The sequence below is a fragment of the Brienomyrus brachyistius genome, unplaced genomic scaffold (genome assembly GCF_023856365.1).
Source record: "Brienomyrus brachyistius isolate T26 unplaced genomic scaffold, BBRACH_0.4 scaffold40, whole genome shotgun sequence".
NCBI classification, from domain to species: Eukaryota; Metazoa; Chordata; class Actinopteri; order Osteoglossiformes; family Mormyridae; genus Brienomyrus; species Brienomyrus brachyistius.
The window spans coordinates 714,364-954,279 of record NW_026042315.1 but is presented as its reverse complement, the minus strand read 5'-3'; the positions used below and the strand labels follow the sequence as shown (position 1 = coordinate 954,279).

General features: G+C 41.9%; 6 protein-coding genes, 2 non-coding genes and 1 pseudogene across 10 annotated transcripts; 5 read left to right on the top strand and 4 right to left on the bottom strand.

Annotated features, from left to right (window-relative positions):
• Window positions 1-18,711: 18,711 nt before the first annotated feature.
• Window positions 18,712-18,794, top strand: trnal-uaa (transfer RNA leucine (anticodon UAA)). Its single transcript has one exon. It is a non-coding gene; the product is annotated as a tRNA-Leu (tRNA).
• Window positions 18,795-42,545: 23,751 nt separating this feature from the next.
• On the bottom strand, window positions 42,546-221,035 carry LOC125722564 (cytohesin-2-like). Of its 2 annotated transcripts, none has more exons than XM_048998735.1 (2): window positions 221,002-221,035; window positions 42,546-43,702 (listed from the first exon to the last, which is right to left on the bottom strand). In XM_048998735.1, exon 2 carries the CDS (start codon window positions 43,695-43,697, stop codon window positions 42,546-42,548), a length of 1,152 nt encoding a protein of 383 aa, XP_048854692.1. In that variant the 5' UTR covers window positions 43,698-43,702; window positions 221,002-221,035. The 2 variants fall into 2 exon arrangements, with proteins under 2 accessions (XP_048854692.1, XP_048854691.1); XM_048998734.1 differs by lacking the exon at window positions 221,002-221,035 and adding an exon at window positions 49,623-49,786.
• On the top strand, window positions 45,032-48,154 carry LOC125722634 (uncharacterized; the record flags this gene model as incomplete). The annotated part of the gene is made up of 1 exon (XM_048998812.1): window positions 45,032-48,154. A coding segment is annotated over one exon (3,081 nt), but the record flags the coding sequence as incomplete, so codon positions are not given.
• LOC125722559 (cytohesin-2-like) lies at window positions 72,700-75,219 on the bottom strand (annotated as a pseudogene).
• On the top strand, window positions 167,869-168,546 carry LOC125722617 (cytohesin-2-like). Its single transcript, XM_048998807.1, has one exon. It carries the CDS (start codon window positions 167,869-167,871, stop codon window positions 168,544-168,546), a length of 678 nt encoding a protein of 225 aa, XP_048854764.1.
• LOC125722611 (cytohesin-2-like) lies at window positions 168,554-169,878 on the top strand. The gene has a single exon (XM_048998800.1). It carries the CDS (start codon window positions 168,577-168,579, stop codon window positions 169,099-169,101), a length of 525 nt encoding a protein of 174 aa, XP_048854757.1. The 5' UTR covers window positions 168,554-168,576; the 3' UTR covers window positions 169,102-169,878.
• Window positions 194,109-194,191, bottom strand: trnal-uaa (transfer RNA leucine (anticodon UAA)). The gene has a single exon. It is a non-coding gene; the product is annotated as a tRNA-Leu (tRNA).
• LOC125722633 (cytohesin-2-like) lies at window positions 218,099-218,718 on the bottom strand. Its single transcript, XM_048998811.1, has one exon. It carries the CDS (start codon window positions 218,621-218,623, stop codon window positions 218,099-218,101), a length of 525 nt encoding a protein of 174 aa, XP_048854768.1. The 5' UTR covers window positions 218,624-218,718.
• Window positions 221,036-232,135: 11,100 nt separating the features above from the next.
• On the top strand, window positions 232,136-238,833 carry LOC125722593 (uncharacterized). Of its 2 annotated transcripts, XM_048998781.1 has the most exons (3): window positions 232,136-232,264; window positions 233,531-233,714; window positions 238,413-238,833. In XM_048998781.1, exons 1-3 carry the CDS (start codon window positions 232,153-232,155, stop codon window positions 238,546-238,548), a joined length of 432 nt encoding a protein of 143 aa, XP_048854738.1. In that variant the 5' UTR covers window positions 232,136-232,152; the 3' UTR covers window positions 238,549-238,833. The 2 variants fall into 2 exon arrangements, with proteins under 2 accessions (XP_048854738.1, XP_048854736.1); XM_048998779.1 differs by lacking the exon at window positions 238,413-238,833 and having other exon boundaries at window positions 233,531-234,662.
• The last annotated feature ends 1,083 nt before the right edge of the window (window positions 238,834-239,916 follow it).

Sequence of the window (239,916 nt, the reverse complement as noted above, 5' to 3'; positions counted from 1 at the left end):
TATTTTATGGCAGACAGACAGCAGTGTATTATTATATTATAATTATATTATATTTATTATAATTATATAATTATATTATATTATAATTATTATATATATCATTATATTAGGGTGCCCCTCGCAGAAGGTAAATTTAATCTTATTTAATTACATTTTCTATATAGCGTCAGATGACAGCAGACGTCATTTACTGTAAGGTTACCTTTACTATAGAAGATATAACAGCTCCCAAAGTTCTTCATCTGGTACAGAAAACATACGCCTGACAGATGTTGAAGTTTATTCCGTCTTTATTCTTTTAGACACCGTGAAAAACATTCTAAAAGATCCATGATATTACCGCTAAACAGCGGCTCATACATCACCGCAATTCCACTTTTTAATACAAGACAACAAGTAAATACAATAAATATAAATTACCGTTTGCGCCTTCTGACCAAATGCTTAGGAGTTATTACAGATCCTGCCGTGACAAGCCGACAAACCACAAGTTGACTCCATGAATCTCCCAGCATGCATTTACTCCTACCCTATTCCGTCACATGACCATGTATTCAAGGGTTAACACGGATCAATTAAATAGTCAGCAGAGGGCACTGGCATACATTTCACAGTATACATTCTATATTAAATCAAACCAGCAAAAGGTGATTATGAAATCTTATAAAAAACTTAAAAAAACTGTCTTAGTGACAGTTACAGAGTGGCGTAGTCACCCTTTCGCTCTATAGCGGCCCCTACCCCTACTACGTTTATAATTATAATAATTGCCTCATGTGCAGTTACGCTGGTTAAATTACCTGGAAATGTTATTAACTGCACATTCTCCTAGAAACTAACAATGGTGCTCACTCAGGTATATTTATAATGGTCAGAAAGCTGATGTAAAGTCTGATATAGTGCTGAATGTGTTATTTTGTAGACAGTAATAGGTTTAATAAATTTTATATTCCATTACTGTAGAAAGCTATACTTGCTTACTTAAGGTATTTTGCGTTATTAATGTGTGATTTAAATGCAGGTAGTTTTATTACAGTCAGCTTTTATTCACAGTGAGTAGCTTGTCATCATGAAGAGGAAGTGTGACAATCGTGAGGTTTTGGGCAACCACAGAAAAGCAGGAAAGTAAGTAGAGACAGTGAGATAATTAGTGCCAGTCAGATGATAGACGTATACAGTATGTGAGTCAAAGGTTCTTCATATATTAATCATCCCATTCAGGTAACAAATCCTTAGAAATCCATTCCTGAGCATCATGCCAAGAAACACCACTTGTTTACTGATAACTGCTTTAATGTAAACTCTGCTGTGCTGAGAGTAAAGATGAAGAGGGAGAGACAGCAAGAGGCTGCTGACGGCAGACAATGCAGGCGACATGGAGGGGAGTGAGAAAAGGAGCAAATATTGATGGTTAAGAGTGAATAATGACGTCACAGCAGCCTGATCCTGATGTTAGTTTAATATGCTTCTTAGTTTGGCCTGTGGTGTGTATTTCAGATACAGCATTTAATCAGGGAGACTGAGTGTGAGTCAATGGCAGAGAGAGAGAGAGAGAGAGAGAGAGAGAGCAGACAGGCAGATGAAGATGAAGGTGTATTAGGGAAGAGGGGGGAGGAGCTTGGACCTTCACCAAATCAGCCAAATGTAAATGTCACGTCTATCAAACAGGAGACCCTGCTTTCAGGAGAAATGGTTTAAAGATCACACTTGGCTCCCTTACAGCCCCCCTCGTCTTAAGGGGGGTTCTTTGTTTCTACTGTGCAAAATAATTTGTAACACAAATGTCTAAACTGGCATGAAAGACACATTCAGCTCTTGTGAAGACTGGCATGTGAAACTGGAAAAGGCACTGGGGAAATTCAGTGCACATAAAGACAGGCAGTGCCACAGATTAGCACTGATGATATGGATTCAGAAGATCAATCCTGTTAATATTCAACCTTCAGATGAGCTGGAAAGAGCAGCAGCAAGTGAGGAAAAATCTTCTGGAGCTAAGTACTTGGCACGGCAAGGCCTGGCTTTTCGAGGTGTTGGTAAGGAGAGTGGGAATTTCAAGCAGCTTCTAATGCAAACAGCAGAGGGCGATGCAGAGCTGACCATGTGGCTGAAAGGTCACTTTGATTTCACCAGTGCTGTTTAACTGTAACACCTGTTCCTGGGTTGCCCTCAGTCCTTGTTATTGGTTATGATTCTCACTGTCCTGCACTGTGTCTTGTTAGCTGTGTATTTAAGTGCCTGTTCTGCTTCTGTTCTTTGATGCTTCATTATAGCTGTATGTTGTATGTATGTATGTATGTATATAGTTCTCTAGTTGTGTTTATTCCATCATTTAGTTCATTCCTGGTCATTTGCTGTTTATTTTGGATCCATCCTGATCCTTTTGGTTTTGATGTGTGTGTTGTAAAAAACCCTATTTTTCCAGCCGTGTCATGCACTGCCACAACCAGAAGAGGGCAGAAGATATGGCACAAAAAACAGGAAGAAGCCTAACTTTAAAAAGAACAAAAAACATCAAGACTCATCCAGCATTGGGTGGTGGGTTAACGAATAACACAAACAATCAAAGAATAAGCAAACAAATGAGAGAAAAGATGCAGAGATGACTGAGAAGCAGGGGATGACTGGAGAAGAGATGACAGGAGCAGAAGACAGGAGGGATACAGGAAGAGCGGAGAAGACAGTATAACTGAAGAATGGGAGAAGAGGAGAGACCACAGAGGAAGGAGAACATAGATGACTGGAGGGGAGGGAATATAGGAGCAACAGAGAGAAGGAGGAAGTGCTGCGGAGGAGAAGACAGGATAAGAGGGGAAAATGTGAGCAGAGAAGGACAAACACCCCCACTGCCCAGCAAAGTGCACTTGTAAGTAAACCACAATTTTAGCCTTGGGCTCAATATCTGGACTTGTCTCTGTGTAGCAATGCATAGAATCCTTGACACTGGTTATGACTGTACTGTATTAGTCCTAAACTTGCCATTATAGTGTAAGGAGAAAAGATTTTTTTTTAAATAAATCATTTAAAAAAAAAGGTAGAGCGATGTAGCCGCCGGAGAAGTCCCCCCCCCCCCCCCCCCAAAGCCCTTTTTGTTCCCTTCTAGCTACCAGATGAAACTCACAATGCACCCCAACGCCACCTAACTTCTCTTCCACATGATGCACCTTATTTACCCTCTGAATCCTGTCTATTATTGAGCGTTTTTCTATCCATTTGATTATAAACTTATTACACTGTATGTACATTAGTCAGCCACATATGCTGTACGGCTTTGTTTTCCGGACAGTCTGGGCTACTCAGATGTGTCATAATTCGATTTGTAAATGCTGACAGTCTTGATATTATCCTTCTTATCAGGAAAAACTACTTCTGCATATAGATATTTCTCAATTTTTAGTCTCATCTAATATAAAAATTGGCAGGTAGTACAAATATAATCTTATAAATGCTGAGATTAGAGTATCTGCGATGCAGGAATGCAGGGGTTTCATTGGGGCCCTTTCTATGGCTTAGTACTGTGAAGGAGTACATGGTTAGTGCCAGGCGCAAATGAATATCTTTGATTTTGCATCCATGTGGTAACTTGTTGAAGTTGTCTGATAGTCAGTAATACATGGTTTAATTATTATGATTGTTTATTTATTACTTTATAACATCTAAAAGAAACTGAAATAGGAAAGCTTATTTTAATTTATGTTCCACTGGATAAACACAGACATTACAGACGGTTTTAGAGTCTAATGCTGAATGTTTTTTGCGATCATTTTTCTGCTTGCGTATGCTGTGATTGGTGCAGTGAAATTTGAGAATGTGTTTGTGGTCAGTATCATAGCCTCAGACAACAAACCAACGCTGTAGCGTGTCACTGTGTTTACATGTGAGAGGGGTTCCAGTTACATAATGAACTCGTTCTAATTGTTTTGACGGAGATCGACAAACCTAAAAAATAAATGCTGGTGTTATCAAAAACTATGTCATATAGCTATATTCCAGATTTATTACAGCCAATCACATCTCAGAGCTCCTAGGAACCTCCTTCTCCCTACATTTCCCTCCTTCACACTCTTCCCTCAAATACTGTTACATTTGTCTTTTTTCCACACTCACACCCTGTCTTGATCATACTCTGACTGCATGGCATCCATATGCAGGGCAAACTATTTTACAGTCTTATCTAGTATAATAGGACATAAACATTGAATTTGATAGTTATCTTTTATTTACACATTAGAACACAACACATGAACATGAAGGGATCGTTTGCATTTGCAACCAACACCTCCGCAAACCCCCCTGCGGAATACTGGCCGCGGACAGGGGTGGGAATCCCCAAGCTGGAAGACTGTACTGCGTCATGTTAACATTAGCTAGCTAGTTAGCATGGATACAGAGTGCACCGGACTAAAACTATAAAGGACGTAAGGTGTGTGATATAGTAAAACACTTACTAACTGGTAATGCACGTTAGCATTACGTTAAATGACAACTTTACCTATTACTTACCAGAATAGCCTCCTACACGTGCGACGAATGACAGTAGGCAGAAGGCTGTGCGTTTTTCAGAAACACACCGGAGTTAAACTTACGCCGCATTATTTACCGGCACTTCTAACACCAACATTTACAGCCATTAACTCATATGTGGTAGTAACACTGAAATTACTTTCTCTGCGTCAAAATAAGGCAACACTGTGATTTTGATACTTTATCATTTATACTTAACTGTACCTTCCTCCCATTCCTCCGTCTCTGCTTATTGACATTTAGGAGAGTCTCAGATATAAATTAACAATTCAAAATTATCAAAGACAGACACAACACTGAAGAGATGACAAAGACAAAGTTTGAAAAGTAAATATGTTTTATTGCAAATCTCTTATCTTAACATAGCCTACCTTATCATATGTTAACTTACCACATCTTATATTTTAACTTAGCCTATCATCATATTTTAACTTAGCCTATCTTATGATATTTTAACTTAGCCTATCTTATCATATGTTAACTTAGCCTATCATATTTTATCTTAACCTATCTTGTCATATCTTAACTTAACCTATCTTATTATATTTTAACTTAGCCTATCTTATCATACAACTTAACCTATCTTATCTTATTATATTTCAACTTAGCTTATATTAATATATTTCGTCTTAGCCTATCTTATATTTTAATTTAGCATATCTTATCCTGTCGTATCTTATAGCTACATTAACACTTAAACAGTATCTCTTTCCGTTGGGTCCCGCGGGATCCCAGTCCAAATGCAGGGCTCTAACACGGGTATTCTAAGAAAAAGAAAATAAACACTTTACTTAACTTTACTTAAAGCAGTCATATAACTGCATTATACATACCCAATTAATGCCTTATAAATCATTTATAAAAGTATTAAAAACACGGCTGTAAATACTTATACAAAGGCATAGCACATTATAGCTATCTTGATAATGCATTATGAATGCTCTGATCTATATATGCACAATAAATATCTTCATAATACATTATATCGGCCATTAATCCATAATAAACATGGCTATAATGTGTTATGCTTTTTTTTCTTCAATATTTATACCCATGTCTATAATATATTTATGGATGCATTACAGTGCATTGTGAAGGTGTCAATAATGTAGTTATATTACTGCTTTAAGTCATTTCTAAACCTGAATTCACAGCCTTATAATTACTGCCTCTTGCTACTTCTTCTGAAGGGCAGGGGACAGCAGAAGAAGCACCACTTCATCTTCTTCTTCTTCTTCTTGTGGCTCTTCTCAGTATCATCTTCAGAATGATCTTCGGCATTCACATGGAATGATACTTCTTCTTCACTGTAGATCTTCTCGGCAGCATCAGCATCTTCTTTTGTTTTATCTGTCTTCATCACTTCAGTCTCGTCCTCTTCCTCAGGTCCTTCTTCTGGTATAGTCAGTAGCTGTGATCTGTCTTCAGATGCCACCATACACTGAAACCTGACCAGTGTGGTAGCATCAGCATCTTCTGCCTGCTGGAATACCACATCAGCTTCTTCATTTTCCTCAGGTCCATCTTCCTGTAAAGTCTGCAGCCATATTCTGGCTACATATGCCGCCATGCACTGCCAACTGTCCACTGTGGCAGCATCAGTGTCTTCTGCTTCCTGAAGCTCCTCATCTGTTTCTTCATCTTCCTCAAGTTCTTCCTCCTGGATGGGTTCTAGCCAAGTTCTGCCTCTTTGTGACACTACATACTCCACAGCATTCCCTGTACTTCTCCCTCCTCCTCCCTTAACCTCCTCCACATTCACTCCCACCTCACATCCATTCTCCTCACCTCCATTTAGCATATCCATCATACTAATACCAGCCTCTGTCCCCTCCATCACAACCCTGGAGGCCTTCCCCTCAAATGTTCCCCACTCTGGTACCTCCACATATTCCTCACTACTCTGCCCCCTTACCTCACTTTCCCCCCGGCTTGTCCGGTCCTTCCTGACTTTCTTTTTTTTGTTAAGGTAGCAAGTTTTATAAATTTCCCAGTCTTCAGATGAAAGGCCGTAATTACTCTGAAGACTTTGAGATGAAATACTAGTGCTGGCTAGCAGTCCATCGTTTTCCACACTCTCCCCTCCCTTACTAACCCCTCCCTTACCCAAATCGGTAGACCCCCCCAATCCCCCCTTAACCCCCCCAGCCTGGACAGTGGGGAGTGTCACTGGTGAGAACTCCTCCACACCTTCTCCCCAGTTGATCACTTCATCCCACAGGTTCCAGGCTTCCCAGTGTTGGGTGTTGGTCCATCGATCAGCTCTCTCAATTCGCTCTCTGGGGAATAAATGAGAGATTAACCAGCACTTAAGAGAGATAATAAAATAAATAAAGAGCTGGAAATTCTTCAACCATACAGAAAATACAATTGTTACAATTATTATAATAAATAATTACAGGGTTCACATATATAAAAAAGAAAGAATAAAAGAAACAGCGAGCAAGATTGCAAAAAAAATCTACTGTAAAATGCACGATACTGTAAGTGCAATATCATATTAAACAGTAATGTCACCAAATTATAACTAGAATCAAATACAAAACAACTGTGCTCCACATCAAATGAATACCCAGATGAATACTACCAAGAACTGAGTTAACACTAACCAAGCTAAGAATATTTGAAAGTGTTAATCCTGTGTAACAATGTAAAGAGATGTAATGATAAACTTAGAAGCATCTAGCCTACTCCGAAAGTAATGCCCCAATTTTTTTTAACAATTTACCTACCACCCTGTACAGTAGGGGGTCCCAACTTCCGGTCGGGGTTCCGGTACCGTCCGCGCGGAGTATTGCACCGGGCGGCAGACAACCGGGGGTAGAGGAGCCAGCCGACCCGTTTATTAGGGGATCGCGCCGTTTTGGAAAGAAAGCTGCCCGTATTGATGTACGGAAATACGCCATTAGCCCCGCATGTCCGCATACACCTTCAATCTCCCGCCGCTCGGCGTGAGAACCCCCAAATTATACCGCCGTCTTACCGATTCGTGACACTTTTCTACGACGGAAACCGATCCGCGGACATCGAAAGGTTGGGAAGCCCTACTAAACTAGCATGTTTGAGATGAATTTACTAACCAAATAGTCTGTCATTATTTAAATATTAGCAACCACAGTAGCAATAAAAACCACTGCACTTTAAATGACGTTAAAAAATATGTAATATTAAAAAAATATGTAATGTTTTTTATTGTATTATAGACATTTACTATGTCATTATAGTATAAAAGGCTAAATAATCGAAGTAGCACAACATCAGTTGAAGAATTCAAAGACATTTTGGAGAGCTAACAAGCTACTCACCTCTGCGCCATTTTCACTCAGAGTTTGTTGTGCTTCAAACGGTAAAGTTTGTTTACGTTGTTTCTATGGAAACTGCTCTGACTCTCCGCTTGACCGTAATATAAAGGCATGTATGCAGTAATTTTCTGATTGCAGATTTGATCTGGCAAAAACTGGCACTATGATGGAAGTTATGCAGAAGTGCAGAGTAGATGGAATAATTTTTGTACCTCAATAAGATTGTATGCCTTTTGCCTGTGTCTCCAGCCAGTGCCGGGGGTGAAACGCGCCTGCAATTATCAGCGGGATAACATTATCGTTTTTTTTATTCTGTGGAAAATGAAAGACCGATTTGCTGGCCAGATTTATTTATGAATCATAAACATGTTGTGGGCTATATAAGTAAAGTCAGGGCTCTCAAGTCTTATGCATTGACTGTGAGACACTTGCATTTCAACCAGTTCACATGTTCACACACCGCACCTTATGTTTGTCAAGCTGAGAAGTAAGGGTTAGGGTTATAATTATCAATAAATAATGTACTTCCCTGTGAAACAATGATGCTGGATGTTTATTTGCATATCATGATATGGTGCAGCCTTTTAATAGGTTTCTGTTTTTCTGTTAATCCTTCATGGTGTTGAATAAGTCAGCAAGCATAAGTCTAAGGCTAGTGAGTGACTGGTGTTTTCGGGGGAGACTCCCTAGAGCTGGAGAGAAATACCTTAAGGCACGGGATGAAAAATCCCAAATCTTCCAGGAAAAATGTCAGCATTATATGTATTTGCCACACAGAACAGAACAAAAAATTCCTTAGGGAATCACACCGCCTACCATAGTCACTATACTACTCAGAACGCCTGGCAGCCACCAAATCAAACATAGGAAAAGGTCCGGATTTATAGCGTTAGAATGTGGTAGAGACTAATATCCATAACGTACCATCCTAGAACACACTGTGCTCTAAAATTTAAGCCCAATTAAAATCTGAATATTAAATGAGGAAAATAATTTGATTTGTTCTTCTATCCCAAGTTGTGGTCTAAAAGCAATAAGACCACCATCCATTATACCTGCTTTGGGGAAAATGCACTCCTGTAGCCACTAGGGGAGCTCTCACCTCTTCTGGGCCCAGCTAAATAATTATGTTACGCATTCTAACAAGCTTTATTATCTGTGTCAATAAGCCCTGCTTTTACACTAACACTCCTGCTGAGAGGCTAATTTGATTACCAGTCTTGCCCTTGTCATTAGGAACACATGAGAATTTGCGCAGTGCTGTTTCACAGTGGATTCTCACTGGTTTTCCCCAAGACTGGTACGATACATTTTATTCAGTTTCATACCACAGGTTATTGCAAGAGGGATCAATTGGTTTATACTAGTGCAAGGAAACTATTATTATGATGGTGGGTTATCAAACACAGTAGCTGGCTACCTCAGACATAAGACGCCCATTACGTACCTGTGTATCACCTATATGGGCTTGGAATCTGTATATAAATTGAAATAATTATTCATAGCCCAGATAGCATCATATTATTGTTTCAGCGTTGAAGTATAGTTAAATGCATTGAATTATGGTCAGTGTTAAATTATCAGCATTGAAACTGAATTGATTTTTGGTAATTTTTTCAATATTGAAAAATTTATGGTGGCGAAACCTTGATATAAAGTGACTTTTTCAACATTGAAAATAAGATGCTGAGTTAACATCAATATTATTGAAAATAAAAATGGAAAAATGAATTTATGGGGGGTGGCATGGTGGTGCAGTGGTTAGCACTGTTGCCTCACACCTCTGGGACCCAGGTTCGAGTCTCCGCCTGGGTCACATGTGTGTGGAGTTTGCATGTTCTTCCCATGTCGTCGTGGGGTTTCCTCCGGGTACTCCGGTTTCCCCCCACAGTCCAAAAACATGCTGAGGCTAATTGGAGTTGCTAAATTGCCCATAGGTGTGCTTGTGTGAGTGAATGGTGTATGAGTGTGCCCTGCGATGGGCTGGCCCCCCATCCTGGGTTGTTCCCTGCCTCGTGCCCATTGCTTCCGGGATGGGCTCCGGACCCCCTGCGACCCAGTAGGATAAGCGGTTTGGAAAATGGATGGATGGATGTTACAGGTAAGGCGTGTGTCATGCCCGGCTCGTCCGCTCCTCGTGTGTGCCACGCCCCCTGATTACCCACGTGTATTTCCCTGATCGTCTCCAGCTTTGTCTAGTTACTTTGATTAGTCCTGTGTATTTAAGTCCTGGTCTCCCCGGTTTCCCTTGTCCGTCATTGATGTTTGTAGGTGTGCTACGTTTTCCAGTCCTCGTTTGCCCATTAAATCCCTGGTTTTGCCCCGACTTCACCTGTCTGCCTGCTATTTCCACGCCTGCCCGCACGATCGCCGCTTCGCCCGACCGCGATCGTGACAGCGTGACTTTTATAGAAGACAGTGCTGCTGCAGGAAGAAGAATACATAAGTAAAGGGGGGATGTTGCGTTCAGTTAGTAATTGTTCTGTTTTCCATATTACTGTATGTCACAAGAGGGTGCTGTAAGGCTGTTTGATTCGACTTCAATTCCTATTCCAAGAGTCAAGAATGGATAGTTGATCCCAGGCAGCAGTTTTCCAGATTATCAACTTCAAAAACTAAAAAATATGATAGGAAAAAAGTCTTTGTAAAATTAAGAAGTATATAATACTATGAATGACAAGGGGTCTTAATACTTTTCATTTAATTTTATTAACTCAATCTTTTGCTGGCAAGTATACCTTTTAAATTATATACATAACAGTACAACTGCATTATTTGTGTTTTGTATGCACACTTCATACAAAGCAAAAGGTTATGGCGGCTACTTCATTAATAGTATTTCTTATTGATACTTTACAATTCCGTTCTATTGCCCAACTCCCAAAGGATCATAGATTTTTATTAAAGCATAGTAGTCTATGGAAATGTCAATACTAATCATACATTTCAGTGACATAACTAAATAGACATATGTTGACACACAGACACAGATAAAAACAATTAAACTCCCTCTATGTGAAAATGACATGTGACACACGTCCTCAATGTTAAAATCCATGAGTGTAAAAAATGACCATCGTTGCTAATGTTATATCTCAGGTCTCAGATTACTTCTTTAAGTGTCAATTAAACTGAAAAAAAATCACAGAAAAAGGCAAGCTTATTCGCCGACATTTAGTAACCGACAAGCTGATTAAGGAGGACTAAACCTGTACCTGGCTTTCCTGTCAGCTCCTTGGGGATGGCTAATCTTCAAATTTTATTACAAATACTACAACTTTATTTTGTGCCTTGCTTAAAGTAAAATATCTCCAGACTACTAAATACCGCGTTAATGGTGACATTTTTAAACTGATTCGCTTCTTTCGCCTCACTCTCCTCTATGTGACGGGTGGGCGTGGTTGATCTAGCCGGCTCCCGATTGGCGGGTATTCGGTAGCTCCTGTGTCATGTGACTGGTAGTAGCGTAGGCAGCACCGCCATAGCTTTGAAACCCTGTGTGCCTCCTTGGGCGATACGCGATGTTGGCATGGTAATTGTGAAATAGAGGATTCATAGATATGACTTAGTGAACCGACTATTTTCGAAACTGCAACAACATGAGGAATGTTAAAACTAGAAAACAGGGAACCACATTTTACAGGTAAAAAAATCTGCGGTACGGTCAAATAAGATACATAACATGTTTACTTGCCTGTGACACTGACGGGATACTAGCATTAGTTTTTGTTGAGAATACTATGAGCAATACTACATAAATTTGGGGGGGGGGCAGTAGTGGTGGGCTTGTTTATTTATTCTACATAATTGTAAGATATAAATGCGTTAATTAGTAAAGAAGTTATGGCTAAAAGATCTTTCCATCTACACCCTGACATGTTGCTTGTTTATGTCTAATTATCGCTCCAAGATGGTGGCGCTGCTGACTCGTTGTGGAAAAGCGAGATGAGGCATCTAGGCTTTCAAATTCATGAGCACCACCATGTACTTCGTTTAAATGGGAGGTTCACCCCAAAACTATAAAAAGATATTTTAGAGGGGCCTTAATGCTATCTATTCATCAAAGTTCTGCTGGGAGTTGTTCAGGTTTGGAAATATCAGCCGTAGAAATGTCGGGCTTCTATCGAAGTACACTACTCGTATCACTGCGCATTAGACACAAGCGCGAGCTCCCTGGCAATATCTGCTGCGCAGTGATATTATTGGTGTGTGGAGTTGGGTAGAAGGAAATAGTTCGTATATTAAACTGCTCGCGACGAAGTCTGTGGATTTTCTTAACCTGTTCCTGATTTCTGGTAAGAGATATTGCTGTTGAATTTTTCAAATACGATGTTCTGGCGCTTTAAGTAGTGAAAGCAAAATTGAATCTTATTATATTGCTTATTCATTAATAAGTACCTATAACATGTATACTGCCCAATGTTTTGATTTAATAAATATTTAAAATTAATAAATATTTCAAAAATACTTCAATATTTAAAATGGTTCATGATTTTCAGGAGCGGTACAGTGGTTAGCACTGTTGCCTTACACCTTTGGGTCCCAGGTTCGAGTCTCCGCATGGGTCACATGTGTGCGGAGTTTGCATGTTCTCCCCATGTCGTCGTGAGGTTTCCTCTGGGTACTTTGGTTTCCCCCCACATTCCAAAGACATGCTGAGGCTAATTGGACTTGCTAAATTGCCCGTAGGAGAGCATGTGTGAGTGAATGGTGTGTGAGTGTGCCCTGCGATGGGCTGGCCCCCCATCCTGGGTTGATTGATGGATGATTTTCAGGTCACACTGCCCCCTCAGAGCCCACCAATCAGTGACTGTCTCATAGTGTGATGTAATACACAATGTCCGCACCACCCACTTTTCAGTGAGCAGTAAAAACACACCAGCTTGTCTCAGCGGACAGCGGCTCTTATCAGATAAGGGGAAAAGGACGAGATATCAAAAGTAAAAATAAATATATCACATTTGGTTAACATCAAATGAAAACAGCCCTGCAATAATATATTGGATTCTAGGATATCACCTATTAAAAGGGTGAATCTATTCTAGCAGACCATAAAAATCCAAGTATGAACAGTGAAAATGGGCATAATAGGTCCCTATAAACGACAGGTTTCTGTCCATGGTGCTGAAAACCAGAATTGGCAGAATTCACATTACAGCGATTCCCCACTATATCGCGGATTTTCCTCCGACGCCTCACAATTCTCTGCGTATCCCGTACATTGTTTGTGGTCCGATTGTTTTCGTTTTGTTCTAAGCCCTACGATGGAAGACGTTGACCATTCAGGAGAAGGTATAACTTCTGGATGTGTTTCGGGAAGGAAAGCGTTATGCGGACGGCGTTCGCCATTATGGTTTGAATGAATCAACAGTATGCTACATGAAGAAGGATGAAAAGAATGTGTAAGAGCCATATATGTTTTAATTTTTATATATTCCATTACATATATAGAGAGAAAGTTGTGTGTGTGTATACATATTAAAAATTATTATTTTATTATTATTATTATTATTATTATGTTACTCATATCCTTAGCCCGACATTTAACATAGCCCGATATATGTGTTTTAATGAGTTTACATATGTTTAAAGCATGTGGGAGGGGTATTTTAAGGCTTAAACTTAAAAAAAAAATTATATGATCCTTCTGTATCGTGGATTTTCACCTATCGCTGATGGGTCTGGAACGCATCTACTGCAATAGGCGGAGGATCAAATTTACCTTCATGTGGAGTCTTGGCTTTTCACAATGTTTCGTTCCTGCTTATAGCTAAGGTTTTTTTTAGCCGTCGTCACTCTAAGGTTGCCCATTAATGGTTTGGAATTGGGAATGTAAAGCTGTTTTGTTAGCATGTCTGCCTTACAATTCCTTTACTGTAAGTCAAGGCCTGCTGGAACTCAATACACCCTTCATGGCGCTTGTATTTACTCTTTATTTTTTATTACATTATGTTTGAGACTAACCCCTTTATCTACCTCTCCATTCCTCCTGTTGAGCTCCATACAGAACTAGTGGAGAAAAGGGGTGCTTGGAGGGGAGACGATATCTCTGGATGCCCACTTAAGAAATATCTGCGTTACCTTCCAATACACCTTCCAAACTTAAGTGGATTGAACATGGGTGCTGTTGAATTAATAAAAAAAATACACTGTATTAAAATTATTTTGTTTATATAACATAAAATTGAACTATAAACATGAAATTTAAATCTGTTTATATATTGACAAAATAATAATTCAGAATTTTGAACCCTCATTGAACAAAATTAAACCTAATATGGACAAATGGAAAGCATTGAAATTATCCTTATGGGGGGAAGGTTAATGTTACTAAAATGGTTGTGGTGCCTCAAGTTAATTATCTCTCTATGATGCTTCCATTTAATATTCCGGAAAGGATATTTGAACAGTACGAGAGTATAGTAAAAGATTTTTGTTGGGAAAGAATAAACCTAGGATTAAAATTACTTCGCCCAGAGACAAGGGAGGTCTAGGATTGCCAGATGTTAGATTATATAGCATGTCATTTGAAATAGCCAAACTCTACTATCACTGGAAGAATGTGAATTCTGATGTGGACTGGATAGCTATCGAGAGCAATTTGGCTTCACTATTTCAACCTCTGCACATTCTGTCACAATGGGGGGACAATATAAGAAACACAAACCCGATAATATCTTTTTCGAGAAATATATGGATCAAAATACATAAGAAGCTTAAAGTATCACATGACATGCAGCCATATTCCTCAATTTGGCACAATCCTCAAATACAAATAGTAAAAAGTATGGAAACAATGGCAACCCAAAGGGGTGAAAACTCTCTGGGATTTATTCGTAAATGGGATGTTTATGTCATAATCAGACTTAAAGAGTAAGTATGATGTAGGAGGAGGAGGGAGTTTTTGGAAGTTTTTGCAACTGAGGCATTGAGTCACGAGTGTTAAAATGCAGAAGATGAATGGTCAAGAATACTTTCTAGAGTGGGGAAATATTTTAGGGAAGTAAAAGGTAAATTTATTCAGTATAAAATTATACACAGATAGTACTGGACACTAGTTAGACTAAATAGAACTGGACTAATTAATACTGATCAGTGTTGGAATTTTAGAAGGCAGATGGGGGTTTATTTACACATGCTGTGGCAGTGCTCTCAGGTATATCCATTTTGGGGTAGAGTTCTTGGTCTCCTGGACAAATGGCTAGGCTTTACTTTACCCCGCAAACCCGACTCTCTCTGCTAGGAGATAGAGTGGAATTGCCAAAGGTGAATAATAAACAGTTTAAGGCTGTGATGGTGGGACTCAACTGCCATGAGGGTAATATTAAGGCATTTGAAATCCTCAACAATCCCCAATATAAAGGAATGGACCAATGAGATGATTAAGGCAGCTTCATATGAAAAAATGTTGGACAGACTAAATGGGAAACGAGGTATAATGAAAATGTGGGAATGTTTCTAGGGCCATGTTTTTGAAGGATAAATGGCTGGGAGGTTGAACTAGTGATTGGTCATATTGTTTTATAAATGTGAATGGCTGAAGTGTATTATATGAGAGTGCTGTAACTTTTTGGTTTGAAAAATAAGAAAAATTTGAATTACAAAATAAAATGTTCTTAGAAAGTAATTTCATGTAAGAGAGAGATGCAATACCGCTTTCGTCAAAATGACAGGTCGGGTCAAAGGTCACGTTCAAAAGTTCAGTGGGCGGAGCTTATGTTGTAGTGGGTTGAGCTTGGTTGTGTAACTGACGCAATAGCATGTGGATTTAATTATTTATTTAAATATTTTTTTTTGTCTTCTTCCCCGGGGGTTGGTTGTGTAACTGCTGCAATGGTATTTGTATTTAATTATTTATTTATTATTTTAAATGATTGTGGCTTAGGGGGCATGGGTTGGTTGTGTTAGTGATGCAATGGTATTTGGATTTAATTATTTATTATTTTAAATGCTTATTTTAAATGTTTATTATTTTAAAATGATATTGAGGAGAGTGCTTATGAGTGTGTATTATTTTAAAAATGATATTGATGAGAGTGCTTATGAGCGTGTGTTATTTGAATAAGTTATTATTATTATTATTTTGTGGGGCGCGGGCGGGAGTGAGCGTGGCTGGGTTACCTGATGGAGCGCGAGCGTACGGTGTGCGGTAGCGTGGTAAGGTCCCCGGGCTTCGGAGAATCAGCAAAGGACTTATTCACATACTGGTGCGGTAGCGCGGAAAGGTCCGCACGGCTTTGGATAATCCTCGGAGAGAGCGATGCGGGAGAGCTGAGAGGCGTGCTGCTGCGCGAGTCTGAGAGAAACTGTGAGAGACTGTGGGATAAAATGGTAAAGTTGGAGCAAAGAATGAGAGGAGGAGGTGCAGGGTCTATCGTCCAATAAAAACGCTCGGCGCTAGTTTTGACCGTGTGTTTTTTCCTCACGCGAGCGTTTGTATCACATCGGCGTATGGCGCCAATTTGTAAAGGTCATAAGTCGAGACATACATCGAGTCTGTCAATTTGTCCGCCAGTAAATTCTGCAGGGCCGTGCCACCTGGCCATCGAGGCGCCCCCCTACCCGGCCACGCGGGCCATACATCGAGTCTGACACTTTTGCCCTCCAGTAAATTCTGTTTAAAGTTTTGTTTTCACATACGTCCCAAATTACAGATAATTTTCTTACACAGGCACGAGTAGCATCATCAAGGCCGTACCACCTGGTCATACATCAAGTCTGACAATTTGCCCGCCAGTAAATTCTGTTTATAGTTTTGTTTGTCATACATGACCGTGCAGATATGGGGTGACAGAGACAATTAAATTGTATTACGTCGAGCGGGGGGCCTTTTCCTCCTCCTAGAGGCATCATCTTCATCCGTACCACGCCCCCACGAGCAGGCCGTGTAGAATATAGGGAGCTTCGCGCTGCAGGGCCAACTCTATCTTTTCAAAAAATACAGACATGTCTGGGACTTCCGAAATGAAAGATTCAACCTCACCTTCTAAGACTCAACAGGAGCAGGAGGCCATTATGCAGCCTCCGGGGGCTCCCAGGAAGATTCATACGGCACGTAGACGGGTACCTATGATGCGACCGTCGGAAGACCCGAGGGCTATCTGGGAGCTGCCCAACGGGAATAAACTGGTCTGCCTCTTTGACAACGTTGCGGAGGAACTGCGCGTCTTTCAGGTCACCGGAGACGGCCCAGACCCCCCGAAAGACGACCCGTATCTGGTGACTTTTTCCGAAACGGAATGGGGAAACTTGAAGACTGTCGTTACCCCGATGATGGAGGAGAGCACCGACCCCGACCTTGAGGTCGAGACTGGAAGAATGGAGATGCACTATAGAGATGCTCGTAAACAGCGTACCACCATTATGAAGTGGGACGTGACCGGGGAGCTGGACAAGAGAATGGTGAATATATGGCAGTGGCCTAAATGCGACTGTTTTGGCCTGAGAATACCGTTTCTGATTTGGATGCAGATGATTCAAGAAAAGTCTGGTTACTACCAAGCGATGTTTAAGGAGAGTCGGGGGCGTAAGCAGATGCAAGAGATGACAAAACCTACGCCGTAAGGACCCCCCTCACCCCCTCACCCACCGTCGCTATATAAAGTGGACTCTGTTGCAACCCCTTTTCACAAACATCATGGCAGCAGCAGCAGCAGCAGCAAATTATAGCGACGGTGAAAGCGGGGACAATGAGGCTCCAGCAGCAACCCTGACCTCTGATCCCGGGGAGCTCCTTCCAACCCCCCCATCATCACCGGCCTCTGATCCTGGAGAGGACCCTCCGACGCCTGAGATCTGCACGCTTCTCTCCAGACCGGCTCTCTGCCGTGGGATGTTGGCTTGTATTAAGGCTATGATAGTGGGCCTTTTAACCTCAGTCATCAGGAAGCATCAAGAGAGAAACTGCTACGGTTGTGAAGTGGATCACCCCAGTCAGAGACAACACCCTTGTCTGTTTCCTCCAGGCAGAAATTACTTTTACATACACTTTGACTCTGTGTTGCGTGACCTCTGGACCGATCGGCTGACACCCGCCTTGACCCACGTTCTATCGACCCTGGGCATCCGAGCGGCCGCCGGCAGGTTGGAGGGGGCCGTGGAAGCTATCCTGTACGATCTGCGTGAGGCCCGCAACGGCATGGTGGAAATCACTCGACTGGAACAAGATCTGTTTGAACAGAACCCAGCGTTTAAGCAGATCCTGGAAGAAGAATTTCTGACTCGTTGGGAGGCCCGAGACTAAAACAAAAAGCATCTTGCGATGGGGAACGGTATCAGCAGACCCTTACGGCGGTTTATGTTAAATGTTTTTTTAGAAAAAGTTAGTCCACTATTGTTGCGTGCTATTGATAAAAGTGATTGTCGGGATGATTATGCTTGTTGCTGCTTTCATAGAGTGTTATTTGAGATTTCTCAAGTCGGAGAAAATTATCAGCGGGGGATGGATTTACTTACTCAACTGATGTCAGAGGGTGAAAGACATTCCCCCGAAAGTCTCATACGCGCTTGTCTATCTTGTATTCCTGACAATGAATTTGACTGTAATCACATTTTTGTATTTTACGCTTTAATAGTAGATGTAGTCACCTCTAAATTTCATGATAAGCAGCCTATCGATGTTAATCAGATGCTTTCTACTCTACATACATGTATCGTTGAAAAAGCCACTATATCCACTTTACTGCATGTGACATCGCTAATCTACCTCAACAACTGTCACGGCTGTAACTAAATGTATACCTGCATTTTGAAAATGTAACCTTCACAAATTGTATACCAGCTTTTTTAAAATATATATATATATCTTTCACTAATTGCAAAAATAAAAAAAAATTAAAACTTGAATACCGTTGTAATAGTCTTTGTAAAATAACGGGTAAAAATGCTGAGCAGGTTGGCCGAGTGGTTAAGGCGTTGGACTTAAGATCCAATGGACGTATGTCCGCGTGGGTTCGATCCCCACCCCAGCTAAACTCTTTTGTAAAATAATAATAATTAAAAAACAAACTACACAATATGGGTTAAATGTAGAAAAAACACACAAAATTTCACTGATGTTCACTCAGTCTCTTAACAACCCCCATCCACAGTCAGCTATAAAACGCCGCACCCCGCTCTCCCCCCACTCAGTGTGTGAAAAGCATGTCTGTTGCCAAGACTACAGCTCGCGTCTTGAGCAGTTCGTACTATGACCCCAGCCAACCGGGGTCATACGGAGGTGTCTCCAGACTGCAGAGAGCCGTGCAGCAAGATACGGGGAAAAAAGTGGCTGCTGATGACATCAGAGACTGGCTGTCTATGCAAGACAGTTATACTTTACATAAACCGGTTAAAAAGAATTTCCCCAGGAACAGAGTGTTTGTTCCGAGAGCCATGTATCAGTGGCAGGCCGATTTATGCGACATGCAAGGGCTGGCCAAATACAACGAGGGATTAAAATACCTCCTTACGGTGATTGATGTTTTTTCTAAAAAAGCCTACGCGCGTGCTATAAGAAACAAGACTGGGGAAGCTGTAAAGGAGGCCTTTGATTCTATTTTAACCGAGGGGGGCGTCCCCCTCAAGCTACAGACGGATGCCGGTAAGGAGTTTTTAAATGGGACTTTTCAGAAACTTTTAAAAACTCATAAAATCACCCATTTCACTACGGCTAGTGAACTTAAAGCTTCCGTCGTAGAGAGATTTAATCGAACGTTAAAAGAGAGGATGTACAGGTACTCTACGGCTAAAAACACCCGGCGATATGTGGACGTGTTGGACGATCTAATAAAGGGGTACAACCAGTCATTTCACAGCGCTATTAAAATGAAACCTGCCGAGGTCAGGCCCGATAATGCTCATCTAGTATTTGATAATCTATACGGTCCCCTGAAGAAAAAAAGCACACGGCCACGTTTTAAGTTTAACATAGGGGACACTGTGAGAGTCTCCAAGCACAGTCAGATATTTGACAAAAAGTACGAGCAGACATTTACGGACGAGTACTTTGTCATATGCGAACGTGTACCCAGATCCCCACCGGTATATAAATTGAGGGACGTGAGCGGTGAAATACTCGAGGGAACATTCTATGAAGCGGAGCTGCAGAAAGTCAAAATATCTCCGAGACGCGCGTTCAAGGTCGAGAAGGTTATAGGCTCAAAGACCGACAGAAAGGGGAAAAAGTGGATTTTAGTACATTGGCAGGGTTGGCCCTCGAGGTTCGATTCGTGGATACCGCGGTCGGACTTGATACAGGTTTAATTTTTTAAAAAAGAGAAAAAAAAGAAAAAAAAAGAAAATGGACGCCCGCCCCTCTTTTTACCTCACGCTACCGTCAAACTCTTGTCTCTCCATCTTCCCCGATAACCAGAGTTCGGATTACACCGTGATGCTCTCGCGACCTATAGAGCTACGGGGGCCTTACGAAGTAGCTCTGGCTGAAATCATGTATTGTTACACGTGGCGAAATGTTACACACCCGGATAATACTTTTGAATTGCGGGATACGGAGGCGGAGGCAAAGAGAGAGGCCGATCCTTTAGTGGACCTACCTTACCTTTTTCCTCGGAAAATTAAAGTGGGCTATTATGAATCTCTGAAACAGATTGTGACAGAAATCAACGCTACGTTAAAAAAATTAGGTACCGAAGTTTCCTTCTCATACAGCGAGATTACACGAAGGGTTAATATGACGGGAAACCATAAATACAAGATCCAATTTAAACCTACTCTGGCCTACATGCTGGGCTTTGAGCCGGGTCAGTGGTATAACCTAGGAGGAGGTAGCGGGTCGACCTCACCCTACCCGGGCGACATTCACGCGGGATTCTACAATATGTACGTCTACTGTAACATCGTGGAACCGCAGCACGTGGGGGAATTTGTAGTCCCGCTCCTCAGAACCGTTAAAATAGACGGTGCGTTCGGCGACGTAGTCACTTTGCCGTTCCACAAGCTGCAGTACGTACCGGTGAACAAGCAGAGCCTACAGAATTTGCATATCGAGATAAAGAACGATCAGAATACTCTGATTAATTTCTCCTACGGAAAAACGATCGTCAAGCTACACTTTCGCCCCGTTTAAAAAAAAAAGAAAACAATGGCTTACCACAATCCACAGAGATTTATTACGTATTACACCAGTCAGGCGGGACATGGGCTCCCCGGTTTTGCGGGGAGCCCCGTGATGTACGGGCGTGGGTTGGGGTCCATGCTCAGTAGGGCTTTTAGATTTGTTTTACCCTTTCTTAAGCGTGGGGTCGACATAGCGAAACCTCATTTGAAATCGGCGGTCAAAGGAATAGGTTCGGATCTCGCCAGCTCTGTAGTCAGCGGCCGTTTTACAAACACAGCTGACCCCAAGCAGGAAGGGTCGGGTCTGCTATTCCTGTCTCGGAGGAGGAGGGGGAGTAGAACGAGAGCCCTTCAGGAAAGTCGTAAAAAAAAAAAAACCTGGCAGAGTCGTCAGGATTCCCAAGTCTCGACCAGCTAAGAGAAACAAGAAACCCCCCGGGGACATATTTTAAGAGAGAGAAAACGCAGCGTAAACAAGAATGGCTCTAGCTCACCGGCTCTCGGCTGAATGTACCAAATCTGAATTGGACCTGTTTGCGGCCCCTATGACGCAATTATCCATAGATCAGACCAATTATGTAGAAATCAACCCATTAAATTCCATTACCGATCAGGATGTTTTGGATTTCCTAATACCGGGGTCGGGCAATTTCTATGTGGACCTCAACTCTACACTGCTATATCTAAGGCTCAGGATCGTTAGGGCCGATGGAGCCCCCCTGCTTGACGCCGACCCCTGCGGTATTATACAGTACCCGCTAAACGGCATATTCTCCCAGCTGGATGTGAGTCTGAACGACGTCCTGATCAGTTCTTCGTCGGCCACGCACCCCTATAGGTCAGTCATAGAGACCCTGCTCAATTTTTCTACGGATACGCTAGAGAGTCAGTTTTCGGCAGGGCTCTGGTACAAAGACGTCGGGGGCGACTTGGATAGCGTGGACGTCTCAGCGCAGGGCCCCAACGTGGGGTTACAGAAGCGAGCCGCCTTCTGTAGAAACTCTCAGGAGTTTTCTCTGATGGGTCCTATACACGCCGATATTTTTTTCAGCGAACGAATGCTGTTAAACAACGTGGATATACGCTTAAAGTTTGTAAAGGCTAAAAGCGACTTTAGTCTCATGTGTAGAAATGACACCGATTACGAGCTGAAAATACTGAGGGCCAGCCTGTTTGTGAAAAAAGTGGAGGTCTCCCCGGCGGTGTCACTGGGTCACTCGGCCGCTCTCATGAAAGCAAACGCCCTGTACCCTATAAGCAGGGTAGTCGTTAAAAATTGTACGCTGCCCGCACAATCGCGCGTTTGCCCGCAGGACAACCTCTTCCTGGGCAACTTACCGCGCTACATCGTTTTGGGGATCGTGGACCACGCCGCGTTCGTGGGCACGCGAAACAGAAACCCGTTCAGGTTTCAGCATTGTGACCTGGAATTTCTGAGCCTCTCAGTCAACGGGCGACACATACCCAGCAAACCGTTCCAGCCCGATTTTAGAGCGAGGCAGTCGGTCAGAGAGTTTTACAACCTTTTCCTGGCTACAAACAGGCATTTAAAGGATTCGCCCTTATGCATCAACCGCGAGGATTTTGAAAACGGATACTCGCTATTTGCTCTCAATCTCTCCCGAGACGACGAGCTGGACGGCGGTGCCCTGTCACCCGCCATCAGCGGCACGTGCCGTCTGGATTTAAGGTTCAGAGCCCCACTACCTCGAACCATGAGTCTCATCGTCTACGCCTGCTTCGACAGCGTGATTGAAATAAACGCCAAGAGACAGGTTTTGGTGGACTTTTAATCATCATCATCATCATGAACACTCACCAGCTGGAATGCGTTTTACGGCCCCTGCTGGGGGATGCTTTTGGAGGCGTGTGGCCTAGCGATTTATTACCCACCCGCATAGAGACCAGGCCCGCTTTTCTGGTCGCAAACACGCATGACCAGAATAGAGAGGGTGAACACTGGATCGGGATAATTTTGGAGCCCCAAGAGGGTAAAGCCTCCTTCTTTGATTCTTACGGTTATCCCCCCGATTCCCCTTACTACCCAAAGAGTTTTATGAGCTTCTTGGGGAGGCACGCTACCGAAATAAGGTATAATACGCGTCAAGTTCAACATGACTTTTCTTCCACGTGCGGGGCCCACGTCGCCTTTTTCCTCTACCGGCGCTTCAAGGGACTTTCATTTCAAGAGACTATGATGTTGTACTCTGACGACTTGAGGAAAAACGACGCTCTAGTATCCGAGTTTATCAAGAAATATCACAAGTGTATTAGCCGTGTTAATGCCGATAAACTTTCAAAGCCGCAAAATGTATGTTCGTTAAAACTATTTAAAGATTGTTATGCTTGTTAGATTCATGTTGGGGAAAAAATAAAAACGTGACACCCTTTATTCAATAAATTTTACATTTTATTAACCGACGCGTTACAGGCATTTTAATTCTTTTTCACACACGTATATAAAACACTTAATCGTTGTAATCTATCCACGGAGCATAAGGAGTACCCTTTAAAGGCCATAAACGATATTCTGGGGAGGAATCGCGCGCTGTGTGAGGGGTTCCCTCAAGCGGTGGTGGTGAGTCGTCAACAATACGTTTTCTACGTCTCCCGAGGTTCTGTTTCACAGGAGGGGAGGAAGGAGGCGGGGGATCCCTTCCGCCGTAATCTTTAAGATGACTTAGGGCTTTCCTGGCTTGGATGTTACCCACGCTCGTGAGGGGGATGTTTAATTCTGATATCACGTTTAAAAAGGGTTCCCAGCCTTTAGGATATCCGCCGGCGTGGGATTTAGGCTGCGATAAAGTTTTCATCAAATCTAAAATATGGGAACCTTTAATGGGTCTATCTCTGATGATGAGTTCACCCGACTGGGTCCAACGTACCGCCCCGTCGGAATCGAGCAGTTTATGCAAGATGTACCCCACGTTCTTTCTAGCCCTAGGCGCCACTTGCTGGATAACTTCCTGTACAGATTTGTCCCCAGTCGCGCCGCCGCCGTCAGGCTGTCTCCCCTTTTCCTCCTCCTCCGTTTTTTCTTTCCGCTCTGTAAGGACAATTTCTCGCCCCTGATTTTCCTCTTTTCGGGCTAGATTCAGATACCTCTGTAGCAATTGGTTGTATCTCTTCACTTTTTCATCCAGATGCATAGCCGGCTGATTTATTAAACCCTGCATCTGGTGTTCGAGTTCACCCAGGGCCGATTCCCCGATGGTATGCGGGGTCGCCCTCTGGGTCAGCGTACGCAGTTGCTGGGGGCTGAGCATAAACATTTTCTTGACTTGGCTCATGTTGCTGGAAAAGGCTAGTTAGCCGTCTTACCGGCAAACAGGCTTGTAACGAATGGCAGAGCCACTGATAAGAGCGGTAATAAGAATCCTCCTTTTTGAAGAATTGCCACGCGTTTCCTAGCGACGCTGTTTTTCTTACATGCGAAAAGTTTAATCAATCTTTTCTGTTTCTTGAGTTTGGTAAATTGAGCTACGGTTAAAGGTATGCGACCTCTTATGAGATTGAGACAGATTTCGGAGAGAGCCAAAATTATGTCGTTAGATGGGTCAGCCGTAAGAATCTTTTTACGTTTCACCCCCCTCGTCCTCTGTAAAACTTTAAGGGTCGGCAGGTGTTTCCTGAGATGTTCGGACATAGCTTAGTAGTGATAAATCAATGGCTCGCCGGTAGAAAGACGATGGGTAACGACCCCGGTAATAATCCGGTCCTGAGTCGGAACTCTTCTGGGCACGTGGCTCTCAAATCGACCAATAAATAGCCGTGCGCGGGCCCTGTGGCCTCATGGTAGGCATCTAGAAAAAACTTTTTCTGCCAAGGAAACATTTGCTGAGCTAAAACTTTGATTTGCATTCTGTCTCGCACATTCTTAAACAGACAATAATAAGTCGTATTTAGGGCTATAGTCCTGCTGTACTTGCCCTGGTGAAATACGTTCTGCACCAGGTAGATGACCGAGATTTGACGGTGATGTCTGAACCTCGTGAAAGCTTCTGCCACGAGTTTGTTTTCGGACGCGCTGTCCATCAAATCATCGATGATTATCAAGGAGCCTGAGGGGAAGCGCTCCTCATCCTCCCAGCTTTTGGGAAGCCCTTGTATAAATTCAATTTCGCTGATCCGATCGCGTAGTTCATCATAAAGCGGCTGATGGGAAGCGAAACACCACACAATTTTTTTAACGGGGCCCCCTATGAAACAGTGACTCTGATTTAAAAGCATTTCTTTAGTGAAATAGGTTTTCCCCGAAGAACTTGCCCCTGCGATTATAGCCGTAAACGGGAGTTCTAAACGGTGATCAAAGTCGATCTCTCTCACGCCGCTACCCATCATTTTGCAAAAAAAAAAAAAACACACTGACGAAACGGTAAATACTGCCCTAATCTTTTAAATCTTTCCGAGGACACACACACACACACACACACACACACACACACACACACGTGCAAACCACTGCTGGAGGGGTGTCAGCTTTCACAGACACAGAGTGCATGGGTAAGTTTTTAATAAAAACTCTTGTGATAAATGTACAAAACATTTCAGTACACAAGTTTGAAAATAAAAAACATCTTACTAGGAACATTTTAAAAACATCTTAAAACATCTTTCATTTTTAAAAACATCTTTGGAAAAAACTTTTCATTTTTAAAAACATCTTACTATGAACATTTTAAAAACATCATACTATGATCATTTTAAAAACATCTTTGTAAAAAACTTTTCATTTTTAAAAACATCTTACTAGGAACATTTCTCAGTTTAAAACATTTGTACATCTTACTTTGATTTTAAAAAACATCTTTGAAAAAAACTTTTCATTTTAAAACAAATGAACATCTTTGATTTTTAGAAAAAACTTTAAAAGCCCTTTTGCGATGCTGCTAGTTTTACATTTCAGTAACCAAAAGGCAGAGTTTCCCCGCTAGCCAGCAATCTGCGTTTGTCGTAGACGACCCTGACCTTTTTATCTAGAGGCCTATTAAACAGGCGAAAGCTTTTCATGTCGCGTTCGATTTTGTTGTACTGCGTCATTATAGCGGGGTTATTCCTACAACCTCCGATGTAGTTTTCAATCAATCCGATCATACTGTCAAAGTTTACCTTTTGACAGGTTTCGTAATTTAGAGTTATACCCTTACATTTCATTTGTGTTTTCCCGTTGTTGAGTCGGTAACAGTAACTTTTTGGTCCCAGCGCACCCCACGAAGCAATGTATTCGTCGGGGGCTAATTCGGACGTCAGCTCGCCCAGGTAATTGCCTAAGGTCGGGTCATATTCACCAGGCCTGCTTATGTACACGATGCTGTCGGTGTCGTGATACAGCACCCTCCGCCCCAATCTTTCCAGTTCTTTGTAAAGCGTCAACCGACCCCACGCGGTAGTTTGACACGCTATGAATATGTTAGTCTTTCCCGGCGGCACTTTGTAGGAAGACTTGAAACGCCAGCGGATGAGGGCGACCTCGTCGTTGACAAACGCGAAGCTGGAAATCTCGTACAGGTCCGAGCAGAAAAAATTAAAAAATTCCCCCGGGTCAGACACTATACATGTCTGGAGCATGTTGCTCCTCTGCGCCAGTTTACCCCACAGAGAGTTAAGCAGAAGTTTGGACACTTGCCGCTTCCCTTCATTAGACACTATCTGATCGGGCTCCAATTCGATCCCCTCACGCTCGAGATAGTTTTTTATGTACTCCCTGCGACCCACGTCATCGGTCGCGTCGTCGGGGTAGCCCGAAGCCTGCTGCTTCACTTTGAGAAAGGTTTTAATGTAATCTCTAAACAGGTCGCCGCTGGTCTGGGGAAAATGCCACACTTCGTGAATTTTAACGAGCGAGTACCCCCTGTCTAAAGCCAGATTTAGCTCCGCAGTTACCCACACGCCTATCAATGCCCGCTCTGCGTCGGAATGCCCGCACGCCCCCTCCTGTCTGTTCTCGATCGCGCACGTCCTGCACAGTGTAAACACCAGTTTCCCATTTGGCAGTCTGCTGGGTAGGACGGGGAAAAACAGCTCGCGCGGGGTGTTGACCGTGGCTTTGATCAGGCCAAAGTATTCATTCAGAGGCTTAAAATTCGAATGAATGATTTCCGGGTGCCCCACGGGGAATTCACATTTAGCCAGAGTGTACGGGTACAGCGACGTGAAATCCACGTAGCGGACGCGCTCTTGCCCCGTGACGTCGTAACGCAGGCGAATGGCCGACGTCCGACCCCCAAAAAGCGCTTCTCGCGGCCTTAGGGGCTCAGGGGGCTCAAAGTCTGACAGGAAACGCTGTACCTGTGGGTCGTGAGTTTTAGCGTGAGCCCATTCGTGTTCCCAGATGGATTCCACGTTCATATTAAACTCTTGGCGCAACGACTCGAGTTTTTCCCTTGTTTTAACGTACAGGGCACCGAAGCTCTCGCGGGTCAGGGGGCAGATATCGTGTTCGTTGTTGCAGGTAGGACAGCCGTGAAACTGACAGCCTAGAAACTCGAAAGCCCATTTCTCCCCCTCAATCTCGGCGTATCCGTCTAAGTGAAAGCGCCCCACACTCACTTCACCCCCGCGCAGCGCGTGTCGAATTTCGATGCCGCGCGCGCGCCCGATGAATTCCAGCCACTGGATGGACACGCTCGAATAACTTTTGTATTGCCTCCTGTAATCCCATACATCCGGGATCGCGATCGTATCTCTGGGCAGGAAATTTGTCCTGTAAACTAGCAACGCGGCCGAAGCGATGGTGGCCGCGGAGAAGGGATCGCAACCCGTGAGCGTTTTAAACTCCCGCAGGAAGCGCAAGCAGCCCTCTCTCAGAATCTCCACGTCGTTCTTACAGTAAGCGATCATCTCTTTGTGAAAATTAAAGGTCTGGTGCTTTACAGCGTCGTACCATTGATAAAACTTGTCGCGTTCTTTGGTGGACATTTGATCGGGCCCAAATTGATCGGGAGGGGGGTAGGGTCCCACGTAACTAAAGTTTTCCACGTCTGTGAAATGATGCGGAAAATAGCCTTTTCGCATCTGAGTCGAGCATCCCATCGCATCGGGGATTTTTCTCAACGGCATGCTTAGAAAGGAGTGACTGTCGATGTACCTCTGCTCAAACAGGCTGTCCAGGATGAGAATGATTTTATTCCCCTGCGATACCACACGCGGTTCCACGCCTTCCTTCACCATCGCGTTCAGTATGATGTAATTATCGAATGCCTTACCGTAGTGACTAATGAAACAGACGCCTCTATAACAGGGCGCCCTGAAATGTCTGAGAAACTGTAGCGCGCAGTTGGGCCCCTCGGCGGTCATTGTCTCGTTCTGATCGGAGATGGCGCAGACGTACACCGGGATATGGGTACCCGACCTCTGAGATGTTTCAAAGTCAAAAAACACATATTCGGTGGCCTTTTTACGCCCCTCACCCCTTTCGGCCCGTTCCCCTATGTTAGGCTTCTCGGGTGGATTTAGATAGCAGAGATGTGGGGTGGATATGTCTGACACGGCCGTGTGGAGTTTAGCGTCGCAGATATTACATTTTTCTGCTTTACACGAGTGCGGTTTTGGGTTCTCGGGAGTGAGTTAGTATCTGAGCCCGCAGGCTTTGCATTTTCTGAACTTGTCACAGGGGGTAGCGAGCTCCCCCCTAACTGGGCAGACCCTAGGCGTACGGTGGCGCTCAAAGCAGGTGTCATTTAAACATCTGAAATTACAACGCTCACATAGTATCGCCGGTGTGCTTTCACCTTCTCTGCAATTAGTCTGACAGACGCTACAAAATTTTTCGCATTGATGAGAGTGAGGGGAATCGTACCCTTTGAAACAGCTCGGGCAAACGTACCCCACGCCTAAGAAGCCCTTTACGCTTTTAATGCCGTAAAAATGCTGATTGTGTAAAAAGAAATACACCGCCCGTCTACCGTCGCTAGGCGTGGGTGTCTGGTAAATTTGGAGATTGTTTGAATAAGGTTGTTGATAATACACCACTGCTTTGCAATCAATGATTTTCTCGAAATTGATAATGTCATTCAAAGCGACTGCGTGATCGGGGGTGAATCCCGCTTTCTCCTGTAACTCCAGGCCGAGCTTTTCAGCCTCGGCGTCAGTGAAGTTTTCGTGCAGCAGATGCGCCAAGTTTATGGCGAAACACGCGTTGGTGTTGTTATTAATGATAAACATGTGTCTGGCTTTTTTAGAAATTATTTCTGAAGCTAACATGGTCTGTAGTTTACGTTTGTTCGCACCGCCGCGTGGGATATTTATTACGTCTACGATTACTTCTAGGTTGGAATCGTTTAAAATCTCTTGATTAGACTGTACCAGGCGATCCAGCAGCTGCTGCAAGTCTGTCAGCTCCCCCACCCCATACCGTACAATTTGCGACAGCTCGTCGTTTAAAAAGTCAGCGCGCAGGGTGACCTGTATATAGGCTCCCCATACGGCGTAAGGAATCGCCTCATTCACAATATTTTGAAACCCCTCGATTACATTTTCATAGTACTCGCGGAAATTGCCTTCGTTTCTAGGTCGCGGGATATTTAGAATCCGCCTAATCTGTACGTTATTGAATCTGCGGCGATGAAGGACCCCGTCAGGCTGGGGATCCACGTCACCGACGGCACCGCCACCTTCCTGTTGAACATTTTCAAATTGTCCCAGCCCAAATTCATTTTCAATCTCCTCAGCATCGAGAAGAAATTCCACGTCTGACAAGGCCTCCCACAATGCAGAATCCGCGGGGGACCATGCGACCTCGTCGGTGGGGGGTAGCCCCGCTTCTGCTTCAGAACCCCTTTCATTTAACATGCTTGTTAATGTCTCTAAGGATGGGAGAAAACAGGGGTCCTGGGCCAGTGTTTCAGCAGACGCCGCTGGTGGCGAGTCGTGTTGAGCAGAGTAATCCGCATCATTTTCATTATTAGCATTGTTGATAATGGCTATTTCATTTAATAAGGCTTCGGGTATAGCCGCTGGGGGTGTTGCTCCGTCCATACCTGTTGATTCTCTCGCAGATTTTCTCTTGACCGGTCGGCGTAGTCTCTCTCTCTCTCTCGTACATAGAAAAAAAAAAAAAAGAGAATACCTATTATTAGAATGTTATTTTTTAATTGAATAGCATTTTTATAACAGGAATAAAAGAAATAATATACTTACCGGGTAAGGTCTCGATGAAACTTGTGGTTCTTTGGCTGGTACAAACTTTGGTAAGGAGGAAAAGGCCCCCCGCTCGACGTAATACAATTTAATTGTCTCTGTCACCCCATATCTGCACGGTCATGTATGACAAACAAAACTATAAACAGAATTTACTGGCGGGCAAATTGTCAGACTTGATGTATGACCAGGTGGTACGGCCTTGATGATGCTACTCGTGCCTGTGTAAGAAAATTATCTGTAATTTGGGACGTATGTGAAAACAAAACTTTAAACAGAATTTACTGGAGGGCAAAAGTGTCAGACTCGATGTATGGCCCGCGTGGCCGGGTAGGGGGGCGCCTCGATGGCCAGGTGGCACGGCCCTGCAGAATTTACTGGCGGACAAATTGACAGACTCGATGTATGTCTCGACTTATGACCTTTACAAATTGGCGCCATACGCCGATGTGATACAAACGCTCGCGTGAGGAAAAAACACACGGTCAAAACTAGCGCCGAGCGTTTTTATTGGACGATAGACCCTGCACCTCCTCCTCTCATTCTTTGCTCCAACTTTACCATTTTATCCCACAGTCTCTCACAGTTTCTCTCAGACTCGCGCAGCAGCACGCCTCTCAGCTCTCCCGCATCGCTCTCTCCGAGGATTATCCAAAGCCGTGCGGACCTTTCCGCGCTACCGCACCAGTATGTGAATAAGTCCTTTGCTGATTCTCCGAAGCCCGGGGACCTTACCACGCTACCGCACACCGTACGCTCGCGCTCCATCAGGTAACCCAGCCACGCTCACTCCCGCCCGCGCCCCACAAAATAATAATAATAATAACTTATTCAAATAACACACGCTCATAAGCACTCTCATCAATATCATTTTTAAAATAATACACACTCATAAGCACTCTCCTCAATATCATTTTAAAATAATAAACATTTAAAATAAGCATTTAAAATAATAAATAATTAAATCCAAATACCATTGCATCACTAACACAACCAACCCATGCCCCCTAAGCCACAATCATTTAAAATAATAAATAAATAATTAAATACAAATACCATTGCAGCAGTTACACAACCAACCCCCGGGGAAGAAGACAAAAAAAAATATTTAAATAAATAATTAAATCCACATGCTATTGCGTCAGTTACACAACCAAGCTCAACCCACTACAACATAAGCTCCGCCCACTGAACTTTTGAACGTGACCTTTGACCCGACCTGTCATTTTGACGAAAGCGGTATTGCATCTCTCTCTCATGTAACCACTAGTCTTAAAATTAATTACATCCAACAGTACATTTTTTAGTGTAGGTAAGTAGATGGATCGATAAAATTAAATAATTATTACAAATCACAAATAACTATTACAGTCATGGCCAAAAATATTGGCACTTGTGTCAAAAAACACACCCCTTCTCCTAGAAAATTGTTGCAATTACAGATGCTTTGCTATTGTCATATTAATTTCTCTTGTTGGCACTTGAAGAAAACAAAAAGAGGAAGAAGGAATAACAGGAATCGGAGACATTCCACGCAAAAGGGCACCTGTCCTTCTCATATTGTCTCAAAAACCCAAAGCCAGTCAGAGTGGTCTGGTGGTGGTTGTACACGCAAATAGGCCATTTGATCCATGCTGATCTTAGTCTTTCTCATGATGGTGGGTAAATCTGGGGTGGCTCTTGTGGTCCTCATATGAGGTCTTTGGTGCACATTAAGTGAAGCAGATACAGGCCACCCATTGTGTACCTCTGTGCCATTTAAATGGGCTTGCAATCTGAAGAGGTCTGAGGGCACAGTGATTTAACACTGGTCCACTTTTTCTTATGGCCTTGAGCCAGGTCATGACAATATCTTGTGTAGCACTAATGACGTAATGGCATCTGCTCATGTTATCTCATAACTTGAAGCTGTTTGTGCAGCACAACCCACACGGCACCAACAAGACATTGAGAACAATCCCAGCAGCCCTCGGCTCTCTTACCCAATGCTGTTATAAGGGGACCAAACTTCTTTAAATTTCGCTTCCACAGTGGCTTTTGAAAAAAATAAGCAAATCACGCAATGCTATTGAAATTATTAAAACATAGAGATTAACAGTCAGATATGTTTTGTGATTTTAAATGATGAAGTAATATATTGGATATAACATGAATGTATTTCTTATTTCTTTTTTTTTGGGTTTTCTGTGGTGAGAAATGAAAGCTACAGGCATGTAAATATTGCTTCCTGTAGTAACTTGTAAAATGTTCCTCATTGTTAACAATCACATTACATGTGAAGGTGTCAGTCAGTGGAAACGCATAGTGAGGCACGCTGGCCAACCATTGTATTCATTCAGGACCAGCCCATCAAGTAAAGGTTTCAGCACCACGGACAGTGACCTGTGTTAAACTGACCTCAGGTTCCTACATTGGCTCTATGGAATTTTCTGTAAATAATGAAATGCCACTGGCCCCCTACATGCGGAAATGTTTCCCCCTCCCCCAGACTTCTTCAGAGAGCTTTGGAGGACATTGTCTGCACGCTACCAGAGGCAACTAAGAATGTGCTTGAGTTGGGAGGAGGCAGTAGTCCCCATTTTTCCCTCCTGCTGTAGAGGGTCATCGGGAGGAGGTGGGTTTGCTCTCTTTCGTGTCTCCTCAGCAGGTGGCTCTTAGAGATTTGTCTGAGAAAGGTCTGTTCCAGGTTTGTGTTAAAGTGCTGCATTTTCGGGCACTGAGTGGACTGGCAGATTCTAGGTGGTCAGGTTTGTTGAGGCCTGGATCTTCCCCGCAGGGATGTTGGAGGTCCCTGTACAAGCCCCCCATTGAGAAGCACACGGTGGATCTTCAGTGGCAGATTGTACACGGGGCAGTGGCCACAAACAGACAGGTGATGCACATTGATTCCACAGGGTGGCAATTGGTTTTCTTAGCTAATCTGTTTCTTTAAAACAAAGAAATGGATTGTTTACTTGTGTCTTTTATTCTACATCATAGATAATGCGAACCTTCATATAAGTAAGAGGTAATATTTTGCTCAGTATCAGTTCAAGTTCAAATACTTCAGGTTTTTTATTTGACAAAACACATAAAATTGTCATGCAAAGTCATTGATTTATTTTTAAAACTATTGCACTGTGATACATTTAACATCATATTTTCAGTTCTGCCAAATCTCTTATTGACAGCTTAGTGGTTTTCCAATGGCTTGTGGCGTCACATGGTGGTCGAAAATGATATTACAGGCTTTTGTTGAAATTACCTTAAAATTCATCTGGAATGTATTGATTTATGCTGTAATTAATGATGCAAATTAACACAGATGGGACCATTTTGACCCAAAACAGCTAGTTGGAGGGTAGCAATCCTCCAGATTGCAAAGGTCAAGATACTAAAACCTGGAAAAGTACAAAGGACTGGAGCAAAAGAATAACAGTGAAAGCTGTCAGAAACAGGCAGGAAACTCTGCATGGATGTTTTGGAAGAGGTAGATGGTCCAGTTGGCTGTATTAGTCAGTCTGCTGAGAAACATAGCGCCAGTAAGCCAACAAAATGCAACAAACATTTAGGACTGACTGCAGTATTAATTCAAAGCATGATTGTGTTTTTCTTATTTTTTATTGATTTATTTTTGTATTATTAATTTTTTTAAGTAACTTGATTCCGTTAAAAGGGGTTTGTCCATTTGCTTTTAGCAGAAGTTTGTGTAAGTATGATGTTCACCTTCCCTTTTCATAGTCTAGTCTTTGCCAAGTTTTATGCTTATTTCCCCTGGTTAAGTTAATCTGACTTGTGTGTTTAGGAGGGTCATACATGCTTTTTGTTTGTAATGGAAGCACAGGGTCTGTACTTGCAGCTTATTTGCCATGTTAAAGGAAGCATTTTACCTTCCTCTCTAATCTCTCTTTTTCTTGGCTCTCACTGCAGTCTCCTCTATGCCAGGGTTTCTCAACCCAGTCCTTGGACCCCACTGCAAAGATCCACAGTTTTGCTCTGTCCAAGCTCTCAACACAGCAGTAAAAGGTGACTGTTTGGTTCATGCATGCAGGGATCTGGGACAGAGCAAAAACGTCTGTTGGGCTGAGGAATGAGTTTAGAAATGATGCTGTATGAAGTATTAAACCATTTGGCCGGTTGGATAAATGTTAAAATGTTTTTTCAAAATATAAAAAGAGATAATCTTCTGTTTTGCGTCTCATTACAAGCAAACTTGTTTTTTGTTTTTATCTCATTCTAGTATTTGATATCTAATTTTCAGTCTTCTGGCAATATAATCTGGTGAATGGGGAAAGACTTCCAGCAGGGGCTCCGGTTTCCTCCCACAGTCCAAAAGTGTGCAGGGTAGGTTAATTGGCAAATCTGAGTTGTGAGTGTTTGCGCCCTGCAGAGTGTTGACTCCTGCCCAGGGTTGGTTCCTGCCTACGCCTGTTGTTCCAAGGACCGGCTCCGGTCCCCCCCGCGACCTCACTTTGGCTTGCTGTCTCCCCGCTTGGTTTTCTTTGGTTTTCATCTTCACTAGCCCCCTTGTTGCTTTGACTTGTGTGTAAGTTATGTATGTGTGATTGTATTGCTGTGTAGGCAGTGACTGCTATTTTGTTTTGCAAGTGTGTGTTGGACTCTGTTTATTTGGTTAGGGAGTGAGGTGGAGTGTTTGTCTTTTGGTTTCCTTTTCTTTTGCACTTAGGTGAGATTAGCTGTGGGTCGCACTTGATAGTTGGGGATTTTGTTTGTTATTTTGGCTGTGGTCAGTCCCAAAGTCTTTTGCACTGGGTTATTTGTTCAGTGTCAGTATTATACATGAAAAAATTAAAATACAAAAAATATCCCTTTGTCCACTGGTGTTCCCTTCTTGCCCTCACCCTGTTTGTCCCTTTATCCCATTCCCCTTTCCCGTGAATACTGTTACACTCCAACCCTAGACAGGATATCATAACAGCATCTTACCTATAGTTTTAAAAGAGATGAGGGATATTATTCATTGACCTTTATCTTTGCTATTTCAGAAATCCGTATCTGCCAGTGTGGTACCTTCTGACTGGAAGTATACACTGTAAAAAAGGCAAAATTTGTCACAGTTTTAAACCATTTTATATCAGCCAATTTGACTACAGTATAGTTATTTTTTTCCTCTTATGTTAAATGACAGAAAAGGTTTATCAAAACTACATTGCATAAACATAATTTTACGCACAGTTTGTAAAATAACAGGGAAACCCCTTCAGTGAAACTGGTCAATTTCTTTTCTGTATTTTTACAGAAATTAAACTTATGGTCATATGCTTTATCTGTAAAATTTTAATGGTTTTATTGTACCAACATGTGTTTTAGTAAAACGAAGGCACAACAGCTGTTTTCTATAATTTTGCTTTCATTAACTTTAATTTTACATTCAGTATACATAAAATCTACATTGTTTTACTGTAATAAACCAGATATCCACCATAATTGTACTGTGTTGTTGGATATATACGAAATGGTTTGCATAGATCTAAGGTTATAAACATAAAAAAATGACTTAAAATTAGAAAATATAGACCCTATATTATAGGGAATATGCGAGTCATCGAACTGATATTGTAACGAACCCAAACTACAGTAGCGTCAGAGGCTGTAAACGGAGAACAGATCACCACCAGACTGCAGCTACAATTACAAAGATACTTTTATTCAGTACAATTCATGCAGCGACCCATCGGGTCGGATCTGGATTCACAAAGAGCTCGGTCCCGCTTTCTCCCCGTAGCACACCACCCCTTTTTAAGCGTGTGTTAATCCACACTACCACACAGTAAATCCCGCACCACACAACATGCCCATTAGGGCACGGCACACCAATAGCACTGCAATACACAGTAATCCCCACACTTCGGGCACAGGCAAGCGTTACAGGACCAGAACCGCCTACTGTATATAGTCCTGTCCCGACCCTAAGCGGTTACACTGCGCATTTAAACCACACGTAACACACATACAATAAAGACATAGTTAAAACAGAACACCCCCCCCCCCCCCCCCCCCCAGGGATCAGGACCCTCCCTCGGGGAAGGAATAATCACACCGGTCCGTCACCTAGAACGTCCCACGGAAAGGGAATCCCACCCCCCCACCGCCAATCCATCCCTATGAAGGTGCCGCTACTCCCGTCTATCAACCACCCCGTCTAAGCAGTGGTCATAGCCTCCTACCCCCACTGTCCTGACTCTCCTCGCCCTACCGCACCGGGAACTGTCCCTACAGCCCACTCTCTGGCTTCACAGCCGGCAGCCCTAAACGGCATGCGAGCGGCACCTCCCCCAGGACCCAACGCGTACGGTGCCTACCAGACCAAATCTCCCTAACGCGCCTCCCACTCCCTCTATTAACCCCAGATCCCTCACAACCCAGGTGTAGCCACTTAATTAACTATTACCTTCCACTCCATCCCTCACCCTCCACACGCACACATATCATCATTACACAGTATTTGAGGGATAGAGGGATGAGAAGAGTGGGATGGAGGGAAATATAAGGAGAAGGAGGTTCCTCGGAGCTCCGAGATGTGTTTGGCTGTAATAAATCTGGAATATAGCTATATGACATAGTTTTTGATAACACCAGCATTTATTTTTTAGGTTTGTCGAGCTCCGTCAAAACAGTTGAATTAGAATGAGCCCATTATGTAACTGGAACCCCTCCCACATGTAAACACAGTGACGCGCTACAGCGTTGGTTTGTTGTCTGAGGCTATGATACTGACCATAAACACATTCTCAAATTTCACTGCACCAATCACAGCATATGCAGGCAGAAAAATTATAGCAAACAACATTCAGCATTAGACTGTAAAACCGTCTGTAATGTCTGTGTTTATCCAGTGGACCATAAACTAAAATAAGCTTTTCTATTTCAAATTCTTTCAGATATTTTAAAATAATAAATAAAAAAATCATAATAATTAAACCATGTATTACTGACTATCAGACAACTTCAACAAGTTACCAAATGTATGCAAAATCAAAGATATTCATTTGCGCCTGGCACTAACCATGTATTCCTTCACAGTACTAAGCCATAGAAAGGGCCCCAATGAAACCCCTGCATTCCTGCATCGCAGATACTCTAATCTCAGCATTTATAAGATTATATTTGTACTACCTGCCAATTTTTATATTAGATGAAACTAAAAATTGAGAAATATCTATATACACAAGTAGTTTTTCCTGATAAGAAGGATGACATCAAGACTGTCAGCATTTACAAATCGAATTATGACACATCTGAGTAGCCCAGACTGTCCGGAAAACAAAGATATACAGCATATGTGGCTGACTAATGTACATACAGTGTAATAAGCTTATAATCAAATGGATAGAAAAACGCTCAATAATAGACAGGATTCAAAGGGTAAATAAGGTGCATCATGTGGAAGAGAAGTTAGGTGGCGTTGGGGTGCATTGTGAGTTTCATCTGGTAGCTAGAAGGGAACAAACAGGGCTTTAGGGGGGGGGGGGGGGGGGGACTTCTCCGGCGGCTACATCGCTCTACCTTTTTTTTTAAATGATTTATTTAAAAAAAAATCTTTTCTCCTTACACTATAATGGCAGGTTTAGGACTAATACAGTACAGGCATAACCAGTGTCAAGGATTCTATGCATTGCTACACAGAGACAAGTCCAGATATTGAGCCCAAGGCTAAAATTGTGGTTTACTTACAAGTGCACTTTGCTGGGCAGTGGGGGTGTTTGTCCTTCTCTGCTCACATTTTCCCCTCTTATCCTGTCTTCTCCTCCGCAGCACTTCCTCCTTCTCTCTGTTGCTCCTATATTCCCTCCCCTCCAGTCATCTATGTTCTCCTTCCTCTGCAGTCTCTCCTCTTCTCCCATTCTTCAGTTATACTGTCTTCTCTGCTCTCCCTGTATCCCTCTTGTCTTCTGGTCCTGTCATCTCTTCTCCAGTCATCCCCTGCTTCTCAGTCATCTCTGCATCTTTTCTCTCATTTGTTTGCTTATTCTTTGATTGTTTGTGTTATTCCTTAACTCACCACCCCATGCTGGATGAGTCTTGATGTTTTTTGTTCTTTTTAAAGTTAGGCTTCTTCCTTTGTTTTTGTGCCATATCTTCTGCCCTCTTCTGGTTGCGGCAGTGCATGACACGGGTGGAAAAATAGGGTTTATTACAACACACATCAAAACCAATAGGATCAGGATGGATCCAAAATAAACAGCAAATGTCCAGGAATGAACTAAATGATGGAATAAACACAACTAGAGAACTATATACATACATACAACATACAGCTATAATGAACCATCAAAGAACAGAAGCAGAACAGGCACTTAAATACACAGCTAACAAGACACAGTGCAGGACAGTGAGAATCATAACCAATAACAAGGACTGAGGGCAACCCAGGAACAGGCGTTACAGTTAAACAGCACTGGTGAAATCAAAGTGACCTTTCAGCCACATGGTCAGCTCTGCATCGCCCTCTGCTGTTTGCATTAGAAGCTGCTTGAAATTCCCACTCTCCTTACCAACACCTCGAAAAGCCAGGCCTTGCCGTGCCAAGTACTTAACTTCAGAAGATTTTTCCTCACTTGCTGCTGCTCTTTCCAGCTCATCTGAAGGTTGAATATTAACAGGATTGATCTTCTGAATCCATGTCATCAGTGCTAATCTGTGGCACTGCCTGTCTTTATGTGCACTGAATTTCCCCAGTGCATTTTCCAGTTTCACATGCCAGTCTTCACAAGAGCTGAATGTGTCTTTCATGCCAGTTTAGACATTTGTGTTACAAATTATTTTGCACAGTAGAAACAAAGAACCCCCCTTAAGACGAGGGGGGGGGGGGGGGGGCTGTAAGGGAGCCCAGTGTGATCTTTAAACCATTTCTCCTGAAAGCAGGGTCTCCTGTTTGATAGACGTGACATTTACATTTGGCTGATTTGGTGAAGGTCCAAGCTCCTCCCCCCTCCTCCCTAATACACCTTCATCTTCACCTGCCTGTCTGCTCTCTCTCTCTCTCTCTCTCTCTCTGTCATTGACTCACACTCAGTCTCCCTGCTTAAATGCCATATCTGAAATACACACCACAAGCCAAACTAAGAAGCATATTAAACTAACATCAGGATCAGGCTACTGTAACGTCATTATTCACTCTTAACCATCAATATTTACTCCTTTTCTCACTCCCCTCCATGTCACCTGCATTCTCTGCTGTCAGCAGCCTCTTGCTGTCTCTCCCTCTTCATCTTTACTCTCAGCACAGCAGAGTCTACATGAAAGCAGTTATCAGTAAACAAGTGGTGTTTCTTGGCATGATGCTCAGGAATGGATCTCTCAGGATTTGTTATCTGAATGGGATGATTAATATATGAAGAACCCTTGACTCACATACTGTATACGTCTATCATCTGACTGGCACTAATTATCTCACTGTCTCTACTTACTTTCCTGCTTTTCTGTGGTTGCCCAAAAACTCACGATTGTCACACTTCCTCTTCATGATGACACTGTGAATAAAAGCTGACTGTAATAAAACTACCTTCATTTAAATCACACATTAATAATGCAAAATGCCTTAAGTAAGCAAGTATAGCTTTCTATAGTAATGGAATATAAAATTTATTAAACCTATTACTGTCTACAAAATAACACATTCAGCACTATATCAGACTTTACATCAGCTTTCTGACCATTATAAATATACCTGAGTGAGCACTGTTGTTAGTTTCTAGGAGAATGTGCAGTTAATAACATTTCCAGGTAATTTAACCAGCGTAACTGCACATGAGGCAATTATTATAATTATAAACGTAGTAGGGGTAGGGGGCGCTATAGAGCGAAAGGGTGACTACGCCACTCTGTAACTGTCACTAAGACGGTTATTTTATAATCACCTTTTGCTGGTTTGATTTAATATAGAATGTACACTGTGAAATGTATGCCAGTGCCCTCTGCTGACTATTTAATTGATCCGTGTTAACCCTTGAATACATGGTCATGTGACGGAATAGGGTAGGAGTAAATGCATGCTGGGAGATTCATGGAGTCAACTTGTGGTTTGTCGGCTTGTCACGGCAGGATCTGTAATAACTCCTAAGCATTTTGTCAGAAGGCGCAAACGGTAATTTATATTTATTGTATTTACTTGTTGTCTTGTATTGAAAAGTGGAATTGCGGTGATGTATGAGCCGCTGTTTAGCGGTAATATCATGGATCTTTTAGAATGTCTTGTAAGATTAAATGTAATGCAGGAATTTAATAATATGTTTATTTTATAGTTTTTCATGGTGTCTAGAAGAATAAAGACGGAATAAACTTCACCATCTGTCAGGCGTATGTTTTCTGTACCAAATGAAGAACTTTTGGAGCTGTTATATCTTGTATAGTAAAGGTAACCTTACAGTAAATGACTTCTGCTGTGATCTGAAGCTATATAAAAAATTTTATTAAATAAGATTAAATTTACCTTCTGCGAGGGGCACCCTAATATAATGATATATATAATAATTATAATATAATATAATTATATAATTATAATAAATGTAGTATAATTATAATTGTGCCCTATTCAAACAATAAAGAGAAACTACATGCAGCACTGAAAAACTATTCCACGGCCAAAAAAAATGTAAACATTCTTTCTATATCAGAAGATAGTCTCTGACTGAAATTTCTGTAACAGGCGCCGAATGGGAAATCTTTATATAAACTGATAGCAATTAACCTAAGAGTGCATGCTTGGATTGTAGTATCTGCATGTACTGTGGAACTAAACAGAATCATAATCAACATATATAATTACGTAAATGAAAAACAAATACGTTGCATTTTGCTTAATAGTTTTGCACGTTGCCATAATTTATATTTAATTTAAAGTATGAAGCACCCAAGCAAAGTTTTTGTTGAAATAATACTCAAGATTCTTAAGTCTTAGCTCTGGCACAGTGGTGGATCTAGAAAATTTTACATGGGGTGGCGAGAGATTTTAACAGAGTGGCATGGAGGTTCAGTGAGAAACCGACTATCATTCAGAATCGTGGAGCTCAGGAGCATACTTACACTGAAAAGGTGACAATTTATCTAAGCATTTGGACTCTCATGGTTAAAACAATGCTGATTGTACTTTTCATTATCACTGACCAGTTGTTTTTCTTTGTTGTGCTGTGCAGCAGAACGTTTCACAAACATATCCAAATTAAGAGCCTTTGCACGCTGATTCTCAATGCTCAGCAGAGTTTCCAGGTCCGCGGTGTTCATGCCCAATTGTGCTATTTTGAAAACATAGTTTCGGGTAAATATTAGGTCATGGGTTGCGGATTTTTGGGCTGATTTCATAATGTTATACAGCAGCAGACTGCAAGGGGAAAAAGAAACTAATTATTATCAGTGCAAGTGGCTCCTAATCCTGAGTAATGCTGAATCTCTAGCCACCTAAAGTAAGAGACAGATGCACACGGAAAGCAGGGCTGCCGACTACCTTGCATCTAGCATGACTTTCACGCTCTCAGACACTCACGCAAGGAATCTTCCACTATATTATTCCACTATAAGCCTAAATGTAGCTACATCAGAAGCGTTGGTGTAGTTTGCAAACCCTACATACCATTTAGAACAGGGGTCACCAACATGGTGCCCACTGGCACCAGGATGCCCCCAAGAACCACATGAGTTGTCCACGGACCTGTTCTAAAAATACCACAACTCACCAGTGGGCAGTGACTAAAATTTCATTTTATCTTGTTGCTATTCTTTTTTAATCACATTTGTATTTATATAGATTTGAAAATGACAATATCCAAAAAAGCATTTAAAACGTGTTTATTCTACATGAAGTTTAGATAAGTTTAGGTAAAGTCTGTTCTGGTAGCCTTTGTATGGCTCAGTACCCGTGAAGTAGCTCTCAGTTTCAAAAAGGTTGCTGACCCTTGATATATAGTATACCCCAATCATGGGTGATATATCCTAATCAGTAAAATAACAGTCGGCTAAATTCCGCATAGTGATCTCATTAACTGCGTGTTGTTGCTGAAATACATCACACAGACGTCGGGGGAATGTCAAATCATCAGAATATGTAAGATTTATACATTTGGTTAAGTTGAACGCATTTGCTGTTGAATGCAATTCCTATCACATTAACAATTACTGGTTGAAAAATGAATTGCTGTTAGTGTCTTAAATCATACTGCTGTAAAAGTAAAATTTACAAGAGAAATCAATATGCTTAGAATATGGGTTAAGATGGAAAATAATTTTTCCATCCCAATCCCAATCATGTTGATGCAAATTTACAGCAGTGTGGATTCTCAGAAAAAAAGGTTCTCTGACATAAAGATCAGCAATACAGTGCAAATAACATTTAATTTCACATTTATACAAAAAAAGGACAGGGCATTTCGATGATAAAATCTGTAGTGAACAATAAGTCGCATCAAAACAAAACCTGGTATTCGGTCATGCTACCTTAAGGTTAAACATTACTTTGTGCAAAGTTCCTTGTTCTGAAATAAATACTTTCTGCAATAGCACATCCAACCATATTCACACAGTCTTTATCGTTACTTATTTATTCAGCCGTTTTTTTCTTACTGACAGCATCTCATAAAAAGGGTCAGTGCTCACAGCAGCAGTGATGCTCTGTATCCACTTGTCCTTCTCCTCAGGGGTTGGCGCCGAGATGCGGTACACCACATGATTTCCCTCTCCCAGGCGGCCGTCCGCCTCCGTTTTGCAGGCTTTCATCAGCTGTCTGCTGTTGTTAGGGATGTACAGTTCAAAGCAGTTAGGCTTCCTGAGATCCTTCACCTCACGGATGCTCAGATTCTCCAGCGGAATGATCACCCTGGGTTTCTTATCCGTAGTATGTTTAAAGTAGTAAAGGCAGTTATCCATCAGGATGAACCACCTCCTTTTCCATGTATTCACCCGTCCTCCTCCCATTTTGAAGAGCCAACCCTCTCTGTCAGGGTTGAAGAAGGCATTGTTCCCATTGTCTTCAGGAATCTTGAATGGCTCATTCTTTATGCTCTTATAAAGATTTCGGAGGAGATCATCTGGCAGGTTGCCTCCATCATTGATTCCTCGATTCATGGAGATGAACCTGTCCACACTGGGCTTGTCTCTCACATTTGGATTATAAAGGCTAGTGTTTAGCATGATTATGGAAAATGAAAGTACATAGCAGGTGTCAATGTTCTGGAAGACTCCAGGATTACATTGACAGTACCTCTGCGCAAAGGCCTCCATCATCCTGTCAATCTTTTGTGCTTCTCCTGGCAGACGGAAACTCCAGAGGAACTGCCTGAGAGCCTGTACCAGGTTGAACCCTGCGAATTCATGAAGCCCAAGAAATGTTTGGAGGACTTGGATATTGAAGTCGTCTCTCTCACCCAGGTAATCCCCAATGGCTGTTTTGTTCAGCCCCTCTCCCTTGTATAGGAGCTGGGCGATGTCCTCAGACGTGTGCCGGAAAAGATTGTTTTGTACCATGAACAGGATACCCTTCTTAGGGTCCATGTTGAATTTCTTTCTTCCCATGGCGACATGCCTATTCTTTTCTAAGATTTGGCTGCGTTTGGTGCTGGATTCAAGGACCTCCACTTCCATGAGGGCCTCTCTCAGCGCCTCCCGCAGCCTCTGGATCTCCAGCAGAAGGGCTCCTTTCCTCAGCCGGATGTCCTCAAGTTCAGAGTGCTTCTCTGGACTCAGGTCCATGGAGACTGCAGCAGACAGGAAAAGGAGATCGTCAGCGGGTGTGGAGCTCAGCAGGTTGGCCATCTCTGCCAGTTTGGTTGTTGGTTCAACTCCCATGGCAGAGTAATCGTAACATTGTTAAGCCCTTGAGCAAGTCCCTTAGACCCAAGTGCTCTGACCCCAAACTCTCCTCACTTCGGACAAAAGCATATGCTGAATATATGTAATCCCAAAGGGCAGTTACAGAAGACCCCAGGACCGGAGTAACGTGGGAAGCAATTACTGATGCCTGGAAGCTTTGGGGCATGCAAATAAACTGCATCCAAAGGCAAATGGCTAATAAAGAATGCTCTGAATGCCAGGCATTCGTCTAGCAGTGAGATCGTAGAGATAATGAATAAAGATAGAAAGTGTGAATAAAGATAAAACATTTTGATTGTATTTGCGAAGCGATGCTGGATGCGCTGAGCTCGCCGGGAAGGTCATGTGGTCCGCATTCCCTCCCCATGCACACGTGATCAGCTCAATCACACCGAAATTGTCGGTTTGCTGCCCTTCAGGGAAACAATCTAAAGGGTGTTACGGGAAAAGTAATCGATGCAAGAGCCAATGATGTTCTCCTGGTGCCTACCCGTGTTTATGTTATCGTTACTGACACAAACAATGATGAACGATAATAAGCATTTATAAGCCATGATGACCGCACCATTAACGTGGAGTTGCACTAACATCTGTTTTTATAGCTAACCAACAAGTCAAGCTCTCACCCTGGTAATGCAACAGCGCCGGTTAAACAATACGTTTACACCGAGTGCTTGTGATCAGTGGCCTGTACTACGAATCAGGGTTACTGGCTTATCGGGGTAACTTGACGGATTTAAGGTACCACAGTTTAAATGAATTTCATATTTGTTCATCGGGATGTCTGAATCGGTGCTAATCAGTACTACGATGCCAGTTATGCAATGTAGTTTTGATAAAAACTTTTCTGTCATTTAACATAAGAGGAAAAAAATAATTATACTGTAGTCAAATTGGCTGATATAAAATGGTTTAAAACTGTGACAAATTTTGCCTTTTTTTTACAGTGTATACTTCCAGTCACAAGGTAGCAGATACGGATTTCTGAAATAGCAAAGATAAAGGTCAATGATTAATATCCCTCATCTCTTTTAAAACGATAGGTAAGATGCTGTTTTGATATCCTGTCTAGGGTTGGAGTGTAACAGTATTCACGGGAAAGGGGAATGGGATAAAGGGACAAACAGGGTGAGGGCAAGAAGGGAACACCAGTGGACAAAGGGATATTTTTGTATTTTCATTTTTTTTCCATGTATAATACTGACACTGAACAAATAACCCACAGTGCCCAGAACCTCCAAGTGCCCAGCACTCCAACTCCCAGCAGAGTAGTCCAGAATCATCGTATTAAGTGGCCTCAAGCGAAGCAGCATGGGCTGTGGCAGCAGTTTGATGATGATACATCTAGAATTGTCAACTCAACAGCAAAGGGAGGCGTAGAAAGCCGACTGAAGTACCTGACCACCATTATAACAAGTTTTGGGGCCGAAAGGTTTGGCGTCGAGCAGGCCAAGTCCAGTAAGCCCACTTACATCAACAACCGGAGGGCAGACAAAGTCCACCATTTACGAAAAGAACTGCGTACACTGGCAAAGCAGTTCAAGGTAGCAGATGAAGAGGAAAAGCCACCTCTCGCGGAGCTTCGACACACTATCCGGAAGCAGCTTAAGACCCTGCGCAGAGCTGAATGGCATAGGAGACGGAGGGTGGAGAGAGCCAGGAAGCGAAGTTCCTTCATAGCCAACCCCTTTCGTTTTGCTAAGCAGTTGTTGGGACAGAAACGAAGCGGACGTCTCGAGTGTTCCCAGGAAGAGGTGGACAACTTTCTGCACAATACCCTCAGCGACCCAGTCAGAGAGCAAGAACTTGGACCACAGACAGCCCTTAGGGTCATGCCAACCCCTACAGTGGAGTTTAACACCTCAGAACCCACTTGGAAGGAAGTCCAGGAGGTGGTAACAGCAGCCAGAGCCAGCTCCACTCCAGGCCCCAGTCAAGTACCCTATAAGGTGTACAAGCGCTGTCCAAACCTCCTCAGAATTCTATGGAAGTTGCTGCGAGTGATTTGGCGGAGGGGAACCATTGCAGACCAATGGAGACAGGCGGAGGGTGTCTGGATAGCAAAGGAGGAGAACTCAACCAGGCTGGAGCAGTTCCGATCCATTTCACTTCTCAGTGTGGAGGGGAAGGTCTTCTTCAGTATCCTTTCCAGAAGAATGACAGACTTCCTCTTGAAGAACAAGTACATCGACACCTCAGTACAGAAAGGTGGCATTCCTGGAGTTCCTGGCTGCCTAGAACACACCGGAGTAATTACCCAGCTGATCAGGGAGGCACGAGAAGGGAAGGGGGACCTGGCAGTGCTGTGGCTGGACCTAGCTAACGCATATGGGTCAATTCCCCACAAGCTGGTGGAAACCACTCTGGACCGTCATTACATACCCGATAAGATCAAGGACCTCATCCTGAACTACTATGGGAACTTCAGGTTGAGAGTGACATCAGGGAGCATAACATCCAATTGGTATCGGCTCGAGAAAGGGATTATAACTGGTTGTACAATCTCAGTTATCCTGTTTGCCCTTGCCATGAATATGTTGGTGAAGGCAGCTGAGATGGAGTGTAGAGGCCCCCTGTCCAAGTCTGGAATTCGTCAGCCCCCCATTCGAGCCTTCATGGATGACCTGACAGTTACCACTACGTCAGTGCCTGGATGCCGGTGGATCCTTCAAGGCCTGGAAAAGCTCATTTGTTGGGCTAGGATGAGCTTTAAACCAATCAAATCTAGGTCCATGGTCCTGAAGAGAGGGAAAGTGGTGGACAAGTTTCGCTTCTGTGTGGACGGTGTAACGATACCAACGATCACTGAGAAACCAGTCGTAAGCCTAGGCAAGGTTTTCGACTGCAGCCTCAGAGACACAGCATCGGTCCGAATTACCATTAAGAAGCTTGAAGCCTGGTTGTCCACAGTAGATAAATCTGGCCTTCCTGGCAGGTTCAAGGCATGGTTATACCAACATGGCATTCTGCCCCGCATCCTCTGGCCGCTGTTAGTGTACGAGGTGACTATGTCCACTGTTGAGACCCTGGAGAGAAAGATCAGCTCTTTCCTCCGAAGATGGCTGGGCCTGCCACGCAGTCTAACTAGTGCAGCATTATACAGCAGAAGCAACAAACTCCAGCTTCCTTTCAGCAGCCTGGAGGAGGAATTTAGAGTTTCTCGTACAAGAGAGGCACTTGTTTATCGAGAATCCAGCGACTCCAGAGTTGCTTCAGCAGGCATTGTGGTGAAGACTGGCAGGAAGTTCAGAGCTCAAGAGGGACTAGAACTGGCAGAATCTCGTCTAAGGCACAGGGCTTTGGTGGGCACGGTGGCCGTTGGACGAGCAGGGCTGGGGTCATTCCCACAGCCACGGTTCCACCGGGCCCAGGGAAAGGACAGACGCCACCTTGTCCTGGAGGAGGTACGGGCAGGTGTTGAGGAGGTGAGGACCAGCAGGATGGTGAGCATGCAGCAGCAAGGAGCATCAGCAAGATGGGAAGGAGCGCTGGGGAGGAAGCTGACCTGGAATGACATCTGGAAGGCAGAGCCACAGCGTATCAAGTTCATGGTCCAAGCTGTGTACGATGTGCTACCAAGCCCTGCTAACTTATATGTCTGGGGGAAGTGCAACCTTTCAACGTGTCCCCAATGCCCAGGAAGGGGCACATTGGAGCACATCCTTAGCAGCTGCCCAGCAGCCCTTGGAGGGGGACGCTACCGCTGGCGCCATGACCAGGTGCTGAAGACAGTAGCTGAGACCATAGCTACTGCAGTGGCTAACAATATACACACCCGAAGCCGGAGGGTAGTACCCTTTGTGAAAGCTGGAGAGAAGTCACGACCACAGTCAATTCCAACATCCAGCCTACTTTCATCGGCATCAGACTGGGAACTGCGAGTTGACTTGGGCAAGCAGCTCAAGTTTCCAGAGTATGTTACATCAACCTCATTGAGACCAGATGTAGTGCTGACTTCTGTCTCTTCTAAGCAAGTCCTCTTATTAGAATTAACAGTCCCTTGGGAGGACCGCATGGAAGAAGCCAACGAACGGAAGCGGCTTAAATACCAAGAGCTCATAGAGGAATGTCGGAGAAGAGGCTGGAAAGCCCGCTGCGAGCCAATAGAGGTGGGATGTCGAGGCTTTGCGGCTCGCTCCCTATGTAAAGTCTACACCTTACTTGGCATCACTGGAGCTGCAAAAAGAAAAGCCATCAAGTCCACCACAGAGGCTGCAGAGAGAGCCTCCAGGTGGATTTGGATGAAGAGGTCTGAAACGTGGGCCAATGCTGCTGGGACACAAGTTGGGGCCTGATCAGCCCTGGCTGGGTCGCCTGAAGGAGGGTGTCTGATGTTGCGAGACCCGAAACACCCAAAGATCTCAGGAAACATCACTGATGATGTGTCCCAGGGCATCTACGGATGTATCTATTCACACTGAACAAATAACCCAGTGCAAAAGACTTTGGGACTGACCACAGCCAAAATAACAAACAAAATCCCCAACTATCAAGTGCGACCCACAGCTAATCTCACCTAAGTGCAAAAGAAAAGGAAACCAAAAGACAAACACTCCACCTCACTCCCTGACCAAATAAACAGAGTCCAACACACACTTGCAAAACAAAATAGCAGTCACTCCCTATGCAGCAATACAATCACACATACATAACTTACACACAAGTCAAAGCAACGAGGGGGTTAGTGAAGACGTAAACCAAAGAAAACCAAGCGGGGAGACAGCAAGCCAAACTGAGGTCGCGGGGGGGACCGGAGCCTGTCCTTGGAACAACAGGCGTAGGCAGGAACCAACCCTGGGCAGGAGTCAACACTCTGCAGGGCGCAAACACTCACAACTCAGATTTGCCAATTAACCTACCCTGCGCACTTTTGGACTGTGGGAGGAAACCGGAGCCCCCGCTGGAAGTCTTTCACCATTCACCACATTATATTGCCAGAAGACTGAAAATTAGATATCAAATACTAGAGTGACATAAAAACAAAAAACAAGTTTGCTTGTAATGAGACGCAAAACAGAAGATTATCTCTTTTTATATTTTGAGAAAACATTTTAACATTTATCCAACCGGTCAAATGGTTTAATACTTCATACAGCAGCATTTCTAAACTCATTCCTCAGCCCACCAGACAGCTACACGTTTTTGCTCTGTCCCAGATCCCTGCATGCATGAACCAAACAGTCACCTTTTACTGCTGTGCTGAGAGCTTGGACAGAGCAAAACTGTGGATCTTTGCAGTGGGGTCCAAGGACTGGGTTGAGAAACCCTGGCATAGAGGAGACTGCAGTGAGAGCCAAGAAAAAAAGAGATTAGAGAGGAAGGTAAAATGCTTCCTTTAACATGGCAAATAAGCTTCAAGTACAGACCCTGTGCTTCCATTACAAACAAAAAGCCTGTATGACCCTCCTAAACACACGTCAGATTAACTTAATCAGGGGAAATAAGCATAAAACTTGGCAAAGACTAGACTATGAAAAAGGAAGGTGAACATCATACTTACACGAACTTCTGCTAAAGCAAATGGACAAACCCCTTTTAACGGAATCAAGTTACTTAAAAAAATTAATAATACAAAAATAAATCAATAAAAATTAAGAAAAACACAATCATGCTTTGAACTAATACTGCAGTCAGTCCTAAATGTTCCCATGACATTCTTTTCGTCACGATGCACACTCGGTACATACTGGTTAAAAACCATTTATAATCCTTCATGTACCAGTCTATGATGGAGCACCCCAACCTGGGCCACCCATCCAACATGGCAGATTTCTGCCCCCTGGCCCCGGAGACTAGCAGACTAACCTCAGGAAACAGGGAACCAGGGGGACATGGGCCGCTGACTGGATGGGCGGCTCCAGAATGAGGTGAAGCAGAAGGTAGACTCCACAGCAGAGGACCGAGGAATGTAGACCAAAACCAGGGAACCTGAAGTGGCAAGAACACAAACCAGGACAGACATATAAAACCCAAGCAAAGGCATCAGTGGCACAGCCCACCAGCTTGTGAAAGATGGCTACCTGGCATCATGAATCCCTTAATCAAAAACCTTTGTGGTGGCAACTTTGCCACCCCGGACTGATCCCTCCTAAAGACCTCAAGTTTCAATGCAAGGTTTCTGAAATGTTTTGAAACATCAGTCCATGTGACTGCTGTGGTATTGTTCCAGGCAGGGAAAACAACTTAGGAGAACATTTCCGTGCATGTTGGGTGTTTGTGGTACTGTTGGGCTGAGGGGGTAATTGAGTGACAATTAACCTTTGAGATCCAATTATATTATTTAAACAGGTTAGTAGTTAGACAGTGTGATTTAGATGAGGATAAGGATGTTTTATTGTCATTACAAAACGTGTTCTACATGAAGGGAACAAAATGAGGCACTCAGATCCGGTGTATTAGCAAAAATAAAATAGAAATAAAATCGAAAGAACAATACAATGAATTATATGGTAAAAATTAAAGTAAAATAGAATAAAGACATTAAGATAAATTCCATTAAACCCTCTGGGCCAGGCGCTCTGCCACTCTGCATTGTATTCTTTGCATGTACAACTTTGTACTCCATAATTTTAATATTTTATCACGAAGCCTGAAGAGCAATATGAACTATATCATGCTTTAAGTAAATTGTCTCATTCTTTATTTGACTAAAGTATATTTAACTTCTACAGAACTTTGCAGGCTCATCTAGGATGGAGAATTTCTGCTGCTGAGCGCATTAGAAGAGATTCTCAGAGGGAGATACGAGTCCTAGGTGCCTGCTGGGTACATATTCAAGACAGAGTTAGGACCGACTCCAATAATTCTGCACTGTCTCCCAGATTAGAGGAAAAAAATGTATTTTACTGAAAATTTCATTTATGAAATTTTACCTTAGACTTGGTCAGCAGCCATGTGGATAAATTTCAGAACTACAGACGGTCTGTGGGTTGGGGGGGACAAGCAGGTTGGCCGGTGGGGGCACGCGGAATGCTCCTGGGGGTGTGGTGGGTGTGCTTATATGATTTACAGGAGCCGAGGCTAACAAAGGCACTAAACTGCACAAACAGCCTCCTGTATGAAGTTTTACATGAAAAGGGGCCATGGGCTTGTTGGCACTATGTTTCTTAGCAGACTGACTAATACAGCCAACTGGACCGTCTACCTCTTCAAAAACATCAAAATGGGGTCAAAATGGCCCCATCTGTGTTAATTTGCATCATTAATTATGGCATAAATCAATACATTCCAGATGAATTTTAAGGTATTTTCAACAAAAGCCTGTAATATCATTTTCGACCACCATGTGACACCACAAGCCATTAGAAAACCACTAAGCTGTCAATAAAAGATTTGGCAGAACTGAAAATATGATGTTAAATGTATCACAGTGCAATAGTTTTAAAAATAAATCAATGACTTTGCATGACAATTTTATGTGTTTTGTCAAATAAAAAACCTGAAGTATTTGAACAATTTTATGTGTTTTGTCAAATAAAAAACCTGAAGTATTTGAACTTGAACTGATACTGAGCAAAATATTACCTCTTACTTATATGAAGGTTCGCATTATCTATGATGTAGAATAAAAGACACAAGTAAACAATCCATTTCTTTGTTTTAAAGAAACAGATTAGCTAAGAAAACCAATTGCCACCCTGTGGAATCAATGTGCATCACCTGTCTGTTTGTGGCCACTGCCCCGTGCACAATCTGCCACTGAAGATCCACCGTGTGCTTCTCAATGGGGGGCTTGTACAGGGACCTCCAACATCCCCGCGGGGAAGATCCAGGCCTCAACAAACCTGACCACCTAGAATCTGCCAGTCCACTCAGTGCCCGAAAATGCAGCACTTTAACACAAGCCTGGAACAGACCTTTCTCAGACAAATCTCTAAGAGCCACCTGCTGAGGAGACACGAAAGAGAGCAGCAAACCCACCTCCTCCCGATGACCCTCTACAGCAGGAGGGAAAAATGGGGACTACTGCCTCCTCCCAACTCAAGCACATTCTTAGTTGCCTCTGGTAGCGTGCAGACAATGTCCTCCAAAGCTCTCTGAAGAAGTCTGGGGGAGGGGGAAACATTTCCGCATGTAGGGGGCCAGTGGCATTTCATTATTTACAGAAAATTCCATAGAGCCAATGTAGGAACCTGAGGTCAGTTTAACACAGGTCACTGTCCGTGGTGCTGAAACCTTTACTTGATGGGCTGGTCCTGAATGAATACAATGGTTGGCCAGCGTGCCTCACTATGCGTTTCCACTGACTGACACCTTCACATGTAATGTGATTGTTAACAATGAGGAACATTTTACAAGTTACTACAGGAAGCAATATTTACATGCCTGTAGCTTTCATTTCTCACCACAGAAAACCCAAAAAAAAAGAAATAAGAAATACATTCATGTTATATCCAATATATTACTTCATCATTTAAAATCACAAAACATATCTGACTGTTAATCTCTATGTTTTAATAATTTCAATAGCATTGCGTGATTTGCTTATTTTTTTCAAAAGCCACTGTGGAAGCGAAATTTAAAGAAGTTTGGTCCCCTTATAACAGCATTGGGTAAGAGAGCCGAGGGCTGCTGGGATTGTTCTCAATGTCTTGTTGGTGCCGTGTGGGTTGTGCTGCACAAACAGCTTCAAGTTATGAGATAACATGAGCAGATGCCATTACGTCATTAGTGCTGCACAAGATATTGTCATGACCTGGCTCAAGGCCATAAGAAAAAGTGGGTCAGTGTTAAATCACTGTGACCTCACACCTCTTCAGATTGCAAGCCCATTTAAATGGCACAGAGGTACACAATGGGTGGCCTGTATCTGCCTCACTTAATGTGCACCAAAGACCTCATATGAGAACCACAAGAGCCACCCCAGATTTACCCACCATCATGAGAAAGACTAAGACCAACATGGATCAAATGGCCTATTTGGGTGTACAATCACCCCCAGACCACTCTGACTGGCTTTGGGTTTTTGAGACAATATGAGAAGGGCAGGTGCCCTTTGGCGTGGAATGTCTCCGATTCCTGTTTTTCCTTCTTCCTCTTTTTGTTTTCTTCAAGTGCCAACAAGAGAAATTAATGACAATGCCAAAGCATCTGTAATTGCAACAATTTTCTAGGAGAAGGGGTGTGTTTTTTGACACAAGTGCCAATATTTTTGGCCATGACTGTAATAGTTATTTGTGATTTGTAATAATTATTTAATTTTATCGATCCATCTACTTACCTACACTAAAAAATGTACTGTTGGATGTAATTAATTTTAAGACTAGTGGTTACATGAAATTACTTTCTAAGAACATCCATCCATCCATCCATTATCCAAACCGCTTATCCTATTGGGTCGCGGGGGGTCCGGAGCCTATCCCGGAATCAATGGGCACGAGGCAGGGAACAACCCAGGATGGGGGGCCAGCCCATCGCAGGGCACACTCACACACCAGTCACTCACACATGCACACCTATGGGCAATTTAGCGACTCCAATTAGCCTCAGTATGTTTTTTGGACTGTGGGGGGAAACCGGAGTACCCGGAGGAAACCCCACGACGACATGGGGAGAACATGCAAACTCCACACACATGTTACCCAGGCGGAGACTCGAACCCGGGTCCCAGAGGTGTGAGGCAACAGTGCTAACCACTGCACCACCATGCCGTTCTAAGAACATTTTATTTTGTAATTCAAATTTTTCTTATTTTTCAAACCAAAAAGTTACAGCACTCTCATATAATACACTTCAGCCATTCACATTTATAAAACAATATGACCAATCACTAGTTCAACCTCCCAGCCATTTATCCTTCAAAAACATGGCCCTAGAAACATTCCCACATTTTCATTATACCTCGTTTCCCATTTAGTCTGTCCAACATTTTTTCATATGAAGCTGCCTTAATCATCTCATTGGTCCATTCCTTTATATTGGGGATTGTTGAGGATTTCAAATGCCTTAATATTACCCTCATGGCAGTTGAGTCCCACCATCACAGCCTTAAACTGTTTATTATTCACCTTTGGCAATTCCACTCTATCTCCTAGCAGAGAGAGTCGGGTTTGCGGGGTAAAGTAAAGCCTAGCCATTTGTCCAGGAGACCAAGAACTCTACCCCAAAATGAATATACCTGAGAGCACTGCCACAGCATGTGTAAATAAACCCCCACCTGCCTTCTAAAATTCCAACACTGATCAGTATTAATTAGTCCAGTTCTATTTAGTCTAACTAGTGTCCAGTACTATCTGTGTATAATTTTATACTGAATAAATTTACCTTTTACTTCCCTAAAATATTTCCCCACTCTAGAAAGTATTCTTGACCATTCATCTTCTGCATTTTAACACTCGTGACTCAATGCATCAGTTGCAAAAACTTCCAAAAACTCCCTGCTCCTCCTACATCATACTTACTCTTTAAGTCTGATTATGACATAAACATCCCATTTACGAATAAATCCCAGAGAGTTTTCACCCCTTTGGGTTGCCATTGTTTCCATACTTTTTACTATTTGTATTTGAGGATTGTGCCAAATTGAGGAATATGGCTGCATGTCATGTGATACTTTAAGCTTCTTATGTATTTTGATCCATATATTTCTCGAAAAAGATATTATCGGGTTTGTGTTTCTTATATTGTCCCCCCATTGTGACAGAATGTGCAGAGGTTGAAATAGTGAAGCCAAATTGCTCTCGATAGCTATCCAGTCCACATCAGAATTCACATTCTTCCAGTGATAGTAGAGTTTGGCTATTTCAAATGACATGCTATATAATCTAACATCTGGCAATCCTAGACCTCCCTTGTCTCTGGGCGAAGTAATTTTAATCCTAGGTTTATTCTTTCCCAACAAAAATCTTATACTATACTCTCGTACTGTTCAAATATCCTTTCCGGAATATTAAATGGAAGCATCATAGAGAGATAATTAACTTGAGGCACCACAACCATTTTAGTGACATTAACCTTCCCCCCATAAGGATAATTTCAATGCTTTCCATTTGTCCATATTAGGTTTAATTTTGTTCAATGAGGGTTCAAAATTCTGAATTATTATTTTGTCAATATATAAACTCAACAGATTTAAATTTCATGTTTATAGTTCAATTTTATGTTATATAAACAAAATAATTTTAATACAGTGCATTTTTTTTATTAATTCAACAGCACCCATGTTCAATCCACTTAAGTTTGGAAGGTGTATTGGAAGGTAACGCAGATATTTCTTAAGTGGGCATCCAGAGATATCGTCTCCCCTCCAAGCACCCCTTTTCTCCACTAGTTCTGTATGGAGCTCAACAGGAGGAATGGAGAGGTAGATAAAGGGGTTAGTCTCAAACATAATGTAATAAAAAATAAAGAGTAAATACAAGCGCCATGAAGCAGTATTGAGTTCCAGCAGGCCTTGACTTACAGTAAAGGAATTGTAAGGCAGACATGCTAACAAAACAGCTTTACATTCCCAATTCCAAACCATTAATGGGCAACCTTAGAGTGACGACGGCTAAAAAAAACCTTAGCTATAAGCAGGAATGAAATATTGTGAAAAGCCAAGACTCCACATGAAGGTAAATTTGATCCTCCGCCTATCGCAGTAGATGCGTTCCAGACCCATCAGCGATAGGTGAAAATCCACGATACAGAAGGATCATATAATTTTTTTTTTAAGTTTAAGCCTTAAAATACCCCTCCCACATGCTTTAAACATATGTAAACTCATTAAAACACATATATCGGGCTATGTTAAATGTCGGGCTAAGGATATGAGTAACATAATAATAATAATAATAATAATAAAATAATAATTTTTAATATGTATACACACACACAACTTTCTCTCTATATATGTAATGGAATATATAAAAATAAAAACATATATGGCTCTTACACATTCTTTTCATCCTTCTTCATGTAGCGTACTGTTGATTCATTCAAACCATAATGGCGAACGCCATCCGCATAACGCTTTCCTTCCCGAAGCACATCCAGAAGTTTTACCTTCTCCTGAATGGTCAACGTCTTCCATCGTAGGGCTTAGAACAAAACGAAAACAATCGGACCACAAACAATGTACGGGATACGCAGAGAATTGTGAGGCGTCGGAGGAAAATCCGCGATATAGTGGGGAATCGCTGTAATGTGAATTCTGCCAATCCTGGTTTTCAGCACCATGGACAGAAACCTGTCGTTTATAGGGACCTATTATGCCCATTTTCACTGTTCATAATTGGATTTTTATGGTCTGCTAGAATAGATTCACCCTTTTAATAGGTGATATCCTAGAATCCAATATATTATTGCAGGGCTGTTTTCATTTGATGTTAACCAAATGTGATATATTTATTTTTACTTTTGATATCTCGTCCTTTTCCCCTTATCTGATAAGAGCCGCTGTCCGCTGAGACAAGCTGGTGTGTTTTTACTGCTCACTGAAAAGTGGGTGGTGCGGACATTGTGTATTACATCACACTATGAGACAGTCACTGATTGGTGGGCTCTGAGGGGGCAGTGTGACCTGAAAATCATCCATCAATCAACCCAGGATGGGGGGCCAGCCCATCGCAGGGCACACTCACACACCATTCACTCACACATGCTCTCCTACGGGCAATTTAGCAAGTCCAATTAGCCTCAGCATGTCTTTGGAATGTGGGGGGAAACCAAAGTACCCAGAGGAAACCTCATGACGACATGGGGAGAACATGCAAACTCCGCACACATGTGACCCATGCGGAGACTCGAACCTGGGACCCAAAGGTGTAAGGCAACAGTGCTAACCACTGTACCGCTCCTGAAAATCATGAACCATTTTAAATATTGAAGTATTTTTGAAATATTTATTAATTTTAAATATTTATTAAATCAAAACATTGGGCAGTATACATGTTATAGGTACTTATTAATGAATTCTCGTTTGGCTCTCAACGGAGGCGGTCGCACTTCTTACCCTCTCCCTCCCCTTATCTTCCCTGCTTCGCTCCTCTCGTCTCGTCTAGTCTACTGTCTTATACTGTGTCTGTGAAGAGACTCTCTCAGCCCTGCTCTCCAAACTACGAAAAATTATGGATTTGATCAGCTGGTCTCTCAACGCAATTGACACCATCTTCTCGACGAGAAGCCTAGGGTCGGGGGAACCTGACTGTCCTGCAGGAACGTACGCAGCTGGCTACACGATGGACGGATGGGAGCGGTGGAGGGTCGTGTGCCTGGCAGCTCTTTCCGTGGAGGACATTGAAGACATCTACTTATTCGGAACCATGATTACAGGTATTATGCTGATTGGATTAGGCATTGCCCTGGTTTATCAAAGATTGAAGAAGACAGTGACAGCCTCTCAAAGCCCCACTAGGCTGGCCGGAATGATTGATGGAGTGGGCAGAGCTGTTAGCACTCAGACTGTGCAGACTGTGCAAATGGATCGCAAACTGGATAACATCGTGGAGAAGCTAACAGCTTTGCAAAAATTATTGGATGGCGGAGATCAGCGTGGACATTAGAGGAGCTGGAAATTTCAGCTCCTCGCATGGAAACCCAAACAACCTTATTCTATCAAGTATTTGGCTCCCCCATATCAGCACTGGCCTTGGCCAAGGCTGCTGCTGGAACTAACAACTCCCCCAGAAGAACAAGGCAGTGAGACTCTCTTGCATTCCTCTCCCCCAATCCCAAGGACTTACCCTCCCCCCATCCCACGCCTCCGCCGCTTCATACCCCCAGCGTGAACAGGCGGGTCTGACCAGCGCCGTTTCTATGGCAGCAGGACCGGATGGCTGTCTGTCTCTGCTGGGTCACCTCCACACCCCCTTTCCCCTACCCGTTGCAAGTCGTGTCATTTTTATGTAAGGTGTAGTGCCCATGTGCTTATGTTGCTGAGGTGTTTTTTTCGGTTCCCACAATGTACTCCCTACTGGAGTGCAATCTGGGGGGTGTTTTTTTATTCTCCTCCTCTCCCACCATGTTATCTTGTTTCTATTCTTCTCACTTCCCCTGTCTCCCGGCCGGTCTTCCCCCTACTGTGATGTCTGTGTATATGTAAGGTCGGTTGATGGCCTGCTCTTCACCGGTACTTGTGACTGGTGCCATGGTATATTGCATCAGCAATAAAGGGCTTTTCCAATCCAATCCAATCCAATCCAATAAGCAATATAATAAGATTCAATTTTGCTTTCACTACTTAAAGCGCCAGAACATCGTATTTGAAAAATTCAACAGCAATATCTCTTACCAGAAATCAGGAACAGGTTAAGAAAATCCACAGACTTCGTCGCGAGCAGTTTAATATACGAACTATTTCCTTCTACCCAACTCCACACACCAATAATATCACTGCGCAGCAGATATTGCCAGGGAGCTCGCGCTTGTGTCTAATGCGCAGTGATACGAGTAGTGTACTTCGATAGAAGCCCGACATTTCTACGGCTGATATTTCCAAACCTGAACAACTCCCAGCAGAACTTTGATGAATAGATAGCATTAAGGCCCCTCTAAAATATCTTTTTTATAGTTTTGGGGTGAACCTCCCATTTAAACGAAGTACATGGTGGTGCTCATGAATTTGAAAGCCTAGATGCCTCACCTCGCTTTTCCACAACGAGTCAGCAGCGCCACCATCTTGGAGCGATAATTAGACATAAACAAGCAACATGTCAGGGTGTAGATGGAAAGATCTTTTAGCCATAACTTCTTTACTAATTAACGCATTTATATCTTACAATTATGTAGAATAAATAAACAAGCCCACCACTACTGCCCCCCCCCCCAAATTTATGTAGTATTGCTCATAGTATTCTCAACAAAAACTAATGCTAGTATCCCGTCAGTGTCACAGGCAAGTAAACATGTTATGTATCTTATTTGACCGTACCGCAGATTTTTTTACCTGTGAAATGTGGTTCCCTGTTTTCTAGTTTTAACATTCCTCATGTTGTTGCAGTTTCGAAAATAGTCGGTTCACTAAGTCATATCTATGAATCCTCTATTTCACAATTACCATGCCAACATCGCGTATCGCCCAAGGAGGCACACAGGGTTTCAAAGCTATGGCGGTGCTGCCTACGCTACTACCAGTCACATGACACAGGAGCTACCGAATACCCGCCAATCGGGAGCCGGCTAGATCAACCACGCCCACCCGTCACATAGAGGAGAGTGAGGCGAAAGAAGCGAATCAGTTTAAAAATGTCACCATTAACGCGGTATTTAGTAGTCTGGAGATATTTTACTTTAAGCAAGGCACAAAATAAAGTTGTAGTATTTGTAATAAAATTTGAAGATTAGCCATCCCCAAGGAGCTGACAGGAAAGCCAGGTACAGGTTTAGTCCTCCTTAATCAGCTTGTCGGTTACTAAATGTCGGCAAATAAGCTTGCCTTTTTCTGTGATTTTTTTTCAGTTTAATTGACACTTAAAGAAGTAATCTGAGACCTGAGATATAACATTAGCAACGATGGTCATTTTTTACACTCATGGATTTTAACATTGAGGACGTGTGTCACATGTCATTTTCACATAGAGGGAGTTTAATTGTTTTTATCTGTGTCTGTGTGTCAACATATGTCTATTTAGTTATGTCACTGAAATGTATGATTAGTATTGACATTTCCATAGACTACTATGTTTTAATAAAAATCTATGATCCTTTGGGAGTTGGGCAATAGAACGGAATTGTAAAGTATCAATAAGAAATACTATTAATGAAGTAGCCGCCATAACCTTTTGCTTTGTATGAAGTGTGCATACAAAACACAAATAATGCAGTTGTACTGTTATGTATATAAATTTAAAAGGTATACTTGCCAGCAAAAGATTGAGTTAATAAAATTAAATGAAAAGTATTAAGACCCCTTGTCATTCATAGTATTATATACTTCTTAATTTTACAAAGACTTTTTTCCTATCATATTTTTTAGTTTTTGAAGTTGATAATCTGGAAAACTGCTGCCTGGGATCAACTATCCATTCTTGACTCTTGGAATAGGAATTGAAGTCGAATCAAACAGCCTTACAGCACCCTCTTGTGACATACAGTAATATGGAAAACAGAACAATTACTAACTGAACGCAACATCCCCCCTTTACTTATGTATTCTTCTTCCTGCAGCAGCACTGTCTTCTATAAAAGTCACGCTGTCACGATCGCGGTCGGGCGAAGCGGCGATCGTGCGGGCAGGCGTGGAAATAGCAGGCAGACAGGTGAAGTCGGGGCAAAACCAGGGATTTAATGGGCAAACGAGGACTGGAAAACGTAGCACACCTACAAACATCAATGACGGACAAGGGAAACCGGGGAGACCAGGACTTAAATACACAGGACTAATCAAAGTAACTAGACAAAGCTGGAGACGATCAGGGAAATACATGTGGGTAATCAGGGGGCGTGGCACACACGAGGAGCGGACGAGCCGGGCATGACACACGCCTTACCTGTAACATCCATCCATCCATTTTCCAAACCGCTTATCCTACTGGGTCGCAGGGGGTCCGGAGCCCATCCCGGAAGCAATGGGCACGAGGCAGGGAACAACCCAGGATGGGGGGCCAGCCCATCGCAGGGCACACTCATACACCATTCACTCACACAAGCACACCTATGGGCAATTTAGCAACTCCAATTAGCCTCAGCATGTTTTTGGACTGTGGGGGGAAACCGGAGTACCCGGAGGAAACCCCACGACGACATGGGGAGAACATGCAAACTCCACACACATGTGACCCAGGCGGAGACTCGAACCTGGGTCCCAGAGGTGTGAGGCAACAGTGCTAACCACTGCACCACCATGCCGCCCCCCATAAATTCATTTTTCCATTTTTATTTTCAATAATATTGATGTTAACTCAGCATCTTATTTTCAATGTTGAAAAAGTCACTTTATATCAAGGTTTCGCCACCATTAATTTTTCAATATTGAAAAAATGACCAAAAATCAATTCAGTTTCAATGCTGATAATTTAACACTGACCATAATTCAATGCATTTAACTATACTTCAACGCTGAAACAATAATATGATGCTATCTGGGCTATGAATAATTATTTCAATTTATATACAGATTCCAAGCCCATATAGGTGATACACAGGTACGTAATGGGCGTCTTATGTCTGAGGTAGCCAGCTACTGTGTTTGATAACCCACCATCATAATAATAGTTTCCTTGCACTAGTATAAACCAATTGATCCCTCTTGCAATAACCTGTGGTATGAAACTGAATAAAATGTATCGTACCAGTCTTGGGGAAAACCAGTGAGAATCCACTGTGAAACAGCACTGCGCAAATTCTCATGTGTTCCTAATGACAAGGGCAAGACTGGTAATCAAATTAGCCTCTCAGCAGGAGTGTTAGTGTAAAAGCAGGGCTTATTGACACAGATAATAAAGCTTGTTAGAATGCGTAACATAATTATTTAGCTGGGCCCAGAAGAGGTGAGAGCTCCCCTAGTGGCTACAGGAGTGCATTTTCCCCAAAGCAGGTATAATGGATGGTGGTCTTATTGCTTTTAGACCACAACTTGGGATAGAAGAACAAATCAAATTATTTTCCTCATTTAATATTCAGATTTTAATTGGGCTTAAATTTTAGAGCACAGTGTGTTCTAGGATGGTACGTTATGGATATTAGTCTCTACCACATTCTAACGCTATAAATCCGGACCTTTTCCTATGTTTGATTTGGTGGCTGCCAGGCGTTCTGAGTAGTATAGTGACTATGGTAGGCGTGTGATTCCCTAAGGAATTTTTTGTTCTGTTCTGTGTGGCAAATACATATAATGCTGACATTTTTCCTGGAAGATTTGGGATTTTTCATCCCGTGCCTTAAGGTATTTCTCTCCAGCTCTAGGGAGTCTCCCCCGAAAACACCAGTCACTCACTAGCCTTAGACTTATGCTTGCTGACTTATTCAACACCATGAAGGATTAACAGAAAAACAGAAACCTATTAAAAGGCTGCACCATATCATGATATGCAAATAAACATCCAGCATCATTGTTTCACAGGGAAGTACATTATTTATTGATAATTATAACCCTAACCCTTACTTCTCAGCTTGACAAACATAAGGTGCGGTGTGTGAACATGTGAACTGGTTGAAATGCAAGTGTCTCACAGTCAATGCATAAGACTTGAGAGCCCTGACTTTACTTATATAGCCCACAACATGTTTATGATTCATAAATAAATCTGGCCAGCAAATCGGTCTTTCATTTTCCACAGAATAAAAAAAACGATAATGTTATCCCGCTGATAATTGCAGGCGCGTTTCACCCCCGGCACTGGCTGGAGACACAGGCAAAAGGCATACAATCTTATTGAGGTACAAAAATTATTCCATCTACTCTGCACTTCTGCATAACTTCCATCATAGTGCCAGTTTTTGCCAGATCAAATCTGCAATCAGAAAATTACTGCATACATGCCTTTATATTACGGTCAAGCGGAGAGTCAGAGCAGTTTCCATAGAAACAACGTAAACAAACTTTACCGTTTGAAGCACAACAAACTCTGAGTGAAAATGGCGCAGAGGTGAGTAGCTTGTTAGCTCTCCAAAATGTCTTTGAATTCTTCAACTGATGTTGTGCTACTTCGATTATTTAGCCTTTTATAATATAATGACATAGTAAATGTCTATAATACAATAAAAAACATTACATATTTTTTTAATATTACATATTTTTTAACGTCATTTAAAGTGCAGTGGTTTTTATTGCTACTGTGGTTGCTAATATTTAAATAATGACAGACTATTTGGTTAGTAAATTCATCTCAAACATGCTAGTTTAGTAGGGCTTCCCAACCTTTCGATGTCCGCGGATCGGTTTCCGTCGTAGAAAAGTGTCACGGATGGGTAAGACGGCGGTATAATTTGGGGGTTCCCACGCCGAGCGGCGGGAGATTGACGGTGTATACGGACATGCGGGGCTAATGGCGTATTTCCGTACATCAATACGGGCAGCTTTCTTTCCAAAACGGCGCGATCCCCTAATAAACGGGACGGCTGGCTCCTCTACCCTCGGTTGTCTGCCGCCCGGTGCAATACTCCGCGCGGACGGTACCGGAACCCCGACCGGAAGTTGGGACCCCCTACTGTACAGGGTGGTAGGTAAATTGTTAAAAAAAATTGGGGCATTACTTTCGGAGTAGGCTAGATGCTTCTAAGTTTATCATTACATCTCTTTACATTGTTACACAGGATTAACACTTTCAAATATTCTTAGCTTGGTTAGTGTTAACTCAGTTCTTGGTAGTATTCATCTGGGTATTCATTTGATGTGGAGCACAGTTGTTTCGTATTTGATTCTAGTTATAATTTGGTGACATTACTGTTTAATATGCTATTGCACTTACAGTATCGTGCATTTTACAGTCGATTTTTTTTGCAATCTTGCTCGCTGTTTCTTTTATTCTTTCTTTTTTATATATGTGACCCCTGTAATTATTTATTATAATAATTATAACAATTGTATTTTCTGTATGGTTGAAGAATTTCCAGCTCTTTATTTATTTTATTATCTCTCTTAAGTACTGGTTAATCTCTCGTTTATTCCCCAGAGAGCGAATTGAGAGAGCTGATCGATGGACCAACACCCAACACTGGGAAGCCTGGAACCTGTGGGATGAAGTGATCAACTGGGGAGAAGGTGTGGAGGAGTTCTCACCAGTGACACTCCCCACTGTCCAGGCTGGGGGGGTTAAGGGGGGATTGGGGGGGTCTACTGATTTGGGTAAGGGAGGGGAGAGTGTGGGAAAGGATGGACTGCTAGCCAGCACTAGTATTTCATCTCAAAGTCTTCAGAGTAATTACGGCCTTTCATCTGAAGACTGGGAAATTTATAAAACTTGCTACCTTAACAAAAAAAAGAAAGTCAGGAAGGACCGGACAAGCCGGGGGGAGGGTGAGGTAAGGGGGCAGAGTAGTGAGGAATATGTGGAGGTACCAGAGTGGGGAACATTTGAGGGGAAGGCCTCCAGGGTTGTGATGGAGGGGACAGAGGCTGGTATTAGTATGATGGATATGCTAAATGGAGGTGAGGAGAATGGATGTGAGGTGGGAGTGAATGTGGAGGAGGTTAAGGGAGGAGGAGGGAGAAGTACAGGGAATGCTGTGGAATATGTGGTGTCACAAGTAGGCAGAACTTGGCTAGAACCCATCCAGGAGGAAGACCTTGAGGAAGATGAAGAAACAGATGAGGAGCTTCAGGAAGCAGAAGACACTGATGCTGCCACAGTGGACAGTTGGCAGTGCATGGCGGCATATGTAGCCAGAATATGGCTGCAGACTTTACAGGAAGATGGACCTGAGGAAAATGAAGAAGCTGATGTGGTATTCCAGCAGGCAGAAGATGCTGATGCTACCACACTGGTCAGGTTTCAGTGTATGGTGGCATCTGAAGACAGATCACAGCTACTGACTATACCAGAAGAAGGACCTGAGGAAGAGGACGAGACTGAAGTGATGAAGACAGATAAAACAAAAGAAGATGCCGATGCTGCTGAGAAGATCTACAGTGAAGAAGAAGTATCATTCCATGTGAATGCCGAAGATCTTTCTGAAGATGATACTGAGAAGAGCCACAAGAAGAAGAAGATGAAGTGGTGCTTCTTCTGCTGTCCCCTGCCCTTCAGAAGAAGTAGCAAGAGGCAGTAATTATAAGGTTGTGAATTCAGGTTTACAAATGACTTAAAGCAGTAATATAACTGCATTATTGACACCTTCACAATGCACTGTAATGCATCCATAAATATATTATAGACATGGGTATAAATATTGAAGAAAAAAAAGCATAACACATTATAGCCATGTTTATTATGGATTAATGGCCGATATAATGTATTATGAAGATATTTATTGTGTATATATAGATCAGAGCATTCATAATGCATTATCAAGATAGCTATAATGTGTTATGCCTTTGTATAAGTATTTACAGCCGTGTTTTTAATACTTTTATAAATGATTCATAAGGCATTAATTGGGTATTTATTTATTTATTAGTTATATGACTGCTTTAAGTAAAGTTAAGTAAAGTGTTTATTTTCTTTTTCTTAGAATACCCGTGTTAGAGCCCTGCATTGGGACTGGGATCCCGCGGGACCCAACGGAAAGTGATACTGTTTAAGTGTTAATGTAGCTATAAGATACGATAGGATAAGATATGCTGAGTTAAAATATAAGATAGGCTAAGACGAAATATATTAATATAAGCTAAGTTGAAATATAATAAGATAAGATAGGCTAAGTTAAAATATAATAAGATAGGTTAAGTTAAGATATGACAAGATAGGCTAAGATAAAATATGATAGGCTAAGTTAACATATGATAAGATAGGCTAAGTTAAAATATGATGATAGGCTAAGTTAAAATATAAGATGGGTTAAGTTAACATATGATAAGGTAGGCTATGTTAAGATAAGAGATTTGCAATAAAACATATTTACTTTTCAAACTGTGTCTTTGTCATCTTTTCAGTGTTGTGTCTGTCTTTGTTTGATAATTTCGAATCGTTAATTTATATCTGAGACTCTCCTAAATGTCAATAAGCAGAGACGGAGGAATGGGAGGAAGGTACGGTTAAGTATAAATGATAAAGTATTAAAATCACAGTGCTACCTTATTTTGACGCAGAGAAAGTAATTTCAGTGTTACTACCACATATGAGTTAATGGCTGCAAATGTTGGTGTTACAAGTGCTGGTAAATAACGCGGCGTAAGTTTAACTCCGGTGTGTTTCTGAAAAACGCACCGCCTTCTGCCTGCTGTCATTCGGCGAACGTGTAGGAGGCTATTCTGGTAACAGGTAAAGTTGTCATTCACGCGCATTACCTGTTAGTAAGTGTTTTACTATATCACACACTTTACGTCCTTTATAGTTGTAGTCCGGAGCACTCTGTATCCATGCTAACTAGCTAGCTAATGTTAACATGACGCAGTACAGTCTTCCAGCTTGGGGATTCCCACCCCTGTCCGCGGCCAGTATTCCGAAGGGGGGTTTGCGGAGGTGTTGGTTGCAAATGCAAACGATCCCTTCATGTTCATGTGTTGTGTTCTAATGTGTAAATAAAAGATAACTATCAAATTCAATGTTTATGTCCTATTATACTAGATAAGACTAAAATAGTTTGCCCTGCATATGGATGCCATGCAGTCAGAGTATGATCAAGACAGGGTGTGAGTGTGGAAAAAAGACAAATGTAACAGTATTTGAGGGAGGAGTGTGAAGGAGGGAAATGTAGGGAGAAGGAGGTTCCTAGGAGCTCTGAGATGTGATTGGCTGTAATAAATCTGGAATATAGCTATATGACATAGTTTTTGATAAAAACAGCATTTATTTTTTAGGTTTGTCGAGCTCCGTCAAAACAATTAGAACGAGTCCATTATGTAACTGGAACCCCTCTCACATGTAAACACAGTGACACGCTACAGCGTTGGTTTGTTGTCTGAGGCTATGATACTGACCACAAACACATTCTCAAATTTCACTGCACCAATCATAGCATATGCAGGCAGAAAAACGATAGCAAAAAACATTCAGCATAAGACTCTAAAACCGTCTGTAATGTCTGTGTTTATCCAGTGGACCATAAATTAAAATAAGCTTTCCTATTTCAGTTTCTTTCAGATGTTATAAAGTAGTAAATAAAGAATCATATTAATTAACCATGTATTACTGACTATCAGACAACTTCAACAAGTTACCAAATGGATGCAAAATCAAAGATATTCATTTGCGCCTGGCACTAACCATGTATTCCTTCACAGTACTAAGCCATAGAAAGGGCCCCAATGAAACCCCTGCATTCCTGCATCGCAGATACTCTAATCTCAGCATTTATAAGATTATATTTGTACTACCTGCCAATTTTTATATTAGACGAGACTAAAAATTGAGAAATATCTATATGCAGAAGTAGTTTTTCCTGATAAGAAGGATAATATCAAGACTGTCAGCATTTACAAATCGAATTATGACATATCTGAGTAGCCCAGACTGTCCGGAAAACAAAGCCGTACAGCATATGTGGATGACTAATGTACATACAGTGTAATAAGTTTATAATCAAATGGATAGAAAAACGCTCAATAATAGACAGGATTCAGAGGGTAAATAAGGTGCATCATGTGGAAGAGAAGTTAGGTGGCGTTGGGGTGCATTGTGAGTTTCATCTGGTAGCTAGAAGGGAACAAAAAGGGCTTTGGGGGGGGGGGGGGGGGGGGGACTTCTCCGGCGGCTACATCGCTCTACCTTTTTCTAAAATTATTTATTTAAAAAAAAAATCTTTTCTCCTTACACTATAATGGCAGGTTTAGGACTAATACAGTACAGTCATAACCAGTGTCAAGGATTCTATGCATTGCTACACAGAGACAAGTCCAGATATTGAGCCCAAGGCTAAAATTGTGGTTTACTTACAAGTGCACTTTGCTGGGCAGTGGGGGTGTTTGTCCTTCTCTGCTCACATTTTCCCCTCTTATCCTGTCTTCTCCTCCGCAGCCCTTCCTCCTTCTCTCTGTTGCTCTTATATTCCCTCCCCTCCAGTCATCTATGTTCTCCTTCCTCTGCAGTCTCTCCTCTTCTCCCATTCTTCAGTTATACTGTCTTCTCCGCTCTTCCTGTATCCCTCCTGTCTTCTGCTCCTGTCATCTCTTCTCCAGTCATCCCCTGCTTCTCAGTCATCTCTGCATCTTTTCTCTCATTTGTTTGCTTATTCTTTGATTGTTTGTGTTATTCGTTAACCCACCACCCAATGCTGGATGAGTCTTGATGTTTTTTGTTCTTTTTAAAGTTAGGCTTCTTCCTGTTTTTTGTGCCATATCTTCTGCCCTCTTCTGGTTGTGGCAGTGCATGACACGGCTGGAAAAATAGGGTTTTTTACAACACACACATCAAAACCAAAAGGATCAGGATGGATCCAAAATAAACAGCAAATGACCAGGAATGAACTAAATGATGGAATAAACACAACTAGAGAACTATATACATACATACAACATACAGCTATAATGAACCATCAAAGAACAGAAGCAGAACAGGCACTTAAATACACAGCTAACAAGACACAATGCAGGACAGTGAGAATCATAACCAATAACAAGGACTGAGGGCAACCCAGGAACAGGTGTTACAGTTAAACAGCACTGGTGAAATCAAAGTGACCTTTCAGCCACATGGTCAGCTCTGCATCGCCCTCTGCTGTTTGCATTAGAAGCTGCTTGAAATTCCCACTCTCCTTACCAACACCTCGAAAAGCCAGGCCTTGCTGTGCCAAGTACTTAACTTCAGAAGATTTTTCCTCACTTGCTGCTGCTCTTTCCAGCTCATCTGAAGGTTGAATATTAACAGGATTGACCTTCTGAATCCATGTCATCAGTGCTAATCTGTGGCACTGCCTGTCTTTATGTGCACTGAATTTCCCCAGTGCATTTTCCAGTTTCACATGCCAGTCTTCCCAAGAGCTGAATGTGTCTTTCATGCCAGTTTAGACATTTGTGTTACAAATTATTTTGCACAGTAGAAACAAAGAACCCCCCTTAAGACGAGGGGGGCTGTAAGGGAGCCCAGTGTGATCTTTAAACCATTTCTCCTGAAAGCAGGGTCTCCTGTTTGATAGACGTGACATTTACATTTGGCTGATTTGGTGAAGGTCCAAGCTCCTCCCCCCTCCTCCCTAATACACCTTCATCTTCACCTGCCTGTCTGCTCTCTCTCTCTCTCTCTGTCATTGACTCACACTCAGTCTCCCTGATTAAATGCTGTATCTGAAATACACACCACAGGCCAAACTAAGAAGCATATTAAACTAACATCAGGATCAGGCTGCTGTGACGTCATTATTCACTCTTAACCATCAATATTTGCTCCTTTTCTCACTCCCCTCCATGTCGCCTGCATTCTCTGCCGTCAGCAGCCTCTTGCTGTCTCTCCCTCTTCATCTTTACTCTCAGCACAGCAGAGTTTACATGAAAGCAGTTATCAGTAAACAAGTGGTGCTTCTTGGCATGATGCTCAGGAATGGATTTCTAAGGATTTGTTACCTGAATGAGAATGATTAATATATGAAGAACCTTTGACTCACATACTGTATACGTCTATCATCTGACTGGCACTAATTATCTCACTGTCTGTACTTACTTTCCTGCTTTTCTGTGGTTGCCCAAAACCTCACGATTGTCACACTTCCTCTTCATGATGACAAGCTACTCACTGTGAATAAAAGTTGACTGTAATAAAACTACCTGCATTTACATCACACATTAATAACGCAAAATGCCTTAAGTAAGCAAGTATAGCTTTCTACAGTAATGGAATATAAAATTAATTAAACCTATTACTGTCTACAAAATAACACATTCAGCACTATATCAGACTTTACATCAGCTTTCTGACCATTATAAATATACCTGAGTGAGCACCGTTGTTAGTTTCTAGGAGAATGTGCAGTTAATAACATTTCCAGGTAATTTAACCAGCGTAACTGCACATGAGGCAATTATTATAATTATAAACGTAGTAGGGGTAGGGGGCGCTATAGAGCGAAAGGGTGACTACGCCACTCTGTAACTGTCGCTAAGACGGTTATTTTATAATCACCTTTTGCTGGTTTGATTTAATATAGAATGTATACTGTGAAATGTATGTCAGTGCCCTCTGCTGACTATTTAATTGATCCGTGTTAACCCTTGAATACATGGTTAGGTGACGGAATAGGGTAGGAGTAAATGCATGCTGGGAGATTCATGGAGTCAACTTGTGGTTTGTCGGCTTGTCACGGCAGGATCTGTAATAACACCTAAGCATTTGGTCAGAAGGCGCACACGGTAATTTATATTTATTGTATTTACTTGTTGTCTTGTATTGAAAAGTGGAATTGCGGTGATGTATGAGCCGCTGTTTAGCGGTAATATCATGGATCTTTTAGAATGTCTTGTAAGATTAAATGTAATGCAGGAATTTAATAATATGTTTATTTTATAGTTTTTCACGGTGTCTAGAAGAATAAAGACGGAATAAACTTCAACATCTGTCAGGCGTATGTTTTCTGTACCAGATGAAGAACTTTGGGAGCTGTTATATCTTATATAGTAAAGGTAACCTTACAGTAAATGACGTCTGCTGTCATCTGACGCTATATAGAAAATGTAATTAAATAAGATTAAATTTACCTTCTGCGAGGGGCACCCTAATATAATGATATATAAAATAATTATAATATAATATAATTATATAATTATAATAAATATAATATAATTATAATATAATAATACACTGCTGTCTGTCTGCCATACAATAAATAAAAGGGGGAATTGGAATTGCATTTGACTATGGAGAGAATGGTTGTCTATGGTGAAAGAGGTGTGGAAATTTTTACTAATTCACATAAGGGACAGCATAAAGGGTTGTTTAATTCAGTATCAGAGGAATTCATATATTTGTGTGATTATGATAATCACACTATTATAACTTGATAGTACATCTCTTGAATTGAACTAATTACAGTGTCATGTATAACACTGCACTTTTTAATACATTGTTTGGCAGAACAGACTGCAAAACTGTAGTCTCAATGGAAAGCTGGATGAAATTCCTAGGGTGGCGTAGTCAGCTGTCCACTGAGTCTACAGTTTTGTAGTTCGGTCTGTCACAGTCTGGCGCAGTTGACAGGATCATCGTCCTGAGAGCAGAGACGCGTGTTCAGTGTGAATGACTCTTCAGTTGTTTTTCTATTTTTAATTACCTTTTTATTCCTATCCATGTCTTTTTTTCTTTTTGTATGCTCATTATTCAGCCAGTACAGCTGTTTTTATTGTAGTCGAAAACAACAGTGAGTGCTAGTCACTGGCAAATCCCTTGGTTCCCGGTTCCACTCCATCTGTCCTCTGGTGGTCCCCTTGAGCTGTGGACCCCTTTCCAGTGTTCTGCAGCCAGATCCTCCTGAGCCGCACGGAAGCGGAAGTTGGCAAAGTGAGATGCGGCAGTAGGCCTATGCATGCAATTGACTGGAGTATGGAGAGTAAAGCCTTTCGTTTTGTTTAATAAAAGTTGTCCTTGTATTTTCTCATATGCGAGAACATCACAACTGCCACTGCACTTGTTGATGTGTAAGTGTGCCCTATTCAAACAATAAAGAGAAACTACATGCAGCACTGAAAAACTATTCCATGCCCAAAAAAAATGTAAACATTCTTTTTATATCAGAAGCTAGTCTCTGACTGAAATTTCTATAAATCTTTATATGAACTGATAGCAATTAACCTAAGAGTGCATGCTTGGATTTTAGTATCTGCATGTACTGTGGAACTAAAAAGAATCATAATCAACATATATAATTACGTAAATGAAAAACAAATACGTTGCATTTTCCTTAATAGTTTTGCACGTTGCCATAATTTATATTTAATTTAAAGTATGAAGCACCCAAGCAAAGTTTATGTTGAAATAATACTCAAGATTCTTAAGTCTTAGCTCTGGCACAGTGGTGGATCTAGAAAATTTTACATGGGGTGGCAAGAGATTTTAACAGAGTGGCATGGAGGTTCAGTGAGAAACCGACTATCATTCAGAATCGTGGAGCTCAGGAGCATACTTACACTGAAAAAGTGACAATTTATCTAAGCATTTGGACTCTCATGGTTAAAACAATGCTGATTGTACTTTTCATTATCACTGACCAGTTGTTTTTCTTTGTTGTGCTGTGCAGCAGAATGTTTCACAAACATATCCAAATTAAGAGCCTTTGCACGCTGATTCTCAATGCTCAGCAGAGTTTCCAGGTCTGCGGTGTTCATGCCCTATTGTGCTATTTTGAAAACATAGTTTTGGGTAAATATTAGGAGGTCATGGGTTGCGGATTTTTGGGCTGATTTCATAATGTTATACAGCAGCAGACTGCAAGGGGAAAAAGAAACTAATTATTATCAGTGCAAGTGGCTCCTAATCCTGAGTAATGCTGGATCTCTAGCCACCTAAAGTAAGAGACAGATGCACACGGAAAGCAGGGCTGCCGACTACCATGCATCTGGCATGACTTTCACGCTCTCAGACACTCACGCAAGGAATCTTCCACTATATTATTCCACTATAAGCCTAAATGTAGCTACATCAGAAGCGTTGGTGTAGTTTGCATACCCTACATACCATTTAGAACAGGGGTCACCAACATGGTGCCCACTGGCACCAGGATGCCCCCAAGAACCACATGAGTCACCCACGGACCTGTTCTAAAAATACCACAACTCACCAGTGGGCAGCGACTAAAATTTAATTTTATCTTGTTGCTATTCTTCTTTAATCACATTTGTATTTATATAGATTTGAAAATGACAATATCCAAAAAAGCATTTAAAACGTGTTTATTCTACATGAAGTTTAGATAAGTTTAGGTAAAGTCTGTTCTGGTAGCCTTTGTATGGCTCAGTACCCGTGAAGTAGCTCTCAGTTTCAAAAAGGTTGCTGACCCTTGATATATAGTATACCCCAATCTTGGGTGATATATCCTAATCAGTAAAATAACAGTCGGCTAAATTCCGCATAGTGATCTCATTAACTGCGTGTTGTTGCTGAAATACATCACACAGACGTCGGGGGAATGTCAAATCATCAGAATATGTAAGATTTATACATTTGGTTAAGTTGAACGCATTTGCTGTTGAATGCAATTCCTATCACATTAACAATTACTGGTTGAAAAATTGCTGTTAGTGTCTTAAATCATACTGCTGTAAAAGTAAAATTTACAAGAGAAATCAATATGCTTAGAATATGGGTTAAGATGGAAAATAATTTTTCCATCCCAATCCCAATCATGTTGATGCAAATTTACAGCAGTGTGGATTCTCAGAAAAAAAGGTTCTCTGACATAAAGATCAGCAATACAGTGCAAATAACATTTAATTTCACATTTATACAAAAAAGGACAGGGCATTTCGATGATAAAATCTGTAGTGAACAATAAGTCGCATCAAAACAAAACCTGGAATTCGGTCATGCTACCTTAAGGTTAAACATTACTTTGTGAGACCACATTATAAAGGCAAAGAATGTCTGCAACAACAATTTTGGGCCCAAATGTTTGAGTGGGCGATCATAGTCAAATAGTCAGTTGTTTTGTGCAAAGTTCCTTGTTCTGAAATAAATACTTTCTGCAATAGCTCATCCAAACATATTCACACAGTCTTTATCGTTCAATGTGTAGAAGAACTGATCATTCTTCTCGTAGGCGCAGGTAGAGGTCAATTGCCTTATAAGCATCCAGAGGAACATCAAGACCATTCTCTGCCATGACAGAGGTGCACAACGTGAAGACATCATCATCACAAGCAATGTCACGTCTGTGAATGCAGTCATTTTCACAGTGGTTGACTTCTTCCTCTGGAATCTGGCACAAATAGTCCTGTGTGTTCTATAATTCTGGCACCAAATACATGACATCGGGACGTCTGTGGGGGACATGGTGGTTTCCTGAGGGCCGAATAAGGTGACAACTATGATGCTGATGTGGCGCGGGGTGAAAATGAGTCTGACACCCCTGTTTTAAGAGATCCGTGTTTTTCTTGCTGCCAGCATCTCATAAAAAGGGTCAGCGCTCACAGCAGCAGTGATGCTCTGTATCCACTTGTCCTTCTCCTCAGGGGTTGGCGCCGAGATGCGGTACACCACATGATTGCCCTCTACCAGGCGGCCGTCCGCCTCCGTTTTGCAGGCTTTCATCAGCTGTCTGCTGTTGTTAGGGATGTACAGTTCAAAGCAGTTAGGCTTCCTGAGATCCTTCACCTCACGGATGCTCAGATTCTCCAGCAGAATGATCACCCTGGGTTTCTTATCCGCAGTATGTTTAAAGTAGTAAAGGCAGTTATCCATCAGGATGAACCACCTCCTTTTCCATGTTTTCACCCGTCCTCCTCCCATTTTGAAGAGCCAACCCTCTCTGTCAGGGTTGAAGAAGGCATTGTTCCCATTGTCTTCAGGAATCTTGAATGGCTCATTCTTTATGCTCTTATAAAGATTTCGGAGGAGATCATCTGGCAGGTTGCCTCCATCATTGATTCCTCGATTCATGGAGATGAACCTGTCCACACTGGGCTTGTCTCACACATTTGGATTATGAAGGCTAGTGTTTAGCATGATTATGGAAAATGAAAGTACATAGCAAGTGTCAATGTTCTGGAAGACTCCAGGATTACATTGACAGTACCTCTGCGCAAAGGCCTCCATCATACTGTCAATCTTTTGTGCTTCTCCTGGCAGACGGAACTGCCTGAGAGCCTGTACCAGGTTGAACCCTACGAATTCATGAAGCCCAAGAAATGTTTGGAGGACTTGGATATTGAAGTCGTCTCTCTCACCCAGGTAATCCCCAATGGCTGTTTTGTTCAGCCCCTCTCCCTTGTATAGGAGCTGGGCGATGTCCTCAGACGTGTGCCGGAGAAGATTGTTTTGTACCATGAACAGGATACCCTTCTTAGGGTCCATGTTGAATTTCTTTCTTCCCATGGCGACATGCCTATTCTTTTCTAAGATTTGGCTGCGTTTGGTGCTGGATTCAAGGACCTCCACTTCCATGAGGGCCTCTCTCAGCGCCTCCCGCAGCCTCTGGATCTCCAGCAGAAGGGCTCCTTTCCTCAGCCGGATGTCCTCAAGTTCAGAGTGCTTCTCTGGACTCAGGTCCATGGAGACTGCAGCAGACAGGAAAAGGAGATCGTCAGCGGGTGTGGAGCTCAGCAGGTTGGCCATCTCTGCCAGTTTGGTTGTTGGTTCAACTCCCATGGCAGAGTAATCGTAACATTGTTAAGCCCTTGAGCAAGTCCCTTAGACCCAAGTGCTCTGACCCCAAACTCTCATCACTTCGGACAAAAGCATATGCTGAATATATGTAATCCCAAAGGGCAGTTACAGAAGACCCCAGGACCGGAGTAACGTGGGAAGCAATTACTGACGCCTGGAAGCTTTGGGGCATGCAAATAAACTGCATCCAAAGGCAAATGGCTAATAAAGAATGCTCTGAATGCCAGGCATTCGTCCAGCAGTGAGATCGTAGAGATAATGAATAAAGATAAAAAGTGTGAATAAAGATAAAACATTTTGATTGTATTTGCGAAGCGATGCTGGATGTACTGAGCTCGCCGGGAAGGTCATGTGGTCCGCATTCCCTCCCCATGCACACGTGATCAGCTCAATCACACCGAAATTGTCGGTTTGCTGCCCTTCAGGGAAACAATCTAAAGGGTGTTACGGAAAAAGTAATCGATGCAAGAGCCAATGATGTTCTCCTGGTGCCTACCCTTGTTTATGTTATCGTTACTGACACAAACAATGATGAACGATAATAAGCATTTATAAGCCATGATGACCGCACCATTAATGTGGAGTTGCACTAACGTCTGTTTTTATAGCTAACCAGCAAGTCAACCTCTCACCCTGGTAATGCAACAGCGCCGGTTAAACAATACGTTTACACAGAGTGCTTGTGATCAGTGGCCTATACTACGAATCAGGGTTACTGGCTTATCGAGGTAACTTGACGGATTTAAGGTACCACAGTTTAAATGAACTTCATATTTGTTCATCGGGATGTCTGAATCGGTGCTAATCAGTACTACGATGCCAGTTATGCAATGTAGTTTTGATAAAACTTTTCTGTCATTTAACATAAGAGGAAAAAAATAATTATACTGTAGTCAAATTGGCTGATATAAAATCGTTTAAAACTGTGACAAATTTTGCCTTTTTTTACAGTGTATACTTCCAGTCACAAGGTAGCAGATACGGATTTCTGAAATAGCAAAGATAAAGGTCAATGAATAATATCCCTCATCTCTTTTAAAACTATAGATACGATGCTGTTTTGATATGCTGTCTAGGGTTGGAGTGTAACAGTATTCACGGGAAAGGGGAATGGGATAAAGGGACAAACAGGGTGAGGGCAAGAAGGGAACACCAGTGGACAAAGGGATATTTTTTGTATTTTCATTTTTTTTCATGTATAATACTGACACTGAACAAATAACCCGGTGCAAAAGACTTTGGGAGTGACCACAGCCAAAATAACAAACAAAATCCCCAACTATCAAGTGCGACCCACAGCTAATCTCACCTAAGTGCAAAAGAAAAGGAAACCAAAAGACAAACACTCCACCTCACTCCCTGACCAAATAAACAGAGTCCAACACACACTTGCAAAACAAAATAGCAGTCACTCCCTATGCAGCAATACAATCACACATACATAACTTACACACAAGTCAAAGCAACAAGGGGGCTAGTGAAGACGTAAACCAAAGGAAACCAAGGGGGGAGACAGCAAGCCAAACTGAGGTCGCGGGGGGGACCGGAGCCTGTCCTTGGAACAACAGGCGTAGGCAGGAACCAACCCTGGGCAGGAGTCAACACTCTGCAGGGCGCAAACACTCACAACTCAGATTTGCCAATTAACCTACCCTGCACACTTTTGGACTGTGGGAGGAAACCGGAGCCCCTGCTGGAAGTCTTTCCCCATTCACCAGATTATATTGCCAGAAGACTGAAAATTAGATATCAAATACTAGAGTGACATAAAAACAAAAAACAAGTTTGCTTGTAATGAGACGCAAAACAGAAGATTATCTCTTTTTATATTTTGAGAAAACATTTTAACATTTATCCAACCGGTCAAATGGTTTAATACTTCATACAGCAGCATTTCTAAACTCATTCCTCAGCCCACCAGACAGCTCCACGTTTTTGCTCTGTCCCAGATCCCTGCATGCATGAACCAAACAGTCACCTTTTACTGCTGTGCTGAGAGCTTGGACAGAGCAAAACTGTGGATCTTTGCAGTGGGGTCCAAGGACTGGGTTGAGAAACCCTGGCATAGAGGAGACTGCAGTGAGAGCCAAGAAAAAAAGAGATTAGAGAGGAAGGTAAAATGCTTCTATTAGCATGGCAAATAAGCTGCAAGTACAGACCCTGTGCTTCCATTACAAACAAAAAGCCTGTATGACCCTCCTAAACACACAAGTCAGATTAACTTAACCAGGGGAAATAAGCATAAAACTTGGCAAAGACTAGACTATGAAAAGGGAAGGTGAACATCATACTTACACAAACTTCTGCTAAAGAAAATGGACAAACCCCTTTTAACTGAATCAAGTTACTTAAGAAAATTAATAATTAAAAAATGAATAATACAAAAATAAATCAATAAAAATTAAGAAAAACACAATCATGCTTTGAACTAATACTGCAGTCAGTCCTAAATATTCCCATGACAGAGGGGGACATGGGCCGCTGACTGGATGGGCGGCTCCAGAATGAGGTGAAGCAGAAGGTAGACTCCACAGCAGAGGACCGAGGAATGTAGACCAAAACCAGGGAACCTGAAGTGGCAAGAACACAAACCAGGACAGACATATAAAACCCAAGCAAAGGCATCAGTGGCACAGCCCACCAGCTTGTGAAAGATGGCTACCTGGCATCATGAATCCCTTAATCAAAAACCTTTGTGATGGCAACTTTGCCACCCAGGACTGATCCCTTCTAAAGACCTCAAGTTTCAATGCAAGGTTTCCGAAATGTTTTGAAACATTAGTCCATGTGACTGCTGTGGTATTGTTCCAGGCAGGGAAAACAACTTAGGAGAACATTTCCGTGCATGTTGGGTGTTTGTGGTACTGTTGGGCTGAGGGGGTAATTGAGTGACTATTAACCTTTGAAATCCAATTATATTATTTAAACAGATTAGTAGTTAGACAGTGTGATTTAGATGAGGATAAGGATGTTTTATTGTCATTACAAAACGTGTTCTATATGAAGGGAACAAAATGAGGCACTCAGATCCGGTGTATTAGCAATAATAAAATAGAAATAAAATTGAAAGAACAATACAATGAATAATATGGTATAATAAATAAAATAAAATAGAATAAAGACATTAAGATAGATTCCATTAGGAGAATTTAACCATGGATGTAAAGTAAGCAGGTGTGAGTGTAGCAGAGATTACTGAGGTCTGTGTGTAATAAAGTATATGTGACACTGGCTGAGGAAGCAGCAACGTGTGTGTGTGCAAAGTCACAGTAATAACCTGCAGCACTGAGGGATCTATTGCAGCGAAGCCCTGACATGTAACACTGGTGATGAATAGCAGTGTTAGATATAGGTATAGTGAGGTACTTATAATTATAGTAGGTGTAGGATCAAGGTCTGGATTAGATTTACATACTGGGCAAATCTAGGTTACACATACACACACAGGTTACATATAAATTTAAATTTAGGGGCAGTGTGTAGCTCGGTGGGCTTTAAGGAAACACAGACTACACATGGAACAGCAATGACTGAGCTGGGGAACGCAGTGAGGGCAGGCATATTTATACACAGCACACTAATCAGCAACAAAACAGGGGTACAGGGTTAGGATGGAGAACTATAATGGGATACAGGAGAATTAGGAGGGTTACAAAGTGCCAGCAGCGACCTCTGCTGGCATGAGTTGGAGGAGACATGAAAAAATAAGAGATTACAGATCATGACAGGAGCAGCAAGCACAGCAACAGTGGGGTCATGCTCAATTATCACACCACATATATAAGAACATAACATAAGAACATAAGAACTATACAAACGAGAGGAGGCCATTCGGCCCATCAAGCTCGCTTGGGGAGAACTAAACTAATAGCTCAGAGTCGTTAAAATCTTATCTAGCTCTGATTTAAAGGAACCCAAGGATTCAGCTTGCAGTACATTATCAGGAAGGGTATTCCATACTCTGACTACACGCTGTGTAAAGAAGTGCTTCCTTAAATCCAGCTTGAAGTGTTCTCCCGCTAATTTCCACCTATGGCCACGAGTTCGTGTATTTAAACTAATGCTGAAGTAACTATTTGCTTGAACAGCATCCAAACCTGTTAGAATCTTATATACCTGGATCATGTCCCCCCTCAGTCTCCTTTGCTTGAGACTGAACAGATTTAGCTCAAGTAACCGTTCCTCGTATGACATTCCTCTAAGACCAGGAATCATTTTTGTGGCCCTACGCTGCACCTTTTCTAAGGCCACAATGTCCTTTTTAAGATATGGTGACCAAACCTGCACACAATATTCTAGGTGAGGTCTCACCAAGGAATTGTATAATCTTAGCATTACCTCCCTTGACTTAAACTCCACACACCTGGAGATATACCCCAACATCCTATTGGCCTTTTTTATTGCTTCCCCACACTGGCGAGAATGGGACATGGAAGCATCAACATACACACCAAGGTCTTTCTCATGATCAGCTACCTTTATTTCAGTGACACCCATGAAATACCTGTACTTTATATTTCTGCTCCCTAGATGGAGTACCTTACATTTATCGATGTTAAATTTCATCTGCCAGGTATCGGCCCAGTCACTAATTAAATCAAGATCCCGCTGTAGCTGCTGAGCCACTAATTCAGTATCTGCTACACCACCCACCTTGGTGTCATCTGCAAATTTCACCAGTTTACTGTATATATTGGTATCCATATCATTTATGTAAATTAGGAACAATAGTGGTCCTAAAATCGAACCCTGCGGTACCCCACTATGAACGCAAGCCCACTTTGACATTGTGCCTCTTATAACTACTCGCTGTTTCCTATCTGTTAACCAGTTATCAATCCAGGTCGCTACGGTACCTAAAATACCTGTCGCTTTGAGTTTAAGTAGGAGCCTCTTGTGGGGGACAACATCAAAAGCCTTTTGGAAATCTAAGTAGATGACATCATAGGCCTTCTTATCATCAACTTCCTGAGTAGCTTCCTCAAAAAACTCCAACAGATTTGTTAAACAGGATCTACCTCTCCTAAATCCATGCTGGCTATCCCGCAAAATGTTATTAGAGTCCAGGTAATCTACCATTTTCTCTTTGATTATAGCCTCCATAACTTTACCAGTTATACAAGTTAGACTGATTGGCCTATAGTTAGACAAATTACTTCTATCCCCTTTTTTAAAAATAGGCGTTATGAAGGCGTGCTTCCAATCAGAAGGTACCACACCTTCAGATAAGGATTTTTGAAACAGTAAAGTTAAGGGTCGGCAAATAATATCCCTCATCTCTTTTAACACTATAGGTAAGATGCCATCAGGACCCTGTGATTTATTTATTTTGAGCTTAGCTAGGCTTTGCAAAACATCTGCTTCAGTTATATATATATTAGCTATAGACAATGCTGGATAGGTAATAACTGGTAAATTACTAAGGTCCTCAACAGTGAATACCCGTGCAAAACTATCATTGAACTCATTTACTATATCAATGTCGTTTACTATTATAAGACCCTTACTATCCTGCAGATTAGTAATTTCAGGTTTTAGAGCTCTTTTAGAGTTAAAATACTGGAAGAAACTTTTAACATCATCCTTAGCTTCCAATGCAACCATCCTTTCGACATTTCTTTTAGCTCGTCTAATATCATTTTTTAACTCAGTCTGTAGACTTAGATATTCCTGCTTAATTCTGTCAACGTCAGTTATTTTCCATTGCTGGAACAAAGCCCTTTTCCTCCTTACTTTATGCTTTATTTCCCTAGTAAACCACCTAGGTTGCAATTTCCTAGATTTATTCTTGCTGGAAACAGGTATGAAGTCCTCTTGCACTTGCAATAATGTGCTTTTAAAAAATTCCCAGGCCTCTTCAACAGTTTTGTTATTTAACTCCATCCAGTTCACAGTTTCTAGTTTTAGTCTCATACACTTAAAGTCAGCCTTCCTAACATTATATATTTTTGATTTGGACTTAGCTCTTCGAACACTAAACTTAACCTCAAATTTGACCATGTTATGATCGCTACTGTCAAGTGGTTCTAAAACGTCTAATTTACCAATCCTGTCCTGGTTATTAGAGAGAACAAGATCAAGAATGGCATCTCCCCTGGTAGGGGTGTTAACAAACTGAGTAAAAAAACAATCCTGTACTAATTCCACCATCTCCAGTTCATTTTCTGAAGAGCCAGTGACAATGTCCCACTGCATTCCTGGTAGATTAAAATCACCCATAACTACCACATCATTTTTATTGCTCATAGTCCTAATATCACTGTATAACAATCTGCTTTCCTCAGCAGCTATATTAGGTGTTCTGTAACAAACACCGACAATTAGGCTATTTGAGTTTTTAGCATCTAATTTTACCCATATTGCTTCCGTAGTTTTATTTATATCAGTAAGTTCCCTTGCCTGCAAGTTTTCCTTTACATATACTGCAACACCACCTCCCTTTTTTCCTATACGATCCTTACGGAACAACGTGTAACCATCCATATTATATTCTTGTCCATCCTTTTCACTCAACCACGTTTCAGTTACTCCTATAATATCATAAGAGTCCGATGAGATAAAAGCCTCTAAATCATGAATTTTATTCCTAATACTTCTGGCGTTTAAATACAGACAACAAAGGGTAGGCCTATTACGGTGCCCACTTACAATATGATTATTTGGGGCTTTCCGTTTCCCCCCACTGACATAGTTAACTAACCTCCCTGCCCCCCCAGTCCCTAGTTTAAACATTCCTCAACTACTCTACACATACGCCTCCCCAATACACTGGTTCCCCTCTGGTTCAGGTGCAACCCATCCGGCTTGAACAGGTCCCACCTGTTCCAGAAGGTCCTCCAATGCCCCATAAACCTAAACCCCTCTTTCCTACACCATCCTTTTAGCCACGCATTTAATTTCCTTATCTCAGCTAACTTAGCCTGACTTGCACGTGGCACGGGGAGTATTTCGGAGAATACCACCGTGGACGTTCTGCTTCTAAGCTTATTGGCAACTTCTATAAATTTATCCTGCAGAACAGCCCTTCTACCCTTGCCTATGTCGTTGGTGCCAACATGCACCACGACAACTGGATCCACCCCAGCTGGGGCCAAAAACTTATCCACACGATCTGGAAGGTCTCCTACCTGGGCACCAGGCAGGCAAGACACCGTACGGGACCCTCTATCACGCGTGCACACATAACTGTCTACTCCCCTAATAATGGAATCCCCCACTACCACAACCTCCCTCTTCCTGGGGGGAGGGGGCTCCTCAGTGCCCAAGGGCCCACCTGCCTCCCCAGTCCGTTCCGGCTCTAAAGCTGGAAGAACCTGAAACCTGTTCGACACAGTCACCTCAGGTGATGCCGCCTCTGCAACGTGTGTACGCCCCTTCCTGCGTCTACGACCTACGGTCACCCAGCTCTCTCGACCTCTCTGCTCTTCATTCTCCCCCCTCCCGGCTAGTGGCGTACACACCTTCTCCCTAAAAGGCGTATTAACTTGCTCCTCTAACTCACTGTTGCATTGGATGAGAGCCAGTTGCTCCTCAAGGCCGCGAACCTTGACCATGAGCGAGTCCACTAGCTTACATCGCTCGCAGATGAAGTCCGACTGGACACTAACGTCCAGAAGGGCAAACATGTTGCAAACGCAACACTGAGCCGGCCCCATAATTAACTAACTCACTATGACCCCGTACTCCCAGCCCAGTAAATTTATATAGCGTATTTAACTTTAAAGATTAATTCGCGTACCGTTAAATGCAATAAAGTGCCGAGTACGCTAAAATAAGTTACTTGGGTTGAAACGGAACTTAATTCTTATTTTTATTTAAAATTTTAAATCCGATAAATTTACTACTACTTACCAAAAGAACTTCTGCCTGAACCAAGTATGAACTAAAAACAAAACGAAATCGAAGTTGCTCTTGGGAGGTCGAAAAACCACAAAAACCCCCTCACAGCAGGCTACTGCCGGAGCGGGGAAAAAAGTGGAAAATGTCCTCCCGGCCCCGACTGGCGACCGGGCAAAGCTCAGGAGCAACTGTCCTTTTCTGGCGCTGAGTAACGTTACCGACGTTAGATATTATTAGCTATTTCGCCCCGCCGGTGTTTTTTACGGAGTTAAACGCGAACAGAAAACGCAGCTCACTGCCCGTAACAATCGCGCTGTTAATAAACAGACAGGACAGACAAGCACTCACGCCGACCAAAATAAGAACAATAAATAGAAATAACACAGCCACCCACTAAACAATTAAAGCACACAAACACTCAGAAAATACGTTCCAAACACCCCAAAAACAATCACAAACAATCCCAAAACAATCGCTGCAGCTCAACACCACTCTCTCACAGTATCCCAGCAATCTCTCGCAGCAATCCCAGGATGCCCAGGGTCAGCCTCCTATGAGAAAACATTATGAAAATCTGTTCCCAAAAATTGTTCAAACATCAGCTTGACTGAAACATATGACTGGTTGTATCTAGGCTACACTGGCACTGACAGCAGAGTGTAACAAATTACCAGCTACGACATATATCTGATGATTCAGAAGAAAGACAAATTGAAGAAACAAAGTGGTTAATTGTATAATAATCAAATCATTTCATAATCATGTAATACATAATATGTCACGATGGGAAGAGGGACAATCAAAGAGCAGCCTTGTGGGTTTTATTGCTGAACCAAAAGACATGAATAGAACCCAAGAGGAGGAGGAGAGCACAAATAGGAGGGAGGGAGGAAGGAATAAGCAGGAGGAGTTGGGGAGAATCTACTAACACGGGGAGCAGAGAGGGGTCCTCCTCCTTTTTGGGTGAAACTAATTGCTTGTGACATGGTAAGAGGCAACTTCTTTCTTGAGAGAATTTCTTTAAAGGGCAAGACAACCAAAGCTGTAAATCTAACAGGAAAAAATACCCTTTGTAGAATTCTATGTGAAGACCCTCTGGGCCAGGTGCCCTGCCGCTCTGCATTGTTTTCTTTGTATGTACAACTTTGTACTCCATAATTTTAATATTTTATCACGAAGCCTGAAGAGCAATATGAACTATATCATGCTTTAAGTAAATTGTCTCATCCTTTATTAGATTTAAACACAAACACAATCCACAGCAAACTGTACTTACAGCCTTCATCCTGCTCTTCAGTCTCTGACGTGCTGCATCTAAATGGGGACTCGTCAAAAAGCCAAGTGGAGCTGTCATGAATGAAGGCCTTATTGAAGCTTCCCCTGACTGACAGCAGGTTAGTCTCTCATTTGACTAAAGTATATTTAACTTCTACAGAACTTTGCAGGCTCATCTAGGATGGAGAATTTCTGCTGCTGAGCGCATTTTGACCTTGAGGAGCAACTGGCTCTCATCCAATGCAACAGTGAGTTAGAGGAGCAAGTTAATACGCCTTTTAGGGAGAAGGTGTGTACGCCACTAGCCGGGAGGGGGGAGAATGAAGAGCAGAGAGGTCGAGAGAGCTGGGTGACCGTAGGTTGTAGATGCAGGAAAGGGCGTACACACGTTGCAGAGGCGGCATCACCTGAGGTGACTGTGTCGAACAGGTTTCAGGTTCTTCCAGCTTTAGAACCGGAACGGACTGGGGAGGCAGGTGGGCCCTTGGGCACTGAGGAGCCCCCTCCCCCCAGGAAGAGGGAGGTTGTGGTAGTGGGGGATTCCATTATTAGGGGAGTAGACAGTTATGTGTGCACGCGTGATAGAGGGTCCCGTACGGTGTCTTGCCTGCCTGGTGCCCAGGTAGGAGACCTTCCAGATCGTGTGGATAAGCTTTTGGCGCCAGTTGGGGTGGATCCAGTTGTCGTGGTGCATGTTGGCACCAACGACATAGGCAAGGGTAGAAGGGCTGTTCTGCAGGATAAATTTATAGAAGTCGCCAATAAGCTTAGAAGCAGAACGTCCACGGTGGTATTCTCCGAAATACTCCCCGTGCCACGTGCAAGTCAGGCTAAGTTAGCTGAGATAAGGAAATTAAATGCGTGGCTAAAAGGATGGTGTAGGAAAGAGGGGTTTAGGTTTATGGGGCATTGGAGGACCTTCTGGAACAGGTGGGACCTGTTCAAGCCGGATGGGTTGCACCTGAACCAGAGGGGAACCAGTGTATTGGGGAGGCGTATGTGTAGAGTAGTTGAGGAATGTTTAAACTAGGGACTGGGGGGGCAGGGAGGTTAGTTAACTATGTCAGTGGGGGGAAACGGAAAGCCACAAATAATCATATTGTAAGTGGGCACCGTAATAGGCCTACCCTTTGTTGTCTGTATTTAAACGCCAGAAGTATTAGGAATAAAATTCATGATTTAGAGGCTTTTATCTCATCGGACTCTTATGATATTATAGGAATAACTGAAACGTGGTTGAGTGAAAAGGATGGACAAGAATATAATATGGATGGTTACACGTTGTTCCGTAAGGATCGTATAGGAAAAAAGGGAGGTGGTGTTGCAGTATATGTAAAGGAAAACTTGCAGGCAAGGGAACTTACTGATATAAATAAAACTACGGAAGCAATATGGGTAAAATTAGATGCTAAAAACTCAAATAGCCTAATTGTCGGTGTTTGTTACAGAACACCTAATATAGCTGCTGAGGAAAGCAGATTGTTATACAGTGATATTAGGACTATGAGCAATAAAAATGATGTGGTAGTTATGGGTGATTTTAATCTACCAGGAATGCAGTGGGACATTGTCACTGGCTCTTCAGAAAATGAACTGGAGATGGTGGAATTAGTACAGGATTGTTTTTTTACTCAGTTTGTTAACACCCCTACCAGGGGAGATGCCATTCTTGATCTTGTTCTCTCTAATAACCAGGACAGGATTGGTAAATTAGACGTTTTAGAACCACTTGACAGTAGCGATCATAACATGGTCAAATTTGAGGTTAAGTTTAGTGTTCGAAGAGCTAAGTCCAAATCAAAAATATATAATGTTAGGAAGGCTGACTAAGTGTATGAAACTAAAACTAGAAACTGTGAACTGGATGGAGTTAAATAACAAAACTGTTGAAGAGGCCTGGGATTTTTTTAAAAGCACATTATTGCAAGTGCAAGAGGACTTCATACCTGTTTCCAGCAAGAATAAATCTAGGAAATTGAAACCTAGGTGGTTTACTAGGGAAATAAAGTATAAAGTAAGGAGGAAAAGGGCTTTGTTCCAGCAATGGAAAATAACTGATGATGACAGAATTAAGCAGGAATATCTAAGTCTACAGGCTGAGTTAAAAAATGATATTAGACGAGCTAAAAGAAATGTCGAAAGGATGGTTGCATTGGAAGCTAAGGATGACGTTAAAAGTTTCTTCCAGTATTTTAACTCTAAAAGAGCTCTAAAACCTGAAATTACTAATCTGCAGGATAGTAAGGGTCTTATAATAGTAAACGACATCATATATATTATGTGGTACCTTGGGCGGAGCTTAATTCTCCGCTTCTGACGTCATAAGAGGAAGTAGCGTATCCTTGATTCTGATTGGTCGAGAGTTTATGCCCATATATGGTATCAATACATGCTTATGCCACGTTTTGCCGATAGGGGGCGACATGGTTTTGGGAGATTGCCGTTATGTCCATATATGGTATCAATACATGCTTATGCCACGTGTTGCCGATAGGGGGGTTTGGGGGATTAAACTTTAATAGAATAAAAATACATTACATGTATTTTATTAATGTGCTTTTTTGATTACGTTTTTAAGGTATAATAAAACATAGAGCAGGATAATGGCAAGCTAGCGCATACACGTTCAGCGGGGGCGTCCGTCCGGCCCCGTGTTGTTAGTAAGCACCGCGGCGTATTTTAAAAGAAAGCACCCAAATGTTTTAAAAGAAGAAAGCACCAAAAGAAGGAAAACCCTTAGTGTTATTTTAAAAGAAAAAGCAGGGTGAATTTAAACAAACATGCCCGAAAGAAGCAGCAGAAGAGCAAATGTAAACAAGCGAAAACAATAAACGTACACCCCGTCGTTTTAAAAGAAGCGATCACTCATTACATTTAACCAACACGAAAGACTTTAGTTATATTTACCAGGTTGGAGAAAGCATGCAAGCGGCAAACTTTTAGAAGAAATAGGACGAAACGATCCCGGAGCACTGCCACATGCGCCTACTCTGTTTGAACAACGCGGGTCGGAATGGACGATCGCTAGTCCGGCGTTTGGCGCATGCGCACCATCGCCGACTCCCCTTTCAAAATGGCGACGCCGGCGGAGCGCCTGTTTTAGCAAATAAAACCCCTATAACCGTAATGTTTTTAAGTAATGAAGCACTTTTCTGTCAATGTGAATAATAAAGTAAAGCGCTCTGAGCATTTTCGATAGCAATAATCAGGAAATAACGCGGTTAATTCTTGTTTAAACGAATGCATGCTCTCACTCTTGTGTGGCGCACGCGCGTAGATCCACACAGCATTTCCTTTATTGAGCCAGCTCGTTGCGTGAAGCAGCTGTCAAATGGCTACCAGCGGAAATTGTTGTCGTGATGCGAACCGTTGGCCTGGATTGTGAGAAGCATGCCGCCATTCTGGCAGAATGCACACTAATTCTATATTTCATATGCTTATTTGTAAATAGTGTAAAATAATCTATTTCTAATTTAAATAAAAGTCGATCTCTAACCCCCCGGATTGCTTAGCTACAATTAGCTAAATTTATCTACGTATGGTTAATCAAAAGGTATAAACAGAACTTGAAAAGATGTATGACAACACATGCTGATCTTTTATTTCAAATAAGCCTCTTTAACCTCATCGTTTTTAAGCAATGAAACTCTTTTCGGCTAATGTGTTATTTAAAATAAAACATCTTAAGCATTTCGACAACAAGAATCAAGGAATAACGCTGGCGATCCTTGTTAAAATAACTCTCCATGTCGCGCTTGTGCTGGCAGCCACGACACCCACACACCACTGTCTTTTATTGAAAACAGCTGAGGCAAGTCGTTTTCGGAACTGTAAAGTGTGTATACAATAAGTAAACGTATGTAAAAGAAGTATAAAATGTGTTATAAAGCACATAGCCAACATTAATTAATAAAGAATTTAAGCATAATACCCCAGACGTACCACGGCCTATAGCCGGTAGAAAGAGAGCTATCCTACGGCCTACAAGATAAAAGCATATGGCACCAAATTGGAATCAGTAGTCTTTAAAAGAATAAAATACATTATATGAATTTATCAATGCGACATTTTAAATACGTTTTAAGGCATAATAATTTTAAGGGGTCACCGGATGCGTCGAGCTTTTCTAGCTAGAGAGGAAAGAGAGTCGGGCAGTTTTGAATGGTAAAAGCAGTAGTTGTGTATTGTTAACGGTTTATTTTTAACAAAATGTCCTATTTTATAACGATAAAAACACAGCAATCCTGTTTTATGGGTATTTATGCGTATTGCATGTCTAGACATGTCGATCAGCTAATGGCCGCGGCAGTGAGCGATAAGCCTACGAGAAGGAAGCGTCAATTGACAAATTGACAAATTGTTGCAGAGTGCGTGTAACATCTCGTTTAACCGCTGGTCCTGAGTGTGACAAGCAGACAGACAGCATTCACGCACCGGCAGAAAGCACATTACGTCTATTTGTTAATCTGTTTTATTCGTAAATAGTATAAAATAATATATGTCTAATTGAAATAAAAGTCGATGTCTAACACCACAGCTCTGGGACTCTAGCATAGCCCCGGGCGCCCCGCTGCGGGCCTGTGGGGCTGGATGAAGTATCTAACTTCAATTGCTTAATCAGCGGGGTAAAGTGCCGTAACTTAAACGGGGGTATGACACATTAGTATAAAGTTTTAAGCCAATAAGATTTAATTAATAAAATAATTTAGTTGTATTTTGTTAGTTTTATTTTCAATAAAACACACCCAGCACATTATTAATGTAATAGATGCAGGAACTAGTGAGCGGTACTTCAAAAACATTTAAAAAACTTTGTTAGACTAATACCTTAGTTATTTTAATAATTTAAGGGATAAAAACATTTGTAGTGTTTGTCAATGTGTTATTTTAAGTAAATGCGTTATTTTCCAACGCCAAAACCCCTGTCATGTTTTAAGTGAGAAATGATATGGACTAGCAACTGTCTCTGGGGGGAGCAACCCCGGTTAGGTACTATTAAGCAGCATTTAGTGACATGCATCAAAACACATTTTTAAAAACTTTGAAAGAATAAAGTCTTAGTTATTTTAATAAATACGTTTTTCAGTAAATGTTTATTCACGCGCATGCACACAAACACACACACACACACCCCGGAGGTCGGGGGGCTTTAGAGTTTAACTTTAGGTTGCTGATCGCAATGTGTGACCAAACCCCAAAGCACCCTAACTTAGTCGTTTACTAACTTATCGCGAAAAACAGACAGAAATAGACTTGTAAATTCTAAAGAAAAGACATTAACTGTTTTTTGTTAATGTTTAAAGGTATACAAACTACAGTTGTATCGGACACGCACACAAAAACACTAAAAGAGTTTTGCTCAGTCAAAAAAAAAAACACCAAACATATATTGTTCACGCTTTTTATTAAAATGTATAAGGATTGTTTTGTTATAGCGAAATTTTTAATTAATATGAGTGTGATATAAGTCATTTAGGCAACAAGATTTGAGGAAGAACCTAAATAGCAGCTAGAAATGACCGACCAGGCAGGCAGAAGTGTGCTTTCCTTATCTCACAAGTCATGGAAGGCGGGGATGGGGGGCACATAAGTGGGGGGGGGGGGGGTAGGAACTGTGGAATCAGGCAAGGGTGTAAGAATTTAGGATATAGTCTTGTTATTTTAAAGAAGGTGTACATGATTATTTTAATTGCATTTAATAGGAACCAGTAAGCTGCATTTAGCACCATGCTGCAAATACACATTAAAAACCTTAAAGAATAAGGTCTTAGTTATTTTAATAAAGACACCCTACAAGGTGCCCACGACCCCAGCTTATATAATCTACAAGCTTGATCTGAGATGCTTGCTGGAGTACAATGCTAAGTTGACAACGGTAACGGGGCTGCAGCCTGTTTGATAGTTAATGAAACAGTTCAAATTCAACAGTGTCAGTAGTCATCCACTATGCAGGGAGACTACAGATTGACTATAACGACCCGTTTATCTGCTGTCATTATTTATTTATTTATTTTTGACAGAATAAAGCCTTAGTTATTTTAATAAATATGTTTTTTCAGTAAATGTGTATTCATGCTCATGTGCACAAACAGACACACACACACATCGGTGGTCAGGGGCTTTAGAGTTTAACTTTAGGTCTGTGAAAGTATAGGACCGCGATGTGTATACAGGCCCCAAAACACATTAACTTAGTCGTTCATGAGTCTTATTGTGAAAAACCACGCAAAATGGACATGTAAATTTTAAAGAAAAGACATTAACTGCTTTTGTTAATGTTTAAATGTATAAAAACTTTAGATGTAGTTGTTAAACAGTCAAACAAAAATGTGTTATTTTAAAGTAGTATAAAATATAACCTTAACTTTGGACGCAAAATGAACAACCTACAAACACAGACAGACACACACACACACAGCAAAGCCCCAAGAATGCGCACAAGCACACAACCATAGGTGGGCTTTTAGAGTTTGCTCAATCAAAAAACATCAGACCCATATAGTTTACGTTTTTTATTAAAATGTGTAAGGATCGCTCTGTTAGAGCGCAATTTTAAATTAGTATGATTGTGATATAAGTCATTTAGGCAACAAGATTTGAGGAAGAACCTAAGTAACGGCTACAAATGATCGACCAGGCAGACAGAAGTCTGCTTTTCTTATCTCGCAAGTCATGGAAGTGTAGGCGGGTGTAGGAACTGTGGAATCAGGCATAGTTATTTTAATAAAGACATCCTACAAGGTACACCACGGCCCAAGCTTATAGCGTCTACTATCATGATTTGAGAGGCTAGATGGAGTACCATGTTAAGTTGACAATGGTAACTGAGATGCAGCCTGCATGCAGGGAGACTAGAGAGTGACTATAGTACCCCATTTAACCTTTGGTCCTTATTTTTTAAGAATTTTGACAGAATAAAGCCTTAGTTATTTTAATAAATACGTTTTTTTCCAGTACATGGTTGTTCATACTCATGTGCACAAACACACACACACACCGGTGGCCAGGGGCTTTAGAGTTTAACTTTAGGTCAGTGAAAGTATAGGATCGTTATGTGTATTCAGACCCCAAAACATATTAACTTAGTCGTTCATGAGTCTTATTGTGAAAAACCGACAAAATAGACTTGTAAATTTTAAAGAAAAGACATTAACAGCTTTTGTTAATGTTGAAATGTATAAAAACTTTAGCTGCTTTTCTTAAATGGCCAGAAAAATTGGCTCAACACTATTAGTTTATATGAGGAGGGGGTGTTTGCAACAGTCACAATCCTAGCAGGCAAGCATAACATGCCAAAGAAACATCTCTTTCATTTATTTCAAAGCAGACACTTTGTGCAAAAGTTGTTTCCTCATTGCCCAAACGGCCACCAGAATTGGATGGTCCTTAAAGACCTTTCATAAGACTTGGAGGCCCTGTCCTGAGGTTTATCAAAGACCAGGTTCTTACACTATAGGAGACTGATGCTGTTTAAGTACTCGATGGGATGACCCCTGCAATGAAATTTGTAACATTTCAAGGTGTATATTTTAAAAGAATGAAGTGCCTGGCCAGTAAGAGAGGCATGGTATCGGATGGTGGAATGTCGAACAGGTTTGTTAGAGGGTTAGAGGAGGCAGAACTATGTTGATGTCCTGCTCAATGGCTTTGAATATGTCTGTCCAGAACTCAGATAATCGAGAGAGCAGAGCCAAAACATAGTTCTATCTCCTCTAACCCTCTAACAAACCTGCTCGACATTCCGCCATCTGATACCATGCCTCTCTTACTGGCCAGGCACTTCATTCTTTTAAAATATACACCTTGAAATGTTACAAATTTCATTGCAGGGGTCATCCCATCGAGTACTTAAACAGCATCAGTCTCCTATAGTGTAAGAACCTGGTCTTTGATAAACCTCAGGACAGGGCCTCCAAGTCTTATGAAAGGTCTTTAAGGACCATCCAATTCTGGTGGCCGTTTGGGCAATGAGGAAACAACTTTTGCACAAAGTGTCTGCTTTGAAATAAATGAAAGAGATGTTTCTTTGGCATGTTATGCTTGCCTGCTAGGATTGTGACTGTTGCAAACACCCCCTCCTCATATAAACTAATAGTGTTGAGCCAAATTTTCTGGCCATTTAAGAAAAGCAGCTAAAGTTTTTATACATTTCAACATTAACAAAAGCTGTTAATGTCTTTTCTTTAAAATTTACAAGTCTATTTTGTCGGTTTTTCACAATAAGACTCATGAACGACTAAGTTAATATGTTTTGGGGTCTGAATACACATAACGATCCTATACTTTCACTGACCTAAAGTTAAACTCTAAAGCCCCTGGCCACCGGTGTGTGTGTGTGTTTGTGCACATGAGTATGAACAACCATGTACTGGAAAAAAACGTATTTATTAAAATAACTAAGGCTTTATTCTGTCAAAATTCTTAAAAAATAAGGACCAAAGGTTAAATGGGGTACTATAGTCACTCTCTAGTCTCCCTGCATGCAGGCTGCATCTCAGTTACCATTGTCAACTTAACATGGTACTCCATCTAGCCTCTCAAATCATGATAGTAGACGCTATAAGCTTGGGCCGTGGTGTACCTTGTAGGATGTCTTTATTAAAATAACTATGCCTGATTCCACAGTTCCTACACCCGCCTACACTTCCATGACTTGCGAGATAAGAAAAGCAGACTTCTGTCTGCCTGGTCGATCATTTGTAGCCGTTACTTAGGTTCTTCCTCAAATCTTGTTGCCTAAATGACTTATATCACAATCATACTAATTTAAAATTGCGCTCTAACAGAGCGATCCTTACACATTTTAATAAAAAACGTAAACTATATGGGTCTGATGTTTTTTGATTGAGCAAACTCTAAAAGCCCACCTATGGTTGTGTGCTTGTGCGCATTCTTGGGGCTTTGCTGTGTGTGTGTGTGTCTGTCTGTGTTTGTAGGTTGTTCATTTTGCGTCCAAAGTTAAGGTTATATTTTATACTACTTTAAAATAACACATTTTTGTTTGACTGTTTAACAACTACATCTAAAGTTTTTATACATTTAAACATTAACAAAAGCAGTTAATGTCTTTTCTTTAAAATTTACATGTCCATTTTGCGTGGTTTTTCACAATAAGACTCATGAACGACTAAGTTAATGTGTTTTGGGGCCTGTATACACATCGCGGTCCTATACTTTCACAGACCTAAAGTTAAACTCTAAAGCCCCTGACCACCGATGTGTGTGTGTGTCTGTTTGTGCACATGAGCATGAATACACATTTACTGAAAAAACATATTTATTAAAATAACTAAGGCTTTATTCTGTCAAAAATAAATAAATAAATAATGACAGCAGATAAACGGGTCGTTATAGTCAATCTGTAGTCTCCCTGCATAGTGGATGACTACTGACACTGTTGAATTTGAAATGTGTTTCATTAACTATCAAACAGGCTGCAGCCCCGTTACCGTTGTCAACTTAGCATTGTACTCCAGCAAGCATCTCAGATCAAGCTTGTAGATTATATAAGCTGGGGTCGTGGGCACCTTGTAGGGTGTCTTTATTAAAATAACTAAGACCTTATTCTTTAAGGTTTTTAATGTGTATTTGCAGCATGGTGCTAAATGCAGCTTACTGGTTCCTATTAAATGCAATTAAAATAATCATGTACACCTTCTTTAAAATAACAAGACTATATCCTAAATTCTTACACCCTTGCCTGATTCCACAGTTCCTACCCCCCCCCCCCCCCCCACTTATGTGCCCCCCATCCCCGCCTTCCATGACTTGTGAGATAAGGAAAGCACACTTCTGCCTGCCTGGTCGGTCATTTCTAGCTGCTATTTAGGTTCTTCCTCAAATCTTGTTGCCTAAATGACTTATATCACACTCATATTAATTAAAAATTTCGCTATAACAAAACAATCCTTATACATTTTAATAAAAAGCGTGAACAATATATGTTTGGTGTTTTTTTTTTTGACTGAGCAAAACTCTTTTAGTGTTTTTGTGTGCGTGTCCGATACAACTGTAGTTTGTATACCTTTAAACATTAACAAAAAACAGTTAATGTCTTTTCTTTAGAATTTACAAGTCTATTTCTGTCTGTTTTTCGCGATAAGTTAGTAAACGACTAAGTTAGGGTGCTTTGGGGTTTGGTCACACATTGCGATCAGCAACCTAAAGTTAAACTCTAAAGCCCCCCGACCTCCGGGGTGTGTGTGTGTGTGTTTGTGTGCATGCGCGTGAATAAACATTTACTGAAAAACGTATTTATTAAAATAACTAAGACTTTATTCTTTCAAAGTTTTTAAAAATGTGTTTTGATGCATGTCACTAAATGCTGCTTAATAGTACCTAACCGGGGTTGCTCCCCCCAGAGACAGTTGCTAGTCCATATCATTTCTCACTTAAAACATGACAGGGGTTTTGGCGTTGGAAAATAACGCATTTACTTAAAATAACACATTGACAAACACTACAAATGTTTTTATCCCTTAAATTATTAAAATAACTAAGGTATTAGTCTAACAAAGTTTTTTAAATGTTTTTGAAGTACCGCTCACTAGTTCCTGCATCTATTACATTAATAATGTGCTGGGTGTGTTTTATTGAAAATAAAACTAACAAAATACAACTAAATTATTTTATTAATTAAATCTTATTGGCTTAAAACTTTATACTAATGTGTCATACCCCCGTTTAAGTTACGGCACTTTACCCCGCTGATTAAGCAATTGAAGTTAGATACTTCATCCAGCCCCACAGGCCCGCAGCGGGGCGCCCGGGGCTATGCTAGAGTCCCAGAGCTGTGGTGTTAGACATCGACTTTTATTTCAATTAGACATATATTATTTTATACTATTTACGAATAAAACAGATTAACAAATAGACGTAATGTGCTTTCTGCCGGTGCGTGAATGCTGTCTGTCTGCTTGTCACACTCAGGACCAGCGGTTAAACGAGATGTTACACGCACTCTGCAACAATTTGTCAATTTGTCAATTGACGCTTCCTTCTCGTAGGCTTATCGCTCACTGCCGCGGCCATTAGCTGATCGACATGTCTAGACATGCAATACGCATAAATACCCATAAAACAGGATTGCTGTGTTTTTATCGTTATAAAATAGGACATTTTGTTAAAAATAAACCGTTAACAATACACAACTACTGCTTTTACCATTCAAAACTGCCCGACTCTCTTTCCTCTCTAGCTAGAAAAGCTCGACGCATCCGGTGACCCCTTAAAATTATTATGCCTTAAAACGTATTTAAAATGTCGCATTGATAAATTCATATAATGTATTTTATTCTTTTAAAGACTACTGATTCCAATTTGGTGCCATATGCTTTTATCTTGTAGGCCGTAGGATAGCTCTCTTTCTACCGGCTATAGGCCGTGGTACGTCTGGGGTATTATGCTTAAATTCTTTATTAATTAATGTTGGCTATGTGCTTTATAACACATTTTATACTTCTTTTACATACGTTTACTTATTGTATACACACTTTACAGTTCCGAAAACGACTTGCCTCAGCTGTTTTCAATAAAAGACAGTGGTGTGTGGGTGTCGTGGCTGCCAGCACAAGCGCGACATGGAGAGTTATTTTAACAAGGATCGCCAGCGTTATTCCTTGATTCTTGTTGTCGAAATGCTTAAGATGTTTTATTTTAAATAACACATTAGCCGAAAAGAGTTTCATTGCTTAAAAACGATGAGGTTAAAGAGGCTTATTTGAAATAAAAGATCAGCATGTGTTGTCATACATCTTTTCAAGTTCTGTTTATACCTTTTGATTAACCATACGTAGATAAATTTAGCTAATTGTAGCTAAGCAATCCGGGGGGTTAGAGATCGACTTTTATTTAAATTAGAAATAGATTATTTTACACTATTTACAAATAAGCATATGAAATATAGAATTAGTGTGCATTCTGCCAGAATGGCGGCATGCTTCTCACAATCCAGGCCAACGGTTCGCATCACGACAACAATTTCCGCTGGTAGCCATTTGACAGCTGCTTCACGCAACGAGCTGGCTCAATAAAGGAAATGCTGTGTGGATCTACGCGCGTGCGCCACACAAGAGTGAGAGCATGCATTCGTTTAAACAAGAATTAACCGCGTTATTTCCTGATTATTGCTATCGAAAATGCTCAGAGCGCTTTACTTTATTATTCACATTGACAGAAAAGTGCTTCATTACTTAAAAACATTACGGTTATAGGGGTTTTATTTGCTAAAACAGGCGCTCCGCCGGCGTCGCCATTTTGAAAGGGGAGTCGGCGATGGTGCGCATGCGCCAAACGCCGGACTAGCGATCGTCCATTCCGACCCGCGTTGTTCAAACAGAGTAGGCGCATGTGGCAGTGCTCCGGGATCGTTTCGTCCTATTTCTTCTAAAAGTTTGCCGCTTGCATGCTTTCTCCAACCTGGTAAATATAACTAAAGTCTTTCGTGTTGGTTAAATGTAATGAGTGATCGCTTCTTTTAAAACGACGGGGTGTACGTTTATTGTTTTCGCTTGTTTACATTTGCTCTTCTGCTGCTTCTTTCGGGCATGTTTGTTTAAATTCACCCTGCTTTTTCTTTTAAAATAACACTAAGGGTTTTCCTTCTTTTGGTGCTTTCTTCTTTTAAAACATTTGGGTGCTTTCTTTTAAAATACGCCGCGGTGCTTACTAACAACACGGGGCCGGACGGACGCCCCCGCTGAACGTGTATGCGCTAGCTTGCCATTATCCTGCTCTATGTTTTATTATACCTTAAAAACGTAATCAAAAAAGCACATTAATAAAATACATGTAATGTATTTTTATTCTATTAAAGTTTAATCCCCCAAACCCCCCTATCGGCAACACGTGGCATAAGCATGTATTGATACCATATATGGACATAACGGCAATCTCCCAAAACCATGTCGCCCCCTATCGGCAAAACGTGGCATAAGCATGTATTGATACCATATATGGGCATAAACTCTCGACCAATCAGAATCAAGGATACGCTACTTCCTCTTATGACGTCAGAAGCGGAGAATTAAGCTCCGCCCAAGGTACCACATAATATATATGACATTGATATAGTAAATGAGTTCAATGATAGTTTTGCACGGGTATTCACTGTTGAGGACCTTAGTAATTTACCAGTTATTACCTATCCAGCATTGTCTATAGCTAATATATATATAACTGAAGCAGATGTTTTGCAAAGCCTAGCTAAGCTCAAAATAAATAAATCCCAATGTCCCATTCTCGCCAGTGTGGGGAAGCAATAAAAAAAGGCCAATAGGATGTTGGGGTATATCTCCAGGTGTGTGGAGTTTAAGTCAAGGGAGGTAATGCTAAGATTATACAATTCCTTGGTGAGACCTCACCTAGAATATTGTGTGCAGGTTTGGTCACCATATCTTAAAAAGGACATTGTGGCCTTAGAAAAGGTGCAGCGTAGGGCCACAAAAATGATTCCTGGTCTTAGAGGAATGTCATACGAGGAACGGTTACTTGAGCTAAATCTGTTCAGTCTCAAGCAAAGGAGACTGAGGGGGGACATGATCCAGGTATATAAGATTCTAACAGGTTTGGATGCTGTTCAACCAAATAGTTACTTCAGCATTAGTTTAAATACACAAACTCGTGGCCATAGGTGGAAATTAGCGGGAGAACATTTCAAGCTGGATTTAAGGAAGCACTTCTTTACACAGCGTGTAGTCAGAGTATGGAATACCCTTCCTGATAATGTAGTGCAAGCTGAATCCTTGGGTTCCTTTAAATCAGAGCTAGATAAGATTTTAACGACTCTGAGCTATTAGTTTAGTTCTCCCCAAGCGAGCTTGATGGGCCGAATGGCCTCCTCTCGTTTGTATAGTTCTTATGTTCTTATGTTCTTATAAGAAGAAATTCTCAGAGGGAGATACGAGTCCTAGGTGCCTGCTGGGTACATATTGAAGACAGAGTTAGGACCGACTCCAATAATTCTGCACTGTCTCCCAGATTAGGGGAAAAATTATATTTTACTGAATATTTCATTTATGGAATTTTACCTTAGACTTGGCCAGCAGCCATGTGGATAGATTTCAGAACTACAGACGGTCTGTGGGTTGGGGGGGACAGGCAGGTTGGCCGGTGGGGGCACGCGGAATGCTCCTGGGGGTGTGGTGGGTGTGCTTATATGATTTACAGGAGCCGAGGCTAACAAAGGCACTAAACTGCACAAACAGCCTCCTGTACGAAGTTTTACATGAAAAGGGGCCATGGGCTTGTTGGCGCCATGTTTCTTAGCAGACTGACTAATACAGCCAACTGGACCATCTACCTCTTCAAAAACATCAAAATGGGGTCAAAATGGCCCCATCTGTTTTAATTTGCATCATTAATTATGGCATAAATCAATACATTCCAGATGAATTTTAAGGTAATTTCAACAAAAGCCTGTAATATCATTTTCGACCACCATGTGACACCACAAGCCGTTGGAAAACCACTAAGATGTCAATATGAGATTTGGCAGAACTGAAAATATGATGTTAAATGTATCACAGTGCAATAGTTTTAAAAATAAATCAATGACTTTGCATGACAATTTTATGTGTTTTGTCAAATAAAAAACCTGAAGTATCTGAACAATTTTATGTGTTTTGTCAAATAAAAAACCTGAAGTATTTGAACTTGAACTGATACTGAGCAAAATATTACCTCTTACTTATATGAAGGTTCGCATTATCTATGATGTAGAATAAAAGACACAAGTAAACAATCCATTTCTTTGTTTTAAAGAAACAGATTAGCTAAGAAAACCAATTGCCACCCTGTGGAATCAATGTGCATCACCTGTCTGTTTGTGGCCACTGCCCCGTGCACAATCTGCCACTGAAGATCCACCGTGTGCTTCTCAATGGGGGGCTTGTACAGGGACCTCCAACATCCCCGCGGGGAAGATCCAGGCCTCAACAAACCTGACCACCTAGAATCTGCCAGTCCACTCAGTGCCCGAAAATGCAGCACTTTAACACAAGCCTGGTACAGACCTTTCTCAGACAAATCTCTAAGAGCCACCTGCTGAAGAGACACGAAAGAGAGCAGCAAACCCACCTCCTCCCCATGACCCTCTACAGCAGGAGGGAAAAATGGGGACTACTGCCTCCTCCCAACTCAAGCACATTCTTAGTTACCTCTGGTAGCGTGCAGACAATGTCCTCCAAAGCTCTCTGAAGAAGTCTGGGGGAGGGGGAAACATTTCCGCATGTAGGGGGCCAGTGGCATTTAATTATTTACAGAAAATTCCATAGAGCCAATGTAGGAACCTGAGGTCAGTTTAACACAGGTCACTGTCCGTGGTGCTGAAACCTTTACTTGATGGGCTGGTCCTGAACGAATACAATGGCTGGCCAGCGTTCCTCACTATGCGTTTCCACTGACTGACACCTTCACATGTAATGTGATTGTTAACAATGAGGAACATTTTACAAGTTACTACAGGAAGCAATATTTACATGCCTGTAGCTTTCATTTCTCACCACAGAAAACCCAAAAAAAAAAGAAATAAGAAATACATTCATGTTATATCCAATATATCACTTCCTCATTTAAAATCACAAAACATATCTGACTGTTAATCTCTATGTTTTAATAATTTCAATAGCATTGCGTGATTTGCTTATTTTTTTCAAAAGCCACTGTGGAAGCGAAATTTAAAGAAGTTTGGTCCCCTTATAACAGCATTGGGTAAGAGAGCCGAGGGCTGCTGGGATTGTTCTCAATGTCTTGTTGGTGCCGTGTGGGTTGTGCTGCACAAACAGCTTCAAGTTATGAGATAACATGAGCAGATGCCATTACGTCATTAGTGCTGCACAAGATATTGTCATGACCTGGCTCAAGGCCATAAGAAAAAGTGGACCAGTGTTAAATCACTGTGACCTCACACCTCTTCAGATTGCAAGCCCATTTAAATGGCACAGAGGTACACAATGGGTGGCCTGTATCTGATTCACTTAATGTGCACCAAAGACCTCATATGAGAACCACAAGAGCCACCCCAGATTTACCCACCATCATGAGAAAGACTAAGATCAACATGAATGAAATGGCCTATTTTGGTGTACAATCACCCCCAGACCACTCTGACTGGCTTTGGGTTTTTGAGACGATATGAGAAGGGCAGGTGCCCTTTTGCGTGGAATGTCTCCGATTCCTGTTTTTCCTTCTTCCTCTTTTTGTTTTCTTCAAGTGCCAACAAGAGAAATTAATGACAATGCCAAAGCATCTGTAATTACAACAATTTTCTAGGAGAATGGGTGTGTTTTTTGACACAAGTGCAGGGGTGCCAATATTTTTGGCCATGACTGTAATAGTTATTTGTGATTTGTAATAATTATTAAATTTTATCGATCCATCTACTTACCTACACTAAAAAACTTACTGTTGGATGTAATTAATTTTAAGTGGTTACATGAAATTACTTTCTAAGAACATTTTATTTTGTAATTCAAATTTTTCTTATTTTTCAAACCAAAAAGTTACAGCACTCTCATATAATACACTTCAGCCATTCACATTTATAAAACAATATGACCAATCACTAGTTCAACCTCCCAGCCATTTATCCTTCAAAAACATGGCCCTAGAAACATTCCCACATTTTCATTATATCTCGTTTCCCATTTAGTCTGTCCAACATTTTTTCATATGAAGCTGCCTTAATCATCTCATCGGTCCATTCCTTTATATTGGGGATTGTTGAGGACTTCAAATGCCTTAATATTACCCTCATGGCAGTTATGAGTCCCACCATCACAGCCTTAAACTGTTTATTATTCACCTTTGGCAATTCCACTCTATCTCCTAGCAGACAGAGTCGGGTTTGCAGGGAAAAGTAAAGCCTAGCCATTTGTCCAGGAGATCAAGAACTCTACCCCAAAATGGATATACCTGAGAGCACTGCCACAGCATGTGTAAATAAGCCCCCACCTGCCTTCTAAAATTCCGAAACACTGATCAGTATTAATTAGTCCAGTTCTATTTAGTCTAATTGGTGTCCAGTAGTGTCAGTGCATAATTATACACTGAATAAATTTACCTTTTACTTCCCTATAATATTTCCCCACTCTAGTAAGTATTCTTAACCATTCATCTTCTCTATTTTAACACTCGTGACTCAATGCCTCAGTTGCAAAAACTTCCAAAAACTCCCTCCTCCTCCTACATCATACTTACTCTTTAAGTCTGATTATGACATAAACATCCTATTTACAAATAAATCCCAAAGAGTTTTCACCCCTTTGGATTGCCATTGTTTCCATACTTTTTCCTATTTGTATTTGAGGATTGTGCCAAATTGAGGAATATGGCTGCATGTCATGTGATACTTTAAGCTTCTTATGTATTTTGATCCATATATTCCTCGAAAAAGATATTATCGGGTTTGTGTTTCTTATATTGTCCCCCCATTGTGACAGAATGTACAGAGGTTGAAATAGTGAAGCCAAATTGCTCTCGATAGCTATCCAGTCCACATCAGAATTCACATTCTTCCAGTGATAGTAGAGTTTGGCTATTTCAAATGACATGCTATATAATCTAACATCTGGCAATCCTAGACCTCCCTTGTCTCTGGGCGAAGTAATTTTAATCCTATAGGTTTTTTTCTTTCCCAAACAAAAATCTTTTACTATACTCTCATAATGTTCAAATATTATTTCCGGAATATTAAATGGAAGCATCATAGAGAGATAATTAACTTGAGGCACCACAACCATTTTAGTAACATTAACTTTCCCCCCATAAGGATAATTTCAATGCTTTCCATTTGTCCATATTAGGTTTAATTTTGTTCAATGAGGGTTCAAAATTCTGAATTATTATTTTGTCAATATATAAACAGATTTAAATTTCATGTTTATAGTTCAATTTTATGTTATATAAACAAAATAATTTTAATACAGTGCATTTTTTTTATTAATTCAACAGCACCCATGTTCAATCCACTTAAGTTTGGAAGGTGTATTGGAAGGTAACGCAGATATTTCTTAAGTGGGCATCCAGAGATATCGTCTCCCCTCCAAGCACCCCTTTTCTCCACTAGTTCTGTATGGAGCTCAACAGGAGGAATGGAGAGGTAGATAAAGGGGTTAGTCTCAAACATAATGTAATGCAAAATAAAGAGTAAATACAAGTGCCATGAAGCAGAATTGAGCTCCAGCAGGCCTCGACTTACAGTAAAGGAATTGTAAGGCAGACATGCTAACAAAACAGCTTTACATTCCCAATTCCAAACCATTAATGGGCAAACTTAGAGTGACGACGGCTAAAAAAAACCTTAGCTATAAGTAGGAATGAAACATTGTGAAAAGCCAAGACTCCACATGAAGGTAAATTTGCCTATCGCAGTAGATGCGTTCCAGACCCATCAGCGATAGGTGAAAATCCACGATACAGAAGGAATGAAACATTGTGAAAAGCCAAGACTCCACATGAAGGTAAATTTGCCTATCGCAGTAGATGCGTTCCAGACCCATCAGCGATAGGTGAAAATCCACGATACAGAAGGATCATATAATTTTTTTTTGAAGTTTAAGCCTTAAAATACCCCTCCCACATGCTTTAAACATATGTAAACTCATTAAAACACATATATCGGGCTATGTTAAATGTCGGGCTAAGGATATGAGTAACATAATAATAATAATAATAATAATAATAATAATAATAATAATAAAATAATAATTTTTAATATATATACACACACACAACTTTCTCTCTATATATGTAATGGAATATATAAAAATTAAAATATATATGGCTCTTACACATTCTTTTCATCCTTCTTCATGTAGCGTACTGTTGATTCATTCAAGCCGTAATGTCAAGCGCCGTCCGCATAACGCTTTCCTTCCCGAAGCACATCCAGAAGTTTTACCTTCTCCTGAATGGTCAACGTCTTCCATCGTAGGGCTTAGAACAAAACGAAAACAATCGGACCACAAACAATGTACGGGATACGCAGAGAATTGTGAAGCGTCGGAGGAAAATCCGCGATATAGTGGGGAATCGCTGTAATGTGAATTCTGCCAATCCTGGTTTTCAGCACCATGGACAGAAACCTGTCGTTTATAGGGACCTATTATGCCCATTTTCACTGTTCATAATTGGATTTTTATGGTCTGCTAGAATAGATTCACCCTTTTAATAGGTGATATCCTAGAATCCAATATATTATTGCAGGGCTGTTTTCATTTGATGTTAACCAAATGTGATATATTTATTTTTACTTTTGATATCTCGTCCTTTTCCCCTTATCTGATAAGAGCCGCTGTCCGCTGAGACAAGTTGGTGTGTTTTTACTGCTCAATGAAAAGTGGGTGGTGCGGACATTGTGTATTACATCACACTATGAGACAGTCACTGATTGGTGGGCTCTGAGGGGGCAGTGTGACCTGAAAATCATCCATCAATCAACCCAGGATGGGGGGCCAGCCCATCGCAGGGCACACTCACACACCATTCACTCACACATGCTCTCCTACGGGCAATTTAGCAAGTCCAATTAGCCTCAGCATGTCTTTGGAATGTGGGGGGAAACCAAAGTACCCAGAGGAAACCTCACGACGACATGGGGAGAACATGCAAACTCCGCACACATGTGACCCATGCGGAGACTCGAACCTGGGACCCAAAGGTGTAAGGCAACAGTGCTAACCACTGTACCGCTCCTGAAAATCATGAACCATTTTAAATATTGAAGTATTTTTGAAATATTTATTAATTTTAAATATTTATTAAATCAAAACATTGGGCAGTATACATGTTATAGGTACTTATTAATGAATAAGCAATATAATAAGATTCAATTTTGCTTTCACTACTTAAAGCGCCAGAACATCGTATTTGAAAAATTCAACAGCAATATCCCTTACCAGAAATCAGGAACAGGTTAAGAAAATCCACAGACTTCGTCGCGAGCAGTTGAATATACGAACTATTTCCTTCTACCCGACGCCACACACCAATAATATCACTGCGCAGCAGATATTGCCAGGGAGCTCGCGCTTGTGTCTAATGTGCAGTGATACGAGTAGTGTACTTCGATAGAAGCCCGACATTTCTACGGCTGATATTTCCAAACCTGAACAACTCCCAGCAGAACTTTGATGAATAGATAACATTAAGACCCCTCTAAAATATCTTTTTATAGTTTTGGGTGAACCTCCCATTTAAACGAAGTACATCGTGGTGCCCATGAATTTGAAAGCCTCACCTCGCTTTTCCACAACGTGTCAGCAGCGCCACCATCTTGGAGCGGTAATTAGACATAAACAAGCAACATGTCAGGGTGTAGATGGAAAGACCTTTTAGCCATAACTTCTTTACTAATTAACGCATTTATATCTTACAATTATTTTGAATAAATAAACAAGCCCACCACTACTGCCCCCCCCAAATTTATGTAGTATTGCTCATAGTATTCTCAACAAAAACTAATGCTAGTATCCCGTCAGTGTCACAGGCAAGTAAACATGTTATGTATCTTATTTGACCGTACTGCAGATTTTTTTACCTGTGAAATGTGGTTCCCTGTTTTCTAGTTTTAACATTCCTCATGTTGTTGCTGTGACGCCCGCTCCGTCCGCTCCTCGTGTGTGCCACGCCCCCTGATTACCCACGTGTGCTTCCCTGATCGTCTCCAGCTTTGTCCATTTACTTTGCTTGGTCCTGTCTTATTTAAGTCCTGGTCTTACCTGCTTGCCTTGTCTGTCATTGATGTTAGTCGCGTCAGATGTTACCTGCTACCCGTTCCCCCGATTCCCTTATTAAAACCCCAGTTTGCCCCATAATTCGCCTGTCTGCCTCAGTTTAATTGACACTTAACGAAGTAATCTGAGACCTGAGATATAACATTAGCAACAATGGTCATTTTTTACAATCATGAATTTTAACATTGAGGACGTGTGTCTCATGTCATTTTCACATAGAGGGAGTTTAATTGTTTTTATCTGTGTCTGTGTGTCAACATATGTCTATTTAGTTATGTCACTCAAATGTATGATTAGTATCGACATTTCGGTAGACTGCTATATTGTAATAAAACGGTATGGTCCTCTGGGAGTTGGGCAGTAGAAAGGAAATGTAAAGTATAAATAAGAAATACTATTAATGAAGTAGCCGCCCTATCCTTTTACTTTGTATGGAGTGTGCATACAAGACACAAATAATGCAGTTGTACTGTTATGTATATAATTTAAAAGGTATACTTGCCAGCAAAAGATTGAGTTAATAAAATTAAATGAAAAGTATTAAGACCCCTTGTCATTCATAGTATTATATACTTCTTAATTTTACAAAGACTTTTTTCCTATCATATTTTGAAGTTTTTGAAGTTGATAATCTGGAAAACTGCTGCCTGGGATCAACTATCCATTCTTGACTCTTGGAATAGGAATCGAAGTCGAATAAAACAGCCTTACAGCACCCTCTTGTGACATACAGTAATATGGAAAACAGAACAATTACTAACTGAACGCAACATCCCCCCTTTACTTATGTATTCGTCTTCCTGCAGCAGCACTGTATTCTATTAAAGACACGCCTTACCTGTAACATTTCTTCCTATAAGGTCATTACACCCCAGACAAAATAGAATGTAAGTTCAACAAAAAACATTGTGCTTGTGCCTTCCTGTAACTGCACAACCTTTTCACTATGAACTGCCTGTTTTGCTTCCAACAGAAATCAATTACAATTAGAAATGTTCCATTCACTGAGGACCACAGTAAGAGGATCTACGAACAACTGTTATATATTTTATACTGAATCTATCTTTTCCTTTAAGTTATCTCTTTCTAACCAGAAAATCACGCTCAGAACATGCATTTCATTTCTTTGTTTAATTCTGTGAAGTTCCATAGTCCTTGAGCCGATGATGGTTTGTGTGCCCTGGCTGCACAGCTTCCAGTTCCTTAGGCCATTCCAAGCTCAACTGTTCCTTCAGGACCAGTCTTTGGCAGGGCTGGAAATTTGGGAAGTCCACTGGGTACTGAGGCCAAATGGGCAGCATGCCATGCTTTCCCGTCAGCCAGGATGGGTCTCGATGGGTGCAGAGAATTTCTGATGCCCTTTTTGCACATGCGCTGGTTTCCACAGCCGCACTCTGTGCCCTTCTCTGAATGAGGGAGTGCGAGCTCCCTGTCTTGCATCACAGTACTGTTTCATGCGAGGTTGGCAAAGAGACACCCAGCAATGCACTTTATTATCATGTCACTTAATTATCACTTATGCCCCTTCAGTAGCAGGCCAAGTACAAACACTACACAAGCAGAGTATTCTGTGGGGAAAAATTAATGTCCTCAACTGCTGAGAGCAGCGTGCTCTGTGCTCATTACATCTGTGAGCTCATTACTCTCTGTAGTGCTTTTCAATGCTGCATTGAGCAGCTGCCAAGATGTTATGCTGCCTCTGAGGATAACTGTTTGTTTAGAAGTAGAATAATTCAGAATAATTCAGAAGATGGATACAGATTTTCTCTTTTTAAACAAGACACTGGCTCACTCATAATTGTCCAGTAAGAGGTAAGGAGCATTCCTATTGAACAATCATGACTTCTAGCTTAAGTTAACTCCGCTAACTGAGAAATCCTGCTTAGTGGAACACCTCCCTGGTCAGAAGAGAACAACTACAACAACCAAGAGTCACTACCTGGCTTCTGGTTATTCTGCATTAGCTCACAGCTCAGACTGGGAGTCATTTCATAATGAATCGACTCCTCAAGTCCAAGCCTTGCAGTGGACTGCAAAGCATCCAGGGACACTGCGCAGCACGTTAAAGGACAGCTCTTATGGAGTGACCACTAAACGTAAAAGTGGAAAAATAAATCATTTAAAAAATGTTAAATGAATAGTTAAGGAAGATGTAGCATTTGATTATGTCCATGCATTTTATAATCTATTCAGTACAGGATCATAGGGGAGTCACAATAGGACATACTGTAAGGAAGTGGAATATTCTGCTAAGAAGGTCAGTGCATCATAGGACTCACTGACAGACACAGACACACACAGGCACAAGGAAACAAGCAGCAGAACATGCATATGACATGCAGAGCTCAGCCATGATGTTAAGAGCACGACACCCTGAGCCAACAAGCCTGTAGGACCTAAGAACAAACTTAGATTTGGGTTTAAAGTGTTCTATCTGGGATTTTCTTGCTGTTGGTACTACAGCCAGACACACAACAGTCTGTAGTCATGATCGTCTTTCCCCAGCAAAATAGTCTAATTTTCTTTCATGCGTACTTTGACACAGACATCAGCTTAATACAATGCATAAGGCTCACAAGTTGAAACTTCAAGAATAGGCACAGACCATGACATCACCTTAAAACCAGCTTGGAAGGTGATGAAATTGTAACCTGGCTGTCTTCATCGCCTGATTTAATCCCCATCATTAACTATGGGGCCTTAATGTAGCATAAGATTAACCACGATCACAAACATTACACTTCTCAGAGCGGCATCTAGGAGGTTGTGAGTGAGTGTGTGTGTGTGTGTGTGAACTGATACCAGGCTCATGATGGTCATTGACAAGAAAGGGCATTAAACTTGGCAAAAGGGACCGTAAAGAATGGCAGATTGTTTTTCTCTATATAAATTCAATAACTAACTAAGTCTGCTTTTATTATTGTTTCTCTTAATACGAGAAAGAGAAAAATCCATCAGTTTCTTTTGTTTTCGTTTGTGACTAATTTTCTCTAAAAAAGAATTTACTTTTAGCAAGACAAAACTTCTGAATTCATTTTCTCAGTCTGTCAGTTTACTACATGTATAAGAATTAAAGATGTCTTATTTGTTGCATTTCGTTAATATTTGAAAGTGATTTTATTACAGTGAATCTCATGACATCATTCTTTTGTTATCCCTAAAGTTAACAGGAACGTTTGTAGCTCCAAAAAGCAGTGCATAATTCGACTGACGATCGCCACGTACTACGGACTAAAAGTTTGGCCCCTTATCCTTTGCAAAAGTTTCACTGCAGCTTTTTTTCCTCATTAACGTCAAAGCTGTGAAGAACTGAGAAAGTTCTTTTTTGAAGATAAAAAAAAGTTTGGAGGAGTTTTGAAGAATCTTGTTGTCACGTTCAAAGCCGGACGGAACGGCGATCGTGCGAGGCGAACGGGCAGGAAGCAGGCGGACAGGCGGAAGTCAGGGTAAACCAGGGATTTAATAAATAAACAGGGAGCAGGAGACATGAAACGCTAACTAACATCAATGACAGACAATGGACTCAGGTAAGACACGGACTGAAATACACAGGACTGAGCAAATTAACTAGACACAGCTGGGTACAATCGGGAGAAAACACGTGGGTAATCAGGGGGCGTGGCACGGGGAAAACGGGGATTTATTCGGGATCGGGACGGAGCAGACAGCACTAAGACTAACTAACATCAATGACGGACCAGAAACTAAGGCAAGTCATGGACTGAAATAGACGAGACTGGGCGAAAATAAGTGGACACAGCTGGGCAAGATCAGGGAAGCACACGTGGGTAATCAGGGGGCGTGGCACACACGAGGATCGTACGAGCCGGGCATGACAGCACCACCATGCCGCCCCTGAAGTAGTACACTCTTACTTAATTTATTAATTAACCAGAAAGTATTAGTTATATACTGATCCCACGTTCGTTCATTCTTAATCATAACAGTTACTGTATTTGTTCATCATTTGTACTTGAGTAGTTACTGAGTTATTACTGAGTAATGTATATTTGAACAATATAAAATATAATAATATATGTGCTATAAATCAACAAACCATTGTCCTTTCCTTTTATCCACTGTAGGGCTGCAGGAAGCAGCATACAGAGGAAATGCCTTGGGCGGGATGGTAGCCCGGATCAGGGCTCACATACTGGCTCACGTGTGGGCAATGAAGAAGTAGCACTTCACGTGTACGGGAGAAAAACAGCAGCCAGAGGAATCCTATGCAATCTCAGTGAGAATAAACTCCCCAGACCCAGGACTGGGGCAGGAATTGCAGGATTCTCCTCTAGCATTTATTTTGGCATACTGTATTTATTGCTATTATCCTTGGTACATGTTTATATTTGCCAATAATTGAAATTGAAATAAACATGATTATTATTCATCCATCCTCGTACCACATATCCTGGAGACGAGGGCCTGGAGCTTATCCCAAGTAACATAGGACACAATGGTATACTTTTGGATGGGATGCCAGTCCATTGCAGGGAATGCACTCACTCACACACTGTGGGCAATTTAGAGATGACAGTCTATTATTATTAGGATATGTTAGGTTGAAGAAACTGTTATTAATCATTTGTTATCATTTCTGTATAATCAGGAATGAGTGTAAATATGTATATACATTTTTTTGTTTTCCTCTAGCCTCGTACTTTAGATTATATTAATAATAGCATTCCCACCTTAGCAAAACCAGAACTTTCTCTTCTTGCTCTCACCTCCCTATTTTGCGAGACCCCTGCGCCTCCCACTGACTATAAATAAAGGAGCCAAGGGGAACCACCCTTTGTAGCACATTCTGCTGAGAGTGTGGGTACCCTTGCGCAAGTAAAACTTTAAAGTGTGTTGTCTCGTAATTCATAGTGTGTGCAGAGTTGGGGTGGAAAGCCTGACGCTTTCTCCAACATATAATTTGGAGCCTGCCGGCAGCCACTCGGAGACGGGTGCAAGAAAGACCTGAGACGTGAATTCGTCATCAGGCCGGTGGTTAGAACTGCGCTCGACGTCTGGTGATGCCTGACGGACCTCGGTGACGGAACACAAGCACACGGGATAGGTGAGACAACAAGGTTATTCAGCGAAATAACCGGGTCAATTGACGTGGGTTAGGCTTAGCCGTAATTAAGCGGGTTAGGCTTAGCCGTAATTAAGCGGGTTAGGCTTAGCCGTAATTAAGCGGGTTAGGCTTAGCCGTAATTAAGCGAAGTATGAACGTACATGTACTGTCTGAATGACTGGATTAAGACTATTATAGAAGCTTAGAGTTGCTTTGGTCAGTCCATTTCTTATTTTGCCTGGTGGGAAAGAAGTACTGGTGATTGAGGGACCAAGGACGGGTTTCATCCCTGAAAACCGATACCGCTGCGCGAACAGCGTGCAGTAGAAGGCCGTATTGGTGTCCTCCCACATATCTCGTACCAGTGAATTTCCACCCAGGACCTGTGTAGTGCGGAGAAAGAAAAAAAAAATGGGAAAGAATCAGAGTAAGAAGATTGAATTAGAGGGAGATGAGAAGTTCATGGAAGGATATAAACCAGGTTCAGGACAAATAAGTAATCGGAGGTGGAGGAAAAAACATGGATTTGAAGGGAAACTCCACACTCCAGATATCTTAAAATTACAAGGAAATTTAAAACTAGAAATGTTACGAACCTTGAAGAAAGGAAAAAAGAATATAAGTATTCAGATAATTGGTTGGAACAAAGTAAGTTAAGAGATATACGTAGAAAGCAGAAAAAGGATGATAGAAAGGATAAATTAACTGCAGCCGCTCTAGTCACTTTAGATGATGAGACGGTGGCCAAAATAAAACATAGAGAAAATAGACCACCAACACCACCACTATTGCCTGCCCCCATGCAACCCGTAGATAGAAGGGAAATAAAACAACCATCAGCTACGGGCACAATACCAAAGAAGCCATCAGCTCTTCCTTCTTCCCCCATTATAACTAGGAGTAGAGATCCTACGTTATACCCTGTGCGCGATCTAGCTACTGCTAAGGTTCGATGGCATCCGCGAAATGAAGGCATTGATATTGATAGTGAAGAGGAAGAAATAGAATTACAATGCCCCCTAGTGGAGGTGGCAAACCCTAATAGAGAGCCAGATGGAGGACCTGAAACAATGTTAGTCTATAGACCATGGACAGCTGAAGATAGAACGGCAGCATTAAAGGGAATACCTCCTGTTGATGAAGGGGTACCAGAATTTTGGACAGCAATATTGGAACTACAGAGCAGTTTCCACCTGAATGGTAGAGAAATGTTCCAATGTTTAAGACAGCTGTTCAATCATAAATGGGGAAGAGTAGCAGGAGACTTTACTGGTCATGGACCAGACAATCAACCACTTGCACATAATTCACAAGCTCTGCAACAGAGTATGCAGCAATTACATGGAAGGATAGAGACAGTGTTTATGAGACGAGCAGATTATGGCAGAATTGCACAATGCAAGCAAAAGGATGGAGAAGAGCCAGAGGATTTTATGGACAGGATGCGAGTGGTGTTTAGAGGGAATTCAGGAATTCCTCATAATGAGGAAAATGGAGGAGTTTATCAGCAACAGTTAAAACGTGCGTTCATCACAGGGCTAAAACCTGAACTGAAGATACACATAGATAAACATTGGGTACATCAGAATACTGGTTCAGTACAGCAAGCCCTAGAATATGCCCAACACGCCCATACAGCACAAAAACAGAAATCAGACGCAGTGTTTGCTGCTAATGATACTGTTGCAATAATACATATGAATCCTCCAGGGAGGGGAGGGTTCAGAGGAAGGTCACGAGGCCAAGGAAGGGGGAGAGGTGCTTTTAGGAGCAATCAGCGAAATTTATTACAGCAAGATAACACTTGCTGGACATGCGGAAAACTTGGGCACTTAGCTAGGCAATGTAGAACCAAGTTTATAAACAACCCAAATTCCACAGAGAATCAATGACAATTAGCCTGTGAACTATCAAAAGAGCCAGATAAGCTGCAAAAACAGGATGAGACAGAAGAGATAGATTTGCAAGCAGTTTGCCAACTGCTAGCACTAAAACAACTTGAAGAACTACCAAAACGAAGGCTTATTATAAATGGGAAAATATATGAGTGCCTATGTGATACCGGAGCCTGTAGAACAGTGTTAACCACTAGCCCTCCAAGGGTCACCTTTTCTTCGTCCTCCATAAATATACGAACTGCAGGAGGCCAAGCTGAAAGTCATCAATTGACAAATCCAGTTAGCATAAAAGATGAGGAAACAGAGTTAGAATGTCACGCCCAAGTGCTAATAAGCCCTTCATGTCCAGTCAATCTGTTAGGAAGGGATCTTATGATACAAATGGGTATTAGTGTGATTGCAACACCCACTGGCATGAAGGCTATAGTACAAAAGCAAACTTTCGTGATACATGGCATGTCAGCTCCACAGTATTATTGGTCCCTAGATCTGGGGGGGACAGCACAGACACGTGAAATATTGAGAAAAACTAGAGAAAAGCAGTCCCCTAAACAAACCCAGTTCATGCCTGGCGATGCCTTACACGTCACTATGTGGTACAAAGGCACCCCAGGACCAGATTATGCCTATGACAAAACGTTTCATGCCCTTCAAGACACTTGTATCACCTTACAACATATATATGTTAACTCCACTACTGGCTTTTCTGCTGCTTCAGTCATCTTATCTAATAAACAACAGGCTGTGTTCAGAGGGGGAACACCACACGTATCTCTATCAAAACCACCTCAGATGCAGTGGAGGGACGTAGAGATGTTCTTACGAGATTCCATGCACAGTTTCAATGATTACCAACCCGTACCTGGCTCCTTTTGGAGCTATGACAAAAAACACAATGTGTGGCGGTTTCCTTTGGGATGGAGAGTTCAAACCACTCTCACCACACACTTGCAGGACCCAACCTGACAAATTTTTCCAACCCTGGAGGAGGGATCATGTCCAGATCTAGATCGCCTCCCGGAAGGGTTGTGGTCGTCCTCCCCCGCTGATGTAGGACTGGTAAAGGGGTTTCCACCTTACAAAGTAATCGTGAAATCAGAACACCGTCCGGTAGTTAGACAATACCCGTTAAAACCTGAAGTAGAGAAAGGTATAGCCCCTGTAGTGCAGGATATGTTGGCATCAGGAATATTGCGAGAGGCTCCTGAGGCCACTTGCAATACTCCTATCTTCCCCGTCCAGAAGGGACATACAGGGAAATGGCGCATGGTGCAGGATTTAAGACCAGTAAATGAAATAGTACAACATGCTGCACCAGATGTGCCTAATCCACACCTTTTGTTAAATTCCTTGTCCCCTGACAAGAAGTATTTTTCAGTAGTGGATCTGAGTAATGCTTTTTTCTCAGTACCACTACATCCTGATTCACAACACTTATTTGGTTTCACTTATAAAGGACATAAATACACATACACTAGACTCCCTCAAGGGTTTTCAGAAAGTCCACATGTATATACAATGGCACTACGGTATTCAATGAGTTCCTGTAAAGTACCGTCCCATAGTCAAGTGCTATTGTATGTAGATGATATATTAATTGCTTCAGATACAAAACAGCATTGCAAAGAAGCCACACTGTTAGTGTTACAGCATTTGTATGATACAGGACATAAAGCATCAAAACAAAAATTACAGTATTGCAGAGAGGAAGTTATATATCTTGGACATAAACTCTCCCAACAAGGTCGATCGTTATTAGAAACTAGAAAACAGGGAATACAAGAGGCACCAAAGCCAAAGACTAAACAGCAAATGATGTCCTTCTTAGGACTTTGCAATTATTGCAGGGAATGGCTACCTGATTATTCTGCACTCGTTCAACCTTTACAAACCCTGATTTATGGGAAGGACATGGCACTGAAAGATAAAATTCAGTGGACAAAAGGAGAATTGGCATTCACAAACTTAAAAATGATGTTACAAACTAATGTGACACTTGCTCTGCCAGATTATCAACAACCATTTACCCTATGTGTTGATGCAAATCAAGGGTATATGAAGGCAGTATTAACACAGCCATTCGGCGCAAAAGAGAGGCCATTAGCGTTCTATTCTAAACGATTAGATGCAGTGGCAGCTGGTTTTCCGCAGTGTTTGCAGGCATGTGCAGCTGCTGCAGAAGCAGTGAAATTATCAGCAGAATTAGTGTTGTGTCACCCACTCACTTTGAAGGTGCCACATTCAGTTTCTTTAGTTTTACTGCAGACGCCACTGCCATTCCTCACACATGTTAGACATCTGACCCTAGTCTCACTCCTGCTTTCACAGTCAAACATTACTATACAGCGATGTGGTCCTCTCAACCCTAGCACCCTTCTTCCGACAGCGGAAGATGGAGAGCCACATTCGTGCAAAGCAGTTGTGGAAGAACAAACCAAACCAAGAGCAGATATTTTACAGACCCCAATACCAGATTCAACAGTTGTTTTTGTAGATGGATCAGCATCAAAAAATGACATGGGGAAGAACAAGGTCGGATATGCTGTAGTTACATCTACTGAAGTGTTAGAGGCCAATGCACTCCCCCCTGCTTGTTCAGCACAAGCGGCTGAACTCTATGCTGTAATTAGGGCATGCGAGCTCTTCAAAAACAAGCCACTTACAATATACACTGATAGTCAATATGTGTTTGGAGCTGTTCATCACCATGCAAGAGTGTGGAAAAATAGAGGATTCAAGACATCGCAAGGAACATCTTTAACTCATACGAACTTATTACTCAGGTTGTTAGATGTTGTGCAATTACCAAATTGCCTTGCGATATGCAAATGTAAGGCACACCAAACTGATGCTTCCGCAATAGCTAAAGGAAACAGTTTTGCGGACATGACGGCAAAAAGTGCTGCACAAAAACAACCTGCCTTAAATGTTACAGATGTCTTGTTGATAGATAGTGATGTACTATGTGATGCACAGACTCATGCACCTAAAACAGAAATACAGAGCTGGATTAAGAGAGGAGCAATACAGCAAGGGAAAACTTATTATATGAATGACAAGCCCATCCTACCAAAAAATTTATACAAGACAGCTGCCTTAGTGAGCCATGGAAACACCCATGTCTCAACAGGAGGGATGGTACATATTATTCAACAATACTTTTATACTATAAATTTTTCTGATTATGCAAAACAATTTTGTCGAGCGTGCTTAATTTGCTGTAAACACAATGCACAAGGCAACATAAGGCCAAAACGTGGCCAGTTTCCCGCAGCTGAGTATCCATTTCAAATTGTACATATGGATTTCATTGAATTATCTTGGTCACAAGGGAAGAAGTACTGTCTAGTCATTATAGACACCTTTTCTAAGTGGGTAGAAATATACCCTGTAAAACACTGTGATGCAATGACCGTTGCAAAATGTTTGGTAGGCCATTATTTCCCTACCTATGGCATACCTCATATTATAAGATCGGGCAATGGGACTCATTTTGTGAATCAAACCATGTCCCTTTGCTCACAAGCACTCGGGTTTACGATAAAAAATCATTGCGCTTATCACCCCCAGAGCGCAGGCTTAGTGGAAAGGACCAACGGCACCATTAAAACAAGACTCAGAAAGACAGTGGAAGAGACAAAAAGACCGTGGCCAGAATGTTTGTCTCTAGTAAAATTATGGATGAGAATAACTCCCACTCCTGCAGGATTGACACCATTTGAAATAGTGTATGGTAGACCGTTTCCCTTAGCAACCGAAATGAGTGATATAGGAAAAGCAGACAGAGAAAATACGTTAGCCGATTGGATGCGTAAGCTATTATCATCGCAACAAAAACATAATCCCAGTAGTCTGCCAGTAAATTCTGTTTCTGTTCAACAGGATAATCTGCAGCCAGGAGATTGGATCCTGGTCAAGGTCCTGTTGCGAAAGGATTGGAGCACGCCTCGGTGGGACGGACCTTATCAAGTCCTCCTCACAACACCAACAGCGGTGAAGATAGCAGAGCGACCTTCCTGGATACATAAGAGTCACTGTAAGCCCATCAAGCCCGTATCAGAGACCTCTGTACCTTCGGAGTAGCAGTGGAAGTCCGCTACAAAGGCGCAGCAATCAATAGGATACTGACGTCTCAACCCGGTGAAGAAAACAGCTGATCTGCACTCCATTTAGAATGGCTCTGATTGGGTGGGGATGTGGTAAGGTAACTCTCGGTGTAATTCTCTTTATGGGAATTGTTGGTCTGCTTCTGCACTCACCAGAGCAGGTGTTTCGCCCACCTAGATGGACACATGACGGCTCCCACCTGAGACCTATCTCCACAAATGAGACCCATCCTTTCCCATCCTTACAAAATTACTGGTATCGTTATGTTTATGATTCAGCAAAGAAAGACAATTTAACTAACTGTTATGTCTGTACACATATGTCCCTGGATCCCCATGCCAGTCCCTCATGGTTGGACTGGTTTCTTACTGGGTCCTGGTGGCAGTTACTGCTAAAGTTCTCACTCCCCATTCTTGTTACATTATTATTTGTATGTTGTTTCATTTGTATTATACCCTGCCTCCGTTCCATGATACAACATACTTTTAGTTCTGTTTTTCTGCTATACACTGCAGAAGAACAAATGGATTTACTAACCTTGTCTAGCCCTCTTAATAATAATGATGATGTGATCTGAATGACGGTTGTGCTGAAAGTGTTTTTGCAATTTGTACAATACTGATGCTTCTGATCATACTGTCATGATAAAGAGGAGGGACTGTTAGGTTGAAGAAACTGTTATTAATCATTTGTTATCATTTCTGTATAATCAGCAATGAGTGTAAATATGTATATACATTATTTTGTTTTTCTTTACCTTCATAATTTAGATTATATTAGTTTACACGTATCCTGAGCACGTGTTTAAATAGTTGTCCACCTGAGGAAAACCAGAACTTCTTCTTACTCTCACAGTCCTTTCTTTGTTCTCACTCCAAGACCCCTGCCCCCCATTGACTATAAATAAAGGTGCCAAGGGGAACCACCCTTTGTAACACATTCCTTTGTAGCCTAGCATGCAGAGAGTGTGGTTACCCTTGTGCAAGTAAAACTCTAAGTGTGTTGTCTCGTAATTAATGGTGTGTACAGAGTTGGGGTGGAAAGCCTGACGCTTTCTCCAGCAGTCAGTTTAACAGTTGTCCCCCGACTTCCTGGGATAAGAAGGCCATCGACCCCGGGGTGGGTGCGAATGGCGCACGCCAGTGGCTCTATATAGAGCGCGTAGAGGAGGGGGGAGAGGGGACATCCCTGCCTCACTCCACTCCGCTGGGGCACCAAATCACTCAGGAAGCCATTGATAACAACATGGCTCCCAATTTCGTTATACAAAGTGAGTAACCACCCCAGGTAATTGGGCCCGAAGCCAAACTTACCCAATACTTTGAACAGGAAGCGGTGATCTACCCGGTCGAAGGCTTTCTCCTGGTCCAAGCTGACCAGCAGGAGAGGGAGGTTCCTATCCTCTACCCAGGCGATGGCGTCGCAGATGAGGTGGAGATTCCACGTCGCCGATCGACCCGGTACTCCACACGTCTGGTCGCTGTGAACCAGATGAGCCATGGCCTTCTTCAGGCGTTCGGTAAGGGTCTTTGCGATGAGCTTTGTGTCTACACAAAGCATGGTCAGGGGCCTCCAGTTGCCAAGGTCGGCCCGATCGCCCTTCTTGTGCAACAAAGAGAGGACCCCCGACCTCATGCTCCTAGTGAGCAAACCCCGGCGCTGAACGTCCTCTACAACCTGCAGTAATTCCGGCCCGAGGACATCCCAAAAGGTGGAATAAACTTCCACCGGGAGCCCATCAAGGCCAGGTACCTTGCGGCGGTTCATCTTGCCAAGCACTGCGGTCAGCTCGGCCAAGGTGATGGGGGCTTCTAAGCCGTCCCAGATGTCACTGGGAAGACAAGGTGAGATGTTATCTAGGAAGCGCTCCCCAGCAACCGGGTCCGTGTCCCTAACATTAAAAAGGTTAAGATAAAACAATTTAGCAACCTCCAGCATGTCTGATGTATCCATGACTATATTGCCATTTGAGGCACGGAGAGAGCTAAAGCTCTTCTCCTCCCGGGCTTCCCTGGCTCTGTGGAAAAAAAAGAATTGCACTTTTCATTATTTTCCACATCAAATATTTTGTCGCGGAGCATTTGGGCCGAGGCAGCCTGTTCATGCAGGCGCCTCAGCTCACCCTTTATGTCAAGCAGCCGCTCGTGGTTGATGGTGCCCCCGTTGTTGTGAGCGGCGTATTCATCTCGCAACCTTCTCTCCAGCTGCAGAATGGAGAACTTCTTCTCCATCCTGCGCTGCTTGCTGTACTGCATGGAGAAGGTTCGGATGCTGTCCTTCACACTCTCCCACCATTCGGCCACGGAGGGGAAGGTAGGCTTGTCCTTCTGCCACTCGGAGAAGTGATCTAAAAAAAGGTGTCTAAAATCTCTCTCCTCCAGGATCTGCAGGTTCATTTTCCAATAGCCGCCCCCATATACAAGGGCGTCTATGGAGACAGTGGCCTCCACTGCCAGATGGTCAGTGGGCCACTGTGGGGAGAGGGACACCTTTTTAAAAGCAACGGGGGGTGAAGCTAAAATGTAGTCGATGCGGCTGCTGGCTCCGCGACTATTATGCCAGGTGAAGCCCGGCATGCTGGGGTTGCATGTTTTAAAACCGTCCACAAGTTTAAAGGAACGAATAAAATGGCCTGAGCTGGCATCCTGTCTACCCTCCAACGAGATGTTAAAGTCCCCTCCTAAAATCAAGTGTCGATCTGTGACACAGAACGGGGACAACTCTTCAAAGAGAGTTATACGGGACGAGGCCTCCACTGGAGCGTAGACACATATGGCCCGGAGGCGCTGTCCCCTCCATGTGGCGTCCACTCCCAAAACCCTGCCCTGAAGGACGGTAAACACACTTACTTCTTCAAAGGCGCGGTCGCCAAAAAGGATCCCGACGCCTGAGGAGTGGACGCCACCTACGCTCCAGTAGGATCTACCCCTCTTCCACTGTCGTGAAAAGAGCCTCGTCCCGCTGGTCCCGGAGGTGGACTTCCTGCAGAAAACAAATGCTGAAGGGAGAAGATGCCAGCTGGTTAAAAGCAGATGTACGTTTTAAAACGTTCCTCAAACCCCTTACATTCAAGGTGACAATATTAAAATTGGCCATAGAATGTTAAAATAATAAAATACAATTAAAAACAACAAACTAAAATAATAAAAGCCAGCCATTAAAAACAATACTGTCCTACTGCCCCCCCTCCTCAGTCAACCTCAAAAGGTCCCCCAATTTCAGCCCCCCCAGGTACTCCTGTTCATTAGCAGTGTCCTGTTGACCGCTGTACTCCTGGGGGGTGCGGGGGACTGTCCCAAGTCCCACACCAGACGGGGGGCTTCTAACATCAGGGAGGGGGGATACTGTCGGCAGCCGGAGGGCTGGATGCGTCGGGTTGCGCCTCCCTTCTGCTCTTCTTCCTCCCCCGGGGGGATGCACCGCTCTTCTTTCGCCTGCTGCTGACGCCTGGAGCCAGGGCGAGCTGCTCCACCTTGTTCGGAGACCCCTCCTGCATTGGTGTCGAACTCGAAGGGGCCTCCTCCACCTCGACCAGGGCTTCTCCTCCTGCCCCCGTCGCCGGCTGTTCCTGCCCAGTCGTGGGGGCTAGAGCTCCCCCACCATTCTCCGTGCCGACTGCTCTGTTACCCGACAGAGCGTCGGCATATGTAGTCTTTTTCTGTGGGCAGGAACGAGCCAGATGGTCCTCGCCGTTGCAGTGTATGCAGCGACGGGGGCCCTTGCAGTCCCTGGCCATGTGCCCCGACTCCAGGCAGTTGCAGCAGCGCAGGTTAGCGCATCCCTCCAGGGTGTGTCCAAAGCTGTGGCACTGCCGGCAGAAGGGAGGCTGTCCAGAATAAAAAAGGTATGCCTTATTTCCCTGTAGGTTAAAATAGGCTGGGGGGTGGCTAAAACCGCCTGCCCCATTAGCGTCCGGGCGCAGGCGGGCCTGGAACTGGCGTCGGCCAGTCCAGATCCCCAGCTCATCCCGGATGTCCCTGTGGCCAGGAAGGAGGTCCACATACTTTTTTTTAAAAACAAGCAGACGGACTCGGCGGTAACATGCGGGTTAAAACAGTGGACAGTAATAACCCGCTTGTCGGGCCACCACAGAGGCTCGATGGTATACCGTCTAAGGAGAGGGTGCTGGGCCCCCTCCTTGCTCCGCTCCAGGACCTTGCTGCAGCTGTCATCGGTGGACAAGGTGACCTCAAAGAATTCGAAGGGGCCATTCCGCGGTACGCAAAGAACATCTTCCATACGAAGGCCCAGTGCTTCGAAGGCCACCTCCCGGATGAAGGCCAGACGGTCGGGGAAGGTGCCCACCTCCCCCTCAGCCCTCCAGCAGAACCGGGTGGTATTCCGCAGGCCACCGCCTGCTACCAGCCACGGCCCGCTGAAGGGCTTCCTCGATGGTCCGCCGGCCGTTGCCATCCGGGAAGGTCCACCGACGTCGCCGCTGGAGCAGAGTCCTTCCGCCGCCGTGGTCTCGACGTCCGCCGTCCGCCAATCCGGGATGAGTCGAGCAGAGCTAAACTATAAAACCAGCTAAAAATAAAAACACCAGTTCGCCCAGCAGGGCGGCGGACAAGCCACCAGCCACTGCGGGATCCCCAGCCTACTAAAAACAGAAATAAAAGCAGGGATAAAAGGCTAAAAAGGAAGGCACGGGTCGCCCCGTGGCAGCGGCGGTCAAGCCACCTGCTGGTCACGCCTTAGGTTAACCGTGCCTTCCTCTAAAAAACCCGACGCAGTCCGTGAAAACCGGTAAAAAGTCAGTAAAATCCACTTGATTTTAGCCAAAAGGCCGCGAAGCGATACCCGCAGACTGCACCCCGCCGATTTTTAAATAATATTATGCTTGTACTACTTACATTAACACAAAATCACAATCTAAAAGGCTGAAACACCATGCAAATCAATGCCAACCCAGTACAATAAGAATTTTATTTATCAAACATTTAACAAATAGAACTACCTGCAGAACTATTACCCTTAACACAGGCAAAAGAGCAATTCCACCAGCAAATACAATTATACACCATTAAAATCTAATTACATGGCCAATAAAACAATTAAAATGTTACCTTACATGCATGCCAATAAAAAGTTAAGACAAAAAGAAAAAGTTCAAAAAGGAACATACCCGCAGACTTCCAAACTCTGCACAAGGGTCGGGCTAAAACAGCATCATACACTTTCCTAAAACACATAAAATCAGTAACCTTAGGAATAAAATAGGTCAATCACAAAATAAACAGCACAACAGATAAAATAAAATGTTAATAATGTTAATATTGATGAATATGTGCCAACAGTGATCAACCAAAAAAGTGCTCAGTAAATTCTGTACATGCCATTAAATACAATCCAAACCAAATAAAACACAAGCACAGAAAAAGAAAGCAAACTTACATAAAACCCGAGGTGTCCTTTGTGTGCTTCAGGAAAGCACATCATGTCAACCCTGTAGGATGGATTGTCACCACCTAGACGTACTGGGGCAGCCTAGGATCAAGGCAGTTAGATGGATGTCAGCTTACCTCTGGGGGTAGGTCGTTTAGGTGGATGGCAGCTTATTTCTGTGATCAGGGTGTTTGGGCAAATGTCAGCTTGCCTCTGAGATCAGAGTGTTTAGGTGGAAGCGAGGTTACCTCAGGGGTCAGGGGGCTGGGTCAAAGGCAGCCTACCTCTGGGGTTAGGGCATTTGGGTGGATGTGAGCTTACCTGAGGCGCCTGCGTGTTTGGGTGGACAGCAGCTTGTCTGAGATCAGAGCATTTGGGTGGATGGCAGCCTACCTCTGGGGTTAGGACATTTGCGTGACTGTGAGCTTACCTGAGGGGTCTGCGTGTTTGGGTAGACCGCAGCTTGCCTCTGCGATCAGGGTGTTTGGGTACATGTCAGCTTAGCTCTGGGGTCACAGTGTTCGGTTGGATGTGAGCCTTCCTGTGGAGTCAGGGCGTTTGGGTGAACAGCAGCTTACCTCTGGGGTCACAGCGTTTGTGTGTAGGGCAGCTTACTACAGCTAACTCTCAATTAGTTTAACTGAATTTATCCTAAAAAATAATATTTATCTCTATACCTGACACACAAAATACCGTGACTTATATATAATGTGGCATGTTGTAAATGCAACCAGTAATCAGAAGACATGTGAAGACACACAGAAGTGTGACATGTGCTGCACACCAGGGCAATTTCAGAATCCCAAATCAGATCTGTAGTTAACACCAAGCTATGGTAAACCAAGTGGCAACTATATACATGTATGGAAATCACACAACCCGAAAAACATATTAATACACAGGTATGTCTGACTCACTATCAAAAACGATGTAAACTTCTGTAGTAGTTAATAGATTAACAGACACAAAAAACCCAGAGGTACACCAACGAAAACACAGTGCAATGCTAGTATCCAACTAGCAAGAACTAGCTAACCAGCTAAAAAGTCGCAATTAACTTCTAAATTATCGAAACCCAGCTACATCGATAAGTACAAAAATTACCACGGAACATACATGTATTAGTTTAATAAAGTTTAAGCAGAAATTATCTAAATAAATCCGGCTTTAGTTTTGTTTGCCGGAGCTCGAACGCCGGACATGTCTTACTAAAAGGGCGCGAACTTCGGCCGGTTTGTGGCAAAGTAACCATGACAACCGCCTGCCGCTGGCGCCACACAACGTCGTTGACCGCAGTCAGACTCTCGCGTGTTTATGTCTGACCGACTCGCGTCGCCATAATGAGATTTAGTCGTACTTACGTTAAAAAAAAGCTCTTACCAACCTCATTTCACTGTATCCTATGCACAGCAATTTATTTAGCTTTCAACAAACTTAATTTTACAGAACAGAATTTCTGTATTGCCTCATTATATATATATATATATATATATATATATATATATATATATATATATATATATATATATATATATATATATATATATATATATTCATTAATTTTCTCTAGTCAACGCACTGAATTACGACGGCCAATATTATGTATTATTTTGACAATAATATAAGTAGATTATTCTTTTACTATATGTAAATTCCTTAATTATATTCCATTGCTACTTTACAAAAGCCTTCAGGAAGTTTGGTGTTTTCATGACAACTAACCAAGTGTCTAACCAGTGTTTACCTGAATAATACAGAAAATTAAATGACACTTGTTAAACTCACCTGGACGTACCTTTTACAGTCGTTTAAACCGTCATGAGCAATGCTGAAATCACTGTTGCAAACAGTTCAGCGCGTAACATTGTCATTATTTTTCATCCTTATTAAACAAGGGCACGTTTTTGTGTAGTCTGTGGTGAAATGCATTTTATATTTTCGTTTTTTGAGACACTCTCCCTCCGCCGTGACGCTCCATGGAACCAATACCTTCGGTTCTCTGGGAGTTAAATAAAAGCCCGCCCACACTGAAATATGATTGGCTTATATGGCTAAGTAAACCAATCAGGATGCTGTCTGTCTAGCACTGGCTACATGAAGAGTCACACATATAGGGATCCACACATACGCACGTTCTCTCTTTCTCTCTATCCCTCTCTCTCTCGCTCATTCCTAGCTCATTTACTTGCTCATTCGTGTGTGCTACTGTCTCGCGTGCATGCTCTTGCTTGCTTGCTCTAGTTTCCAGGATATAAATTTTTTTAATTTAGGGGCATCAGGGAGCCGCTGTCAATATGCGGGAGACTTGGGATGTCTGGATAACTGCTTATTTGTACTATCATGATAACTGATCATTTCCAGGGAGCCGTAAATGTTTACACATATTTATTATTTTATAATATTTCATGTATATTTTCAACTTATTCACACCTTATTGTACCATGCGTCCATGCATACTTTACTGTAAAATCAGACAGATAAACGTTTAGAAAAATAATCGATTCTACAACTTAACTTGCAGCTGTCCAATTACACATCCATATTTTATTGCTGCAGATAACTGAGGTAGGTGTGGTATATAACGCTGAAGGTTAGACGTATAGTACAATAACATATGTACAACATGTGGTCATTTCAGTCAGACAAACGTTTAAAGTGGAAAACGAGCTTTATATTTTACCGGCAATTTCCATAGCACGTCTTAGTCGAAGCACTACACTGCCATCTATTGAACAAGTAGGGTTACTGAATCGTGAAATGTTTTTTTAGGACCATTAAAAGAGGATTATCAGTATGAAGGTTTATCAATAAAAATAATTTATTAAAATAAATATTACAGGACTCTCCCTGAAAATAAGGTGTTCTTAGCTTCCAAAGCCAAGGACACATTCTAGTGATTTTCCAGGAGACTGAACCTAACTAACCTGGGGCCTTATGAAAAACAATCAATCAGCTCATGTTGAAGCTCACAAGGTGTGGAGAACAAGAAAGACAAGTAAGGGAGAAAGGCAAGGTGCAGAGCATACACAAGCAATGTAGCGGCACATCAGTTATAGTGTATGATTAAAAATACATCATTTCTCACAGTATCAATAGTGGCCCATTGCTCCTACTGTAGCCTCACACCTCCAGGGTTGTGGGTTCAATCTGCACCCCTGCTGTAATAAACAGTGAAATTATCACAGTAACACTGTTTATCAGTAAAATAGTACAATACTGTAGAAAGTAGGGCAATATTTATGAGAACCTTGCCGATAAAATGCTGCAATGCACTGTAATTCAGTACGTAAACTGCAAATAAATAAACTGTAGAATTTACTCAAATTAAATGATGTAATAATTTGCACTCGCTTTTTTGGGTTGAATTTAGTATACGCAATTCTAGGAAATATTTTAAATAAATCAAGTTAAAGTCTGGGGTGGCATGGTGGTGCAGGAGTTTAGAATGGCATCACCGGTTCATCAGGTGTGGAGTTTGCATGTTCTCCCCATGTCATTGGCACTGTTGCCTCGCACCTCTGGGACCCGGGTTCGAGTCTCTGCCTGGGTCACATGTGTGTGGAGTTTGCATGTTCTCCCCATGTCGTCGTGGGGTTTCCTCCGGGTACTCTGGTTTCCCCCCACAGTCCAAAAACATGCTGAGGCTAATTGGAGTTGCTAAATTGCCCGTAGGAGTGCATGTTTGAGTGACTGGTGTGTGAGTGTGCCCTGCGATGGGCTGGCCCCCCATCCTGGGTTGCTCCCTGCCTCATGCCCATTGCTTCTGGGATAGGCTGCGGACCCCCCGCAACCCAGTAGGATAAGCGGTTTGGAAAATCGATGGATGGATGGATGGATGTTATTCCAAACAATAAGTAAAAAAAACACTTACCGTGTCAATTCTAGGGAAATTAGTTTCAGTAGTTTTGTGGTTGAGGTGACACTTCATCCAGTCCAGATGGTGGATAATTGCTAGGCAAAACATCAGGTCAGCAGGATCACCGCTTCGTTTCACAACTAACATTTTCCGGGCTCTAACATACCGGTCTCGCACTTGTTGCCACTTGTTTTTACAAATTTCCAAATTAAAATTCAGGATGCTTGAAATCTCTTGCCATCTATTATTACATGTTATTTTGATGAGGATAATTGCGGACCTGCTCAATCAACAGGTCCTCAAACGTGGATATCTTGACTGTTGAGTGCAGATCTCGCAACACTGCCCCCTATAAATTACGCAGGTATTGCATCTTCGTATACGTTCCGTAAATTTTTGAGTATGTGCACAAAAACCGACGCAAAGAACGCAGGATACGGACCGCGGCTGTACGTACGTACATAAGTGTGTAATGAAAAGCAAGTATTTTTCTGCCTTTAGTTTAACATGTAGCCCTACCTCTCGGCTCTGCTTCAAGTGGGCTCTGCCTGCAAGATTTCTGACAGAGGGGATAATCCAGATCTGGCAGGTTAAGAATAATATTGTGAAGTTGTTTACCAATCTCTACCTCAGTGCCCTCTCTAAGATGCCAAATAGTCTATCTGCTGGGGAAACCTCTGAATGCTTAGGTTCACCCATCCCTACTGCAGGCACAAGCAGACTGATGGGATGTGCCAGAGATGTGGTCAGAGCATGGCTGCATAGTAATGATACTGTCACTGCCACTGGAGATGTGGATGCAGTCCTTAGTGTCCTGAAGCAGCATTCTTATTTGACTGTGCATTCTGGGATGCCTCCAGCAGATTTTTGTTCAACCAAGTCAGATGCTAGGGAGGATCCTCTGGACTATTGGTTTAGGCTGAATAAGGCAGCAGATGATGCCAAAGGGTTTATTACATGAGATGTTAGGGCACTGCCATGTCTATTAGAAATTGCTCTGTAGGAATATCTTATTAATGCTTTTACATTTATCTGATGCTTTGATCCCTGCGATGGGCTGGCCCCCCATCCTGGGTTGTTCCCTGCCTCGTGCCCATTGCATCCGGGATAGGCTCCGGACCCCCCGCGACCCAGTAGGATAAGTGGTTTGGAAAACGGATGGATGGATGGATGCAACAAATACCAGTTACCATGTTCAGAAGGTCAAGTGCACTCACCCTACCCTTTGTTGGCATTAAGTGGATAACATTTGCTGGGTGATACTGTATGACCGGGGGAGGCGTTTGATGATGGATGTATTATGTGACATTATAATGTTCTGGGCATCTACTTTGATAATGCTTGGGTAATAGTACCATGTTTTGTTATTTAATATAAATACTTGACTGAACCAGCTTATGTATTTGGTCTTTAAGAAGTTTTTACTGTTGTCTGGTGTGCTGTCGTATAACCTGTCTGACAGAAAGCTGTTTCTCCTCTCAGCACTAGGCGAATGGAAAAAGCCGTGAGCTGGGCTGATGACGAGTACTGGGCAGCCTGGGATAAATGGGATGAGGTGATCGAATGGGGAGATGAAGGATCTTCACCTAAAACACCTTCCTCCAACCAGGCTGGCACCAGTAATGGAGACATGGATGCTGGGGCGGTGAAGGAATATTATCAGAATAAAAAGAAAAAGTCAGACTTTAATCAGAAGTCAGAATTCAAACATATGTATTTCAGACCTTTTTTCTTCTGAGTTGGAGTCAGTCTGATATTAATTGAAACCACAAACTATGTAACACTATGTAAATGATTCTCACTGACTGAGCAACATTGAAATAATTGCTATAATCATGTTACAGTTTACTATGAAATGTTTCTGTGCAACAGGTCAGCAAAAGAAATGGGTGTGCAGAGGCCTAACAGTGAGGATATGTAAATACCACCATCCTCAGCCTCAGCAAGTGGTCCATCAATGTCAAGCGGATGACAGTGAACAACAAACCCCACTTCTGCCAACCATAGTTACCCCATCAGTTTGGAGGGAATCAGTGGCTGAGGGGATGAGGAGATCCACTGGGCGGGAGGACCCATTCTCTGTGGCTGAGTACGAGATCCACCACTGGTCTGGAGTGAGATACTGGTCACGAGAGGCAAAGAAGACACCTGTAAATGAAAAATCCATTCTGGACCTTTGTAATGCCCTGCAGTCATTTACTCTCTCTTGGGGGGAAGGCTGACAGGATGTCCAACACCCAGAACCATATTTAAACCTTTAAAATTATAAAATAAGTTCAGTCTGATATTGTGTCAGCCAAATGGTGTCATCAATGTGCATCATAAATATAACACCTAGCTGATGGTGGACCTAAATTTTCCAAATAAACCAGGAATCATATGAATCATGTCAGTGCACTTTGTACTGAATTGCTTTGGTATAGTGATGTATGCAGGGTTTCATCTATTCCCTTACATAGTCATGTGTGACGTATTGCTGTAATGCAAATGTTTTTTTTTTTTAAACTCCCCATTCATTTGTGTTCCTGCCACTCTATAGCTAAGTACAAACATTAAATGACAAAGGCATAGCGGAAACTCAATGAGCGCATTTGACCGAGATCCATGGATGGATGTCATCTTCTCCTGAACTGTGAGTGATAATGTCTCGGCCCCAAGATGCATTTTACCACAGATCCATTCATGTCACTTTTGCAGGCTTGCTTATAATTTTCTGAGCTTCCATTGTGAGTCAAGTGTCCTGGTCATAAGCTCAGGTCTGCCGGTTGCCCCACTGGCCAAATTCCCACGGCCCTGACTTTCTGAGCTGGATATCGTGGTTTTAAGTCCCATCTGGGGTGATTCTTTTTTTACTTTTCCCAGCTGCCTTCTGCTTTGTGATATAATAAATATTGCAATAAGTTTCATCTTCATTTTCAATTAATCAAACTGTATGAAAACTATATTTGCAGCAATTACAGCTTTGCAGTCCTTCGCCATTAGAGCTGTCCGTTTATGACAATATTAGGGGAAATTTCAATCCTGCTATTCCCAGAGGTGGGACTGGCTTGGTATTTTCTCTGACCTCATGGTGAAGCTGGTCTCACATGAGCTTGATAGGCTGGAGATGTGATGATTCTGTAGGCCAGTCAAGCAGGACAGTTCTCTGGATTCCTCATCTTTCACCAGTGTGCTTTGAATCAGCCTTGCTGCTTGATAGAAGTGCTGACCACAGGGAGTGGCATGAGTTGTAAAACAGAGCGGTAACCTTGCTGGTTCATTGCACCTTGTACTCTGTGTAAATCACCCACCTTACCAGCACCAAAGCAGTCCCATACCGTTTTACTCCCTCTGCCATGCTAGACAGAAGCATGGCAGCTATTCTTTGAAGTTGTGCTTCTAAGGCCAGCATACAAGTTGTATTTTCCCTGTTGCAAAAAACACTGGTAGAGATGGCACAACGAGGCACTGAAGGTTTGAGCCTTTTTAACCATTGTATTGAAAACTGGTTCACTACGCGAAGACAGTGCACATGGGTGACAATTCGTGGTGAAAGTACCACTCCTGATTATATATATATACATGTATGAATGCATTTGACTATGTGTGTGTGTGTGTCTGTGTGTGTGTGTGTGTGTGTGTGTGTGTGTGTGTGTGTGTGTGCGTGCAAACTGACAGACTGGGAAAATGAATTCAGAAGTTTTGTTTTGCTAAAAGTAAGTTCATTTTTAGAGAAAATTAGTCACAAACGAAAACAAAAGAAACTGATGGATTTTTCTCTCTTTCCTATCAAGTGAAACAATAATAAAAGCAGACTTAGTTATTGAATTTATATAAAGAATAACAAACTATCTGCCATTCTTTACGGTCACTTTTGCCAAGTTTAATGCCCTTTCTTGTCAATGACCATCATGATTGCTGGGATTGCTGCGAGAGATTGCTGGGATACTGCGAGAGAGTGGTGTTGAGCTGCAGCGATTGTTTTGGGATTGTTTGTGATTGTTTTTGGGGTGTTTGGAACGTATTTTCTGAGTGTTTGTGTGCTTTAATTGTTTAGTGGGTGGCTGTGTTATTTCTATTTATTGTTCTTATTTTGGTCGGCGTGAGTGCTTGTCTGTCCTGTCTGTTTATTAACAGCGCGATTGTTACGGGCAGTGAGCTGCGTTTTCTGTTCGCGTATAACTCCATAAAAAACACCGGCGGGGCGAAATAGCTAATAATATCTAACGTCGGTAACGTTACTCAGCGCCAGAAAAGGACAGTTGCTCCTGAGCTTTGCTCGGTCGCCAGTCGGGGCCGGGAGGACATTTTCCACTTTTTTCCCCGCTCCGGCAGTAGCCTGCTGTGAGGGGGTTTTTGTGGTTTTTCGACCTCCCAAGAGCAATTTCGATTTCGTTTTGTTTTTAATTCATACTTGGTTCAGGCAGAAGTTCTTTTGGTAAGTAGTAGTAAATTTATCGGATTTAAAATTTTAAATAAAAATAATAATTAAGTTCCGTTTCAACCCAAGTAACTTATTTTAGTGTACTCGGCACTTTATTGCATTTAACGGTACGCTAATTAATCTTTAAAGTTAAATACGCTATATAAATTTACTGGGCTGGGAGTACGGGGTCATAGTGAGTTAGTTAATTATGGGGCCGGCTCAGTGTGGCGTTTGCAACATGTTTGCCCTTCTGGACGTTAGTGTCCAGTCGGACTTCATCTGCGAGCGATGTAAGCTAGTGGACTCGCTCATGGTCAAGGTTCGCGACCTTGAGGAGCAACTGGCTCTCATCCAATGCAACAGTGAGTTAGAGGAGCAAGTTAATACGCCTTTTAGGGAGAAGGTGTGTACGCCACTAGCCGGGAGGGGGGAGAATGAAGAGCAGAGAGGTCGAGAGAGCTGGGTGACCGTAGGTCGTAGACGCAGGAAAGGGCGTACACACGTTGCAGAGGCGGCATCACCTGAGGTGACTGTGTCGAACAGGTTTCAGGTTCTTCCAGCTTTAGAGCCGGAACGGACTGGGGAGGCAGGTGGGCCCTTGGGCACTGAGGAGCCCCCTCCCCCCAGGAAGAGGGAGGTTGTGGTAGTGGGGGATTCCATTATTAGGGGAGTAGACAGTTATGTGTGCACGCGTGATAGAGGGTCCCGTACGGTGTCTTGCCTGCCTGGTGCCCAGGTAGGAGACCTTCCAGATCGTGTGGATAAGCTTTTGGCCCCAGCTGGGGTGGATCCAGTTGTCGTGGTGCATGTTGGCACCAACGACATAGGCAAGGGTAGAAGGGCTGTTCTGCAGGATAAATTTATAGAAGTCGCCAATAAGCTTAGAAGCAGAACGTCCACGGTGGTATTCTCTGAAATACTCCCCGTGCCACGTGCAAGTCAGGCTAAGTTAGCTGAGATAAGGAAATTAAATGCGTGGCTAAAAGGATGGTGTAGGAAAGAGGGGTTTAGGTTTATGGGGCATTGGAGGACCTTCTGGAACAGGTGGGACCTGTTCAGGCCGGATGGGTTGCACCTGAACCAGAGGGGAACCAGTGTATTGGGGAGGTGTATGTGTAGAGTAGTTGAGGAATGTTTAAACTAGGGACTGGGGGGGCAGGGAGGTTAGTTAACTATGTCAGTGGGGGGAAACGGAAAGCCCCAAATAATCATATTGTAAGTGGGCACCGTAATAGGCCTACCCTTTGTTGTCTGTATTTAAACGCCAGAAGTATTAGGAATAAAATTCATGATTTAGAGGCTTTTATCTCATCGGACTCTTATGATATTATAGGAGTAACTGAAACGTGGTTGAGTGAAAAGGATGGACAAGAATATAATATGGATGGTTACACGTTGCTCCGTAAGGATCGTATAGGAAAAAAGGGAGGTGGTGTTGCAGTATATGTAAAGGAAAACTTGCAGGCAAGGGAACTTACTGATATAAATAAAACTACGGAAGCAATATGGGTAAAATTAGATGCTAAAAACTCAAATAGCCTAATTGTCGGTGTTTGTTACAGAACACCTAATATAGCTGCTGAGGAAAGCAGATTGTTATACAGTGAGATTAGGACTATGAGCAATAAAAATGATGTGGTAGTTATGGGTGATTTTAATCTACCAGGAATGCAGTGGGACATTGTCACTGGCTCTTCAGAAAATGAACTGGAAATGGTGGAATTAGTACAGGACTGTTTTTTTACTCAGTTTGTTAACACCCCTACCAGGGGAGATGCCATTCTTGATCTTGTTCTCTCTAATAACCAGGACAGGATTGGTAAATTAGACGTTTTAGAACCACTTGACAGTAGCGATCATACCATGGTCAAATTTGAGGTTAAGTTTAGTGTTCGAAGAGCTAAGTCCAAATCAAAAATATATAATGTTAGGAAGGCTGACTTTAAGTGTATGAGACTAAAACTAGTAACTGTGAACTGGATGGAGTTAAATAACAAAACTGTTGAAGAGGCCTGGGAATTTTTTAAAAGCACATTATTGCAAGTGCAAGAGGACTTCATACCTGTTTCCAGCAAGAATAAATCTAGGAAATTGCAACCTAGGTGGTTTACTAGGGAAATAAAGCATAAAGTAAGGAGGAAAAGGGCTTTGTTCCAGCAATGGAAAATAACTGATGATGACAGAATTAAGCAGGAATATCTAAGTCTACAGGCTGAGTTAAAAAATGATATTAGACGAGCTAAAAGAAATGTCGAAAGGATGGTTGCATTGGAAGCTAAGGATGACGTTAAAAGTTTCTTCCAGTATTTTAACTCTAAAAGAGCTCTAAAACCTGAAATTACTAATCTGCAGGATAGTAAGGGTCTTATAATAGTAAACGACATTGATATAGCAAATGAGTTCAATGATAGTTTTGCACGGGTATTCACTGTTGAGGACCTTAGTAATTTACCAGTTATTACCTATCCAGCATTGTCTATAGCTAATATATATATAACTGAAGCAGAGTTTTGCAAAGCCTAGCTAAGCTCAAAATAAATAAATCACAGGGCCCTGATGGCATCTTACCTATAGTGTTAAAAGAGATGAGGGATATTATTTGCCGACCCTTAACTTTACTGTTTCAAAAATCCTTATCTGAAGGTGTGGTACCTTCTGATTGGAAGCACGCCTTCATAACGCCTATTTTCAAAAAAGGGGATAGAAGTAATTTGTCTAACTATAGGCCAATCAGTCTAACTTGTATAACTGGTAAAGTTATGGAGGCTTTAATCAAAGAGAAAATTATAGATTACCTGGACTCCAATAACATTTTGCGGGATAGCCAGCATGGATTTAGGAGAGGTAGATCCTGTTTAACAAATCTGTTGGAGTTTTTTGAGGAAGCTACTCAGGAAGTTGATGATAAGAAGGCCTATGATGTCATCTACTTAGATTTCCTAAAGGCTTTTGATGTTGTCCCCCACAAGAGGCTCCTACTTAAACTCAAAGCGACTGGTATTTTAGGTACTGTAGCGACCTGGATTGATAACTGGTTAACAGATAGGAAACAGCGAGTAGTTATAAGAGGCACAATGTCACAGTGGGCTTGCGTTCATAGTGGGGTACCGCAGGGTTCGATTTTAGGACCACTATTGTTCCTAATTTACATAAATGATATGGATACCAATATATACAGTAAACTGGTGAAATTTGCAGATGAGACCAAGGTGGGTGGTGTAGCAGATACTGAATTAGTGGCTCAGCAGCTACAGCGGGATCTTGATTTAATTAGTGACTGGGCCGATACCTGGCAGATGAAATTTAACGTCGATAAATGTAAGGTACTCCATCTAGGGAGCAGAAATATAAAGTACAGGTATTTCATGGGTGTCACTGAAATAAAGGTAGCTGATCATGAGAAAGACCTTGGTGTGTATGTTGATGCTTCCATGTCCCATTCTCGCCAGTGTGGGGAAGCAATAAAAAAGGCCAATAGGATGTTGGGGTATATCTCCAGGTGTGTGGAGTTTAAGTCAAGGGAGGTAATGCTAAGATTATACAATTCCTTGGTGAGACCTCACCTAGAATATTGTGTGCAGGTTTGGTCACCATATCTTAAAAAGGACATTGTGGCCTTAGAAAAGGTGCAGCGTAGGGCCACAAAAATGATTCCTGGTCTTAGAGGAATGTCATACGAGGAACGGTTACTTGAGCTAAATCTGTTCAGTCTCAAGCAAAGGAGATTGAGGGGGGACATGATCCAGGTATATAAGATTCTAACAGGTTTGGATGCTGTTCAACCAAATAGTTACTTCAGCATTAGTTTAAATACACGAACTCGTGGCCATAGGTGGAAATTAGCGGGAGAACATTTCAAGCTGGATTTAAGGAAGCACTTCTTTACGCAGCGTGTAGTCAGAGTATGGAATAGCCTTCCTGATAATGTAGTGCAAGCTGAATCCTTGGGTTCCTTTAAATCAGAGCTAGATAACATTTTAACGACTCTGAGCTATTAGTTTAGTTCTCCCCAAGCGAGCTTGATGGGCCGAATGGCCTCCTCTCGTTTGTATAGTTCTTATGTTCTTATGTTCTTATGTTCTTATGAGCCTGCAAGTATATAAGATTCTAACAGGTCGAGATGCTCTTCAGCCAAATGGCTGCTTCAATATTAGTTTAAATACTAGAACTCATGGCCATAGGTGGAAATTAGTGGGAGAACATTTTAAACTGAACTTGAGAAAACACTTTTACACAGCGTGTAGTTAGAGTATGGAACAGTCTTCCTGTTCATGTAGTGCAAGCTAAAACCCTGGGTTCCTTTAAATCAGAGCTAGATAAGAATTAAAAAATTCTGAGCTATTAGTTAAGTTCTCCCCAAACGTGCTTGATGAGCTGAATGGCCTCCTCTCGTTTGTAAATTTCTTATGCTCTTATTATTTTTCAGTCCAAACTTGGTACCTATTTGGAATAATAGATATATTACCCACAGAAATCAGTCCCCGTACCATGAACGTTGGGTAGAGAAGAACATCTGGTCAGCTTTGCATCTATTGGACATCACAGGAAATGTTCTGTTTTTTGAAAACTTTTGTTTAAAACATAATACAGTTTATTAAAAAAGAGTTTGATATTGTTCTAAAATCTATTCCAGCTGCACATTTAATGTTGGTCAGGAACCTTTTAAACAATTCTCCCCTTCTCCTATTTCATAGCCTCCCTCCTCTCCAATACAATGGTATTATTTTATAAGTAGGGTAAATTCCTAAATGAAATTATTAGACATAATATTATTAGACGTTGCTTATGAACTATTTCGTCACCTTTCCAATAAAAATTCAAATCAACCAGTAAACACATTTGCACTAAATATATTTATTATCCAATACCCCCCAAAGTCAGAGTTACACTTTAAAGTATTCAATGCTATATATCCCTGTAATTAATTTCTTCATGCTAAGTTTAACTTTGATAATAATACTTGCACCTTTTAAAATAATGACATAGAAACTTTGGACCACTTGTTCTTTTCTTGTTGCTTCTCAACAAGTACAAAATTTCATTTTTTGACTTCCTTTACTTGTAATGATATTATCTTTGGTGTTGTCCTAAATGATGATACGCTTTATCTTTTACTCAATAAAATTATATTGTTGGGAAAATCTATATTCATAAAACAAGTGTCATGCCCGGCTCGTCCGCTCCTCCTGTGTGCCACGCCCCCTGATTACCCACGTGTTTTCTCCCGATTGTACCCAGCTGTGTCTAGTTAATTTGCTCAGTCCTGTGTATTTCAGTCCGTGTCTTACCTGAGTCCATTGTCTGTCATTGATGTTAGTTAGCGTTTCATGTCTCCTGCTCCCTGTTTATTTATTAAATCCCTGGTTTACCCTGACTTCCGCCTGTCCGCCTGCTTCCTGCCCGTTCGCCTCGCACGATCGCCGTTCCGTCCGGCTTTGAACGTGACAACAAGATTCTTCAAAACTCCTCCAAACTTTTTTTTATCTTCAAAAAAGAACTTTCTCAGTTCTTCACAGCTTTGACGTTAATGAGGAAAAAAAGCTGCAGTGAAACTTTTGCAAAGGATAAGGGGCCAAACTTTTAGTCCGTAGTACGTGGCGATCGTCAGTCGAATTATGCACTGCTTTTTGGAGCTACAAACGTTCCTGTTAACTTTAGGGATAACAAAAGAATGATGTCATGAGATTCACTGTAATAAAATCACTTTCAAATATTAACGAAATGCAACAAATAAGACATCTTTAATTCTTATACATGTAGTAAACTGACAGACTGAGAAAATGAATTCAGAAGTTTTGTCTTGCTAAAAGTAAATTCTTTTTTAGAGAAAATTAGTCACAAACGAAAACAAAAGAAACTGATGGATTTTTCTCTTTCTCGTATTAAGAGAAACAATAATAAAAGCAGACTTAGTTAGTTATTGAATTTATATAGAGAAAAACAATCTGCCATTCTTTACGGTCCCTTTTGCCAAGTTTAATGCCCTTTCTTGTCAATGACCATCATGAGCCTGGTATCAGTTCACACACACACACACACTCACTCACAACCTCCTAGATGCCGCTCTGAGAAGTGTAATGTTTGTGATCGTGGTTAATCTTATGCTACATTAAGGCCCCATAGTTAATGATGGGGATTAAATCAGGCGATGAAGACAGCCAGGTTACAATTTCATCACCTTCCAAGCTGGTTTTAAGGTGATGTCATGGTCTGTGCCTATTCTTGAAGTTTCAACTTGTGAGCCTTATGCATTGTATTAAGCTGATGTCTGTGTCAAAGTACGCATGAAAGAAAATTAGACTATTTTGCTGGGGAAAGACGATCATGACTACAGACTGTTGTGTGTCTGGCTGTAGTACCAACAGCAAGAAAATCCCAGATAGAACACTTTAAACCCAAATCTAAGTTTGTTCTTAGGTCCTACAGGCTTGTTGGCTCAGGGTGTCGTGCTCTTAACATCATGGCTGAGCTCTGCATGTCATATGCATGTTCTGCTGCTTGTTTCCTTGTGCCTGTGTGTGTCTGTGTCTGTCAGTGAGTCCTATGATGCACTGACCTTCTTAGCAGAATATTCCACTTCCTTACAGTATGTCCTATTGTGACTCCCCTATGATCCTGTACTGAATAGATTATAAAATGCATGGACATAATCAAATGCTACATCTTCCTTAACTATTCATTTAACATTTTTTAAATGATTTATTTTTCCACTTTTACGTTTAGTGGTCACTCCATAAGAGCTGTCCTTTAACGTGCTGCGCAGTGTCCCTGGATGCTTTGCAGTCCACTGCAAGGCTTGGACTTGAGGAGTCGATTCATTATGAAATGACTCCCAGTCTGAGCTGTGAGCTAATGCAGAATAACCAGAAGCCAGGTAGTGACTCTTGGTTGTTGTAGTTGTTCTCTTCTGACCAGGGAGGTGTTCCACTAAGCAGGATTTCTCAGTTAGCGGAGTTAACTTAAGCTAGAAGTCATGATTGTTCAATAGGAATGCTCCTTACCTCTTACTGGACAATTATGAGTGAGCCAGTGTCTTGTTTAAAAAGAGAAAATCTGTATCCATCTTCTGAATTATTCTGAATTATTCTACTTCTAAACAAACAGTTATCCTCAGAGGCAGCATAACATCTTGGCAGCTGCTCAATGCAGCATTGAAAAGCACTACAGAGAGTAATGAGCTCACAGATGTAATGAGCACAGAGCACGCTGCTCTCAGCAGTTGAGGACATTAATTTTTCCCCACAGAATACTCTGCTTGTGTAGTGTTTGTACTTGGCCTGCTACTGAAGGGGCATAAGTGATAATTAAGTGACATGATAATAAAGTGCATTGCTGGGTGTCTCTTTGCCAACCTCGCATGAAACAGTACTGTGATGCAAGACAGGGAGCTCGCACTCCCTCATTCAGAGAAGGGCACAGAGTGCGGCTGTGGAAACCAGCGCATGTGCAAAAAGGGCATCAGAAATTCTCTGCACCCATCGAGACCCATCCTGGCTGACGGGAAAGCATGGCATGCTGCCCATTTGGCCTCAGTACCCAGTGGACTTCCCAAATTTCCAGCCCTGCCAAAGACTGGTCCTGAAGGAACAGTTGAGCTTGGAATGGCCTAAGGAACTGGAAGCTGTGCAGCCAGGGCACACAAACCATCATCGGCTCAAGGACTATGGAACTTCACAGAATTAAACAAAGAAATGAAATGCATGTTCTGAGCGTGATTTTCTGGTTAGAAAGAGATAACTTAAAGGAAAAGATAGATTCAGTATAAAATATATAACAGTTGTTCGTAGATCCTCTTACTGTGGTCCTCAGTGAATGGAACATTTCTAATTGTAATTGATTTCTGTTGGAAGCAAAACAGGCAGTTCATAGTGAAAAGGTTGTGCAGTTACAGGAAGGCACAAGCACAATGTTTTTTGTTGAACTTACATTCTATTTTGTCTGGGGTGTAATGACCTTATAGGAAGAAATGTTACAGGTAAGGCGTGTCTTTAATAGAATACAGTGCTGCTGCAGGAAGACGAATACATAAGTAAAGGGGGGATGTTGCGTTCAGTTAGTAATTGTTCTGTTTTCCATATTACTGTATGTCACAAGAGGGTGCTGTAAGGCTGTTTTATTCGACTTCGATTCCTATTCCAAGAGTCAAGAATGGATAGTTGATCCCAGGCAGCAGTTTTCCAGATTATCAACTTCAAAAACTTCAAAATATGATAGGAAAAAAGTCTTTGTAAAATTAAGAAGTATATAATACTATGAATGACAAGGGGTCTTAATACTTTTCATTTAATTTTATTAACTCAATCTTTTGCTGGCAAGTATACCTTTTAAATTATATACATAACAGTACAACTGCATTATTTGTGTCTTGTATGCACACTCCATACAAAGTAAAAGGATAGGGCGGCTACTTCATTAATAGTATTTCTTATTTATACTTTACATTTCCTTTCTACTGCCCAACTCCCAGAGGACCATACCGTTTTATTACAATATAGCAGTCTACCGAAATGTCGATACTAATCATACATTTGAGTGACATAACTAAATAGACATATGTTGACACACAGACACAGATAAAAACAATTAAACTCCCTCTATGTGAAAATGACATGAGACACACGTCCTCAATGTTAAAATTCATGATTGTAAAAAATGACCATTGTTGCTAATGTTATATCTCAGGTCTCAGATTACTTCGTTAAGTGTCAATTAAACTGAGGCAGACAGGCGAATTATGGGGCAAACTGGGGTTTTAATAAGGGAATCGGGGGAACGGGTAGCAGGTAACATCTGACGCGACTAACATCAATGACAGACAAGGCAAGCAGGTAAGACCAGGACTTAAATAAGACAGGACCAAGCAAAGTAAATGGACAAAGCTGGAGACGATCAGGGAAGCACACGTGGGTAATCAGGGGGCGTGGCACACACGAGGAGCGGACGGAGCGGGCGTCACAGCAACAACATGAGGAATGTTAAAACTAGAAAACAGGGAACCACATTTCACAGGTAAAAAAATCTGCAGTACGGTCAAATAAGATACATAACATGTTTACTTGCCTGTGACACTGACGGGATACTAGCATTAGTTTTTGTTGAGAATACTATGAGCAATACTACATAAATTTGGGGGGGGCAGTAGTGGTGGGCTTGTTTATTTATTCAAAATAATTGTAAGATATAAATGCGTTAATTAGTAAAGAAGTTATGGCTAAAAGGTCTTTCCATCTACACCCTGACATGTTGCTTGTTTATGTCTAATTACCGCTCCAAGATGGTGGCGCTGCTGACACGTTGTGGAAAAGCGAGGTGAGGCTTTCAAATTCATGGGCACCACGATGTACTTCGTTTAAATGGGAGGTTCACCCAAAACTATAAAAAGATATTTTAGAGGGGTCTTAATGTTATCTATTCATCAAAGTTCTGCTGGGAGTTGTTCAGGTTTGGAAATATCAGCCGTAGAAATGTCGGGCTTCTATCGAAGTACACTACTCGTATCACTGCACATTAGACACAAGCGCGAGCTCCCTGGCAATATCTGCTGCGCAGTGATATTATTGGTGTGTGGCGTCGGGTAGAAGGAAATAGTTCGTATATTCAACTGCTCGCGACGAAGTCTGTGGATTTTCTTAACCTGTTCCTGATTTCTGGTAAGGGATATTGCTGTTGAATTTTTCAAATACGATGTTCTGGCGCTTTAAGTAGTGAAAGCAAAATTGAATCTTATTATATTGCTTATTCATTAATAAGTACCTATAACATGTATACTGCCCAATGTTTTGATTTAATAAATATTTAAAATTAATAAATATTTCAAAAATACTTCAATATTTAAAATGGTTCATGATTTTCAGGAGCGGTACAGTGGTTAGCACTGTTGCCTTACACCTTTGGGTCCCAGGTTCGAGTCTCCGCATGGGTCACATGTGTGCGGAGTTTGCATGTTCTCCCCATGTCGTCGTGAGGTTTCCTCTGGGTACTTTGGTTTCCCCCCACATTCCAAAGACATGCTGAGGCTAATTGGACTTGCTAAATTGCCCGTAGGAGAGCATGTGTGAGTGAATGGTGTGTGAGTGTGCCCTGCGATGGGCTGGCCCCCCATCCTGGGTTGATTGATGGATGATTTTCAGGTCACACTGCCCCCTCAGAGCCCACCAATCAGTGACTGTCTCATAGTGTGATGTAATACACAATGTCCGCACCACCCACTTTTCAGTGAGCAGTAAAAACACACCAACTTGTCTCAGCGGACAGCGGCTCTTATCAGATAAGGGGAAAAGGACGAGATATCAAAAGTAAAAATAAATATATCACATTTGGTTAACATCAAATGAAAACAGCCCTGCAATAATATATTGGATTCTAGGATATCACCTATTAAAAGGGTGAATCTATTCTAGCAGACCATAAAAATCCAATTATGAACAGTGAAAATGGGCATAATAGGTCCCTATAAACGACAGGTTTCTGTCCATGGTGCTGAAAACCAGGATTGGCAGAATTCACATTACAGCGATTCCCCACTATATCGCGGATTTTCCTCCGACGCTTCACAATTCTCTGCGTATCCCGTACATTGTTTGTGGTCCGATTGTTTTCGTTTTGTTCTAAGCCCTACGATGGAAGACGTTGACCATTCAGGAGAAGGTAAAACTTCTGGATGTGCTTCGGGAAGGAAAGCGTTATGCGGACGGCGCTTGACATTACGGCTTGAATGAATCAACAGTACGCTACATGAAGAAGGATGAAAAGAATGTGTAAGAGCCATATATATTTTAATTTTTATATATTCCATTACATATATAGAGAGAAAGTTGTGTGTGTGTATATATATTAAAAATTATTATTTTATTATTATTATTATTATTATTATTATTATTATTATTATTATGTTACTCATATCCTTAGCCCGACATTTAACATAGCCCGATATATGTGTTTTAATGAGTTTACATATGTTTAAAGCATGTGGGAGGGGTATTTTAAGGCTTAAACTTCAAAAAAAAATTATATGATCCTTCTGTATCGTGGATTTTCACCTATCGCTGATGGGTCTGGAACGCATCTACTGCGATAGGCAAATTTACCTTCATGTGGAGTCTTGGCTTTTCACAATGTTTCATTCCTACTTATAGCTAAGGTTTTTTTTAGCCGTCGTCACTCTAAGTTTGCCCATTAATGGTTTGGAATTGGGAATGTAAAGCTGTTTTGTTAGCATGTCTGCCTTACAATTCCTTTACTGTAAGTCGAGGCCTGCTGGAGCTCAATTCTGCTTCATGGCACTTGTATTTACTCTTTATTTTGCATTACATTATGTTTGAGACTAACCCCTTTATCTACCTCTCCATTCCTCCTGTTGAGCTCCATACAGAACTAGTGGAGAAAAGGGGTGCTTGGAGGGGAGACGATATCTCTGGATGCCCACTTAAGAAATATCTGCGTTACCTTCCAATACACCTTCCAAACTTAAGTGGATTGAACATGGGTGCTGTTGAATTAATAAAAAAAATGCACTGTATTAAAATTATTTTGTTTATATAACATAAAATTGAACTATAAACATGAAATTTAAATCTGTTTATATATTGACAAAATAATAATTCAGAATTTTGAACCCTCATTGAACAAAATTAAACCTAATATGGACAAATGGAAAGCATTGAAATTATCCTTATGGGGGGAAAGTTAATGTTACTAAAATGGTTGTGGTGCCTCAAGTTAATTATCTCTCTATGATGCTTCCATTTAATATTCCGGAAATAATATTTGAACATTATGAGAGTATAGTAAAAGATTTTTGTTTGGGAAAGAAAAAAACCTATAGGATTAAAATTACTTCGCCCAGAGACAAGGGAGGTCTAGGATTGCCAGATGTTAGATTATATAGCATGTCATTTGAAATAGCCAAACTCTACTATCACTGGAAGAATGTGAATTCTGATGTGGACTGGATAGCTATCGAGAGCAATTTGGCTTCACTATTTCAACCTCTGTACATTCTGTCACAATGGGGGGACAATATAAGAAACACAAACCCGATAATATCTTTTTCGAGGAATATATGGATCAAAATACATAAGAAGCTTAAAGTATCACATGACATGCAGCCATATTCCTCAATTTGGCACAATCCTCAAATACAAATAGGAAAAAGTATGGAAACAATGGCAATCCAAAGGGGTGAAAACTCTTTGGGATTTATTTGTAAATAGGATGTTTATGTCATAATCAGACTTAAAGAGTAAGTATGATGTAGGAGGAGGAGGGAGTTTTTGGAAGTTTTTGCAACTGAGGCATTGAGTCACGAGTGTTAAAATAGAGAAGATGAATGGTTAAGAATACTTACTAGAGTGGGGAAATATTATAGGGAAGTAAAAGGTAAATTTATTCAGTGTATAATTATGCACTGACACTACTGGACACCAATTAGACTAAATAGAACTGGACTAATTAATACTGATCAGTGTTTCGGAATTTTAGAAGGCAGGTGGGGGCTTATTTACACATGCTGTGGCAGTGCTCTCAGGTATATCCATTTTGGGGTAGAGTTCTTGATCTCCTGGACAAATGGCTAGGCTTTACTTTTCCCTGCAAACCCGACTCTGTCTGCTAGGAGATAGAGTGGAATTGCCAAAGGTGAATAATAAACAGTTTAAGGCTGTGATGGTGGGACTCATAACTGCCATGAGGGTAATATTAAGGCATTTTAAGTCCTCAACAATCCCCAATATAAAGGAATGGACCGATGAGATGATTAAGGCAGCTTCATATGAAAAAATGTTGGACAGACTAAATGGGAAACGAGATATAATGAAAATGTGGGAATGTTTCTAGGGCCATGTTTTTGAAGGATAAATGGCTGGGAGGTTGAACTAGTGATTGGTCATATTGTTTTATAAATGTGAATGGCTGAAGTGTATTATATGAGAGTGCTGTAACTTTTTGGTTTGAAAAATAAGAAAAATTTGAATTACAAAATAAAATGTTCTTAGAAAGTAATTTCATGTAACCACTTAAAATTAATTACATCCAACAGTAAGTTTTTTAGTGTAGGTAAGTAGATGGATCGATAAAATTTAATAATTATTACAAATCACAAATAACTATTACAGTCATGGCCAAAAATATTGGCACCCCTGCACTTGTGTCAAAAAACACACCCATTCTCCTAGAAAATTGTTGCAATTACAGATGCTTTGGCATTGTCATTAATTTCTCTTGTTGGCACTTGAAGAAAACAAAAAGAGGAAGAAGGAAAAACAGGAATCGGAGACATTCCACGCAAAAGGGCACCTGCCCTTCTCATATTGTCTCAAAAACCCAAAGCCAGTCAGAGTGGTCTGGGGGTGATTGTACACCAAAATAGGCCATTTCATTCATGTTGATCTTAGTCTTTCTCATGATGGTGGGTAAATCTGGGGTGGCTCTTGTGGTTCTCATATGAGGTCTTTGGTGCACATTAAGTGAATCAGATACAGGCCACCCATTGTGTACCTCTGTGCCATTTAAATGGGCTTGCAATCTGAAGAGGTGTGAGGTCACAGTGATTTAACACTGGTCCACTTTTTCTTATGGCCTTGAGCCAGGTCATGACAATATCTTGTGCAGCACTAATGACGTAATGGCATCTGCTCATGTTATCTCATAACTTGAAGCTGTTTGTGCAGCACAACCCACACGGCACCAACAAGACATTGAGAACAATCCCAGCAGCCCTCGGCTCTCTTACCCAATGCTGTTATAAGGGGACCAAACTTCTTTAAATTTCGCTTCCACAGTGGCTTTTGAAAAAAATAAGCAAATCACGCAATGCTATTGAAATTATTAAAACATAGAGATTAACAGTCAGATATGTTTTGTGATTTTAAATGAGGAAGTGATATATTGGATATAACATGAATGTATTTCTTATTTCTTTTTTTTTTGGGTTTTCTGTGGTGAGAAATGAAAGCTACAGGCATGTAAATATTGCTTCCTGTAGTAACTTGTAAAATGTTCCTCATTGTTAACAATCACATTACATGTGAAGGTGTCAGTCAGTGGAAACGCATAGTGAGGAACGCTGGCCAGCCATTGTATTCGTTCAGGACCAGCCCATCAAGTAAAGGTTTCAGCACCACGGACAGTGACCTGTGTTAAACTGACCTCAGGTTCCTACATTGGCTCTATGGAATTTTCTGTAAATAATTAAATGCCACTGGCCCCCTACATGCGGAAATGTTTCCCCCTCCCCCAGACTTCTTCAGAGAGCTTTGGAGGACATTGTCTGCACGCTACCAGAGGTAACTAAGAATGTGCTTGAGTTGGGAGGAGGCAGTAGTCCCCATTTTTCCCTCCTGCTGTAGAGGGTCATGGGGAGGAGGTGGGTTTGCTGCTCTCTTTCGTGTCTCTTCAGCAGGTGGCTCTTAGAGATTTGTCTGAGAAAGGTCTGTACCAGGCTTGTGTTAAAGTGCTGCATTTTCGGGCACTGAGTGGACTGGCAGATTCTAGGTGGTCAGGTTTGTTGAGGCCTGGATCTTCCCCGCGGGGATGTTGGAGGTCCCTGTACAAGCCCCCCATTGAGAAGCACACGGTGGATCTTCAGTGGCAGATTGTGCACGGGGCAGTGGCCACAAACAGACAGGTGATGCACATTGATTCCACAGGGTGGCAATTGGTTTTCTTAGCTAATCTGTTTCTTTAAAACAAAGAAATGGATTGTTTACTTGTGTCTTTTATTCTACATCATAGATAATGCGAACCTTCATATAAGTAAGAGGTAATATTTTGCTCAGTATCAGTTCAAGTTCAAATACTTCAGGTTTTTTATTTGACAAAACACATAAAATTGTTCAGATACTTCAGGTTTTTTATTTGACAAAACACATAAAATTGTCATGCAAAGTCATTGATTTATTTTTAAAACTATTGCACTGTGATACATTTAACATCATATTTTCAGTTCTGCCAAATCTCATATTGACATCTTAGTGGTTTTCCAACGGCTTGTGGTGTCACATGGTGGTCGAAAATGATATTACAGGCTTTTGTTGAAATTACCTTAAAATTCATCTGGAATGTATTGATTTATGCCATAATTAATGATGCAAATTAACACAGATGGGGCCATTTTGACCCCATTTTGATGTTTTTGAAGAGGTAGATGGTCCAGTTGGCTGTATTAGTCAGTCTGCTAAGAAACATGGCGCCAACAAGCCCATGGCCCCTTTTCATGTAAAACTTCGTACAGGAGGCTGTTTGTGCAGTTTAGTGCCTTTGTTAGCCTCGGCTCCTGTAAATCATATAAGCACACCCACCACACCCCCAGGAGCATTCCGCGTGCCCCCACCGGCCAACCTGCCTGTCCCCCCCAACCCACAGACCGTCTGTAGTTCTGAAATCTATCCACATGGCTGCTGGCCAAGTCTAAGGTAAAATTCCATAAATGAAATATTCAGTAAAATATAATTTTTCCCCTAATCTGGGAGACAGTGCAGAATTATTGGAGTCGGTCCTAACTCTGTCTTCAATATGTACCCAGCAGGCACCTAGGACTCGTATCTCCCTCTGAGAATTTCTTCTTATAAGAACATAAGAACATAAGAACTATACAAACGAGAGGAGGCCATTCGGCCCATCAAGCTCGCTTGGGGAGAACTAAACTAATAGCTCAGAGTCGTTAAAATCTTATCTAGCTCTGATTTAAAGGAACCCAAGGATTCAGCTTGCACTACATTATCAGGAAGGCTATTCCATACTCTGACTACACGCTGTGTAAAGAAGTGCTTCCTTAAATCCAGCTTGAAATGTTCTCCCGCTAATTTCCACCTATGGCCACGAGTTTGTGTATTTAAACTAATGCTGAAGTAACTATTTGGTTGAACAGCATCCAAACCTGTTAGAATCTTATATACCTGGATCATGTCCCCCCTCAGTCTCCTTTGCTTGAGACTGAACAGATTTAGCTCAAGTAACCGTTCCTCGTATGACATTCCTCTAAGACCAGGAATCATTTTTGTGGCCCTACGCTGCACCTTTTCTAAGGCCACAATGTCCTTTTTAAGATATGGTGACCAAACCTGCACACAATATTCTAGGTGAGGTCTCACCAAGGAATTGTATAATCTTAGCATTACCTCCCTTGACTTAAACTCCACACACCTGGAGATATACCCCAACATCCTATTGGCCTTTTTTATTGCTTCCCCACACTGGCGAGAATGGGACATTGGGATTTATTTATTTTGAGCTTAGCTAGGCTTTGCAAAACATCTGCTTCAGTTATATATATATTAGCTATAGACAATGCTGGATAGGTAATAACTGGTAAATTACTAAGGTCCTCAACAGTGAATACCCGTGCAAAACTATCATTGAACTCATTTACTATATCAATGTCATATATATTATGTGGTACCTTGGGCGGAGCTTAATTCTCCGCTTCTGACGTCATAAGAGGAAGTAGCGTATCCTTGATTCTGATTGGTCGAGAGTTTATGCCCATATATGGTATCAATACATGCTTATGCCACGTTTTGCCGATAGGGGGCGACATGGTTTTGGGAGATTGCCGTTATGTCCATATATGGTATCAATACATGCTTATGCCACGTGTTGCCGATAGGGGGGTTTGGGGGATTAAACTTTAATAGAATAAAAATACATTACATGTATTTTATTAATGTGCTTTTTTGATTACGTTTTTAAGGTATAATAAAACATAGAGCAGGATAATGGCAAGCTAGCGCATACACGTTCAGCGGGGGCGTCCGTCCGGCCCCGTGTTGTTAGTAAGCACCGCGGCGTATTTTAAAAGAAAGCACCCAAATGTTTTAAAAGAAGAAAGCACCAAAAGAAGGAAAACCCTTAGTGTTATTTTAAAAGAAAAAGCAGGGTGAATTTAAACAAACATGCCCGAAAGAAGCAGCAGAAGAGCAAATGTAAACAAGCGAAAACAATAAACGTACACCCCGTCGTTTTAAAAGAAGCGATCACTCATTACATTTAACCAACACGAAAGACTTTAGTTATATTTACCAGGTTGGAGAAAGCATGCAAGCGGCAAACTTTTAGAAGAAATAGGACGAAACGATCCCGGAGCACTGCCACATGCGCCTACTCTGTTTGAACAACGCGGGTCGGAATGGACGATCGCTAGTCCGGCGTTTGGCGCATGCGCACCATCGCCGACTCCCCTTTCAAAATGGCGACGCCGGCGGAGCGCCTGTTTTAGCAAATAAAACCCCTATAACCGTAATGTTTTTAAGTAATGAAGCACTTTTCTGTCAATGTGAATAATAAAGTAAAGCGCTCTGAGCATTTTCGATAGCAATAATCAGGAAATAACGCGGTTAATTCTTGTTTAAACGAATGCATGCTCTCACTCTTGTGTGGCGCACGCGCGTAGATCCACACAGCATTTCCTTTATTGAGCCAGCTCGTTGCGTGAAGCAGCTGTCAAATGGCTACCAGCGGAAATTGTTGTCGTGATGCGAACCGTTGGCCTGGATTGTGAGAAGCATGCCGCCATTCTGGCAGAATGCACACTAATTCTATATTTCATATGCTTATTTGTAAATAGTGTAAAATAATCTATTTCTAATTTAAATAAAAGTCGATCTCTAACCCCCCGGATTGCTTAGCTACAATTAGCTAAATTTATCTACGTATGGTTAATCAAAAGGTATAAACAGAACTTGAAAAGATGTATGACAACACATGCTGATCTTTTATTTCAAATAAGCCTCTTTAACCTCATCGTTTTTAAGCAATGAAACTCTTTTCGGCTAATGTGTTATTTAAAATAAAACATCTTAAGCATTTCGACAACAAGAATCAAGGAATAACGCTGGCGATCCTTGTTAAAATAACTCTCCATGTCGCGCTTGTGCTGGCAGCCACGACACCCACACACCACTGTCTTTTATTGAAAACAGCTGAGGCAAGTCGTTTTCGGAACTGTAAAGTGTGTATACAATAAGTAAACGTATGTAAAAGAAGTATAAAATGTGTTATAAAGCACATAGCCAACATTAATTAATAAAGAATTTAAGCATAATACCCCAGACGTACCACGGCCTATAGCCGGTAGAAAGAGAGCTATCCTACGGCCTACAAGATAAAAGCATATGGCACCAAATTGGAATCAGTAGTCTTTAAAAGAATAAAATACATTATATGAATTTATCAATGCGACATTTTAAATACGTTTTAAGGCATAATAATTTTAAGGGGTCACCGGATGCGTCGAGCTTTTCTAGCTAGAGAGGAAAGAGAGTCGGGCAGTTTTGAATGGTAAAAGCAGTAGTTGTGTATTGTTAACGGTTTATTTTTAACAAAATGTCCTATTTTATAACGATAAAAACACAGCAATCCTGTTTTATGGGTATTTATGCGTATTGCATGTCTAGACATGTCGATCAGCTAATGGCCGCGGCAGTGAGCGATAAGCCTACGAGAAGGAAGCGTCAATTGACAAATTGACAAATTGTTGCAGAGTGCGTGTAACATCTCGTTTAACCGCTGGTCCTGAGTGTGACAAGCAGACAGACAGCATTCACGCACCGGCAGAAAGCACATTACGTCTATTTGTTAATCTGTTTTATTCGTAAATAGTATAAAATAATATATGTCTAATTGAAATAAAAGTCGATGTCTAACACCACAGCTCTGGGACTCTAGCATAGCCCCGGGCGCCCCGCTGCGGGCCTGTGGGGCTGGATGAAGTATCTAACTTCAATTGCTTAATCAGCGGGGTAAAGTGCCGTAACTTAAACGGGGGTATGACACATTAGTATAAAGTTTTAAGCCAATAAGATTTAATTAATAAAATAATTTAGTTGTATTTTGTTAGTTTTATTTTCAATAAAACACACCCAGCACATTATTAATGTAATAGATGCAGGAACTAGTGAGCGGTACTTCAAAAACATTTAAAAAACTTTGTTAGACTAATACCTTAGTTATTTTAATAATTTAAGGGATAAAAACATTTGTAGTGTTTGTCAATGTGTTATTTTAAGTAAATGCGTTATTTTCCAACGCCAAAACCCCTGTCATGTTTTAAGTGAGAAATGATATGGACTAGCAACTGTCTCTGGGGGGAGCAACCCCGGTTAGGTACTATTAAGCAGCATTTAGTGACATGCATCAAAACACATTTTTAAAAACTTTGAAAGAATAAAGTCTTAGTTATTTTAATAAATACGTTTTTCAGTAAATGTTTATTCACGCGCATGCACACAAACACACACACACACACCCCGGAGGTCGGGGGGCTTTAGAGTTTAACTTTAGGTTGCTGATCGCAATGTGTGACCAAACCCCAAAGCACCCTAACTTAGTCGTTTACTAACTTATCGCGAAAAACAGACAGAAATAGACTTGTAAATTCTAAAGAAAAGACATTAACTGTTTTTTGTTAATGTTTAAAGGTATACAAACTACAGTTGTATCGGACACGCACACAAAAACACTAAAAGAGTTTTGCTCAGTCAAAAAAAAAAACACCAAACATATATTGTTCACGCTTTTTATTAAAATGTATAAGGATTGTTTTGTTATAGCGAAATTTTTAATTAATATGAGTGTGATATAAGTCATTTAGGCAACAAGATTTGAGGAAGAACCTAAATAGCAGCTAGAAATGACCGACCAGGCAGGCAGAAGTGTGCTTTCCTTATCTCACAAGTCATGGAAGGCGGGGATGGGGGGCACATAAGTGGGGGGGGGGGGGGGTAGGAACTGTGGAATCAGGCAAGGGTGTAAGAATTTAGGATATAGTCTTGTTATTTTAAAGAAGGTGTACATGATTATTTTAATTGCATTTAATAGGAACCAGTAAGCTGCATTTAGCACCATGCTGCAAATACACATTAAAAACCTTAAAGAATAAGGTCTTAGTTATTTTAATAAAGACACCCTACAAGGTGCCCACGACCCCAGCTTATATAATCTACAAGCTTGATCTGAGATGCTTGCTGGAGTACAATGCTAAGTTGACAACGGTAACGGGGCTGCAGCCTGTTTGATAGTTAATGAAACAGTTCAAATTCAACAGTGTCAGTAGTCATCCACTATGCAGGGAGACTACAGATTGACTATAACGACCCGTTTATCTGCTGTCATTATTTATTTATTTATTTTTGACAGAATAAAGCCTTAGTTATTTTAATAAATATGTTTTTTCAGTAAATGTGTATTCATGCTCATGTGCACAAACAGACACACACACACATCGGTGGTCAGGGGCTTTAGAGTTTAACTTTAGGTCTGTGAAAGTATAGGACCGCGATGTGTATACAGGCCCCAAAACACATTAACTTAGTCGTTCATGAGTCTTATTGTGAAAAACCACGCAAAATGGACATGTAAATTTTAAAGAAAAGACATTAACTGCTTTTGTTAATGTTTAAATGTATAAAAACTTTAGATGTAGTTGTTAAACAGTCAAACAAAAATGTGTTATTTTAAAGTAGTATAAAATATAACCTTAACTTTGGACGCAAAATGAACAACCTACAAACACAGACAGACACACACACACACAGCAAAGCCCCAAGAATGCGCACAAGCACACAACCATAGGTGGGCTTTTAGAGTTTGCTCAATCAAAAAACATCAGACCCATATAGTTTACGTTTTTTATTAAAATGTGTAAGGATCGCTCTGTTAGAGCGCAATTTTAAATTAGTATGATTGTGATATAAGTCATTTAGGCAACAAGATTTGAGGAAGAACCTAAGTAACGGCTACAAATGATCGACCAGGCAGACAGAAGTCTGCTTTTCTTATCTCGCAAGTCATGGAAGTGTAGGCGGGTGTAGGAACTGTGGAATCAGGCATAGTTATTTTAATAAAGACATCCTACAAGGTACACCACGGCCCAAGCTTATAGCGTCTACTATCATGATTTGAGAGGCTAGATGGAGTACCATGTTAAGTTGACAATGGTAACTGAGATGCAGCCTGCATGCAGGGAGACTAGAGAGTGACTATAGTACCCCATTTAACCTTTGGTCCTTATTTTTTAAGAATTTTGACAGAATAAAGCCTTAGTTATTTTAATAAATACGTTTTTTTCCAGTACATGGTTGTTCATACTCATGTGCACAAACACACACACACACCGGTGGCCAGGGGCTTTAGAGTTTAACTTTAGGTCAGTGAAAGTATAGGATCGTTATGTGTATTCAGACCCCAAAACATATTAACTTAGTCGTTCATGAGTCTTATTGTGAAAAACCGACAAAATAGACTTGTAAATTTTAAAGAAAAGACATTAACAGCTTTTGTTAATGTTGAAATGTATAAAAACTTTAGCTGCTTTTCTTAAATGGCCAGAAAAATTGGCTCAACACTATTAGTTTATATGAGGAGGGGGTGTTTGCAACAGTCACAATCCTAGCAGGCAAGCATAACATGCCAAAGAAACATCTCTTTCATTTATTTCAAAGCAGACACTTTGTGCAAAAGTTGTTTCCTCATTGCCCAAACGGCCACCAGAATTGGATGGTCCTTAAAGACCTTTCATAAGACTTGGAGGCCCTGTCCTGAGGTTTATCAAAGACCAGGTTCTTACACTATAGGAGACTGATGCTGTTTAAGTACTCGATGGGATGACCCCTGCAATGAAATTTGTAACATTTCAAGGTGTATATTTTAAAAGAATGAAGTGCCTGGCCAGTAAGAGAGGCATGGTATCGGATGGTGGAATGTCGAACAGGTTTGTTAGAGGGTTAGAGGAGGCAGAACTATGTTGATGTCCTGCTCAATGGCTTTGAATATGTCTGTCCAGAACTCAGATAATCGAGAGAGCAGAGCCAAAACATAGTTCTATCTCCTCTAACCCTCTAACAAACCTGCTCGACATTCCGCCATCTGATACCATGCCTCTCTTACTGGCCAGGCACTTCATTCTTTTAAAATATACACCTTGAAATGTTACAAATTTCATTGCAGGGGTCATCCCATCGAGTACTTAAACAGCATCAGTCTCCTATAGTGTAAGAACCTGGTCTTTGATAAACCTCAGGACAGGGCCTCCAAGTCTTATGAAAGGTCTTTAAGGACCATCCAATTCTGGTGGCCGTTTGGGCAATGAGGAAACAACTTTTGCACAAAGTGTCTGCTTTGAAATAAATGAAAGAGATGTTTCTTTGGCATGTTATGCTTGCCTGCTAGGATTGTGACTGTTGCAAACACCCCCTCCTCATATAAACTAATAGTGTTGAGCCAATTTTTCTGGCCATTTAAGAAAAGCAGCTAAAGTTTTTATACATTTCAACATTAACAAAAGCTGTTAATGTCTTTTCTTTAAAATTTACAAGTCTATTTTGTCGGTTTTTCACAATAAGACTCATGAACGACTAAGTTAATATGTTTTGGGGTCTGAATACACATAACGATCCTATACTTTCACTGACCTAAAGTTAAACTCTAAAGCCCCTGGCCACCGGTGTGTGTGTGTGTTTGTGCACATGAGTATGAACAACCATGTACTGGAAAAAAACGTATTTATTAAAATAACTAAGGCTTTATTCTGTCAAAATTCTTAAAAAATAAGGACCAAAGGTTAAATGGGGTACTATAGTCACTCTCTAGTCTCCCTGCATGCAGGCTGCATCTCAGTTACCATTGTCAACTTAACATGGTACTCCATCTAGCCTCTCAAATCATGATAGTAGACGCTATAAGCTTGGGCCGTGGTGTACCTTGTAGGATGTCTTTATTAAAATAACTATGCCTGATTCCACAGTTCCTACACCCGCCTACACTTCCATGACTTGCGAGATAAGAAAAGCAGACTTCTGTCTGCCTGGTCGATCATTTGTAGCCGTTACTTAGGTTCTTCCTCAAATCTTGTTGCCTAAATGACTTATATCACAATCATACTAATTTAAAATTGCGCTCTAACAGAGCGATCCTTACACATTTTAATAAAAAACGTAAACTATATGGGTCTGATGTTTTTTGATTGAGCAAACTCTAAAAGCCCACCTATGGTTGTGTGCTTGTGCGCATTTTTGGGGCTTTGCTGTGTGTGTGTGTGTGTGTGTGTCTGTCTGTGTTTGTAGGTTGTTCATTTTGCGTCCAAAGTTAAGGTTATATTTTATACTACTTTAAAATAACACATTTTTGTTTGACTGTTTAACAACTACATCTAAAGTTTTTATACATTTAAACATTAACAAAAGCAGTTAATGTCTTTTCTTTAAAATTTACATGTCCATTTTGCGTGGTTTTTCACAATAAGACTCATGAACGACTAAGTTAATGTGTTTTGGGGCCTGTATACACATCGCGGCCCTATACTTTCACAGACCTAAAGTTAAACTCTAAAGCCCCTGACCACCGATGTGTGTGTGTGTCTGTTTGTGCACATGAGCATGAATACACATTTACTGAAAAAACATATTTATTAAAATAACTAAGGCTTTATTCTGTCAAAAATAAATAAATAAATAATGACAGCAGATAAACGGGTCGTTATAGTCAATCTGTAGTCTCCCTGCATAGTGGATGACTACTGACACTGTTGAATTTGAACTGTGTTTCATTAACTATCAAACAGGCTGCAGCCCCGTTACCGTTGTCAACTTAGCATTGTACTCCAGCAAGCATCTCAGATCAAGCTTGTAGATTATATAAGCTGGGGTCGTGGGCACCTTGTAGGGTGTCTTTATTAAAATAACTAAGACCTTATTCTTTAAAGTTTTTAATGTGTATTTGCAGCATGGTGCTAAATGCAGCTTACTGGTTCCTATTAAATGCAATTAAAATAATCATGTACACCTTCTTTAAAATAACAAGACTATATCCTAAATTCTTACACCCTTGCCTGATTCCACAGTTCCTACCCCCCCCCTCCCCCCCACTTATGTGCCCCCCATCCCCGCCTTCCATGACTTGTGAGATAAGGAAAGCACACTTCTGCCTGCCTGGTCGGTCATTTCTAGCTGCTATTTAGGTTCTTCCTCAAATCTTGTTGCCTAAATGACTTATATCACACTCATATTAATTAAAAATTTCGCTATAACAAAACAATCCTTATACATTTTAATAAAAAGCGTGAACAATATATGTTTGGTGTTTTTTTTTTTGACTGAGCAAAACTCTTTTAGTGTTTTTGTGTGCGTGTCCGATACAACTGTAGTTTGTATACCTTTAAACATTAACAAAAAACAGTTAATGTCTTTTCTTTAGAATTTACAAGTCTATTTCTGTCTGTTTTTCGCGATAAGTTAGTAAACGACTAAGTTAGGGTGCTTTGGGGTTTGGTCACACATTGCGATCAGCAACCTAAAGTTAAACTCTAAAGCCCCCCGACCTCCGGGGTGTGTGTGTGTGTGTTTGTGTGCATGCGCGTGAATAAACATTTACTGAAAAACGTATTTATTAAAATAACTAAGACTTTATTCTTTCAAAGTTTTTAAAAATGTGTTTTGATGCATGTCACTAAATGCTGCTTAATAGTACCTAACCGGGGTTGCTCCCCCCAGAGACAGTTGCTAGTCCATATCATTTCTCACTTAAAACATGACAGGGGTTTTGGCGTTGGAAAATAACGCATTTACTTAAAATAACACATTGACAAACACGACAAATGTTTTTATCCCTTAAATTATTAAAATAACAAAGTTTTTTAAATGTTTTTGAAGTACCGCTCACTAGTTCCTGCATCTATTACATTAATAATGTGCTGGGTGTGTTTTATTGAAAATAAAACTAACAAAATACAACTAAATTATTTTATTAATTAAATCTTATTGGCTTAAAACTTTATACTAATGTGTCATACCCCCGTTTAAGTTACGGCACTTTACCCCGCTGATTAAGCAATTGAAGTTAGATACTTCATCCAGCCCCACAGGCCCACAGCGGGGCGCCCGGGGCTATGCTAGAGTCCCAGAGCTGTGGTGTTAGACATCGACTTTTATTTCAATTAGACATATATTATTTTATACTATTTACGAATAAAACAGATTAACAAATAGACGTAATGTGCTTTCTGCCGGTGCGTGAATGCTGTCTGTCTGCTTGTCACACTCAGGACCAGCGGTTAAACGAGATGTTACACGCACTCTGCAACAATTTGTCAATTTGTCAATTGACGCTTCCTTCTCGTAGGCTTATCGCTCACTGCCGCGGCCATTAGCTGATCGACATGTCTAGACATGCAATACGCATAAATACCCATAAAACAGGATTGCTGTGTTTTTATCGTTATAAAATAGGACATTTTGTTAAAAATAAACCGTTAACAATACACAACTACTGCTTTTACCATTCAAAACTGCCCGACTCTCTTTCCTCTCTAGCTAGAAAAGCTCGACGCATCCGGTGACCCCTTAAAATTATTATGCCTTAAAACGTATTTAAAATGTCGCATTGATAAATTCATATAATGTATTTTATTCTTTTAAAGACTACTGATTCCAATTTGGTGCCATATGCTTTTATCTTGTAGGCCGTAGGATAGCTCTCTTTCTACCGGCTATAGGCCGTGGTACGTCTGGGGTATTATGCTTAAATTCTTTATTAATTAATGTTGGCTATGTGCTTTATAACACATTTTATACTTCTTTTACATACGTTTACTTATTGTATACACACTTTACAGTTCCGAAAACGACTTGCCTCAGCTGTTTTCAATAAAAGACAGTGGTGTGTGGGTGTCGTGGCTGCCAGCACAAGCGCGACATGGAGAGTTATTTTAACAAGGATCGCCAGCGTTATTCCTTGATTCTTGTTGTCGAAATGCTTAAGATGTTTTATTTTAAATAACACATTAGCCGAAAAGAGTTTCATTGCTTAAAAACGATGAGGTTAAAGAGGCTTATTTGAAATAAAAGATCAGCATGTGTTGTCATACATCTTTTCAAGTTCTGTTTATACCTTTTGATTAACCATACGTAGATAAATTTAGCTAATTGTAGCTAAGCAATCCGGGGGGTTAGAGATCGACTTTTATTTAAATTAGAAATAGATTATTTTACACTATTTACAAATAAGCATATGAAATATAGAATTAGTGTGCATTCTGCCAGAATGGCGGCATGCTTCTCACAATCCAGGCCAACGGTTCGCATCACGACAACAATTTCCGCTGGTAGCCATTTGACAGCTGCTTCACGCAACGAGCTGGCTCAATAAAGGAAATGCTGTGTGGATCTACGCGCGTGCGCCACACAAGAGTGAGAGCATGCATTCGTTTAAACAAGAATTAACCGCGTTATTTCCTGATTATTGCTATCGAAAATGCTCAGAGCGCTTTACTTTATTATTCACATTGACAGAAAAGTGCTTCATTACTTAAAAACATTACGGTTATAGGGGTTTTATTTGCTAAAACAGGCGCTCCGCCGGCGTCGCCATTTTGAAAGGGGAGTCGGCGATGGTGCGCATGCGCCAAACGCCGGACTAGCGATCGTCCATTCCGACCCGCGTTGTTCAAACAGAGTAGGCGCATGTGGCAGTGCTCCGGGATCGTTTCGTCCTATTTCTTCTAAAAGTTTGCCGCTTGCATGCTTTCTCCAACCTGGTAAATATAACTAAAGTCTTTCGTGTTGGTTAAATGTAATGAGTGATCGCTTCTTTTAAAACGACGGGGTGTACGTTTATTGTTTTCGCTTGTTTACATTTGCTCTTCTGCTGCTTCTTTCGGGCATGTTTGTTTAAATTCACCCTGCTTTTTCTTTTAAAATAACACTAAGGGTTTTCCTTCTTTTGGTGCTTTCTTCTTTTAAAACATTTGGGTGCTTTCTTTTAAAATACGCCGCGGTGCTTACTAACAACACGGGGCCGGACGGACGCCCCCGCTGAACGTGTATGCGCTAGCTTGCCATTATCCTGCTCTATGTTTTATTATACCTTAAAAACGTAATCAAAAAAGCACATTAATAAAATACATGTAATGTATTTTTATTCTATTAAAGTTTAATCCCCCAAACCCCCCTATCGGCAACACGTGGCATAAGCATGTATTGATACCATATATGGACATAACGGCAATCTCCCAAAACCATGTCGCCCCCTATCGGCAAAACGTGGCATAAGCATGTATTGATACCATATATGGGCATAAACTCTCGACCAATCAGAATCAAGGATACGCTACTTCCTCTTATGACGTCAGAAGCGGAGAATTAAGCTCCGCCCAAGGTACCACATAATATATATAATGTCGTTTACTATTATAAGACCCTTACTATCCTGCAGATTAGTAATTTCAGGTTTTAGAGCTCTTTTAGAGTTAAAATACTGGAAGAAACTTTTAACGTCATCCTTAGCTTCCAATGCAACCATCCTTTCGACATTTCTTTTAGCTCGTCTAATATCATTTTTTAACTCAGCCTGTAGACTTAGATATTCCTGCTTAATTCTGTCATCATCAGTTATTTTCCATTGCTGGAACAAAGCCCTTTTCCTCCTTACTTTATACTTTATTTCCCTAGTAAACCACCTAGGTTTCAATTTCCTAGATTTATTCTTGCTGGAAACAGGTATGAAGTCCTCTTGCACTTGCAATAATGTGCTTTTAAAAAATTCCCAGGCCTCTTCAACAGTTTTGTTATTTAACTCCATCCAGTTCACAGTTTCTAGTTTTAGTCTCATACACTTAAAGTCAGCCTTCCTAACATTATATATTTTTGATTTGGACTTAGCTCTTCGAACACTAAACTTAACCTCAAATTTGACCATGTTATGATCGCTACTGTCAAGTGGTTCTAAAACGTCTAATTTACCAATCCTGTCCTGGTTATTAGAGAGAACAAGATCAAGAATGGCATCTCCCCTGGTAGGGGTGTTAACAAACTGAGTAAAAAAACAATCCTGTACTAATTCCACCATCTCCAGTTCATTTTCTGAAGAGCCAGTGACAATGTCCCACTGCATTCCTGGTAGATTAAAATCACCCATAACTACCACATCATTTTTATTGCTCATAGTCCTAATATCACTGTATAACAATCTGCTTTCCTCAGCAGCTATATTAGGTGTTCTGTAACAAACACCGACAATTAGGCTATTTGAGTTTTTAGCATCTAATTTTACCCATATTGCTTCCGTAGTTTTATTTATATCAGTAAGTTCCCTTGCCTGCAAGTTTTCCTTTACATATACTGCAACACCACCTCCCTTTTTTCCTATACGATCCTTACGGAACAACGTGTAACCATCCATATTATATTCTTGTCCATCCTTTTCACTCAACCACGTTTCAGTTATTCCTATAATATCATAAGAGTCCGATGAGATAAAAGCCTCTAAATCATGAATTTTATTCCTAATACTTCTGGCGTTTAAATACAGACAACAAAGGGTAGGCCTATTACGGTGCCCACTTACAATATGATTATTTGTGGCTTTCCGTTTCCCCCCACTGACATAGTTAACTAACCTCCCTGCCCCCCCAGTCCCTAGTTTAAACATTCCTCAACTACTCTACACATACGCCTCCCCAATACACTGGTTCCCCTCTGGTTCAGGTGCAACCCATCCGGCTTGAACAGGTCCCACCTGTTCCAGAAGGTCCTCCAATGCCCCATAAACCTAAACCCCTCTTTCCTACACCATCCTTTTAGCCACGCATTTAATTTCCTTATCTCAGCTAACTTAGCCTGACTTGCACGTGGCACGGGGAGTATTTCGGAGAATACCACCGTGGACGTTCTGCTTCTAAGCTTATTGGCGACTTCTATAAATTTATCCTGCAGAACAGCCCTTCTACCCTTGCCTATGTCGTTGGTGCCAACATGCACCACGACAACTGGATCCACCCCAACTGGCGCCAAAAGCTTATCCACACGATCTGGAAGGTCTCCTACCTGGGCACCAGGCAGGCAAGACACCGTACGGGACCCTCTATCACGCGTGCACACATAACTGTCTACTCCCCTAATAATGGAATCCCCCACTACCACAACCTCCCTCTTCCTGGGGGGAGGGGGCTCCTCAGTGCCCAAGGGCCCACCTGCCTCCCCAGTCCGTTCCGGCTCTAAAGCTGGAAGAACCTGAAACCTGTTCGACACAGTCACCTCAGGTGATGCCGCCTCTGCAACGTGTGTACGCCCTTTCCTGCGTCTACAACCTACGGTCACCCAGCTCTCTCGACCTCTCTGCTCTTCATTCTCCCCCCTCCCGGCTAGTGGCGTACACACCTTCTCCCTAAAAGGCGTATTAACTTGCTCCTCTAACTCACTGTTGCATTGGATGAGAGCCAGTTGCTCCTCAAGGTCAAAATGCGCTCAGCAGCAGAAATTCTCCATCCTAGATGAGCCTGCAAAGTTCTGTAGAAGTTAAATATACTTTAGTCAAATGAGAGACTAACCTGCTGTCAGGCAGGGGAAGCTTCAATAAGGCCTTCATTCATGACAGCTCCACTTGGCTTTTTGACGAGTCCCCATTTAGATGCAGCACGTCAGAGACTGAAGAGCAGGATGAAGGCTGTAAGTACAGTTTGCTGTGGATTGTGTTTGTGTTTAAATCTAATAAAGGATGAGACAATTTACTTAAAGCATGATATAGTTCATATTGCTCTTCAGGCTTCGTGATAAAATATTAAAATTATGGAGTACAAAGTTGTACATACAAAGAAAACAATGCAGAGCGGCAGGGCACCTGGCCCAGAGGGTCTTCACATAGAATTCTACAAAGGGTATTTTTTCCTGTTAGATTTACAGCTTTGGTTGTCTTGCCCTTTAAAGAAATTCTCTCAAGAAAGAAGTTGCCTCTTACCATGTCACAAGCAATTAGTTTCACCCAAAAAGGAGGAGGACCCCTCTCTGCTCCCCGTGTTAGTAGATTCTCCCCAACTCCTCCTGCTTATTCCTTCCTCCCTCCCTCCTATTTGTGCTCTCCTCCTCCTCTTGGGTTCTATTCATGTCTTTTGGTTCAGCAATAAAACCCACAAGGCTGCTCTTTGATTGTCCCTCTTCCCATCGTGACATATTATGTATTACATGATTATGAAATGATTTGATTATTATACAATTAACCACTTTGTTTCTTCAATTTGTCTTTCTTCTGAATCATCAGATATATGTCGTAGCTGGTAATTTGTTACACTCTGCTGTCAGTGCCAGTGTAGCCTAGATACAACCAGTCATATGTTTCAGTCAAGCTGATGTTTGAACAATTTTTGGGAACAGATTTTCATAATGTTTTCTCATAGGAGGCTGACCCTGGGCATCCTGGGATTGCTGCGAGAGATTGCTGGGATACTGTGAGAGAGTGGTGTTGAGCTGCAGCGATTGTTTTGGGATTGTTTGTGATTGTTTTTGGGGTGTTTGGAACGTATTTTCTGAGTGTTTGTGTGCTTTAATTGTTTAGTGGGTGGCTGTGTTATTTCTATTTATTGTTCTTATTTTGGTCGGCGTGAGTGCTTGTCTGTCCTGTCTGTTTATTAACAGCGCGATTGTTACGGGCAGTGAGCTGCGTTTTCTGTTCGCGTTTAACTCCGTAAAAAACACCGGCGGGGCGAAATAGCTAATAATATCTAACGTCGGTAACGTTACTCAGCGCCAGAAAAGGACAGTTGCTCCTGAGCTTTGCCCGGTCGCCAGTCGGGGCCGGGAGGACATTTTCCACTTTTTTCCCCGCTCCGGCAGTAGCCTGCTGTGAGGGGGTTTTTGTGGTTTTTCGACCTCCCAAGAGCAACTTCGATTTCGTTTTGTTTTTAGTTCATACTTGGTTCAGGCAGAAGTTCTTTTGGTAAGTAGTAGTAAATTTATCGGATTTAAAATTTTAAATAAAAATAAGAATTAAGTTCCGTTTCAACCCAAGTAACTTATTTTAGCGTACTCGGCACTTTATTGCATTTAACGGTACGCGAATTAATCTTTAAAGTTAAATACGCTATATAAATTTACTGGGCTGGGAGTACGGGGTCATAGTGAGTTAGTTAATTATGGGGCCGGCTCAGTGTTGCGTTTGCAACATGTTTGCCCTTCTGGACGTTAGTGTCCAGTCGGACTTCATCTGCGAGCGATGTAAGCTAGTGGACTCGCTCATGGTCAAGGTTCGCGGCCTTGAGGAGCAACTGGCTCTCATCCAATGCAACAGTGAGTTAGAGGAGCAAGTTAATACGCCTTTTAGGGAGAAGGTGTGTACGCCACTAGCCGGGAGGGGGGAGAATGAAGAGCAGAGAGGTCGAGAGAGCTGGGTGACCGTAGGTTGTAGACGCAGGAAAGGGTGTACACACGTTGCAGAGGCGGCATCACCTGAGGTGACTGTGTCGAACAGGTTTCAGGTTCTTCCAGCTTTAGAGCCGGAACGGACTGGGGAGGCAGGTGGGCCCTTGGGCACTGAGGAGCCCCCTCCCCCCAGGAAGAGGGAGGTTGTGGTAGTGGGGGATTCCATTATTAGGGGAGTAGACAGTTATGTGTGCACGCGTGATAGAGGGTCCCGTACGGTGTCTTGCCTGCCTGGTGCCCAGGTAGGAGACCTTCCAGATCGTGTGGATAAGTTTTTGGCCCCAGCTGGGGTGGATCCAGTTGTCGTGGTGCATGTTGGCACCAACGACATAGGCAAGGGTAGAAGGGCTGTTCTGCAGGATAAATTTATAGAAGTTGCCAATAAGCTTAGAAGCAGAACGTCCACGGTGGTATTCTCCGAAATACTCCCCGTGCCACGTGCAAGTCAGGCTAAGTTAGCTGAGATAAGGAAATTAAATGCGTGGCTAAAAGGATGGTGTAGGAAAGAGGGGTTTAGGTTTATGGGGCATTGGAGGACCTTCTGGAACAGGTGGGACCTGTTCAAGCCGGATGGGTTGCACCTGAACCAGAGGGGAACCAGTGTATTGGGGAGGCGTATGTGTAGAGTAGTTGAGGAATGTTTAAACTAGGGACTGGGGGGGCAGGGAGGTTAGTTAACTATGTCAGTGGGGGGAAACGGAAAGCCCCAAATAATCATATTGTAAGTGGGCACCGTAATAGGCCTACCCTTTGTTGTCTGTATTTAAACGCCAGAAGTATTAGGAATAAAATTCATGATTTAGAGGCTTTTATCTCATCGGACTCTTATGATATTATAGGAGTAACTGAAACGTGGTTGAGTGAAAAGGATGGACAAGAATATAATATGGATGGTTACACGTTGTTCCGTAAGGATCGTATAGGAAAAAAGGGAGGTGGTGTTGCAGTATATGTAAAGGAAAACTTGCAGGCAAGGGAACTTACTGATATAAATAAAACTACGGAAGCAATATGGGTAAAATTAGATGCTAAAAACTCAAATAGCCTAATTGTCGGTGTTTGTTACAGAACACCTAATATAGCTGCTGAGGAAAGCAGATTGTTATACAGTGATATTAGGACTATGAGCAATAAAAATGATGTGGTAGTTATGGGTGATTTTAATCTACCAGGAATGCAGTGGGACATTGTCACTGGCTCTTCAGAAAATGAACTGGAGATGGTGGAATTAGTACAGGATTGTTTTTTTACTCAGTTTGTTAACACCCCTACCAGGGGAGATGCCATTCTTGATCTTGTTCTCTCTAATAACCAGGACAGGATTGGTAAATTAGACGTTTTAGAACCACTTGACAGTAGCGATCATAACATGGTCAAATTTGAGGTTAAGTTTAGTGTTCGAAGAGCTAAGTCCAAATCAAAAATATATAATGTTAGGAAGGCTGACTTTAAGTGTATGAGACTAAAACTAGAAACTGTGAACTGGATGGAGTTAAATAACAAAACTGTTGAAGAGGCCTGGGAATTTTTTAAAAGCACATTATTGCAAGTGCAAGAGGACTTCATACCTGTTTCCAGCAAGAATAAATCTAGGAAATTGCAACCTAGGTGGTTTACTAGGGAAATAAAGCATAAAGTAAGGAGGAAAAGGGCTTTGTTCCAGCAATGGAAAATAACTGACGTTGACAGAATTAAGCAGGAATATCTAAGTCTACAGACTGAGTTAAAAAATGATATTAGACGAGCTAAAAGAAATGTCGAAAGGATGGTTGCATTGGAAGCTAAGGATGATGTTAAAAGTTTCTTCCAGTATTTTAACTCTAAAAGAGCTCTAAAACCTGAAATTACTAATCTGCAGGATAGTAAGGGTCTTATAATAGTAAACGACATTGATATAGTAAATGAGTTCAATGATAGTTTTGCACGGGTATTCACTGTTGAGGACCTTAGTAATTTACCAGTTATTACCTATCCAGCATTGTCTATAGCTAATATATATATAACTGAAGCAGATGTTTTGCAAAGCCTAGCTAAGCTCAAAATAAATAAATCACAGGGTCCTGATGGCATCTTACCTATAGTGTTAAAAGAGATGAGGGATATTATTTGCCGACCCTTAACTTTACTGTTTCAAAAATCCTTATCTGAAGGTGTGGTACCTTCTGATTGGAAGCACGCCTTCATAACGCCTATTTTTAAAAAAGGGGATAGAAGTAATTTGTCTAACTATAGGCCAATCAGTCTAACTTGTATAACTGGTAAAGTTATGGAGGCTATAATCAAAGAGAAAATGGTAGATTACCTGGACTCTAATAACATTTTGCGGGATAGCCAGCATGGATTTAGGAGAGGTAGATCCTGTTTAACAAATCTGTTGGAGTTTTTTGAGGAAGCTACTCAGGAAGTTGATGATAAGAAGGCCTATGATGTCATCTACTTAGATTTCCAAAAGGCTTTTGATGTTGTCCCCCACAAGAGGCTCCTACTTAAACTCAAAGCGACAGGTATTTTAGGTACCGTAGCGACCTGGATTGATAACTGGTTAACAGATAGGAAACAGCGAGTAGTTATAAGAGGCACAATGTCAAAGTGGGCTTGCGTTCATAGTGGGGTACCGCAGGGTTCGATTTTAGGACCACTATTGTTCCTAATTTACATAAATGATATGGATACCAATATATACAGTAAACTGGTGAAATTTGCAGATGACACCAAGGTGGGTGGTGTAGCAGATACTGAATTAGTGGCTCAGCAGCTACAGCGGGATCTTGATTTAATTAGTGACTGGGCCGATACCTGGCAGATGAAATTTAACATCGATAAATGTAAGGTACTCCATCTAGGGAGCAGAAATATAAAGTACAGGTATTTCATGGGTGTCACTGAAATAAAGGTAGCTGATCATGAGAAAGACCTTGGTGTGTATGTTGATGCTTCCATGTCCCATTCTCGCCAGTGTGGGGAAGCAATAAAAAAGGCCAATAGGATGTTGGGGTATATCTCCAGGTGTGTGGAGTTTAAGTCAAGGGAGGTAATGCTAAGATTATACAATTCCTTGGTGAGACCTCACCTAGAATATTGTGTGCAGGTTTGGTCACCATATCTTAAAAAGGACATTGTGGCCTTAGAAAAGGTGCAGCGTAGGGCCACAAAAATGATTCCTGGTCTTAGAGGAATGTCATACGAGGAACGGTTACTTGAGCTAAATCTGTTCAGTCTCAAGCAAAGGAGACTGAGGGGGGACATGATCCAGGTATATAAGATTCTAACAGGTTTGGATGCTGTTCAAGCAAATAGTTACTTCAGCATTAGTTTAAATACACGAACTCGTGGCCATAGGTGGAAATTAGCGGGAGAACACTTCAAGCTGGATTTAAGGAAGCACTTCTTTACACAGCGTGTAGTCAGAGTATGGAATACCCTTCCTGATAATGTAGTGCAAGCTGAATCCTTGGGTTCCTTTAAATCAGAGCTAGATAAGATTTTAACGACTCTGAGCTATTAGTTTAGTTCTCCCCAAGCGAGCTTGATGGGCCGAATGGCCTCCTCTCGTTTGTATAGTTCTTATGTTCTTATGTTATGTTCTTATATATGTGGTGTGATAATTGAGCATGACCCCACTGTTGCTGTGCTTGCTGCTCCTGTCATGATCTGTAATCTCTTATTTTTTCATGTCTCCTCCAACTCATGCCAGCAGAGGTCGCTGCTGGCCCTTTGTAACCCTCCTAATTCTCCTGTATCCCATTATAGTTCTCCATCCTAACCCTGTACCCCTGTTTTGTTGCTGATTAGTGTGCTGTGTATAAATATGCCTGCCCTCACTGCGTTCCCCAGCTCAGTCATTGCTGTTCCATGTGTAGTCTGTGTTTCCTTAAAGCCCACCGAGCTACACACTGCCCCTAAATTTAAATTCATATGTAACCTGTGTGTGTATGTATAACCTAGATTTGCCCAGTATGTAAATCTAATCCAGACCTTGATCCTACACCTACTATAATTATAAGTACCTCACTATACCTATATCTAACACTGCTATTCATCACCAGTGTTACATGTCAGGGCTTCGCTGCAATAGATCCCTCAGTGCTGCAGGTTATTACTGTGACTTTGCACACACACACGTTGCTGCTTCCTCAGCCAGTGTCACATATACTTTATTACACACAGACCTCAGTAATCTCTGCTACACTCACACCTGCTTACTTTACATCCATGGTTAAATTCTCCTAATGGAATCTATCTTAATGTCTTTATTCTATTTTATTTTATTTATTATACCATATTATTCATTGTATTGTTCTTTCAATTTTATTTCTATTTTATTATTGCTAATACACCGGATCTGAGTGCCTCATTTTGTTCCCTTCATATAGAACACGTTTTGTAATGACAATAAAACATCCTTATCCTCATCTAAATCACACTGTCTAACTACTAATCTGTTTAAATAATATAATTGGATTTCAAAGGTTAATAGTCACTCAATTACCCCCTCAGCCCAACAGTACCACAAACACCCAACATGCACGGAAATGTTCTCCTAAGTTGTTTTCCCTGCCTGGAACAATACCACAGCAGTCACATGGACTAATGTTTCAAAACATTTCGGAAACCTTGCATTGAAACTTGAGGTCTTTAGAAGGGATCAGTCCTGGGTGGCAAAGTTGCCATCACAAAGGTTTTTGATTAAGGGATTCATGATGCCAGGTAGCCATCTTTCACAAGCTGGTGGGCTGTGCCACTGATGCCTTTGCTTGGGTTTTATATGTCTGTCCTGGTTTGTGTTCTTGCCACTTCAGGTTCCCTGGTTTTGGTCTACATTCCTCGGTCCTCTACTGTGGAGTCTACCTTCTGCTTCACCTGATTCTGGTCGCCCATCCAGTCAGCGGCCCATGTCCCCCTGGTTCCCTGTTTCCAGAGGTTGGTCTGTTAGTCTCCGGGGCCAGGAGGCAGAAATCTGCCATGTTGGATGGGCGGCCCAGGTTGGGGTGCTCCATCATAGACTGGTACATGAAGGATTATAAATGGTTTTCAACCAGTATGTACCGAGTGTGCATCGTGACGAAAAGAATGTCATGGGAATATTTAGGACTGACTGCAGTATTAGTTCAAAGCATGATTGTGTTTTTCTTAATTTTTATTGATTTATTTTTGTATTATTCATTTTTTAATTATTAATTTTCTTAAGTAACTTGATTCAGTTAAAAGGGGTTTGTCCATTTGCTTTAGCAGAAGTTTGTGTAAGTATGATGTTCACCTTCCCTTTTCATAGTCTAGTCTTTGCCAAGTTTTATGCTTATTTCCCCTGGTTAAGTTAATCTGACTTGTGTGTTTAGGAGGGTCATACAGGCTTTTTGTTTGTAATGGAAGCACAGGGTCTGTACTTGCAGCTTATTTGCCATGCTAATAGAAGCATTTTACCTTCCTCTCTAATCTCTTTTTTTCTTGGCTCTCACTGCAGTCTCCTCTATGCCAGGGTTTCTCAACCCAGTCCTTGGACCCCACTGCAAAGATCCACAGTTTTGCTCTGTCCAAGCTCTCAGCACAGCAGTAAAAGGTGACTGTTTGGTTCATGCATGCAGGGATCTGGGACAGAGCAAAAACGTGGAGCTGTCTGGTGGGCTGAGGAATGAGTTTAGAAATGCTGCTGTATGAAGTATTAAACCATTTGACCGGTTGGATAAATGTTAAAATGTTTTCTCAAAATATAAAAAGAGATAATCTTCTGTTTTGCGTCTCATTACAAGCAAACTTGTTTTTTGTTTTTATGTCACTCTAGTATTTGATATCTAATTTTCAGTCTTCTGGCAATATAATCTGGTGAATGGGGAAAGACTTCCAGCAGGGGCTCCGGTTTCCTCCCACAGTCCAAAAGTGTGCAGGGTAGGTTAATTGGCAAATCTGAGTTGTGAGTGTTTGCGCCCTGCAGAGTGTTGACTCCTGCCCAGGGTTGGTTCCTGCCTACGCCTGTTGTTCCAAGGACAGGCTCCGGTCCCCCCCGCGACCTCAGTTTGGCTTGCTGTCTCCCCCCTTGGTTTCCTTTGGTTTACGTCTTCACTAGCCCCCTTGTTGCTTTGACTTGTGTGTAAGTTATGTATGTGTGATTGTATTGCTGCATAGGGAGTGACTGCTATTTTGTTTTGCAAGTGTGTGTTGGACTCTGTTTATTTGGTCAGGGAGTGAGGTGGAGTGTTTGTCTTTTGGTTTCCTTTTCTTTTGCACTTAGGTGAGATTAGCTGTGGGTCGCACTTGATAGTTGGGGATTTTGTTTGTTATTTTGGCTGTGGTCACTCCCAAAGTCTTTTGCACCGGGTTATTTGTTCAGTGTCAGTATTATACATGAAAAAAAATGAAAATACAAAAAATATCCCTTTGTCCACTGGTGTTCCCTTCTTGCCCTCACCCTGTTTGTCCCTTTATCCCATTCCCCTTTCCCGTGAATACTGTTACACTCCAACCCTAGACAGCATATCAAAACAGCATCGTACCTATAGTTTTAAAAGAGATGAGGGATATTATTCATTGACCTTTATCTTTGCTATTTCAGAAATCCGTATCTGCTACCTTGTGACTGGAAGTATACACTGTAAAAAAAGGCAAAATTTGTCACAGTTTTAAACGATTTTATATCAGCCAATTTGACTACAGTATAATTATTTTTTTCCTCTTATGTTAAATGACAGAAAAGTTTTATCAAAACTACATTGCATAACTGGCATCGTAGTACTGATTAGCACCGATTCAGACATCCCGATGAACAAATATGAAGTTCATTTAAACTGTGGTACCTTAAATCCGTCAAGTTACCTCGATAAGCCAGTAACCCTGATTCGTAGTATAGGCCACTGATCACAAGCACTCTGTGTAAACGTATTGTTTAACCGGCGCTGTTGCATTACCAGGGTGAGAGGTTGACTTGCTGGTTAGCTATAAAAACAGACGTTAGTGCAACTCCACATTAATGGTGCGGTCATCATGGCTTATAAATGCTTATTATCGTTCATCATTGTTTGTGTCAGTAACGATAACATAAACAAGGGTAGGCACCAGGAGAACATCATTGGCTCTTGCATCGATTACTTTTTCCGTAACACCCTTTAGATTGTTTCCCTGAAGGGCAGCAAACCGACAATTTCGGTGTGATTGAGCTGATCACGTGTGCATGGGGAGGGAATGCGGACCACATGACCTTCCCGGCGAGCTCAGTACATCCAGCATCGCTTCGCAAATACAATCAAAATGTTTTATCTTTATTCACACTTTTTATCTTTATTCATTATCTCTACGATCTCACTGCTGGACGAATGCCTGGCATTCAGAGCATTCTTTATTAGCCATTTGCCTTTGGATGCAGTTTATTTGCATGCCCCAAAGCTTCCAGGCGTCAGTAATTGCTTCCCACGTTACTCCGGTCCTGGGGTCTTCTGTAACTGCCCTTTGGGATTACATATATTCAGCATATGCTTTTGTCCGAAGTGATGAGAGTTTGGGGTCAGAGCACTTGGGTCTAAGGGACTTGCTCAAGGGCTTAACAATGTTACGATTACTCTGCCATGGGAGTTGAACCAACAACCAAACTGGCAGAGATGGCCAACCTGCTGAGCTCCACACCCGCTGACGATCTCCTTTTCCTGTCTGCTGCAGTCTCCATGGACCTGAGTCCAGAGAAGCACTCTGAACTTGAGGACATCCGGCTGAGGAAAGGAGCCCTTCTGCTGGAGATCCAGAGGCTGCGGGAGGCGCTGAGAGAGGCCCTCATGGAAGTGGAGGTCCTTGAATCCAGCACCAAACGCAGCCAAATCTTAGAAAAGAATAGGCATGTCGCCATGGGAAGAAAGAAATTCAACATGGACCCTAAGAAGGGTATCCTGTTCATGGTACAAAACAATCTTCTCCGGCACACGTCTGAGGACATCGCCCAGCTCCTATACAAGGGAGAGGGGCTGAACAAAACAGCCATTGGGGATTACCTGGGTGAGAGAGACGACTTCAATATCCAAGTCCTCCAAACATTTCTTGGGCTTCATGAATTCGTAGGGTTCAACCTGGTACAGGCTCTCAGGCAGTTCCGTCTGCCAGGAGAAGCACAAAAGATTGACAGTATGATGGAGGCCTTTGCGCAGAGGTACTGTCAATGTAATCCTGGAGTCTTCCAGAACATTGACACTTGCTATGTACTTTCATTTTCCATAATCATGCTAAACACTAGCCTTCATAATCCAAATGTGTGAGACAAGCCCAGTGTGGACAGGTTCATCTCCATGAATCGAGGAATCAATGATGGAGGCAACCTGCCAGATGATCTCCTCCGAAATCTTTATAAGAGCATAAAGAATGAGCCATTCAAGATTCCTGAAGACAATGGGAACAATGCCTTCTTCAACCCTGACAGAGAGGGTTGGCTCTTCAAAATGGGAGGAGGACGGGTGAAAACATGGAAAAGGAGGTGGTTCATCCTGATGGATAACTGCCTTTACTACTTTAAACATACTGCGGATAAGAAACCCAGGGTGATCATTCTGCTGGAGAATCTGAGCATCCGTGAGGTGAAGGATCTCAGGAAGCCTAACTGCTTTGAACTGTACATCCCTAACAACAGCAGACAGCTGATGAAAGCCTGCAAAACGGAGGCGGACGGCCGCCTGGTAGAGGGCAATCATGTGGTGTACCGCATCTCGGCGCCAACCCCTGAGGAGAAGGACAAGTGGATACAGAGCATCACTGCTGCTGTGAGCGCTGACCCTTTTTATGAGATGCTGGCAGCAAGAAAAACACGGATCTCTTAAAACAGGGGTGTCAGACTCATTTTCACCCCGCGCCACATCAGCATCATAGTTGTCACCTTATTCGGCCCTCAGGAAACCACCATGTCCCCCACAGACGTCCCGATGTCATGTATTTGGTGCCAGAATTATAGAACACACAGGACTATTTGTGCCAGATTCCAGAGGAAGAAGTCAACCACTGTGAAAATGACTGCATTCACAGACGTGACATTGCTTGTGATGATGATGTCTTCACGTTGTGCACCTCTGTCATGGCAGAGAATGGTCTTGATGTTCCTCTGGATGCTTATAAGGCAATTGACCTCTACCTGCGCCTACGAGAAGAATGATCAGTTCTTCTACACATTGAACGATAAAGACTGTGTGAATATGTTTGGATGAGCTATTGCAGAAAGTATTTATTTCAGAACAAGGAACTTTGCACAAAACAACTGACTATTTGACTATGATCGCCCACTCAAACATTTGGGCCCAAAATTGTTGTTGCAGACATTCTTTGCCTTTATAATGTGGTCTCACAAAGTAATGTTTAACCTTAAGGTAGCATGACCGAATTCCAGGTTTTGTTTTGATGCGACTTATTGTTCACTACAGATTTTATCATCGAAATGCCCTGTCCTTTTTTGTATAAATGTGAAATTAAATGTTATTTGCACTGTATTGCTGATCTTTATGTCAGAGAACCTTTTTTTCTGAGAATCCACACTGCTGTAAATTTGCATCAACATGATTGGGATTGGGATGGAAAAATTATTTTCCATCTTAACCCATATTCTAAGCATATTGATTTCTCTTGTAAATTTTACTTTTACAGCAGTATGATTTAAGACACTAACAGCAATTTTTCAACCAGTAATTGTTAATGTGATAGGAATTGCATTCAACAGCAAATGCGTTCAACTTAACCAAATGTATAAATCTTACATATTCTGATGATTTGACATTCCCCCGACGTCTGTGTGATGTATTTCAGCAACAACACGCAGTTAATGAGATCACTATGCGGAATTTAGCCGACTGTTATTTTACTGATTAGGATATATCACCCAAGATTGGGGTATACTATATATCAAGGGTCAGCAACCTTTTTGAAACTGAGAGCTACTTCACGGGTACTGAGCCATACAAAGGCTACCAGAACAGACTTTACCTAAACTTATCTAAACTTCATGTAGAATAAACACGTTTTAAATGCTTTTTTGGATATTGTCATTTTCAAATCTATATAAATACAAATGTGATTAAAGAAGAATAGCAACAAGATAAAATTAAATTTTAGTCGCTGCCCACTGGTGAGTTGTGGTATTTTTAGAACAGGTCCGTGGGTGACTCATGTGGTTCTTGGGGGCATCCTGGTGCCAGTGGGCACCATGTTGGTGACCCCTGTTCTAAATGGTATGTAGGGTATGCAAACTACACCAACGCTTCTGATGTAGCTACATTTAGGCTTATAGTGGAATAATATAGTGGAAGATTCCTTGCGTGAGTGTCTGAGAGCGTGAAAGTCATGCCAGATGCATGGTAGTCGGCAGCCCTGCTTTCCGTGTGCATCTGTCTCTTACTTTAGGTGGCTAGAGATCCAGCATTACTCAGGATTAGGAGCCACTTGCACTGATAATAATTAGTTTCTTTTTCCCCTTGCAGTCTGCTGCTGTATAACATTATGAAATCAGCCCAAAAATCCGCAACCCATGACCTCCTAATATTTACCCAAAACTATGTTTTCAAAATAGCACAATAGGGCATGAACACCGCAGACCTGGAAACTCTGCTGAGCATTGAGAATCAGCGTGCAAAGGCTCTTAATTTGGATATGTTTGTGAAACATTCTGCTGCACAGCACAACAAAGAAAAACAACTGGTCAGTGATAATGAAAAGTACAATCAGCATTGTTTTAACCATGAGAGTCCAAATGCTTAGATAAATTGTCACTTTTTCAGTGTAAGTATGCTCCTGAGCTCCACGATTCTGAATGATAGTCGGTTTCTCACTGAACCTCCATGCCACTCTGTTAAAATCTCTTGCCACCCCATGTAAAATTTTCTAGATCCACCACTGTGCCAGAGCTAAGACTTAAGAATCTTGAGTATTATTTCAACATAAACTTTGCTTGGGTGCTTCATACTTTAAATTAAATATAAATTATGGCAACGTGCAAAACTATTAAGGAAAATGCAACGTATTTGTTTTTCATTTACGTAATTATATATGTTGATTATGATTCTTTTTAGTTCCACAGTACATGCAGATACTAAAATCCAAGCATGCACTCTTAGGTTAATTGCTATCAGTTCATATAAAGATTTATAGAAATTTCAGTCAGAGACTAGCTTCTGATATAAAAAGAATGTTTACATTTTTTTTGGGCATGGAATAGTTTTTCAGTGCTGCATGTAGTTTCTCTTTATTGTTTGAATAGGGCACACTTACACATCAACAAGTGCAGTGGCAGTTGTGATGTTCTCGCATATGAGAAAATACAAGGACAACTTTTATTAAACAAAACGAAAGGCTTTACTCTCCATACTCCAGTCAATTGCATGCATAGGCCTACTGCCGCATCTCACTTTGCCAACTTCCGCTTCCGTGCGGCTCAGGAGGATCTGGCTGCAGAACACTGGAAAGGGGTCCACAGCTCAAGGGGACCACCAGAGGACAGATGGAGTGGAACCGGGAACCAAGGGATTTGCCAGTGACTAGCACTCACTGTTGTTTTCGACTACAATAAAAACAGCTGTACTGGCTGAATAATGAGCATACAAAAAGAAAAAAAGACATGGATAGGAATAAAAAGGTAATTAAAAATAGAAAAACAACTGAAGAGTCATTCACACTGAACACGCGTCTCTGCTCTCAAGACGATGATCCTGTCAACTGCGCCAGACTGTGACAGACCGAACTACAAAACTGTAGACTCAGTGGACAGCTGACTACGCCACCCTAGGAATTTCATCCAGCTTTCCATTGAGACTACAGTTTTGCAGTCTGTTCTGCCAAACAATGTATTAAAAAGTGCAGTGTTATACATGACACTGTAATTAGTTCAATTCAAGAGATGTACTATCAAGTTATAATAGTGTGATTATCATAATCACACAAATATATGAATTCCTCTGATACTGAATTAAACAACCCTTTATGCTGTCCCTTATGTGAATTAGTAAAAATTTCCACACCTCTTTCACCATAGACAACCATTCTCTCCATAGTCAAATGCAATTCCAATTCCCCCTTTTATTTATTGTATGGCAGACAGACAGCAGTGTATTATTATATTATAATTATATTATATTTATTATAATTATATAATTATATTATATTATAATTATTTTATATATCATTATATTAGGGTGCCCCTCGCAGAAGGTAAATTTAATCTTATTTAATTACATTTTCTATATAGCGTCAGATGACAGCAGACGTCATTTACTGTAAGGTTACCTTTACTATATAAGATATAACAGCTCCCAAAGTTCTTCATCTGGTACAGAAAACATACGCCTGACAGATGTTGAAGTTTATTCCGTCTTTATTCTTCTAGACACCGTGAAAAACTATAAAATAAACATATTATTAAATTCCTGCATTACATTTAATCTTACAAGACATTCTAAAAGATCCATGATATTACCGCTAAACAGCGGCTCATACATCACCGCAATTCCACTTTTCAATACAAGACAACAAGTAAATACAATAAATATAAATTACCGTGTGCGCCTTCTGACCAAATGCTTAGGTGTTATTACAGATCCTGCCGTGACAAGCCGACAAACCACAAGTTGACTCCATGAATCTCCCAGCATGCATTTACTCCTACCCTATTCCGTCACCTAACCATGTATTCAAGGGTTAACACGGATCAATTAAATAGTCAGCAGAGGGCACTGACATACATTTCACAGTATACATTCTATATTAAATCAAACCAGCAAAAGGTGATTATAAAATAACCGTCTTAGCGACAGTTACAGAGTGGCGTAGTCACCCTTTCGCTCTATAGCGCCCCCTACCCCTACTACGTTTATAATTATAATAATTGCCTCATGTGCAGTTACGCTGGTTAAATTACCTGGAAATGTTATTAACTGCACATTCTCCTAGAAACTAACAACGGTGCTCACTCAGGTATATTTATAATGGTCAGAAAGCTGATGTAAAGTCTGATATAGTGCTGAATGTGTTATTTTGTAGACAGTAATAGGTTTAATAAATTTTATATTCCATTACTGTAGAAAGCTATACTTGCTTACTTAAGGCATTTTGCGTTATTAATGTGTGATGTAAATGCAGGTAGTTTTATTACAGTCAACTTTTATTCACAGTGAGTAGCTTGTCATCATGAAGAGGAAGTGTGACAATCGTGAGGTTTTGGGCAACCACAGAAAAGCAGGAAAGTAAGTACAGACAGTGAGATAATTAGTGCCAGTCAGATGATAGACGTATACAGTATGTGAGTCAAAGGTTCTTCATATATTAATCATTCTCATTCAGGTAACAAATCCTTAGAAATCCATTCCTGAGCATCATGCCAAGAAGCACCACTTGTTTACTGATAACTGCTTTCATGTAAACTCTGCTGTGCTGAGAGTAAAGATGAAGAGGGAGAGACAGCAAGAGGCTGCTGACGGCAGAGAATGCAGGCGACATGGAGGGGAGTGAGAAAAGGAGCAAATATTGATGGTTAAGAGTGAATAATGACGTCACAGCAGCCTGATCCTGATGTTAGTTTAATATGCTTCTTAGTTTGGCCTGTGGTGTGTATTTCAGATACAGCATTTAATCAGGGAGACTGAGTGTGAGTCAATGACAGAGAGAGAGAGAGAGAGCAGACAGGCAGGTGAAGATGAAGGTGTATTAGGGAGGAGGGGGGAGGAGCTTGGACCTTCACCAAATCAGCCAAATGTAAATGTCACGTCTATCAAACAGGAGACCCTGCTTTCAGGAGAAATGGTTTAAAGATCACACTGGGCTCCCTTACAGCCCCCCCCCCCCCTCGTCTTAAGGGGGGTTCTTTGTTTCTACTGTGCAAAATAATTTGTAACACAAATGTCTAAACTGGCATGAAAGACACATTCAGCTCTTGTGAAGACTGGCATGTGAAACTGGAAAAGGCACTGGGGAAATTCAGTGCACATAAAGACAGGCAGTGCCACAGATTAGCACTGATGACATGGATTCAGAAGATCAATCCTGTTAATATTCAACCTTCAGATGAGCTGGAAAGAGCAGCAGCAAGTGAGGAAAAATCTTCTGAAGTTAAGTACTTGGCACAGCAAGGCCTGGCTTTTCGAGGTGTTGGTAAGGAGAGTGGGAATTTCAAGCAGCTTCTAATGCAAACAGCAGAGGGCGATGCAGAGCTGACCATGTGGCTGAAAGGTCACTTTGATTTCACCAGTGCTGTTTAACTGTAACACCTGTTCCTGGGTTGCCCTCAGTCCTTGTTATTGGTTATGATTCTCACTGTCCTGCATTGTGTCTTGTTAGCTGTGTATTTAAGTGCCTGTTCTGCTTCTGTTCTTTGATGGTTCATTATAGCTGTATGTTGTATGTATGTATATAGTTCTCTAGTTGTGTTTATTCCATCATTTAGTTCATTCCTGGTCATTTGCTGTTTATTTTGGATCCATCCTGATCCTTTTGGTTTTGATGTGTGTGTTGTAAAAAACCCTATTTTTCCAGCCGTGTCATGCACTGCCACAACCAGAAGAGGGCAGAAGATATGGCACAAAAAACAGGAAGAAGCCTAACTTTAAAAAGAACAAAAAACATCAAGACTCATCCAGCATTGGGTGGTGGGTTAACGAATAACACAAACAATCAAAGAATAAGCAAACAAATGAGAGAAAAGATGCAGAGATGACTGAGAAGCAGGGGATGACTGGAGAAGAGATGACAGGAGCAGAAGACAGGAGGGATACAGGAAGAGCGGAGAAGACAGTATAACTGAAGAATGGGAGAAGAGGAGAGACTGCAGAGGAAGGAGAACATAGATGACTGGAGGGGAGGGAATATAGGAGCAACAGAGAGAAGGAGGAAGGGCTGCGGAGGAGAAGACAGGATAAGAGGGGAATATGTGAGCAGAGAAGGACAAACACCCCCACTGCCCAGCAAAGTGCACTTGTAAGTAAACCACAATTTTAGCCTTGGGCTCAATATCTGGACTTGTCTCTGTGTAGCAATGCATAGAATCCTTGACACTGGTTATGACTGTACTGTATTAGTCCTAAACCTGCCATTATAGTGTAAGGAGAAAAGATTTTTTTTTAAATAAATCATTTTAAAAAAAGGTAGAGCGGTGTAGCCGCCGGAGAAGTCCCCCCCACCCAAAAAGCCCTGTTTGTTCCCTTCTAGCTACCAGATGAAACTCACAATGCACCCCAACGCCACCTAACTTCTCTTCCACATGATGCACCTTATTTACCCTCTGAATCCTGTTTATTATTGAGCGTTTTTCTATCCATTTGATTATAAGCTTATTACACTGTATGTACATTAGTCAGCCACATATGCTGTACGGCTTTGTTTTCCGGACAGTCTGGGCTACTCAGATATGTCATAATTCGATTTGTAAATGCTGACAGTCTTGATATTATCCTTCTTATCAGGAAAAACTACTTCTGCATATAGATATTTCTCAATTTTTAGTCTCGTCTAATATAAAAATTGGCAGGTAGTACAAATATAATCTTATAAATGCTGAGATTAGAGTATCTGCGATGCAGGAATGCAGGGGTTTCATTGGGGCCCTTTCTATGGCTTAGTACTGTGAAGGAATACATGGTTAGTGCCAGGCGCAAATGAATATCTTTGATTTTGCATACATTTGGTAACTTGTTGAAGTTGTCTGATAGTCAGTAATACATGGTTTAATTATTATGATTTTTTTATTTATTATTTTAAAATATCTGAAAGAATCTGAAATAGAAAAGCTTATTTTAGTTTATGGTCCACTGGATAAACACAGACATTACAGACGGTTTTACAGTCTAATGCTGAATGTTGTTTGCTATAATTTTTCTGCCTGCATATGCTGTGATTGGTGCAGTGAAATTTGAGAATGTGTTTATGGTCAGTATCATAGCCTCAGACAACAAACCAACGCTGTAGCGCGTCACTGTGTTTACATGTGGGAGGGGTTCCAGTTACATAATGGGCTCATTCTAATTCAACTGTTTTGACGGAGCTCGACAAACCTAAAAAATAAATGCTGGTGTTATCAAAAACTATGTCATATAGCTATATTCCAGATTTATTACAGCCAAACACATCTCGGAGCTCCGAGGAACCTCCTTCTCCTTATATTTCCCTCCATCCCACTCTTCTCATCCCTCTATCCCTCAAATACTGTGTAATGATGATATGTGTGCGTGTGGAGGGTGAGGGATGGAGTGGAAGGTAATAGTTAATTAAGTGGCTACACCTGGGTTGTGAGGGATCTGGGGTTAATAGAGGGAGTGGGAGGCGCGTTAGGGAGATTTGGTCTGGTAGGCACCGTACGCGTTGGGTCCTGGGGGAGGTGCCGCTCGCATGCCGTTTAGGGCTGCCGGCTGTGAAGCCAGAGAGTGGGCTGTAGGGACAGTTCCCGGTGCGGTAGGGCGAGGAGAGTCAGGACAGTGGGGGTAGGAGGCTATGACCACTGCTTAGACGGGGTGGTTAATAGACGGGAGTAGCGGCACCTTCATAGGGATGGATTGGCGGTGGGGGGGTGGGATTCCCTTTCCGTGGGACGTTCTAGGTGACGGACCGGTGTGATTATTCCTTCCCCGAGGGAGGGTCCTGATCCCTGGGGGGGGGGGGGGGGGGGTGTTCTGTTTTAACTATGTCTTTATTGTATGTGTGTTACGTGTGGTTTAAATGCGCAGTGTAACCGCTTAGGGTCGGGACAGGACTATATACAGTAGGCGGTTCTGGTCCTGTAACGCTTGCCTGTGCCCGAAGTGTGGGGATTACTGTGTATTGCATTGCTATTGGTGTGCCGTGCCCTAATGGGCATGTTGTGTGGTGCGGGATTTACTGTGTGGTAGTGTGGATTAACACACGCTTAAAAAGGGGTGGTGTGCTACGGGGAGAAAGCGGGACCGAGCTCTTTGTGAATCCAGATCCGACCCGATGGGTCGCTGCATGAATTGTACTGAATAAAAGTATCTTTGTAATTGTAGCTGCAGTCTGGTGGTGATCTGTTCTCCGTTTACAGCCTCTGACGCTACTGTAGTTTGGGTTCGTTACAATATCAGTTCGATGACTCGCATATTCCCTATAATATAGGGTCTATATTTTCTAATTTTAAGTCATTTTTTTATGTTTATAACCTTAGATCTATGCAAACCATTTCGTATATATCCAACAACACAGTACAATTATGGTGGATATCTGGTTTATTACAGTAAAACAATGTAGATTTTATGTATACTGAATGTAAAATTAAAGTTAATGAAAGCAAAATTATAGAAAACAGCTGTTGTGCCTTCGTTTTACTAAAACACATGTTGGTACAATAAAACCATTAAAATTTTACAGATAAAGCATATGACCATAAGTTTAATTTCTGTAAAAATACAGAAAAGAAATTGACCAGTTTCACTGAAGGGGTTTCCCTGTTATTTTACAAACTGTGCGTAAAATTATGTTTATGCAATGTAGTTTTGATAAACCTTTTCTGTCATTTAACATAAGAGGAAAAAAATAACTATACTGTAGTCAAATTGGCTGATATAAAATGGTTTAAAACTGTGACAAATTTTGCCTTTTTTACAGTGTATACTTCCAGTCAGAAGGTACCACACTGGCAGATACGGATTTCTGAAATAGCAAAGATAAAGGTCAATGAATAATATCCCTCATCTCTTTTAAAACTATAGGTAAGATGCTGTTATGATATCCTGTCTAGGGTTGGAGTGTAACAGTATTCACGGGAAAGGGGAATGGGATAAAGGGACAAACAGGGTGAGGGCAAGAAGGGAACACCAGTGGACAAAGGGATATTTTTTGTATTTTAATTTTTTCATGTATAATACTGACACTGAACAAATAACCCAGTGCAAAAGACTTTGGGACTGACCACAGCCAAAATAACAAACAAAATCCCCAACTATCAAGTGCGACCCACAGCTAATCTCACCTAAGTGCAAAAGAAAAGGAAACCAAAAGACAAACACTCCACCTCACTCCCTGACCAAATAAACAGAGTCCAACACACACTTGCAAAACAAAATAGCAGTCACTGCCTACACAGCAATACAATCACACATACATAACTTACACACAAGTCAAAGCAACAAGGGGGCTAGTGAAGATGAAAACCAAAGAAAACCAAGCGGGGAGACAGCAAGCCAAAGTGAGGTCGCGGGGGGGACCGGAGCCTGTTCTTGGAACAACAGGCGTAGGCAGGAACCAACCCTGGGCAGGAGTCAACACTCTGCAGGGCGCAAACACTCACAACTCAGATTTGCCAATTAACCTACCCTGCACACTTTTGGACTGTGGGAGGAAACCGGAGCCCCTGCTGGAAGTCTTTCCCCATTCACCAGATTATATTGCCAGAAGACTGAAAATTAGATATCAAATACTAGAGTGACATAAAAACAAAAAACAAGTTTGCTTGTAATGAGACGCAAAACAGAAGATTATCTCTTTTTATATTTTGAGAAAACATTTTAACATTTATCCAACCGGCCAAATGGTTTAATACTTCATACAGCAGCATTTCTAAACACATTCCTCAGCCCACCAGACGTTTTTGCTCTGTCCCAGATCCCTGCATGCATGAACCAAACAGTCACCTTTTACTGCTGTGCTGAGAGCTTGGACAGAGCAAAACTGTGGATCTTTGCAGTGGGGTCCAAGGACTGGGTTGAGAAACCCTGGCATAGAGGAGACTGCAGTGAGAGCCAAGAAAAAGAGAGATTAGAGAGGAAGGTAAAATGCTTCCTTTAACATGGCAAATAAGCTGCAAGTACAGACCCTGTGCTTCCATTACAAACAAAAAGCATGTATGACCCTCCTAAACACACAAGTCAGATTAACTTAACCAGGGGAAATAAGCATAAAACTTGGCAAAGACTAGACTATGAAAAGGGAAGGTGAACATCATACTTACACAAACTTCTGCTAAAAGCAAATGGACAAACCCCTTTTAACGGAATCAAGTTACTTAAAAAAATTAATAATACAAAAATAAATCAATAAAAAATAAGAAAAACACAATCATGCTTTGAATTAATACTGCAGTCAGTCCTAAATGTTTGTTGCATTTTGTTGGCTTACTGGCGCTATGTTTCTCAGCAGACTGACTAATACAGCCAACTGGACCATCTACCTCTTCCAAAACATCCATGCAGAGTTTCCTGCCTGTTTCTGACAGCTTTCACTGTTATTCTTTTGCTCCAGTCCTTTGTACTTTTCCAGGTTTTAGTATCTTGACCTTTGCAATCTGGAGGATTGCTAACCCTCCAACTAGCTGTTTTGGGTCAAAATGGTCCCATCTGTGTTAATTTGCATCATTAATTAAAGCATAAATCAATACATTCCAGATGAATTTTAAGGTAATTTCAACAAAAGCCTGTAATATCATTTTCGACCACCATGTGACGCCACAAGCCATTGGAAAACCACTAAGCTGTCAATAAGAGATTTGGCAGAACTGAAAATATGATGTTAAATGTATCACAGTGCAATAGTTTTAAAAATAAATCAATGACTTTGCATGACAATTTTATGTGTTTTGTCAAATAAAAAACCTGAAGTATTTGAACTTGAACTGATACTGAGCAAAATATTACCTCTTACTTATATGAAGGTTCGCATTATCTATGATGTAGAATAAAAGACACAAGTAAACAATCCATTTCTTTGTTTTAAAGAAACAGATTAGCTAAGAAAACCAATTGCCACCCTGTGGAATCAATGTGCATCACCTGTCTGTTTGTGGCCACTGCCCCGTGCACAATCTGCCACTGAAGATCCACCGTGTGCTTCTCAATGGGGGGCTTGTACAGGGACCTCCAACATCCCCGCGGGGAAGATCCAGGCCTCAACAAACCTGACCACCTAGAATCTGCCAGTCCACTCAGTGCCCGAAAATGCAGCACTTTAACACAAGCCTGGTACAGACCTTTCTCAGACAAATCTCTAAGAGCCACCTGCTGAAGAGACACGAAAGAGAGCAGCAAACCCACCTCCTCCCAATGACCCTCTACAGCAGGAGGGAAAAATGGGGACTACTGCCTCCTCCCAACTCAAGCACATTCTTAGTTGCCTCTGGTAGCGTGCAGACAATGTCCTCCAAAGCTCTCTGAAGAAGTCTGGGGGAGGGGGAAACATTTCCGCATGTAGGGGGCCAGTGGCATTTCATTATTTACAGAAAATTCCATAGAGCCAATGTAGGAACCTGAGGTCAGTTTAACACAGGTCACTGTCCGTGGTGCTGAAACCTTTACTTGATGGGCTGGTCCTGAATGAATACAATGGTTGGCCAGCGTGCCTCACTATGCGTTTCCACTGACTGACACCTTCACATGTAATGTGATTGTTAACAATGAGGAACATTTTACAAGTTACTACAGGAAGCAATATTTACATGCCTGTAGCTTTCATTTCTCACCACAGAAAACCCAAAAAAAAAAGAAATAAGAAATACATTCATGTTATATCCAATATATTACTTCATCATTTAAAATCACAAAACATATCTGACTGTTAATCTCTATGTTTTAATAATTTCAATAGCATTGCGTGATTTGCTTATTTTTTTCAAAAGCCACTGTGGAAGCGAAATTTAAAGAAGTTTGGTCCCCTTATAACAGCATTGGGTAAGAGAGCCGAGGGCTGCTGGGATTGTTCTCAATGTCTTGTTGGTGCCGTGTGGGTTGTGCTGCACAAACAGCTTCAAGTTATGAGATAACATGAGCAGATGCCATTACGTCATTAGTGCTACACAAGATATTGTCATGACCTGGCTCAAGGCCATAAGAAAAAGTGGACCAGTGTTAAATCACTGTGCCCTCAGACCTCTTCAGATTGCAAGCCCATTTAAATGGCACAGAGGTACACAATGGGTGGCCTGTATCTGCTTCACTTAATGTGCACCAAAGACCTCATATGAGGACCACAAGAGCCACCCCAGATTTACCCACCATCATGAGAAAGACTAAGATCAGCATGGATCAAATGGCCTATTTGCGTGTACAACCACCACCAGACCACTCTGACTGGCTTTGGGTTTTTGAGACAATATGAGAAGGACAGGTGCCCTTTTGCGTGGAATGTCTCCGATTCCTGTTATTCCTTCTTCCTCTTTTTGTTTTCTTCAAGTGCCAACAAGAGAAATTAATATGACAATAGCAAAGCATCTGTAATTGCAACAATTTTCTAGGAGAAGGGGTGTGTTTTTTGACACAAGTGCCAATATTTTTGGCCATGACTGTAATAGTTATTTGTGATTTGTAATAATTATTTAATTTTATCGATCCATCTACTTACCTACACTAAAAAATGTACTATTGGATGTAATTAATTTTAAGACTAGTGGTTACATGAGAGAGAGATGCAATACCGCTTTCGTCAAAATGACAGGTCGGGTCAAAGGTCACGTTCAAAAGTTCAGTGGGCGGAGCTTATGTTGTAGTGGGTTGAGCTTGGTTGTGTAACTGACGCAATAGCATGTGGATTTAATTATTTATTTAAATATTTTTTTTTGTCTTCTTCCCCGGGGGTTGGTTGTGTAACTGCTGCAATGGTATTTGTATTTAATTATTTATTTATTATTTTAAATGATTGTGGCTTAGGGGGCATGGGTTGGTTGTGTTAGTGATGCAATGGTATTTGGATTTAATTATTTATTATTTTAAATGCTTATTTTAAATGTTTATTATTTTAAAATGATATTGAGGAGAGTGCTTATGAGTGTGTATTATTTTAAAAATGATATTGATGAGAGTGCTTATGAGCGTGTGTTATTTGAATAAGTTATTATTATTATTATTTTGTGGGGCGCGGGCGGGAGTGAGCGTGGCTGGGTTACCTGATGGAGCGCGAGCGTACGGTGTGCGGTAGCGTGGTAAGGTCCCCGGGCTTCGGAGAATCAGCAAAGGACTTATTCACATACTGGTGCGGTAGCGCGGAAAGGTCCGCACGGCTTTGGATAATCCTCGGAGAGAGCGATGCGGGAGAGCTGAGAGGCGTGCTGCTGCGCGAGTCTGAGAGAAACTGTGAGAGACTGTGGGATAAAATGGTAAAGTTGGAGCAAAGAATGAGAGGAGGAGGTGCAGGGTCTATCGTCCAATAAAAACGCTCGGCGCTAGTTTTGACCGTGTGTTTTTTCCTCACGCGAGCGTTTGTATCACATCGGCGTATGGCGCCAATTTGTAAAGGTCATAAGTCGAGACATACATCGAGTCTGTCAATTTGTCCGCCAGTAAATTCTGCAGGGCCGTGCCACCTGGCCATCGAGGCGCCCCCCTACCCGGCCACGCGGGCCATACATCGAGTCTGACACTTTTGCCCTCCAGTAAATTCTGTTTAAAGTTTTGTTTTCACATACGTCCCAAATTACAGATAATTTTCTTACACAGGCACGAGTAGCATCATCAAGGCCGTACCACCTGGTCATACATCAAGTCTGACAATTTGCCCGCCAGTAAATTCTGTTTATAGTTTTGTTTGTCATACATGACCGTGCAGATATGGGGTGACAGAGACAATTAAATTGTATTACGTCGAGCGGGGGGCCTTTTCCTCCTTACCAAAGTTTGTACCAGCCAAAGAACCACAAGTTTCATCGAGACCTTACCCGGTAAGTATATTATTTCTTTTATTCCTGTTATAAAAATGCTATTCAATTAAAAAATAACATTCTAATAATAGGTATTCTCTTTTTTTTTTTTTTCTATGTACGAGAGAGAGAGAGAGACTACGCCGACCGGTCAAGAGAAAATCTGCGAGAGAATCAACAGGTATGGACGGAGCAACACCCCCAGCGGCTATACCCGAAGCCTTATTAAATGAAATAGCCATTATCAACAATGCTAATAATGAAAATGATGCGGATTACTCTGCTCAACACGACTCGCCACCAGCGGCGTCTGCTGAAACACTGGCCCAGGACCCCTGTTTTCTCCCATCCTTAGAGACATTAACAAGCATGTTAAATGAAAGGGGTTCTGAAGCAGAAGCGGGGCTACCCCCCACCGACGAGGTCGCATGGTCCCCCGCGGATTCTGAATTGTGGGAGGCCTTGTCAGACGTGGAATTTCTTCTCGATGCTGAGGAGATTGAAAATGAATTTGGGCTGGGACAATTTGAAAATGTTCAACAGGAAGGTGGCGGTGCCGTCGGTGACGTGGATCCCCAGCCTGACGGGGTCCTTCATCGCCGCAGATTCAATAACGTACAGATTAGGCGGATTCTAAATATCCCGCGACCTAGAAACGAAGGCAATTTCCGCGAGTACTATGAAAATGTAATCGAGGGGTTTCAAAATATTGTGAATGAGGCGATTCCTTACGCCGTATGGGGAGCCTATATACAGGTCACCCTGCGCGCTGACTTTTTAAACGACGAGCTGTCGCAAATTGTACGGTATGGGGTGGGGGAGCTGACAGACTTGCAGCAGCTGCTGGATCGCCTGGTACAGTCTAATCAAGAGATTTTAAACGATTCCAACCTAGAAGTAATCGTAGACGTAATAAATATCCCACGCGGCGGCGGGAACAAACGTAAACTACAGACCATGTTAGCTTCAGAAATAATTTCTAAAAAAGCCAGACACATGTTTATCATTAATAACAACACCAACGCGTGTTTCGCCATAAACTTGGCGCATCTGCTGCACGAAAACTTTACTGACGCCGAGGCTGAAAAGCTCGGCCTGGAGTTACAGGAGAAAGCGGGATTCACCCCCGATCACGCAGTCGCTTTGAATGACATTATCAATTTCGAGAAAATCATTGATTGCAAAGCAGTGGTGTATTATCAACAACCTTATTCAAACAATCTCCAAATTTACCAGACACCCACGCCTAGCGACGGTAGACGGGCGGTGTATTTCTTTTTACACAATCAGCATTTTTACGGCATTAAAAGCGTAAAGGGCTTCTTAGGCGTGGGGTACGTTTGCCCGAGCTGTTTCAAAGGGTACGATTCGCCTCACTCTCATCAATGCGAAAAATTTTGTAGCGTCTGTCAGACTAATTGCAGAGAAGGTGAAAGCACACCGGCGATACTATGTGAGCGTTGTAATTTCAGATGTTTAAATGACACCTGCTTTGAGCGCCACCGTACGCCTAGGGTCTGCCCAGTTAGGGGGGAGCTCGCTACCCCCTGTGACAAGTTCAGAAAATGCAAAGCCTGCGGGCTCAGATACTACCTCACTCCCGAGAACCCAAAACCGCACTCGTGTAAAGCGGAAAAATGTAATATCTGCGACGCTAAACTCCACACGGCCGTGTCAGACATATCCACCCCACATCTCTGCTATCTAAATCCACCCGAGAAGCCTAACATAGGGGAACGGGCCGAAAGGGGTGAGGGGTGTAAAAAGGCCACCGAATATGTGTTTTTTGACTTTGAAACATCTCAGAGGTCGGGTACCCATATCCCGGTGTACGTCTGCGCCATCTCCGATCAGAACGAGACAATGACCGCCGAGGGGCCCAACTGCGCGCTACAGTTTCTCAGACATTTCAGGGCGCCCTGTTATAGAGGCGTCTGTTTCATTAGTCACTACGGTAAGGCATTCGATAATTACATCATACTGAACGCGATGGTGAAGGAAGGCGTGGAACCGCGTGTGGTATCGCAGGGGAATAAAATCATTCTCATCCTGGACAGCCTGTTTGAGCAGAGGTACATCGACAGTCACTCCTTTCTAAGCATGCCGTTGAGAAAAATCCCCGATTCGATGGGATGCTCGACTCAGATGCGAAAAGGCTATTTTCCGCATCATTTCACAGACGTGGAAAACTTTAGTTACGTGGGACCCTACCCCCCTCCCGATCAATTTGGGCCCGATCAAATGTCCACCAAAGAACGCGACAAGTTTTATCAATGGTACGACGCTGTAAAGCACCAGACCTTTAATTTTCACAAAGAGATGATCGCTTACTGTAAGAACGACGTGGAGATTCTGAGAGAGGGCTGCTTGCGCTTCCTGCGGGAGTTTAAAACGCTCACGGGTTGCGATCCCTTCTCCGCGGCCACCATCGCTTCGGCCGCGTTGCTAGTTTACAGGACAAATTTCCTGCCCAGAGATACGATCGCGATCCCGGATGTATGGGATTACAGGAGGCAATACAAAAGTTATTCGAGCGTGTCCATCCAGTGGCTGGAATTCATCGGGCGCGCGCGCGGCATCGAAATTCGACACGCGCTGCGCGGGGGTGAAGTGAGTGTGGGGCGCTTTCACTTAGACGGATACGCCGAGATTGAGGGGGAGAAATGGGCTTTCGAGTTTCTAGGCTGTCAGTTTCACGGCTGTCCTACCTGCAACAACGAACACGATATCTGACCCCTGACCCGCGAGAGCTTCGGTGCCCTGTACGTTAAAACAAGGGAAAAACTCGAGTCGTTGCGCCAAGAGTTTAATATGAACGTGGAATCCATCTGGGAACACGAATGGGCTCACGCTAAAACTGACGACCCACAGGTACAGCGTTTCCTGTCAGACTTTGAGCCCCCTGAGCCCCTAAGGCCGCGAGAAGCGCTTTTTGGGGGTCGGACGTCGGCCATTCGCCTGCGTTACGACGTCACGGGGCAAGAGCGCGTCCGCTACGTGGATTTCACGTCGCTGTACCCGTACACTCTGGCTAAATGTGAATTCCCCGTGGGGCACCCGGAAATCATTCATTCGAATTTTAAGCCTCTGAATGAATACTTTGGCCTGATCAAAGCCACGGTCAACACCCCGCGCGAGCTGTTTTTCCCCGTCCTACCCAGCAGACTGCCAAATGGGAAACTGGTGTTTACACTGTGCAGGACGTGCGCGATCGAGAACAGACAGGAGGGGGCGTGCGGGCATTCCGACGCAGAGCGGGCATTGATAGGCGTGTGGGTAACTGCGGAGCTAAATCTGGCTTTAGACAGGGGGTACTCGCTCGTTAAAATTCACGAAGTGTGGCATTTTCCCCAGACCAGCGGCGACCTGTTTAGAGATTACATTAAAACCTTTCTCAAAGTGAAGCAGCAGGCTTCGGGCTACCCCGACGACGCGACCGATGACGTGGGTCGCAGGGAGTACATAAAAAACTATCTCGAGCGTGAGGGGATCGAATTGGAGCCCGATCAGATAGTGTCTAATGAAGGGAAGCGGCAAGTGTCCAAACTTCTGCTTAACTCTCTGTGGGGTAAACTGGCGCAGAGGAGCAACATGCTCCAGACATGTATAGTGTCTGACCCGGGGGAATTTTTTAATTTTTTCTGCTCGGACCTGTACGAGATTTCCAGCTTCGCGTTTGTCAACGACGAGGTCGCCCTCATCCGCTGGCGTTTCAAGTCTTCCTACAAAGTGCCGCCGGGAAAGACTAACATATTCATAGCGTGTCAAACTACCGCGTGGGGTCGGTTGACGCTTTACAAAGAACTGGAAAGATTGGGGCGGAGGGTGCTGTATCACGACACCGACAGCATCGTGTACATAAGCAGGCCTGGTGAATATGACCCGACCTTAGGCAATTACCTGGGCGAGCTGACGTCCGAATTAGCCCCCGACGAATACATTGCTTCGTGGGGTGCGCTGGGACCAAAAAGTTACTGTTACCGACTCAACAACGGGAAAACACAAATGAAATGTAAGGGTATAACTCTAAATTACGAAACCTGTCAAAAGGTAAACTTTGACAGTATGATCGGATTGATTGAAAACTACATCGGAGGTTGTAGGAATAACCCCGCTATAATGACGCAGTACAACAAAATCGAACGCGACATGAAAAGCTTTCGCCTGTTTAATAGGCCTCTAGATAAAAAGGTCAGGGTCGTCTACGACAAACGCAGATTGCTGGCTAGCGGGGAAACTCTGCCTTTTGGTTACTGAAATGTAAAACTAGCAGCATCGCAAAAGGGCTTTTAAAGTTTTTTCTAAAAATCAAAGATGTTCATTTGTTTTAAAATGAAAAGTTTTTTTCAAAGATGTTTTTTAAAATCAAAGTAAGATGTACAAATGTTTTAAACTGAGAAATGTTCCTAGTAAGATGTTTTTAAAAATGAAAAGTTTTTTACAAAGATGTTTTTAAAATGATCATAGTATGATGTTTTTAAAATGTTCATAGTAAGATGTTTTTAAAAATGAAAAGTTTTTTCCAAAGATGTTTTTAAAAATGAAAGATGTTTTAAGATGTTTTTAAAATGTTCCTAGTAAGATGTTTTTTATTTTCAAACTTGTGTACTGAAATGTTTTGTACATTTATCACAAGAGTTTTTATTAAAAACTTACCCATGCACTCTGTGTCTGTGAAAGCTGACACCCCTCCAGCAGTGGTTTGCACGTGTGTGTGTGTGTGTGTGTGTGTGTGTGTGTGTGTGTGTGTGTGTCCTCGGAAAGATTTAAAAGATTAGGGCAGTATTTACCGTTTCGTCAGTGTGTTTTTTTTTTTTTTGCAAAATGATGGGTAGCGGCGTGAGAGAGGTCGACTTTGATCACCGTTTAGAACTCCCGTTTACGGCTATAATCGCAGGGGCAAGTTCTTCGGGGAAAACCTATTGCACTAAAGAAATGCTTTTAAATCAGAGTCACTGTTTCATAGGGGGCCCCGTTAAAAAAATTGTGTGGTGTTTCGCTTCCCATCAGCCGCTTTATGATGAACTACGCGATCGGATCAGCGAAATTGAATTTATACAAGGGCTTCCCAAAAGCTGGGAGGATGAGGAGCGCTTCCCCTCAGGCTCCTTGATAATCATCGATGATTTGATGGACAGCGCGTCCGAAAACAAACTCGTGGCAGAAGCTTTCACGAGGTTCAGACATCACCGTCAAATCTCGGTCATCTACCTGGTGCAGAACGTATTTCACCAGGGCAAGTACAGCAGGACTATAGCCCTAAATACGACTTATTATTGTCTGTTTAAGAATGTGCGAGACAGAATGCAAATCAAAGTTTTAGCTCAGCAAATGTTTCCTTGGCAGAAAAAGTTTTTTCTAGATGCCTACCATGAGGCCACAGGGCCCGCGCACGGCTATTTATTGGTCGATTTGAGAGCCACGTGCCCAGAAGAGTTCCGACTCAGGACCGGATTATTACCGGGGTCGTTACCCATCGTCTTTCTACCGGCGAGCCATTGATTTATCACTACTAAGCTATGTCCGAACATCTCAGGAAACACCTGCCGACCCTTAAAGTTTTACAGAGGACGAGGGGGGTGAAACGTAAAAAGATTCTTACGGCTGACCCATCTAACGACATAATTTTGGCTCTCTCCGAAATCTGTCTCAATCTCATAAGAGGTCGCATACCTTTAACCGTAGCTCAATTTACCAAACTCAAGAAACAGAAAATATTGATTAAACTTTTCGCATGTAAGAAAAACAGCGTCGCTAGGAAACGCGTGGCAATTCTTCAAAAAGGAGGATTCTTATTACCGCTCTTATCAGTGGCTCTGCCATTCGTTACAAGCCTGTTTGCCGGTAAGACGGCTAACTAGCCTTTTCCAGCAACATGAGCCAAGTCAAGAAAATGTTTATGCTCAGCCCCCAGCAACTGCGTACGCTGACCCAGAGGGCGACCCCGCATACCATCGGGGAATCGGCCCTGGGTGAACTCGAACACCAGATGCAGGGTTTAATAAATCAGCCGGCTATGCATCTGGATGAAAAAGTGAAGAGATACAACCAATTGCTACAGAGGTATCTGAATCTAGCCCGAAAAGAGGAAAATCAGGGGCGAGAAATTGTCCTTACAGAGCGGAAAGAAAAAACGGAGGAGGAGGAGGAGGGGAGACAGCCTGACGGCGGCGGCGCGACTGGGGACAAATCTGTACAGGAAGTTATCCAGCAAGTGGCGCCTAGGGCTAGAAAGAACGTGGGGTACATCTTGCATAAACTGCTCGATTCCGACGGGGCGGTACGTTGGACCCAGTCGGGTGAACTCATCATCAGAGATAGACCCATTAAAGGTTCCCATATTTTAGATTTGATGAAAACTTTATCGCAGCCTAAATCCCACGCCGGCGGATATCCTAAAGGCTGGGAACCCTTTTTAAACGTGATATCAGAATTAAACATCCCCCTCACGAGCGTGGGTAACATCCAAGCCAGGAAAGCCCTAAGTCATCTTAAAGATTACGGCGGAAGGGATCCCCCGCCTCCCTCCTCCCCTCCTGTGAAACAGAACCTCGGGAGACGTAGAAAACGTATTGTTGACGACTCACCACCACCGCTTGAGGGAACCCCTCACACAGCGCGCGATTCCTCCCCAGAATATCGTTTATGGCCTTATGCTCCGTGGATAGATTACAACGATTAAGTGTTTTATATACGTGTGTGAAAAAGAATTAAAACGCCTGTAACGCGTCGGTTAATAAAATGTAAAATTTATTGAATAAAGGGTGTCACGTTTTTATTTTTTCCCCAACATGAATCTAACAAGCATAACAATCTTTAAATAGTTTTAACGAACATACATTTTGCGGCTTTGAAAGTTTATCGGCATTAACACGGCTAATACACTTGTGATATTTCTTGATAAACTCGGATACTAGAGCGTCGTTTTTCCTCAAGTCGTCAGAGTACAACATCATAGTCTCTTGAAATGAAAGTCCCTTGAAGCGCCGGTAGAGGAAAAAGGCGACGTGGGCCCCGCACGTGGAAGAAAAGTCATGTTGAACTTGACGCGTATTATACCTTATTTCGGTAGCGTGCCTCCCCAAGAAGCTCATAAAACTCTTTGGGTAGTAAGGGGAATCGGGGGGATAACCGTAAGAATCAAAGAAGGAGGCTTTACCCTCTTGGGGCTCCAAAATTATCCCGATCCAGTGTTCACCCTCTCTATTCTGGTCATGCGTGTTTGCGACCAGAAAAGCGGGCCTGGTCTCTATGCGGGTGGGTAATAAATCGCTAGGCCACACGCCTCCAAAAGCATCCCCCAGCAGGGGCCGTAAAACGCATTCCAGCTGGTGAGTGTTCATGATGATGATGATGATTAAAAGTCCACCAAAACCTGTCTCTTGGCGTTTATTTCAATCACGCTGTCGAAGCAGGCGTAGACGATGAGACTCATGGTTCGAGGTAGTGGGGCTCTGAACCTTAAATCCAGACGGCACGTGCCGCTGATGGCGGGTGACAGGGCACCGCCGTCCAGCTCGTCGTCTCGGGAGAGATTGAGAGCAAATAGCGAGTATCCGTTTTCAAAATCCTCGCGGTTGATGCATAAGGGCGAATCCTTTAAATGCCTGTTTGTAGCCAGGAAAAGGTTGTAAAACTCTCTGACCGACTGCCTCGCTCTAAAATCGGGCTGGAACGGTTTGCTGGGTATGTGTCGCCCGTTGACTGAGAGGCTCAGAAATTCCAGGTCACAATGCTGAAACCTGAACGGGTTTCTGTTTCGCGTGCCCACGAACGCGGCGTGGTCCACGATCCCCAAAACGATGTAGCGCGGTAAGTTGCCCAGGAAGAGGTTGTCCTGCGGGCAAACCCGCGATTGTGCGGGCAGCGTATAATTTTTAACGACTACCCTGCTTATAGGGTACAGGGCGTTTGCTTTCATGAGAGCGGCCGAGTGACCCAGTGACACCGCCGGGGAGACCTCCACTTTTTTCACAAACAGGCTGGCCCTCAGTATTTTCAGCTCGTAATCGGTGTCATTTCTACACATGAGACTAAAGTCGCTTTTAGCCTTTACAAACTTTAAGCGTATATCCACGTTGTTTAACAGCATTCGTTCGCTGAAAAAAATATCGGCGTGTATAGGACCCATCAGAGAAAACTCCTGAGAGTTTCTACAGAAGGCGGCTCGCTTCTGTAACCCCACGTTGGGGCCCTGCGCTGAGACGTCCACGCTATCCAAGTCGCCCCCGACGTCTTTGTACCAGAGCCCTGCCGAAAACTGACTCTCTAGCGTATCCGTAGAAAAATTGAGCAGGGTCTCTATGACTGACCTATAGGGGTGCGTGGCCGACGAAGAACTGATCAGGACGTCGTTCAGACTCACATCCAGCTGGGAGAATATGCCGTTTAGCGGGTACTGTATAATACCGCAGGGGTCGGCGTCAAGCAGGGGGGCTCCATCGGCCCTAACGATCTTGAGCCTTAGATATAGCAGTGTAGAGTTGAGGTCCACATAGAAATTGCCCGACCCCGGTATTAGGAAATCCAAAACATCCTGATCGGTAATGGAATTTAATGGGTTGATTTCTACATAATTGGTCTGATCTATGGATAATTGCGTCATAGGGGCCGCAAACAGGTCCAATTCAGATTTGGTACATTCAGCCGAGAGCCGGTGAGCTAGAGCCATTCTTGTTTACGCTGCGTTTTCTCTCTCTTAAAATATGTCCCCGGGGGGTTTCTTGTTTCTCTTAGCTGGTCGAGACTTGGGAATCCTGACGACTCTGCCAGGTTTTTTTTTTTTTACGACTTTCCTGAAGGGCTCTCGTTCTACTCCCCCTCCTCCTCCGAGACAGGAATAGCAGACCCGACCCTTCCTGCTTGGGGTCAGCTGTGTTTGTAAAACGGCCGCTGACTACAGAGCTGGCGAGATCCGAACCTATTCCTTTGACCGCCGATTTCAAATGAGGTTTCGCTATGTCGACCCCACGCTTAAGAAAGGGTAAAACAAATCTAAAAGCCCTACTGAGCATGGACCCCAACCCACGCCCGTACATCACGGGGCTCCCCGCAAAACCGGGGAGCCCATGTCCCGCCTGACTGGTGTAATACGTAATAAATCTCTGTGGATTGTGGTAAGCCATTGTTTTCTTTTTTTTTTAAACGGGGCGAAAGTGTAGCTTGACGATCGTTTTTCCGTAGGAGAAATTAATCAGAGTATTCTGATCGTTCTTTATCTCGATATGCAAATTCTGTAGGCTCTGCTTGTTCACCGGTACGTACTGCAGCTTGTGGAACGGCAAAGTGACTACGTCGCCGAACGCACCGTCTATTTTAACGGTTCTGAGGAGCGGGACTACAAATTCCCCCACGTGCTGCGGTTCCACGATGTTACAGTAGACGTACATATTGTAGAATCCCGCGTGAATGTCGCCCGGGTAGGGTGAGGTCGACCCGCTACCTCCTCCTAGGTTATACCACTGACCCGGCTCAAAGCCCAGCATGTAGGCCAGAGTAGGTTTAAATTGGATCTTGTATTTATGGTTTCCCGTCATATTAACCCTTCGTGTAATCTCGCTGTATGAGAAGGAAACTTCGGTACCTAATTTTTTTAACGTAGCGTTGATTTCTGTCACAATCTGTTTCAGAGATTCATAATAGCCCACTTTAATTTTCCGAGGAAAAAGGTAAGGTAGGTCCACTAAAGGATCGGCCTCTCTCTTTGCCTCCGCCTCCGTATCCCGCAATTCAAAAGTATTATCCGGGTGTGTAACATTTCGCCACGTGTAACAATACATGATTTCAGCCAGAGCTACTTCGTAAGGCCCCCGTAGCTCTATAGGTCGCGAGAGCATCACGGTGTAATCCGAACTCTGGTTATCGGGGAAGATGGAGAGACAAGAGTTTGACGGTAGCGTGAGGTAAAAAGAGGGGCGGGCGTCCATTTTCTTTTTTTTTCTTTTTTTTCTCTTTTTTAAAAAATTAAACCTGTATCAAGTCCGACCGCGGTATCCACGAATCGAACCTCGAGGGCCAACCCTGCCAATGTACTAAAATCCACTTTTTCCCCTTTCTGTCGGTCTTTGAGCCTATAACCTTCTCGACCTTGAACGCGCGTCTCGGAGATATTTTGACTTTCTGCAGCTCCGCTTCATAGAATGTTCCCTCGAGTATTTCACCGCTCACGTCCCTCAATTTATATACCGGTGGGGATCTGGGTACACGTTCGCATATGACAAAGTACTCGTCCGTAAATGTCTGCTCGTACTTTTTGTCAAATATCTGACTGTGCTTGGAGACTCTCACAGTGTCCCCTATGTTAAACTTAAAACGTGGCCGTGTGCTTTTTTTCTTCAGGGGACCGTATAGATTATCAAATACTAGATGAGCATTATCGAGCGTGACCTCGGAAGGTTTCATTTTAATAGCGCTGTGAAATGACTGGTTGTACCCCTTTATTAGATCGTCCAACACGTCCACATATCGCCGGGTGTTTTTAGCCGTAAAGTACCTGTACATCCTCTCTTTTAACGTTCGATTAAATCTCTCTACGACGGAAGCTTTAAGTTCACTAGCCGTAGTGAAATGGGTGATTTTATGAGTTTTTAAAAGTTTCTGAAAAGTCCCATTTAAAAACTCCTTACCGGCATCCGTCTGTAGCTTGAGGGGGACGCCCCCCTCGGTTAAAATAGAATCAAAGGCCTCCTTTACAGCTTCCCCAGTCTTGTTTCTTATAGCACGCGCGTAGGCTTTTTTAGAAAAAACATCAATCACCGTAAGGAGGTATTTTAACCCCTCGTTGTATTTGGCCAGCCCTTGCATGTCGCATAAATCGGCCTGCCACTGATACATGGCTCTCGGAACAAACACTCTGTTCCTGGGGAAATTCTTTTTAACCGGTTTATGTAAAGTATAACTGTCTTGCATAGACAGCCAGTCTCTGATGTCATCAGCAGCCACTTTTTTCCCCGTATCTTGCTGCACGGCTCTCTGCAGTCTGGAGACACCTCCGTATGACCCCGGTTGGCTGGGGTCATAGTACGAACTGCTCAAGACGCGAGCTGTAGTCTTGGCAACAGACATGCTTTTCACACACTGAGTGGGGGGAGAGCGGGGTGCGGCGTTTTATAGCTGACTGTGGATGGGGGTTGTTAAGAGACTGAGTGAACATCAGTGAAATTTTGTGTGTTTTTTCTACATTTAACCCATATTGTGTAGTTTGTTTTTTAATTATTATTATTTTACAAAAGAGTTTAGCTGGGGTGGGGATCGAACCCACGCGGACATACGTCCATTGGATCTTAAGTCCAACGCCTTAACCACTCGGCCAACCTGCTCAGCATTTTTACCCGTTATTTTACAAAGACTATTACAACGGTATTCAAGTTTTAATTTTTTTTTATTTTTGCAATTAGTGAAAGATATATATATATTTTAAAAAAGCTGGTATACAATTTGTGAAGGTTACATTTTCAAAATGCAGGTATACATTTAGTTACAGCCGTGACAGTTGTTGAGGTAGATTAGCGATGTCACATGCAGTAAAGTGGATATAGTGGCTTTTTCAACGATACATGTATGTAGAGTAGAAAGCATCTGATTAACATCGATAGGCTGCTTATCATGAAATTTAGAGGTGACTACATCTACTATTAAAGCGTAAAATACAAAAATGTGATTACAGTCAAATTCATTGTCAGGAATACAAGATAGACAAGCGCGTATGAGACTTTCGGGGGAATGTCTTTCACCCTCTGACATCAGTTGAGTAAGTAAATCCATCCCCCGCTGATAATTTTCTCCGACTTGAGAAATCTCAAATAACACTCTATGAAAGCAGCAACAAGCATAATCATCCCGACAATCACTTTTATCAATAGCACGCAACAATAGTGGACTAACTTTTTCTAAAAAAACATTTAACATAAACCGCCGTAAGGGTCTGCTGATACCGTTCCCCATCGCAAGATGCTTTTTGTTTTAGTCTCGGGCCTCCCAACGAGTCAGAAATTCTTCTTCCAGGATCTGCTTAAACGCTGGGTTCTGTTCAAACAGATCTTGTTCCAGTCGAGTGATTTCCACCATGCCGTTGCGGGCCTCACGCAGATCGTACAGGATAGCTTCCACGGCCCCCTCCAACCTGCCGGCGGCCGCTCGGATGCCCAGGGTCGATAGAACGTGGGTCAAGGCGGGTGTCAGCCGATCGGTCCAGAGGTCACGCAACACAGAGTCAAAGTGTATGTAAAAGTAATTTCTGCCTGGAGGAAACAGACAAGGGTGTTGTCTCTGACTGGGGTGATCCACTTCACAACCGTAGCAGTTTCTCTCTTGATGCTTCCTGATGACTGAGGTTAAAAGGCCCACTATCATAGCCTTAATACAAGCCAACATCCCACGGCAGAGAGCCGGTCTGGAGAGAAGCGTGCAGATCTCAGGCGTCGGAGGGTCCTCTCCAGGATCAGAGGCCGGTGATGATGGGGGGGTTGGAAGGAGCTCCCCGGGATCAGAGGTCAGGGTTGCTGCTGGAGCCTCATTGTCCCCGCTTTCACCGTCGCTATAATTTGCTGCTGCTGCTGCTGCTGCCATGATGTTTGTGAAAAGGGGTTGTAACAGAGTCCACTTTATATAGCGACGGTGGGTGAGGGGGTGAGGGGGGTCCTTACGGCGTAGGTTTTGTCATCTCTTGCATCTGCTTACGCCCCCGACTCTCCTTAAACATCGCTTGGTAGTAACCAGACTTTTCTTGAATCATCTGCATCCAAATCAGAAACGGTATTCTCAGGCCAAAACAGTCGCATTTAGGCCACTGCCATATATTCACCATTCTCTTGTCCAGCTCCCCGGTCACGTCCCACTTCATAATGGTGGTACGCTGTTTACGAGCATCTCTATAGTGCATCTCCATTCTTCCAGTCTCGACCTCAAGGTCGGGGTCGGTGCTCTCCTCCATCATCGGGGGTAACGACAGTCTTCAAGTTTCCCCATTCCGTTTCGGAAAAAGTCACCAGATACGGGTCGTCTTTCGGGGGGTCTGGGCCGTCTCCGGTGACCTGAAAGACGCGCAGTTCCTCCGCAACGTTGTCAAAGAGGCAGACCAGTTTATTCCCGTTGGGCAGCTCCCAGATAGCCCTCGGGTCTTCCGACGGTCGCATCATAGGTACCCGTCTACGTGCCGTATGAATCTTCCTGGGAGCCCCCGGAGGCTGCATAATGGCCTCCTGCTCCTGTTGAGTCTTAGAAGGTGAGGTTGAATCTTTCATTTCGGAAGTCCCAGACATGTCTGTATTTTTTGAAAAGATAGAGTTGGCCCTGCAGCGCGAAGCTCCCTATATTCTACACGGCCTGCTCGTGGGGGCGTGGTACGGATGAAGATGATGCCTCTAGGAGGAGGAAAAGGCCCCCCGCTCGACGTAATACAATTTAATTGTCTCTGTCACCCCATATCTGCACGGTCATGTATGACAAACAAAACTATAAACAGAATTTACTGGCGGGCAAATTGTCAGACTTGATGTATGACCAGGTGGTACGGCCTTGATGATGCTACTCGTGCCTGTGTAAGAAAATTATCTGTAATTTGGGACGTATGTGAAAACAAAACTTTAAATAGAATTTACTGGAGGGCAAAAGTGTCAGACTCGATGTATGGCCCGCGTGGCCGGGTAGGGGGGCGCCTCGATGGCCAGGTGGCACGGCCCTGCAGAATTTACTGGCGGACAAATTGACAGACTCGATGTATGTCTCGACTTATGACCTTTACAAATTGGCGCCATACGCCGATGTGATACAAACGCTCGCGTGAGGAAAAAACACACGGTCAAAACTAGCGCCGAGCGTTTTTATTGGACGATAGACCCTGCACCTCCTCCTCTCATTCTTTGCTCCAACTTTACCATTTTATCCCACAGTCTCTCACAGTTTCTCTCAGACTCGCGCAGCAGCACGCCTCTCAGCTCTCCCGCATCGCTCTCTCCGAGGATTATCCAAAGCCGTGCGGACCTTTCCGCGCTACCGCACCAGTATGTGAATAAGTCCTTTGCTGATTCTCCGAAGCCCGGGGACCTTACCACGCTACCGCACACCGTACGCTCGCGCTCCATCAGGTAACCCAGCCACGCTCACTCCCGCCCGCGCCCCACAAAATAATAATAATAATAACTTATTCAAATAACACACGCTCATAAGCACTCTCATCAATATCATTTTTAAAATAATACACACTCATAAGCACTCTCCTCAATATCATTTTAAAATAATAAACATTTAAAATAAGCATTTAAAATAATAAATAATTAAATCCAAATACCATTGCATCACTAACACAACCAACCCATGCCCCCTAAGCCACAATCATTTAAAATAATAAATAAATAATTAAATACAAATACCATTGCAGCAGTTACACAACCAACCCCCGGGGAAGAAGACAAAAAAAAATATTTAAATAAATAATTAAATCCACATGCTATTGCGTCAGTTACACAACCAAGCTCAACCCACTACAACATAAGCTCCGCCCACTGAACTTTTGAACGTGACCTTTGACCCGACCTGTCATTTTGACGAAAGCGGTATTGCATCTCTCTCTTACATGAAATTACTTTCTAAGAACATTTTATTTTGTAATTCAAATTTTTCTTATTTTTCAAACCAAAAAGTTACAGCACTCTCATATAATACACTTCAGCCATTCACATTTATAAAACAATATGACCAATCACTAGTTCAACCTCCCAGCCATTTATCCTTCAAAAACATGGCCCTAGAAACATTCCCACATTTTCATTATACCTCGTCTCCCATTTAGTCTGTCCAACATTTTTTCATATGAAGCTGCCTTAATCATCTCATTGGTCCATTCCTTTATATTGGGGATTGTTGAGGATTTCAAATGCCTTAATATTACCCTCATGGCAGTTGAGTCCCACCATCACAGCCTTAAACTGTTTATTATTCACCTTTGGCAATTCCACTCTATCTCCTAGCAGAGAGAGTCGGGTTTGCGGGGTAAAGTAAAGCCTAGCCATTTGTCCAGGAGACCAAGAACTCTACCCCAAAATGGATATACCTGAGAGCACTGCCACAGCATGTGTAAATAAACCCCCATCTGCCTTCTAAAATTCCAACACTGATCAGTATTAATTAGTCCAGTTCTATTTAGTCTAACTAGTGTCCAGTACTATCTGTGTATAATTTTATACTGAATAAATTTACCTTTTACTTCCCTAAAATATTTCCCCACTCTAGAAAGTATTCTTGACCATTCATCTTCTGCATTTTAACACTCGTGACTCAATGCCTCAGTTGCAAAAACTTCCAAAAACTCCCTCCTCCTCCTACATCATACTTACTCTTTAAGTCTGATTATGACATAAACATCCCATTTACGAATAAATCCCAGAGAGTTTTCACCCCTTTGGGTTGCCATTGTTTCCATACTTTTTACTATTTGTATTTGAGGATTGTGCCAAATTGAGGAATATGGCTGCATGTCATGTGATACTTTAAGCTTCTTATGTATTTTGATCCATATATTTCTCGAAAAAGATATTATCGGGTTTGTGTTTCTTATATTGTCCCCCCATTGTGACAGAATGTGCAGAGGTTGAAATAGTGAAGCCAAATTGCTCTCGATAGCTATCCAGTCCACATCAGAATTCACATTCTTCCAGTGATAGTAGAGTTTGGCTATTTCAAATGACATGCTATATAATCTAACATCTGGCAATCCTAGACCTCCCTTGTCTCTGGGCGAAGTAATTTTAATCCTAGGTTTATTCTTTCCCAACAAAAATCTTTTACTATACTCTCGTACTGTTCAAATATCCTTTCCGGAATATTAAATGGAAGCATCATAGAGAGATAATTAACTTGAGGCACCACAACCATTTTAGTAACATTAACCTTCCCCCCATAAGGATAATTTCAATGCTTTCCATTTGTCCATATTAGGTTTAATTTTGTTCAATGAGGGTTCAAAATTCTGAATTATTATTTTGTCAATATATAAACAGGTTTAAATTTCATGTTTATAGTTCAATTTTATGTTATATAAACAAAATAATTTTAATACAGTGCATTTTTTTTATTAATTCAACAGCACCCATGTTCAATCCACTTAAGTTTGGAAGGTGTATTGGAAGGTAACGTAGATATTTCTTAAGTGGGCATCCAGAGATATCGTCTCCCCTCCAAGCACCCCTTTTCTCCACTAGTTCTGTATGGAGCTCAACAGGAGGAATGGAGAGGTAGATAAAGAGGTTAGTCTCAAACATAATGTAATAAAAAATAAAGAGTAAATACAAGCGCCATGAAGCAGTATTGAGTTCCAGCAGGCCTTGACTTACAGTAAAGGAATTGTAAGGCAGACATGCTAACAAAACAGCTTTACATTCCCAATTCCAAACCATTAATGGGCAACCTTAGAGTGACGACGGCTAAAAAAAACCTTAGCTATAAGCAGGAATGAAACATTGTGAAAAGCCAAGACTCCACATGAAGGTAAATTTGATCCTCCGCCTATCGCAGTAGATGCGTTCCAGACCCATCAGCGATAGGTGAAAATCCACGATACAGAAGGATCATATAATTTTTTTTTTAAGTTTAAGCCTTAAAATACCCCTCCCACATGCTTTAAACATATGTAAACTCATTAAAACACATATATCGGGCTATGTTAAATGTCGGGCTAAGGATATGAGTAACATAATAATAATAATAATAATAATAAAATAATAATTTTTAATATGTATACACACACACAACTTTCTCTCTATATATGTAATGGAATATATAAAAATTAAAACATATATGGCTCTTACACATTCTTTTCATCCTTCTTCATGTAGCATACTGTTGATTCATTCAAACCATAATGGCGAACGCCGTCCGCATAACGCTTTCCTTCCCGAAGCACATCCAGAAGTTTTACCTTCTCCTGAATGGTCAACGTCTTCCATCGTAGGGCTTAGAACAAAACGAAAACAATCGGACCACAAACAATGTACGGGATACGCAGAGAATTGTGAGGCGTCGGAGGAAAATCCGCGATATAGTGGGGAATCGCTGTAATGTGAATTCTGCCAATCCTGGTTTTCAGCACCATGGACAGAAACCTGTCGTTTATAGGGACCTATTATGCCCATTTTCACTGTTCATAATTGGATTTTTATGGTCTGCTAGAATAGATTCACCCTTTTGATAGGTGATATCCTAGAATCCAATATATTATTGCAGGGCTGTTTTCATTTGATGTTAACCAAATGTGATATATTTATTTTTACTTTTGATATCTCGTCCTTTTCCCCTTATCTGATAAGAGCCGCTGTCCGCTGAGACAAGCTGGTGTGTTTTTACTGCTCACTGAAAAGTGGGTGGTGCGGACATTGTGTATTACATCACACTATGAGACAGTCACTGATTGGTGGGCTCTGAGGGGGCAGTGTGACCTGAAAATCATCCATCAATCAACCCAGGATGGGGGGCCAGCCCATCGCAGGGCACACTCACACACCATTCACTCACACATGCTCTCCTACGGGCAATTTAGCAAGTCCAATTAGCCTCAGCATGTCTTTGGAATGTGGGGGGAAACCAAAGTACCCAGAGGAAACCTCATGACGACATGGGGAGAACATGCAAACTCCGCACACATGTGACCCATGCGGAGACTCGAACCTGGGACCCAAAGGTGTAAGGCAACAGTGCTAACCACTGTACCGCTCCTGAAAATCATGAACCATTTTAAATATTGAAGTATTTTTGAAATATTTATTAATTTTAAATATTTATTAAATCAAAACATTGGGCAGTATACATGTTATAGGTACTTATTAATGAATAAGCAATATAATAAGATTCAATTTTGCTTTCACTACTTAAAGCGCCAGAACATCGTATTTGAAAAATTCAACAGCAATATCCCTTACCAGAAATCAGGAACAGGTTAAGAAAATCCACAGACTTCGTCGCGAGCAGTTTAATATACGAACTATTTCCTTCTACCCAACTCCACACACCAATAATATCACTGCGCAGCAGATATTGCCAGGGAGCTCGCGCTTGTGTCTAATGCGCAGTGATACGAGTAGTGTACTTCGATAGAAGCCCGACATTTCTACGGCTGATATTTCCAAACCTGAACAACTCCCAGCAGAACTTTGATGAATAGATAGCATTAAGGCCCCTCTAAAATATCTTTTTATAGTTTTGGGGTGAACCTCCCATTTAAACGAAGTACATGGTGGTGCTCATGAATTTGAAAGCCTAGATGCCTCACCTCGCTTTTCCACAACGAGTCAGCAGCGCCACCATCTTGGAGCGATAATTAGACATAAACAAGCAACATGTCAGGGTGTAGATGGAAAGATCTTTTAGCCATAACTTCTTTACTAATTAACGCATTTATATCTTACAATTATGTAGAATAAATAAACAAGCCCACCACTACTGCCCCCCCCCCAAATTTATGTAGTATTGCTCATAGTATTCTCAACAAAAACTAATGCTAGTATCCCGTCAGTGTCACAGGCAAGTAAACATGTTATGTATCTTATTTGACCGTACCGCAGATTTTTTTACCTGTGAAATGTGGTTCCCTGTTTTCTAGTTTTAACATTCCTCATGTTGTTGCAGTTTCGAAAATAGTCGGTTCACTAAGTCATATCTATGAATCCTCTATTTCACAATTACCATGCCAACATCGCGTATCGCCCAAGGAGGCACACAGGGTTTCAAATCTATGGCGGTGCTGCCTACGCTACTACCAGTCACATGACACAGGAGCTACCGAATACCCGCCAATCGGGAGCCGGCTAGATCAACCACGCCCACCCGTCACATAGAGGAGAGTGAGGCGAAAGAAGCGAATCAGTTTAAAAATGTCACCATTAACGCGGTATTTAGTAGTCTGGAGATATTTTACTTTAAGCAAGGCACAAAATAAAGTTGTAGTATTTGTAATAAAATTTGAAGATTAGCCATCCCCAAGGAGCTGACAGGAAAGCCAGGTACAGGTTTAGTCCTCCTTAATCAGCTTGTCGGTTACTAAATGTCGGCAAATAAGCTTGCCTTTTTCTGTGATTTTTTTTCAGTTTAATTGACACTTAAAGAAGTAATCTGAGACCTGAGATATAACATTAGCAACGATGGTCATTTTTTACACTCATGGATTTTAACATTGAGGACGTGTGTCACATGTCATTTTCACATAGAGGGAGTTTAATTGTTTTTATCTGTGTCTGTGTGTCAACATATGTCTATTTAGTTATGTCACTGAAATGTATGATTAGTATTGACATTTCCATAGACTACTATGTTTTAATAAAAATGTATGATCCTTTGGGAGTTGGGCAATAGAACGGAATTGTAAAGTATCAATAAGAAATACTATTAATGAAGTAGCCGCCGTAACCTTTTGCTTTGTATGAAGTGTGCATACAAAACACAAATAATGCAGTTGTACTGTTATGTATATAATTTAAAAGGTATACTTGCCAGCAAAAGATTGAGTTAATAAAATTAAATGAAAAGTATTAAGACCCCTTGTCATTCATAGTATTATATACTTCTTAATTTTACAAAGACTTTTTTCCTATCATATTTTTTAGTTTTTGAAGTTGATAATCTGGAAAACTGCTGCCTGGGATCAACTATCCATTCTTGACTCTTGGAATAGGAATTGAAGTCGAATCAAACAGCCTTACAGCACCCTCTTGTGACATACAGTAATATGGAAAACAGAACAATTACTAACTGAACGCAACATCCCCCCTTTACTTATGTATTCTTCTTCCTGCAGCAGCACTGTCTTCTATAAAAGTCACGCTGTCACGATCGCGGTCGGGCGAAGCGGCGATCGTGCGGGCAGGCGTGGAAATAGCAGGCAGACAGGTGAAGTCGGGGCAAAACCAGGGATTTAATGGGCAAACGAGGACTGGAAAACACAGCACACCTACAAACATCAATGACGGACAAGGGAAACCGGGGAGACCAGGACTTAATACACAGGACTAATCAAAGTAACTAGACAAAGCTGGAGACGATCAGGGAAATACATGTGGGTAATCAGGGGGCGTGGCACACACGAGGAGCGGACGAGCCGGGCATGACACACGCCTTACCTGTAACATCCATCCATCCATTTTCCAAACCGTTTATCCTACTGGGTCGCAGGGGGTCCGGAGCCCATCCCGGAAGCAATGGGCACGAGGCAGGGAACAACCCAGGATGGGGGGCCAGCCCATCGCAGGGCACACTCATACACCATTCACTCACACAAGCACACCTATGGGCAATTTAGCAACTCCAATTAGCCTCAGCATGTTTTTGGACTGTGGGGGGAAACCGGAGTACCCGGAGGAAACCCCACGACGACATGGGGAGAACATGCAAACTCCACACACATGTGACCCAGGCGGAGACTCGAACCTGGGTCCCAGAGGTGTGAGGCAACAGTGCTAACCACTGCACCACCATGCCGCCCCCCCATAAATTCATTTTTCCATTTTTATTTTCAATAATATTGATGTTAACTCAGCATCTTATTTTCAATGTTGAAAAAGTCACTTTATATCAAGGTTTCGCCACCATTATTTTTTCAATATTGAAAAAATGACCAAAAATCAATTCAGTTTCAATGCTGATAATTTAACACTGACCATAATTCAATGCATTTAACTATACTTCAACGCTGAAACAATAATATGATGCTATCTGGGCTATGAATAATTATTTCAATTTATATACAGATTCCAAGCCCATATAGGTGATACACAGGTACGTAATGGGCGTCTTATGTCTGAGGTAGCCAGCTACTGTGTTTGATAACCCACCATCATAATAATAGTTTCCTTGCACTAGTATAAACCAATTGATCCCTCTTGCAATAACCTGTGGTATGAAACTGAATAAAATGTATCGTACCAGTCTTGGGGAAAACCAGTGAGAATCCACTGTGAAACAGCACTGCGCAAATTCTCATGTGTTCCTAATGACAAGGGCAAGACTGGTAATCAAATTAGCCTCTCAGCAGGAGTGTTAGTGTAAAAGCAGGGCTTATTGACACAGATAATAAAGCTTGTTAGAATGCGTAACATAATTATTTAGCTGGGCCCAGAAGAGGTGAGAGCTCCCCTAGTGGCTACAGGAGTGCATTTTCCCCAAAGCAGGTATAATGGATGGTGGTCTTATTGCTTTTAGACCACAACTTGGGATAGAAGAACAAATCAAATTATTTTCCTCATTTAATATTCAGATTTTAATTGGGCTTAAATTTTAGAGCACAGTGTGTTCTAGGATGGTACGTTATGGATATTAGTCTCTACCACATTCTAACGCTATAAATCCGGACCTTTTCCTATGTTTGATTTGGTGGCTGCCAGGCGTTCTGAGTAGTATAGTGACTATGGTAGGCGTGTGATTCCCTAAGGAATTTTTTGTTCTGTTCTGTGTGGCAAATACATATAATGCTGACATTTTTCCTGGAAGATTTGGGATTTTTCATCCCGTGCCTTAAGGTATTTCTCTCCAGCTCTAGGGAGTCTCCCCCGAAAACACCAGTCACTCACTAGCCTTAGACTTATGCTTGCTGACTTATTCAACACCATGAAGGATTAACAGAAAAACAGAAACCTATTAAAAGGCTGCACCATATCATGATATGCAAATAAACATCCAGCATCATTGTTTCACAGGGAAGTACATTATTTATTGATAATTATAACCCTAACCCTTACTTCTCAGCTTGACAAACATAAGGTGCGGTGTGTGAACATGTGAACTGGTTGAAATGCAAGTGTCTCACAGTCAATGCATAAGACTTGAGAGCCCTGACTTTACTTATATAGCCCACAACATGTTTATGATTCATAAATAAATCTGGCCAGCAAATCGGTCTTTCATTTTCCACAGAATAAAAAAAACGATAATGTTATCCCGCTGATAATTGCAGGCGCGTTTCACCCCCGGCACTGGCTGGAGACACAGGCAAAAGGCATACAATCTTATTGAGGTACAAAAATTATTCCATCTACTCTGCACTTCTGCATAACTTCCATCATAGTGCCAGTTTTTGCGGTCAGCAAGTTTATTACTGTAAGCGCCTCCATAGTAGTGCCTCTGAGGAACTGAACCGGACTTTCGATGGTGTCTCTCACATGTACATCATACATATATATATATATATATATACACTCACTCTCTCTGGGTCTTTCACGTGATATGTGGTCAGCCACTATATGGGAGGGATATTCAGGCATAAATTAAGGGCATATTTACAAGCCGCACTAGTGTACCTATGTAACCGGTCATTCCCTGCCTATACTCTGCATTGTGTTTTGGGGTGTTATCAGGTGTGTGTGGGGTGCAGGAGGAAGGGATATTACAGACGCCGTTGTCGTTCCTGGATTTTATTGAAACTGTTGGGAACAATAAGGAAAGGGGTAAACTTCATATGCTCTGGCCCTCTCGCTCTCTCTGCACAAAGTAAAACAATGTATATACTTATGCATAGACGTGTTTTCTATCCCCTGCTTATGATGAATAATAAATCAAATATAATATATATGGGTCATAATTATACAATTGATTTACTAACTCGGGGGACCCTGCCACTAGATCCTCACCTCTTCCCACGTGTGCAATACACCAAAGGGAAGAGGAAATGAGGTCGGGACCCTTATAAAGGGGAAAAGACAGAGGGAGGGGCGATGCAGGACAAAAGCATCATGGGAAAGTTTAAAGGATATTGTACCCATCAGGTTAGACAGAAGAAGGAAAACAGAATCTTGTATAATTATAAGTTAAAAGTAAAATAACAACCTGTTACACGTCACCTACACTTCAGACTTCATCCTCAAAATCAAAGCAGTATTAACACAAGCAACATGTTCCATCTCTTAAATCCAATCTAACATTTAAAAATAAAGTCTGTTTCAACTGGACTTTTATCTAAGAAAAACAAACATTTTATGTTCGAGTTGTTATAAAACTACTGAAACAAATAATTGGCTATACTGCAGTTCCGCTGTCTTGTTTGGCACCCTAAATTATGTCCTGCATTCTGTGGAAACAAATGAAGGCTGAGGAATGTTACGTAACACAGGTAGAATGCAAAAACTCTACCTGGTGTAATTCAGTGCATAAAACCAATGGTCTTAAGTGTGGTGTCTTCTTCGTAACACTCCCTGACTTTTGTATCCATGACCATGAGATAGGGTGGGCTGCTTTTCTTCCTTCCTTTGACTAGTATTCCTCCCTTTCCTCCCAGCCTTGGTTGGTGGGTCAGGCAGCATCACCTTCTTTTAATAGACCCAGGTGTCATTTATCTTGAAATTAGGTTCAAGTGCAGAAAATGATCTAGTCTTAGACAATCTCTGAATTACAGAGAAATCTGATTTATTCTGAAACTGTGAGAAATTGTTCATCTGTATTTTGCTGCATTGCTAATTGTTGATGTGTGTGCCCTCCTTGTGCAGTAAAGGGGAGATCACATGCAGAGCTGGTTTTCTGTAGTTTCTTAGCCTGAATTAAAATAAAATATTCTCTTCATATAGGAACCAAGTCTCTGGCTGGAAATTTCTACAAAAGGTCCATCTTCTTTTGCCGTATCAACACTTAAATGAGAAAAGCAGACAGGGACAGTATAGGTGACAGCAGTGACTGTCCTTCCATGCCATCCAAATGTCCAAGGGGTATGACCAGAGTACACATGTACAAAAAATTATATATCAAAAGCAAGTACCTTTGTTGAAACGTGAAGGTAATCGTTTACAACATAACAATTCCATCCTAAAAAAAAGAATTTGTCTGTGTATTGCCTAGGAACAGCTACAATGTTAAAATGGTAAATCCCAACCAACCAGAGCAAGAACTGACACGTTATTTAAGAACTGAAAGAAGGAGAAAATTGAAAACTTTCTTCGTGGGATCAATAACATATATATTTTGTTTCCCACGGTCCTGTTACTAATTCAAATCTTAAATCCTGTACTTTGATATTTTGGGCTGAATGTAATGACAGCAAACGTAACAGCTGCCTCAATGCAGGTGAAGGCAGCCCAGAGGGTCCAAGAGGTCAGTGGTCAATTACTGCATAGGGATCAAATCTGCAATCAGAAAATTACTGCATACATGCCTTTATATTACGGTCAAGCGGAGAGTCAGAGCAGTTTCCATAGAAACAACGTAAACAAACTTTACCGTTTGAAGCACAACAAACTCTGAGTGAAAATGGCGCAGAGGTGAGTAGCTTGTTAGCTCTCCAAAATGTCTTTGAATTCTTCAACTGATGTTGTGCTACTTCGATTATTTAGCCTTTTATACTATAATGAAATAGTAAATGTCTATAATACAATAAAAAACATTACATATTTTTTTAATATTACATATTTTTTAACGTCATTTAAAGTGCAGTGGTTTTTATTGCTACTGTGGTTGCTAATATTTAAATAATGACAGACTATTTGGTTAGTAAATTCATCTCAAACATGCTAGTTTAGTAGGGCTTCCCAACCTTTCGATGTCCGCGGATCGGTTTCCGTCGTAGAAAAGTGTCACGGATGGGTAAGACGGCGGTATAATTTGGGGGTTCCCACGCCGAGCGGCGGGAGATTGACGGTGTATACGGACATGCGGGGCTAATGGCGTATTTCCGTACATCAATACGGGCAGCTTTCTTTCCAAAACGGCGCGATCCCCTAATAAACGGGACGGCTGGCTCCTCTACCCCCGGTTGTCTGCCGCCCGGTGCAATACTCTGCGCGGACGGTACCGGAACACCGACCGGAAGTTGGGACCCCCTACTGTACAGGGTGGTAGGTAAATTGTTAAAAAAAATTTGGGCCATTACTTTCGGAGTAGGCTAGATGCTTCTAAGTTTATCATTACATCTATTTACATTGTTACACAGGATTAACACTTTCAAATATTCTTAGCTTGGTTAGTGTTAACTCAGTTCTTGGTAGTATTCATCTGGGTATTCATTTGATGTGGAGCACAGTTGTTTCGTATTTGATTCTAGTTATAATTTGGTGACATTACTGTTTAATATGCTATTGCACTTACAGTATCGTGCATTTTACAGTCGATTTTTTTTGCAATCTTGCTCGCTGTTTCTTTTATTCTATGTGACCCCTGTAATTATTTATTATAATAATTATAACAATTGTATTTTCTGTATGGTTGAAGAATTTCCAGCTCTTTATTTATTTTATTATCTCTCTTAAGTGCTGGTTAATCTCTCGTTTATTCCCCAGAGAGCGAATTGAGAGAGCTGATCGATGGACCAACACCCAACACTGGGAAGCCTGGAACCTGTGGGATGAAGTGATCAACTGGGGAGAAGGTGTGGAGGAGTTCTCACCAGTGACACTCCCCACTGTCCAGGCTGGGGGGGTTAAGGGGGGATTGGGGGGGTCTACTGATTTGGGTAAGGGAGGGGAGAGTGTGGGAAAGGATGGACTGCTAGCCAGCACTAGTATTTCATCTCAAAGTCTTCAGAGTAATTACGGCCTTTCATCTGAAGACTGGGAAATTTATAAAACTTGCTACCTTAACAAAAAAAAGAAAGTCAGGAAGGACCGGAAAAGCCGGGGGGAGGGTGAGGTAAGGGGGCAGAGTAGTGAGGAATATGTGGAGGTACCAGAGTGGGGAACATTTGAGGGGAAGGCCTCCAGGGTTGTGATGGAGGGGACAGAGGCTGGTATTAGTATGATGGATATGCTAAATGGAGGTGAGGAGAATGGATGTGAGGTGGGAGTGAATGTGGAGGAGGTTAAGGGAGGAGGAGGGAGAAGTACAGGGAATGCTGTGGAATATGTGGTGTCACAAGTAGGCAGAACTTGGCTAGAACCCATCCAGGAGGAAGACCTTGAGGAAGATGAAGAAACAGATGAGGAGCTTCAGGAAGCAGAAGACACTGATGCTGCCACAGTGGACAGTTGGCAGTGCATGGCAGCATATGTAGCCAGAATATGGCTGCAGACTTTACAGGAAGATGGACCTGAGGAAAATGAAGAAGCTGATGTGGTATTCCAGCAGGCAGAAGATGCTGATGCTACCACACTGGTCAGGTTTCAGTGTATGGTGGCATCTGAAGACAGATCACAGCTACTGACTATACCAGAAGAAGGACCTGAGGAAGAGGACGAGACTGAAGTGATGAAGACAGATAAAACAAAAGAAGATGCCGATGCTGCCGAGAAGATCTACAGTGAAGAAGAAGTATCATTCCATGTGAATGCCGAAGATCTTTCTGAAGATCATACTGAGAAGAGCCACAAGAAGAAGAAGATGAAGTGGTGCTTCTTCTGCTGTCCCCTGCCCTTCAGAAGAAGTAGCAAGAGGCAGTAATTATAAGGTTGTGAATTCAGGTTTACAAATGACTTAAAGCAGTAATATAACTGCATTATTGACACCTTCACAATGCACTGTAATGCATCCATAAATATATTATAGACATGGGTATAAATATTGAAGAAAAAAAAGCATAACACATTATAGCCATGTTTATTATGGATTAATGGCCGATATAATGTATTATGAAGATATTTATTGTGTATATATAGATCAGAGCATTCATAATGCATTATCAAGATAGCTATAATGTGTTATGCCTTTGTATAAGTATTTACAGCCGTGTTTTTAATACTTTTATAAATGATTCATAAGGCATTAATTGGGTATTTATTTATTTATTAGTTATATGACTGCTTTAAGTAAAGTTAAGTAAAGTGTTTATTTTCTTTTTCTTAGAATACCCGTGTTAGAGCCCTGCATTGGGACTGGGATCCCGCGGGACCCAACGGAAAGTGATACTGTTTAAGTGTTAATGTAGCTATAAGATACGATAGGATAAGATATGCTGAGTTAAAATATAAGATAGGCTAAGACGAAATATATTAATATAAGCTAAGTTGAAATATAATAAGATAAGATAGGCTAAGTTAAAATATAATAAGATAGGTTAAGTTAAGATATGACAAGATAGGCTAAGATAAAATATGATAGGCTAAGTTAACATATGATAAGATAGGCTAAGTTAAAATATGATGATAGGCTAAGTTAAAATATAAGATGGGTTAAGTTAACATATGATAAGGTAGGCTATGTTAAGATAAGAGATTTGCAATAAAACATATTTACTTTTCAAACTGTGTCTTTGTCATCTTTTCAGTGTTGTGTCTGTCTTTGTTTGATAATTTTGAATCGTTAATTTATATCTGTCACTCTCCTAAATGTCAATAAGCAGAGACGGAGGAATGGGAGGAAGGTACAGTTAAGTATAAATGATAAAGTATCAAAATCACAGTGTTGCCTTATTTTGACGCAGAGAAAGTAATTTCAGTGTTACTACCACATATGAGTTAACGGCTGCAAATGTTGGTGTTAGAAGTGCCAGTAAATAATGCGGCGTAAGTTTAACTCCGGTGTGTTTCTGAAAAACACGCAGCCTGCCTGCTGTCATTCGTCGCACGTGTAGGAGGCTATTCTGGTAAGTAACAGGTAAAGTTGTCATTTAACGTAATGCTAACGTGCATTACCAGTTAGTAAGTGTTTTACTATATCACACACCTTACGTCCTTTATAGTTTTAGCCCGGTGCACTCTGTATCCATGCTAACTAGCTAGCTAATGTTAACATGACGCAGTACAGTCTTCCAGCTTGGGGATTCCCACCCCTGTCCGCGGCCAGTATTCCGCAGGGGGGTTTGCGGAGGTGTTGGTTGCAAATGCAAACGATCCCTTCATGTTCATGCGTTGTGTCCTAATGTGTAAATAAAAGATAACTATCAAATTCAATGTTCATGTCCTATTATACTAGATAAGACTGTAAAATAGTTTGCCCTGCATATGGATGCCATGTAGTCAGAGTATGATCAAGATAGGGTGTGAGTGTGGAAAAAAGACAAATGTAACAGTATTTGAGGGAAGAGTGTGAAGGAGGGAAATGTAGGGAGAAGGAGGTTCCTCGGAGCTCCGAGATGTGTTTAGCTGTAATAAATCTGAAATATAGCTATATGACATAGTTTTTGATAAAACCAGCATTTATTTTTTAGGTTTGTCGAGCTCCGTCAAAACAATTAGAACGAGTTCATTATGTAACTGGAACCCCTCTCACATGTAAACACAGTGACACACTACAGCATTGGTTTGTTGTCTGAGGCTATGATACTGACCACAAACACATTCTCAAATTTCACTGCACCAATCACAGCATATGCAGGCAGAAAAATGATCGCAAAAAACATTCAGCATTAGACTCTAAAACCGTCTGTAATGTCTGTGTTTATCCAGTGGACCATAAATTAAAATAAGCTTTCCTATTTCAGTTTCTTTTAGATGTTATAAAGTAATAAATAAACAATCATAATAATTGAACCATGTATTACTGACTATCAGACAACTTCAACAAGTTACCACATGGATGCAAAATCAAAGATATTCATTTGCGCCTGGCACTAACCATGTATTCCTTCACAGTACTAAGCCATAGAAAGGGCCCCAATGAAACCCCTGCATTCCTGCATCGCAGATACTCTAATCTCAGCATTTATAAGATTATATTTGTACTACCTGCCAATTTTTATATTAGACGAGACTAAAAATTGAGAAATATCTATATGCAGAAGTAGTTTTTCCTGATAAGAAGGATAATATCAAGACTGTCAGCATTTACAAATCGAATTATGACATATCTGAGTAGCCCAGACTGTCCGGAAAACAAAGCCGTACAGCATATGTGGATGACTAATGTACATACAGTGTAATAAGCTTATAATCAAATGGATAGAAAAACGCTCAATAATAGACAGGATTCAGAGGGTAAATAAGGTGCATCATGTGGAAGAGAAGTTAGGTGGCGTTGGGGTGCATTGTGAGTTTCATCTGGTAGCTAGAAAGGAACAAACAGGGCTTTAGGGGGGGGGGGGGGGTACTTCTCCTGGGGCTACATCGCTCTACCTTTTTTTAAAATGATTTATTTAAAAAAAAATCTTTTCTCCTTACACTATAATGGCAGGTTTAGGACTAATACAGTACAGTCATAACCAGTGTCAAGGATTCTATGCATTGCTACACAGAGACAAGTCCAGATATTGAGCCCAAGGCTAAAATTGTGGTTTACTTACAAGTGCACTTTGCTGGGCAGTGGGGGTGTTTGTCCTTCTCTGCTCACATTTTCCCCTCTTATCCTGTCTTCTCCTCCGCAGCCCTTCCTCCTTCTCTCTGTTGCTCCTATATTCCCTCCCCTCCAGTCATCTATGTTCTCCTTCCTCTGCAGTCTCTCCTCTTCTCCCATTCTTCAGTTATACTGTCTTCTCTGCTCTTCCTGTATCCCTCCTGTCTTCTGCTCCTGTCATCTCTTCTCCAGTCATCCCCTGCTTCTCAGTCATCTCTGCATCTTTTCTCTCATTTGTTTGCTTATTCTTTGATTGTTTGTGTTATTCGTTAACCCACCACCCAATGCTGGATGAGTCTTGATGTTTTTTGTTCTTTTTAAAGTTAGGCTTCTTCCTGTGTTTTTGTGCCATATCTTCTGCCCTCTTCTGGTTGTGGCAGTGCATGACACGGCTGGAAAAATAGGGTTTATTACAACACACACATCAAAACCAAAAGGATCAGGATGGATCCAAAATAAACAGCAAATGACCAGGAATGAACTAAATGATGGAATAAACACAACTAGAGAACTATATACATACATACAACATACAGCTATAATGAACCATCAAAGAACAGAAGCAGAACAGGCACTTAAATACACAGCTAACAAGACACAATGCAGGACAGTGAGAATCATAACCAATAACAAGGACTGAGGGCAACCCAGGAACAGGTGTTACAGTTAAACAGCACTGGTGAAATCAAAGTGACCTTTCAGCCACATGGTCAGCTCTGCATCGCCCTCTGCTGTTTGCATTAGAAGCTGCTTGAAATTCCCACTCTCCTTACCAACACCTCGAAAAGCCAGGCCTTGCTGTGCCAAGTACTTAACTTCAGAAGATTTTTCCTCACTTGCTGCTGCTCTTTCCAGCTCATCTGAAGGTTGAATATTAACAGGATTGATCTTCTGAATCCATGTCATCAGTGCTAATCTGTGGCACTGCCTGTCTTTATGTGCACTGAATTTCCCCAGTGCCTTTTCCAGTTTCACATGCCAGTCTTCACAAGAGCTGAATGTGTCTTTCATGCCAGTTTAGACATTTGTGTTACAAATTATTTTGCACAGTAGAAACAAAGAACCCCCCTTAAGACGAGGGGGGCTGTAAGGGAGCCCAGTGTGATCTTTAAACCATTTCTCCTGAAAGCAGGGTCTCCTGTTTGATAGACGTGACATTTACATTTGGCTGATTTGGTGAAGGTCCAAGCTCCTCCCCCCTCCTCCCTAATACACCTTCATCTTCACCTGCCTGTCTGCTCTCTCTCTCTCTCTCTGTCATTGACTCACACTCAGTCTCCCTGATTAAATGCTGTATCTGAAATACACACCACAGGCCAAACTAAGAAGCATATTAAACTAACATCAGGATCAGGCTGCTGTGACGTCATTATTCACTCTTAACCATCAATATTTGCTCCTTTTCTCACTCCCCTCCATGTCGCCTGCATTCTCTGCCGTCAGCAGCCTCTTGCTGTCTCTCCCTCTTCATCTTTACTCTCAGCACAGCAGAGTTTACATGAAAGCAGTTATCAGTAAACAAGTGGTGCTTCTTGGCATGATGCTCAGGAATGGATTTCTAAGGATTTGTTACCTGAATGAGAATGATTAATATATGAAGAACCTTTGACTCACATACTGTATACGTCTATCATCTGACTGGCACTAATTATCTCACTGTCTGTACTTACTTTCCTGCTTTTCTGTGGTTGCCCAAAACCTCACGATTGTCACACTTCCTCTTCATGATGACAAGCTACTCACTGTGAATAAAAGTTGACTGTAATAAAACTACCTGCATTTACATCACACATTAATAACGCAAAATGCCTTAAGTAAGCAAGTATAGCTTTCTACAGTAATGGAATATAAAATTAATTAAACCTATTACTGTCTACAAAATAACACATTCAGCACTATATCAGACTTTACATCAGCTTTCTGACCATTATAAATATACCTGAGTGAGCACCGTTGTTAGTTTCTAGGAGAATGTGCAGTTAATAACATTTCCAGGTAATTTAACCAGCGTAACTGCACATGAGGCAATTATTATAATTATAAACGTAGTAGGGGTAGGGGGCGCTATAGAGCGAAAGGGTGACTACGCCACTCTGTAACTGTCGCTAAGACGGTTATTTTATAATCACCTTTTGCTGGTTTGATTTAATATAGAATGTATACTGTGAAATGTATGTCAGTGCCCTCTGCTGACTATTTAATTGATCCGTGTTAACCCTTGAATACATGGTTAGGTGACGGAATAGGGTAGGAGTAAATGCATGCTGGGAGATTCATGGAGTCAACTTGTGGTTTGTCGGCTTGTCACGGCAGGATCTGTAATAACTCCTAAGCATTTGGTCAGAAGGCGCACACAGTAATTTATATTTATTGTATTTACTTGTTGTCTTGTATTGAAAAGTGGAATTGCGGTGATGTATGAGCCGCTGTTTAGCGGTAATATCATGGATCTTTTAGAATGTCTTGTAAGATTAAATGTAATGCAGGAATTTAATAATATGTTTATTTTATAGTTTTTCACGGTGTCTAGAAGAATAAAGACGGAATTAACTTCAACATCTGTCAGGCGTATGTTTTCTGTACCAGATGAAGAACTTTGGGAGCTGTTATATCTTATATAGTAAAGGTAACCTTACAGTAAATGACGTCTGCTGTCATCTGACGCTATATAGAAAATGTAATTAAATAAGATTAAATTTACCTTCTGCGAGGGGCACCCTAATATAATGATATATAAAATAATTATAATATAATATAATTATATAATTATAATAAACATAATATAATTATAATATAATAATACACTGCTGTCTGTCTGCCATACAATAAATAAAAGGGGGAATTGGAATTGCATATGACTATGGAGAGAATGGTTGTCTATGGTGAAAGAGGTGTGGAAATTTTTTCTAATTCACATAAGGGACAGCATAAAGGGTTGTTTAATTCAGTATCAGAGGAATTCATATATTTGTGTGATTATGATAATCACACTATTATAACTTGATAGTACATCTCTTGAATTGAACTAATTACAGTGTCATGTATAACACTGCACTTTTTAATACATTGTTTGGCAGAACAGACTGCAAAACTGTAGTCTCAATGGAAAGCTGGATGAAATTCCTAGGGTGGCGTAGTCAGCTGTCCACTGAGTCTACAGTTTTGTAGTTCGGTCTGTCACAGTCTGGCGCAGTTGACAGGATAATCGTCCTGAGAGCAGAGACGCGTGTTCAGTGTGAATGACTCTTCAGTTGTTTTTCTATTTTTAATTACCTTTTTATTCCTATCCATGTCTTTTTTTCTTTTTGTATGCTCATTATTCAGCCAGTACAGCTGTTTTTATTGTAGTCGAAAACAACAGTGAGTGCTAGTCACTGGCAAATCCCTTGGTTCCCGGTTCCACTCCATCTGTCCTCTGGTGGTCCCCTTGAGCTGTGGACCCCTTTCCAGTGTTCTGCAGCCAGATCCTCCTGAGCCGCACGGAAGCGGAAGTTGGCAAAGTGAGATGCGGCAGTAGGCCTATGCATGCAATTGACTGGAGTATGGAGAGTAAAGCCTTTCGTTTTGTTTAATAAAAGTTGTCCTTGTATTTTCTCATATGCGAGAACATCACAACTGCCACTACACTTGTTGATGTGTAAGTGTGCCCTATTCAAACAATAAAGAGAAACTACATGCAGCACTGAAAAACTATTCCATGGCCAAAAAAAATGTAAACATTCTTTCTATATCAGAAGCTAGTCTCTGACTGAAATTTCTATAAATCTTTATATGAACTGATAGCAATTAACCTAAGAGTGCATGCTTGGATTGTAGTATCTGCATGTACTGTGGAACTAAAAAGAATCATAATCAACATATATAATTATGTAAATGAAAAACAAATACGTTGCATTTTCCTTAATAGTTTTGCACGTTGCCATAATTTATATTTAATTTAAAGTATGAAGCACCCAAGCAAAGTTTATGTTGAAATAATACTCAAGATTCTTAAGTCTTAGCTCTGGCACAGTGGTGGATCTAGAAAATTTTACATGGGGTGGCAAGAGATTTTAACAGAGTGGCATGGAGGTTCAGTGAGAAACCGACTATCATTCAGAATCGTGGAGCTCAGGAGCATACTTACACTGAAAAAGTGACAATTTATCTAAGCATTTGGACTCTCATGGTTAAAACAATGCTGATTGTACTTTTCATTATCACTGACCAGTTGTTTTTCTTTGTTGTGCTGTGCAGCAGAATGTTTCACAAACATATCCAAATTAAGAGCCATTGCACGCTGATTCTCAATGCTCAGCAGAGTTTCCTGGTCTGCGGTGTTCATGCCCTATTGTGCTATTTTGAAAACATAGTTTTGGGTAAATATTAGGAGGTCATGGGTTGCGGATTTTTGGGCTGATTTCATAATGTTATACAGCAGCAGACTGCAAGGGGAAAAAGAAACTAATTATTATCAGTGCAAGTGGCTCCTAATCCTGAGTAATGCTGGATCTCTAGCCACCTAAAGTAAGAGACAGATGCACACGGAAAGCAGGGCTGCCGACTACCATGCATCTGGCATGACTTTCACGCTCTCAGACACTCACGCAAGGAATCTTCCACTATATTATTCCACTATAAGCCTAAATGTAGCTACATCAGAAGCGTTGGTGTAGTTTGCATACCCTACATACCATTTAGAACAGGGGTCACCAACATAGTGCCCACTGGCACCAGGATGCCCCCAAGAACCACATGAGTCACCCACGGACCTGTTCTAAAAATACCACAACTCACCAGTGGGCAGCGACTAAAATTTAATTTTATCTTGTTGCTATTCTTCTTTAATCACATTTGTATTTATATAGATTTGAAAATGACAATATCCAAAAAAGCATTTCAAACGTGTTTATTCTACATGAAGTTTAGATAAGTTTAGGTAAAGTCTGTTCTGGTAGCCTTTGTATGGCTCAGTACCCGTGAAGTAGCTCTCAGTTTCAAAAAGGTTGCTGACCCTTGATATATAGTATACCCCAATCTTGGGTGATATGTCCTAATCAGTAAAATAACAGTCGGCTAAATTCCGCATAGTGATCTCATTAACTGCGTGTTGTTGCTGAAATACATCACACAGACGTCGGGGGAATGTCGAATCATCAGAATATGTAAGATTTATACATTTGGTTAAGTTGAACGCATTTGCTGTTGAATGCAATTCCTATCACATTAACAATTACTGGTTGAAAAATTGCTGTTAGTGTCTTAAATCATACTGCTGTAAAAGTAAAATTTACAAGAGAAATCAATATGCTTAGAATATGGGTTAAGATGGAAAATAATTTTTCCATCCCAATCCCAATCATGTTGATGCAAATTTACAGCAGTGTGGATTCTCAGAAAAAAAGGTTCTCTGACATAAAGATCAGCAATACAGTGCAAATAACATTTAATTTCACATTTATACAAAAAAGGACAGGGCATTTCGATGATAAAATCTGTAGTGAACAATAAGTCGCATCAAAACAAAACCTGGAATTCGGTCATGCTACCTTAAGGTTAAACATTACTTTGTGAGACCACATTATAAAGGCAAAGAATGTCTGCAACAACAATTTTGGGCCCAAATGTTTGAGTGGGCGATCATAGTCAAATAGTCAGTTGTTTTGTGCAAAGTTCCTTGTTCTGAAATAAATACTTTCTGCAATAGCTCATCCAAACATATTCACACAGTCTTTATCGTTCAATGTGTAGAAGAACTGATCATTCTTCTCGTAGGCGCAGGTAGAGGTCAATTGCCTTATAAGCATCCAGAGGAACATCAAGACCATTCTCTGCCATGACAGAGGTGCACAACGTGAAGACATCATCATCACAAGCAATGTCACGTCTGTGAATGCAGTCATTTTCACAGTGGTTGACTTCTTCCTCTGGAATCTGGCACAAATAGTCCTGTGTGTTCTATAATTCTGGCACGAAATACATGACATCGGGACGTCTGTGGGGGACATGGTGGTTTCCTGAGGGCCGAATAAGGTGACAACTATGATGCTGATGTGGCGCGGGGTGAAAATGAGTCTGACACCCCTGTTTTAAGAGATCCATGTTTTTCTTGCTGCCAGCATCTCATAAAAAGGGTCAGCGCTCACAGCAGCAGTGATGCTCTGTATCCACTTGTCCTTCTCCTCAGGGGTTGGCGCCGAGATGCGGTACACCACATGATTGCCCTCTACCAGGCGGCCGTCCGCCTCCGTTTTGCAGGCTTTCATCAGCTGTCTGCTGTTGTTAGGGATGTACAGTTCAAAGCAGTTAGGCTTCCTGAGATCCTTCACCTCACGGATGCTCAGATTCTCCAGCGGAATGATCACCCTGGGTTTCTTATCCGTAGTATGTTTAAAGTAGTAAAGGCAGTTATCCATCAGGATGAACCACCTCCTTTTCCATGTTTTCACCCGTCCTCCTCCCATTTTGAAGAGCCAACCCTCTCTGTCAGGGTTGAAGAAGGCATTGTTCCCATTGTCTTCAGGAATCTTGAATGGCTCATTCTTTATGCTCTTATAAAGATTTCGGAGGAGATCATCTGGCAGGTTGCCTCCATCATTGATTCCTCGATTCATGGAGATGAACCTGTCCACACTGGGCTTGTCTCACACATTTGGATTATGAAGGCTAGTGTTTAGCATGATTATGGAAAATGAAAGTACATAGCAGGTGTCAATGTTCTGGAAGACTCCAGGATTACATTGACAGTACCTCTGCGCAAAGGCCTCCATCATCCTGTCAATCTTTTGTGCTTCTCCTGGCAGACGGAACTGCCTGAGAGCCTGTACCAGGTTGAACCCTACGAATTCATGAAGCCCAAGAAATGTTTGGAGGACTTGGATATTGAAGTCGTCTCTCTCACCCAGGTAATCCCCAATGGCTGTTTTGTTCAGCCCCTCTCCCTTGTATAGGAGCTGGGCGATGTCCTCAGACGTGTGCCGGAGAAGATTGTTTTGTACCATGAACAGGATACCCTTCTTAGGGTCCATGTTGAATTTCTTTCTTCCCATGGCGACATGCCTATTCTTTTCTAAGATTTGGCTGCGTTTGGTGCTGGATTCAAGGACCTCCACTTCCATGAGGGCCTCTCTCAGCGCCTCCCGCAGCCTCTGGATCTCCAGCAGAAGGGCTCCTTTCCTCAGCCGGATGTCCTCAAGTTCAGAGTGCTTCTCTGGACTCAGGTCCATGGAGACTGCAGCAGACAGGAAAAGGAGATCGTCAGCGGGTGTGGAGCTCAGCAGGTTGGCCATCTCTGCCAGTTTGGTTGTTGGTTCAACTCCCATGGCAGAGTAATCGTAACATTGTTAAGCCCTTGAGCAAGTCCCTTAGACCCAAGTGCTCTGACCCCAAACTCTCCTCACTTCGGACAAAAGCATATGCTGAATATATGTAATCCCAAAGGGCAGTTACAGAAGACCCCAGGACCGGAGTAACGTGGGAAGCAATTACTGATGCCTGGAAGCTTTGGGGCATGCAAATAAACTGCATCCTAAGGCAAATGGCTAATAAAGAATGCTCTGAATGCCAGGCATTCGTCCAGCAGTGAGATCGTAGAGATAATGAATAAAGATAAAAAGTGTGAATAAAGATAAAACATTTTGATTGTATTTGCGAAGCGATGCTGGATGTGCTGAGCTCGCCGGGAAGGTCATGTGGTCCGCATTCCCTCCCCATGCACACGTGATCAGCTCAATCACACCGAAATTGTCGGTTTGCTGCCCTTCAGGGAAACAATCTAAAGGGTGTTACGGGAAAAGTAATCGATGCAAAAGCCAATGATGTTCTCCTGGTGCCTACCCTTGTTTATGTTATCGTTACTGACACAAACAATGATGAACGATAATAAGCATTTATAAGCCATGATGACTGCACCATTAACGTGGAGTTGCACTAACGTCTGTTTTTATAGCTAACCAGCAAGTCAACCTCTCACCCTGGTAATGCAACAGCGCCGGTTAAACAATACGTTTACACAGAGTGCTTGTGATCAGTGGCCTATACTACGAATCAGGGTTACTGGCTTATCGAGGTAACTTGACGGATTTAAGGTACCACAGTTTAAATGAACTTCATATTTGTTCATCGGGATGTCTGAATCGGTGCTAATCAGTACTATGATGCCAGTTATGCAATGTAGTTTTGATAAAACTTTTCTGTCATTTAACATAAGAGGAAAAAAATAGTTATACTGTAGTCAAATTGGCTGATATAAAATCGTTTAAAACTGTGACAAATTTTGCCTTTATTTACAGTGTATACTTCCAGTCACAAGGTAGCAGATACGGATTTCTGAAATAGCAAAGATGAAGGTCAATGATTAATATCCCTCATCTCTTTTAAAACTATAGGTAAGATGCTGTTTTGATATCCTGTCTAGGGTTGGAGTGTAACAGTATTCGCGGGAAAGGGGAATGGGATAAAGGGACAAACAGGGTGAGGGCAAGAAGGGAACACCAGTGGACAAAGGGATATTTTTTGTATTTTCATTTTTTTTCATGTATAATACTGACACTGAACAAATAACCCAGTGCAAAAGACTTTGGGAGTGACCACAGCCAAAATAACAAACAAAATCCCCAACTATCAATTGCGACCCACAGCTAATCTCACCTAAGTGCAAAAGAAAAGGAAACCAAAAGACAAACACTCCACCTCACTCCCTGACCAAATAAACAGAGTCCAACACACACTTGCAAAACAAAATTGCAGTCATTCCCTATGCAGCAATACAATCACACATACATAACTTACACACAAGTCAAAGCAACAAGGGGGCTAGTGAAGACGTAAACCAAAGGAAACCAAGGGGGGAGACAGCAAGCCAAACTGAGGTCGCGGGGGGGACCGGAGCCTGTCCTTGGAACAACAGGCGTAGGCAGGAACCAAGCCTGGGCAGGAGTCAACACTCTGCAGGGCGCAAACACTCACAACTCAGATTTGCCAATTAACCTACCCTGCGCACTTTTGGACTGTGGGAGGAAACCGGAGCCCCTGCTGGAAGTCTTTCCCCATTCACCAGATTATATTGCCAGAAGACTGAAAATTAGATATCAAATACTAGAGTGACATAAAAACAAAAAACAAGTTTGCTTGTAATGAGACGCAAAACAGAAGATTATCTCTTTTTATATTTTGAGAAAACATTTTAACATTTATCCAACCGGTCAAATGGTTTAATACTTCATACAGCAGCATTTCTAAACTCATTCCTCAGCCCACCAGACAGCTCCACGGTTTTGCTCTGTCCCAGATCCCTGCATGCATGAACCAAACAGTCACCTTTTACTGCTAATCATGCTTTGAACTAATACTGCAGTCAGTCGTAAATGTTCCCATGACATTCTTTTCGTCACGACGCACACTCGGTACATACTGGTTGAAAACCATTTATAATCCTTCATGTACCAGTCTATGATGGAGCACCCCAACCTGGGCCGCCCATCCAACATGGCAGATTTCTGCCCCCTGGCCCCGGAGACTAACAGACCAACCTCTGGAAACAGGGAACCAGGGGACATGGGCCGCTGACTGGATGGGCAACTCCAGAATGAGGTGAAGCAGAAGGTAGACTCCACAGCAGAGGACCGAGGAATGTCGACCAAAACCAGGGAACCTGAAGTGGCAAGAACACAAACCAGGACAGACATATAAAACCCAAGCAAAGGCATCAGTGGCACAGCCCACCAGCTTGTGAAAGATGGCTACCTGGCATCATGAATCCCTAAATCAAAAACCTTTGTGATGGCAACTTTACCACCCAGGACTGATCCCTCCTAAAGACCTCAAGTTTCAATGCAAGGTTTCCGAAAAGTTTTGAAACATTAGTCCATGTGACTGCTGTGGTATTGTTCCAGGCAGGGAAAACAACTTAGGAGAACATTTCCGTGCATGTTGGGTGTTTGTGGTACTGTTGGGCTGAGGGGGTAATTGAGTGACTATTAACCTTTGAAATCCAATTATATTATTTAAACAGGTTAGTAGTTAGACAGTGTGATTTAGATGAGGATAAGGATGTTTTATTGTCATTACAAAACGTGTTCTACATGAAGGGAACAAAATGAGGCACTCAGATCCGGTGTATTAGCAATAATAAAATAAAAATAAAATCGAAAGAACAATACAATGAATAATATGGTAAAAAATTAAAGTAAAATAGAATAAAGACATTAAGATAGATTCCATTAGGAGAATTTAACCATGGATGTAAAGTGAGCAGATGTGAGTGTAGCAGAGATTACTGAGGTCTGTGTGTAATAAAGTATATGTGACACTGGCTGAGGAAGCAGCAACGTGTGTGTGTGCAAAGTCACAGTAATAACCTGCAGCACTGAGGGATCTATTGCAGCGAAGCCCTGACATGTAACACTGGTGATGAATGGCGGTGTTAGATATAGGTATAGTGAGGTACTTATAATTATAGTAGGTGTAGGATCAAGGCCTGGATTAGATTTAGTTAGAAACATACAGGGCAAATCTAGGTTACACATACACACACAGGTTACATATAAATTTAAATTTAGGGGCAGTGTGTAGCTCGGTGGGCTTTAAGGAAACACAGACTACACATGGAACAGCAATGACTGAGCTGGGGAACGCAGTGAGGGCAGGCATATTTATACACAGCACACTAATCAGCAACAAAACAGGGGTACAGGGTTAGGATGGAGAACTATAATGGGATACAGGAGAATTAGGAGGGTTACAAAGTGCCAGCAGCGCCCTCTGCTGGCATGAGTGGGAGGAGACATGAAAAAATAAGAGATTACAGATCATGACAGGAGCACCAAGCACAGCAACAGTGGGGTCATGCTCAATTATCACACCACATATATGAGAAAACATTATGAAAAACTGTTCCCAAAAATTGTTCAAACATCAGCATGACCGAAACATACGACTGGTTGTATCTAGGCTACACTGGCACTGACAGCAGAGTGTAACAAATTACCAGCTACGACATATATCTGATGATTCAGAAGAAAGACAAATTGAAGAAACAAAGTGGTTAATTGACTATTGTATAATAATCAAATAATTTCATAATCATGTAATACATAATATGTCACGATGGGAAGAGGGACAATCAAAGAGCAGCCTTGTGGGTTTTATTGCTGAACCAAAAGACATGAATAGAACCCAAGAGGAGGAGGAGAGCACAAATAGGAGGGAGGGAGGAAGGAATAAGCAGGAGGAGTTGGGGAGAATCTACTAACACGGGGAGCAGAGAGGGGTCCTCCTCCTTTTTGGGTGAAACTAATTGCTTGTGACATGGTAAGAGGCAACTTCTTTCTTGAGAGAATTTCTTTAAAGGGCAAGACAACCAAAGCTGTAAATCTAACAGGAAAAAATACCCTTTGTAGAATTCTATGTGAAGACCCTCTGGGCCAGGTGCCCTGCCGCTCTGCATTGTTTTCTTTGTATGTGCAACTTTGTACTCCATAATTTTAATATTTTATCACGAAGCCTGAAGAGCAATATGAACTATATCATGCTTTAAGTAAATTGTCTCATCCTTTATTAGATTTAAACACAAACACAATCCACAGCAAACTGTACTTACAGCCTTCATCCTGCTCTTCAGTCTCTGACGTGCTGCATCTAAATGGGGACTCGTCAAAAAGCCAAGTGGAGCTGTCATGAATGAAGGCCTTATTGAAGCTTCCCCTGCCTGACAGCAGGTTAGTCTCTCATTTGACTAAAGTATATTTAACTTCTACAGAACTTTGCAGGCTCATCTAGGATGGAGAATTTCTGCTGCTGAGCGCATTTTGACCTTGAGGAGCAACTGGCTCTCATCCAATGCAACAGTGAGTTAGAGGAGCAAGTTAATACGCCTTTTAGGGAGAAGGTGTGTACGCCACTAGCCGGGAGGGGGGAGAATGAAGAGCAGAGAGGTCGAGAGAGCTGGGTGACCGTAGGTTGTAGACGCAGGAAAGGGTGTACACACGTTGCAGAGGCGGCATCACCTGAGGTGACTGTGTCGAACAGGTTTCAGGTTCTTCCAGCTTTAGAGCCGGAACGGACTGGGGAGGCAGGTGGGCCCTTGGGCACTGAGGAGCCCCCTCCCCCCAGGAAGAGGGAGGTTTTGGTAGTGGGGGATTCCATTATTAGGGGAGTAGACAGTTATGTGTGCACGCGTGATAGAGGGTCCCGTACGGTGTCTTGCCTGCCTGGTGCCCAGGTAGGAGACCTTCCAGATCGTGTGGATAAGCTTTTGGCCCCAGCTGGGGTGGATCCAGTTGTCGTGGTGCATGTTGGCACCAACGACATAGGCAAGGGTAGAAGGGCTGTTCTGCAGGATAAATTTATAGAAGTCGCCAATAAGCTTAGAAGCAGAACGTCCACGGTGGTATTCTCCGAAATACTCCCCGTGCCACGTGCAAGTCAGGCTAAGTTAGCTGAGATAAGGAAATTAAATGCGTGGCTAAAAGGATGGTGTAGGAAAGAGGGGTTTAGGTTTATGGGGCATTGGAGGACCTTCTGGAACAGGTGGGACCTGTTCAAGCCGGATGGGTTGCACCTGAACCAGAGGGGAACCAGTGTATTGGGGAGGCGTATGTGTAGAGTAGTTGAGGAATGTTTAAACTAGGGACTGGGGGGGCAGGGAGGTTAGTTAACTATGTCAGTGGGGGGAAACGGAAAGCCCCAAATAATCATATTGTAAGTGGGCACCGTAATAGGCCTACCCTTTGTTGTCTGTATTTAAACGCCAGAAGTATTAGGAATAAAATTCATGATTTAGAGGCTTTTATCTCATTGGACTCTTATGATATTATAGGAATAACTGAAACGTGGTTGAGTGAAAAGGATGGACAAGAATATAATATGGATGGTTACACGTTGTTCCGTAAGGATCGTATAGTAAAAAAGGGAGGTGGTGTTGCAGTATATGTAAAGGAAAACTTGCAGGCAAGGGAACTTACTGATATAAATAAAACTACGGAAGCAATATGGGTAAAATTAGATGCTAAAAACTCAAATAGCCTAATTGTCGGTGTTTGTTACAGAACACCTAATATAGCTGCTGAGGAAAGCAGATTGTTATACAGTGATATTAGGACTATGAGCAATAAAAATGATGTGGTAGTTATGGGTGATTTTAATCTACCAGGAATGCAGTGGGACATTGTCACTGGCTCTTCAGAAAATGAACTGGAGATGGTGGAATTAGTACAGGATTGTTTTTTTACTCAGTTTGTTAACACCCCTACCAGGGGAGATGCCATTCTTGATCTTGTTCTCTCTAATAACCAGGACAGGATTGGTAAATTAGACGTTTTAGAACCACTTGACAGTAGCGATCATAACATGGTCAAATTTGAGGTTAAGTTTAGTGTTCGAAGAGCTAAGTCCAAATCAAAAATATATAATGTTAGGAAGGCTGACTTTAAGTGTATGAAACTAAAACTAGAAACTGTGAACTGGATGGAGTTAAATAACAAAACTGTTGAAGAGGCCTGGGATTTTTTTAAAAGCACATTATTGCAAGTGCAAGAGAACTTCATACCTGTTTCCAGCAAGAATAAATCTAGGAAATTGAAACCTAGGTGGTTTACTAGGGAAATAAAGTATAAAGTAAGGAGGAAAAGGGCTTTGTTCCAGCAATGGAAAATAACTGATGATGACAGAATTAAGCAGGAATATCTAAGTCTACAGACTGAGTTAAAAAATGATATTAGACGAGCTAAAAGAAATGTCGAAAGGATGGTTGCATTGGAAGCTAAGGATGACGTTAAAAGTTTCTTCCAGTATTTTAACTCTAAAAGAGCTCTACAACCTGAAATTACTAATCTGCAGGATAGTAAGGGTCTTATAATAGTAAACGACATTGATATAGTAAATGAGTTCAATGATAGTTTTGCACGGGTATTCACTGTTGAGGACCTTAGTAATTTACCAGTTATTACCTATCCAGCATTGTCTATAGCTAATATATATATAACTGAAGCAGATGTTTTGCAAAGCCTAGCTAAGCTCAAAATAAATAAATCACAGGGCCCTGATGGCATCTTACCTATAGTGTTAAAAGAGATGAGGGATATTATTTGCCGACCCTTAACTTTACTGTTTCAAAAATCCTTATCTGAAGGTGTGGTACCTTCTGATTGGAAGCACGCCTTCATAACGCCTATTTTCAAAAAGGGGATAGAAGTAATTTGTCTAACTATAGGCCAATCAGTCTAACTTGTATAACTGGTAAAGTTATGGAGGCTATAATCAAAGAGAAAATGGTAGATTACCTGGACTCCAATAACATTTTCCGGGATAGCCAGCATGGATTTAGGAGAGGTAGATCCTGTTTAACAAATCTGTTGGAGTTTTTTGAGGAAGCTACTCAGGAAGTTGACGATAAGAAGGCCTATGATGTCATCTTCTTAGATTTCCAAAAGGCTTTTGATGTTGTCCCCCACAAGAGGCTCCTACTTAAACTCAAAGCGACAGGTATTTTAGGTACCGTAGTGACCTGGATTGATAACTGGTTAACAGATAGGAAACAGCGAGTAGTTATAAGAGGCACAATGTCACAGTGGGCTTGCGTTCATAGTGGGGTACCGCAGGGTTCGATTTTAGGACCACTATTGTTCCTAATTTACATAAATGATATGGATACCAATATATACAGTAAACTGGTGAAATTTGCAGATGACACCAAGGTGGGTGGTGTAGCAGATACTGAATTAGTGGCTCAGCAGCTACAGCGGGATCTTGATTTAATTAGTGACTGGGCCGATACCTGGCAGATGAAATTTAACGTCGATAAATGTAAGGTACTCCATCTAGGGAGCAGAAATATAAAGTACAGGTATTTCATGGGTGTCACTGAAATAAAGGTAGCTGATCATGAGAAAGACCTTGGTGTGTATGTTGATGCTTCCATGTCCCATTCTCGCCAGTGTGGGGAAGCAATAAAAAAGGCCAATAGGATGTTGGGGTATATCTCCAGGTGTGTGGAGTTTAAGTCAAGGGAGGTAATGCTAAGATTATACAATTCCTTGGTGAGACCTCACCTAGAATATTGTGTGCAGGTTTGGTCACCATATCTTAAAAAGGACATTGTGGCCTTAGAAAAGGTGCAGCGTAGGGCCACAAAAATGATTCCTGGTCTTAGAGGAATGTCATACGAGGAACGGTTACTTGAGCTAAATCTGATCAGTCTCAAGCAAAGGAGACTGAGGGGGGACATGATCCAGGTATATAAGATTCTAACAGGTTTGGATGCTGTTCAACCAAATAGTTACTTCAGCATTAGTTTAAATACACGAACTCGTGGCCATAGGTGGGAATTAGCGGGAGAACATTTCAAGCTGGATTTAAGGAAGCACTTCTTTACACAGCGTGTAGTCAGAGTATGGAATAGCCTTCCTGATAATGTAGTGCAAGCTGAATCCTTGGGTTCCTTTAAATCAGAGCTAGATAAGATTTTAACGACTCTGAGCTATTAGTTTAGTTCTCCCCAAGCGAGCTTGATGGGCCGAATGGCCTCCTCTCGTTTGTATAGTACTTATGTTCTTATGTTCTTATGTATAATGACAGACAGACAATATGTAAATCAATTTTGAAATCAGCCTATGGCTGGGCAATATTGTACAATAGTAAAGTTTTTTTCATAGGAAATGATATTGATAATTATCACGATATAATTTTATTCTACATTTTTACTTAAAATTCACATAATTGCGTTTAAAAAGGCAACGTGAAAATTGAGAAACGTGGAAATTGAATTGACTGCAAACTTAAATCTAAATTTAATAAATCATATATATGATATTTGAATGATGTGTGAATGTGCCCTGCGATGGGCTGGCCCCCCATCCTGGGTTGTTCCCTGCCTCGTGCCCATTGCTTCCGGGATAGGCTCCGGACCCCCCGCAACCCAGTAGGATAAGTGATTTGGAAAATGGATGGATGGATGGATGGATGGATATATATGATATTTGATGTATACACAGGCCTATAGAGGACTCAGACGTCAATCCCTCGCACAGGCCTATAGAGGACTCAGATGTCGATCCCTCACACGGGCCTATAGAGGACTCAGACGTCAGCCCCCCACACAGGCCTATAGAGGACTCAGACGTCGGCCCCCCACACAGGCCTATAGAGGACTCAGATGTCGGCCCCTCACACAGGCCTATATAGGACTCAGACGTCGGCCCCTCACACGGGCCTATAGGGGACTCAGACGTTGGTCCCCTCACACAGGCCTATAGAGGACTCAGACTTCAGCCCCTCGCACAGGCCTATAAAGGACTCAGACGTCAGCCCCCCACACAGGCCTATAGAGGACTCAGATGTCATTCCGCTGGATGCATTAGAGAACCAGAGCGTACCTCTGGCAGATACGTGGTGGCTGTGTGGTCAGGAGGGAGGATTGAGGCCTCCTCTCCCCAATAATTGTGGAGGCCTCTGCACTAGGGGGATGTTAGCTAGCCAAGTGGATATTGACAAACAGCCCTCTAGGTCCCACAGGTTTGTTACGAGCTGCGAAGATGATCCCAGTGTGTATATAGATGCCATATGCCAGCCGAGGGGCATTCCAGAGAAATATAAGGTGAGAAGTGAGATAGCTGCAGGGTTTGAATCAATATTAATTTGGTCTACTGTTAACAAAAATGTGGAATGGATAAATTATTTGTACTATAATCAGCAGAGGTTTATCAACTATACTCAGGAGGCACTCGGATCTCTGGGGGAGCAGCTTCAGGCCACCAGTCTGATGGCATGGCAGAACAGGATGGCCCTGGATTGGCTCCTGCCAGAAAAAGGGGGAGTGTGTGTGCTGTTCGGGGATCAGTGCTGTACATTTATTCCCAATAATACAGCCCTGGATGTTTCATTTACTGAGGGTATGAGAAAGTTGCAGGGGTTATAGGATGAGATGGCGAGAAATTCGGGACAACATGACGGGTTGTTTGACTGGTGCTATAATATGTGGGGTAGTTGGCAGTAAGCCCTTATGAAAGCACTCTGTGTGCGTGATGTGTTCATTCTTGCTTTGATACTAATCTTTTTTTGTGTACTTCCTCTTGTTCGCTCCCTAGTGGGAAAAGCGCTGTCTCAGCAGGCGACTATAGCTGCAATGTTTAGAGTGGTGGGAGGACCGTTTGGAGCGGCAACCTCCTGGACCAACACGGAAACGGATGGCGACATAGACACCTTGGATACGCTCCTGCCCATAGCTGAAGTTCGGCCGTACCGCCGGTGAATACTCCATGTTGGAAACGCTGCAGCCTGCCTGCCGCCCACGACACCTGGGACTTTCCTGCTCATGACAGAGTGCCTGTTATAGTAATCTACAGTGTTATCAGTTAACCTTTCAGTTATCTTTGCATTAGCCGTATATGTTTATGTAATGAGCTTGTGGTAGGTGATGTACTCCTGGTAGATTATGTATTCCTGATAATATATGCAATGTATCCTGGGGAGTTCATTGCTGTTGGTTGATTCTGAGTGTTGATAGTTTGTGAGCCATGTCAGCCATGGACCCCAAAGGGGGGCCGCGCCTGTGGCGGGCTGGGAGTGGAATTTCCCTAGATCTTAGGGTTTTAGCCCTCCCTCCTAGGCTGGATGGACAGAATTGTGTGTGGGACTCTTTAGAATCCCAAAGGGGGGAAATATATGGGATATTATTTAGCACTATACAATGTAGAATATAATCATTATGGTATTATTAAAAAGCATGCCAAATACCCATGATGTAATCATTACAATGTAATCATTATAATGTAATCAACACAATGTAATCAATTGAGTATGTATTTGCACCTTGTATTAGCCTCAAATGTTCTGTTAGCTACTTTATGTTAGCCCTGAATGCATGAATATCCACCTTTATTAGTGTTAATATTAGCCTTATCATTATGTTGAAGGACAAATATATTATCAACCCTCTAATTAGACAATGTGCAACAGGCTCACCAAAAGTTCACGGCTGAGCATTTTTAAAAAACCAAGTGGAGATGGTCGCACCACCATTACGTTCGGCTGAGGGACCAAACAGTAAAAGAATTGATGGACAAACTTATCACCTAGGGGTGTGGATTGATGTAAAAAACAATGATTGTGAATGGTTGAAGGAATGATGATGCTTAAGTGACGAGATATTGTTAAATGATAAGAACTTGTATAAAAATAGGTATAAAACAGTACTGGACACACTTTAAGTGTCCGGCCTTGGTTGTAACTTCATTGTTGCAATAAAAACTGAATTTGGATCTACACCAGCGGCTTCTGACTTCTGATTTAGCAGGGAATGAAAAACCACAAAACTAACATTTTGCCTTTTTCCCCATCTGTAACTGTTATTATGTTATTATCATTTAGAACTGAATATCCATACTCCCTTTTAATCTCATGCATCTTTTTTTATCATTCCCCAGACTTTACTAATGTCAGTTTCCCGTCCTACTGAATTACAGAAGGACCTCCAAAACTCCCTCTTTGCTCATTTAACTACCCTCCTTACGTTAGCCTGCAACTTTTTGTACTCAATCAAATTCTGAAAGTTGTGAGTACTTTTTAACATTGTAAAAGCTTTGTTCCGAGACTTAACTGCAGTATCACATTCCTTTGTTTACTATGAGATCTTTGGTTAGTCTGCTTTGCTGCCTCTAAAATTACTGCATCATGGTTAGATTTCTTTTGTCCGACATAAAGCCGGCCCTGCAAAACGTCACCTAACGTCACCAAGTCACATGGTACAAAAACCTACAAGACGATCGTGACAGATTGTGCAGCACGTGCAGAGAGCAAGTAAGATCGTGCAGCACCTTTCAGCCGGCGTAACTGTAAATGTCGCTACTATGTGCCCCTGGCTTATTTTGTAAATGTCTCGTAAATGTTCTTGTTTGTTTTGTTAATCTTAATGGTCACTGGTCAGCTATTACTTCTGTTGTAATTTAAAGCTTCAATAACAAAAATAATAAAAAAAAACCTCTCAGCCGGCTGCACAAACTGAAACTGCCTCCGTGACACAACTTTGCCCTTATTGGCTGAACAATTTTAGTCACACGCATGACGTTTGTATCTCTGGAAGTTCCGATGCATTATCTGCTATTTCTCCCGAAAAGCCTGTAAAGAAGTAAAGTTTCAATAAATGCTCTAATAGTACACATAAGTTAATCGTTTATTTATTGTTAGTTACTGTAATGTTGCGCTGCTTTATGTGTTTAATCGTCTAGTCTGTGAAGAAGGCATTCAAGTAAGAATTGCATTGTATTCTGTGCATGACAATAAAAACTTTGAATCCTTGAAATAAATGTATTTGATCTTTTTCCTGGCAGCTATCTTTTCACTGCTAGCACTTTGGATCAGGAGTTGGTTATTGTAGAAGAGGTAATGTGCATGCAGGTGATATTTGTATAGATGTATCTACACCCTTTTGGAAGTGCGGCCATCTCAGTCAGGTCTCGCACTAGGAGGAGTAGAAGCTGTCTAGTTTGGCTGCTGTCAGTTTATATTCCACTCCTGCAGCCGCCGGCAGATGGCACTCCCCCTCACGTCAGCTGCAGTCAGACCTAAGCCAAGTCGAACGCACCCAATGGCTCCTCCCCATTCCCAATTATCAAAAAACCCACTAATTGAATGGGTCGCGTAATTATCGCTATGAATTCTGGGAGTCTGTGCAACTTCAAGACTGCAGCTCTCGTGTTACTTATAACAAGGAAGGAATATTATTCTATATTTTTAATGGCGACCGAATGATTGATTGATGTAATGTAGTGTTTCATTCTATATCCTGTTTTGATAAGATATCGACATTTCATAAACATTCGATATACAGTTAAACCATAATTGGTCCGTCTTGTTTCTTTGTCACCCAGAAACTTCACAACTGTGTTGTGAGCGGATTTTCAGCGCTTATATGTTTTTAAACTTGTCTTAAAATTTTGTGGTACTTCTACGTTTCTGCGCTTTTGTAAATGTAGATCGTATGTTTTGTCATTTGATTAAAGCGTTTGAAGACTTTGCAGCGCGCTGACACCAATCGGCCACCGTAGCTTAGCAACCGAATCATAACAATTCTTTTCCGTTTAGAGTTTTCATTTGAACATTTAAAGCAGCTCAGACTTGCAGTTTATCAGCAAGAGAGAAGACGCGAAAGATGTCCATCGTGAAAACCACCGTGAATCTCCAGAGGATTGACTGGCTGCTGCCGAAAGGTGCAGTCAGTGTGCGGATCGGCCCGGAATACATCCCCGGTCCAGTTGGCCGAGGTAAGGATGGCAAAATGATGCCCAGACTAACTCAGCACTTAAAGAGTTAAAGTCAGAATATGCTTGACTAGTCTTCTTGAATCTTCTGTTCTATTATCTTGTTTTAGAAGTACATGTCTAAATAATAAAGTAGTTCACCTTTAGCTTTAATATACGGGAGTCTTTTTGCATGTCTACTGCATTATATAATGAAATCAGTAAAATCTGTGGCTGTGCTGTGAGAAAATCATCATGAAGTGGTAAAGTAACAGCTGAATATGTCCTAATATACGGTGTTTCCCCGAAAATAATACAGGGTCTTATATTAATTTTTGCTCCAAATGACGCGTTACGGCTTATATTAAGGTAGTATTTTCCCAAGTATAACATGCTACAGTATATTTACCGGTATTCATGAAAAAAATCCACATTTATTCAAACACAGACATCATGTCATCTTCTAACAGTATCTTTCCATGTAAACAATTTGACGGTGAATTTATTCATGAACAAAATTCTGCTGTATACTGCATATGTTTATTCAAATATAGTCGTCATGTCATGTTCTTCTGGAACATCATCGTAAATCTCCAAGTTCCAAATTCCGTCCTGAATATCTCGCAACTCAATTTCCTGTAGAACCAGTGTCCCCAATCTCTCATGTTTAGCAATAACTCTGTCCTTAAATGAGCGCCTCTTGTCCATGTAGCCTTCTCGTAGTATAACCGCATCTTATTCTAGTTACCGTACAATCCATGGGACAATAACTAGGGCTTATATTACGAGCTTCTTGAAAAATCATGTTAGGGCTTATTTGCGGGGAAACGCGGTAGTAATCAGAAAAAGCATAAATCTTAGTTTGGTACCTTGAGAGTGAATAAATAATGCAACTTATGGAAAGTGTAAGATATGTAAAGGATTTGACTTAATAGTCAGTTGTTGATGCCAGCATTTGGATTGAGTGGGCTGCTATATTTGATGCACATGAACCTTTCCAGTGTTGTTTTTCGCTGTTGTTCTACGTATCAGGGAATCTGTGCACAAACTGGCTTGTTTTTATAGGTCAGGTTCCCCTGCTGAAACGCAGACGGCCCAAGTCAAGACCAGCGCATACGTTTCCCAAGCGTGTGTTTCCTGTATCCAATAAAGACGGGGGAATTTTTCTTAGTGTGCAATACCGACTGCCAAGTGTGATATCTGTGATGGTTGTGATGTAGTGTTGTTGTACAGTGACATAATGTTTCATTTAAATTAAATATGCTGTCCCCTGTCTTTATAATCCCAAAGGACAAACCAGTTCCAGTGATGCTGGCCGTCGGAAGAAGTGCCGCACCAGGCCGCCGGCAGCCAGCTCCCTGACCACGTCTGCCTCTCCTGGATCTGCTGCCATCCCGGTGGCAACCAGCAGGGGTCAGCAGGGCACAGGCCGCCGTAGAAAAACGGCGGGAGGCCGGTCAGGGCGAAGAAGGAGGTATGACCAACAGAAGGGGTTAGAGCCTAAGCCCAGCTCACCAACCTTCTCCTCCTCTTCATTTTTATTTCCGTCTTCAATCCCCTCCCCTTTTGTTTCATCCCCATTTCTTTTTATGGGCTCCTCTGTTTTATCCCCACACTTAGTCACTCCTGTAAGCCCAGCTCCACATCCATTTTCAGCTCCAGGCATGGTTCATCTGACCCCTCTGCTTCAGGCTCCAGCACAGGCTGTAGCCGCCTCATCTCACCTGGAAAAATTCTATTGGTTGTATAACTATTATGTAACAAAGTACTCTAAAATGACCTATGACGCCAAGTGCTTTACTGAGTACTGGTGTCAGGAGTTTTGGAACAGACATTTAAATGAAATTAACTTAGCGAAACAGGGGAAGAATGAGGATAATGAGGGTACTCATTCAACCAAGAGGCGTAGGATTGATGAAGATGAGTTCATCTTTCCTATTTATGCACTGGAGCAGCTAAGTACCATGCCCAGAGCTCAGGAGATGGGTGTGGAGATGGGCTATCAGTCAGATGCACATAGCTACATTTCCCTGTAGATTCAGCACATAATTACACGAGAGTTGTCATACATACTTAGGATAAGATAAAATTAGAATATGTTACCATGTAGTTCTATAGCATAAGGTACTATAGGATAAGATTAAGATAGGATAAGGTTAAGATTGTATAGAATAAGATTAAGGTAGGACAAGTTAAGATAGTCTTAACTTGTATGCCATTTTATGTTTTACAAAGACATGATAAATTACCATAAGTTTAGGATAAGATTATATAAGATAACAACATAGTATATGAATAAGATAGGATTGCATAGCATAAGATAAGAAAGATAGGATAAGATAACATAGAATAAAATTAAGATAGGATAGGTTACGGTAAGCTTAAGATTGTATAACATAGAATTAGATTAATTATAAATAAAGCAGTCCTCCTTAGAGGGGGGGTGGTGGAGGGAATATTTAAGAAATAAAAATAGGATCAGTTAACATAAGGTAAAGATAAGATTGTACAACATAGGATTAGATTAATTATAAATAAAGCAGTCCTCCTCAGAGGGGGGGGGGTGGTGGAGGGAATATTTAAGAAATAAAAATAGGATTAATTAAGATAAGGTTAAGATAAGATTGTATAACATAGTATTAGATTAATTGTAAATAAAGCAGTCCTCCTTAGAGGGGGGGTAGTGGAGGGAATATTTAAGAAATAAAAATAGGATTAATTAAGATAAGGTTAAGATAAGATTGTATAACATAGGATTAGATTAATTATAAATATAGCAGTCCTCCTTAGAGGGGGGGTGGTGGAGGGAATATTTAAGAAATAAAAATAGGATCAGTTAACATAAGGTTAAGATAAGATTGTATAACATTGGGCTACAGTGAAGAAATCAAACATTTCAAGGCAGCATGAAGGTAACGCACAATCAGGGATGTGCAATTTCTGAGGCATGTATTCAAAAAAAGTATTTTAATTGTGTTTTATCATTCATATTTGACTTAGTTCATGAAATAAAATGTTTTTTTCTACAGACTTTGATCAGTGTTTTTGTATTTTGTAAAATACGAGAAATACTGTATGCATGGTAATGTCAGGTGTGCAAAATGTTTGTGCTAACAAAGGACACAGAGCCCCTAGAAGGGCACAGAGCCAGGCTGAGCACCACAGCGCTATCCAGCCCATGGCTGCCGATGGTCACATTCCACCAGAACCCCCCAACACTAACTCCCCAGGGAACTTCCAAGCAGCAGAGCAGATTCCAACAACCGAGGATCAAAGGAAAAGAAAAGATACTGGCAGGAAGAAGATGATCTTGTGGCCAAAGGTTAAAAATGTAGAAGTTTGGAGAACAAATGTGTTACAAATGAAATATTATTTGAAATGTGCTACAGCTTAATCATTCTATCATACATCTATCCATCCATTTTCCAAACCGCTAATCCTACTGGGTCGCGGGGGGTCCGGAGCCTATCCCGGAAGCAATGGGCACAAGGCAGGGAACAACCCAGGATGGGGGGGCCAGCCCATCGCAGGGCACACTCACACACCATTCACACCTACAGGCAATTTTTTAGCAACTCCAATTAGCCTCAGCATGTTTTTGGACTGTGGGGGGAAACCGGCGTACCCGGAGGAAACCCCACGACGACATGGGGAGAACATGCAAACTCCACACACATGTAACCCAGGCGGAGACTCGAACCTGGGTCCCAGAGGTGTGAGGCAACAGTGCTAACCACTGCACCACCATGCCGGCCCAAAAATTTAAACAAATTCATTTTAAAAAACTTTAATCTCAGAGCCAATTGCCATTTGCCCACAAATATTTCAATTATTATTGTTTATGATTATAAATGCCGAATACATTCCTGGAGCCTTCGATTTAGCATACACAGTGCCCTCTACAGGATTCTGTTGAAACAGCATCTCTCAACCTCGTTCACAAGATTTGTGTCTTTTTCACAAAACGTTTTTCTTTGTAAATCCCAAAATCTTCCTATAAATGTATGTATGAATGCTTCTCGTCTTTTTCAGTTACACGAAGCCTTTATAAATGAGCTCCCCGATTAATCTGTTTACATGAAAACATCTTAATTGCGTTAAGGCATGTAAACGTAGCCACCTAACGAAAGGTAACCACGTGACTTAGCAGACTGCATGTTCCTCATCTCCTCTGTATGGACCATAGAGCTGTATGTCGGAGAGTCTGACAACACGCTACGTTTCAAGATACAGGCATTACAATTCAGTGCGCTGCTCTATTTTGCCAACACATGGCATATAGAGAGCACACCACCAAATGGATGAAATCTGAATAAAAACATTTGATTTTTAACGCAATCAGAATAAAGGGGTCTGCATTTATCACTGTCCCTGTAACAATCCAGCATCGTAGCACTACAGCTATTTCGGATTCAGCCAACGAATAACGTTGCTAGTCAGCAGCCTTGTGCAAGCTACTGAAAATTACTAATTACCAATTACTGTATATAAAAGTAATTATAATAAGGGTGGGATTCGACCGTGTGTCTGCCTGGGGGGTCGCCGGCCAGGATCGCCAGCAGTTTGGACGTGTGGTTGGTGCGGCAATGTGCTGCATCAGCGTCTGCTTCCTCTGCCTGACCTGCCCAGTATAATTACATAATCAAGGAAAATAACAGTGGGCTAAAGGTTGCATAGTGATCACATTAACATCGCGTCGATGTTGAAATACATGGTGCAAACAAAAGTAGTGGAATTACACTGACGAGTTACTACCAACACTGCTAGGCAGCTAGGTTTGCTAATGCTAATGTTAGCAGCGCACCCATATGCTACTTCCTCTCGCAAGATAAGGCAGCGTTACTGTCACTGTGTAAATACAATGAGATCTCTTTGGAGCAAGCCTGTCGATACCATGTTATGTGTAAAACCACAAGTAAAATACCTTGAAAAATAATAGAAATATAGATGGTGCTGAACCATGGTGAACAGTGGAGTCATAACAGAGGCTGTGCGTTGTGTTCAGTCACCTTTCACTGTAAATCACACATGGCTTCACAATCTTTTGTGTCTGCTCTGAATCCCTCAGGGCTGGAGTGAAAACTCCATTCACACTAACATGGTGCCAAGGGGTATTGGGTAGACATGATTCTATCCTTTTTGGAAGTAATTTGTTTTACTGATTTAAATAAGTTTTAAAAAATTTCAAAATATAAGGATAGCTCATTGTATCCAAAGGGATGTGCCAAGCTTGCAGTGTTGATGTGCTGCCACCTTCTGGGAAAACGATGAACTGATTTTCAGATTAAGAACATGTATGGTTTTCTGGTATCAGGTGAGAACCGTTCATGCTGCGAACCTATGCTTATGGGTTAGGGTTAAGCTTGGGTCTAGAGCTCAGGGTACTTCCAGGCTTGGAGGCCAAGGGTAAGGTCTCTCTTTCCCCATGTAAGCATTGAATGATGATCCAGCACCAGGGCTTGGGTAAGTCACCACGAGTTGGGAGCCTCATTCCCCAGGTAAAGGATGAACGATGTCCATCCAGCCCGGGGATTCTGGTGAACCTCTCCTTATGCTGGAAGCCTCCTCCCTCAGGTAAGGGTTTAAGAATCTCGCGGTACTTCCATTGAGCCTTGGGGTTCTGGATAAAAATCCCAGGGCCATCCAACTGTAGTAGTGTGGAATTTTGCGGGTAGGACTTGTTGATTATTTCCGGTAAGTGTGTGTGGGGACCCCTAGTGTGTGGAGGCGTCATTGGCGTTTCCCGGTCCGGTAACTCCCCTTCCGCACCGCAGTGGTCTGCCGTGGTACGCTGGCATGCTGGCTGAGGTTCACACTTATTCTGTGTCTTGGTGGGAGGTTTGGCTGTTTTAATTAGCGTTAATCCTCTGCTTGATTTAAATGGCTAATGGTAATATTTTATATTGCAGTGTTTCTCTGGTGTCTGTGTTGCAGCTCCAGTGGTTGCAAGTTATTCTGGTGACTAGGCCTATAGCTACTTGTCAGTTGCTTTACTTGATGTGTTTTAATTGTAGTTACGGTTGTTGCCAGGATTACAGTTTCAGTTGCTCGTCAGCTTCAGTTTATGCCTCTTCCAGCAGGTTTGTCAGACAATAATAGTTTGAACCTGCACTGTGGCTGCTGTGTTTCCTACGTCAGTTTTTCTTTTCCGTCTGTCTTGTCTTGTCCTCAGCCGGTCCGATGTCGCCCAACAACTGCTGCTTGAAGCTCCTGATCCTCGGTGGGACATCGGCGATGTGCTGGGAGCCTTGGAACGCGCTAAGGATCGTCGCACCTTTTCCTGCATTTGGAGCTGTTTCATTCCCTAGTTCTGCGACTTAACAGACTTTAGGCCGCCCTTTCTTTCTGTTTGGGACTGATACAGAGGGACAGCCTGTATTCTGTTACTCATTGTTTGCACTCTTCATAGTTTTCAACACTCAGATTCTTGGTTAGATTGTGGTATTTTCTGGGAGGCTGAGCAGTGGCTGCCTCGATTGATCTGGCTGACTAAGATTTGATTGGTCTGGGGTGGTGGTGTTCACACTTTCACCTTGTGCAGTATATTTGTGTGGGGATCAGTGTGGTGGAGCACAGGTGTGTGTGTGCGTGTGTGTGTGTGTGTGTGTGTGTGTGTGTCTGTGTCTGTGTGTGTGTGTTTAGGGGACTCTATTCCCCCTTTTGATCAACTTCCCCGGACACCTGTCTCTTGCTTGGGTTTAGTCAGCCGGTGGCCAAAGGCTGGTTGCTGGTTTATTTTTTAAGGTTGTTGATGCTAAAGCGCTTGTCTTGTTTCTTTGTTTTATATTTTCAACAACCTGTTAATAGTACAAACACGTCTCCAGCTCCATTCGGTAAATGAACTTGTGTGCTCTTAATTTAGAGTAATTTTTCCTGTGGTGAAATTCCCCAGGTGGTGTAGTCGTGTCCTTGTACTACTGACCGCTCTCTGCCACAAACACTTTACTCTGAACCTAACCCTAATCCTAAACCTAACCATAGCTCCAAACGTCATGTCCTGCCACCTCCCTGACGTGGCTCTAATAAGCCATGCCTGCTGCTCGTTGGTCTCGCGTCTCGTTCCATCCCTCATGTTAAACACTCCCAGCTACTTCCAGTCTGTTCCCTTGTTATTCCTGTATAAGTGCTTCCTGGCCCTGTGTTCGCCATTGATGTGGTGCCCTCCATGTTGCTTGTTCCCTAGTCTCCCATCTTGATCCCAGTAAATCCCAGTTTATTGTCTGACAACACCTGCTCCCAGAGTCGTTCATCCTGGCACCCAACAGACTGACGGAACTCGACAAGCCCCAGTAGATTCCCCAGGTCCCTACTGCCGATCACTGCTGCTTGTGTCAAGCATACCTAATGTCGCTGGTTCAGGCGGCAGTACATCTTTGCCCAGAGAGAATGGCCCATCTCTGACGGATGGCATAGCCGCCCTCTCCCCGGACTCCCAAGTGGAGGGTGTGACAGCTATAGCGGAGATCCTCAGGGCCCTCTGGAATGGAGTGAGTGTGCTGAACCCCGCAGAGGTGGGGTGCTCTGGAGAAAAGGAGCCCGCCGTCTCCATGTCGTTTGCCGTAGGGCGACCTGCGTCCTCATTGTCACTTGAAGTCTGACAACATGATGCTTCTCTGGGATTTACTGTGATCCCCCTGTTCACCAAAACATGCTCCCCAAAGCTCTCCAGCACAGAA

Coding starts and splice junctions, on each gene's coding strand:
- LOC125722611 (XM_048998800.1), top strand. CDS start 168,577: ATGAATCGAGGAATCAATGATGGAGGCAACCTGCCAGATGATCTCCTC.
- LOC125722593 (XM_048998779.1), top strand. CDS start 232,153: ATGTCCATCGTGAAAACCACCGTGAATCTCCAGAGGATTGACTGGCTG. Junction 232,265..233,530: donor CCCCGGTCCAGTTGGCCGAG/GTAAGGATGGCA, acceptor ATAATCCCAAAG/GACAAACCAGTTCCAGTGAT.
- LOC125722564 (XM_048998735.1), bottom strand. CDS start 43,697: ATGGACCTGAGTCCAGAGAAGCACTCTGAACTTGAGGACATCCGGCTG.
- LOC125722633 (XM_048998811.1), bottom strand. CDS start 218,623: ATGAATCGAGGAATCAATGATGGAGGCAACCTGCCAGATGATCTCCTC.
- LOC125722617 (XM_048998807.1), top strand. CDS start 167,869: ATGGGAGTTGAACCAACAACCAAACTGGCAGAGATGGCCAACCTGCTG.